This window comes from Cupressus sempervirens, chromosome 3 (assembly GCF_028749045.1).
Source record: "Cupressus sempervirens isolate cs-2001-9-10 chromosome 3, ASM2874904v1, whole genome shotgun sequence".
NCBI lineage: Eukaryota > Viridiplantae > Streptophyta > Pinopsida > Cupressales > Cupressaceae > Cupressus > Cupressus sempervirens.
In genome coordinates, this window is record NC_143120.1 from 975665043 (window position 1) to 975953400 (window position 288358).

Consider the following 288358-nt stretch of genomic DNA (forward strand, 5'->3'; position numbering starts at 1 on the left):
GGGGCACTAGAACATGCTCTTGTTCATCCATGCCAAAAAACTTATAGAGGGAACTATATAATGCATGTTCTCTAGGGTTGAAATACTTCTTCAATAGGGGCTTTGGTGTAGATGGTGTCACCAATTTTAGATGCCCTACCTTAACAAAATGTTCTTGTAGTGGTCCACCTCAAAGATATAATTTTTGTGCATCATATATGGCCTACAAGTCATCGAAGTCAATATTCTTGTGTAGAGAGATGTTGGGGTTCAACATGAATACTTCTCTAATTCCTTCACTGTTACTTTGAACAAATTATCCCGATAATGGTTCTTCATGACCTGCAACATAGGGTCATATCTCTTGGCCAACATTGTTAGTAGATTGCCATCCATAAAAACACCTGGCACAACAAGTTTCCTAATATCAAATTCCCAAACATTGTTGAGTAGTGTATCATGATTCCTCAATGAAAACCATTTTTTAAATAACTCTAGGACACCCATTATTTTTTTGCATCAATCAATCGATTGCCTCTATCATAGAATCCTTTATCAATCTTTAACCTAGGGCCCTTTGGAACCAATTCCTTGCCTTTAGCGATTTCATTTTTTAAAGTAGGCAACTGCTCCAAGAAATCATCATGAACATTCTTATGTTAATATTCTATTTTCCTAGAAAAGTCCCTTTGAGGAGGCATCTTCACAAATTTAGAAGCTTAAATAAAAAAACTTTCTACAACTAATTTTGAATACTTACTCAAAATCTTCTAATCATAACAAAAACTACCCTAATCACATCAATTCACAATCTAAAGACTCAGAAAGTCAAGCTCTATTTACTATATTTCAATTTGTCTTACATTGTACCGAATGAGGAACAACCTACACCTTTTATTTCAAATTCATTTGCATGAGGAAAATCTTAATTCACAATTAGTGCCTACAATAGTCAAATTGTGCATGCAACACAAGAGATTTAAAAACTAGCCATTGATCTAAAATAAATTTGATGGTTGTTATTCAAAATTGGTACTGAGTCATCTTTTCACTTGGCAGGACACCTGGCAATTCCTTGCTTTTTCACTTTCATCAAAACCTATGCATCTTAAAATAGCCATATAGGGACAACCCTTGATCACCTATGAATTGAATGATTAGGAATAATTGTGGCTTCTTAGTATTTCTTTTAGCCTACTAAGGACACATGATAACTTCTTGCTTTGTCACAAGTCTTAAAACTTGAGCATCTTTTCATAGTGACGAGCATTGATCCCTCTTTGATTAGATGATTTGGGAGTCTCTAGTTCCATTCCTCATGTGTGGCCCACAAGGACACATGTCATTGTGTCGCATAATTACTTTGGTTAAATATCGTGCACCTTGAAATGATGACAATATAAAAATTGTTGATTTCACCTCTGACCAACAGCTGGAGATTTTGCCTATTTTACCATCCTTTTGGGACCCACAAGAACACATGGTAATTTTTGCAAGGATTAAAGTTTAGGTACCTTTCCATGGAAAGAACACGACATCCATGGATTCTCATCTTGATCAACAATTAAGAAGTAACCACAAAAATATGCTTGGCCTAAGTTGTAAAACAATCACTGCATGATAGTTGTCTTATGATGACATGACATCCTTAGAGGTTTTCCACGAGTCTACAATATCCAAGTGTCAACATGTTTCTATAGTTAAAATACACATAAGTTTTCTTAATGAAAAAGTGATAAGCATTGATCCTTTTAGCATCTGAGAAATGAGATTAATCATGAGGATTATTGCATTTCTTTGGTCCCATTAGATAGGTGATAGAAGCTCAGATTGTTATGCGAACTAACCAAGATGCAACCACGGGTAGAGTAAAACCAAGAAATTAAAAGAATTAACCCCATTCCTCAAAAAATAAAACCTAGCAAAGGAAACAAACCTATCAAAGAATTTAAAATAATATGATGGTTTTGAAAATATTTACATCTCACTTAGGGTTTATTTTAAACTTCCCGCCCTAGAAAAAAGATATGACAATTGAAATTCAAAATTATTCCAAAATCACTTTGAAAAAATGGGGCTTAAAAAGGGGCTAACAAGGTTTTCAATATTTTGTCATACTTTCAAATCTTGGATTTTGGGTGCAGAAAAGGTTAAGGTCAATATTGAACTCAACCTAGGTCAACCTTGGTCAGAGGCTCCCAGTTTTTTCAGGATCTATAGATCTTAGTTTCACGGTTCCAAATCTGATTATGTCTCAACTTTTGACACAACTTGACAATCTATTTTTAGATTTGAATTAGACTCTCCTATTAACCCTCATGGTGAGTTTGATTCCTTATTTTTTACTTCATAACACTTACTTTTATGTTTTAGATATGATCCTTTCATGTTATTATTTATTATATGTGTTTTCTACATTAGTTGCATTTCAATTGGTCAATCTACTTGCACTAAATAAATACTTAATCAAATCATTCATAATACAATATTAAAGGGAAAAACATCCTATAGAAAGATATTCCTTTCTTAGAGTTTTATGTGACTTTATAACACCCCAAATATCAAATGAAAGATCAAGATAACTTCCACAAGAGAATGGCAAGACAATTGCATTAAGATGCAATAATGAAACTATTGATAATCATAGGAAATGTAATTTAAGGAATAGATAAGAATCACCTAAACAATGTTGAATCACATGTCCATTAAAGGTGGATAATCCTCTATTATGCAATGAAGTATGCATCATTATGAGGATGATAATGTGATATATTTACTAAAAGTGGATTAAGATAACAACTATCACCACCTAGAGTGGAATTATCCAACACTATGTACTTAATTAGGTGAAAAATACTAGGTGTCTCAATAAAAAATACCATGCAATGCATTATCCTATGCAAGCTTTAGTAAAGTCTAATTAGCGAATATTTAACTACACCAATAATCCTCCTTAAATAAAACTTAGGAGAATGCACTCAAACTCACAATGTAAGATGGGTCCCAACTACTAGGCTATTTTAGGTACCTATGTACAATATGAAAAGTAATAAATGAAATATAATCTCTTATAAGAGAGGAGAAAGAGGGAAAGCCTCATAGGAAAATTGCACCCCCCCCCCCCCCCCCCCCCCCCGACAAAAAAAAAAGAAATAAAGAAGAAGATGATGGAAACAAACAAGATGAATGGATGGAGTACTCAATACCACCTAAGAACTATATACATCATGCATTTGTTAGACTAAAAACTATTGACTAGGAAAAGTGGTGAGTATTTAAATCAATCATTGAGTTAGTATGAAGTGTTTCCATTGATTGATAACTAGTTAGCAAGAAACAATGAAGCGTTACAAGTGAAACCACTGATGGAATGGCATACCAATCATGGTAGAAGAGCGAAGGAAGATGTGGAAGTATGATGGTCACATCCTAGTCACCATTAATGTGACATATCAAAGGAAGGTTTGAATACAACAAGACATGCACACAGAGAGAAGTAGTGGAATGGAGCTGAAGCACATAAGGTCATATGTCTAGATGTAGACTTGAATATGGATAGGTTGGCTTACAAGTATAGGAATCTAAGGATAGGTAGTCATAGGTGTCATGTGACTATACTCACTATGCGATTCAAGTTTCAAATTTATAGTTTGAGAAGGATAACTTTTAGGGTTTCCATCTATGAACAAAAAACATGATTTAAAAATCACTTGGAATTCATTTTGAAATTTGTTGGAAAGAAGAGAAAATACTTTTGTGGAGAGAGAAAGACAAAGTTGATATTGTTTTTGCAACTGTGTGAACTTGATATCTGCGAAGGTAGACTAGAACAATTGTGAAGAGAGTGTAATAATAGATAGGTGTGAAGAGCACAAGGAGGAAGAGAAAGTGAATCGAGAAAGTTCACTAAGATTTTATAAAGGAAGGAGATTAAATAATCTTCAAAGATCTTTCACACAGGATCTACCAAGCAAGGTGTGCCAAGTATTTAGAACTAAGCTCTAGTTTGTTTTATGATCATTGCAACTACTGTAATCCTTTAACACGAAAGACCTCTAATAAGTTTTTAAAATCCTCTAACAAGGTATCTCTCAAAAAAAGGTTGAAATCCTCTAATAAAGTAGCCTTGAAAAGATTTTGTAATCCTAATAGGTTACAGGTATTCCTAATAGGATGCATTCTTAGAAGGAGAACGTGTATGCCTTTAACATGTCTCCCTTTTTCTTGCAACGAAAGGATAGTGGGTGTATTACTCCCATCATGGTTTTCACCCTCACACTGAGGAATTTTCACGTAAAAATATTTATGTCATTAATGTGTGCATCTATGTGTGATATTGTATGGTTTCACTAAATAGATTTTATCATTTCCTTAATAGTTAAGGTTGTAGTAACAAAGTGTGTGTTAAAGCTAGTTGCATTAATTGATAGATTTTATAGTAGTGAGTGTACTAATTCACCCCCCCTTCCTCTTAGTACTAGTTGGTACCAAAAATTGGTATGAGAGCCCAGACCCTAACAAAAACAAGTCTGATAGCTTGAGGGTAGATTAGACGACAACATTGAAGTATAAGATGCAACTCGAATAAGCGTATGATACTATTGAAGATCTAAAAGACAAGTTGAGAGAATATTTAGCCAAAAGGAAGGAGTTGATGAAAAATTTGGGAGAAAGCCAAGAGCTAATGGAAAAACTCGAAGAACAAAGTGAATCTAAGGAATCAAAAGAGAAATTTTAGAACTTATGACTAGGAATGAAAAGCTAAAGAAAAATGTCAAAACTCTAAAAAAGGAGCAAGAATATTCAGTAGTATGACTATGTGAAGCTATGGATGAGGAAGGTAATTTGATCCTAGGAAGAGATCAAGCCTATAAGGAACTCATACTAGCTCAAGAAGAAAAACAATGAGTTGAGAATCTAGTGAAAGAAAAAGGTGGGATAACTATCATGAAGTAAAATCACTAGTATGTCATGAAAGAACATGATATCCTACTTGAGCATGATCACGATAAAATAGAACAATTGAATTCCTTGATTGAGAAAGCAAGACAGATGGAGAAGCAAGTTTGTCAACTGATGGATGAACTCAAGATAGTGAAAGAAGAAAATAATAGACTAATAAAGCCAAACAAAAACACCTTGAATGTGGAGGAGCAATCAAACACTCGAAGGGAGATAGGAACATCAACCAGTCTAGGATTTGAAGGAATCAACACGACTGAGAAAGGAGAGTCTTCAAAGGAAAAATAATCAAAGTCCAAAAAGAAAAACATGACAAAAAATAAAGATATGTCATAAAAAAACCTACTTGTTTTTGTTGTGGTAAAATAGGACACAAGGCAAATGTGTGTTGGCATAGGCAAGCTACAACTAGTAGATATGATGCCTATAGAGGCTATTTTTATATTTTATATTGGTATGGACATAGTACACATGAGTGCATGGATCTTGCAAATGAAGTAAGATTAGAAGGCTACTTCTATTACTATGACAAGTATGGAAATAGTGCAAAAGATTATGGATCAAGTACTAGATTGTATCAGTCCTATCTCATAAGAATAGGAGATAGGCTTGCTTCTCTTGTGGGAATGATGGTCATATTGCATCAAAATGGAAGTGGAAGATAGGTTGTTGGAACCATGTAAGACCATGAAACAACACAAGGATAAAATACTACAAATGTCACAAGGCAGGTAATGTAGCCAAGGATTGTTGGTTCAGGCATAAACCCAAGAAACACCACTATAAACACAAGGGAAAAGGAAAGGCCATTGATGTTGAGCAAGTTGGAAAGGAATTTGATAAAGTATGGACCAATAAAAGGTTAGATTAAATTGGAGTAATGGTTGGAGAAGCAAAAATCTCACTGACAAGCGGTGAGTCTTCCTAGTCAAGCTAAGTTAAGAAAGATTAAGAGGGGTTAAGAAAGAAAAGTGAGCCTTGCATCGATCCCCAAACACAAATTAGTAAGTCACATAATGTTACATAATGAAAAATGAGTGTGCTACTACCAAGAGGTGAAGACAAATTGTCACAAAATTTGACCATTGGATTAACTATCAGAAGGTATTTATTGCACTGAGGTAGAGGTAGGTTACCATTAGGACCTCAATGTTACTTTTTGGACCATATCTATAAATAGATACTCTTGTCAGAAAAAGTCACTTTTGCAATCTTGAGATCTAAAGAGCTTTTTTTTGTGAAACCCTAGCCATCAAAAGAACTTTCTTTGTGTGAAATACAGTTGTTAGTTGCTTTGTAACCTTAGAAGCAACAAAGTATGACAGATCAAGTGTAGCTAGCCCATTTCAGGATAAAATCTCACAATGATACAACATGATGGTCTATTTGAAGTAAAATTGGTCAACGAACAAGAACTAGGGCCAAATGTCTATGAGCCAATCTTGCTTAGCACCAATGAGAAGGATATGAATGGAGCCTAATCCTTGCTCCCAAGAAGTGTGTTGCCGATTGAAGATGTTGACTACTACGTTAAGGAAAAGATCACATAAGTAGATACAAAGATATAACCTATGTATGAAAAATTCTATGAAGACAACAAGTCAAAATAAATCTATGAGGAACTAGAGAAGACAACCCTATCTTGTGAAATCATTATCCCTAACTTCTTCAGGGATGAATGGGTAATATTTATACTTTTTTAGGTGCATGATAAATATATGTGGCTAGATAATCCACATAAGATCAAAAAGGAAGTGGTAGAAAGGGTAACATGGATTAGAGGAGTTGGTGAAGAGTTAACCACCCAGACACACAAACCCATAGAAGTGGAATAGATGACTGGATGCCACCATGATTGCAGGTTGTGCTCATTAAAGGATATCACAGACCAAAAGATCCAGTTTGCTATAGAGAGTAATCACACACAAGTTCTACCAATTTAGATAACTAAATAGTGTGCTAAAAGGAGTGATGTATGGACCGCACCAAATAATAACATAGAAAACCCCACTTGACCTAAGTGGGTGGTTCTACAAATAATCAATTAATAATGTGAATAAGATCAATACAGATATCAGTATGCATACACTCAAATTTGGTATAATACTTGTGATAATTTTCTTCTACTTTAGAGAATAATTCCCTGGATATAAGAAATTCAAGTGGAAGTCCAAGAACTACATTAAAACTCAAATAAGGAGCATGCACAACAAGACGAGAAATAATGCCCTAGAGAATCTAGAAAGGTATGTCAAGAAATTTCAAGTAGACATGTAAAGAAGAAAGATGATATATGTCAATATGGTAAATGATTACAGAAGAAACATCTACTTCTTAGCAAGCACATACATGTATATAGCACAAGTGGTTGAACCATGAATACAGTGGTGGACCGAACTGCCCTATGAGGTTGAGGAAGAGTCAACCAAGAAGGTAATCGACCAATTATTGGCAATGCTTGTTGATAAGGATCAAAAAATATTTGGCATGGTTAAAGAGAAGAGGAAAGAGCTGATGGAGTAGTAGGAATAAGCCTTGAAGGATATGAAACATATGATCAAGAAAGGCACAAGAAAGGTGGGCAACAGGATAAAGATGAACCAACCCCTAAGAGTGAAGAAAGTCTTCAAAAATAGACACTAAAGATGGCTCTACACCAAAACCAGAATCTGAAGAAGAAGAAGAACCATCAAGAAAGGAGAAAACCCAAAGTATCAAAACCTCTAATTGTGGATACCTACAAAAGGAAGGAAACAAAGAAGAGCAAAAAGAAACCTCCTGTCCAATTGGAGGAAGATGAGTCTGAAGAGGAAGAGACAGACATTGAAAGTCTCAAGTTCCCAACGAGGGTAAGAATATTTTACTCAAATATATTATTGAGGACATAGAAAATAATGGATATTATCATACTTTGGAGAATAAATTTGTGAAATTTACTAACCATAATAGAAATACCATTGTAAAATCCTTACTTGTAAGTTTGAGAGCATTCAATAGAACACTAGTAGATATTGAGTCGCATGTTCCTACTAAACTCTTTGTGACAATCTAAGAGTTATGGTCAAAGGACATACTTGACTCAAGAAATATGATAGAGGATACAATAGAAAATATTAGACTTGATTTAAGCAAGAAAGTTGTAACATAACTCATGGAATCATGTAGAAGAAATACAAGCCCATGAGAGAATGTAGATTTAATAACTATATGTTTGAAAGATAAGCCTTTGCAAAGCCAAGCAATCTTGGGATAAACTATATGAGGAAGAGAAGGAAAGTTTTGAAAAACAACAAGGGAAAGAAAAAAAGGTAAAGGAAAATCCTAAAGGGACCAAGGCACCAGATCCAAGGAGCTTTAATAATAAAACCACAGTACAACTAGGCATACAAGTTGAGTAGAGAACATAGATCAACCAAGATCTTAACAAAGAACCTAAGGAAAGTGTCAAAGCATAGCAAGCCTCCATAACACAACCAAGAGAATAGGAGTGACATAAGGATGACGCTTAGTCAAATGCAGGTCATCTAAGCACCATTGAGATGATTGTTGGCTATTTTCACCCCATTTAGCCCATCATTGATAACCAATCTTAGAAAAATTCAATGGGCTGGATTCTTCAAGAGTGATTTAACACACTTAAATCACCACAAAATTGTGGTTAACATATATTGTTGACCATGTTCACTATTTTACAGTGTCACTTTCATGGTCTTTGCAAAATAGTGAAGTTTGCTATTTTGCAAAGCTTCCTTCCTTGTCTTGCAAATAGAGACATTATTTCGTTTTGAATGCTCTACGTGTTCCCTTCATGTTGGACTGACAAGTTTGTGCCATGTGGCAGAAGGTTAACTAACACATTTTTCTATTTTGTAGGGGTCATTTTTGGCAGCCTCCAAAATAGTGAAATCCTTCGTTGTTTCTTCCACTATGCATTGATAAATGTGTCAACCATTAGATTTAAAAAGATATTCATCTATGATTGTGTTTTAATCACTAATTTGGGGTTTATTTGTTGCATCTTGTCCATTCATTCAGATATGAAGGATCTTCATCAAGGGTCATCACTTTTTCTTGAAAATATGATCTTTCCCACCTATGTCAACTCTATAGTTTACGTAGGTGGGTTAACCCTATGTGTTATCCCATTTTGTATTTTACTAGCTGCATGATTTGATCTCTAGTGGCCACCATACTCTTCCAAGGTCATTACTTTATTGCTAAGAAACATTTGAAGCCTTGATCCACGACAGTAATCTATCTCCATGCTTGTTTAATGCTTGCAATGATCAAATATCTTGGATTTGATCTTTCCAACAACTAGGTACATTCATTTTGGTCTCTTCTTGTCACTTTACTGAAGAAAGTAGTTTCAAAGAGCATTTTTTTCTTCTTCTGATATTTAGTTATTTCTCTATGCAACTCTCATTTCTAGTGGTTGGAGTTTTAAATTCATGGTTTCATTCGAGTTATGCCTAAACTCTTTAAAAGGTTGTTTGTAAATATTTCTAAAGGTTCTTCTTTTTTGGCATTTTTATAGCATCCTTATGCTCTACAAATGTATTTCTTGCCTTCCATTAATGATATAGCTCTATTTATTACCTTTTCTTTCCATTTTTCTATTTAGTGCATGTTTTTGTTCCTTGTAGTGAATGTTTCCATTCTACAATCCTGATTTATATGTTGTGTTTAATTTGTTGGCAATTGTTGTATAAGTTAAAATCCATTTCCTTTCAGCATTTGATTGGTTTAACCATGAATGTTAGTTATTTGAAGGTAGAATAGAGTGAATATTAGTGCATTTTGAGTATTCCATTGATGTGTGGTGCATTCATGGTGTATGAGCACCTAGGTTAGGTCTAAGAAACAAATAAGGGCCTAGGAGCCTGGATAGGACATAGAACTAGTAGTTAGGAATAATTAGTCATGCATAAGTCATGATTCATGTATGTGAAACAATAAACATTAATGTAGGCATGAGGTGAGCAAATTAGGTGCAATGTTGCATTTGTTCTCAATTAGGATAAAAGTGCAAAATGTTGTTTTAGAGGGCTAAATAGGTAAGGAAGGGTAGGTAGGAATGAAAATAGTTTGGATATGACATAAATGCCTTCCATATATGTTTTGTATTCATAATTTTTAGTCCTACTAGGCCCAAGTTGCAAAAATGCAAAAATTGTCAATTTTGCAAAAATTGCATATTTGACAAATTTGTAAAAAGTGCAACTTTTCTTGTCAAAAGTTGCAAAATTGGTTATAGGTTTTTAAGAGGTTACCAATGAGAAAAGGTTGGTTGAGTTAGCTGTGTAATGGGTATCTAAAGCCCTCTGAAGCATTTTTGTACGGTTCAAAAGTTTGTGACTATATGACAACTTACATGAGATCAACATTTTAATGGTAGATGGAATGAAAATTTGAGTTTTAGTATTGCTATTCAATTTAAATCAGTGTTTTTGGTTACAGTATAGTTTCTAGTTTGTTTTTACTAAGTTTTTGGTTTTTTAAGAAGTTTTTTCAATCCATTTTGGGTGCAAAATAAATGATTTGGTAAACAAGTTGCTTATTTGCTTGTATTGACCAGTCTAGGCAAAAAGATGTCTACCAACATTCCCCATGGTTAAAAACTCATGAAACCTTGATGAATTCTAGTAGATATCATGTATATTATGTGGGAAAAAGTATGGAGTCAGCAATGATGGGCCAAGCCAATTCCTTGGAAGGCCTAGGCAAGACCTTCAAGTACTCGGCTAGAAATTGAGCCAAGGAAAGTGATATACTTGCAAGGGTAGAGCTATTTGGGTTGAGTGGGTGTTATGAATTGGTAAGGAAGTGAGTGGAGCTAATACATGTGAAAGGAAAAGTCTCCAAGATCCCTAAGAAATGAGAAAGGGTGTTTTTACTACTAACTGGTCTAAAAGGTCACTAAACCCTAGCAAACCCTTAAATATAGGATGAGGGCATCAGGTAAGAGTTGAGAACCTAAAACCTTAATAATATCAAGGGTTTTTGAAAAGGTTATCAACATCTAGAGTTTATTTGGAACCTCATTAGGAAATTTTTTCACAAACCCCAATTTAGTCCATTAGGAGGGCTAATTGAGGGCTACTAGGCCTAATGGAGGATTTGAATGAATTTGAGGGGATTGTATAGAAGCCAAATGTTTGGTTTGGGAAAAATGGTTATAAAGAAGTCTACTACATCCTAGAAAGAGCCTCCAACCCTTGCAATGTCAAGTTACTCATTAGGGAGGCCTAGAATGAAGTTTACAGTTCATGATCAAGCCTGAATGGATAATATAGGATAAGGGAAAAGTTGTTCCTATTTGTTTAGGGGTAACTTATGTAATTAGGGATACCTAGGAGTGTTTATCCACTATCTACATCAACCTAGCCTAATCCTATAAAATTCCTATCAAATTGTTATTAGAGTGAGGTTGATTTTGGGAAAATAAGTGCATGTCTAACAGTGAAGGAGAAACTTCCACATGATCCATCATGGTGACTAATGTAGAGTTAGCTAAGAAAGTTCAAGAACAGGATGTGGAGAACTTGGAATTGAAGGCTAAGATAACAACTTTGGAAAAAACACTTGAGAGAGAAACTCTCAAGATTTAAGTAGTGACCAATAAGGTTAACCAACATGAGGAACATATCAAGAAGAAGCATTAGGTGCTTGATGAAGAAGAGGCACCCACACCTAATCTTGTCATAGTAGAGGAACCATTTGTTAGAGCTATAAAAGCATTGAATTAGAAAACATTAGAAGGAGTGCCACTTTTTAGTGGAAAGTTGGATACAGACCGTGTCTTAGAATGGTTGGAGGTCATAGAAAATTACTTTGAAAGTGAGAATGTAATAGAAGCCCAAAAAGTGAAAGTAGCAATGGCAAGGATGAGAGGAGCAACTCACACATGGTGGAAGTTTCTTCAAAATGAAAGAGAGAAAGAGGGTAAGAAGCCCTATGCCAATTGGAAGAGTATAGTAAGAAAAATCCAACAAACCTACCTTCCTAAGGACTTTGAAGTGCAAATGCATACAAAAAGGCAGAATCTCAAGTAAAGAGATAATGATGTGGCAAGCTATACTGAAGAATTCTAAAAGCTATGGCATAGATCTAAGGTGCAAGAAGATTAAAGCATCAAGAGAGCAAGGTATGACAATGGCTTAAGGTGGAATATTCAGTAGGAGATTAAATTGTGGACTCCTAATAAAGTACAAATATGTTATCAGTTAGCACTTAAGGTTGAGGAAAAGTTGAAGAAGAAATAAGACTTTAGTAGTAGAAGAAGAGGTAAAGGCAGAGAACAAGGTAACAAAGAGGGAACTTTGGTACTTTCGAGTTGAGTTGTTTGCCTTTGTTTGCCTCTTGATTTGAGTAGTGTCATTTGAGGACACTTAGGCAAATTATAGTATTCTCTACCTAGGCATGTTTTATTTCAATGGAGGTTCTTTAGATCAACAATTACTTTTTGACAATGTTTTTCAACTTCTTCATGCTTTAGGGGTGCTCTTCATGATTATTCATTTTTTCTTTTTTTTTGGGACATTCTTTAGTTTAGAGGCTTCTTCCATCCTTCACTAGTTTTCAACATTCTTTCTATTTTTTTTTTTTCAAGTAGAGTTTTGCCCATGAGATTTTCTTTTCTCCACTTTATAGAGATTTGGTTGTGATTGGGTACCTCATCAAGCCATGTTGTCGGGACCCAAGTTTGCTTTCAACAATGTAGTTTCCTTTTCTATTCTTGCATTGTTTGTAGCTGCATTGTTGTCCATCTTAAGGGGGCTAGTAGAATAAATCAATAACTTAATTATTAAGTCATCTTGACTTGATCATTAAGTTACCTTTACTTCTCTCCTAAGATTTCACTTTATGCATTAGTGACATTTAATAATTATATTAATTATTAAATGTCTTCCCTTTTTAGAGTTTTTTAATTTTAGATTCTCGATCTCTTATAAAAGGATTGACCATTCTATACTTTAAAAGTTCATTTTGATTTGGTAATATAATATTTCATATTTTCAAAGCCCAAACCCTTGCTTTGTTATTCTATTCTTTGTGATGATAGGTTATCTTTGCATGTAGGAAATCTTGGCTTCATGAATTTGGATTGACAAGTTGTACAAAGGTTACAAAGCCTTACCCAAATTAGAATTTTGTCGAACACTTTAGTACTAGGGTTGAAATCTAGGTGCCAAAGTTTCAACATTAACTCACACATGTCTTCCCAATACCAAACTTGATCATAAAGAATCATGTTTTTGCCTTTGATCATTTCAAATACAACAATGAAGAGCCCTTTGGCTATAAGGTAGATCTGACCCAAGCTAGTGAGCATGGGATCTTATTCATCTAACTTTCAAGTGTGTAGTTATTGTAGACTTAGACAAAAGCCTGTAAATCGTCCGATTAAACTGAAATTGGCAAAAAATGCTAAATTGTGAATCACTTCCTCATCCACCTTCTCATCTCAAGCCACAAAAATATCCTTGGTGGATGTTGGCAATGTCTTCCCCTTGCTATACTCATTTGTTGATGAAACCCTAATTGTTTCTTAATAATTTGTATAGCGACATGTGTTTGAGACCCATGATCTCTATCTTTTTGGCATTATCTTGTACAACACGAGCCCCACCATTTGGGTTGATGCTACAAACATTTTGTAGACCATTGGTCATAGTAGATTGGGGTCTCAAAAATGAAGCCCCCCCCACCCCTTCCATACCCCCTTATCTTGTATCCCAACATTTTTTTGGATCAAGTCTATTAGCGCATGAACCTTGCAGGAGATTTCCCCCTTCTCAAAACATACTCTTGAATGTTGCATATTGACCAACAATTTGGAATCATTTTCCTTTGAGTCCACCTAAGCTTCCTCCCATCTTCAAGGGTGGCTATGGGCAAGAAAAGTGTGGGTGTAAAAGCTTGACCCTACTTTTGGGGAGGGAGAAAGTCCTAACCTCAACTCTAGACAAACCATCAATTCTGCTTGCTTGAAGTTCTACACGTACAAATTTAGTAGAGGTAAAATGATCACTGCCACCATCCTTTGTCTAGTGGATAGTGACAAAGCCACGAAGATGGCGAAATCCTAACCACAAACACTAACGAGAATAAAGAAAAATACAAAGTTCTCAATTTACCTTCCAACATAATTTTAAATTTCTCATAAATTACTCTCTCCAAAATGTAATCCCTAAAACAACTCTACAAAGTTTCTATTAAAATGCTAGAGAAGTATACTTGTCGTCATTATAGCTAACTTTGCAGACTACAAATCTTTAAAGTACATTGAATTTCAATGATTTTTTTGGTTCACTCCATATACGACTTAATTGCTTATAGCTATTCTTTTGACGTTTGTGTTGTTACAATACACATTGAAGAATCTAATATTGTACACAAGCGTAAAAAATTGACAATTTCAACATACCCGATTCTTACATAAAAATGACCCAAATAATCATTGTCCATACTTAGTACAAATGCCCCAATAGTTTTTTGAAAATTACCAATATTTTATACAATGTCCCAAAAATCATTCAAAAATTCTCACTATGCCTATTACTACATATTTCCCCCAAATACCCCCCGAAATCTAATTTTTAAAATTAAAATTATAAAATCCAAAATTATCACCAACGAGGCCCGCTCCAAAAACCTTCCTTTTTGTCTCTCCTATTTTTATAATCTGGAGTGGCAACTTTAGAGACGGGACAACTGGGCTCAAAGTTGTGTGGTTCCGACTGGTCAGCCATGACCATGTTACCTCCCACTGCAGTTCTTCCCAACTGCAAGACCAATAACGTCGCGCCCATCTGCATCAGTGCTCTCAACTCGTTAAATTCTAAACAATCGACTTTTCATTCTGGCTTTTCTCACTGTAAACGCCGACGTCATTTAGCCCCCAGAGCTATCTCTCCATCTCCTTCTCCCTTTCTTAATCAAAACAAGTCCATAAACATATTTCATGAAAATGGATTGGAAGTGCCAGACAATGGCAGTGCAATAGAATCAATTGAGAAAGAGGAAGAGGAGAGTCCGGAGCAGGTTATCAGACCTCCCACCAAAGAGGAGATAAGAAAAAGACGGAATTTTGCCATTATCTCACACCCGGATGCAGGGAAAACAACACTTGTACGCAGCTCTACACCTCAAATTTTAGAGGCATTCTATTTATATATATTTTATAATGAATTGAATTTGCAAATAAGAAGTAACTAATGTTGCGCCCGAAAATTTTCTTTCAAGTTTATCTCTTTGCTCTACATAGAACTCATCAAATATCTAGCTAAGTGCAAGGATGAATCTCAAATGATGCAATATAATATGACTTAAATACAACCCTTTTCTCGGACTTCTGTTCCAAGTTAGAGAGGGGGAAATGTCGTGTGGAAGTATAGTTTTGCATATACGATTTTTTGTAGTTGGTGGCGAAGGAGTTGCCCTGTGCCAATAAAATTCCATTTTGTAGTCGTGCATTTATGTTAAAATTGCCTGGAACTTGACTATTTGGAGATTATTAGGAATCTAGGGAATATTGACATCAGGATAACCCTGCTGGTAAGCTATTTAAGAAAGGTTGAAAGCATGGATAACTATTCGTTGGCCTAAAATGTTTGTGAAGGAGGTTTTAGACCACAGGAAGAAAACTTGGATGAAGTAAAATAACAATTAGATGAAGTGGTGGGACATCAACTTGCAAGAATGTCGTAACACCAAATAAAAAATAAAATTTTACATGATTGAAAATTTAGAACTGCCACGTGGATTAATCAGATTGAGTGGAAAAAGCATACCACAGCAAAGAGTTTAACCCAGGCAAGTACCATGATCAAAAAACATGTTCAGGGGCTGCTCTGAAAGGAAAAATAAGTCTGTTAGTTGCACAATTAAGGATGGGATTGCATCATCTTAGGTGCGAGACTAGTAGGTGGAAGATACCCAAGGAATCCTAGGAAGAAAGAGTTTCCACATTCTGCAACAAGGGAGCAGTATAAACATATGACACTTCATTGTGGAATGCACAACTTATGAATTTATTTATACTCAGTACGAAAAGTGCTGGAAGGTTAACACGACACACTAGTTATTTGAGGAAGAAAAGGCAATCAAATTGCCAACTTGTCAAAATTAACAAATGGCAGAGGATTAATTGAAGAAACAGGTGAAGAAGGGAAAGGGGAAGAAGGCGGGGAAGTAGTCCGATGAGGGGATTGTCGACGCAGAGAAATATAGGTCTGAGGCTGAGAGGGCTATGGAGGGGGTCGAGTTGGCTGACAAGGATGGCTTGCTAGAGGCGATGGGGGTTTGACATTAGGGAAAGAGGAGTATGATTGAGGATTCTACGACGTGATGCCCAAATGATCTAAATTGTAGAGTATGTGTGCATCTTAAACTACAGTGATGGAAAAGATAGAAATTCAGATTGAAAGAAATTGTTTCTCTTTATGAATGTTGGTCTGCATTTATTATTGAGATCAATTATTTTTGGGTGTGCTGAGATTAGACCTCAAAGAGATAAGTATTTTGAATATTTGGGAATAGTTTATGTTTTCAGCATTGGTTCTCTTCATTATAAGTTGACTTTATCATTGATCCCTCTTGGTCGCAGGATGCATCAAGAAGTAATGAGATGATGAGAAATGGGAACATTTGTTTGCAGTCATGAGACTAAATTATATTAAGAGGAAGTATATTCACCTTCAGAGGGAGGTTATGTGACATAGGGAGATGTCTAAATTCTTTGCAAGCTTATTTGGTCAAATTGGAATCAGCTGTCTTATTGTGATGATCAAAGTTGTCCTTGCTGAGAGGGAGTCATTCTTATACATGTTACCATACTTCTCTTGTCCGCGAGTACGTATGGTGGACCACCTTTGCGAGTAGGCATGGTGGAAATGCATTCTTCTCTAGAAGAAGTTGTGATGTGAAGAACCTGTCTGGCTGTATCTGGCTAAATTGAAGAAATGCAAGGTGGTTTTGTTTTTTTGTTTTGTGCTTTTCTAGTTTTTTTTGTATTTTTTGATATACGTGTTTTTGGTGTGTTTTTTGAAACATATATAGATAACTGAAAATGCAATGCCAAGAAACTAATTGCAAGAGATAATCAGCTTTCCATTATTCAATCTCTATTGGTTGCACAAATTAACAACAATTGAAAACTGGAATTGCATTTTTTCAATTGATTAACAATTGAACCTGGCATTATGCATAGTATGCAGTTTAAGTGATGCAAGGAATAATCCACCACTCCATGTGGCTTCCTCAAACACAATGCAGGCCCTCAGAAACTCCTTTCAGCATTGACTGTCATGCCCAAAATATGAGGGCAAAAACACAATTTTTTTTTTTTTAAAGATAAAAATAACTAAGTTCACTAGGGTACAAGAGTTTGATATGCAAGTTAAAATAACAACTCACTCAAAACATAATTTCATCTAATTAGAAACATACGAAGATTAGCCATTAAAACATTATTGAGCAAAATATTAATGAACGAGATATTGTAATTATTCTACTATTGTTCTGGTGGAGTATAAGTCCGATTGTTTCATAACAGAAACATCAAAGAACTAATTACTCTAGTAACATGAAATAATTTTCTACACTACAATCTAACTCAACTTAAAAATTAAATATAATTGAATTTATGAACTATTTGTAAAAAGATAATAACGATAAAAATAATATAGTTAACATTAAATTTAACTTGAACCTAAACTAAATTAAGGTAATTTATAATGGCAACACAACCATTAACTTGCTTTAACAAGGTAACTAGATTTACACAAATTAACTTTCACTAACCATTCCCTAAATTAATTAATTTGAAACATATTAAAGCAAATATAATTAAAACAAGATAATATATGACCCTTTTTTTTTCTAATCACCACTTAATAATACTTAGTACACTAATGCTAATACTAATCTAAATTTAACTAACATAAAAGAAAACTTTAAAAAAACTACACAACAAAACTAACTAAAAACTAATCTAAACTTAATACAACTAACCTAAATCTACCTCTAATTACATTCATCACCTTCTAAATCTAATACTAACCTAAACTAAATACTAACAAACATAAATTTAAACTAATCAAAAACTTCAACTAACTTAACAATGACATAACTCAAAACAACTAACAAAACAAATAAACTAACCTAGAACTAATTCCTTTAACCACTAATTCTAATCCCAACTTCAGCACTTCCTTGGCGTGACAAGAGGGATGGGACAGGCTGTCCCATCGTACCGGCGCATCGCCCATACTGCCACCAGCGGTACCGCCCTCCCACTTGCAGGACAAGACTCCCTAGGCGCCAAGAAAGGTAAGGACCAAAAGTTTATAAAAACTTTGTTAAAGCATGGTATTCAAAGCTACTTTATAACATGCTTCTCCAAATCCAAGCCACGTAGTCAACAAGGGAGGGCTGCGAAATCAAGGTGGGAGAAGGCTTTAAATTAAGATAATCTCCTTACACAATACATTCACAATGTAAGTCAAATCATAGGATTTGCTAAGGCTGTGAATACCTATGGAGGAGTACCAGGATGATGTCACCCAAAAGCATGTTTTTTTGATTTTGTTTTAAAACTTCTCATGCCCTTCCTAAAGAGCTGGCGCCAAGGGGAAACAAGGTAGTTAATGCAAAAAGTTAATTTGGTAGGAATGGATATTTGTTTTATGCTTTCATATTGATTTATTTATTTATTTTGTTTATTTAGTTATTCAAAGTAAGTTTATTTATTTATTTCAAGGATATTTAAAGATTCCTCTAAGATTCTTTGTCACAAGGGGGAGAATTTAATTTATTTCACATACAAAAACTAGAGAGAGTTTTTACTCTTGGGGGAGATTTTTTTTTTTTTAAGTCCTTATTTTTCTAAGTATAGATTTTCAAATTGATTAATTTGCCAAGGGGATTATTTTTTTTTTTTTAAAGTTAGATTAATCATAGAGTGTAATGGTTTGCTATCATAATAAAGCAAGAGCAAATTTTTCTCCCAATGAGCACGAAGCCTAATCAAGTTCCCAACATAACAAAAAATTTTGTCTTAACATTTTTGAAAAGTGAATTTTTGCAAAATTGATCATCATCATTTATCTCATTTTGATATTCATTCCTATAACTGAAAAGAAAATACGAAAATCTCATGAGAAGTGATATTACTCAATCACTATTTTATTGACAACCTGATTCAAAGGCTCCGCCGGAAAAGAACCAGGAAGAAAACCCGGCATCATTGCCATTACAACAAAGGTTTTAAATACAATTTACATAGGATTTCAATCCCGAAATTTCAACAATCAAATTAAATTTTCTTCATGGCCCTTAACAAGGGACCCATTTCATTTTCTGTAATACATCGTTGAGGTCGTGGAGGGAACGAAAACTGACCAGGTGACAAACAAACATAACAAGGAGACAAAATCAGACATTCATATCCATACTAGGTTTTCACAACAGGATTCAACATTGAATCAAAAATAGGGAAAGGTGGATTTTTTCAACAAGAGATGTCAGACACAACACCAAAACAAGTGCCCAATCCGGGCTATAACTCAAGAACTTCCGTTCTTCCATACTTTTATGCCAAAATTCATACGTGGTTTGTGCCGACAAGTAGGGGCCCATAACACTCTACTCTCTCTCCCTCTTCTCGTCCTGAGAAGAGACTCTACACTGTTGGAGTCCAATTGAATACCTTTCCCCAAATTGGCCACTTCTGCCCTATCCAAGGGTGAGTAATGCCAAAATACCCATACAAGAAAACTTCGAAATTCAAGCAAAACATGAAGAAAAAGCAATCAAGAAAACATGATTTCAATCCTTCCCAAGCATACCCAACATACATACAAGCATACCAATGAACAACACAATAACATAAGCATGAACCAAGCATGAAACAACATGAGCAACCGTGAACAACATGAACAAACGAGATGAAAAACTCCTACCTTCACAAAAGGTTATGGTACAATGAACAAGTTGAGAAGAGCTTTTCCTTCCTTGCCTTCAATCTTTAAAACTCCTCTCTAAAACTAGAGATTGGGTAACAACCAAAACTACTAAAAAAAAACCTCTAAATAAGATCCAAATTCAACCACCAAAAAGGGCAATAACTTTCCCCACTTGCCTAAAATCTAGAAGTTTCTAACTCAACCAAACCTAAGGTTAACCTCTAAGTGGAGTTGAGGTTATTCAACCCATGGTAACAACTTTCAATTTTCGCACTAAGGCAAAAATAGACTTTTTGAGTGACCATAAAAGTCAACAAAAGGGGCTAGGGGGTTGGAAAATGCCCCCAACCCATATCCATACCCCTTGGGTATTAAGATTTCATGATTTTAAGGCCTTAGGAATTAATTTGCGACCAAACAAATGCTAGGAATTATTAAGACTATCTAACAACTCCAAAATGCAGATTAAGCACTAATCCAGATTAGGGGTAACTAAGCTCGATTAAAAACAAATTAGCGAAAAGGTCACTAACTTAGTCTGACTTAGGTCCAAAGGTTACACAGTTAATCCTAACTAGCATGCTGAAATGCATAAACAATTCACGAGTGTCAAGCGATACTATAAAAATACTACTACGAAGCATTAACATTTACTAAATTACAAAAAGATACATTCATACATCTCACAATACAATTAAGATACGAACAACAAGGTTTCCACAAATGGTACATAGGGATCAGTTCCGTTCCTCCGTCGGGTTTCTCGGCTAAAATATCCTGCACTCATTGCACACATCAAGAGCCCCATAAAATCACATGCACATATGTACATACGTATCAGAAAATCACAAAAATTACGACATACATCTTTCAAATCAATCAAGGTTTCTCTCGTCCTACTCATATACTTAATCATTACAATTTCATAATCAAAGTGTTAATCCTGCATTTACTTATTTCATCAACAGACATGTTCATAAAGCATTAAATGACGAACTCAAATATCTGAAAGTAAACATCACACAACATGAAATAGTATAATATGTTCAAAGTATCCGATAGTGTCTTGACATCTCGAGTCATGAGTATCAAAATAATAAGGTATCAACTATGCTACGAAAGGTCGGGGCGAGGCCTCACATCCTCCCCCACTAGGCATGAACTTCCTCCTGGAGTTCATCAAAGATAAGGGTACTGAAATCGCATCCGTGTTGCATCCTCCCATGAAATCGTGACCTCATTGTAACAATCCCATTGGACCTTAACTTGATCCAACTCTTGACCTCAAGGAGCTAGGGTCTGTCGGGCAATAATACGGATAGGCTCCAGCGCTAGCTACCTGTCTAACTCCACCTGTAGCCTGATGCTCGGCTTGGTAGTTATCAATCGCTGCAAAAACTCTGTGGGACCTGCCCATGTCTCCAACTGTCAGCTCTGAAAAAGCCCCTGTTTGACCACTGGATGATTGTCCCTGCGGACACTCTCTAGCTATATGACCCATGCCACCACAAGTGTAGCATGGTCCTCGGGTATAAGATCGTGCATCCTGTGATCTAGATTGCTGTGGGCCTCCTGACCTGCTAGACCCACTATATCCACCCCTGGAAGACTGTTGAGTCTTTTTTGACTGTGGCTGTGGGGCATGTACTTTCTGATCTTGTTGTGACTGCCACTGCTTGGGCTTGGAGCCCTGGTAAACCTGTGAGGGTTCCTGCTGCTGCTGCTGAGACTGTTGGCCCTTAAAGGACTCTGGTGTATAGTTCTGATTCCCTTTCCAAGGGGGTTTCTGCTGGGTAGAGTTTGAGCCCGATCCCGTGTCTCCTGTCTACCTTGAGTATCCTTAGCAACTAGTGCTATCTCCACTACCTGCCTGAAGGTGGTAGGGAAGGCCAAACGAACAGGACCCTGAAGTGAGAAATTCAAACCCATGATGAAGCGATGCATTCGCAGTTTCTCGTCCTTCATGTATTCAACATAAGGAAGGAGCTCGAGAAACCTGCTTTCATACTGAGCTACTGTAAGACCCCTCTGATATAGAGAATGAATCTCCTCTATCTGCTTCTGTCTGAAGTGCTCTGACAGGTACCTCTCTCGGAATCTCTCCAAGAACGACTCCCATGTGAGGGTATCCATCCTCACTCCTATAGTCTCCTCCTGATGCCACCAATTGGAGGCATCTCCTCTCAGCTGATAGATTGCTAGACGTGCTTTTAGATTACTCCCATAAGGACATAATCCAAAGCACTGCTGTAGGCTCTGTAACCAGGCCTCTGCTATTGTCCCCTCAGTGGAACCGGTAAATAATGGTGGCCTGAGTCGTATCAACTCCCTGATATCATCTCCTATATGCCTAGGAGGTCTGTCAAGTGGGGGTCCTATCTGGTGTATTGACTCACCCTCGTGCTCACCTTGTCCCTCTAACTGCCTCGGTGGGGGACTCCTAGTCTCTGCCTCCGGGCTCGCCTCCTTCGGGTCCCTCTGCTTCCACTACGGGAATCTACAGTCCTCGCTGAACTACAGGTACTACCCTCTGCTGAACTACACCAATCAATGTCTGAAGGGCATCTAAAATGTCCTGGTTCGGGTTCGGTGGTGGTGGAGGTGGTCCATCCTCCTGTTCCGCTCTACCACCTCTCGCCCTACAACCTCTGCCTCGTCGGTTGCTTCGAGTAACAGGAGGCATCCTACAAAATTTAAAGTTTAGTTTTAAGTTTCAGAAGCATAATGGTTTTAGGTTCCTAGTGTTGGAACTAGGCTCTGATATTGACATAGGCAGCCTTAGTAAATCGCTGCCTCTACCAATTGGGCCACACACCCAGACTTAGCAGCGTGGCCCCCTAATTCCTCAATGCAGCCACTAAAAACAGATCCACAGGCCTTGGATTTTGGTCACAGGGCCGCAGGCTTAATTGCAGACTTCAACACAGATCAAACGCTGCCCAATTTATGTGAACGACAACCAATAGTATCCAGTTCAAACCCCCAACAGGAATCACAAGTCCACACAAATGCAGTCCCAACACAATTCAATTCTCAATTTGTATTCTAGAACTCAGCTAATTGCTTGCGCAAAGTGACTTCTCAATTATAGTAAACACAGAGGAAAAGTAATCTCAATTTGCTTTACCTTAGCAGCAAATTGCAGCACAATTCAAGAAACATCAACTTTCAGACAACCCTCACCAAATATCAAAGCAAATAACAATTAATAAGATGAAGATTCTACAATCACCAGATTCTTTGCTGAACAATCGCTCCGCAGCCACAGTTAATATAGAAAGAGGAAGCATCAATTTCTTAGATCAAACCATTATATTGCAGCAATGTAATTGGTTTCACTAAACCCGAAACCCTCACAAGAAACAATAAGAAGCAAATAGACAATTGGATGCCTTTTTCTCACAAATGGGCTCATATTTATAACATAAATTGGCACTTAGCTTCTTCTTCACATATTTCACTTAATAAGCTTCATCTTCATACTCTCTTTTTATAACAATAAATAACATAAAGTGCTTTTATAATAATGAAGTCTCATTAATTAATTAATAAATATGAACCCATCAATTAAATAACTCCATCTAATGTAAATGACGACCAACTGCCAGCACTACCAAGTGCATTGCCAAATATGGCAACTGCCCAAAATAGACTTACTAAAAATAGAAAGTCCACAACTGAGACCCTAAAATCTCATTGTTAACTCATGAGGGCTGCGATGATGAATTGACCTAGCCAATTGTGAGAACATGCTAAAAATGGGGACCTCACAATCTTCCCTCGAGATTGCTTGTCTTCAAGCAATCCATTAACACATTGAACTTCAACCTCCACTTGGATCCCATATGAAGAAGCATGTGATATGTCTGTCATCACTTAACCAATTGCATATCAATAACTTCATCAGGACCGACAACATAATCTGTAATATAGCACTCAGTACTTGAACAGATGATGTAAAAGCCAAAGTATCACCAAAAGACAACTCTATAGCAAATCTTAACATACTCTCCTTCCTGTATCAACCCAACCATCTCGCCAAAAATCCAACTTAGGCACAGACAAACTCTACATCCCATGTAAGTCTTGAACATGTTGGTCAAATATGAGATTGTAAATACTCATCATCATAAACACTACTGACACTTTAATCATCCCCATCAAAATCCTCAGGCTGCCGTGATGACTGTTGACACAAAAGTTTGCACCCTTGCTTGAGGTATGACCCTCAAGCAACCTTGTGTGAAATGGGAACGACCTCCAAGTGTGGGGCTTGTGCTTTGAGGTCGAATCTCTGGAGAAGGCCGGCTTCCTTACTATCATGATGCACTTACACTACCATTTTCAGAGAAAAGGGAGAAGGAGAACATGAAAGAAATTGTAGGAATGAAAGGGGTGATGCACCGAGATAGAAACGTGGTTACAACTTTGCCTATTACACATCAGTGAAAATCCGGAATACACTAGCCTTGACTCTATTCTATCTCCTAAGAAAACACATGTAGGTTTGGAACTAGTTGAAGTGCTGAAAGGAAAGGAATTTCACTATACAACAACCGCTAACAGACTTAACACAACACATAGATCTGAGAAAATGGAAAAGAAACATTCAAAACAAGGCAATAAACATGCACAAATTAATGAATGGCAAGAATAGGTAAGAACAAGGTTTTTTCATTAAAGGAAGGCAAAAAATGCAAAGCATAATGCTGCTGCAAAATACAAACAGAGAACTCGGAAAAAGTTTTTACAACTTGCCTTTATAGATCAGGCATAACTCAGATTTGACTATTAAGTTTGAACCCCAACCAAAGTGGAGTTGAGTTGCAAAGAGCAATAAATGAATATCAGAGTAAAATCTGATCTTGAAATTAACTTGCTGTAGTGAAGTGATAGGAAGGGAAAAACAAATGCATCCAGCCGTAAGAAATCAAATCCCATGAGATTTGATCATTACAATCAATAAAGAGGCATGGAGATGCAAAGATGTCATGCAAACAAGGCCAAAGAATGTCGTTCAACATTAAAGAACAGTCCTTGTAACATGTCATGGCCGCAACAAATGAATTCGCGTCACTATCAAAAAATGTAGGATGTGATAACACGCAATGTTAACCGGCTATGAAAATTGTAGAGTTGACCTGCGTGGAATAAATTTGATTTGCCTAGAAATAATGCGAGCTATTGATGTAGATCTTCATTATGAAATAAACGGCCCAAATGCTGCAAGAAATCTCCTCAACAAGTGAATAAAACCCAACCGTAGATTGAGATCCCCTTCATAGCAACGGATGACTGAGATGCACTCACAATATCCAAATATGCATCCAGATCTCACGACCATTGCATCTTTGCAAGAGCAAAGGGCAGCAACGCGAAAATATGAGAATCGTCCCATCAAAAGCAACCAACACGAAGAATTTGCCATGTAGAAGAAAATTGTTGGTTGACACATTTCCCAATGCATGGTTGAAGAGGCAGCAACAACTTCGCCATTTCGCGGAAGTAAGAAAAGACACTTTCCAAAATAGCGAATTTCGCTATTTCGGAAAGGCAAGAAGATAATCCTTCCGAAATAGGAAATTCACTATTTCGGAAAGAGCATGAAAGCACTTCTCCGAAACAACGAAATGTTAACCCCTACAGATACACATTTTAACCTACAACTCGGTCAATGAAGAACCCAAACCAACCTGGTTAAAGAAGGAACCAGACTAACGCGAAATGTTAGACGCTAACTTTAGCGTGTTAACCCACAACAAAGAAAACAACACATTGAAAATATCTCTAATCGATTATTCATGATCGGCTGAATGGGTGGCAAAAATGGCCAACAATGACTCAACTTCAATCTCGTTAGAATAAACCCACATAGCATGATTCCCTTCCCTCTTTAGCCTCAATGCGCAAGTGTGACCTCTAGAGAAAGGCCCATGAACCAAAAGAAACAATGTCTCCTCCTAAGATCCTCTCGTAAAGACTCATCAACCTTCCCAACTAATATCCCCTGGTCTGTTTACCATATAGGGTAAAAGGATACTTATTGCATGTAGCATAGCAAGATATAACACAGAACAAATACTTATTCATATACGCAATAGGCACTTCAATGCTTACAATATGATTATGCTCATTACAATGATGATTCAAAGTCCCTTCCAGATGGTGTACATATACTTTCTTGAAGGGGTGACTCAATCGTCACGCCCCCTTTCGGATACAATTCTACCCGTCGGCTACAATATAGAATTTACCGATAACATCATTCCCCCAAAAAGTAAAGTCATCTCTGGACAACAATACGACAAAACTCAAAATAAACAACTAATTACATCAATGTATAGATACTAAGCAGAGGGATGCGTCCCTGGTGTAATGGCCGTTTGCACCCTCAGCTCGTTCAGCTCTGCCCGTAGCTTGTACACTTGCTCCTTTCGAACTTCCAATTCGGCCTCAGCCTCCTTATGAAGCTCCAAAGCTGACTGCATCATCCCAACAATTTCTCCCAGCTCTCTTTCTTTCTCATTTGCTGCTTGCTCCTTCTCTGCTGCTAACTGTTCCTTCTTTGCTATCAATTTCTGTAGTTGACTCTGTCTGGTTAACAACGCTACCCTCTCGGATTCCTAGGCTGCCCTCTCCGCGGCTAGCCTGACAGTTGACTCCTCTCGAGCCCTCTCCGTTGCTACTTGATTTGCCTGGCTCCTTCGAAGGGTGTAATATGCCTCCCTATGTATCTCCACTATCTCCCGAGTCAAAGCCTCTACTTGGCTCTCCATACCAGGATCTCTCGTCGTGGCCCAATCTTGTCGCATCTCTGCAGTCTCCACACTCGGCCATCCTCGTTCCTCAAAACAGACTGTAAAAGAAGCCGGGCATCTTAATTTAATGAAGGATACTACTCGCTCCAGCTCCTTTACTACTGAGTCCAAAGCCTGCATCTTTGCAGAGGCCACTACCTGGCGAGCCCGAGTCGCTAGAGCTGCTACATCAGCGAAGAATGCCTCTCATCCCTATTTCTGGCGCTACTGGATGTTGCTGCATACCCATACCCCTCTCCACTGCTTCCGCCATCCGCTCAACAACGCTATGCGGTAGTCCCTCATCCTGTGGCGGTTCCTCCACCTGTGCCTACAAAGGGTCATCCTCAGGAACTACTTCTCGTGTAGGTGTTTGCATGTATGCCACTCGAGGCATTGGGGTAGGGCGGAACCGTGTATTCAGCTATGTGCTCAACTTTTGGGTTCTGCTCTCCCCATCTAGCTTAGGTGATGCTAATAATGCTATATCCATCGTAACCATTGCATCTGAACCCACTACGTCCAATTGGACACCCAACACCCTCAACCCTTTGCCTCTCAGTATTTCCATTACTCCTTCCTTTGTGTCTATCTCTGTATCAGGTACAAGTACCTCAACCTCAACCTCTGGTAGAGCCTCACGAGTAGGCTCCATTGTTACCTCCGGAACGACTGTCTCCATTGGTGGCGGATGTGCCTCTACTAATGCCTCAAGAATAGCTCGCGTTTCCGCTCGTGCCTCCGTGGCAAGCTGAATCGCAACTGAAGTTGGCATCGTTACTACTGGCTGCCTAAAGTGACCAAACCCCAGAATACCATGAATACCTATGAGAGCCAAATGTGCTGTCCTTGAAAGTGTGGGTTTGTGGGAATCTCAATGGTGTAGCTGTAATTACTTCTACTTCCTCGTCCTCTTCCTCCTCCCCATTGGTCCCACTTTCCTCAGAAGAAGTCTCCTCCTGACCATTGTCAGTATTTCCACCGTCTGGTCTTGGTCGTTTCTGTCCGATTGTGGTCTTGGTGCCCAGTGTATCAAGATGTCTCCACTGCATAATTGGGGGTTCGCTTGGCGCAAGTGGTCCTGGTTTGGCTTCTAGTGCATCATTGGGAATCACTCGCATCATTGCCTCCAAGAATAGCCCGATGGCATAATGCGGCATGTAGAATGTTTTGTGCTATAATGTTATAAATTCATACATCCGTTCTGCCAACAATGCAGCCCAGTTGTACACTCTACCATGCAGAATCCCATTCACCTGTGGAAATGAAATATCTGAGGCGACTCTTCACAATGTCCATCAGACAATGCCAGTGACCTTCCTACACGTTGGATTTCTTCAATCCTCTACCCCTCGATGTGTTCGCGAGAGCTTCTTGCTCTGCCTGCGTTAGATCCCCACATACCAGCTGTATCAACTGTCTTTACTTCCCGACTTAACTTTTCTGGTTTTCTATCTATTTTCTTTCCCCCTGTGCATAACTAGGTATCCTGAATACTTGTGTGAAGTTGGTTGGTTTGAATGATATCACCAAGTTGCAACCAAGGTAAGCAAACGTACTGGTTTGAGAGAACCTATCATACGTTTCTATTATGATGCGTAAAAAACCTTCATAATCTTTGATATAAAATACAAGCATTTGTATTACCCATTCGACCTGTGCTTTCCGAATGTTGGCCTTTACTAGATGGTTATTAGGTGTCTCTTGCCGCCACTTTCGGCATTTTGCTCCATTCAATCCTTCAAATGCAACATTTTGTGCTGTGGGAATATCCGTTGCAGTCAATTGTGTTGGTTGCTTCACTTTCTTTTTGCGTGGTTCTGTACTTGTTCCTCCTGCTACATGGACTCCAGATGGCAACGTCTTCACATTCTTGTTCATGACTACAGTTGTCCTTAAATCCTCGTCCAATTTCTTTTTTTAGGCTCTCTTGTCGGCTGAATGCATAATTGTCACCTTTTTGTTGTTTTTCTCGAATAAAAATAAAAATTCGTTAGGTCAGTTACCTTCCTTTGTACAATTTTATCTCAAAAGTTCCTTTTACTATCTTGGCATCCATACGACCCTCAATCCAATGCTTTGTGTACAGCTTCTGCTTTCCCAAGCTCTATCTGCTGTACGACTGAAATATTTTCTCCTGAGATTATACGGCTGGATGACTTCTCTGTTTGAGTTGTGAATTCGAAGCATTTAGACCAACACAATGTACGGTAACTTCCCTCTGCAATCCTCTTGGCCATACGGTGTACTGTTATCCACCATGAATTACCAGTATACTGTAGTGACCGTATTGTTTGCCCCTCTTTCCTCACTCTTTGTTCACAATATTTCCTCCTCTTTTGTACTTTATATTTGTTTTTGTGTGCTAGTCCAGCGATTCCTACTTCTCTGCTTAGCCGTATGGTGGATCAATTGTCATCCCCGATTGGCCCCACAAGGCCGTATGGTCCATTTGTTTTCCACCTTGAGTTCGTACGTTTGTACGACCCAATTTACTAGCTGGTTATCTGCTTCTCTGTTTGGCCATACGATGGATGACTTGTGATCTCTTGTGGCCATTTGCTTGGCCATATGGCGTCCTTGCTCAACTGGGAGAGAGGGCCGTACGTGTTCTGATCCTCCTTTTACGGTTTCTGCCTTCCTACTTGCCGTACGGTCTCTGCTTATGTTTACTGCACCAGTTGTTGAGTTCCCATGTATCTACTTTCCTATTTATGATTGCTGTACGGTGTTCCTTATGACTCTTTTTTATGATAATTGTACTCCCTTCTACCGTATAGTCATAATGGTCAAGCCTCTCCTTCACATGTGCCTGTACCGTCAAAATTCCTTGTACACTTGTCCGAATGGTGGTTTTGTTCTTTTAGTCATGTTTGTACGGTCACTTTTTGATACTCCAAAGATCGTACAATGGTTGCTTTTGTAGATGGTTCCCTCTTTGAACTTTCACGAGTCGTACGGTAGACTATTCCTTCCACTAATAGCCGTATGGTTCCAAATCTCTCCTCTTTATGCTACTGTAAGGCCGTACGGTACTCATTTTGTTTTAATTTAATATTCTTGTTCTTTATACTCATTACTTTAGCAATTCTAGGCCTGTACTTAGAAAATATGCTCAACTTTATATATTATCTATATTCACTTATCTTACACATATACATTATTTATCTATTATTTTTATATTTTTTCCCATTGTTCAGATGCGGAGACACGTTATTTCTTTCATGGTAGATTTTCAACTTTGACCCGTTTACTGCATCTGCTACCTCCTTACCGTCGAGCGTCCATAATTTGATTGCTCCATTATCGCTGACTTCACAGATTTTGTACGGTCCGACCCACTTTACTTTGAACTTTCTTTGTCTGATCTCATTGCACCCATTATACTTCAAAACTAACTGGCCCGGTTGAAATTTATTCAATTTTAAATGCTTATCATGCCATGCCTTATGCCTGTTCTGAGTAACCTCCGTGGCTCATTGTGCCTGTAGTCATCGTTCGTCCAATTTATTCAAGTTATTTAATCTCTCCCTCAGGCTTTCCATGTTGCCCAGTTTGTTCTCAATCGCAATCCTTAAACTTAGTACCATGAATTCTGTCGGTACCACGGCCTCCTACCCATACATCAACTGAAACAGAGTGTCCCATTGTTACTTTATATGAAGTGCGGTACGCTCATAATGCTGATAGTAGCTTTTCTTCCCAATCTTCTCCTTCAACTACATAGGATTTATAAATAACCCCGACCAGGATCTTATTCGTGGCTTCTGCTTGTTCGTTAGCTCTTGGGTAGTACGGGCTTGACAGTGAATGATAAATCTCGAACTTGGTAGTGAGCAGTCGGATGACATGATTGACAAAGTGTCTTCCTTGGTCGCTTGTCAATTGCATTGGAATCTTGTACCTGGTGATGATTTGCTCATAAATAAATCTTGTTGTGCTCACCGCAAAGTTGTCCGGTAGTGCGTGTGCCTCCACCCACTTGGTCAAGGATTCCGTCACCACCATGATATACCTGCACCTTTTAGTTTTGCTCACTTTAAGGGGTTTGACAAAGTCCAATCCTCATCTTTCAAAAAGCTCCTGTGTGCGAAGGATTCAGAGGCATGAAATCCCTCTTCAGTGATTTTCTAGCTCTCTGACATGTGTCACATGCAACAACCCACTCTTTGGCATCGTTGTGCACGGTTGGCCACCATAACCTTGCCAGAAGTATCTTCCGCGCAGTTGTCTCTAACCCCATGTGTGATGTAGTGCAAGGCAGGAGTATCCCCAAAGGAGATGTCCTAGCTCCCAGCTATACAACCATGCAGTGGAAACACAATAACAAGAAGCAATTACGCAAGATCTGATACCAAATCACAATAATATATTCATAAAATATAACTGATTACATGCAATGTGCCGGGCTGTAAGGCCTTCTTGGTTACGGCCAAATACAAAGCAAGTAATAGTTTTGCAAGATCCCTCAAGATCCAAACCCAAACCCTAGCTAGTCCAAATTCACACTCTGGTAGAAACCTCCAAGGAAGATTTGAACTTGTGCTCGCAAGCCCACCAAGCAATCTCCTTGTTTTTCAAGTTGCAACTACTAGCCCTTTTCAAAATTCGCTCTCCCAAACTCCTCTTTTCCACGATGGAATAATCATAATCCTGCTGTAAACTGCCTCACATTTGGCGCTCTATCCACAGACTCAGGAGAACTCGCTCTCCAACTACTTCCACACCCTCACTTTTCTTATGAGTGAATGAATAATCACTAAAGACTTCCCCACAACCCTCTATTTATACCAAACTAAGCCACAAGTCGGCCAAGACAACAAATTAAATACAAATACATAAATTAAATGCCAAAGTCAGCCTCCTACAACAATTAAATTCCCAAAATCGATGTCTTAGTAAAATTGTGATATCTCCTAGCTCCGGATGAATTAGAACTCGCGCTTCGAATCGTAGTTAGAAATCTAGGCCCTCTTTAATCCCTGAAATTTTCATCCTCTAACTCACTGTAGAAAATTAGTTAGACGGCTTGCAATATGCACCAAATTCCCAAGCAAGGCCGAGCTCCTCCTAGACCATGCCGAGTAACCAAGACCATGCCTAGCAACCAAGACCATGCCGAGCTCCATAGACCATGCCGAGTCCCATAGACCATACCGAGCTCCTAGAGCATGTCGAGCACCAATCCTCCTTCGACCGAGTACTAGTCCAAACACCCTCCAAAGCGACTACTGAGCCTCCTCCCATGAACTCCAAAGTAGTCACCAAGCAAACCCAAGATGCTCCTGCATCAATGTGTCCTCTTGCTGGTTCCTCATGCGCTTTCTTCAACACCTTTGAAATTTCCTCCTCCAGAATGCATCGCTTTAGAATTTGATTGGGTCCCATTCTGTACAGTAACCTGTTGGTCAACTGAAATGTTTGGCTCTTTAGCACCAATTTCCTTCTCTCATTCGGCGGCATCTCGCTAGGAAACTGTCTCGTCGATAGATGCTCTCCAATACGTGCGTACTAGGATGGTAGTACTACAACATGGAATAGCTGCGCGTTAGGATAATCATCATTGACTCCCTCCGGTGGCTCTCCATATTTTATCCTTGACAAGTGATCCGCACTTACATGACTTTTCCTTGGCCGCACCACAATCTTGAATGTGAACTGCAATAATAATAACCATCGACTTATCCTTCCCTGAATAATTGGCTTATTTACAATATATAGCAGTGCCTGATGATCTACATAGAATACAAATGGCATCACCAACAAATAATGTCTGAATTTTTGTACTGCGTACACCATCCCTAGCGCCTCTCGCTCTGTCGTACTGTAATTTTTCTTTGCCTTAGATAATAATCTACTTGCAAAATACACCGAATGGTCCAATCCGTGGTCACCTGTCTGCGCTAGTGTTGCTCCAACCGCATAATTTGATGCATCCACATTAACATGAAATTCCTTATCCCAGTTTGGATAGGCTAGAATTGGTGCTGTGGCCAACCTCGTTTTTAATCCATCGAAAGCTTCATTCTGCTCTGCTTCCCATTTATAAGGTTTGCCCTTGCAAGTGAGTTTGTCCAACAGGTAGGAAATCTTCGCAAAGTTTTTGATAAACCTCTGGTAGTATCCTATGTGTTCGAGAAATTATTTTACTTCTGATACATCCGTGGACGATGGCATATACAAAATTATACGAACTTTGTCTGGATCCGTCTTCAGCCTTGCTTTGTAGATGATATATCCTAATAGCTTTCCCTGTGGTACCATGAACCTGCACTTCTTTAGATTTAGTGCCAGTTTCGCCCGTCTGCATCTCTCCATACATTCTCCAAGTGCTGTTATATGTTTATCCTCTACGCTAAAGATTGATCAATCATCCAGAAATGCTTTAAAATTTTCGACAGACATTTTATCAAATATGTGTAGGATAATTCTCTAGAACGTTGCTGGAGCATTATACAGTCCGAACGACATCCTGTTGTAGGCGTATACCCCATCTTCCACAATGAATGTTGTTTTTAATTTGTCTTCTTTGGCGATGGATATCTAGTTGTATCTCAAGAACCCATCCATGAATGAATAAATCTCATGCCCCGTAACTTCTTCCAGAATGCTATCAGTGAATGGTATTGGAAATGGATCTTTGATTGTCATGACATTTAGGCATCAAAAGTCCACGCATATTCTTATCTGCGTGTTGTCTTTTTTCAGAGATATCAGTCGGTGATACCCACTCACTCGTCTACACTAAAAATCATTCCTGCTTCTAGCATCCGATCAATCTCATCCGTGACCTGTGTGGCATAATTTTTGTTCATTTGGTACGACCGCTTCTGTATTGGTACTGCACCTTCTATCAATGGTATCCGGTGGACACATAATTCTGGTGGCACTCCTTTTAAATCTTTATATGTTCAAGCAAAGACGTCTTGTACTCCATAAATATTATGAACGCTGTTGCCTTCAAAATTGGATTCCAATCATCTTCTACAAGAATATTTTTCGGATTGGCTTCATCTCCTAAGTTCATTGTTTTGATAGTAGGCTCTTCATACTTTATAGGTTTGTCATTACTAAATGTATGCACTGACGTTTCATCTACATGTGCTTCTCCCTCCTTTGCTCTGCTATACTCCTTTGGAAACTTGTTCCCTTCTTTTCCCTCCTCGACACCTAACATGTTACAGCTTAGGAAAAGCTCGTAATCCTCCATTTGCTAGTGGAGTAGGCCATTCATCAAGTCTAGGTCGTCATCATTCGACCCTCCTAATCTCAACACTCCTTCGTCTAGTTCCATTCTCTTCTTTCCTTCATCGTCACCTTCACCTTCACCTTCGGAATCTAACGACGCTGCCTCCTCACCTACCATCTGTGTGTCCAAGTCAATTATAAATCTTCAGCCTTCGCATTCCATGGATAGGGTATTTCGTTTCGAGTCATGTTTCACTTTTGCTTGCACCAACCAACCCCGTCCAAGGATAGCATCATACCCTTTTCTTTTTAGTGGAATGACCACAAAATCTAATAGAAATGGTTGCATTCCAATAGTTACTGGTTGTGCCATCAGGGTTCCCAACAGCTTGATTCCATGTTGATCCACCATGAGTAACTGAAATGTAGGTGGCCCCAACGTAGGTTATCCCAACTTTTTCCATATATCCTCTGGTAACATGTTTACGCCTAACCCGTCGTCCACAATTGTGTCTGTAAGTATAGTTCCCAGGATACCCATCTCGACTACTGTCGGATGCCTTCCCTTCGTAAGTGCTAGTAGCATTGGGTTTGCTGCAGTCGTTCCACTACTGTCCTTTCCTATTTCCTCCATTGCTTTCGGAAGTGGTGTCATATTCATATCACCGTTCGTAACTGAGGCATTGTAAGGTCATTTAATTTTATAGGGATTTCTATTTGCATTACCTGCCTTATCATGTTTTGTTCAGCCAGGTTCCTCTTTGAGGTGTGAACAGTGTCTTTTACTTGTAACTTTCCCATTTCCATCTTTTTTTCCAACTCCGTTCATGCTTGCTACAACATCTTCTTTTCTTCCTCTGCATCAGGGTACTTTGCCTTCTTAGCTTGCTCACGTGTAATGGCTAGTGCTTCCTCATCACATGTTTCGATGCTTAACAAATTCACCCCCTACTTCGGGCATTTCGAATCTTCGTGGTCCCCCGGACCACACCATCTGCATAACAACTGTGGCGTCTCCTTCTTGGTACAATCTCTGGCGAAGTGCCCTCAGAGGTTGCACGCACGACATTGTATCATCGGCCGTCCACTTAAGTCATACTGTATCCGACTCCGGTTATTATTGTTATTATTATTATCACCCCTTCCGCGCCGGTTATTGTTGGGATATCCTCTTGAGGTTGCGTCGTTATTGTATGTGCTCGTTCTTGCTTCGACAGATACTTCCTGCATCAGTAGCACCTACTAATGTCCCTTTGACTTCATATTGAACAAGTATTCCTTTATGGAATGTCCTATAATTTGGCAGATATTGAAAAATTGTTTTTTCGGGTAGAAGCCCTTTGTGTGGCCCTCCTCCTTACAGTCCGTACACCATAATCCCCCCTTCACTGAGTCAGCATTCTTTTTCAGATTTTTAAATTCCTTCATCATCCGTAGCATATCTTTCTGCAACGCTCGAACTTTCTTGCTTGATTCTTTGTTGCTGCTACTACTTTCGGATGATGAATCGTCTGAGTCCAACAATTTGTGCTTCTTCTTCTTGTTTGTTTTTTGTTCACTCTCTAGATCCATCGCCCAATTATACGCATCTGCGTTCGATGTTGGAGGTACAATCTTCATTTTCTTCTTCAGAGCCAACTGTAGCCCTTCAACAAACCATCGTTTCTTTAATTCGTCAGCCGGTGGGCTCTCCATCTTCCCCACCAACTCTTTCAGCCTTCTTGCATATACATGGATTGTTTCATTCTTTCCCTACTTTGTACTATATATTTCTGCTACAATTTCATTATCGTCCCTTAGCAGTGAGAATTCTGTTATGAACTCTTTCCTAACGTTGGCCCATGTAGTTAATTGCTGAGGATTGGCATTCGCAAACCAATCAATTGCTACACCTCGTAGGGTCGCTAGAAATTGCCGGACTCAATCATCCTCGTTCGTTACACCATTTGTTGTCCATATTGTTTCACATGTCTTGCAGTGTCTGATCGGATCTGTCATCCCGTCACCATTAAACTTCGGCAATTTCTCCTTTGGTCTTGCCATTTCTACTTTCTTTTGATTTTGTGGTACCTATTGTGTACCCGTGCTGTTCTGAGCACCCGCGTTGTTCTAAGTACTCGTGCTATTCTACACCACCATGTTGCTTTTGACAACTGCCCTACTTCCAACAACTGCGTTACTTGGTGAGAAAAGATCTTCCTCAAGCAAAGTTCTATTCTTTGCCTATATTCTTTCGTCGGGTGTATCGGGAATGAAGAGTTCACTCCACACTCATGCTCCTTCGGCACTTTGAGCCGTGCGAGTTGCTTCCTTTCCGTTCCGATTCTCTACCCTCGGCGTATACAAGTTAAGGAACTCCTCCCTTGTCTCTTCCACCAAATTCAATCATTATTGAGTCTCTTCTAGCAATTCCTCGACACTCCTTAGTCTGCTAGGTGAATGCACTCCCTTCGTCTGTGCTCCTTCACCCCCTTGGTGTCCGTTGGTAATCTACTGAAGCTTTTGTCTACGCTTCGCTTATTGTGCTAAAATTTAAACTTCTTGTGCTGTATGTATTTCATCCTTATCTTTTATCTTATTCCTATCCTTGTTAAGCAAATTCGGCATTAATCTTCATAACACTTCCTTCGTTCCAAGTTCGACTGGCAATGGCGCTAAATGTTTACCGTACAGGGTAAAAGGATACTTATTGCATGTAGTATAGCAAGATACACCACAAAACATATACTTTATTCATATATGCAACATGCACTTCAATGCTTACAATATGATTATGCTTATTACAATGATGATCCAAAGTCCCTTCCGAACGGTGTAAATATACTTTCTCGAAGGGGTGACTCAACCGTCACGCCCCCTTTCAGATACAATTCTACTCGTTGGCTACAATATAGAATTTATCGACAACATGGTCCTTACTAACTGGTGGGTGCTCCTCATCAATAGGCGGAGGGGCAAAAGACTCAACGAGAACTTGCCTCGAGAAGATGTCTCAAAATCTCTCACTTTCTGCATAGCCTCTCAAAGAGTAGATGGGTCTAGTGTCTTAAACCCACCCATGAAGTGGCTTGACCAATCCCTCCATAAATAACATCACACGCCTCCACTTAGATATGTCATAAACCATCAATGAGAACCCGTGGAACTCCTTGATGTAAGCCTCTAAGCCACCAATCGGTCTCAGCTGAGCCAACTCTCTAAAATACACCTCTGGATCCTTCCTATTGAATCTCTTTATCAAGCGGTCCACAAACTTCTGATAGGAAGAAATCTGATCATGTCATAAAGAGACCAACCCATGGTACCACCGGTCATGGGCAACTTTGTCAAGATGCAACACACCAAAATTGATAGCATCCCCCTTAGTCATCGAACACAATGCCAAATATGTGTCGAGCCTATGAACCCAAGCTCGAGCTATCACTTTACCATTGCCGTCGAAGTGCTCCAATGTCATCTTACTGGCCACCTTATGTAAATCAGTTTGTCAAGGCCTCTATCTCTCAGATGCAGGCCTACCTTTAGAATGATCTTGCTTCTGCGTTAAGAATCTATCAAAGTTAAAGTGTTGCTTGATTGCTTGCGGTAGAGCATCCCACTCCACAAAGTGTGCTAATACATCATGTGCAATGGGTGCGACCTCAGTCTCAATACTGACCAAATTTGCCTCAGGTAGCAGGAATGTGAGCCTCTGTGGCCTATCATATGTGCCAGGATGAACTATCTTGTCAACTTTGCCAACTATCAAGTCCCAGTCCTTTGCTCTAACCCTGTTGCCATCTCTTAAACTATCATCAACTCGGGACCTATGAGAACTGATAGAAGCATATCGAGCACCTCGCTCCCTACTCCAATCTCTAGGGAGTGCGATCCGCTACAACGTGTAAGAAAGCTACTGTAACACCTCGGCAACATGGTGCTGACCATGCACCAGATCCTACAATGTCTCCTGAGCTTCTCTATCCACCTTGGAACTAGTGTTAGCATCTCTGTATCGTGTATCAACTGAACCACTTGAACTACCAACACTGCTGTCGCCCATAGTACGAAACTGAATATTTGGTTCTCTATCCCTAGGAGAAGTAGGACCTCTGTGGGTATAATGTCTACCCGGAATAAACCATTGAGCCATCGTGCTGAATAATAAATCACCGAATAAAAACATTGATAATCGATGAATAATGCACTGATCACAATAATTCTGAGCGCAATTCCTACAGGCTGGTGGGAAACTGCTTTGATACCACTCTAAAGAACCTATCTGGCTCTATCTAGTTAAGCTGAAGAAATGCAAGGTGGTTTTGTTTTTTTGTTTTTTGCTTTTCTAGTGTTTTTGTATTTATATAGATAACCGAAAATGCAATGCCAAGAAACGAATTACAAGAGATAATCAAGTTTCCATTATTCAATCTCTATTATTTGCACAAATTAACAACAATTGAAAATTGGAATTGCACGAATTCAATTGATTAACAATGATAACTCGACATTATGCATAGTATGTAGTCCAAATGATGCAAGGAATAATTCATTGCTCTCTTATGTCTCCACGTGGATTCCTCAAACACAACGTAGGCCCTTGGTAACTCCTTTGAGCATTCACATAAGCAGTCTTAGTAAATCACTGTTTCTTCTAATTGAGCCGCATACCCAGACTTAGTAGCGTGGACCCCTAACTCCTCAACGCAGCCACTAAAAACATATCTACAACCCTTGGAGTTTGCTTGTAGGGTAGTAATCTTAATTGCAGACTTCAACACACATCAAATGCTGCCCAATTTATATGAACGACAACCACTAGTATCCAGTTCGAACCCCGAACATGAATCGTAGTTCCACATGAATGCAGTCCCAACACAAAGTGACTTCTCAATTATAGTATACATAGAGGAGAAGTAATCTCAATTTGCTTTACCTTAGAAGCAAATTGCAGCACAATTCAAAAAACATCAACTTTCAGAAAACCCTCACCAAATATCATAGAAAATAACAATTAGTAAGATGAAGATTCTATAGCCACCAGATTCTTCACTAAACAATCACTCCTCAACCATAGTTAATACAGAATGAGGAAGCACCAAAGATCAAAACCATTATATTGTAGTAATGGAATTGATTTCACCTAACCCCAAATTCTCACAAGAAACAATAAGAAGCAAATAGACAATTGGGTGCCTTCCTCTCACAAATGGGCTCATATTTATAACATAAATTGGCACTTAGCTTCTTCTTCACATTTTTCACTAAAGAATCTTCATCTTCACAATTTCATTTTATAACACTAAATAACATTAAGTGCCTTCATAATAATGAAGCCTCATTAATTAATTAATAAATATGAACCCATTAATTAAATACTCCATCCAATGTAGACGATGACCAACTGCTAGTGCCACCAACTACATTGTCAAATATGACTACTCAAAATAGGCTTACTAAAAATAGAAAGTACATGACCAAGACCCTCAAATCTCACTGTCAACTCACGAGGGTCATGATGATGAATGGACCTAGCCAAATGTGGGAACCTGCTAAAAATGGGGACATTACAAGTGAAAGCCCGCGCTCCACCCTCTGCGAGTAGGTATGGTGGACCACCCTCTGCGAGTAGGTATGGTGGACCACCCTCTACGAGTAGGCATGGTGGAAATGCATTCTTCTCTAGGAGAAGTTTGAGGTGAAAGCCCTTGTTCTACCCTTTGCGAGTAGGCATGGTGAAAGTCATGTGTATGATTCCATGATCTTAATTTTATGTGCTTATGAACTAACTACGGTAAATTAGGTTATGCTGAGATTACATGTTTTATGCAGTGAGAATTTTATCATTGACATCTTTGGTTGCAGTTGTGTGTGCCTATTATATTAAAGATTTAGGTCATGCTGAGATAACATGTTTTATATAGTGAGAATTTTATCATTGACATCTTTGGTTGCAGTTGTTTGTGCCTGCTATATTAAAGATCTCTCTTGCTAAGAGGGAGTGTTGAAGATTGTGACATGTTATGTGTCATGCGAAGAGGCATGCATTTGGAAAAATGCAAAGACCTGTTTAAGAAATTGAAGAGACTTTCAGTTGTAAGATGAAGAGTCTCTCAATTCTCGATATATATTGTATTTAGTGGAAAGCATTGTCCTCAAACATTCTATCAATAAAATAATATTTTTCTAGTGTGGTTGGGTTTTTTCTTTCACATGGAAGGGTTTTCCCAAGATAAGTCGCTATGTCTTTTTGTGCCAGTTTTTTCTACTTTTCATATTGCTGTTTATCTATATTTCTGGGCTAAACATTAACACAACTTGATGTTGGATAACATAGGTTTTACTCCATGTAAGCAGATACATCAAGATAAAATTGAAACCACATTTTTGAGGAAAATCACCATACGGTTTTTGTCGATATATATTGTATTTAGTGGAAAGCATTGTACTCAAACATTCTATCAATAAAATAATATTTTTCTAGTATGGTTGGGTTTTTTCTTTCAAGTGGAAGGGTTTTCCTAGGATAAGTCGCTGTCTCCTTTTGTGCCAGTTTTTTCTACTTCTCATATTGCTGTTTACCTATATTTTTGGGCTAAACATTAACACAACCTGATGTTGGATAGCATAGGTATTACTCCGTGTAAGAAGAGACATCAAGATAAATTGAAACCGCATTTTTGAGGAAAATCACCATACGATTTTTGCTGATGAGTACTATGCCCCAAAACAGACTGCAAGATTCATCGAGAACTTTTGTAGATGAACACTATGACTCAAAATAAACTACAAAAAGGTACAATTTTTAGTAGAAAAATTGGATAAACCAAACATGATTTTTGAGGTGAAAATTTGTTCAAAACCATACGGATTAGAGAATACAAAACTCCATTTTTGTGGAGAAAACAACAAAAAACAAATAATTTTTGGGGATAGAATTAATAAAACCCAACAGATAATTTTTGAGATTTTTTTTATTAAAACCCAACAGATAATTTTAGAGGAAAAAATTATGAATACCCACAAGAGAAACCTTCATGTGGCAAAACACGAGACTTCTTGTGGGAAAACATGTGCAAGAACATGCAACTCACAAAATGAACATGTAAGCAACATGAAACTCACATGCAACCTTCAAAAATTAGACTTTTGTTCAAACTAGGAAATCGCGCAATCAAAACCCTCGACCAGGCTCGTGATTCTCAACAGAAGTCTTTGAAGACAAACCACAATTTTTTAAAAAAATACCTCCAAAAAAATGAAAAACAAATTTCTAGAAATAATTCCAGATTAAAGAGACTTAAATTTTCCTCAAATAATTCACCAAATATAATGAAATCTCATCAACCTACTTTTATACCATGTTATTGTAAATTGATGTTGTATTAAACAAAGAAGATGAAATCTCCTTATAGAGATTTACAAAGACAATGTTTTTAAAAGATAAGATAAATTTATCAATGTCCAATAGGAGACCATAAGGGTTTAAGGGACTGGAGAACTACAACAAGGCAACAACATGTAGTAGGAGCACCAAATGGTGACTACGAAAGGAGAAAAGAAGAAAACATAAGAACAAAACTAGAAAGGACTAAGTACTCCTCATAGACGAGAAGTAGGCCAAAACCAAGGGATAGGGTCATGGGTGAGGCTGTGTCGCAGAACGTCTGGAGGGGCCACGGGAAGAAGGTCAAAGGTGCTAAGTGCGTCCCCTGTGAGGCCTCATAGATTTGGTGTGGTAAGAAGAAGCATGGTGGGGAGGTTGCTTCTTCCCCTGGGCAGGAGACCTAGGCATGAAGAAAGCGGTGATGAGCTAGTCAGAGATCTGCCTCGATGGAAGCAAAGACATCAAGGTATGATCATGAAGCCACAAGGTCTCCTGGAGATATAAGGCAAGTTACCACTGATCAGTGTAGCTGAAGGAGGAGAGGGACTTGCACTCTTTGAATAAGTAGTGGAACCTCCCTTTGATCTCATAATAAGTGGGGCATTGAAAGATAAAATGAGTCTCAGACTTCGCCTCCCCAAGGGAGCAAAGATGACAATTCCTATGGTGAACAATTTGAATATGTAGCCGATGAGAGCTCACCCTAAACAACCCTAGAGAGATATGAAGGGCATGAGTCCAATGATGAGTGAGGTACCAAGGGTGCACAATAATCCCGTCTCGAATTGTCATGTAGTACTTAGCATAGAAAACCATCCTCAAGCAGAGCCCCTCCAGAGGGTTACTCCATTTCGTAATAATATACTGCCTGTAGATATCAAGTCTGATGTGCTCATTCAACTCCTACTGGGAGAGAAGGAGGTGAGATGGGGCATCCAAAGAGAACTGAAAGGGGGCAGGCATCCATCGCAATCCCAATCGAGCCTAGAGGAGGAGAGACCTAGGTAAACCAATAACAGACCCTGTTGGCAGGATCAGACTCAATAACCATCTTGGAAGAGCAGTAAGCAAGGTAAGAATATCTGTGATAACCCTGAGTAGAGTCCGTGAAGCCACAAAGCCGATGGAGAAACCAAACCAAATCACAGATAGTTCCAAGTCTAAAAGGATGAGCACCAAACTCGGCCAAGTTAATATTGTGGGGAGTGGTGCTGAAGGAGGGTCTAGACTCTCTCGATCGAAGCCCAGTCAGACTCAAGGAGAGAGGACCCCCACACACGAGTCATAGAGGATAGTAGGCCTGACCAAGGAGTCCAGGAGAGACAACTTGGTTGTGGTGTCTAAAACACTGTCTCTCAAGCATAGCAAAGGAACCGAGACCCTTATTCATTTGGGGCTGCATGATTGGTCCATATTGAACTGGGGACCAGAGAACTTAACCCCCAAATAAATAGGAGGATGTGATCTCAACCTCCTTGCCCTGAAAATATAAATGGAGATGCGAGGTCTTCAGGCAGTTGAAGACCATCACCCGGGTCTTACCCAGGTTCACAACTAATTCCCATGAGTCAAACATGAACTAAAGACTAACTAGATGACCATTAAAGAATCATTATAATCTTCTAATAACCTCATGGTTGGTTACAGCAAATTGACCAATAGATTGGAAGTCTAGTCATTCCACATAATTGCCAATTTCAATTTATGAAAGATTATTCACAAAATATGTTATTACCCATTTATTAAACACTACATAGCACATACATATTTGTGCATACCTTAATTGAACAATAATGCTACAGCCTGCAATAAACAATGATTTACTGATCTGATTACTTATATATATGTGTTAGGGTCTGATCTGCTTTTATATTTCTTTATTCTTCATACACTTCTTATAATTGCATAATGTATTTCTTTGACTCTACTCTTATTTCCTTCACATCAGCTAGCTGGTGTATATCTGTTTTGTTTATTTATCTTGCACACCCCCTTCACCATAATTCCCAAACGTCATTTTTATGTTCAAATTTCTCTTAAGAAATGTGACTTTCCTTGATAGACACAATGCTTCTCAATAGATATGCCTTCCTCAAGGGAAGTGACTTTTACAAACACATACTCTTTCATTTAAACATAATCCAAACACATTGGCCACACCCTTTTTAAATTCACACAGATCACACCTTTGCAAATATTAATATCTCTAATATAAATCACCACCTTTTATTATTGCCACATATATAATGTAAATCACATCTTTTCATTTTTCGTTAACAAATCACCAACTTTATCAAGTTTTACTTAACTTAGTAATTGCTTTTGTTCTAGCTGTTTAATTACTGCATGTTTGAAAAAATAGAGAACTACCTTAATATATTGCTGATCATTGTTGCATTTTAGTGAATAGATATGCTTTCCCATTTCATGAATACCAGTCGTAGCTTTCTCTTCATTACTCCCAAGTAATAGTCTTTGCTAGACGAGGCTGCTAGCATTTATAATGAATGTTTTTTGTCTTTTCTAAAGAGATTGTTGTTTTGTTTTCTTCATTGGGAATCATTGCCTTAATAATAGTCCTTTGATATATGTTAATTGCTACAGTTGCGGTGCATGAAAAACTTTCTTTGCTCACCTAGATATTATCTATTAAGAAAATTGTGAAGTCTTGAGGCAAAATGTTTTTTTTAAGGCATTGATATCCTTCTTGGCAGGGGCATGATAGTCTTAATATAATAAAACCCTATTTTACCCCAAACTTCTTGAACGGGGACAACAAGGGGGACAGCTATGTAAAAAATAAGGAAAATTTAAATATATTGAGAATTTTAAATATCCATATGATAAATAAAACATGCACACACACATTTAAAAACCTTAATATATAACATTTGTATGACTTTCAAATTAGAAAACTCAATCTTTAATTCAAACTGCCTTTAGAAGTCATCGACAATGTGCATGTGATATTAAAACATAGCATACAAGTTGCAACAAAAAGCCCAAAGGCTACAAGTTCACTTTACACTGGTACCCCTAATGTGTATCTCTCAACATTGTATCAAAATTAGTCCTTGGAGTCATTTCTAGTGTGAGGGCTTCTCTCATGTAACAAAATACCAATCAATCCCTCTAGTCCCTCCTCCTTATCAACTTTGGCAGTGTCTTTGAGATCAACATTCCACCATAAGCTAGCTCTAGCTTATTGATACTTTGGATTTTGCCAATCTTGAAGTTGAAGAGTTTCTTCTCTTGTCTAGAGGTAAGTCTATTTCTCTTGATGGAGTGGATAAAACCATATGCATGTTGGATGAATATTTTGCAATTGATAGTATTTTAATCAATTGCAAAATAGTAGATTCAACCACAAAATGTGAGAAATAGTCTCTCCTATTTACAAAGGAAGGCTCCCTCTGTTTATTGCTACTGAAAACAATTAACACCTAACTAGGATCTAAGCGTATGTACACTAAACTAATCAATGGGGCGCTATATTCACCATGTTCTCTTTCTTTTCTAATACACATTCTTTCTTCATTGTATCCTCCTTTTAGGAAAGATGTTCCTCTCTTACAATATATTTCAAGTACAATCTAGTAGAGTTAGTAAACAAGAAGCTTACAGAAGCTCAAAGACTTTCCATGACTTCTTATGTGAATTTAGAAACAGAGATGGAATACACGTGCAACTCAAAGACTGCAACACATATTACACCTTAAATGCACAAATGTAAAAGGAAAAGCATCACAAAGACTACAAGCTAACTCTTAGCTCAAGCAAATGACACTAGCTTCAAAAGTAATAAGCAACACAAAGACTATAGATCAAGTTTGAAAACATAACATAAACTCTAAACACAATGAGTAGCTCAAGGACCACCAGATTAGGTTTAAATCACCTTTAAGAAACACCACAAGACTCACAATCAACTCTAGATAATATCATCACACAACAACTTGTTCCAACATAAAGTTTGAAAGCAACTTGCCTCTTTTATACATTGCAATTTGACTTACATCTAAAATCAAAGTTTTAGATTGTTTTCCAAACTGGCAAAGTTTTTGTTCCATTCCAAAAGATTCTCTATTTACAATTAGCCCTCTCATATTTATAGAAAAGAGGCTATGAGAAAAAGGTGGGTGAATCCTAACTAACTATTGACTTATTCAACATTATAGTCCTAATCTATTTCACCTTGTAATGTGATCACACACAATCACATTTTACAACTTTGCATGTAATATGTCAAGACTGAATTACATAATGCATGACAAAATCAAACTAAGTGTTTGAAGACACAACTTTAATTACATCATCCTTCGTCAAATAAGTCTTCATGTAGCTCCATGATGGTCCGTTCTTGGAGTCTTCAAGTTCTGAGGCATGAATCAGAGGATTTGAAATGGAGTTGCAATGATGGATTTTGAGATTTTCCATGATGGAACATGAACCAGACACAAATTGTGAGACAGCGGAGAAAAATTCCAACAAGACAAGAAAAAGGGGGAAAAATGATTGAAAATGGATGAGTTGCAATTCAGGTCTTGGGAATCAATTTGCAAATGCACAAAGGGATTACATAAGTTCATTGTTGTCATCAGGTCTAAAAGTCCTGATTTGAAGCATATATAATCAAGGAGAAGTCATTTTGCAGTTGGGACTAAAAGTTTCAATTGCAATACAGATAGAAGTTGGGAATAAAAGTTTCGATTGCAATACAAACTGCAGTCAGGACGAAAAGTTCTGACTGCAATGCAAATTATAGTCAAGACTAAAAGACAAAGTTTTGACTGCAATAGAGATCGCAGTCAGGGCTTAAAGTCCAATTGCAAAACACTTTAGATCCAAATCGCAAGTAACAATGCAAACTTGCTTGAAATGGAGGATATAAATGCCAAAATTGCAAGCAATCTTATAAAACTAACTAAAAAAAACTATTAAAATGAAAATCAAGGACTTAAACCTTTGATGTCAAACAACATGACCATCAAACCACTTGAGAATACGTGGATTGCATCTCAATAAGCTTGCCATAGAGGGCATAGGCTATGATTTTGGACAAAAAATTGTAGGGTTTGTCCTCTGATTTTGCCAAGCTGAAATTAGAGACAACAATAGGCTCTTTCTTGGGAACTTCTTTCTTTAATTCTTTGAAATGATGAAAGGAGTAAAATCCAAATCTGTAAGTGCCTTCATCTATTCCATTGGGCTAGAGAGTCGAGCAACAAAGAAACAAAAATGCAACAAGAATGATGCAACTGATTGAAACAACCTACTAAAAACAACACTTGACTTTGTGTAACTGCACTTATTGGAAAGGAAGGACTAACCTATTCGGACTAAACAACAATGGAAACCTTTTCAAATGAGACCATTCACTGGATCATCAAAGAAGTGTTGTGACCTTTCACACCATCATTCCATTGCAAATGGGGACCCCATTTTTTTCCTCGTAGTCATTAGGTTAGGTAGTTTTTACCATAGATGTAAAAATCGCCTGAGGAGATTAATCGCCTAGGCCTGAAAAAGTTTAATCGGGAAAAATCGGGAAAAAATCGGGGAAAAAATCGGGAACTAAAAAACCACTAAATTTTAATAAAAAAATGCGATTTTTTTACAGAATTCAATGTTTTTTTGCATCTAATGACTTAATTACTAACAATACATAAGAAACAATCATGTTTAGATATATATCAATGCAAAAAGAGTTATTAATTGGTAAATTACTAACAAGTAAGTAGTGACAAGTTGTAAATTACTAACAACTAACAAGTTCACAACACATGAGAAGTATTCTCATAAATAAAGTGTCAAATGTAAAGAGTTCAAATAAGCACATCAACATGACTACAAATAAGTACAAATGTCAAATACAGGACTACATCTTCCTCTTCCCAGTCACTTTACTAGCGAGTGCGGGAGAGGGTAAAGCTCTAGAACTAGAACCCCGCAGGGTTTGTGCCCGTGTCTGTGTCTGTGCCAATGCAGGAGATGGTGTAGCTATAGAACTAGATGTCGGTATCTCCACATTCGCTGCGCGCAAGATGTCAAGGTCCTCTGCAGTAAGCTCAATGTCATCATCCTCATCATCGCCCTCCTCGATGTCATCCAAATCGATGTCATATCCAGTTCTACCCCCTTCCTCCTTCGCAGCCTCCTCCACGGCCTCCCTCTCCAAATTGGAGATGTCCTCCTGTGTAAATAAGGGAGCCTGCTCTTGTGCCGTCCAATCATAATAAGGATCTATCTCATCCAAATCGATTGGCCCAGGCGGATCTTGTTGCGCCTTTTTCATGCGCAATTTAAGATTATATTGCACATAGACCATGTCATTCATCCTCTTTTGGGACAACCTGTTTCTCTTTTTTGTGTGGATGGCCTCAAACAAACTCCAGTTGCGCTCACAATGTGATGCGCTACAAGGCTGTGATAGGATTCTGAGAGCAAATTTTGCAAGATTTGGAGTGCTTGCACCCCAAGTGGTCCACCAAGCCACTGCATCACAAAAATTGTACAAGTTAGAAAATACTAATAGACAACAAAAAATGAAACATAAATATTAATTTAGCATTTGAGATTCAGAAGTTTGCAAATGTATTACCTGGGGTTTGTGTAAGCCTTGCTCTCTTGCAGAGAGAAGTGGAGAACACCTTGCCTCCTGCTGAAGTGAAGATCTCCTGCTCAGCGATGATTTTATCTCTTGTTTCCTCGCTGGTTACCATCTTTTCGACGCACTCACTTAGGCCTCTGATGACCTCTCCATCAGGATCTGCATATGTACCATCAGCTCTAAAACCAAAAACCAAAAACAAATAAGTCTTCCAATTTTAGTACACACCCAACACCCTACGAAAGCAAAATGAACTCAAGTCTTTGTTAACTTAAATTTGAGTAAGAATGAGCTTACAGTATACCTAAAACGTGGGTTGAGGAAATATCCTGCTGCATGAATGGGTTGGTGAAGCTGATTATTCCACCTTCTATCAATGATCTGCCAAATGGGTTCATATTTGATGCTTTCCCCCTTGTAGTAATTTTTGACAGATTCTTTGGCCTTGTCCATGGCCTCATATAGTTCACCCATTGGCGTTTGGTCTCCATCAACCAAACGCAAAACTCTGACTAAAGGCTCAGACACCTGCAATATAAATTTGAAATTAGTTGACAAGTTACAAAATTATTATTTACTTGAGTTACAAACTTAGTATGTTATAAAGTTGTAAAGTGCAAACTAAAACTTAAAGTTTTGTAGTTACCTTTACTATTTCATCAGCCTTATCTTCAAAATATTTATCAAACACAATCCGCACAACATTCTCTCCTTCACTCTTCTTTGAAAATGTGGAAGCAAGCCATTTTTTGGAAACAAACATTTGCTTCAAAGAAGCCAAATTATCGAGAATGCTTTGCAATGTCAAAAAAATCGTTGCAAACCTTGTGACGGCAGGCCTGACAATTTCTTTGCCATCAGTGTGCTCTCTCATCAGGCTAAGGACCCATGGGTGATTGTATATGTATTTTGTCACCCGCCTTGCATCCTCCACAATTGGAGTGACCCACTCAAGTTTGCCCATGTCCTCCAAAAGAAGGTCAAGGACATGTGCTGCACACGGGGTCCAAGAGAGAGTGGGGTGCCTCTGCTGTAGGAGTTTTCCTGCCAATTGTAAAAGCAAATACTAATTAGTTTCCAACTTTTCAAATATATCAAACTATTAAAAATTCTTGTTGTGAAATTCACAATGCACATGCAACATAAAATTACGGTTTACCTGCTGATACATATGCAGCAGCATTGTCTGTGATGATTTGCACCACATTTTCAATGCCAATCTCTAAGACCATATTCTCCAACATCAATGCTAATGTCTGAGCATTTTTTACCTTGTTGGAGGCATCGATTGATTTCAGGAACACCACATTATCATTACAGCAGGCCAAAAAATTAATTATGGTCCTGCTCTTCCCATCCGTCCACCCGTCAGAAAGAATGGTGCAACCAAATTTTGTCCATTCTTGTTTCTGTTCCTCAACAAATGCTTTGGCCCTCTCAACAGCATTTCCAATAAGCCTACAAAAACAAAATTTAGTTATGTCTTAGATTCTTAGTAATTTAAAATTGATTTAGACTTTAGTAATCAACATTCTAATTTCTAGATAAATTAATTAAAATTTAGAACTAAGTAAAAAGTTAAAAATTAAAAGGAAATCGAGTGTAATAAAATTATTCGCTTACCTGCCACCCAACACAAAACGAGAAGGGGACTTGTACCCCTTTCCTGCAACTGTCAACCCTGTGGCCAAAGCCTCCCAATAGGGACTGTCAACAACACTAATAGGAAGGTTGTTGAAAACCCAGAAATCTGCTAGTGCATTGTCCAACTGGTCATGGACCTCCTTATTCCATCTAGTGGCCTCTAATGAAGGTTGTGCACCAGGTGTGTGCCTCGTCACAAAATAGCTCCCTATCCCAGAAGCACCTGCTGATCCTGATGGTGCGGAAGTGCTAGGAGGTGTAGGAGTGGGAGTGGGAGTGGAACTCGTGAAAGAAAAAACACCCTGTTTGCGGACACGCGGCCCACGATAAGAGCCAGCCATGCTCTCAATGGCTGCCTCCTCCTCCTGAACATCAACGAAACTGCCCTGGGTCTCTGCTATGGCTGCCCTGACATGCAATTTATTCCGCTCTCTTTGCAATTTTTTTTGCTCTCCAGCTGCGAGCAAGGCATTTGCAAACCTTTTTATTTCTTCTGTTGTATTCTCACAAGGATTTGTATCATGTTTTGAGATCCCTGCGATGTGATATTTGAACCGTTAAATGCCCCCGGATATTACTTTTTCACATCGAATGCAAATCACTTTGGTTGGTTCATCAGGTGCTTCATAGGCATATTTCCATGCTTGATCTCTCGCATTCTTTGGCCTGGTGCCAATGTAGCCTGAGGGGCATGGAGTCAATGGCCATTTGTCTGCCATTTAAAACTGCTGCGGGCTGCCTACACATACAAATTTTTAAAAAAAACTATAAATAAATTATAACAAGATCAAAATTAACAGTTAAACAAAGAATTCAAGCAACATTCCAATAACAACACCAATAAATTGAAATCCAAATAACATTCAAACAAACTAGCTGCTAGGGTTTCAAATTTTTTTATTTTAGCATAAATTCGATCTAGAATGGAAAAAAATGCAAATGAATGCATTTAATCTTGCTTACATTCATCAAATGCATTCCTAACTAATTAGGAATGTATTTTTATCCATTTACATGCAAGAAAAAAAAATACAATCTCTTGCAAAAACAAAAAACAAAGATTCAAATCACTTACCTAGTAACGAAGAAATCGAATCAAAAGGCCTCCAAATGCACTTGATTCTGCCTATTTCTTGCCAAGAACTCCTTCTCTATCCTCTCCTCTCCAAAACACCCTAAGCAATGTAAAAACATAATGAAAAAAACGTGTTTTTTCGTCACTTTATGTGACTGCCGGGCGCGAGCGATTTTTTGCAAAAAAATTGCGATTTTTAGGCGATTTTTTAGGCGATTAATCTGCGATTTTTTGGAAAAAATCTGCAAAAAAAAATCGCAATTTTTGGGGCGACTAAATCGCCGGCCCCAAAAAATCGCGATTTTATCTCGTATCGCCGATTAATCGGCGATACTCACATCTATGGTTTTTACCATTAAGTTTGCCAGTTCAGAGCTTTAAAAGAGTGACAGGTGACAGAGAAATCAAGTGGCCAAGTTGTGATTTTAAAGTAGGAATGTTAAAATTGAATTTTGTCAGGGTTATGTAATAATGTGTTGAATGTAAAATCCTAAGTGTATTTAAATTTTGGCTAGTTAATTTGTTCAAAGTTCCATATAAAGGCATATTCCATGCATAAGAGCATGAAATGAGACAGTCATGTAGCAGTGGGAAATGCAATAATCAAGAACACTACTAAACAATGATGCAATGCTGCTCAACACAGTAATGGTTACACAAAGTCTAAAAAGTAATCAGGTATCAAGCAAAAGGGGCACAAAGAGCATAAGGACAACATAATGCCTAGTATCAAGTGTGCACAGTTAGGTGCATGTAATAGTGGGAAATGCAGTTATAAGGTGTTAGCAAACAGATTTGTTCTTCAACAATAAATAAATAGATTAACTCCAAATTGTCAGCCGATTGGATGGTCCCGGCGGTGTTTCTGTAGCCGATGGAATGATTGTCATCGGTGTTTTGTATTTTGTAGCCGACGGGTAAATAGTACAGGTAAAGTAAATGAATGCATACAAACAATGGAACAGAATAGTAGAATTATATTCGCACATGCCAGACATACATTATGCTTTATAAGAGTATGATAGTAGAAGATTTACAATGATCCCAGATGGGATATAAATACTATCCGCCGAACCTTCTCGGAGGAGTTTGTTGGCCACGAACATTATGTCCGCTACAAACTATTTACCCGTCGGCTACAAAATACAAAACACTGACGACAATCATTCCGTCGGCTACAGAAACACTGCCAGGACCATCCAGTCGGCTGACACAAATGCCTAGAAAGAAGAACAAAACGTACTAACAGTTGGATGCGTTATCATTAATTGATATCTCCTTTGAATTGAGAGGTACAACTCCGTCTTAAGATTTGCAATGTATAAAGAACTTGATATGTCTTTAACCAGAAGACATTAAGGCATACTGACATCCATCCATAAACATGGAATGAATGCGGTTGCTAAATTTACCAACTTAAATAGAGAGAAAGACGAACAAACAACCACAAGACTACCTATTCACTCCTTCAAGTTATAGAGGAAATAAGAGATGGTAAACATCTTATTCTGCAACACATGAGTATGTGAACCAAATGATTACATACAACACATACTTGATACAATAATTGAAGAGGATATTCAGAAGCGCGAAAAAGATAACCACATGATTAATCTTAATTAGGAAAAATAAATATACAAACCACATGATCTGTGACATAAACTCATCCTAATTTCTAAGTATGACAAAACAACCACATGATTATTTTGTGTCCTTCCATTACGATAAAAAAATGCAGAAAACATAAAATAAATTCTCCCCCCTCTATTACAATCAACATCAATATATTCTACCCCTTGTAGCCACAAGACTCCCGAAAAATCAGAATACCAAGTTCCCCCATCTTTTTCCAATAAGTAATCTTTGTTGGAAGTTTCTGGTTTCTTGTCCATAATTGATTCTTGAAAACTGAATACTTTCTTAAGTTTTAATAGAACTTTTATAAACCCCCTTATAATATTTGGTCATGAAAACCATACATTACTTTAATATCTCCAGCATTATAAATGATATTTAATTAAACATTTGGGCTGACATGCATATGGGCATGTGGCCACACTTCATTTAAAATTTTAAACAACACTTTGTATCATGTCAAAATAAAGTAATCCACATAGGATTATTGCCACCTGGACTCTTATACACCATAGGCAAATAACTTATTGTGTTCTCAATAATTTCATTCCCATTGAAATGGAGTTGTCATTTCCAACATATCTTCTGTCAAAATAAGAGGTTGCTGGTCTATTTGATTGACCTGCACATAGACGGTTATAACTTTTGAATCCGAGCATATTTTGAAAATCGTACCGTTGATTATTTAGAAAATTTGATTTTGGACAACATATCCAAAAATCAGAAAGATTCAATGGTGGAGCTAAAAGTTATGCCCCCCGCATTGAGACCCATTTTTTATTTTTTAGAAAATCTGTTGTTACAGGTTGCTGCTGTTAAAATTGAACAATTTGAACCTGCGAACCTGAACCTGCACATTCTGAACTTGTGAACTTGAACCTGTGAATCTGAACTTTTGAACTATGATGATTCTGAACTACATTCATGGTTCAGGGATCTTGAGTCACATTTGGATTTTGAAGCTGAACTTGGATCTACACTTCCGAACAAGTGAACTTGAACTATGTGGTTCGAGGTTCAAGTTCAATATGATAACTTGCTGACCTGAAAGTTTGAAGAACAATTTTGAATTGTTGGACCAGCTGAGTTTTTGAATTGCTGAACTCTTGAACCTCGAACCTGAATCAGTGAACTTGAACTTTGAACCTTGAACTTTCAGATTTGGGGTTCAATTCCAACATCTCTTCCCAATGCTTCTGTTATAAAATGTGAACATACAAAGTGGTTATTAGCAAAAACTGATATAAATATGGGGAGAATTGGGCAGATCCTTTCTCAGGCTTGATTTAAATTTTTTTAAAACTGGGGTGCCAAAGACAAGGCAACATAAGGAACACTACTGAATAATGATGAAACAATGATACAAAGCTGCTCAATGCAGTAATGGTTACAAGTCTAAATAGCAATGAGGTGCCAAGCAAAAGGGGCACAAAGAGCATAAGGACAGAATAATGCCCAGTATCAAGTGTGCAGGTCAAATTACAGTGCCATGAATTAAAGGCTAAAACACATTGTAACATGCTATTTCAATCAGAGACAATGATATAAGAATGGAAACATCTATATAATGAATAATGCATGTACAACAATGTAAGGAAAGTATGATGCAATGACAATGCTATTTAATGTCGGATCTGAGAAATGTCTAGATCATGGATACAAAGATGTTGCGATCTTTAATGGCGGCAAAATCTTATGAAGATGCATGGACAACAATGTCCTATAGAATCATGACATGCAATACTGCTATATTCTGTTAAAATCAGTCATACACTTCAAATGTTTGGACAGCGATCCAATGAAGCATAACAAAGACAGAAGGTTTTTATACTGTCCAAATTACAGCATAATGTCATGATTGGCAGAGATCTTTCAGCCAAGGCACACAAGACAACAAAGCCTTAAGAAATGGAGTTAAACAACATTGCTTATTCAAGGTGTGCATTATATAAATTATAATGAATAATGCATGTACAACAATCTAAGGAAAGTATGATGCAATGACAATGCTATTCAATGCCAGATCTGAGCAATATCTAGATCATGGACACAAAGATATTGCGATCTTCAATGGCGGAAAAATCTTATTAAGATGCACGGAACAATGTCCTATAGAATCAAGACATGCAACACCAGTATACTCTGTTAAAATCAGTCGTACACTTAAATTGTTTGGACAGTGATCCAATGAAGCATAACAAAGACATAAGGTTTTTGTACCGTCCAAAGTACAGCATAATGTTACGAGTGGCAGAGATCTTTCAGCCAAGGCACAAAAGACAGCAAAGCCTTAAGAAATGGAGTTAAACAACACTGCCTATTCAAGGTGCAAAATGAGGCATGAGACAATAGCTCGGTGAAAAATGTCAGTAGATTGATGACTCCAAATGATCTCAACTTGAAAGCAATTATATCAGTCAAAGGGAAAGACAGCGGAAGACATGATCATGAGTAGGATAGTATTAAGTCAGAGTATGTTTGTAATAGTCATAGGATTTCATGACAGTTGAGGAGGAACAAATGCAGGATAAGACCTCCAGGTTAGAAAATATTGAGTTGTTATCAACAATAAGGGCTGCTACGAATAGCATACAGCACGTAATTTATTTAAGAGACAGCCGCGACGAAAACAGTCATCTTCATTATCTTAAGAGCAGGAACGTTCATGTCATACCAGCAAATGTCATGAATCATCAGGTTTAAAAAAATGGGACAGCAACATCAACTGAACAAACAAGATAAAAGTACAGGTCAGAGGGACAGAGAGTGAGGAAAGACTGAACTGGTCATGATGATAATCAATTCTGTTGCAATAAGAATAGAGATGCAGATATAATAGTGATAATCAATGCCAGGGCAATGATAAGAGGTTAAAAATCGAGAAGATAGTGCTCCTTGAATTTACTTGTAGGTTGTTTTGTTATCCATGTGTATGTTGTTAATATGATTCTAAGACCCCAAAATATGAATGAGAGATTCCATTGTTTTCGACTTCATTAACTATTATAAAGGCACATGTTATGGAGATCATGGAAAAGGGCCACTATTCTAAGGCGGAGGGGAATATTCTTGAAAGGCAGGGATACAAACATATGACGGCAAAATATCAATGCAAAATCAGTAACAAGCAACGTAACGGTAGCATGAGAGAACAGGAACAATGACATATAAATAGTCAAAGATCTTCTATTAAGAGTAGGGAATGATCATTGCCATGCGTTCAAAGAGCCATGACCCAATTTCAAAACAGAGCAGCATGAAATTAAGTCACCATGAACAAATACAAAGGACAGTACAGTGTTGCTGGGAAAGCATAGTGTTTATTCCAAATGTTCTTCTTGGTCATTCTTTAGGTTCATTTATTGATTTTCATCAAAGGCCCTATCAATACTTGGAAAGTATAAATGCATCATAGCATGGACCTATGGTAGATATAAATGACAACCCTAAATAAAGAGTAGATGTATCAAGCTGAGGATGGTGATCGGATAATGACAGTAAATAACAAGAAGGTAATGCATAAAAGATCAAAAGGACAATAATATTGGTGTTTAAGATTAATAACAGTCATATGTCTAGAGTCATTCATCATAACGTTGAGGCTAAGAAAACAGTAATAAAGGTTGTGACTTACAAAAGAATGTATTCATGTAGCCATACCAATGACCTACATGGAGAATACAAAGATATATGAACCATTCTTCAACATTTTGGTCATATTTATGGAGATCAATCCCTGCAGTGAACAAGTACATGATAAACTAGAATATAAATAGGAGAAAGCACAAAAGTAAACTGTTTTTCATTTTTCTGCAATTAGGGAGTGCTGGTTTCATGAATCTTTAAGTAGCATTGAAGTTTCAAGCTGGAGAATGCAAAGGATGCAGCTACAAGATGGCCATTTGGCTATGTTTTCAAGTATTTGTAACAAGTATTTATAGACCCTGTTTATGTGAAAACCCTCAAAGGTACATATGCAAGCAGATTTCACATTAAATGTCAAACAAAGCTTCAAAACCCTAAGGTGGAGTTGTAACTACAGGCCGTGTTTAACATGGAGATAAAACCCTCACAATATGTAGACATAGAAATCCTCACGACAACAAATCCTCAGTCTTTGAACCAATCAATGCAAAAGCAAATGGGGTTTTAGTTTACTTTGTTATATCAAAGCTTCTAAGCATTTCTTGAATGGAGTATACAAAAGCATAAAAACTAGGTTATTTATCATTTTTCCTCTGAGCAAATGGAGCTCGGTGACAAAGAATAGAAAGAAACATACTGTTTTCAGTGAACAAAGCCTGTGATGAATCTGCATAAAAGTCTACAAGAAAGCCCTCAACAATGGCGGTGTGATAGAGCAGAAAGTGCATCAAATATAGAATGAATGTGAACATGAGAGCCACGGTTTTAGTCTAGGGGTTGTAACACACTAAAAGAGGCATCTAAGGAAGGCTTTTATGCCTACAATTTTCATTTTTCTTTTCTTTCAAGTAGTATACAAAGGTGCTGCCAAATATTAAGGGTGATTAATATTTTAGTAAACATAGATTTATTACTTATTAAGTATACTTTAAGGCTGATATCTATAAAGTAATAGATTTATATTACTTATAAATATTAATTATCTTAAAACATATTATTTCTGTTCTTTATGATTGCACTTAAAAATGTAATTAATGTTCATTAGGTGATGCATTATAAATCACTTAATGAATATTAACTAGTAATGCATATTTGTAGAAACATATGCTCTTTTGAGTCAAGGGGTTGTTATTGAGTTTTTATGAGGAAGACCAAGTATTTAGGGGGGTTGGATTCAGTTTGCAGACATGTGGAGAGCATTTAGAAGCCTTTATTTGCATTTTTGGAAGATTTGAGATTATCTAGGAGGTGGTTTTGCATGCCTTCATGACAGACTTGGTCAATTTGAACTTTTTCAACATATTGGAGTTCTTTTGAGGAAGATTTAGTTGCTATATTATAGGCTTTTTGAGGCATCCGACTTCCTACAGTTTTCAGTTTCTTTTTTGGTGGCTTTTGGAGAGAAGTGGATATCATCAATTTGTGGGCTCATTTTGTATGGGGGTTCTTATTATGCATTTGGACTTGGTGACTTTTTGGGGTCCTTTGAGAGTTTTGACATCTTTTTGTTGAAATTTTAATATAATTTTATTGTCCCTGGAGCCCTGTGCTCACCTACCTGGCAAGAGCCAACATCTAGAAGCATTTAACTCAGTAAGTGAGTTCAAATTTTGAAATGAGAGGAAAATTTTTTGTGTGAAGACAAAAAGGATGGGATGTCTTCCAATTCAGTGTGAGACAGAGCAGGCAGAAGAAAGCAGAAGAAAAAGTTGCAGACCAGCAGCAGCAGAGGAATATTAGAGTGTGTAGCAGCACGTTGGATCTCTCTCTCTCTCTCTCTCTCTCTCTCTCTCTCTCTGTCTTTTGTAAGTGAATGATTGTTCCGTTGAAGCAATGATTGCTCCAGGCTTATTATATGCAGCCCTTTATAGCTGCAAGCTTAGTTTCATCCTCAGAAGTAGTAGTAAGTTGTTTAAGTTTTTTGGGTTTGTAGTTTAGGTTCCAGATTTGTAATGCTTTGATTCAGTTTAATAGAAAGAAGAAAGCAAGCAAGTTTGTCCATCTTTTGTATTGCATTGTTGTTGTCTTCTTTCATATCTATTCCGCTGTGTATTTTAATAGTTGTGCAAAACAGAGTTACAAGTCTTTGTTATTGCCTTTGTGCTTTAATGGTGGATAAACCAGACTGTTGGTTGTCATCTAGCTCGGTCCCTATGTAAACTGAGTCCTTTATCCTAGCTCGGTCATTGACTTGTTCCTGTGCTAATCGAGTCTCTTCCACCGAGCAGTGTTGAATGAGTTCACTCGGTCACTATGTTAACTGAGCTATCTCGGTCCTTACTCTGACCGAGTTCTCTAGGCTCACTCGATTCCTTTGTTAACCGACTTAACTTGGTTTGTGTTGATCGAGTTGTTCTTAGTATTGATCGAGTGTCAGTCTCAGTGTTGACCGAGCATACTTGGTTGTTGGCTTTGCCGCGCTTATTGCCCTTGTTGGTTGGTCATCTCCCCGAGTTGGCAAAATTGGAAAGTTTTTGCACTTTTGTAACTCATTTTTAAACTCAAATATTCGGTGACAACCTTGGAAATCAGTAATGGAAGTGTTTTTCTTTTTTCCTTTTCTGTTTCATTGTGTGCATCTAATTGACTGATCAAATTACTAGCGAAGTCTTGTTTGTTTTCCTTATAATTTTCTCTCATGTTAAGCACCTTTTGCAAAAAAGTATTTCTTGTAGGTTATAATCCATGTCAAGTGTGCAAGTTATTTTAGCTGTGAAGATTTCTTCCTCCTAAAAGCATAGCATTAGAGACTCTTTATGAAATACTTATGCAAATATACATAGAATTAGGTGGTGTAAGTCTAACTTATTGCAAATAAGTGTTTGGATTTATGAGTTTCATGGTCCTGTTAAGTTTGGTGCGTCGCCTTAGGATTAGATTCCATTTACATGTTATCCTCCTTTTGAAAAGCTTAGTTTAGACTAGTTAAGGTGAGAACCAAGAGGAAGCCGACCTTCTTCGGAGGTTGATCTCTGCTTCTTTTCAAGGCCCCCACTTTGAGAGATCTTCCAATGTTTCACTAAGTGGTTGAATAGGATCCAACAAAGGGTGCATATTTAGGTGATAACAAGTGGCTTTATCTTAGAAATCGCATTGTGCTTGATTGAAGTTGTTTTATCAAAATTTCTAGAGTTTACTTAGAGCAGATCAAAAGTTATTGAAGATAAGCATTATTAGATTTCTTCATTTCTGCTTGTGCCCTCTTCATTGCCACATGAGAATCATTAGTGTGCAGATTGGAAGTCATAATCTACAAAAAATTCCTAGGATTTGATGATTTAATTGGTGTCATATATTGGATATGGTTTGATGATATTCTTTTTGTTGTATGCTTGCTAGAAACTTTATACTTTGTTCAGGTAATCATGTATGGGAGAGGGTTTCAAGGCATATCTTGCCTGTAAGTTCATGAATTCTAACTTTAATTTTTTTTTGGGTATTCTTGATTTGGATAATAGGGGATATTTTATGAACTGGGTTGTCAATATTTTGTGAAAATATTGAGTGTCTAAGCTGATGCAAAAATCAAGAATTTTCAGTTGTATATTTCCTCTTAGTTACCCTGGTTCACCTAAACTCCCCTCAGACCAGGCCTAAGTTTGAACTGGTACCTGGTTTTGGTATAGTTCGCCCAATGGTCCAGTCAGGCTTTGAAATTTGGGCCTTCAATTTGAACTTGTGTCTCTAATGTTCAAACCCAAGCAAATTTGGCTTGCCCACATCGAACCAAAGTCGAACTTGGTTGAATTGGGCCTTGCAGACAGCCAAAAAGTGTATTTTTTTGTTGCAAATTTTATAACATTTTCACATCCTTGAGCCTAAAAAGTGTAATTGCAAGGCTTTTGTTGGTTTCTAACTCTCATTTGTGGCATGCAAGTAGGTTATTTTGTCTTGAGCAAGAGCAAATAGGTGGTTGAGCAAGAGTTTGGTTGTGCAAGGAGTTGGAAGTTCGGTTTGTGAGCTATCTTGAAGTTCTTGTGCCTTGTTCCTACACCTTTGCAAGCTTACAATAAGCGGAAGAGGTAAGTCTTTGTTCCATTTTCTTTTTGTTTTGTTTAAGCTTTTTATTTTTTTCATTTATCTTTCATTTCCAATAAGATTTAGCCATTGTTTTCCATAAAATCTCAATCTCAATATGCATACAATTTCTTGCCATAGGAAAGGGAACTACAATGGGTTCTACCTCTTCCTTAGTAGACAATACCCAACAAAGAATAGAACCCAATTCTGATTCTCCTTTGTGGAAGTATGTGGATATTGCACATCCTCTTCTACGAGGTGGCGCTTTTAGTTGGAAATGTTGGGGTTGTGATGTAGAAAGGAATAGTTCATATTTTTGTATGGTAGGCCATTTGTGTGGATACCCTGGAAGAAGGGTCAAGAAATGTCTTGGATAAAAAATACACCTTGTGCGGTTCATTCACTCAAATCTTATGCTACAAAAGTTTGGGAAGAGTATTGAGTGGATCAAGGAGGTGTATGCAGAAGTTGAGGACATCCAAATGTTCATCACAAACCAGCACATGACTCGAGGAATATTCAAAATGTTTTCATGTTTGGATTTATTGAAGGTAAGTGAACTTGAACTCAAGTTAGTATTCTAATTTTTTGATTGTGTAATATGTATTCTTTTTTGAAGTATGAATCTAATAGTTGTACTTTTTTTGCTCTATTTTATGTTACAAGTTGCTGACTTTGCATCAAAATCAATTGTCTTGAGGCAACTTATGCAAGTGAAAGAGGCACTTTCCAATATGGTAATCAACAAAAAATGGGCTATATGGAGGCAAAGCAACCGCGAGATGGTGTCCAAAATAAAGCGTAGAATATTGGATGACTTATGATGGGAACTAATGGAATATCTCATTAAGCTTTCCGAGCCCATTACGATAATGCTTAGGTACGCTGACATGAATAGACCTTTCCTTGGAGAGATCTACGATGGCATAGACACAATGCTTGTGAAGATCAAGCAAATTGTAAATGAAAAAGAGCAAGATCCTCAAGGGACCTTCTTCAATTGCAAGCAGTTGTTGTAGAACGATGGAACAAAATGACCACTCCTCTACATTTGCGTGCCTATGCATTGGCGCCCAAATAATAGAGCACTCAATATACTGATCTACCAAGAAGGCTACCACCCTATAGAGATTTAGAAGTGTCTGATGGATACAAGACAACATTTGAAAGACTCTTTCCTGATGATGATATGCAAGATTTGATTACGGATGAATTCATACAATTTGTGGATGTAAAATCTCTAAGTGATGCTCTTTGTCATTGGTTTAAGAAGGATGCTCATAGTTGGTGGTAACTCCATGGCTAAAGATTCCAAATGTCGCAGCCCCTTGCAATCGAAGTTATATCACAAGTTTGTTTAATTAAAAAAATAATTACTATTAATTTACTTTGTCTTCATAAATTGCTAGAAATTATAAGATTCAAGATTAATAATTTAAATTTTATATAAATTGTTTACTTTGTCATGTCTTCATAGGTTGCTAGTTCGTCTGCATTGGAAAGAAATTGGAGCCAATATTCTTTCATCCACTTAGTGAAGCGCAATACGTTACAATAAAAAAGAGCGGAGAACTTGGTATTTGTGCATTACAACTTGCGTCTCCTCTCACACTAGACTAAAGAATACAAAGAAGGGGAGATGAAGAGCTGGGATGTAAATGAAGAGCTGGCAGATTTGGATGCTTCCACTTCTTGACTTTCAATTGAAGATTTTGACGCCAATATTATTATTGCTGCTGCTGATCCTATTGGACTTAGCTTTGTTGCTAAGTCAACTAATGTTGAAGAACAAGGAGGAGAAGAAGAACAAGAAGAAGAAGATGATGATGATGATGCTGAAGAACAAAAGATGAATATTAGTAAATTTTTAATTCATTAGTTTTACTTGAAACAATGATACTTGCACCTGCTGTTTTGAATCGTGATTTAATTTTAATGTTTTGGACCATTGGTATTGAACTTGAAATATATGATGGTATGATCGCCATTCATGATGCTTTGATTACAAGTTTAAAGTTTATGGTGTTTTTGTTGTTTCAATCATATGATTTTATGATACCATGTGACATTCTAATTTTAACTTATGCTTCTAGGCTTCATAAATATGTAAATATATATAATTTTATATAATTTTTACATGTTTTTGTAAGAACAAACCCAAACCCCTTTCCAAAATTTTGCTGTACCGGCGAACTGGTGCTTCGAACTTGAACTTTGAATCGATCTTGAACTTTGAATTGAACTTGAACTGGTAACTTAGTATTTCCTATTTAATGTCCAGTTTTTGAGTTGAAATAATTTTTGCAATAGCTTCTATTTTTCTGCATTATATTGTTCTATCGAACTTTGCAAATAAAAAAACAAAACATAACTCAAATCAAAGATGAGCGAAAAATAGAAAAGTAAATATTCTTTGAGGGGCAGGATATTACAACTTTGTTAGAACTTTTACTATGGGGTCAAATTGCATTTAAAATTTCATCTCACTGAAAGTATGTTTTTTCAAGACTTGTTTGATTTCAAACCCCTTGAGCAAGTTTGGCAACTTGATAAGTGGACTGTTTGGTTCAAAGTTGCAAATTTATATGAAGAATAAAATACCAATTATCGTTAGTTTTCTTTCATCAGATTTTGTTTATCATAAATGCACATATGGTCTCTGAAACAAGGGTATACTCATTAATTCAGATCTGATATCCTTCCATGGATGTATGCTCTATACTCTTGAGGCTATAGAGTAGTTAGGCTATTTGATGACCTTTCTGTGTTGTCTTTTGATTGTTTTTCTTTGTTTTCATCATTTTATTTGAATCATACAGTTGAGACTAGCAGATTTGCAGAAACTGTTCGAGTTATGAGCCATATTAAACAGTCTTGACTCATGAGTCCACCCAAATTGATTGGTATGTCCATATGTTTTTGCAGAGTCAGGTGACTTTTTGTAAGACTCTCCAATGGCAAAAATATGATTTTGGAATAGTTAATTTCGGAAATTTCTATTTTCTTAGCTTTTTCCTTGCATTTGAGTCCAAGCCTGGAAGAGGGACTGCAAATTTTCAGTCTCAACCCTTTGCTTTTAAATGCAAGGTTATTTAGTTACAGTGGCCTTCTTTGCAAGTTTGTAAATAGATATTTTATGGAATGACTAAAATTATAGGAGTTATCTTGGCAATTTATTGTCTGAATGTTGCGCTGAGTGTAATATGCATTTGGAACTCATTTTTATTGTTTTGCAAAAGGATACAAATATCTATGAATGACTTAGTAACATTTCTAACTTCTCAAAGTTTCTAAAATTAGACAGAAAAGTTACTTCTTTATGGTGGAGCTATTCATGAAGCGGGTGCTGTCAAGGCTCGAAGAGCTGCACGGCATGCCAAATCAGATTGGATGGAGCTAGAAAAGCAGAGAGGTAGAATTTTACTAGCTATAAATCCTTTTTGGATTGTTGATTATGAACACATGTTTTTAAATCATGTTAGAATTATATTGGCTTGTGTGATGGATGCATTTTTGTAGCTAAGAGATCAGTTCACATTTAGAGTCAATCTTGGTTGGAGGATTTACACAAAGATAAATACAACCATTTCAAACTCTGACTATACTTGTTTGAATTTGATTATAGGTATCTCAATCACATCAACAGCTATGGTGTTCGAGACAAAAGGGAATAAAATAACTCTCCTTGACACTCCCGGGCACCAGGTTACTTTTTTCTGCTTTTTTTCTTACAATTATACTTTAATTTTGGTACCCGTTTTTCTTTATGTTAATGGTATTTGGAACAGGTTGATTTACAGTATGAAATTTTTGGTTTAGTGTAACTTAATGATGATGCAGATGATGGCAAGATTGATTTCAGCTTGATAATTCTATAAAAATGATGAAATATGTAATGGAAAAGAGTTTTGTTCAATTTTCTTGGCACAAGCCATTTTCTTAGTGAATAAAAAAATGCAAAATAATTGTCAATATGATAATTTTCTGTTTGTAAACTCATATGGAAGGAAACAAAAACTTTTAACTTTCAAACACTTCTTGAGACTACAAGAAGATATTTTTTCATCAGAAATGTTTTTGACTTTACCATCCTATCTTTAACTCAGAAAAAAGGGAAAGTTAAGAAATCTCTGTAATAAAAATAATTTGACTAAATAAGTGGTGTTAGAAGCCAAAGCTTAGACAGTAAATTTCCATTTTTATTTTCTTATCCTTCATTTCTGACTTTGTGATATCTAATCTTTGATTCTAGTTTCAGAACGAACCCATCGTCTTATAAAGTTTTGTCAATCTGTTCTAGATTGATGATCATTTGTAGATTGAGGTCTGAACAAAGCAATTTTTTGGTGTAAAATATTATAATATAATACTTATCATTATTATTAAACAATAAGAATATTAGTATTTTAATAATAGGAATATAAGGGATGATTCAATGAATTTGAAAAATTTATTAAGTTGACAAGACAAATATATGTGTAACCAATTAAAATAACTAATAATAGGGAATTTTTGTCTTGTACTGTCCAATAAGGCATAAAATATTAAATACTGCAAAAAACCTTTTTTTTTCCACCTTATTTGAGTGAGAGTTTGTCAATGTAGTCTAAATTGACCATATGTAGCTTAAGGATTGAACAAAGCAAATTTTTTTGGTTTACCAAATATTTTCAATTTCTTTGAGTGATTCCCTTTTGTGTGGGAGCATCAAGTTGCTTATCAGTGAAAGGTTTCAAATCTTTTGTGAACTACATAATTGACCCCATGGTCATTTGTTTTTTAGCTTGTTTAGTGATATGAAAATGATGATTTCCCTACTATCGAACTTTTGGTGTCTTTGATAAGTGTCATAGAATCTTATTGTCATGCCTTGCGCGCATGCACTGTTGAATACAGGGACCCCCAATCTTTTTCTAGGCCTTTGGGTTAGTTTAAGTTTCTTTTTGTCTTTCATTCCTCGTTTGAAATGTTTTTGGCTAAATTTTGCATTTTGGCTCAGCATGTTGAAATTTGGAAATACCTAAGCAATTGAGACTTGGCCAGTTTTTGTCTTAGTGTCCTTTCTAGGATTTTATGAAATGAAGCACAAAGACTGAGTCAGTAGCAGACCTCCCCAGTTAGTAAATCACAAGGTACCAAACCCATTGGAATCTCATGTCATTTTGAGCTCGAGGAGAGTAAGTGTGCATGAAAATGAAAATTGATGCCTTGATCATAAGTGAATATGAAAATCATGAGAAACGACCAAGAAAAGTGCAAAAGTGGGGGTATAAGGGAAATTTGAAATTTCCAAAAGAAATGATCTTAAGCACTTAGCATTCAAAGTTAAAATTTCAAAAATCCTCAATATCGCACATTTATGTTCAAAATAAAAATTCCAAAATGACCCATTTCATGCGCCAAAGGCATAAAACAATAGAGGGAATTTACAAATGAAAGCAAAAGAAAAGTGAAAATTCTCCAATTTTGTGTGCTAAAAGGAGAAAAGGTGAAATTTTAAAAGTCATGCATGCATGCCCTTGCAACTAAATTGTCTTCCATCAATAGTCTTTGGCATCTACAGATGATCACTCGAATGTTCGCTATCTTGCTTAGCTTGTTTGAGAGGATTTAGTTTCTTGGCTTACTTGAGATTCAAACTTAGCATCACCAACTTTGTGGAGCTTGTTAGACTGGGAAGTTGCACTGGACATCATTCAAGTATGGTGACTCATGGCAAGCCTCAAAAGTATTGTTGTTGTTCATGCTGATGTATGTGGTCCAATCAATACATCTTGTATTACCGATGGCAGATATTTCTTGTTTTTTGTTGATGATTTCAGCTGTAAAACGTGGGTATACTTTCTTAGATAGAAATTAGATGTGTTTATTGTATTTTTGAAGTTTAAGTTCTTAGTAGAAAAATAGTCTAGCTGTTCATAGTCACTCTTAGATCATATAACGGGGAGGAGTTTTGTTCTAATGCTTTCTCCAACTTCTATGATACACACAACATCAAACACTAGTTGACCATACCTTACACTCAGCAAAAGGGTGTTGTTGAATGTTGAAACTACACTATAACTAAAATGGCTAGGTCAATGATGAAACAAAAGAGCGTTCCTAAGAAATTCTGGGTGGAAGTAGTATTAACTGCAGTTTATCTTCTTAATTGGTCTCCCACACAAGTTGTTAAGGGAAGACTCTTGAGGAAGCTTGGACTGGTCGCAAACCTAGGACCAGTCATCTAAAAGTCTTTGGATCTTTAGCATATATTTGCCATGTTCCGCAGTATTTCGGGGATGAGGACGGGGAGATGCGTTTCTTGGATGTATCCTAAAGAGACAAAAATAGGTAGGGGACGACATTATACAAATTTTTAATATATATGTGTGTGTGTTTCAAAGCATATTGAGATATTATGGATAGAGAGAGGGAAAGAGAGAGAAATATGTCAATAATTGTTTATTAACAAGACAATATGCAAATAAATCACCGGTTCACAAGTTACAATGGTAGTATAAAACATAAATGATAATAACAACAGTATAAATCAATATAATAGTATTGTAATAATAGTCACAAATGTGTAAACCATGGTCTATCAAAATGAATACCCAAATCAAAAAGTCTCAAACATGTATAATAGGCCACAAGCACATCCTATGAAACTAAGCCTTGTTCTAGCTTTCAAATTGTCATAGCTCCAAATTTTAATGTAATAATTAAATTAAATTAATTAATTAATTGGTCCCAGAATTTAAATAATATAATAAAAGGACCTTTAATTAGTTACTTTAATTAATTAATGAGGCCCAAGCTAATAATTTTTGTATTTGTGGTTCTGATTGATTTAGCATATCTCAAACCCATTTTTATTTTTAATTGTTTTCGTAGGTGTTGCCGTCAGCTATCTTTGTAAACCCTCGAGAGTTCCTCCAAAGGGTATTTAAGCACAACATGTAGGTACTTGTTGGCATGTGATTTGGATTATTTCTTTGTATTGCGAATTCCTGTTGGAGTTCAGTATTGTTCGCCATTTCAAAGGTGAAAGATGTTCCCTACTTCGCTAATCTGGTTTTGGTGGGATTCAACCCTCACCCTACTCCGTCTTTGTATTACTTGCTCGGATTTGGCAATTCTATGCACCATCTTTGTTTGCAAATACATATATCTATATGTCTGTGATTGGATTTCAATATTTGTACTGGCATTAATTGACATTTCTGGAAAATATATTCACTTTGTTTTGGCATCTCGAAGTATAGCTCAACCCATCACCTCGAGGACCCTTTGTGACTTCCGTACCCATCTGCACAACTCCCAAACTTCACCTTACGGTTGCATTTCAAACCGTACAGACACCTCAATCAATACCATACAACTACCTATGTTGCACACAAACCATTCAGTCATTTGCATATTGTACAATCATCTTGCTCCATATCGTACGACCATCTCCAACCAATTGTACAAACACCTCACATCACCCTCAGGCCGTACGGCCATAATGTGTTTCTGATATGAATCGTACAGACTGCCTGAGGCATACAGAAAGACTACCCAAAGCATTGGGGGAGAACTACCTAAAGCATTGGCTACCCGAAGCATTGAGGAAGACTATCAAAGCATTAAAAAGGGCTACCTGAAGCATTGAGGAAGACTACCTGAAGCATAAAGAAAGACTACCCGAAGTAATGAGGGGGAACCACTTGAAGCACTGGCTACCCGAAGCATTGAGGAGGACCACCAAAGCATTGAGAAGGACTACCCGAAGCACTAAGGAAGACTACTTGAAGCATAAAGAAAGACTACTCGAAGTACTGAGGGAGAACTACCTGAAGCACTAGCTACCCAAAGCATTGAGGAAGACTACTTGAAGCATAAAGACAAAGTACTCGAAGCATTGAGGTAGAACTACTTGAAGCATTGGCTACTTGAAGCATTGAGGATACTACCTAGAGCACACAACCAGACTGAAGCACACAACACGACTACCTAAAGCATACTATGGGATGTTGGAAAGCTGGAAAATAAAGTGACAAAGGAAACAACATGCAAAGGGTTAGAGAAAAAATTCCTTACGGGACTTCATAAGTCAACTCTAGAATGGAACATTACAGTGGTATCAGAGCTGGTGATCTTGCCAGCCTACTGGGATGATTAAGAGATTTTTGTATTTGGATCACACTATGGCGTTGAACAACGATGAAGAGTGGTGGTTGAAGGCACTACAAAAGATTGACAAAGAGCTCAGCGAGGGTGTTGATCTTCCATTATATATATTGGAGGTATGTTTGTGTAAGGTTAACCAATTACCTTCAAGTTTTATGCAGAGAATCCTCTTGCCGATTAAGGATGCCTTAAGTCAACCCAGGCTTTTGAGACATCATGACAAGGAAAAAAGGTTAGCAGTTGCAGCATGTCTTAGTGAGGTCTTGAGAATTTCGGCTCCTAAAGCACTGTATGATGATAACACCATGATAAAGATATTGCATTTGATAGTTGACAGCTTTCAGAGTCTTGATGACTTCAGTAGTGACCCTTTTGGTAGGAGATCTACAATATTGGATAATTGTGCAAATGTCAAAGTAACCTCCTCTTAGATCTCGAATTGCAAAATTTGGTCCATGATATGGTTCACCACTTCTTGGTCACCATCAAGGAAGATCATGATACTAAGATTCCAATTTCTATGGAGAGTCTTATGATTTCATGCATTGAAAAGATGGATGAAATATCCCAACTCGTCACATCTGTGTTATGGGTTGTTCGTAATCTAGAATGTATCCCCTCTATAGAAGCATATAGATTGGTTAGTAATGCTGTCAAGCATTGTGAAGAAAAACTAATATCTCATTTGCACAAGTGGGAGAAGATGGATAACAACGATAAGGGTGATGCATTACATGAGGAGAATGAAGGCATGATTATAGGGCTGCTCTAGGAGGATTTGCTAAATCTTTCTATTACACCAACATGGTGAGAACATAAAAAAATGAAGATGTTGCTTGCATGGATCTTGTGAAGACATGGATGGATCAAGTTGTGCTCGAGATTGTGCCTGTCGTTGAGGCACTATCTTTCATGGAAGTTCTATCAGTTGTTGAGGTTGTGTCCATCATAGAAGCTGTGTTTGTTGGTGAGGCTCAATTTGTCATCCCCGAGGTTGTGTCTGTCACCGAGGTCATGTTTGTTGCCAAGGTTGTGTGTTTGTCGCTGATGTTATGTCCATCATCGTGGTCATCTCTGTCGCCATGGTTGTATGTCCGTTACTGTGGTTGTATTTGTCACCATAGTTGTGTTTGTTGTTGTCACTGTCACCGTGCCCATTGCCGTGTTTGTCACCGTAGTTGTCTATTTTTGTCACCGTCACCGTCGCTGTGTCCATCATTATGTCCGTTGTCACCATAGCCATGTCTGTCATCGTCACTATGTCTGTTGTCATCACCGTTGCCGTGTCAGTTGCTGAGTCTATCATCATGTTTGTCACTGTTGTCGTCATTATGTCTGTCATCTTCATTGCATTTGTCGTTGTCACCGTTGCTGTGTCTATTGCTAGGTTCATCATCATGTCTGTTAACGTTGTTGTGTTTGTCAACATCATTGTGTCGATCACCGACATCGAATCTGTGTTTGTCATCGAGTTTGTATCTGTTGTCGTAGTTGTGTCCGTTGACGTCTTTGTGGCTATCTGTTGATGTCAGTTTTGTACCACTACATAACATATTAGCAATTGAATATCTGATACGGAGTATCAAACACACAATTCCTCTCTTGAAAAGCTAATACTCATGGGGATATGAGAATAACGCCAATGTTCCTTACACTTGTGGATACTAACTCAGTTATCGATGTGATTTGCTGGTAATCACGTAGGCAACTTTATGTTGTTCATTCAAGGATAATTTGGACTTTTGATGTGATGGTGATGATGGGTTTGTAAAATATACGAGTGCTAGATAATGTTGATGGTGATGATTATGGGGGTGTGTCTACCAATGGTGTTTCTCCTCTTCTAACTTTCTAAAAACGAACTCCAACTACCACACTACTTGCTACTCTACTCCTACTCCTATGAATGGAAAGATTAGCAAATGGACGGGGATCAACTCTGATGAGAGTTTACCAGCGGCTCTAACTCCATAGATGCAATGATTCAAGGAAAAAGGACTAGTTTACCATGCAAGGCTCCCTATCCAGCGGCTAAGATGCTAGTGGCCTAGTTGTAGATCCCTATCAAACATCCACTAATATTACCATGCAACTATCCATTTACCCTTACTCTTACTTAGCGACTTCTTGAAATAAAATCTACTTTAACAACTTCAAATGAAATCTAACTAGTGGAAGTAGAAACCATGCAATAACACCCAATGTTCTTAATCGCCATGCAAGTCACAACAATGAAAAAGAGCAATTTTGGTATTATCTTAGCAACAATTTTCTCTGACTCTTTACAAATGAGAGCAAATGGCCTTATATAGAGGCCAAAATTACAACCAACGGTAGAGATTAAGAGGCAAAACCAACGATCTAGATTGAATCATAGAAACCCTTATTAGGGTTGCCACCCCATCGGCCAATGAGAAGACGCCACCTCATCAATGGACCAATGAAAAAAAGGGAAAAGTGGCAACCAATGAGAAGGCACCAAAATGGTAGTCAATTAGAATCAGACACTTATCTTACCCAAGAAGGAGGAGAAATTGCCACTTGGGCTTACATTAAATGATCTTCTAATATAGTTCTACCCTTTTCCTTCATGTTTTTAACCAAAGCAATGAACTTGGCTAGCTTGTCGTTGACTTCCTTCATGGGAGGGCAAAATATATGCTTCATCCTTAGCTTAGCTGAATTCATCGTGTTGCTTGCTGCTTGTAGTGTCTTCTCATATTCTTTCGCATATCCGATAAAGGCTTTGAGAGAGGTGACCCCAAATAGAATTGCTTTTGATTTTGCACTATTCTAAGTTGCAACTCTAAATTCTCGCTTATGATTTTAGCCCAATCAAATTTTCTCTTTCCTTTCTCAATTTCATCAATAAAGAAGTACATCCAGTTTTCGAATTGCATACCTTGAACTAAGCCTATGATCTGGCTGAGAAGCATAATGAGATCGCCATACTCTAGTTTGAAATCTGACACGGTGAGCCTTGATGATTTGGTAACTCCTTGCCATCGTGTAGCCAATTCTGTTTTAGATTAATGAAATAGGCCTCTTGATTATCCTGAAATGACTATCGTGTAGCCAATTCTGCTTTAGATTAATGAAATAGGCCTCTTGATTATCCTGAAATGACTTAGCCGTTTGGTCCATCATTACCACTGTCATGCCTTTATACTGAAGAATATTAAATGCTTCTTCGACTACTTGTCCACCAATATTGGCCAACACTCTCTCCTCTTCACCAAAATTGATGGACTTAGAAATAATATCAAATCGGGATGCACATTCCATTACCAATTTTGGACAAGGCAAGGTAGTAGGGAAAGCCGCCGCATGTACAATTCCACTCTTGTAGATCTTCTTTGCCATAGGGGATTGTCCTTCCTTCAATCTGTCCTTCAACTGTATCATGTTCACTGTACCGATATTGGTATCACTTACTCGCTTCACTTTCGAGAAGAAGGTAGTCTTAGACATCATGTCTTCTTTGTCTCTTTTGGTATTCGTTCTCTTAAGGTTCTTGCTTGCACTAACATCTACCATCTTAAACACTTATTTCTGCCCCTTCGTTCCAAATGATATGGATTACACTTATCAATCTCCAACCTTTTTTTTATCGATGGAATCTAGCTTATTTTTGCCTCGCCAAGTGCTATCACTACACTTATCAATCTCCAACCTTCAACCTAGGGGTGGGACTACCACTTATTTTTGCTTCTTTGTTACCTTAGGATGGACTACACTTATATCTCCCAACTTCAACTTAGGGTGGTTTAGCTTATTTCTGCCTCGCCAAGTGTCCTATCATGAAATCTACACTTATCAATCTCCAAAGTTCAGCCTATAAATGGAATGATGAAGTAGTGGATGATGAATGCAAGAAGAATATAAAGCAAACGAAACCAAACAAGAACAAGGAATAGAATCCGTCTTTAACAATCTTTACCTCTAGAATGAATTGAATTTGTTTTTACCAATAATCAGGCCTTCTTCAAGTTCGGATTAGATTTCGGAAATTTCAACCTACTTGCAAATAATAATGCCCTAGTAGAAAATCAAAATGTTGCCCTCTTGAAATCGCCCATGCATGTGCCAAAAATCAGATCCTTGATCATGTATTTCTTCACAAATAAAATCGCTCAATTGAAATTGAAATCGCAGCTCCTTGCAAGAAAAAAATAGACCTCCACAAATTTTTCCTAGGGCAGAAAAAATCAGACCTCCACAAATTTCGCCTAAGCTAGAAAAATCAGACCTCCACAAATTTTGCCTAAGCTGGAAAAATTAGACTCCACAAATTTTGCCTAGGGCAGAAATCACAGCCCTAATTGGAAGGAGAAAAAAAACGCCAAACAATGCAAAAAATCTGCCTTAAGGAAAAATTGCCAAGTCTGAAATTGCTCTCCTTGAGAAAAATCCCCAATCATAAAAAAGCTGCTCCAAGGAAAAAAAATCGCCAAAGAGAAGAAGGCTGTGATGGAATGAAGAAATGGGAGAGGGAGGAGCCCTCTTATACCATTTTCCCTTTACTCCTCCAAGCTGGCTGACTTGCACCTATAGGAGAGAAAAAATTAAATTAGTAGCTCATTAATGGTCCCAACTTAAATGCCAAGCCAAAATTAATTTTGCCTATAGTGAAATTTGCACGTTTAATTGCTAGTTGTGATAAAAAATTGCAAAATAAAATTAGGAAAGCCTAGGAGATGCCAAAATTATCATTTAAAAGTGCTTTTAGCAATTAAAATATCATTAAAATCAACTCTAGCAAGCCAAAATCGATTTTCAATTTTAATTTACCAATTTCTTTCAATATTTAAAAATCTTCTAGGCAATATTTCGACCAATTTAATGCAAATTTTGCAATTAAGTCCATTTTCAATTTTGCAATGCAATTTCAATTTTTTACCAAAAATAAACCATTTTTCTAGCACTCAAAATCGATTTTCCCATTTAATTTCACTATTACAAAATTCTCTTTCACCAAAAAATTCCGAAACAATTAAATCTAAAAAATTCCATTTTTGAAAATGTTCAAGTCTATACATTTATTTCCAATTTCCAAAAATCCGTCTAAGTACAAAAAATTGCAATTTTATCCTGCCGAGTATTGTTCTAACCATCGAAAAAATGTTGCTCTTTTTGAAATTCGTTTGGCCTAAGGATAAAATCATAGGCTCCGAAAAATCAAGTTAGCATTGGGTGAAAAAAGAAATCCAACTACATCCCTCCTAGCCCGAAGGCGTCCAAGGTGTAAAATGTTCAAATTTGAAACCTCTAGATTGAAAAATGCTAGGGCAACCAAAAAAAAGGGGGTCCCCAAAATTTTGGGGCGATTGTGTGAAAACCTCACAACACTGTCTCCGTCATCATTGTGTGTTTGTCATTGTGGCTGTATTCGTCGCAATAACTACGTTTGTCACCATTGAGACGTTGCTCGCTATCGAGGTTCTATCCATCATTGAGGCTTCAACCAGGGTTCTATGTGCCATTGAGGTTTTATTTGCAGCTAAAATTTTGTTTGCCATCGAGGTACTCTCCGTCGAGGCTTTTCTTGCCAAGGCTCCCTTCGCCGAGGTATTCATGGTCTGGGTTCCTTTCGCTGAGTTACTCTTTGTCGAGGTTTACTTCAGTGAGGTACTCTTTGCCGAGGCTCCCATCATCCAGACACACTTTGTTGAAGTTCTTGTCGTTGAAATACTCACGGCCGAGCCCCCCTTTGGCAACATTCTCACCACTGAAGCTCTCTTCATCAAGGTTTTGTCCGTTAGGAATATGATAGTGGTCATTGTGATTGTGTCAGTGGCTAAGTTTGTGCCAGTATCAGTGTCTTTGTGCATGACTAGACCCAAAGATATTTTTTAACATGATGATGTGAAAGATTTCATCAATTTGTGTCATTGGGATCTTGTTGAAGGCTAAGCAAATATTTATATCAGAGTGGTGCAGTGGATGCTTAACTATAGTGTGGTGCAAGGGAGGTTTGATGACAATTCACTCATTTCGCCTGCATGTTTGGTTTGGGATCTTGGTGCAAACAACAAAACCAATGTTGAAGTGAACCCCCATAATGCTCTCATGTGTGGGATGAGAGCAAGGCTGCTAATTTACAACAAAGCATGGATAATAATTTGGAGTCACATAAATGGAATCATGAACCTAGAGAATGGGGCGAAGGTTGTTTGTAGGAACAACTGCTACCGTTGATTGATGATGGAGTCTATCCTCCAATCATGCTCAAGGCATGTATAATTGTAATCTTTCTATGTGAGGATCTTTTGCGTGAGAGCAACAGGTTCTGCCTAAGTTATAAGTTTCCAGAAGAGATTAATGAACATGATGACATCGATGTATTTTATGATTGGCATCTTTGGGATCTTGGTGACTCAAGACACGACAATATTTATATCAGAGTGGCGCAGTGAAAGTTTGATTGCAATGTGGTGTTGCGGAGGATTGATGTCATTTCACTTGTCTTGCCTGTGTGTTTGATTTGGGACCCTAGAGCTGTTGGCATTTCGTTTGATGACGGATTGCTTGAGGGCAAGCAATCTTTGGGCAGTGAGGATTTGTCATATCCCCAAAATTTAATGTACTAATTAAATTAAATTAATTAATTAATTGGTCCCAAAATTTAAATAATATAATAAAAGGACCTTTAATTAGTTACTTTAATTAATTAATATGGGGCCCAAGTTAATAATATTTGTATTTGTGGTTTTGATTGATTTAGTATATCTCAAAACCATTTTTATTTTTAATTGTTTTCCTAGGTGTTGCCGTCGATTATCTTTGTAAACCCTTGGGAGTTACTTCGAAGGGTATTTAAAGCACGACATGTAGGTAATTGTTGGCATGCGATTTGGATTATTTCTTTGTACTGCGAATTCCTATTGGAGTTCAATATTGTTCACCATTTTGGAGGTGAAAGATCTTCCCTACTTGGCTAATCCAGTTTCGGTGGGGTTCAACCCTCACCCTACTCCATCTCTGTATTACTTGCTTGGATCTGACAATTCCGTGCACCATATTGTTCACCATTTTGGAGGTGAAAGATCTTCCCTACTTGGCTAATCCAGTTTCGGTGGGATTCAACCCTCATCCTACACCATCTCTGTATTACTTGCTTGGATCTGACAATTCCGTGCACCATCTTTGTTTGCAAATACATATATCTATATATCTGTGATTGGATCAATATTTGTACTAGCATTTATGGCAAATATATTCACTTTGTTTTGGCATCTCAAAGTATAGCTCAACCCATCACCTCGACGATCCTCTGTGACTTCCATACCCATCCGCACAACTCCCAGATTTCACTGTACGGTTGCATTTCAAACCATACACACCTCAATCAATATTGTACGGCTGCCTGTGTTGCACACAAACGGTACGACCATTTGCACACCGTACGACCATCTTGCTCCATACTATACGACCATCTCCAACCAATCGTACAGACACCTCTCATCACCCTCAGGCCATACGACCATATGATCTTTTTGATATGAATTGTACAGAATACCTGAGGCATAAAGCAAGACAACCCGAAGCAGTGAGGGAGAACTACTTGAAGCACTGGCTACCCGAAGCATTAAAAAGGGCTACCCAAAGCATTGAGGAAGACTACTTGAAGCATAAAGAAAGACTACCCGAAGCATTGAGGGAGAACTACTTGAAGCACTGGCTACCCAAAGCATTGAGGAAGACTACCGAAGCATTGAAAAGGATTACCCGAAGCACTAAGGAAGACTACCTAAAGCATAGAGAAAGACTACCCGAAGTACTGAGGGAGAACTACCTGAAGCACTGGCTACCCAAAGCATTGAGGAAGAGTACCAAAGCATTGAAAAGAGCTACCCGAAGCATTGAGGAAGACTACTTGAAGCATAAAGACAGAGTACCCAAAGCACTGAGGGAGAACTACTTCAAGCAATGGCTACTTGAAGCACTGAGGGATACTACCTAGAGCACACGACTAGACTACCTGAAGCACACGACAAGACTACTTGAAGCATACTACGGGATGTTGTTGGAAAGATGGAAAAAAAAGTGACAAAGGAAACAACATGCAAAGGGTTAGAGCAAAAATTCCGTACGGGGCTTCATAAGGCAACTATAGAACGAAACATTACACAAATATCCAAAGGCTCAGAATCATTTGAGTCACTATCTCCCTCTGGCAGAAATGGATCATCTAATGAGTGATTAGATTTTGAATTCTTGGAACTTAAATTTTATATATATATATATAATTTTTTTTTTACTTGAATAGTTTTTTGTTTTAATAATTAAATATTTAAAAGCTATCAATTTAAATATATTATTATAATATATTTTTGTTGTCGGTAAAATTGTAAAATAACCGACGAGCCCCTTCAAGAAGGTTCTTGTTATGTAGTTGACAGACCCTTCGGTAATTGTTATGTAGTCGACGGACCCCTTCAAGAAGGTTCTTCGGGAAGTATATGTACCCCATCCGAGATCATTGTAATCATCATTGTAAGCATTATGTAATCTCTTCGGCATATATGCGAATAATAGAAGGAGTACTGCTGTTACATGTTCTTGTTTATTGTCTATATGCATTACTCTATTTACCCCATATGGTAAATATTTGGCGCCGTTGCCCAATGGACTTGGAAGAAGGCAGAGGAATGAAGACTAATGCTGAATCAACTGAACAAAAATAAGAATAAGCTAAAGGAAAAAGATGGAATATGCACCGCACAAGAAATTTTAATTTTGGCACAACAGGCTGAGCGCAAACGGAGGTTTCAGCAGATTGCCGACGGACACCAAAGCATCGAGGAATTGTTGGAAGAGACTCGACAGCGGTTGAATTTGGTGGAAGAAACAAGGGAGGAATTTTTGAACTTGTATACGTCGAGGGAAGAGAATCCAGATGGATTAACTCACACGATTTGTAGTGCCGAGGGAGCACGAGCGTGCAGTGAACTCTTCGTCCGTGATACTCTTCCGGAATGAACAACTTTGCTTGAGGAAAACCCTTTTTCACCAAATAACATGGCTGTTGGAAATAAGACGACTGTCCGAAACAGCGTGTCTGTCTAGAACAGTGCGGGTGTCTAGAACAACGCAGGTGTGCAAAACGTGGGTGTACAGAACAATGTGGGTACACAACAAGTACCTCCAACTCGAATAGTAATGGCTGGACCAAAGGAAAAATTGCCAAAGTTTGATGGTGATGGAACGACTGATCTAATCCGACACTGTAAGACATGCAAAACAATTTGGACGGCAAATGACATAATTGACACAGATGAATGGGTCCGACAATTTTCAGCAACCCTAAGAGGTGTAGCAATTGATTGGTTTGCCGATGCGGATCCCCAAAAATTAACTAATTGGGTGGGAGTTAAAAAGGAGTTTATCACCGAATTTCAATTGCTGCACGACGACAATGAGATAGTAGTAGAGATCTACACCACAAAGCAAGGGAAAAATGAAATTGTCCGCGTATATGCTAGAAAGCTAAAAGAATTAATAAATAAAATGGAAAGTAAGCCAGTAGATGGGTTGCAAAAGAGATGGTTCATTGAAGGACTACACCCGAAGTTAAGGAAGAAAATGAAGATCGTGCCGCCATCATCATACACCGAAGCATACAATCGAGTGATGAACTTAGAAAATTAGCAAAAAACAAAAAAGAAGAAAAGTAGCTCATCCGACTTAGATGACGCGTTTTCGGAAGAAGATAGCAGTGATGACGAAAAGGGTAGCAAGAAGGTTCGAGCTCTCTAGAAGGATATGCTCTAAATGATGAAGGAATTTAAGAATATGCAGAAAGAGACGAAGGGAAACGAGCTATGGTGTATAGAATGTAAGACAAAAGGTCACACGAAGGGATCCTGTCCGAAGAACCAGTTCTGTGAGATCTGCCAAATTCTGGGACATTTCTTAAAAGAATGCCCCTTCAATATGAAAACAACAGGGCCTCAACAGGTGCTCCTGATACAGGAGGCTTCTGTGTCAGGAGCGAGTGGAAACACTAGCAATGACGGTGCCACTTCGGGTGGGTATAGAAATAATAGAAGAGGGCAAAACAACAATAGCAACAATAATACCAACAATAACAATGGGGGCAGCAGCTGAATTTAGTATGTTGCAAATGGCTGATCGATGGATCAATGCCGAGAATGCAATTTGTGGGGCCACTTTGCACAAAACTGTACATCAGCGAATACACCAAAGTTTTTATGTAGATGGTGCGGTCCTGGAGATCATGAAGATGCCAAGTGCCCGAAATTAGGAGTCAATTTGATCACCATCGGTGTTTACCGTACTGGTAAAGAAATCAACACATACAAACAATAGAACAGAATAGCAGAATTATATTTGCATATGTCAGACATACATTATGCTTCATAATATCAGTAATAGTAGATAGAAGATGATTGATGATTTACAATGATCCCAGACGGGATATAAATACTATCTGCCGAACCTTCCCGGAGGAGTCCGTCGGCCACAAACATTATGTCCGCTACAAACTATTTACCTGTCGGCTACAAAATACAAAACACCGACGATAATCATTCCGTCGACTACAGAAACACCGCCGGGACCATCTAGTCGGCTGACACCATCCCCCCCAAAAAAGAAAAGTCGTCTCCGAATGACAATTAAAAAATATCCAAGGCAAATTAACAAACAAAATACATTATCAGAGTGACTACAACAAGAAAAATCTGCTTCTGTCCCATCACTTCCACATTCATCCCATGCTTGTAGCCTCTGCTAACACAACACTGCCTCTTTAATGAAGCTGACCTTGATAGCCACCTGTGCTGCTTTCTCTGTTTTCAATTTCTCGGTACCCTGAGCCAAGTGTCACTGCACTGCTTCCAACTAGATGATTAGCTTCTCCCGAGCTCTCTACGCATCCACCAAGACAGCCTCCCGGCCAACATCTACTCCCAGTGCCTCTGGTACACAGAAAGTCCATGCGTGCAGCAACTTCAACTCTTCTCAACTGGTCAGACTCCCACGACTGATATCCGCAACGACTGGGGGTCCAGGGGGCAATGCCCTTGGCGAGGTCAAGGGGCAGCGCTCCCGCTCTGAACAACTTGAATCTGTTGTTTTTTTTTTAGAAAACCCCGCACACCCATCTTCTACACAGACTAAACAATCTCTCCTCTGCAAATGAGAAACAAAACTCCAACAATCTTTCGTTGAAACCACCCCTCCAGCAATGAGAAGCTCAACAATTCTTCCGGCTATGAAAACAGACAGATAGATCATGCTACGGAAGACCTCCCGCGGAACAGTCCGCAGGAGCTACCTGCGGGACAGTCCGCGGGGACTACCCCCAGGACAGTCCGCGGGAGCCACCCGCGGGACAGTCCGTGGACCTCTGCCGCAGGACAGTCTGCGGACAGCTACCCGCGGGACATGTCAGCGGGAGCCACCCGCGGGACAGTCCGCGGACAGCTGCATCTGCCTACGAGACTTTTACTATTTTTTTTTCCTTTCAATTTTTTTTTTTTTTTTTTGACAAAAATAAAATAAAATAGAAAGACAACACTTCAAGTTTGCCTCCAGGCGTCGCCATTCTGCAACGATAACGGCAAGGGAATCATCTGATCATTCTGTGACGGCGACAACATCTTCCTGGCACGGTAGGATCCGTTGACTGCGTGAGGTACTTCTTGCCCATCCAACGTCCCCAACTTTATCACTCGATTGTCATTGACCTCCTGGATCTGATATGGTCCAACCCATCTTGCCTTAAACTTTTTCGGTTTGACTTCATTCTGACCGTCGTACTTGAGTACCAACTGCCCTGGCAGAAACTTGTTGAGTTTGAGATGTTTGTCATGCCAGGCCTTATGTTTGTTTTGAGTCACCTCCGTTGCCCACTGTGCCTGCAGTTGTCGCACATCTAACTTATTTCCTTGCTGTTGGCACCCTTCAACCAATTTTATGGTGCGATGCATTCTTTTCTTCTTGTGCGGTCCGTTCACTGTGTATCGGACGATGAAATTTTTCTTTTTTTCTGGGTCTGTGTTGTATGTCCTTCCCTTCTTCAGCCGTAACCTCCTTTGCGTCATCTGCTTCTCTGTATTCCTCTGGACACTCATTTTCCTCCTTTTTCTCACCTTCGTCGACCCTTAGCATATTACAACTTGGAAAGAGTTCGTAGTCTTCTATTTGCCAATGGTAAAGGCCATTCACCGAGTCTAGGTCGTCGTCATTCGATCCTCTGTCTAGTCTCAATATTCCTTCTTCGTCCGGTTCCATTCTTCTCTTTCCTTCATCGTCATTTCTTTCGTCGTCACTGTCGCCTTCGCCTTCTGAGTCTAACAATGTTGTCTTCTCACCTACCGTTTGCGTGTGTAGGTCAATCGTGAATCTTTTGCCTCCGCCCTCCATTGATAGGGTATTTTGTTTCCAATCATGTTTTACTTTTGCTTGCACCAACCAATCCCGTCCTAGAATAGCATCATATCCTTTTCTTTTCAATGGAATAACCACAAAATCCAATAAAAATGGTTGCATTCCAATAGTTACCGGTTGCGCCTTCAAGATTCCCAACGGTTTGATTTCGTGTTGGTCTGCCGTGAGCAACTGGAATGCAGGTGGCCACAGCATCGGCTTTCCCAACTTCTTTCAAGTATCCTCCGGTAACACATTCACGCTGGACCCTCCGTCGACAATTGTGTCTGTCAGAACATTTCCCAAAATCCCCATCTCGATGATTGCCGGATGCCGTCCGGAGGTGAGTGCTAGTAGCATTGGGTCTATTGTCATCACTTCCCTATTGTCCCTTCCTGTGTCCTCCGTTGCTTTCGAAAACGGTGTATGATTTAGAATGACCGTCCGTAACTGGGGCATTGTGAAAAGGAGGTCACTTATCTTGACCGATATCTTCGTTTGTAAGATCTGTCGTACAATGTTTTGTTCTGCGAAGTTCCTTGCCAAGGTGCCGGTGATGTCCTTCAATTGAGATGTCCCTGCCGACGATGCCTTTCCAAATTTCGCCTGCACTTCCCCCAATTTTCTCTTTTCCTCCGCTTGCCTCCGTGTAATTGCCAGAACCTTTACATCTGTGCTGACAGTGATCAAGTTTACTCCAGACTTTGGACACTTGGAATCTTTGTGATCATCGGGTCCACACCATCTACATAATAATTTCGGTGTGTTTGCCGCTGTACAATCCTGCGCAAAATGACCCCACAAATTACATGCTCGGCATTGAACAATCGGCCGTCCGTTTGCATCATACTGAGTTCGACTTCGGCTCCCATTATTATTGTTATTTTGCCCTCTGCTATTATTCCTGTATTCTCTGGATGTGGCACCTGCACTATTCGTATTTTCGCTACTGTCCAACGGGGAAGCCTCCTGTGTGAGAAACATCTGCGGAGATCCTCTTGTCTTCATGTTAAAGGGGCACTCTTTTGCCTCTTTTGTCGAATGGCCCATGATCTGACAAATGTCACAAAATTGGTTCTTTGGACAGGATCCTTTAGTATGACCGTTTGTCTTACACTCCGTGCACCACAGTTCATTGCCTTTTGGCTCCTTCTGCATGTTTTTAAACTCCATCATGCGAACCATATCCTTCTGTAGGGCATGAACCTTCTTGCTACTGCCTTCGTCGTTGCTGCTATCATCTTCGGCAGGCTCGTCGTCATCAGAATTAGAGGAGCTAGTTTTCTTCTTCTTTGTCTTTTGCTCACTTTCAAGGTCCAGTGCTCTGTTATACGCATCCACATATGACGATGGTGGCACAATTTTCATTTTCCTCCGTAATTTCGAGTGTAGGCCGTCCACGAACCATCTTTTCTGCAATCCGTCCGCTGGCTTGCTTTCCATTTTGTTTTTTAAGTCTTTTAATCTCCTGGCGTAGACACAGACAGTTTCATGCTTCCCCTGTTTGGTATTGAAAATCTCTGGTACGATTTCATTATCATCCCGCAAGAGTTTAAATTCCGTTAGGAACTCCTTTTTAATGTTATCCCAGGTATTTAGCTTTTGTGGATCCGTATCCGAAAATCAATCAATCGCCACACCCCGTAGGGTTGCCGAAAATTGCTTGACCCATTCGTTGGCATCTGTGATTCCATTTGCCCGCTAGATCGTTTCACACGTCTTACAATGTCGGATGGGGTCGGCTGTACCATCGCCCTCAAACTTCGACAACTTTTCTTTGGGTCCCGCCATCACAACTAAAGTTGGTAGAGAGGCATTACTGGGTGCTACGCTGTTTACTCCAACACCGGAGGTCTGCACTCCCACACCGGCGGTCTGCACTCCCGCACTGGAGGTCTGCACTTCCGAATTGGCGGTCTGCACTCCCGCACTGGCGGTCTGCACTTCCACATCGGAGGTCTGAACTCCCACATCGGAGGTCTCAACAGCTGCGAACCTTGGTGAAGAAGAAGGATCTTCTGAAGTTGTCTCCCGTGGAAGTGTATCCCGGACGAAGAGGTCACTCCACGCTTGTGCTCCCTTAGCACTTTGAGCTGTGCAAGTCGATGCTCTTCCGTTTGAATTCTCTTCCCTCGGCGAACACAATTTCAAGAACGCCTCCTGTGCTTCTTCCACCAACTCCACCCGCCGACGAGTCTCCTCCAACAATTCCTCCGCGCTTCGGTTTCCGTCGGCAATCTTTTGGAATCTCCTTCGGCGCTCTGCCTGCTATGTCAGAATTAAATTAGCTTGAGCTGCGTGAATCTCATCTTTGACCTTCACCATGTTTTTATTTTTATTCAATAGATTCGGCATTTAATTTTCATCTGCCTGCCTGCGTACCAGGTCCATCGGGCAATAGCGCCAAATGTTTACCGTACTGGTAAAGAAATCAACACATACAGACAATGGAATAGAATAGCAGAATTATATTCGCATATGCCAGACATACATTATGCTTCATAATATCAGTAATAGTAGATAGAAGATGATTATGATTTACAATGATCCCAGACGGGATATAAATACTATCCGCCGAAACTTCTCGGAGGAGTCCGTCGGCCACAAACATTATGTCCGCTACAAACTATTTACCCTTCGACTACAAAATACAAAACACCGACGACAATCATTTCGTCGGCTACAGAAACACCGCCGGGACCATCCAGTTGGCTGACAATCGAGACAGACGAAGAGGAGGTTCTGGCAATCACATGGAAACAAGCAAAACTGTACCCTGACCCCACGGAAGAAAAGAAGAGATTGGAAGAAGTGCGGGTGGAAATTGAGAAAGCAACGCAGGCAGAGAAATCACAATTGAAAGACACTACCGGTACCTCAACAAAAAACTGCGTAGAACAAAACATCATACGACAGATATTACAAACTGAAATATCGGTCAAGTTAAATGATCTAATCCTCACAATGCCTCAACTATGGACAACACTCACAAACATAGCCCTGACTACTAAACTACCAGAAGAACATGGAAGGGAAAAGGAAAGCGGAGCAAGTGTAGCGGACCCAATGCTGTTAGCCCTCACATTTGGACAGCATCTGGCGGTTGTAGAAATGGGTATATTAGGAACGGTCCTTTAAGATACAATTGTGGACAAAGGTTCAGGGGTAAATGTCCTACCAGAAAATACTTGGAAGAAGTTGGAATAGCCGACGTTGTGGCCACCTACATTCTAGTTGCTCACGGCAGACCAACACGGGATCAAATCGTTGGGAATCCTAATGGCACAACTAGTGACTATTGGAACACAGCGGTTCCTACTCAACTTAGTTGTCATCCTATTGAAGAGGAGAGGATATGACGCCATTTTGGGCTGGGGATGGCTTGTACAAGCAAGGGTTAAACATGACTAGAAGAAGAATACACTATCAATGGAAAGCAGGGGACGAGGATTCACTATTGATTTACACACACAAATGGTGGGCGAAGAAGCCGTATCATCTGATTTTGAAGAAGATGAAGGAAAGCAGCGATTGGAACCCAATGAGGAAGGAGTCCTATGGTTGGAAGGTGGATTGACGGACGATGATTTGGATTCGATGAACGGCCTTTTCCACTGGCAGATGGAAGATTAGAAGCTCTTTCCGAACTGTAATATGTTAAGGGTCAACGAAGGTGAGAAAGAAGAGGGAAATGAATATCTAAAGGAATACAGAGAAGTGGAAGAAGGAAAGGCGGTTATGACAAAAGCTAAAGGGAAGAACATACAGTACGAATCTAGAAAAAGGAAAGATTCTATCGTACAGTACACAATAAACAGACTGTGTAGAAAGAAAATGTTACGTCAAACCACAGATATAGTAAGAAGGTGCTGGCAGCAAGGAAAACACATCATACGGTTTGCATAGGAAACAAAGAGGAAGGATTTAATAAAAGTTTCAGTAGTACAGAGTGAAGGTTCTAAAATCAAGAATACAGTTATTGACGGCAAGGAGTGGTAGTTGACGGAATTCATGGTACCGAGATTTGAGAACAAACTGGGCAATATGGAAAACCTGAGGGAGAGATCGTGTAACTTAAATAAATTTGATGAGTGATGATTGCAGGCACAATGGGCCACGGAGGTGACATAGAATAGGCGTAAAGTGTGGCATGATAAACACCTGAAATTGAACAAGTTCCAACCAGGATAACTAGTGTTGAAGGATGACAGACGGAACGAAATTAAATCGGGGAAGTTTAAAGTCAAATGGGTCGGGCCATACTAGATCTAAGAAGTAGGTGATAACGGGCCACGGAGGTGAGTGATGATTGCAAGCACAATGGGCCACGGAGGTGACATAGAATAGGCGTAAAGTGTGGCATGATAAACACCTAAAATTGAACAAGTTCCAACCAGGATAGCTAGTGTTGAAGGATGACAGACGGAACGAAATTAAATCGGGGAAGTTTAAAGTCAAATGGGTCGGGCCATATTAGATCTGAGAAGTAGGTGATAACGGAACAATAAAGCTATGGACACTAGACGGACAGAAAATTCAGGAAACGGTGAATGGTTGCAAGTTAAAAATATATTATGCGCGAACTGTTCCATCGTTGATGAATATCAAAGAGCAGTAAAATTCAGCGAATTAAAAAAAAAATAAAAAAATAAAAAAAGAAAAAAAAAGAAAAAAAAATGGAAAAAAAGGTCATTAGAGTCACCGTACGACAGCTGTCTGATGACCACCATACGGTGTTTTATGGTGTCTTCACTGTACGATAAAAATAAGGGGAGGAGTGTTTAATAGAAGATGCCATAAAAAAAATGAAGCAAGAGGATATTGCTCCTACTATACAAATGACATTCCACATTATACAGGCATCAATGACCAGACTGTACGGACGCCAGATCTCTTATACACATAGCACGGCAAACATAAGCAAGAGGCAAGTCAACAGGGATCCCTACCATACGAACTTTTTGTTGCCCCTCCGTACGGTAATTCTTTAGGCAAATGTGTTTAAAACATTGTACAACCCCCCTGTGTAGTAATGGTTCCATACGGCTTCTTTTTGCATTGGAGATATTAGTTTCGCCTTCTTCAAAGCTATTATAAAGATCGTATGGTGTAACAAATTGTGTAAGCTATGAAAGCCGTATGGCAGTAGGGAGTTGGAGTAGGGTTCGTATGGAGGGCAAAACAAAAGAAGCTGTATGCAAGGGAATTCTAATAGGAAGTATAACGCAGTACGATGTAGAAGGGGAAGTTGCTAAGTATTTTTCCGTATTGCTTCCTCATTGTCACTATACAGGCTTGTGCAGGTAGAGGTCGATTTTGGCTGGGGATTTAGCAAACATCTTCTAAATGACCAAAGAGGAGGGAGTAAGTACCCACAAGTATTATCTGTGTGGCCTTTGCAAATAATACCATTACAGATCAGCAGAAGGAAGCAGTCAGAAAAGGAGCAAAAAAAAAAAACGACAAATAAAAAATGTTCAAAATGAATAATGCATGATGCCCAAGGGAAGGGAAAGACATAAACAAATAGTAAAACATAAGCGATTGCCAGAAAGAGTGTGGGATTGGAAGAAAATCGCAAAAATAGTGTGTTCCATGCAGTTATCAGTCGTGGGAAGTGTGACCAATTGATGAGACTTGGAGCTACTGCAGGCATAGTGTGCTAGAGGTGGAAGGATCAACGGAGCAAGCCTTTCGAGAGGGGTGATACACTTTGAGGCATCTGGAGTAGGTGTTGGACGTGAAGCTGTCTTGGTAGATGCATAGAGAGCTCGGGAGGAGCTGATCATCCAATTGAAAGTAGTGCAGCGATACTTAGCTTAGGGTACTCAGGAGTTGGAAGCAGAGAGAGTAGCACGGGTGGCTATCAAGGTTAGCTTGATTAAGAAGACAGTATTGTGTTAGCAGAGGCTACAAATGCAATGTGGTTTGGAGAGCAATTTGGTGCAAGGACGGGACGAACGTGAAAGTGGTGTGACAGAAACAGATCTATTTTCTTGTAGTTAGTCAATTAATGTATTCTGTTTTGTAAATCTGTCTCGGATATTTTGTAATTGTCGTCGAGAGAGGACTTTTTTTTTTGGGGGGGGATGGTGTCATTGGTAAATATTGTGTAGCCGACAGGTTGATGTCGTCGATAATTGTTATATAGGCAATGGGCCCCTTCGGGAAGGTAATTGTTATGTAGCCGACGGGCCCCTTCATAAAGGTTCTTCGGGATGGTATATGTACAACTTTGGATCATTTTTGTAATCTTCATCATCATAAACATTATGTAATCTCTTTGGCATATATGCGAATAATAAAAAGAGTACTGTTGTTACATGTTCTTGTTTATTGTCTATATGCATTAATCTATTTACCCCATACGATAAACATGCCCCTTCGGGAAGGTTCTTGTTATGTGGCCGAGAGGCCTTTCGGTAATTATTATGTAGCCGATAGACCCTTTCGGGAAGGTTCTTCAGGAAGTATATGTACCCCATCTGAGATCATTGTAATCATCATTGTAAGCATTATGTAATCTCTTCGGCATATATGCGAATAATAAAAGGAGTACTGCTGTTACATGTTCTTGTTTATTGTTTGTATGCATTAATCTATTTACCCCATACGGTAAACAATTTTTATTAATTTAAAATTTTAATATATGTTTATGATGATGAGTATTGGAAAACTTAAATTAAATGTTAGATTTATATTTTTAATATTTATGCTTTAATATATAAAATTTTAAACATATTTAATCACGATTTCATTGCTGAATTTTTAATCACAAATTTTATTGTCCGCGGGCACGAATTTAAACCTTGTGTGCCTCCCCATTGCCGATTTGGCAAAAAGAATTATTAAAAGTGTTTTGATTTAATTTTTAATACCAAAAATCATCCTAATATTTTGGGGACAATTTTTTGTTTCGAGGATGGATTGGGGATGTTTCGAGTGCCCCCTAGGCATTATGGGGACAAATTGTCATTCTCATATGAGGAGACATTTCCTATAGTTTCCTACTATTTTTTGAAATCGGGGATGGATAGGGGATGTTTCCTTCTTGCTCCATTGTCCTCAAAACATTTCAGGGAATGAAAATGAGTTCCTTAAGGATAGGAAACGCGTCTTTGTGTAACATAGTATATTTGAATTCCAGATGCCCAACACTTCAAGTTGGATTCCAAGAGTCAAAAACTTATGTTCATGGGGTACAGTGACAATCACAAGGCTTACTAGCTGATTGATGTAGACATTGATTATCTTATCTCTAGCCGTGATGTTGTCTTTGATGACAGACAAAGACCTTTTCAGCTTTCCTCGTCTATGCAGAATCCCGAGGATCAACCTTTAAAGGCTACTGATTTAGGTTTTCGTCTTCCATTTGGTTCACCTTGTGGGAGAGATGATGTAGACTCTTAGTTTGATGATGCACTACTTGAATTTCTTCTAGATGATGTTCTTGCTCTTGAACCTGTTCTAGTTATTCCTCTTGCATTTGATGTTGGTTCTTCTACTCTTAGTCCTAAATGGTAGGCTGAAACCTAGTGATCTTTGTCCTGATGAGCTCATTGGGGTTAGATCTTCCAAAAGCAAGAGCAAGCAACAAAACACGGTCAACTTTTCTCTTATGGTCAACATTCATAGTATTTTTGAGCCTTCAACATATATTGAGGCTAAAGGGATTCTTAAGTGGGAGAAAGCTATAGAAGTTGAACATCATAGTCTTTTGAAGAATAACACTTGGGTTCTTTACGATCTTCCTTCAAAGAAGAAGTGCATTAGCTGCAAATAGGTGTAACACGGGTTCTTTACAATCTTCCTCTAGATATGGAGCACATTAATTGCAAATAGGTGCATAATGTCAAGTACAAAGCTGAGGGAACCTTTAACAAATACAAAGTTCATCTCATTGCTAGGGGGTTCTCATAGAAGGAAGGCATTGATTATGAGGAGACTTTGGCTCCTACAACCAAAATGAGTACCATATAGCTCGTCCTTGCCTTAGCAACTCAGCTTTGTTGCCGTTGGAAAGTCAATGAGATGGATGGTAAGAGTGCCTTCAACGATGAGTTGCAAGAAGTCTACCTGACGCAACCTCTCAGTTTCAAGGTTGTTGGAAAAGTACATCAAGTATGCAGATTGGTTAAGGTACTTAATGGCCTAAAACAGGCTCCTTGGCCTTGATATATCAATATTGACAAGTACCTTATAGATAATGGTTTTTGAAAGAGTCTATTTGATTCTAATTTGTATGTCAAAAACACTAGTGATGATATTGTTCTTGTTGTTGTTTATGTTGATGATCTGATTATCATTAGAAGTTTGGTAGTTTGATTCATTGATGTAAAAATCGCCTAAGGAGATTAATCGCCTAAGGAGATTAATCGCCTAGGCCTGAAAAAGTTTAATCGGGAAAAATCGGCAAAAAATTGAGAACTCAAAAACCACTAACTTTTAATAAAAAAATGCAAATTTTTAATACAGAATTCAATGTTTTTTTGCATCTAATGACTTAATTACTTACAATACATAAGAAACAATCATGTTTAGATATATATCAATGCAAAAAGAGTTATTAATCGGTAAATTACTAACAAGTAAGTAGTGACAAGTTGTAAATTACTAACAACTAACAAGTTCACAACACATGAGAAGTTGTATTCTCATAAATAAAGTGTCAAACGTAAAGAGTTCAAATAAGCACATCAACATGACTACAAATAAGTACAAATGTCAAATACAGGACTACATCTTCCTCTTCCCAGTCGCTTTACTAGCGAGTGCGGGAGAGGGTAAAGCTCTAGAACTAGAACCCCACAAGGTCTGTGCCTGTTTCTGTGTTTGTGTCTGTGTTTGTGCCAATGCAGGAGATGGTGTAGCTATAGAACTAGATGTTGGTAGCTCCACATTCGTTGCGCGCAAGATGTCAAGGTCCTCTGCAGTAAGCTCAATGTCTTCATCCTCATTATCGCCCTCCTCGATGTCATCCAAATCGATGTCATATCCAGTTCCACCCCCTTCCTCCTTTGCAGCCTCTGTTTACCGTACGGTAAATTAAAACAATGCATACAGACAATGAACACGAACATCAGAATTATATTCGCATATGCCAGACATACATTATGCTTCATAAGATGAGTAATAGAAGATGATTTACAATGATCTCAGACGGGATATAAATACTATCCGCTGAACCTTCCCGAAGGAGTCCGTTGGCCACAAATATTATGTCCGCTACAAACTATTTACCTGTCGGCTACAAAATACAAAACACCGACGACAATCATTCCGTTGGCTACAGAAACACCGCTGGGACCATCCAGTCGGCTGACACCATCCCCCCAAAAAGAAAAGTCGTCTCCTGACAACTAACAAAATTAGGAGACAACTTACAGACAACAAAAGAAATACTAGAGAGAAGGGGGCGTCCCAGAAGAGTGCTGCTGGCGACGTAACTCATACACCTGCTCTGTCCTGATGCGGAGATCTGTCTGAATCTGAGAATTAACCTCGATGGCCTCCTTTAGAAGAAGCACTGCATCCATAGCCTGCCTCCTAGCTAATTGCATCTCGTGCTCAGCCGCATCCTTATCTTGGACAACCGCTTCTGTACCTTGCCTAGCCACGTCCCTCTCCTGCACCACTGCTGCTATATCTGCCAATAGTGCCGCCTGCTCTGCGGCCCATACTGCCTGCTGGGCGGCCAAGTTGCCGGCTAGCCTCGCTCTATCCTCTCTCTCAGCTGCCAATGATCTCTCTGCTGCAACCCTGTCCACCTCCGCATGTTGACGAGCATAGTAAACATCCTTGTACAATCCCACAATCTCATGTGCCAACTTCATCAGAGGGGTGTCACTGGGTCCCAACTCGGGCTCAGTAGCCCAGTCTGCCAACATCTCAGCTGTCTCCACCGCCGGCCAACCCCTGTCTACAAAACAAGTCTAAAATCGTCGAGGACAAACCCCACGAATATATGCTCGAATCAAATGCCACTCTCTCCATTGAGTCAGAGCCTGAATTGCCACATCGTGTCCCTTCTTCAACGCAGACTTCATAGTCCTAAGGTAATCTTGACACCTGTCCTCATCCGACCCGTAATCCTCCTTGGCGAAGTCCTCCAATGACCATTCCGCATCACAATGCTCCTCCTCATCAGCGGGAGCCATGCCCACATCTGGTGCCGCCTCCTCTGCTGTCAGCGCAACCACGACATGTGGCATTCCCTCCTCCTGAAGCTGAGGTTCTGGTACTGCTGGTGATGTTCCTGGACACCTAGGAGACTGAATGGACGAACCCCGCTTGGCCTGAGTGAGTCGGAACTGTTGCCTCAAAAACACACTAGCTCTATCCATCACCTCCGGTTGGTCGGACTGTGCGAGCTCCATGTTCTCCTCCGGTACTGGCTGGGTTGACTTGGCCTTTGCTAACAAAGATGACAAAACAGTGACAACTGCATCACAATCAATCACATCCAATCGGACCTAAGGTTCAGGCTCCGGTGGTGGCAACTGTGCTCTCTATGAGACTGCGACGGTAACAACATCTGGTTGTGAAACTTGCTTCGCTGGTACAACTGGAACCACCTCCGCTACAATCGTCGGCAATATCTTGGTGACTGTTCGAGGGACAACATTTGTCGCTGTCTGTAGGACCATCTTTGTTGTTGTCCATGGGACATTGGCCTCCACTGGAGGAGTCATGAGGATCGGGGCATGGCGTTGGCCAAACGGCGGAATGACTGTCGGAAAGGTAGTCAAATGCGCCGAAGTTGACAGCTGAGGAGGGGTAAAGAATGTGGGCCCACTACCCACTGCCTCACCGCCAACTTCCGCCGAAGTGCTCTCCTCTTCTTCCACGGACTCAACCCCGTCACTCACCGGAGTGCCCTCTCGTTCGCTATCTGTCTCTTCGGAAGCATCCAGTCCGCGGAGTACTTTCTTGTGGCCTGCTGTTGATCCTCCTGTATCCAAGTGTCGCCAATAGAATATGGGAGGCTCCCCGTCTGCCAACTTGCCCCTTGGAGGAGCCTCAAAATCATCCAGTGGAATCTGGCTAGCTGTAACCTCCAGAAACAACCCGATGGCATGGTGTGGCATAAAAAATATTTGCTGCTGAAGGGTCATAAATTCCTCCATCCTGTCAGCCAGGACTGAGGCCCAATCATATACCACTCCCTGCATGATACCATTCATAAACACAACTTGCGGCAATGCTATATCTGATGCTCGAGTGGCACCTGTCAACCTGTTCTTGATGACGTCCATGATACACCGCCAGGGACCCTCCCGAATAAAGTCCCCGCGAAGCCCTCTGCACTTTGTCCCCTGAACCGCTGCCTCCCTCTCCATGGGTGTAAGATCCCGACACACTAGATCTATCCAATGCTCCTTCTATTCTCATGAGAGTTTATTGTTCTTGATCTCCACTTTCTTACCATCGGGGCCAGGGATGTCGAAAACCCTAGTGAAATCCCCAGGTTTAAAAGACACCGTCATCTGTTGCTTCTTGTACAGGAACGTACTTGATCTGCTCCGTGGGCTATATGTCTTTGTCATGGTGCGCAATACTGATTCGAACAACCGGATGGAGAAGATGGGAAGCTGGATGGCCCAATGTACCTTTGCCCGCCTCAAAATCTGCTTATCTGGTCTGCCTCCGAGGTCTCCTGCCACCACCTCCGGCATTCGCTTCCACTGAGACTCTTGAACTGGACGGTGAGATAAGTGAGTTCTTCCTTGGTCTTCTGCTTCTTGCTACTGGAACCCGAGGGGCCTGCAACTCGAATCCTTGATGCCAAAACCCTTGAATTCTTTTCCATATTTGCCGCCAGCTGAGTCTTCCACGACTTCCGTTTACCTGCTGATTCCATGCAATAACTGCCTGTTTTTCTTATTATAAGTTTCCTCCGTCCGTTACGAAAAGAAAATCTCACCCCGCGGGGGAGCAAAAGATTATGCCTCACACCTATCCCGTGGAAATAATGGAGGGTGGGAGAAATTGACTCTTCGGAGGCTGGCTACAGCATTACTACCCTGATCTTCCTACTAGACAGCTGAAATCCATCACCCACATTCTGTCCCAGCAATGTGATCTCGACATATACATTCCGCTGAATTCTCTCGTATGCAGATTACTACCCTCCAGAATGAACATGGTTACCCGCAGTGAGTAAGTACCACATGGGCTGTCTATGGCCAGCACAAGGGTAATGTGAAGTTTCGAAGTACAATAACAACACCCATCTCCCTGATCAATCCTGGAAATCGTGGCAGTCGCCCTCCTCTGCAGATTGCTACTACTCCGCCATTGGATTGCAAGGTCCCTTGCAGCCAGCGTACTGAAGCTAAGAATCTCGCTCCCTTCTTCAGACGCTGTTCACTGCTTGCATTGAGCTCCCCCTCATTTAGTCATTGGATGATCTAATGCGACGGAGAGTTGAAGTTCCTCCACTGTTCAGACTCTGCGGAAGCTGAAATTGCGTTTCTAAGCCCCTTCTTTCAGTCGTTGGGTGATCTTGTCAGTGGGTTGCTTGCGGATCCGGCCGAAGGACAGACTTCTGCAATCGCAGAAGACAGGCTTCTTCCCACGACACTTTATTGACTTCTTCCCACAGCAGTTTATCCGCGGGCGAGCATTGTTATTCCGTTCGAGCACTTTATCCACCGCAGGTAATCTCCGCGGGATGCTTTCTAGCGGAGAAGTTAGAGAATTTATAGCCCGTGGACAGGCTGCCTGTGGGGTTTTTCATTTAAGTTTGTCCGCGGGGCCTTTGCCTTTCACACCTGCGGATAGACTGCTGCCCGCGAGGCTTTTCATTTACCCGCGGACAGTCTGTCTGCAAGGCCTTTGCTTTTTTTTTTTTCCTTCTTTTTTCAAATTTTTTTTTTTTTTTTTAATATATATATGAAGCATCTCAACTTGGCATTGAAGTCTCGCCACTTTCGAATGACGAAGACAATAGGGGCATCCTCTGGGCATTTGACAACGACATCTTTCTAACATGGTAGAGCTTTAATTTGGATCCGTTGACTGCCTGAGGGACCTCTTCCCCGTTCAAGGTTAACAATTTGACTACTCCATTATCACCAACCTCTCGGATCTGGTATGGTCCGACCCATCGCACCTTGAACTTTCCTGGTTTTATCTCATTCCGACCGTTGTATTTCAATACTAATTGTCTCGGCTGAAACCTGCTGCATTTTAGATGTTTATCATGCCAGACCTTGCGTCTGTTCTGTGTGACTTCTGTTGCCCACTGCGCCAACAATCGCTTCTCCTCCAGTTCATTCAATTTATTTAACCGCTGCTGTAAACTCTCCACATCATCCAGATTGTTTGCTAGTGCTATCCGTAGGCTTGGAATCATGAATTCTGCTGGTACTACTGCTTCCTGTCCAAACATTAAGTGAAACGGTGTGTGCCCTGTCATCACCTTGTACGCCGTGCGGTAAGCCCACAAGGCGGCGGGTAAGTTTTCCTCCCAGTCAGCACCTTCCACTGCGTAGGATTTGTAGATGATGGATACTAAAATTTTATTGTTAGCCTTCGCTTGTCCGTTTGCTCTTGGATAGTACGAACTTGACAGTGAATGATAAATTTTGAACTGGGTGGTGAGCAAGTGGATGACATGATTGACAAAATGTCCTCCCCTATCACTTGTTAATTGCAACGGGATTCCATACCTGGTAATGATCTGTTCATAAATAAATTTCGCAGTGCTGACGACCGAGTTATCTGGTAACGCACGTGCCTCCACCCACTTGGTCAGGTACTCTGTTGCAACAATGATGTACCGGCACTGTCGAGTCTTGCTCACCCTCAGTGGTCCAATGAAATCTAATCCCCTTCGTTCAAAAAGTTCCTGCGCATGTGAAGGGTTAAGTGGCATGAAATCTCTCTTCAGCGGCTTCCCGACCCGTTGGCAAGTGTCACATCCGACGACCCATTCTCGCGCATCGTTGTACACCGTCGGCCACCAGAGACCTGTGAGCAATATCTTCTGGGCAGTGGTGTCGGGTCCCATGTGTCCGCCAGCGGGAGCCTCATGTGCTTCTTTTAACACCTGCGGTATCTCCTTTTCCAACACACACCGCCGAAGAATATGATCCGGCCCCATTTTATACAATAATCCGTTGATCAATTGAAAGGTACAGCTCTTGATTATCAACTTGCGCCTTTCACTTGGTGGCATCCCCGTGGGAAATTGTCCTGTTGATATGTACTCGCCGATACTCCTGTACCATTTCGGTAGTACCCCAATCTGAAACAGCTGTGCGTCAGGGAAGTCGTCATTCACACCCTCCGTTGGTTCCCCTGTTTTGATCCGTGACAAGTGGTCGGCACTGACATGTTTCTTTCTTGGCTGGACAATGATTTTGAAAGTAAATTCCGGCAACAGGAGTAGCCATTTGCTGATCCTCCCTTGGATGACAAGTTTATTAATCATGTACAACAGGGTCTGGTGATCAACATAGAACACAAACGGTGTAGCGAGCAAATAATGACGGAATTTTTGCACAGCATAGACCATTCCCAACGCTTCTCTTTCAGTCGTGCTGTAGTTCTGCTCGGCCTTTGATAGCAACCGGCTGGCAAAGTATATTGGATGATCCAGTCCGTGATTACCTGTCTGTGCTAGGGTCGCGCCGATCGCATAGTTGGAGGCATCCACATGAACATGAAACTCTTTATTCCAGTCCGAATATGCCAGGATGGGTGCCGTAGCCAGTCGTACCTTTAGCCCTTCAAATGCCTCGTCCTGCTCTTTATCCCATCTAAATGATTCTTCCTTGCAGGTTAACTTATCTAACGGTTGGGACACCTTGGCAAAAATTTTAATAAATCTCCTGTAATAACCTATATGCCCGAGAAAAGATTTTACCTCCGTCACATTAGTAGATAGCTGCATTTCAAGAATGACTCTCACCTTGTCGGGATCCTTCTTTAACACTTCCTTACAGACAATGTGTTCGAGTAGTCTTCCGTGCAGAACCATGAATCTGCACTTCTTGGGATTCAACGCTAGCCGGGCTCTGCGACATCTCTTCATGCATTCACCAAGTGCTGCCAGGTGTCCGTCCTCCGTGCTAAATATTGACCAATCATCCAGGAAGGCTTTGAAGTTTCCCACGGACATCCTGTCGAAGATATGTAGTATAATCCGTTGGAATGTGGCCGGCGTGTTACACAACCCAAATGGCATCCGGTTGTACGCGTAGACCCCATCTTCGATGACAAACGTTGTCTTCAACTTATCCTCGTCCGCTATAGAAATCTTATTGTATCCGAAGAACCCGTCCATAAAGGAGTAAATTTCATGTCTCGCGACCTCCTCTAGAATGCTATCTGTGAATGGAATCGGAAAAGGATCCTTGATCGTCACTGCATTCAGGCATCTGAAATCAACGCATATCCGGATCTGAGTAGTATCCTTCTTCAATGAGATGACTATCGGCAACACCCATTCGCTGGTTTGCACCTTGAAGATAATGCTAGCTTCCAGCATCCAGTTGATTTCCTCCGTAACCCGTGCCGCATAGTTCTTGTTCATCCTGTAGGGTCGCTTTCGTACAGGTACGGCTCCTTCCACCAGCGGAATGTGGTGCGCACACAATTCCGGCGGTACTCCCTTGAGGTCCTTGTATGTCCATGCAAACACATCCTTGTATTCCAAAAATATCTTGAATGCCCATGGCCTTGAGTACTGGATCCCAGTTATCTCCAACTAGTATGTTCTTTGGCTCTGTCTCATCCCCCAAATTCATTGTTTGTAGCGTAGCTTCATTATACTTGATTGTCTCCCCTTCACTGAATGCATGGGCGGGTGTAACATCCAACGATGCCTCCCCCTCCTTTACTTCAGTAAACTCCTTCGGATATTCGTTCTGAATCGACAAAACATTGCAGCTGTGAAATAATTCATAGTCCTCCATTTGCCAGTGGTAGAGATTGTTGATGGAATCCAAGTCGTCATCCGTGATCCCCCGTCCAATCGGAGGATGCCATCCTGATCCGGTTCCATCCGTTGTCTGCCTTCATCCTCCTCTCCCTCAGAATCTGACGACAGGGCCTTTTCCCCTACCATTTGGGTATGCAGATCAATGACGAATCGGCGGCCTTTACTTTCCAGTGATAAGGTGTTCTTCTAGTCGTGTCGGGCTCTTGCTTCGATAAGCCACCCGCGGCCCAGGATGGCGTCATACCCTTTCCTCTTCAACGGAATCACCACGAAATCCATCAGGAACGGTTGAGTGCCAATGGTTACCGGCTGTGCCATGAGAATACCCAGCGGTTTAATGCCATGTTGATCGGCTGTCAGCAGCTGAAATCTCGAAGGCCACAATGTTGGCTCTCCAAGTTTCCTCCAGGTTTCTTTCAGCAATACGTTTACGCCAAACCCTTCGTCAACTATTGTGTTTGTGAGAACATGTCCAAGGATCCCCATCTCGATGACTACAGGGTGCCGTTCGGATGTTAGCGCCAGCAACATTTGATCTTCTCCTCCTATAGCAATTTCCTTTTCCTTCTCTCGACTTGGTTCTCCCGGTGACTTTTCCTTCCCTTGACTTGATTCTCTTGCAATATCTGAAAGAGCAGATCGAAGTTGAGGCATGGTGAGAAGCAAATCATTTACCTTTACTCGCACCTCCGTTTGCAAAATTTTCCATACTATGTTTTGTTCCGCGGAATTCCTCGCTGAAGTGCCGGCGGTGTCTGGAGGTGTTGCTGCTTGGGATACTTTTCCAACCTCCGCTTGTGCTTCCGCAAATTTCCTCTTTTCTTCGGCGGGGTCCGGGTATTCTTTTGCTTGTTGCTGCGTAATTGCCAGAACTTCTTCCTCATCTGCCTCGACAGTGATCAAGTTCACTCCGGATTTTGGACACTTTGAGTCGTCGTGATCGTCGGGTCCGCACCATCGGCACAATAGCTGAGGTGTATTCGCCGTTGGACACTCCCGCGCAAAATGCCCCCACAAGTTACATGCGCGGCACTGAATAATCGGCCGTCCATTTGCATCATACTGGATCCGGCTTCTGCTCGTATTGTTATTGTTATTGTTCTGTCCACGCCGATTATTCCTGTATCCTCTGGATGTAGCACTGGCGATATTCGTGTTTCTGCTACTACTTGACGGGGAAGCCTCCTGTGTGAGAAGCACTTGTGGAGATCCTCTTGTCTTCATGTTAAAGGGGCACTCTTTTGTCGAATGGCCCATGATCTAATAAATGTCACAAAATTGGTTCTTTGGACACGATCCTTTAGTATGACCGTCGGTCTTACACTCCGTGCACCACAGTTCGCTGCCTTTTAGCTCCTTCTGCATGTTTTTAAACTCCTTCATCATGCGAACCATATCCTTCTGTAGGGCACGAACCTTCTTGCTGCTACCTTCGTCGTCGCTGCTATCATCTCCGGTAGGCTCGTCATCATCAGAATCAGAGGAGCTAGTTTTCTTCTTCTTTGTCTTCTGCTCACTTTCAAGGTCCAGTGCTCTGTTATACGCGTCCGCATATGACGATGATGGCACAATTTTCATTTTCCTCCGCAACTTCGAGCGTAGGCCGTCCACGGACCATCTTTTTTGCAATCCGTCCGCCGGCTTGCTTTCCATTTTGTTTATTAAGTCTTTTAATCTCCTGGTGTAGACGTGGACAGTTTCGTGCTTCTCCTGTTTGGTATTGAAAATCTCTACTACGATTTCATTATCATCTCGCAAGAGTTAAAATTCCGCTAGGAACTCCTTTTTAATGTTATCCTAGCTATTTAACTTTTGTGGGTCTGTATCCGAAAACCAATCAATCGCCACACCCCATAGGGTTGCCAAAAATTGCTTGACCCATTCGTTGGCATCTGTGATTCCATTTGCCCGCTAGATCGTCTCACATGTCTTACAATGTCGGATGGGGTCGGCTGTACCATCGCCCTCAAACTTCGGCAGCTTTTCTTTGGGTCCCGCCATCATAATTGAATTTGGTAGAGAGGCGTTACTGGGTCCTACAACACTGGTGCTGTTTACTCCAACATCGGAGGTCTGCACTCCCACACCGGCGGTCTGCACTCCCACATCGGCAGTCTGAACTCCCACACCGGCAGTCTGCACTCCCACACCGGAGGTGTCGACAGCTGCGAACCTTGGTGAAGAAGAAGGATCTTTTGAAGTTGTTTCCTGTGGAAGTCTATCTCGGATGAAGAGGTCACTCCACGCTCGTGCTCCCTCGGCACTGCGAGCCGTGCGAGTTGATGCTCTTCCATCTGAATTTTCTTCTCTCGGCAAACACAAATTCAAGAACTCCTCCCGTGCTTCTTCCACCAATTCCACCCGCTGTTGAGTCTCCTCCAACAATTCTTCGGCGCTCCGGTTTCCGTTGGCAATCTTTTGAAATCTCTGTCGGCGTTCGGCTTGCTGTGCCAGAATTAAATTCTTTTGCGCAGTACGGATTCCATCTTTTCCCTTGACCTTATTCCGATCCTTGTTAAGCTGATTTGACATTAATCTTCATTCCTCCCACCTTCCAGATTCATAAGGCAACGGCGCCAAATGTTTACCGTACGATAAATTAAAACAATGCATACAAACAATGAACACGAACAACAAAATTATATTCGCATATGCCAGATATACATTATGCTTCATAAGATGAGTAATAGAAGATGATTTACAATGATCCGGGACGGGATATAAATACTATCCGCAGAACCTTCTTGAAGGAGTTCGTCGGCCACAAATATTATGTCCGCTACAAACTATTTACCCGTCGGCTACAAAATACAAAACACCGACGACAATCATTCCGTCGGCTACAGAAATATCGTCGGGACCATCCAGTTGGCTGATAGCCTCCTCCGTGGCCTCCCTCTCCAAATTGGAGATGTCCTCCTGTGTAAATAAGGGAGCCTGCTCTTGTGCCGTCCAATCATAATAAGGATCTATCTCATCCAAATCGACTAGCCCAGGAGGATCTTGTTGTGCCCTTTTCATGCACAATTTAAGATTATATTGCACATAAACCATGTCATTCATCCTCTTTTGGGACAACCTGCTTCTCTTTTTTGTGTGGATGGCCTCAAACAAACTCCAGTTGCGCTCACAATGTGATGCGCTGCAAGGCTGTGATAGGACTTTGAGAGCAAATTTTGCAAGATTTGGAGTGCTTGCACCCCAAGTGGTCCACCAAGCCACTGCATCACAAAAATTGTACAAGTTAGAAAATACTAATAGACAACAAAAAGTGAAACATAAATGTTAATTTAGCATTTGAGATTCAGAAGTTTGCAAATGTATTACCTGGGGTTTGTGTAAGCCTTGCTCTCTTGCAGAGAGGAGTGGAGAACACCTTGCCCCCTGCTGAAGTGAAGATCTCCTGCTCAGCGATGATTTTATCTCTTGTTTCCTCACTGGTTACCATCTTTTGGACGCACTCACTTAGGCCTCTGATGACCTCTCCATCAGCATCTGCATATGTACCATCAACCCTAAAACCAAAAACCAAAAACAAATAAGTCTTGCAATTTTAGTACACACCCAACACCCTACGAAAGCAAAATGAACTCAAGTCTTTGTTAACTTAAATTTGAGTAAGAATGAGCTTACGGTATACCTAAAACGTGGGTTGAGGAAATATCCTGCTGCATGAATGGGTTGGTGGAGCTGATTATTCCACCTTCTATCAATGATTTGCCAAATGGGTTCATATTTGATGCTTTCTCCCTTGTAGTAATTTTTGACAGATTCTTTGGCCTTGTCCATGGCCTCATATAGTTCACCCATTGGCGTTTGGTCTCCATCAACCAAACGCAAAACTCTGACTAAAGGCTCAGACACTTGCAATATAAATTTGAAATTAGTTGACAAGTTACAAAATTATTATTTACTTGAGTTACAAACTTAGTATGTTATAAAGTTGTAAAGTGTAAACTAAAACTTAAAGTTTTGTAGTTACCTTTACTATTTCATCGGCCTTATCTGCAAAATATTTATCAAACACAATCCGCACAACATTCTCTCCTTCACTCTTCTTTGAAAATGTGGAATCAAGCCATTTTTTGGAAACAAACATTTGCTTCAAAGAAACCAAATTATCGAGAATGCTTTGCAATGTCAAGAAAATCGTTGCAAACCTTGTGACGGCAGGCCTGACAATTTCTTTTCCATAAGTGTGCTCTCTCATTAGGCTAAGGAACCATGGGTGATTGTATATGTATTTTGTCACCCGCCTTGCATCCTCCACAATTGGAGTGACCCACTCAAGTTTGCCCATGTCCTCCAAAAGAAGGTCAAGGATATGTGCTGCACACGGGGTCCAAGAGAGAGTGGGGTGCCTCTGCTGTAGGAGTTTTCCTGCCAATTGTAAAAGCAAATACTAATTAGTTTCCAACTTTTCAAAAATATCAAACTATTAAAAATTCTTGTGAAATTCACAATGCACATGCAACATAAAATTACGGTGTACCAGCTGATACATATGCAACAACATTGTTTGTGATGATTTGCACCACATTTTCAATGCCAATCTCTAAGACCATGTTCTCCAAAATCAATGCCAATGTCTGAGCATTTTTTACCTTGCTAGAGGCATCGATTGATTTCAGGAACACCACATTATCATTACAGCAGGCCAAAAAATTAATTATGGTCCTGCTCTTCCCATCCGTCCACCCGTCAGAAAGAATGGTGCAACCAAATTTTGTCCATTCTTGTTTCTGTTCCTCAACAAATGCTTTGGCCCTCTCAATAGCAGTTCCAATAAGCCTACAAAAACAAAATTTAGTTATGTCTTAGATTCTTAGTAATTTTAAATTGATTGAGACTTTAGTAATCAACAATCTAATTTCTAGATAAATTAATTAAAATTTAGAACTAAGTAAAAAGTTAAAAATTAAAAGGAAATTGAGTGTAATAAAATTATTCGCTTACCTGCCACCCAACACAAAACGAGAAGGGGACTTGTACCCCTTTCCTGCAACTATCAACCCTATGGCCAAAGCCTCCCAATAGGAACTGTCAACAACACTAATAGGAAGGTTGTTGAAAACCCAGAAATCTGCTAGTGCATTGTCCACCTGGTCATGGACCTCCTTATTCCATCTAGTGGCCTCTAATGAAGGTTGTGCACAAGGTGTGTGCCTCGGCACAAAATAGCTCCCTATCCCAGAAGCACTTGCTGATCCTGATGGTGCGGAAGTGCTAGGAGGTGTAGGAGTGGGAGTGGGAGCGGAACTCGTGAAAGAAAAACCACCCTGTTTGCGGACATGCGGCCCACGATAAGAGCCGGCCATGCTCTCAATGGCTGCCTCCTCCTGAACATCAACAAAACTGCCCTGGTTCTTTGCTATGGCTGCCCTGACATGCAATTTATTCCGCTCTCTTTGCAATTTTTTTTGCTCTCCAGCTGCGAGCAAGGCATTTGCAAACCTTTTTATTTCTTCTGTTGTACTCTCACAAGGATTCGTATCATGTTTTGAGATCCCTGCGATGTGATATTTGAACCGGTAAATGCCCCCGGATATTACTTTTTCACATCGAATGCAAATCACTTTTGTTGGTTCATCGGGTGCTTCATAGGCATATTTCCATGCCTGATCTCTTGCATTCTTTGGCCTGGTGCCAATGTAGCCTGAAGGGCATGGAGTCAATGGCCATTTGTCTGCCATTTAAAATTGCTGCGGGCTGCCTTATGCATACAAATTTAAAAAAAAAATTATAAATAAATTATAACAAGACCAAAGTTAACAGTTAAACAAAGAATTCAAGCAACATTCCAATAACAGTGCCGATAAATTGAAATCCAAATAACATTCAAACAAACTAGTTGCTAGGGTTTCAAATTTTTCAAAAAAGTGCAAATTTCTAACATAAATTCGATCTAGAATGGAAAAAAATGCAAATGAATGCATTTAATCTTGCTTACATTCATCAAATGCATTCCTAACTAATTAGGAATGTATTTTTATCCATTTACACGCAAGAAAAAAGAATACAATCTCTTGCAAAAATAAAAAACAAAGATTCAAATCACTTACCTAGTAACGAAGAAATCGAATCAAAAGGCCTCGAAATGCACTCGATTCCGCCTCTTGCTTGCCAAGAACTCCTCCTCTATCCTCTCCCCTCCAAAACGCCCTAAGCAATTTAAAAACCAAATGAAAAAAATAAGGTTTTTCGTCACTTTATGTGATTGCCAGGTGCGGGCGATTTTTTTCCAAGAAATCGCGATTTTTAGGGCGATTAATCGCCTATTAATCTGCTATTTTTTTGAAAAAATCTGCAAAAGAAAATCACGATTTTTGGGGCGACTAAATTGCCGGCCCCAAAAAATCGCGATTTTTTCTAGTATCGCCGATTAATCGGCGATACTCACATCTATGGTTTGATTGATCAAATGAAACAAAGGTTGTGTTAATCTTTTGACATGACAGACTTGGGACTTCTACACTATTGTTTAGATATTGAAGTTTGGTAGACTGAAGGTAGTATCTTCTTATCTCAATCTAAGTATGACTGCAGTTTGCTAGACAAGTTTTAGATGTAAGTCTACAAACCTGCATCCACACCTATAGAGAAAGGGTTGAAGCTGGCAGCCAAATTAGATTCACCTATGGTGAATGAATCAACACTTATGCAATTGGTGGGTGGTCTCATCTACATTATTGCTACTAGGCTTGATCTCAGTTTTGTAGTGAGCTACATTTCATGCCTCACAACAACACCCAAGGCTGATCATTGGGTAGTAGTGAAGCATGTGCTACATTATGTGAAGGGCACTTATGGTTTTGGTTAGACTTATTGGTTTTATAGACTCAGATTGGGTAGGCTCCATTGATGATAGGAAATCTACATTGGGTATGATTTTTGTTTCTAGATTTGATTGTGTATGTTTTTTTGGCATGAACGTTTTGGATCACACTTTGTGATCCATCATCAGGATGAGACAAAAGGATGTAAGATAAATATGCCAGAAAAAGAATATTTTGATCACAAATTTATCTTACATCCTTCTATCTCATCTTAACGATGGATCACAAAGTGTGATTTGAAATGTTGATGCCGAAAAAAACATACACAATCAAATCCAGAAACAAAAATCATTAGAAATGGATTGTGGAAATTTGATATTGTTAAACATTGGGTATGTTTTCAGTTCGGGATTTGGTGCAGCAAGATGGACTAGCAAGAAGCAGCAGGCAGTGGTTCTTTACTCGATAGGAGCTGAGTATCGAGGAACAATAAAGGCAGCTTGTGAGGCAATTTGGCTTTGGAGGATGCTTTCAGATGTGCAGATCCTACTCCCCTTTACTGTGACAATCAAGGGATGCTCAAACTAGCCAAGAATCCATTCTTCCATGAGAGAACCAAGCTTGCTGACCTTTATTGAAAGTTCATCTGGTAGATGGTTGAAGACGGATCAGCTCAGTTGCTGTATGTTCCGACTGCAGATCATACAACAGATAATCTCACCATTTCTTTGAGCCCAGAAAAGTTCGTAAAATTCAGGGGGCAACTTGGTCAATATTGTAACTTATGTAAATATTAGATAGTTTCTAATTTACGATTGTTTCTTTATAGAACCATCGTCTTTGTAACTCCTATAGATGATCGCTTTGCTCATTCATTTAATTCATTCAATTATTTACCAAAACAGAAAGATCAAAAAATGCCACTATTAGAGCCTCAAGCAAAGAACTCTCTCAGAACCTCAAGCATCTTCCTCTGCTGTTTGATAATATGGCAACTTCACCAAGGGAAGTGGTCCATACCTTCTTACTGGTCATATTTTATCATGCCTGTTAAATGCTGTTGAAAACTGCAATGCTTATGATTGAGAAGGTTTCTTGATTTTTATGGTCAATTTAGTTTGTCTCAACAACATTCTTTTCTGAAATTTTGATATAAACTAAAATCACATAATTTTCTTGAGAAATGTTCACTGATTTTCGTAACTGTGTAAACCTCATGTCTACTATTGAATGCTTTTGTCAAACAAAATTAATCAATATTTTGGCATCTTCTCATTAAAAATTTAAATCAATGTGCTGCAAATGTGTTTTGATATTTTGGCTTTTTTATATGCCTTAAGCCATAATTTGTTTGAACCCACCAATTTACTAACAAGTAACCATTATAACCCATGAAGATAGGGGAGGTCTAGTGATCATTTTTTCTGACTTGGATCACCTATTTTGTTTTAGGCAACTTCCATTTGTAAATCTTTTCTTTATGATATATATACTTGTAGGTTTACCTTCTTCAATTCTTTTTGAAAAGGGTAAAAGTACAAAGCAAAATCTAGAACAACTCTTTTAGTATTTATGCATGAATGAAGTCAATTTCTGCCTGGTTGAAGCTATGTTATGGAAAAACATGTAAAGTTTAGTCAAACTGGCTGCATGGTAATTGAGTCCTCATTGTATAGGTCGTCATATGATTAATCATATTGTTTTCCAACAAGGTATGTTCTTTTCAAGATAATTGCTCTCGTTTCGTATAAATGTTCGTCATAAGATGGAAATAACTAACAGTAACATCATTTGGTAAGATCTGGTAAAAGTGTGTTCCAGTATCTCTAATTACGATTGTTTTTATAAAGTTGCTCTGCTTTTTAACTGCTCAGCTCTACCTTTCTGTTCCAGGATTTTGGGGAGGATACATTTCGGTGAGTGGTTTTGTGTATTTTCTGATTTTTGACACATTTGTTCTTCATTACATTTTCAACGCTTATGGTTCATTTTGACCGACAATTTTCAGGACATTAGTGGCAGCAGATAATGCAGTGATGCTTGTTGATGCAGGAAAGGGTTTGGAGCCACAAACTAAGAAACTTTTTGAGGTGAATAAAGAAAAAGATTTCCGGAAGAGGATTTTATATAAGATGAATAGTTATTGATAACAGCTTAGTCTCTTGATCTTTCTGTCCTTAACTGCACAGGATTTCATATGCTTTGTTATATGTCCATAAAATAGAAAGATCTGCAATGCTAGTGACATGGTCCATATAACCCCAATTGTGTGTTCAAGTTTGGACATTCATTTCTTCCACCTGGGTCTCCCTAGAATCTATATCCGTCCCCCAGAAATGTTATCTTCAAGCATCAAAACAATTTTATTACCTGTGTTATGATCAGAGTATTGTTTCAAATCCTTATCTTATCGGAACTTGCATCATGATAGTTTGGAAGTTTCTTGGCATAGCCTAAATCTTGACATTTGAAAATGGAAATTTTCAGTTTAAATACTTGGTTTTAATATGTAGCTTAAATGAAATTTCCAGTCAATGTACTGAGGTCTTCATATTTATTAAGCCAATTTTCCTGTGATTGTATTATTTGCTTCATTCGTATTGTTCTTGTTATGCATAATGATTTGGCTTTGCTACCTATCCAATATGTGGCAGGTGTGCAGGATGAGGAAGCTTCCTGTGTTTACATTTATGAATAAAATGGACCGTCCAGCACTGGAACCTCTTGAGTTACTTGATCAAATTGAGCAGGAATTTGGGCTTGCTACCTCTCCAGTTAGCTGGCCCATAGGTTCTGGTGATAGGTAATAAAAGAGTGTGAAGAGCTTATTGAATCTTGAAAGATAGGAGCACTGACATGTATTGCACATCTCCATAATTTATAGATGCTTGCAAGTTCTATGCTCTGTTTTTCTTGAATTTCTTGAATGATGTCATGTGCCCTCATCTCAGGTTCACAGGTCTATACCATGTTACTAGCAAGAGTGTACATTTGTTTCAAAGGGATTCTAAACATGGAAGTAAAACAATTTCTGTAAAAGTTTTACCTTTGAATGACTCTTCCCTTACAAGCACAATTCCTTCTGACCTTTATAATCAGCTGATGGTGAGAATGCAATCTTTAATTCTGACACATGCTTGAAAATGTCGTGAATGATGAATTTACTTTATGTCATTAGTTTTTCTGTTTTCGTGGCAGGAGGACATTGATTTGATTGAAGGGCTCTTTCCACCTCTGGATGTGGCAAAGATTCACTCTGGTGATTTATCCCCCGTATACTTTGGCAGTGCTATGAATAATTTTGGGGTAAGAATGATTTTGAAACTAGTATTTAGCTTACTTTTACTGGTGATCCCTTTTTATATGTTCCTTTTCTTTCACATTTAAACATCGGAGTATGGTACAGGTCGAATTGTTTTTGGACAGCTTCCTGCAATATTCCACACACCCTGGTGGACATGAGAGTAATGTGGGGCAAATTCTTCCTGATTATCCACACTTCTCTGGATTTGTCTTTAAAGTAAGCTATTGCTTTCCAACATTTTTAGTTTTTTATTATATTGGAAAATAATTTACAAATATGGGTCAAACAACATCAGTCATCACAAGAGAAACATAGTATAGTTTTAACACCTTGGCATAAACTGCCACCATAAAACCAAAAATTAAAAAACTGGCATTGTACCAAATAACATATCTATTTATATATAAAATGAACCACTCCCAAAGAGCGACATAAAAAAATCCCAATATAAAAACATAACTACTCAGCAGCATACAACTCCTTGAGCTTCTCTTCAGCTTCAATGATCCAGTTAATATTTCGGGCGAGGTCAATGACTCTATACTTTAAGCACTTTCTCACCTACCGCTCTGGAAAAGCAGAAGTAGGGACTTATCGTCATCACCAAGATCAGAAATATCAACCAAAAAGGGAGAACCATTTGCAGTATCTTCACCCACCTTAGCTTTTTCCTTCATTAAGCAATTGAATTTTGATAGTATGCTTGATTTCAGCTTCAGATAAATCAAAGTGCTCACATATGCTGCATCAAAGTAACAAGAATCGGAATCATATCGGAATCGGCACAGCCGAATCGAATTGTGAATTGGGGGTGAATCGCCGGTGAATTGGCAAATTTGAAAAAACCCTTTAAATGTAGAGATTTTAACAATTTAAGACTTATTTCATGCACCCTTTATTGAATATAACTTAAACACACTATAACATCATCAAATAGAAGTTAAAACTTAACATACATAAACATGAAACATAAAATCCATCACATAGGTAACTATGTTATCATTATGTACTAAAATGTAAATTGTAGGCTAGCTGAAGTAAATAAAAATCAAATGATCATAATGATTCAAATCATAGAATGTATGTAAGATGAAATCATGAAGATCTATAAGACATCAAATCATAAATGTATGTATAAATCTAAGATGAAGATCCATGAAAGTTTGAAACGTATGTCTCTCAGTGATTCAGTATCACTATCAATATCTATACAGTGTAAACAAAATATAAAAACAAGGCTCTAGCTCAAGCCTCTTCTTCTCTCTCACTTTTCCTCTCTTCTACTCATGCTTAACAAATAGAAGGCCCTTTAGGGTTATAACAAAGAGAATAAGTCAAAAAGAAAGTTAAAAAAACAAATTATTTTTTTAAAATTTACAACTCCATACTTTTCTGGCTGCAGGCGATTTCTTGCCGATTTTTTCATGCGATTTTTTTGATGAATCGCCGATATCGGCGATTCATCCAAAAAAATTGGGTGTGGTGATTCCTGACTCCAAAAAAATCGCCCATCTTGAATCTTATCGCTGAATCGCCAATTCATGCAATTTTCGAGCGATTCTCGTTACTATGCTCTCGACACTCCTTATTCCTCCAATAGGCCTTGTCACTCCTTTGACCAGTTTCTAGCGCATTTGTGTCCTCTAGCAATCCCTTTATGAGCTCTTTGTGGTACATGGGGTACATACAACCTCCACTAGCATGTAAGAATTCCCCATGGGCATGCACAAGCTTCAACATTTCGTTGGTGGGAATCAAACATACAACCGCCCTATCAACAAGGCTTGCAATTACCATCACACTATGAGGTCATCCAATATTTTAGTATATGTTGATTTATATATAAATCAAATTTCCCAGACTCACCACAAATGACATGAGTCAGCGGGTGGAGTTATGGTCGATGAGTCAAGTGAACTTTTACTCAAACTTGATTGAGTCAAATACCTAAATCACCGAGTCCAAGCCTCCTGACTCGGTCGGTGGCAGCCACTTTGTAACAAGCTAATTTTCCCAACCATAACTAATTAAATATAAATGAAAGATACGTTACTTTCCACAATCACATGGAAGACAAATATAACAACTACTTTACATATTCAGATGAAAGAGATTTACGACTATAAAAGATCAACTAAATCCTAGACAGTTGAAAATATAGTAACTACTTTAACAATATTAACCATCTAAACATATCTTCAACTGAAATTGCAAGTACATAAAAGTAAAATACCCACTAAAAGAAGATAACTTGAATGCAGATCATATCTCTGTCTTGTACAAGTCTTGGCATTTTGTGGAGAGGAGAAACATTGTCAGTGCCTTAACCTTCCCAACCGTGGACCCTTATGTATCCCCACACAATCTCATTTGAGAAATAACCTCCTTACTCGAGTTCAGACACGGGACACCCCTGTCCTACCATTGAGCGTCTTGGTGTTAGAGTGTCAACTCACAGCTGGCTAGGCTGTGAATACCTTCATCAACCTAGCCTTTTAATTGTAAGCTATCCCAACCTCTAGTGATCATAGCAGCAATCATGAGTCACTAATCCTATCCTGGTTAGGTATTTACATGGACACTAAGTGCCGAATCACCCAACGCTCGACTTGACAACAAGAATTGTACCATTTGTTCACCATCAGCTGACTCAGTCTATATTTATTTGATTAAGTTCATCAACTATTTATTTTGGTCCTGATTTCTTTATCTTATCTTATAGGTATAATCCATTGATCATTTGTTATCAGTCCAAACTTTTCATCTTGACCTTGCTGGTCATCCTTGATGAATCCAACTGTGGCTGTCTATATCCTTGAATAATCTCTGTTTATCACAGTCAAAACTTTCTGCCCAGCCAGAGCTTATAATAGACAATTGTAAAAGAGGTTCACAGAAATTTTCATCACAGGTTCTTGACTCTTTGAGTGTGCCTTCTCTTATCTCAAAGCCATATAGATGATGACCCTGTTTAAATGTTGCACAAAATTGAAATCTTTTCAATTTTAATTAAGGTCTGAAAGGAATAATCATAATTGTTGCAACAGATAGCTTAGACCTTGTTTTGCATTTACATAAACAATTCAGATTTATGAAATCAAGACATCCAATTTGGTCCTAGTTTATTTAGCATTTCCCTTCTGATTTTAAGCTAGAATTCCCGAGCCTCATAATAAAAACAAAAAATGAAAGGTGGAATGCAGAAAGAATGCATTACTTGGCTTTGTAATGCAGGGGTATTATTTCCCTCAATTGCTGGTAAGATTTGGAAGTGTTTGGCACAGTTCCTTATCTGTGGAATATCAGTCCTCTAGAAGACCCAGGTATGATGTCAACCTTCAGTGAGAAAATCGCTGGTAGGGAATATAATCCTCAAAATGGACAGTCACATTTATGAAACAATTCAGCAGTATGAATGCCGATTACAATTGTGAGCCCACGACACTTATGAATGCAATTAATGGTATGAAACAGTGGCAAAGCGGATGCAATCACAAATATAGAGTTTGGCTCACTGTTTCATACGCATGCTCGGTTATGAGCAAGATAAAGAAAGGTGGCTATAAAATGAGTTACGTTCAAGAGCCATTAAAAGAGCTGATAGTACACATGGCTAATTCAACAATATCAAATAGGTTGCTGGAAGTTATAAGGACCCGATGAAGAATATATAAAAAATATGGCCACTGGAAATAAAGAGGGCCGATGAATCAAAATAATAATATGAAAACATTGCCAAAAGGTGGAATTATTAATTTGCTTCTCGATGTGTTAATATAAAGACACCATCTTGTATCTACCCATACTTGTATGTGCATGTACACATACACGTAATTTTCTACTATACGTATCTTGTATATACATCATATTTTATGTAAAAGTATACATTCATGTACGACATAGTTGAATATATGCATATGTATATATATATATGTATGTACTATTAGAAAGTAAAGTCCACCAAGATAACTAGGGGGGTGGTGAATCAGTTATGCAATTTAAACAACTCTCTTTATCCTTATTAATTCCAAAACATGTAAACAGTAGATGGAACAACCATAGAAAGATCACCATACACAATAACACTAGAGATGTTTACTAGGGAGACCCTTGATCAGAGGGAAAACCCCAGTGGCGATGGTACCCACAAAATGATGTACTAATATAAATGTTCCTCATAAGAGGATGGACCCTGTTAGGAGTTAATGAAATACATTCAATACATATTAGTCTTTGTTAGGAGACTTTGAATCCTTGTTAGGAGTTGTTAAGGAAGATAGAAGGAATCACTGTCCAAACAACTTCAAGGCAAGACCACTGAACTCACTGTCCAACTGGCCTTAGTACTATCCTTCTTAGAACAATACAAGTATACAACTGTCCAACAACAACTTCTTGCCAAATACAGTCACTTTGTTAGCTCACTATGCCTCACTGCACCAAACACTTCTCTGATCAAAAGATATTCATTATTAGGTTCACTTGATCACACATACAAGTTCACATACCTGCATTACACAAATATCCGCACTGGATGATTACAACCAAGGAAATCATCCTTTCTTATACCAAGTCCTAAAACAAATTATTGAGTCGGCTTTGAGGCTTTCCCAATTTACAATAATAATATAGGACCAACTTAAGATATTACATTTACACGTTACATTACAATATTACAACATTTTCACAATTGCACATAACTGTCGGCTCACAATCTTCATAACTCTTTACTCGACGCTCATGTGGATGTGCGTGATTAACCACAACATCTTCACTATGTCTTTTACCTCTATTCAAGCCCGCATGACTAGATTCCATCACTGTTAGGAGATACAATCCAAACAACGGTAACTGCTACATAGAAACTCTGTCTGAACACTACCTTCACTAAATCCATCATATCTTTGTCTAGTCTTCATATTTCCGTACGTACTCTTAATTGTAGCATCTAGACACATTCTATAAAACATATTTTCTAGAATTGAGTATCTCGTCATTTCCTATTTTCTTCCCTTGTATAACATATGTAGAATGGATTATATTATATTACATATTTCCATCTTTTATCACAAGCCATGTCCTTAATATTAGGAAAGTACTCATACCTATAGTGCGGATACAATAACTCATAGAGTTTTATGTTCTTTCTTTACTACACAAATGTAGAGAAACATGCATTAAACTATAAGTGCATCCAACACACACTGTACCTCATAATCGTTCACATAAAGGAACATTCTTTCCTTTCCAAAACTAAGCGTAGCAAACTCAAGGCTCTAGCGTAGAACCCCTAGCTCCATAATTAATATAGAGTTGGGGTTTCCATGATCTTATCTAGGATTTCTATGGGCCCAGTTACTGCACTTCCTTGGTGCTCGTCCCAAGCTATATGAACCTTTTTGTTGGAAGTCGTCTTGCTGAGGAGGTAAGGGAGGTTGTGTTTGCTGGTTGGATATGCCTTTGTTAGGGCATTGATTGGTGTAATGGTCTCCGCCACAAATGAAATAGCCCTTGGCTGGTCGCTTCTTCCCATTTGCCTTGTTTCCATTGCTACCACTGAAATCTTCTTTTGATTCTTTGCCATTATTCCCTTTGAAATCAGATTTGTTGGATTTGAAGTTTTAAGGGTCTTTTTGTGAGTCCTTGATTCAGATTGGTGGCATTCTAGTTGACCTTTCATTTTTCATCTCGTAAGGAATCAACCTTCCTTACCTTATGTTCCTAATGGATGGCCCTTTCAAGAGCTTCCTCTAGAGTTCGTAGAGCTAGTACATCCGCTGAACATATTTCAAAAGTCAGGTGCACTTTTCCCAGTACCTGTACACTATTAGGTCCCCTTGTTTAAGAATTTGGAAATCTAATAACTTCTGATCATAAAAAGTTTGTGGTAACCATTGATTCTTGAAGATAGTGACAAACCTATCCCAAGTGATGTTGGTAGTCTTAATGTTCAGTTCTATTTTGGTGTTTCCCCACCAAGTAGCTACCTCCCTAGAAAGGTGGTATATTCTCCAAATTGCCTTGGAGGATTCAGAGAAACTTCTGATCTCAAAGTATTGTTCCATTTCGATTAACCAAGCTTCAATGGCTTCACTGAATTCAAATCCTAAAAATCTAGGGGGTTTAATCTTCTTGAAGTCAGTGGACAAGTCACCGATAATTTTATGTTTCTTTTGCTCTTCAAATGGTGTTAAAAGAGGTCTTGTGCACTATGAGAAAATAACTATTGTTTAGTTCTAGGAGGAGGGAAGGAGTGACTATCCTCCTATCCTTGCTGATATTGGGCTGCCAACTCATTCATTCTTTTCTCCATATTTTCCATCCTAGTTTGAGTGTCTTGCAAGACTTGGACCAAGGGGTCCATGGAATTATGAGGGTTGGTCCCATTGGACACCTCAGTCTCGACATTGTTTCTATTGCTTGTCATGGGGTTTGTTTTGTTTTACTAAAATACACAGTTGGTTTCTTGACCAATATTATGCTTACATACACGTCTCTATCACCTAGAAGAGACGAGATACAATTGCTTGCTAAAAAATGAATTAAATACAAAATGTCATTTGTTCTCATTATTTTCACTAAAAAAAATAGAGATCGTTTTCCTGTTGCAATTGCAACCTTACAAAACTCTCCCTCTTCTGAGGGTATTAAGAGAAAATTTAACATAATTCCTTAAGGAAATCGGACACCCTATTCCTAGGTATCCTGTCCATTCCCTTCCTCGGGTTAAATCGTAATTGCACTCCCATGAAAAGGTCTCAACCATTAATTGAAAGAATTGAACTACTCTTTTGATGAACTAGAAAGAATGATCAAGATAGATTAACTAGTTGTACATATCTAATTGCAAAGTTTAAAGTACCCTTTCATGTGAACAGGAATGTAATTGCATAAAGTATAATGCAAAAACTAAGATAAACATGAAACTGAAAGAAATAACTGATTATTAACAAGGTTTAGATTACACCACATCAAGAGGAGTAGAAATTGGTTTGTACTGTGCAAGTCTAAGCATCTGGACCTAGTGTAATCCCCACTCATTCTCTACTGAGAATGGCCATACCCTGCACAAAATAAGGCACATGTACACCATCTCGTCCTGCCACTTGAGCACACAAGTGTTAGATTTGTCAATTACACAACCGGCTAGACTGCAGGTACTTCCCAACAATCTATCCATCCAACTGTGAGTTATCGTAACCTCTAGTGATCATAGCAGCATCATTCGCCACTAATCCTACCTCGGCCAAGGATTCATATGGACAATACGTCCCCAATCTCTCACTGCTCGACTTGACAGAGTAGTTTAATATCTAGTTTCACTATGAGCTGACTAGATTCCAATTATGTTATTTTTCATAGTTCTGATTCATCCATCTGATTTGTAGGTTTATCCATCTGTCCAATTCATATGGACTACACTCATGTCGACCCTTCTTGGCTGTCCTTGATGACCTCTGGTGTGATTTTCCAGCTTGTATTATAAAATATTCAGTTATATAAAGTGAATCGAACATAGCTCTTTAAGGAAATCAGACACCCTATCCCTGGGCATCCTATCTGTTTCCTTCCTTGGGTTTATTCCACCCTTTACAAGATTCATGATAAATCATTTGCGGATCAGTTTTTTAGCATTCTAAGTTTTGATAAGTTGGGTTCTCATATTCACCTTCTTGGCAGGTTTCCACCTGACTGTCCTTCTTGATCCAGAGCAAGGCATGACCTAGAGTATCATCATCTTTAGGCATGGAATAGTAGGAGTAGTCAAATCTTGGCATGTTCTTTATCAGAAAGAGGAACATAGGATGGTGGGGTTTCCATTGAGGAGTAATTCAGATTTTCATCCTGTTTCTTTTTAACATTACATTTTCAGTTTACTTTGAAAAGACAATGATGAGCCCAAAGTTCAATATTGAGCCCAGAGCTTTGATACCATATGTGACAAGCTAATTTTTCCAACCATAAATAATTAAATATAAATGAAAGATCCATTACTTTCCATAATCACATGGAAGACAGTTATAACAACTACTTTACATATTCAGATGAAGGAGATTAACTGAATCCTAGACAATTGTAAAGAGAGTGACTACTTTAACAATATTAACCCTCTAAACATATCTTCAATTGAACTTGCAACTACCTAAAATTAAAATACCTGCTAAAAGGAATAACTTGATTGTAGATCATATCTTTATGTAGTACAAGTCTTTGCATCTCGTGGAGAGAAGCATTGTTAGGGGCTTAACTTCCCAACTGCGGACCCTTAAGTATCCCCACACATTCTCATTTGAGAAAGGCCCTCCCTACCCAGGTTTAGGCATGGGACACCCCTGTCCTGCTACTAAGCATCTTGGTTTGAGAGTGTCAACTCACAACTGCCAAGGCTATGAATGCCTTTCATCATTCTAACCTTCCAATTGTAAGCTATCCTGATCTCTAGTGGTCATAGCAGCAATCACAAGCCACTAATCCTATCCTGGTCAGGAATTTATATGGACACTAAGTGCCCGATCACCCACCACTCAACTTGACAACAAGAATTGTACCATTGTTCACCATTGGTTGACTCAGTCTATATTTATTTCATTAAGTTCATCAATTGTTTATTTATTTTTTGATTTCTTTCTCTTATCTTACAAGCATAACCCACTGATAATTTGTTATCAATCCACACTCCTCATCTCAACCTTGTTGGTCATCCTTGATGAGTCCCAGTGTGGCTGTCTATATTCGTGAATAATCTCTGTTATCACAATCAAAACTTTCTGCCCAGCCTAGGCTTATACGAGATAATTATAAAGAGGTTCGTGGAAATTTTCATAACAGTTTCTTGACTCTTTGAGTGTGTCTTCTCTTGTCTCAAAGGCATATGGATGATGCCTCTATATAAGTGTTGCACAAAATTGGAAATCTTTTCAATTTTATTTAAGGTTTGAATGGAATAATCATAGTAGTTACAACAGATAGCTCGAACTTCTTTTTGCATTTACATAAACAATTCAAACTTATGAAATCAAGACATCCAATTCAAACCTAGTTTGTCTAGTGTTTCCCTTCTTATTTCAAGCTAGAATTTTTGAGCCTTATTATAAAAACAAAAATGAAAGGTGAAGTGTAGAAAGAATGCATGACCTAGCTTTTTAATTTAAGGGTATTATTACCCTCAACTGTTGGTAAGATCTGGAAGTGTTTGGCACAATTCCTTGGCTGTGGAATATCAATCCTCTAGCAGATGCAGGTATGATATCAATCTCCAGTGAGAAAATCATAGGTAGGGAATATAATCCTTAAAATGGACAATCACAGTTATGAAACAATTCAACAATATGAATGTCGATCACAGTTGTGAGTCCACGACACTTATGAATGCAACTACTGGTACAAAACAATGGCAAAGTGGATGCAATCATAGGTGAGAATTAACAACACTATGAATGTAACTTGCTGATGACAATGGAATCATAGATAGCAATTAAGATTTGAAATCACCGATAAGGAGAGCGTTCGCTAGTTAGAATGCAATCACAAATATAGAGTTTGGCCCACTGTTTCATATGCATATTTGGTTATGAGTAAGATGAAGAAAGGTGGCTATAAAATGAGTTACGTTCAAGAGACATTAAAAGAGTTCATAGTACATATGGCTAATTCAACAATATCAAATAGGTCACTGGAAGTTATAAGGGCCCGATGAAGAATATAAAAAAAGTATGGCATCTAGAAATAAAGAGGAGCGATGAATCAAAATAATAATATTAAAACATTGCCAAAAGGTGGAATTATTAATTTTCTTCTCAATGTGTTGATATAAAGACACCATCTTGTATCTACCTATACTTTTATATGAATGTACACATACACGAATATATACATAATATTTTAATATATGCATCTTACTATCTTGTGCATACATATTTTAAGTAAACGTATACATTCATGTATGTCATAGTTGAATATACTCATATGTACATATATATGAATGTACATGTACAAGTACATGTAGATATCATGGTATCGCTATAATAGAACATGTCTAACATTCCATTACTTAAAGGTAACAAACGTTATTAGTTTGATTTATGCATAAGTAATTATTTTTATTATTTAATTATATATGTTGACCTAGTTAGCTCATGGCAAATATTTGGTATATCCTTGCTTGCCTAGTCCAGTTATCCCTTGACCAAGGTGGTTTAGGACCATCCTGTTAACTCAATGGTAGGTGTTGCGCTCATGCCCAATTCTCTCTTTGGCAATGCTTTCCCCCTTCATCACATTCATGCAAAAGAAATTTACCATGGTAATAACATATTTTCCATCATTTAATAAAATAAAAAATTACTATAACAAGTAATCATATTAGCTATCCATTTCCAATTCATATTACATCATAACGTTTAACCACTAATCCAAATTCCCATGAATTTATAAAAAATAACCCACACTTCCATTTCACATGAATCCATAATGATTAACTAATTTAACTAGTCAACTCAACTTCGCATGAAGTTACAACAGCTATAATGATTATTTTATAATTAAGTAAAAATAGGGATGTAACGAACGTTTGCAAAAGAAAAAAGAAAAAAAAATCAAAGGTTTTTAAACTTTTTTTTGACTTACCTCTTGCCTTCAATGCTAAAAGTCGTCTTATTTTATTGTAATGAGAAGAGTGGAAAAGTGAGAGATAGGGAGGAAAATAAGAGGGCTTAGTTTTGCAACTAACAAGGATGAAGGGCTAAAAAGCTTCCACAAATTACATTGCGGCAGCACTGTACTTGCATTGAGAGTTTCAAGGAGTCCATATCAACTGTTGAAGAGACTCCTCAACTCATTTGAAAGAAGTATTTGGTAAATTTTATAGTTTTTGTTGGCTTTTTTCGTATGTTTATGGATTTTTCATTTTGTTGTTAATTTTTTTAACTTTCCAAATTTTTAATATCAATGTTTTCTATTCAAATTTAAATTGTATACCTTAATGAGAGAAGTAGAACAATAACAAATGCTATATTTTTTGTAAAAATAATTAAAGATGTATTTACAATTTTTCTAAAAAAATGTCAGGTTTGCTGATTTTTCTAAATTCTTCAATTGAAATTTGAAAAATTTCAAGAAAAAATCAGCAATTCTTCAAGAAAAAAACATAATGCACAAATGTAGGGATTGCTGATTTTTTCTATTAGTTAGATAACTTTATAAAACACAATGCATATGGTAATTTGTTTGTAAAATTGTCTTATTGCAGCAACCATTACGTTTTGGAATGAGTTTTCCCAATTGCTTCTAATCCTCAACAACCTAAAGCCTAAGAGACATGATCAAAAGGATGAGGTTAGGAAATATATTGAAGAATTTCTTGGTAGAACAAGATTGCAAACAAAATGTATGTTTTGTAAATAAATTAATCACGGTGACATAAATAGATTTAAATAACATATTGCTAGCATCAATATTACAAGCCTTAGACTCTACTTGGTCTCAGCAAGTCAAGATAGGGCTTGGACTCCATCTCGACGTCCGAACTTGGCAAAGATTCGACAAATTAAAAAATACAAGAAATTGAAAGATTCATAAGGATTTTAAGTTCTTTTCATGCATCATTTAGTTAATTAACATAAAATACACAATAATTGGCATAAAGAGAAGCTACTTTGCACACATACACAACTTTGCACAGATCACATAAGTATAAATGCAAATTTCTGAAGGAAATTAGTTAAATTTAAACTAAATAACATAATAAAAATATAATGTCACTGTCAAATGTCTACAATATTAATGGAATTTGAAATCCATACAATCAAAATTTCAAAACTTATATCAATATAAAGGCTCAGAGTAGCCTATGTCCTCTTTTGACTACGCCTAAGATAGGTGATGGAAGACTCTAGAGCCATCCTCTCTCCTTGTGTTTGAGGTTGAACCTCAGTGACATCTCATCCTCCTCATCCTCATAATCCTCATCATTAGGGTTAGATCCATCACTCTCAGCCTTAGGGTCTTGCACTGGGTCTTCTCATGCTCTAGCCTCCTCTATTGTCATCGTTGCTACCTCTGCCTCTCAATCCACCTGATCAACCAACTCCAATTCTTCATCACTGAAGACGAGATCATGAATTTCTGTATTCCACCCTGCTTGTGGATCAACCTTCTCTAATACAATAGGCAATGTGTCGGTGCCCAAGATCTTTTTGTGACAAAGACAAAGGTTGTAGTGAACAAAGTGTCACAAACAATCAACAATTGATATATGAGAGCCAATCGATTTGCTAATTTATTTTCTAAAACTCCAATACTCTTCTCCCAAGCCATTTTCTCCAATACTCTCATTCGGCAAAAACTCACCAAGCCCAAAAAAGCTCTGGGAAAAATTCGGCTAGTTTTTGAAAAAACTTGGGGAAAACTTAGGAACCTAAAAAATAGCTTAAATTTAATTAAAAGTACATTCTTTTTGCAAATTTCAATAAGATGATTCATCCAATGAGTTAATTAATGAGAACACAAAAGAAACAAGTAGAGTTTAGACACATAAATGGAAGATCTCATTCTCATTTGTAATACTGATGGCGGGAAGCAAAATAGTAAATAGTTTCTATAAAACTAGAAGTAAATGCATCATTGCACTTAGTTTCTACAAAGTAAATACATCATAGTAAATAGTTTCTATAAAACTAGAAGTAAATACATCATAGCAAAATAGTTTGAGAGTGAGTTTGAGCAATTTTGTCCTATTGGAAAGAAATGCTTGTCTTGGGTGTGAGCAAGTGGTTGGCTAAGTTTGTCAGGACTTAGGAATATAGAATTGAAATCAAGTGATTTGTGAGAAAATGAGTTAGAATCATTAGAAAATCTTTGTTCCAGCTTCAATTTGATCTCAAATAGCTAGGACAGGTTGTGGGAGATAACACTGTTAAAGGCATGTTGAATCTTGAAATTTGGCTAAGCTTGGAATTTTTTGAAATCCCCCAAAATCTTGATTTTTCATTTTAACCTCTATGAAGCTAAAAACTATCTCAAACATCCTGACAGGTATTTATACAAATATAACTTAAATTATAAGAACTTATACTTAAAAGTTATATTTGTATAAATCCTCTTGCCCCTGAGCTGAAAAAATGATTTTTAGCTAGTTGATGACAGAGTCAGGATCAATAGGATTCAAGTCCATTGAAACTCGCATAGGACTCGCCGAATCCTGTAATGTTCCCTAGCCTACATGGCCATGGTATCGAGCCATGTAATTTAGCAACTCCTAAGGCAATTAATTTTTTGTATAATTCTATATATCTTTGTTCCCTATTAACTTTAACTACAATTTACGTTTGTACTTATGTGATGGATGTATGTAATCAAATTAACTTCTATTTGATGATGTTATAGTGTCTTTAAGCTTTATTCAATAATGGGTTGAAACAAGTTTTAAATCCTTAAAATCTCTAAATTTCAAGGGGTTTTTCATTTTGCGGAGTCATGAGTCGAGTCCTTGCCGAGTCTCAAAACTTTGACATAAATATTTGAAATTTAAACATATTAAATTGCAATATTTTAAGATTTGTTGTAATATATTCAATATTTACATGATATTGTTTATCTTATTATTATTTTTATTCTAAAAAGCATATAGAAGGCGAATCTAATGTCATTGTTTTAAAAAATTTCAGCTTGTTGAACTTAATCAAAATTTTGTCGTTGTTGAACTTGAATTGAATTTGGACCTTGTGACTTAATATGAGAGATCTATCAAATGCAAATCAATATTATAGAGGAAGCTTGTGTTCCAAGGCACATACATTACAGTCTAGAAGTTGCGATTCTTGAGGAATGTCCTTGCCACATTGAACTATCTACAATCCTATATCTGCCCAACTATTTGATGTCTGACTTGTATGATTTGGAAGATGACCAACTTATTGCCCTTGCTGCTGTCTTGGATGTGCAATAAATAGGCAGTTGTTCTTCTATGCCGAAGCTGCTGCTTCAGAGATATTGTGTTTCCGTCCAAGAATGATACTTGCATTAACAATTAGGAATGGAAAACATAGATTTATGATCAGGCAAGGTTGACGTCATGTTTAATTTGAACCCTTGGAGTAGTGTTGACGAGCTCCACACATTCGTTTAATGTAGACAAAAATAAACTCATTGATGCCCTTGTAGGGCCCACAACCACAAATGTATATACAAAGTATTGGTCGGTTAAAATATAATTGCACTATGTTGGCCCAAAATAACTTAATAAAATATTCAATAATTTTGTTTATTAATATTTTATTTATTCAAGTAAAAGAAGCAGATTGATGACCAGGCCAGCCGAGGCCTAGCTAGGGTTATTATAGACATCAAACCATGAAGTAGAAGGAATACTAGCTCACATATTTGACGTATGTATGAAATAGTTCCACTCTAATTTATCGTAACAATTTTAAAAATCAATAGATTCCCTAACTCTCACACAAGAAACAAACTATGCTTAGAGTTCAAAAATTCACTGACAACCAACTTTTTCATGGTGAGAAACCATCTAAAAATGGCCTACTTAGGCTCTATCAAAATAAACCAAATATGACCAAGCTTGGTTACTGGTGCAGGAGCCTAAGCTACAGGAGGTCAAAGGGTTCTATTATGAACAATGTCATCTATATTTGATTTTTAAGGGTCATTTGGATGTATTTCAGTGTATTTTGAATCAATATGTAAGGCTACATGAGCCACTTGTATAAGATTGTTCAGCATGTCTGGTAAAGTCCTAACAGGATCACTTGGGTGAACATTGGTCTATATGGTTAAGTTGTGCCAAATAATCCAAGGAAGGGTAAAAATGATGTAAAGTGTGTTTTTTAGTCTATTGTTAAGTGTCAAGAATGTCTGTGCAAAGGTTTGGGGTCATTTGGGTCAAAAATTTAAAGTTGTCAAGAATGCATAAAAAGTTGCAAAAATCAATGAAAAGGGTATGTTTCGGTTTAGGGGAAGTTGCAACTGTCATAGGAGTATGTTAGGCTATAAAATACTTGCTTTGGTCGAATTCAAGGCTGTGGACAAGTTGGAGGAAGATTGGGAATGGTTTGATCAGTCACACCTTTGACTGTCACCATAGATTCTGCAGAAATGGTGAACAGTCAAGTGTTTTCCTTCATTTGGGATTAAATACTTGATGTAGTGAGGACAAAAGGATGGGATGGAGAATGATCTTCATCAATATGCATTTGTATTGTATTTGAATGGGAGTTAGATGAAATATGTTGTTGTCTTGTGTTCAATGTTCTTAACAGTCTCTGGAACAGTCACATTTTTGCTGTTTATGAGTACTTTTCTACATGAGAATGGATTGAATGATCATTATAACTTATTTAGAAATGATGTGGGGTGAGTTAACTTTGTTTTGAATCTAGTTTGAGCAAATTCCATGATGTATGGGACGAGATCCACTTGATTTTTAGAAAACTGTCATAAACCCTCTTTCCTAGAGTCAGTTGCAAGGATTTTCTTATAACTTTGCTTGTACTCAATAGAGGAATCTTATTCCTGGTTCATTTTAAGGTTTTCAGAGCTTCCATATGCATATGATCTTGTATTGAATGGTTTAGTATTCTTTGAGATATTTGATGCCCTAGCAGCATAGAAGAACAATTTTCTGGGTTTTTATTGAGAGTAAAATCAGTCTCAGTATGAGTAGAATAACTTTGGAGTGTACTGTTGGATTTTCCTAAATTTTGAATATGTTTTTTTGAATCTAATTACCTAAAACCTCATAGGAGCGATTTGCAAAATTCGTCTATTGTTGAAGATATTAATATCTGATTGGGGGTATAGAAAACTGTCATCAAAATGACAGTCACAAAAATGAAAGATTAGAATCTCATTGTTGAGGTTGATGATGGGTACGACATGAAGAATTGATTGAGAGGATTTCTAAAGTGTGATAAAACCTTTCTATGCTATTATGAGTCACTGTAACAAGGAGGGCAATAGGATGTAATGTTGGCAGATTTGTTTGATGGATACATTAGGTCATAAACTGGACAGCACTAATGTTTGATTGTAGATACAACAGAGTATGGTTTTAAGAGGGACCAAGGACAAGGGATAAGTGATCTGTTATTTATGAATGTTGTAGGATTTAAGGATAGGACAAAGTTGACTGATTAATTATGGGTATTATGAAAATGTGAGAATACTAAAGGATGGTAACAAAAGGTTGTTTGTTGCTAACAACATGTGTGTATGCAGACAGATCAGAGTCATGGAATGAATGTTGAAGACCAATGTGTGATCAATGAATGGTTGGTAACTGGAAGATTGTATAAGATATGACATTTTCTCAAGAGATATTGACTGGTTATTGTCTAAGAGTGAATCCTAGGAGAGGGTTAAAGCTGGTAAAGCTGATTGATTATGCAACATGATTTTGGTGATGACAATGCCTCTAAGATGTTGTAAGTAAGATTTTCAATGGGAATATGTAAAGATGACTGATTGGATCAAAAGGATCCTAGAAGGATGTTGATTTTGGTAGATGATCTGCATCAGTTACCCATTTGGATGTGGGATCATTTACCTCCCAAAGGAAGTTAAAGTGAATGTAGAAGTTATCAAAATTGGACAACATTGCATATAGATTTTTAGTAGGCCCCCATAAGATTTTCATCACGAGACCAAGAAAAGTTATCCCAAAAACCAAGAGTATAAGTCCTTTTTAACAGCAGCTTGTTTGTCCCCAAAGTAGCAATAATTAAAGAACAAGTTCTCTTCAGAGTAGTAGGAATATCAAATCTAATCTTGAACGCATTCCATGTAATAACTGCATTTATAATAGGTCCAAAAGATTTAATGCCCTGAAAACACCGTTTGTGAGCAGAACAAACTTTATGTAAAGCAAGGGGTTTACCATCCAATTCAGTAGACCAAAATACAGATATAAAACATCCAAAAATCCTTATTATTGTACTCAACGGCCCAATCCACCACATATTTCCTAGCCCCTCTCTTAAGCCTCCGAATAGATTCAAACATCATAGTGCCTCCAACATGATTACTAAAGCTACCGAATAGCAACAAGTAATATTGTTTCTAATTAGAACCTTCCAAGGCTCACAAACATCATGGGCTTTAAGCACTCTTTTAACAACATGAGAAGCCCCTCGCAAGAACAAATTACTTGTTGAAGGTGTGATAAAGGTATCTTCCAAGGTTAGTCCACAAGAAGTAAAGATTATAAAGTTTGTAATAAATGATTTCACGAATTTGTGTAAGGTGTAAGTGTTAAAGTAGATGATGATGTGCATAAAAGAAAATTGGCTCAAGAAGGAATAAAAAAGAGGTGGAAAAAATTGAACATGAAGAAGGTTATTAAGGAAAATAAAAAACAGTAACAAAGGCACCTAAGGCAACATCTAGATTTGTTCAAAAAGATTATCTAGTGGCTTCATTATCGGAAAAAAAGATGCATGAATTCAAAATCAGGAGATTCACTTGTACATTAGAACATGCAAACTCATGTTTGCTCTCCAAAATTGAGCTGAGGAAATTAACAAAATCAAGTGAAAATGTACATTGGGGAAAGGCTATGGATATGTAATTGGCACTAAGTGGTTATTCAGAACAAGCTAAATGAGGATGACCTAGTTGTGAGAAAAAAGGAAAGATTAGATGAAAGGGATATGCTTGAGTCGAAGGAATTGATTTCAAAGAAACATTTGCCCTTGTTGCTCGTTTAGAGGCTATAAGAATGTTTATAGCCCTTGCTTGTTTTCAAGAATCTCAATGTCTACCAAACGAATGTGAAATCAACCATTTTAAATGGCAACTTGGAGGAAGAGGTGTATGTTGAATGTAATGTCCCCAATTTTAATAAAATACTTTAAATAATTAATGGTCCCATGATTTATATAATATTATAATTGGACTTTAATTATTTAATAATGGGGCCTGAATTTTTATTAATTACCCATAGGTGTTTTCTGTGTGGGCGCTCTTTTGTAAACCATTGGGAGTTTTGTTTGAAGGGGTATTTATGTGTGGCATGTAGGAAGTTGTTAGCATGCAATTTGGATTATTTTCTTTGTATTGCGAATTCCTATTTTGGAGTTCAGTATTGTTCACCATTTCGGAAGTGGAAGATCTTCCCTATTTAGCTATTCCAATCTTGGTGGGATTCAACACTCACCCTATTTTGTTTCTGTAGTACTTCGCTTCGGATCTAGCACATCTAGAGCACCATCTTTGTCTACAATTGTAAATTCGGCGATATATTGCATATATCTATGATTGGTCTTTCTTGTTGGCATTTATCTGTGGTTTTAGTAAATATCATATTTACATGATTTCGCACTAAGTTTCAACATCACATATTTCATTATGCAATCCTTGGCATAGGTGTATCTTCAACTATTAGTTGTGCCACTTGTAAGCTATCTTTGTATGATCAATTTCCCTCCACCTCCATCCGCCATCTGCCGTTCTACCATCTGCTATTCACCATTCACCATTCTACCATCTGCCATTACACCATCCTACCACCTACCATCTGCCATCCCTCGGTACGCCATCCCTTGGTACATCAACCTGCCATCTGCCATCCCTCCATTTGCCATCCTACCATTTGCCATCTACCATCTTCCATTCTCCATCCGCCATTTGCCATCCCCTAGTAGTCATCCTGCTATCTATTTTGCCATCCCTCCGTACACCACCCCTAGGTAAGCCATCCTTCTACCTGCCTCTGCTATCTCTCGGTACACCATCCCTTAGTACGCCTTCCTTGGTATGCCATTTCTCGGTACGCTGTCTGGCCATCTGCCATCCCTCTATACGCCATCCTACCCTTTTCCATTCTACCGTACGCCATCCCTCAGTATGCCGTCATGTCATCTGCCATCCCTTAGTATGCCATCCCTCAATACTACATTTGATTCTCAATTGGAGGTGAGAAAAGTTGTGTTTCAGGAACACTAAGGGGCAAATAGTTCATATGACCATACGATCATATTTCCACCACCATACGAACTAGCCACTCCCACTGTACGAATATACCAATCACCCCTCCATTGTATGAAATTCTCATTCTTATTGTACACTTTAGTTTAGGTTTTACTTCCATACAGACAAGGCAATCTTCACCTATTTCTACTGCCGTACATGATTTCATACCTTCTTTACCAGAAATCTAAGGCAAACGAGCATAATACAAAATAAGAACATTATAGTTGTATTAGAGCTAGTAATCTTACCAGTTGTTTGGGATGATTGAGAAATTTTTGGATTGGGATCACACTATTGCGGCCAATAGTGATGGAGAGTGGTGGACAAAGGCACTACAAAAGATTGGCAAAGGGCTCAGCAAGGGTGTTGATCTTCCATTAGATATATTGGAAGTGTTTTTGTGTAAGGTGGACCAATTAACTTCAAGATTTATATAGAGGATCCTTTCTTCAATTAAGGATGACTTAAGTGAACCCAAGCTTTTGAGACACCATGAAAAGGAAATAAGGTTGGGAGTTGCAACATATCTCTCTGTGAGATCTTAAGAATTTCGGCTCCTAGAACATTGTATGATGATAACACCATGATAAATATATTGCATTTGATCGTTGACAGCTTTTAGAGCTTTGATGACTTTAGTTATGATCCATTTGGTTAGAGATTTACAATATTGGAGAATTGTGCAAATGTCCAAGTAGGTAACCTTCTCTTAGATCTAGAGTTGCAAGACTTGATCCATGTTATGTTTTATCACTTCTTGGTCACATTCAAGGAGTGTCATGATAATAGGGTTTCAGTTGCTATGGAGAAACTTATGATATCGTGCATTGAAGAGATCGATGAAATATCCCAACCTATCATATTGATGTTATGGGTTGTTCATAATCTAGAATATGTCCCTTTTATGATAGCATGTAGATTGGTCAATAATGTATTCAAGCACTATGAAGAAAAATTGACATCTCAATTGCACAAGGTTAAGGAGGTTGGTGATGGCAGTCATAGTGATGAGGAAGATGAAGAGTCTCATGAGGATTTGCAAGAGTCTATTTTGATGCTTACAAGTGGAGACCACCTAAAACTTCAAGATGATGAAAAAGGTGAAGAAGATGCCTGCACTAATTTCATCAAACCAACACTTGTCGATCAACTCGATGAAAATTCGAGTGGTATCAATGATCCTCCAGACGAGAAAGCTCTACCAGTAGTTGTTCAACTTTATGGATAGGTCGTGCATGATTGCAATTTTTCCATATGAAGGGCTTCCTCATACAAAATAATAGGATCTACATGAATTGCGAGGTTCTTGAGGAGATTGATGATTACACGAAGGCTATGGATTTGGACATGGATGTAGTTTGTGACTGGCTTCTTTGGGACCCTGGTGACTATGGACACTACAAAGTTTATATTAGAGTGAAGCAACAAAAGCATTACGAAGAGTTTCTCTTCACCCATACGGAGGCAACGCTGATTGGTATGGTGGAATTGTCGACTGGTACAGGTACAATGACAGTGACGTCTAGTATGGTGGAAGTATTGACTGACATGGTGCCAAATGGTATTGGTATATTTGGTCGTGTCAACTAGTACAATGGCAGTGTCGATTGGTTGTGGTATAGTGGAAGTGTCGACTAGAGCAGGTATGGTAGCAGTGCCAATTGACATGGTGGTAGTACCAACTAGTAAGGTGGAAGTGTTGATTGACATGATGCTTACTGGTATGGGTATGGTGGTAGTGTCAAATGGTAGTATGGTAGCATTGACAAGTATAATGGAAGTATCATTTGGCATGGTAGTATCGACTGGTACAAGATCGATGGCAGTGTCACCCCATGTAGTGTTGATTGGCATGTTGTTGACTAGTACGGGTACGATGGAAGTGTTTGCCAACATCATGGAAACGCTAATTGGCACAATGTAAATGTCATCTGGCATGGTGCCAACATTGGTTGGTAGGGGTATTGTGGCAGTGCTAACTGGGTTGGAGTGCAATGCATGCAGTGAAGGCATTGTATCTGCATTGATACACGACCATCCTCAAGGAAGCAACAAGATTTATTTGAGTTATGGGATTTCACAAGAGGTTGATCTATATAATCTCATGAAGGTTTTGGATCAAGGCATCAATGTGTTTTATGATTGGTTCCCATGGGATCTTAGTGCTTTCAAACATAACAATATTTATATTAGAGTGGCATAGCAGAGGCTTGGTGGCGATATACTTATCTCGATTGAATCCAGTTATGCACATGAGATCCTGAAGAAGCATGGAGATTTCAGAGGATATAGCTATTAATGCCCATGCATGGTTTGGGATCCTGGAGTTTGTGCATTGCTTGAGGACAAGCAATCTTTGGGTAGTGAGAATTTGTAATGTCCCCAATTTTAATAAAATACTTTAAATAATTAATAGTCCCAAAATTCAAATAATATTATAAATGGACCTTTAATTATTTAATAACGGGGCTCAAATTTTTATTAATTATCCATAATTGTTTGTCGTGTCGGCATTCTTTTGTAAACCCTCAAGAGTTTTTTCCGAAGGAGTATTTATGTGTGACATGTAGGAAGTTGTTAGCATGCGATTTGGAATATTTTCTTTGTATTGCGAATTCTTGTTTTGGAGTTTAGTATTAATCGCCATTCCAGAAGTGGAAGATCTCCCCTATTTGATTGTTCCGGTTTTGGTGGGATTCAACCCTCACCCTATTCCGTTTCTGTATTACTTCGCTTTGGATCTGGCACATCTGGAGCACCATATTTGTCTACAATTATAAATTCGGCGATACATTGCATATATCTATGATTGGTCTTTCTTGTTGGCATTTATCTGTGGTTCTAGTAAATATCCTATTTACATGATTTGGCACTAAATTTCAGCATCACATATTTCATTTTGCAATCCTTGGCGTAGGTGTCTCTTCAACTATCAGTTGTACGACTTGCAAGCTATCTTTGTACGACCAATTTCCCTCCACCTCCATCCTCCATCTTTCCATCTACCATTGGCTATCTTGTCATTTGTCATCTGCCATCTACCACCTGCCATCCACCATCCTCCATTCGCCATCCTGCCATCTGCCATCTGCCATCCGCCATTTGTCATCTCCCATTTGCCATCTGCCATCCCTCAGTACGCCATCCTGCCACCTACCATTTTCCATCCCTTGGTACAACATCCCCCAGTAGGTCGTCTTGCCATCTGTCATCTTCCATCCACCATGCTGCCATTTTCCATCCACCATATGCCATTTTCCATCTGCCATCTTACCATTTTTTGTCTGCCATATGTCATCTGCCATATGCCATCTTGCCATCTGCCATGTGCCATCTGTTATCCCTCGATAGCCATCCTACCACCTACCATTTGCTATCCCTCGGTATGCCATCCCTCCATACACCACCCCTCGATACGCCATCCCCTCGAAACACCATCCTGCCACCCACGATCTGCCATCCCTCGGTACACCTTTGGTATGCCATCCCTCGGTACGCCATCCCTTGTTACCTCATCCTGCCAATCTACCATCCCTCAGCATTGCATTTGATTTTCAATTGGAGGTGAGAGAAGTAGTGTTTCAGAAACACTAAGTGGCAAATAGTTCATATCACCATACGATCATATTGCCACCACCATACAAACTAGCCACTCCCACCGTGCATACATACCAATCCCCCCTCCACTATACAAACTTCTCATTCTTACCGTATGCCTTAGTTTGGGTTTCACTTCCGTACGGACAAGGCAATCTTCACGTGTTCCTACCGCAGTATAGGATTTCATACCTTCTTTACCAGCAATCTAAGGCAACGGGCATAGTATGGAATACGAACATTACATTGAACAACCAGAAGGGTCAATCCAATCAAAGAATGAGAACCATGTTCAAAGGTTCAAGAAGACAATTATATGTTGAAACAAGGCTCTAGTGCTTGGTACTCAAGACCAGACCAGTATCTTCAACAATAAGGCTTCAAAAGAGGAATTTTGGATAGCAATATTAATATAACAATGAAGGGGATAATTTGTTGATTGTTGTGCGATATGTTGATGATATCATTTCTGGAGGGAGCAGCGACAAGATGTGCCAAGAGCTTTGCCATGAAAATGTAGGAGTTACAAAAGTCAATGCTTGGTGAGTTGTCCTTCATTGGGTTGCGAATTTACCAATCAGATAATGGGATATTTGTTTCACAAACCAAGTATGTTAAGTAGATGTTGAAGAAAGTGAGGATGGAAGACTCCAATACAATGAGCACTCCCATGGTTAGTGGATGCAAATTGAGTATGGATGATGAGTCTCTGGAGGCAAAAAACTCTATAAAAGTCGATGATTGGAAGTTTATTATGTTGTTTTTATTATCAGATTACTAGAAATGTAAATATGAGACAATTAAAACTAATAAACACATCAAGTGCCCTTGGAAAACCTTCCAACTTTGAAGGTGAAAAACCCATCTATAATCTCCTTTTGGTATTGAAATGAATAATTACAATATGATCAATTATATGACCATTCACAATGGCCTGATTTGTAGATTGCAATATGAATGTAAATGATCTGAACTTGATCAACTTCTGATAAGATAATGCCTTCGGTATATATATTCAGCAATATGAATTTATTTTCTGCAATATACAATAGTCACAGTGATCTCAATATCGTCTGCAATTATATCCTCACTGATGTTGTATGTGCTCTGATCTCAACGTAATTCTATCTTCTGTGATATACTCTACATTACATATATGCAGTCTTCTTTACAATATGCATTTATATGTGCAATCTGCTTATTATCTTCTTTAGGATATATGCAATCTTATGACCTGTATATCTTCTTCAATATATGTCTTCGACAGTGATCTAAAAGTCTTTATCTGCATTCGGTGATAATGAAGACAACCTCATTGTTTGTCCTATTCTTGCACGATTGAATGGATTTCATCGATTCATCCTGTCTTTTAGTATTGTGCCCATTTAAATTATAATGTTTGTTTGTAGATATAGTATGGTATTATTAATTTGTTTAATCAATGGAATAGAACCAATAGTTTATTAATTGGTTCTGTTTAAGTGATATTTATTAATAATAATATATATGTAATAATGTCCTCACGATGCTACTTTTCCAACATATTATACATGACAACTACAAGGTATGATATTATGTAAGCAATTGGTTTGTTGGCATGGTTTTGGGCAGCAACAAGGGAATGTCATGTGCAATCAGTCAAAAGAATGTTGAAATATCTAAGGGGCACTATGGATTTTGTTTTGTCATATTCAACAGGTGAAGATTTCACTATTACAACATAAAAGGATGTGGATTAGGATGATAAAAAGGTTCTAGTTGAGGAGCACTCTCCCTTGGTAGCAGTCTTGGTTGAGTAAGAAACATGCTTCAATTATTTTATTTGGAATAGAAGTGGAATATATCTCAAGAGCATCTTGTTGCACACAGGTTCTCTAGATGAAATAGACATTGAAGGATATAAGGTTGAGTATGAGCATCCCATATCGATATTATAAAAAAATACAATTGCAATCAACATCTTGAAAAATCTGGTTATGCACTCCAAGACAAAAGAAATTCCAATCGAATATCATTTTTTAAGAGAGTGCATGGTTTGTCACCAAGTGAAGTTGGAGTATAGTACTAAAGAGGAAAAATGTAATAGCCTTCGCAATTCTGAATTCAATTTTCTGATCTCTTTACCTGAGAATTTCTTCAAACACTTTGCGCACAAGGAATATATTGCTGATCTAAATTCTGATTCTTTCTAAATGCTCAACTTCAATTGATAACAATAGATACGCTTGCAAAAACTCCAAAATGTCTAATGATGAAGATGCAAATGTTTTTGTATTTTTTTCAGCTGTATAAGCATTGGTTAAAGATGAGAAATTGTGCATCTACAACAGTATGACATTAGGACAAATACTTACCATGCAAACTTTAATGATATCCTAACCCCTTGAAAATGACAGCTTGCTGATAGATAATTAGATTACAATCCTTCCACAACTGATTACAAATTCCCTACAAATGCCCTACAAGTATTCAGATCCAGCCTTAGAAAATTTTGAAGTATAAGTGGATGGGAACTTGGAAATTGCCAAAATTATCTAGATGTCACTTTAGTGGCAGTACTGTAGCAACAACGTTGTAGTGACGACACTGTAGCAGCAGCACCGTAACAACAGCATTGTTCACCTTTAGCTGTAGGAAAGTCTTCCAAACCCTTCCAAAATCATTGCCCAAATATCCCAACTTATTTCTTCAATCTTCTCTGCAAATATGGCCCTAGGCCACAAACTTGGCACAATGAAAAGACTGATTTGTCTTCTCCAATAGCTGCAACCCTTTGGAGGATCTTTCACCACCTTAGTGGTGCAAATCAATGAGAGTGTTTGTTCCCAATGACCAATGTAGTAGACTGCAAAAGCCCTTGGCTCTACAAGTTATGAAACAAAGTAGACAACAACACATTCGATATCCAACAATGAGGCTTTCCTCCCTATCTATTCTTTTTCTCCAAGAGGTCAACCTCCTTCTAGAAGAAATAAAATAATATTTAATTGCACTTTCTAGAAGACTCACCTTTTTTCATAATAACATTTAATTGCACTTTAAAGTAAATTGAGATATAATTATAATATAAAGTGCAAATAATATCATAGGCTATAGGAAGTCCATAGTTGCAAGAAGTTTGTAGTGGTAGGAAGTTCATGGCTGCAGTAAGACTGTGGATATAGTATGAAACTACCCACACGACCCTCTTCTCAACACCTTGACATACGAGGGTCCGATGATAGGCCAAATTCCATTAAATCTCTGCACTAAAGAGAAGGGGACATTACAGTCCGACCTCCCAAAAATTGCTTGTCCCCAAGCAATCTCAACTCTAGATGTTGCGAAATCTCCTCATCTTCCCAAGTAGCATCCTCAACTGGCAATTCCTTCCATTTGATCAATTATCCATTGATAACTCGTTTCCTCAACTGTTTCTCCCTAACATCCAATATAGTCTCGGGTACCAAAATCCACTTACCCTCATCATCTAGAGGCGATAAAGTTGTGGAAGGAACCACATGATGTCCTAACGCTTTCTTGAGGCGTGACACATGAAACATTATGGACCTTACTATCAGTTGGTAACTCTAATTCATAAGCCATCTCAACTACATGCCTAATGATCTTGGAAGATTTGTAGTATTGTGGCTTGAGCTTCTCTACACCATTCTTCTTGAGTGTAGACTAGCTATGAGGCTACAACATCGAGTACACCATATCCCCTATCTCGTATGAATGTTCAACTCTTTTCTAATTTGCATATTGTCACTGTTGGTTTTATGCTTTTTGAATATTCTCTCTAAGAGCCCGCATGATATCTTGATTTTCCTACAACATATTTCCAACAGTAGGCACTCTACTATCACTCATCAATAAATCAAGAAAGCTAGGTGCCTCATAACCATACAAGGCCATAAATGGTGTCATTTGAATAGAAAGATGGTAGGTGGTATTGTAGCAATACTCGTAAAGGTATATCCAGTTAACCCACCCCTTTTTCTACCCTGCACTATAGTTCTTGAGATATCCCTCCACCCATTTGCTAACTATTTCTGTCTGATCATTAGTCTATGGGTGGTAAATAGTAGTTGGAGTGAGTTGAGTACCACATAATCTGAAAATCTCTTGCCAAAAGTGTGTTGTAAACCGTCTCTATTATTGATAATGCTCTATGGTAGCCCATGCAATTGAAATATCTCACGGAAAACAATTCTACGACTTGTGACGCTGAATATACAATAGTGATCAGAAAGAACTGAACATATTTAGTTAAATGATCAACCACCACATAAATGCGATCTCTTCCCTTGGCTTTCGACAATCTTGTAATGAAATCCATAGATATGCATTCCCACTGTATTAGGAATTGGAAGTGGCTGTAATAAGCCAATTGGGTGTGTGTGATCTTGTTTATTTTGCTAGCAAACATGACATTCTTTAACAAAGCGAATAACATATGATTCCAACCCCTTCCAAGTGAACCTCTCTTGTTTCTGTCTATAAGTTTTGAAGTACTTGAGTTGTCCAACTATAGGTGTATCATGCAAAGTCCTCAACACTATAGTTTTCACCTCCGATCCAGGGGTAAAAAATATCCTCTTTATAAATGATAAGATAATTCACAATTGAATATTTGTCATCCTGCACTAACCCCTCAATAATATCAAAAGCCCAAGAGTCCTTGGCATACTCTATTACAGTCAAATGTCTCCGATCCTTTCAAATCTCAGCCATGGAGCTCATATGGGGATGGTGAGATAAAGCATCAACAACTACATTTTGTGTCCCTTTGACAAAGGCAATGTCGAAGTCATAAGATTACAACTTGCTCACCCATTTTTGCTAATGGTCATTAAGATCTCATTGCCCTAGGAAATGTCTCAAACTATTATGGTTTATTTTAGCAACAAACTTACTGCCCACTAATTACTGCATGTAATCAATGCACAACTGCAAGGTACTATCCTTTTTCTTGACATAAAATCATTCTCATGAAGAGTTGTGTCAACCATAGGTGTAGATCTTGTAGACAACCCCAATTTTGAAAGTGAATATTTTAAACGTAGCAATTCATGTTTGAGCTTGTATTGAGCTCTTTTGAGTTCTTTCCAATCCTATTTATTGCTAAACAATGTTGCTATGATGATTCCTTTTCGCTGTCCAGCTAAAAATCAAATCCAAATTGACTTGTGAACAAATGATTTTTCACACTAATTGACTACAATCATTACACAACATGATGATAAGAAACCGCTTTGATACCACTGTAATATCCCTTGCAATTCTGAATTCAATTTTCTGATTCCTTGACCTAAGAATTTCATGAAACACTTTGCATGCAAGGAATTTATTGCCGATTTAAATTCTGATTCTTTCTAAATGCCCAACTTCAATTGATAACAATAGATATGCTTGCAAAACACCAAAATATCTAACAATAAAGATGCAAATGTTTTTGTATTTTTTCAAGTATATATGCATTTGTTAAAGATGAGAAAATGTGCATCTACAACAGTATGACATTAGGATAAACGCCTGCTATGCAAACTTCAATGATGTTCTAACCCTTTGAAAATGACAACTTGCTGATATAAAATTTTGATATAAAATCAGATTACAATGCTTCCACAACTGATTACAAAATCCCTACAAATGCCCTACAAGTATTGAGATCTAGGCTCAAAACATTGCAAAATATAAGTGAATGGAAACCTGGAAACTGCCCAAATTATTTGGATGTCACTGTAGCGGCGGTATTGTAGTAGCAACACAGTAATGATGACATTGTAGCAACGACATTGTTCACCTTCAGCTGTAAGAAAGTCTTCCAAACCCTTCCAAAATCATGGCCAAATACTCTAGCACCACTGCAATATATCTGAAATTAATATCATTCTTATTTCTTCATTTTTTCTCCCCAATTCTGTCCCTAGGCCACAAACTTGGCACAATGAAAAGACTAATTTGTCTTGTCCAATAGCTGCAACCCTTCGGAGGATCTTTCACCACCTTTGTTAGGTGAATCAATGGGAGTGTTCGTTCCCAATGACCAATGCAATAGACTACGTAAGCCCTTGGCTCCACAAGTTATCAAGCAAAGTAGATGGGAACACATTCTATATCCAACAATGAGGCTTTCCTCCCTATCTATTCTTTTTCTCCAAGAGGTCAGCCTCCTAGAAGAAATAAAATAATATTTAATTGCACTTTCTAGAAGATTCACCTTTTTCATAATAATGTTTAATTACACTTTAAAGTATTATTAAGATATAATTATAATATAAATTACAAATAATATCATAGGCTACAAGGAGTCATGGCTTCAGGAAGTCTGTAGCAGCAGGAAGTTCGTGGCTACAAGAAGACTACGGCTACAGTATGAAACTATCCACATGACCCTCTCCTCAACACCTTGGCCTACGAGGGTCCAATGATAGGCCAAACTCCATTAAATTAAGCACTAAAGAGAAGGGAACATTACAAACAAATAGTGGACATTTTCACAAAGGCCCTTCCAAAAGATACTTTAGAGTACCTAAGGGAGAAATTGGGAGTGATATCACTCTCATCTAGTCACTAAGTTCTTCAGAAGAAGCATGTGTTTAGTGGAGCTATTCAATCTCTTATTTTTCAGCCTTGGGAAGTCTTTTCCATTGGTGTCAAAGGAAGAAAGTGGTATAACGGGGAGTATTTCAATTAAAAGTGATAAGTTTTTTTTTCTTTTGCATTTCAAGATTATTTCTTTGCAAGGTCATTATCAATGACAAAGGGGGAGAATGTTGGAAAATTGTTATCATTCACCTCAAAGGTCAAGGAAGGAGTTCATGGTTGAATTTTGGTAGGCCATGATTTAGAGTAAAATTTAAATATATAATTTTTTTGGTCCCCCTTGGTTGGCACCTCTCTTGGGGAAGTAAAAGAAATAAATTAAAAAGAGCAAAATATATTTTTGTGTGTTTGAGGCCAAACCCTCCTCATGTTGGTGCCCCATTTTGGGGCTTTAAAAATTGAAATTAAATGTAGCACTTTGCTTGGGCCAATGCATGATTGTAAAGTTTCTGAAAATTTTGTGCTTTTGATCAGACTTGTAAACTATCCTTTCTTGGTGAAAATGAACTTCTTAGAACTCTGATGTATGTAGTAATTATCAACCTTTGTTCTGATCTGAGAGTAGGTTTATCTCTGCAATAAATCGATTGGATATTGTTGCTTGAGGGAGCAGACTTCATGTATTTTGTGTGCCCTCAAATCTACAACAATAACCCCCCTAAATATCATGACTAAAGGGCATGTCCCTCAAAGGGACATGTCCCATCCTAAGTCGGCACATATAACCTCTCCTAGAAATCCCATCCTAAGTCGGCACATATAACCTCTCCTAGAAATCGGCAATCACAAGAATGGTTAATACTTAATCAGCCACTAACATAATTGTTAAGTTAACATAAAATATTAATCACTCTTTAGAAGTCGCCGCCTATCACAAGAGATTTATTGGAATATATTAAATGCTATTCATATGATATTTAGGTGGAGAAGATCAAGTGCGGTCTGCACATTTAGACCTATAGATTATTTGGTTACAAACTTAACACTCCCTCTTAACTTGATAATCATACAGAGAGATATCATATCTAGCAATATCAATAAAGATGAATAAGCAAGAATTGATACTGTATATCTATCTAAATCTTCTTAACACATGGTATCATAGAACACATGATACAATGTCATATTACTAAACCTATAATATGACAAATCATTGCTACTAGTGATAAGATACAGGATAAATCTAAAGAACAATTTAAGTTCTTCATTTATCCAAGTTGTGACTCATAGGTACTGGTATTCTTATATCACAACATGATCCTGAGTTAAGATCTACCAGAACACAGGATAAACGCCGGGGAATAATAAAATTCTTCTTTTATCCAAATTGTGACTCATTGACATAGCAATGTCTATATCACAATATGATCTTGAACTCATTTACATCCTATAGTAGAACTCTATTGTTTAGCACATTATCTAAGAGATCGTCATCTCTCATAATGTCTTTTATACAAGTGTTCATTATCTCAGAGATTGTCACCTCTTAAATAATGAATACAAATAGTGGAGCCTATAACAGTCAATAGCCTTAACAAATAAAATTATTTTATTAATAATTTAAAGAACACAAATGGATTACAATTCAATCATACCAAGCCTTCTCCTGAAGTGGTCTATCTTCACTCTAGATAGAGGTTTGGTGAGAATATTTGTTGTTTGATTTGTAGTGCAAATATATTCTAATTTTACAGAATTCTTGTCTACCATATCTCTTACATAATGGTAAGGAATTTCAATATGCTTGGACCTATCATGAAAAAATGGATTCACTGAAAGCTTGATGGAACTTTGACTATCCCAATAAATAATCGTAGGATTCATGGCTTGCCCAAATAATCCCACAAGTAACTTCCTTAGCCAAACTGCTTCTTGAGAGGTCATTGCTGCTACAATGTATTCGGCTTCTGTGGAGCTTTGAGCTACTGAAGATTGCTTTCTGCATATCTAAGATATCATTGCTGATCCTAACCTGAAACAACATCCTAAAGTACTTTTCCTGTCTTTAACACTCCCACCCCAATCTAAATCAGTGAATCCATGTAAATCTAAGCCAACCTTCTCATATTTGAGTCCAAAATTAAGAGTGCCTTGTAAGTATCTCATAATGTGTTTAACTGCAACTAGGTGAATCTCCTTTGGCTCACACATAAACTGGCTTAATGTATTAACAGCATAGTAGTATCAGGTCTTGTATTTACTAAGTACATAAGGGATCCAATCATCTGTCTATAGAGAGTAGAATCTATGGAAGGTGATTCTGTTGCTGCTTCTTTAAGTTTATGTAGATTAGTCTCTATTGGAGAAGACATAGACTTGCAATTCCACATTCCAAATCTCTTCAAAATGTCTGATGTATACTTCTCTTGATTAAGTATGGTACTATCAAAATTCTACCGTACTTCCATTCCTAAGAAGTAATGGAGTCCCAAGTCTTCCATCTCGAATTCTCTAGTTAGATCTTTCTTGCATTGATCTATAAGATGATCATCACCTGTTATCAATAAATCATCAACATACAGTATCAGAATTACCATATCATCTTTATCTCTTTTATAATATAAATTTGGATCAGCTTCATTCTTGGAGAATCCTAAGCCAATGAGATACTTATCAATTCTTTCATACCAAGCCTTTGGAGCCTGTTTAAGCCCATAGAGAGGTTTCTTGAGCCTGCAAACAAAAAAGTTAGGATCATGAGTTTCAAATCCTTCAGGTTGCTCTAGATATACTTCTTCTGTAATCTTTACATTTAAGAATGTTTTTTTTACATCCATTTGATGTGCTTTCCATCCCTTCGATGCTACAATTGCTAGGACTACTCTTACGAAGGTATATCTGGCAACAGGAGCAAAGGTTTCTTCATAATCAATCCCTTCTTTCTGAGAAAATCCTCTGGCTACAAATCTAACTTTATACTTCTCAATGCTACCGTCAGCAGCATGCTTTATTTTAAATATCCACTTGGAAGAAACAACAGATTTTCCTTTGGGTCTTGGAACAATTTCCCAAACATCATTTTTCATAATAGATTGGTATTCTTCTATCATAGCTTCAGTCCAGGCTGTATGTTTAATAGCATCTAAAGGATTGGTTGGTTCTGTTTTGGACAAATCATTCATGTTTGCTTTATAACTAGAGAACCTTTTAGGTCTTTTGCTTTCTCTGACTGTTCTAGAAGGTGCAGCAAAGTCTTGTGCTTCCTCTACTATTTTAATGGCCCAAGGTGGTCTTTTCTTTGAATTTTGAGTCTCTTCAAGATTTAGATTTTGAATTTCGTCTTCAATTTCTTCTAAGTTTTCCTGCTGAGACTTAGACTCATTATTTCTTTCAGAACTAAGCAAAGGAGAAGGTTCTTCAGAACTTAGTGCTTTTTTCAATGCTAGACTTTCTTCAAATATTACATCCCTACTAAGTTCAATACTTTTCTGTCCAGATATGAAAATCCTAGATGCCTTAGATGTTTCACTATACCCTACAAAAATACCTTTCTTCCTAGAGGGTTCTAGTTTAGTTCTCTTTTCTTTTGGAACATGGATATATACTAGACACCCAAAAATCCTAAGATGACTTATATTAAGTTTGACCTTAGTAAATACTTTTTTAGGAGTTTTATCTCTAAAATAAGAATGCGAGCCTCTGTTTTGAATATAGACGACAATATAAGAGGCTTTTGCCCAAAGATAATATTCTAGATTTTGATCAAATATCATAGCTCTAGTAGCTTCTATAACTGTTCTATTCTTTCTTTCATCTACTCCGTTTTGTTTTGGATTATAAGGAATGGTGTACTCCCTCTTAATTCCTAATTCTTTACAAAACCTTTTAAACAAATCTGAAGTGTATTGCCCTTTGTTATCAGCTCTAAGAGTTTTTAATTTTTTGTCCTGATAAGTTCTCAGTTAATGTTTTGAATTCTTTAAATCTCTTTAGGATTTCTTTTGATTCTTTACATTTAAAGAAGTAAAGCCATGTTTTCCTAGAGAAGTCATCTATGAACAAAATATAATACCAGAATCCTCCAAGAGAAGGAACAAACATTGGTCCACATAGATCTGAATGGATTAATTCCAAAACATTATTTATTTTCCTAGTGCTATCATGAAATGAACTTTTGGTGTTCTTACCCAGAGCGACCCTTTACATATGCTTGAGTGGTCTTTATTTAGTTTAGGTAATCTAGTAACCATCTTCTCCGTAGTTGATAAGGTTTTGAAATTTAGATGCCCTAATCTTCTATGCCATATTTTATTTATGTCTGCAACTTCATGAATTAAGGCATGAATAGGTTGATTAGATTCTGAATTCAATTCATACAAATATCCTTTTCTCTAACCAATCAACTTCGCTTTCTTGATAGAGGGGTTCTTTGCCCTAGTTAATACTTTGCCGTCCACAAATGCAACACTATGCCCATCATCTTCAAGTGTTGTAATTGAGATTAGATTTCTTTCAATTTCTGGTATGTAGAGTACACCTTTGAGAAGAACAAAATTTCCAAATTTTAGCTTCAAGGTACAATTTCCAATTCCTTCGACAGAATGTGTTGAATTATCACTAATGGTAACTTCGCCATTAACCTTTTCTGATAAAGAGTCTAGTGCTTCTTTGTATCCCGTTATATGTCTAATAAATCCACTATCAATTACCGATGCTTTACTTGAATTTTCATTTGATAGTGATGAATATAATACACAATTCTCAGGATCGTAGTTATTTTCTTCCCTAGTAACATTTGTACGTTTTGCTTGCTGTTTAGAATTCTCAGGACAATTAGATTTGTAATGTCCAAACTTTTTACATTTGAAACATTTTATCTTGGATAGATCTTTCTTGGGTTTCTCATTCTTTTGATTTCCTTTTTCTTCTTGAAATGCTTCTTCTTGCCCTTATAGGAGTTTGTATTAAGAACATGAAGTTCTTCATCTTCTGTTTTTAGTTTCCCTCCTTTCTTTAGTTTTCTGGATTCTTCTTGAAGACAATCGTTCTTAAGTCTTTTGAACTTAGGAAGATTATCTCTAGCACTTATTCCTTGTGCATAAGTCTCCCATGAATCTGATAATCCATCTATAGCCATTAGTGTTAATTTTGTGTCACTAATAATGGTTCCTATACTTGACAGTTCATCTCTAATGCCGGCAACCCTTAGGAAGTAAGAATTCATTGATTCTCCTTTCTTTATCTGAATGTGATTTAGTTGCCTTTTCAGTGCAAGAACCCTAGTTGCATTGTTGACCTCATATGCATTTTGTAATGCATTCATCATATCAAATGCATTTTGATGTTTGTAAGCATGGGTACGATATCATTTTTTACTTCATTAAATATGATTTGAATTGCTTTCCTATGTCCTTTGCTTCAGATAGATTTATGAGGTTCAACTGGTGGTTGTTTAGATGCTTTATCAACAAATTGTTTTACATCATTCTCTTCAAGAATCATAATGATTCTGAATTTCCAGGCATCAAAGTGTTCTTTCCCATCAAACCTGTCCTCGGGTCTGATTGTATATGCCATTGAAGATAGGAGATAGTTGCTAGATATATAAAGTTTGATTACTGAATTTTACAGAGCCTAGGTTCGACTACCAGAGCTCTGATACCATGTAAAGTTTATGAAAATTCTATGCTTTTGATCAGACTTGTAAACTATCCTTTCTTGGTGAAAATGAACTTCTTAGTACTCTGATGTATGTAGTAATTATCAACCTTTGTTCTGATCTGAAAGTAGTTTTATCTCTGCAATAAATCGATTGGATATTGTTGCTTGAGGGAGCAGACTTAATGTATTTTGTGTGTCCTCAAATCTACTACAATAACCCCCCTAAATATCATGACTAAAGGGCATGTCCCTCAAAAGGACATGTCCCTTCCTAAGTCGGCACATATAACCTCTCCCAGAAATCGGTAATCACAAGAATGGTTAATACTTAATCAGCCACTAACATAATTGTTAACATAAATTATTAATCACTCTTTAGAAGTTGCCGCCTATCACAAGAGGTTTATTGGAATATATTAAATGCTATTCATATGATATTTAGGTGGAGAAGATCAAGTGCAGTCTGCACATTCAAACCTGTAGATTATGTGGTTACAAACTTAACAATGATAAGTTGTTTTAAAATAAAAGAGATTAATATTTTGCTAGGGCTGACCTCTGCCTAACAGAGTGCCCACATTTGGTAGGAAAAGGTGCATATAAATCAAAAGTAGCCCCTCTTGCAAAGTGACATGTACTTTCAACCAGGTTGTTCCCTTTTGAGAAAATATAGGAGGATTTTGTGAAGAGATTTTGAAGGCAAGAAATTAATGAATATCATTCCTATTTTTAGAGTAGATCTAAATCAAGTTTATAGAAGATCTAAAAGCAAGATCCTGGCTGTTTCATGAGCAGAAATCTTGAAGATTATATTGCACAAGAAATATTTTCACCTGGTTTTCTCACATAAAGGTTTCCATGTAAAATCTTGTGTCTCTTATGTGTGTGGATTTTTGTTGTTGTTTCATTGTAATTATCAAAGTTCAATTAGTTAAAGACCGACTTATACTAATTCGCTGATATGTTAGTATAAGCAGGTGTGTTTCATCAAGCCTTGTCCATGCCTCTACAAAAAATATTATAAAAGACTACAAAACCTGAAAATATGAAACACAAAGAAACTAAAACTCTGAGCTCTTCAAGGAAACAAGTCTTCTAACCATCACTTGTGGTTGCCAGCATGCCACTTTGGGTCAGGAAAATGTTTAGAGCCACTCCCATAGTACTCTTATCAATTAATCTATGTTTGTCACATTCTCCAAAAACTCAATCTCGGCAGACAGAACAATGCATAAAAATTATGCGCAAAGCTTTCTCTAAAACTTGAAAACATACTTCCAACAAATCCTGATAAAAATCAATGAAGGAGACTGATTTTCCACCATTTCAAAACATTCCAAATTAGTTTAAAGATTCAAATTTTCTCAAGTTTCAACTGACACTAAGACCAAAAATTTCCCACTTCCATCCTTAAAATACCTAAAATAACGGGAAAATTGAAATATAGCATTTGGCTCCAAATGTGAACAACAGTTGATTCATGCAATAAAATTCTATTTCCAATCATTTTTAGAAATTTTTGCATGGTCAGGGTATACAATTTTGTTTTTTCAAAATTTTCAAAAAATATAAAACAAAAATTTGACTTAAATCCTGCAAAAAAGAATCTACTCTAAATTTGAAATGAAAAAAATGCTGGGAGCATTTAATACTCCACCAGTCACCTACATACCAATTGAAAAACAACAACAATAGGTCAAATTTTGACAAAAATAAAAGAACCGAGAACTCTACACCAACATGCATAATCACCTTTCCCTTCCAAATTTCACCCACAATTGCACTCCCAATTCCATTTTGAATTTTTTTATTGGAGGGTGGTTTTACTTTTGGGAGCATTTTATTCCCAAAAGAATAGAATAAATCCCCATTGCTAAGTGTTTTTCCTTTTTCTCTTTGACCTATTCCTTAGTTTCAAATTTTATAATTTCTTTATTTCTGATTTCACAGACTGCCAACTGACAAAATAAACACTTAACATTCACTCATTTTTACACAACGTTTTGAATACAAATACAATTTTCCTCATTAATGCATTCACAGTCGTTAACCCATTACTGTTAAATTGAGTATAAACAGGCATTCCCAACCCTGTGTAAAGTTCTTTGATCCATGGATTTAGAATTCTTTGATGCTTTCCATATTTTCCTTATTATTGCCTTTGTTAACCACTTTTCCCTTCATTCATTATTTCCCTCAGGAGTTTGTCTAGGCATGAATAGGCAGCAGATCTCATTATTGCATGGCATGAATGAGGCTCTTTCTTATTCATCATTGTCTTCACATGAGACTTGATAGGAGTATTGAGAAGGTTCTATTCCAAATTCTTGGGATGAACAAGCCTTTTCCATATCAAACATACATTAAGTTACACAGCTGCATTTCTTCTTCTGAACAGTTGTTCCTCTACCTGACCTCTTTTTATATGTGGATACATGTTAATGTTGCCTGCCCACCCACCCTATGACCACACCATGTCTTCCTTCAAACACTCTTTCATCTAGTTGAGAGCTTCATTGTCTGTGCATCCCATATTTATGTTGACTGCTCAAAATTGAAAATAAGATTTATGTGTACGTTTACATGTGATCATACAAATGTATCTCATGAAACTGTTCTCTTCTCAGCTGCAGGCAAATATGGATCCAAAACATAGAGATAAAGTTGCATTTGTCCGTATCTGTTCAGGTTTGCAGAGCATATAATCTATGTAAATTTTAGGGTATGTGGATAAAATGGGAAATTAGTTAATGCACAATACTCTATCCTCATTTCCTACTGTCTTAAGCAGGCAAGTTCAGCAAGGGCATGAAAGTTCAGCTGGCTCGAACTGGGAAAACAGTCGCCTTGACAAGACCACAGAAATTATTTGGTCAAAGCAGAGAAACAGTGGATGTTGGATATGCTGGTGATGGTAAAAAACAAATTTCATTGTATTCTCGAGTGCTTTATGTGATAGATTTAGTTTTGTAGTTATTTTTTGATAGGTCTGACATAACAATTTGTATAAGTGGTAAATATATGTCATTTCATTTCATCTCAGCTTAATACCACACAAATTGGTTATCAACATGCTGGTTGGAATCTTATTGACATGCTTCCGGAATTGAAAAATATTGTTTGCAACTTTTGTAGTTATTGGTCTCAACAATCCAGACACTTTCTGCATTGGTGATACTGTCTACACTGGTCCCAAAGTGTCTTTTCCAGGAATTCCTTCATTCTCTCCAGTTTTGTTCTGCTATGTACGCAATACAAATCCATCTAAATATAAACAGTTCCAGAAGGGTCTAAAGGAATTGCTTGGGGAAGGTGCTGTTCAGGTACAATCAAGTTTCCATATAAATTATTTTCATCATTGTCATTATCTGTTGATAATGTCTTTCTTTAAGCTTTGTGACAACAGAAAAAATATTATCATCTTTTATTAACATTGTCTGCAATTTTCACATGTGAGATGCAATACCACACACCTGCCATGATGTTATTATCTTAAATAATACAGAGACTACTATCATGAAATCAACATGGAACTTGCTTTCAAAGCTAAACTTTAACCTTACATTTACTCTGATGTTAGTATCCTAAATAAGATGTGCACTACCTTCTTGAAAGACAAATAAATACACAGTAATGTTCTCTCCTATTAATACAAATGCCTTCCTGTTGATACCTGCTAGAAATTATGATCTTAGGATGCTAATCAGTATGAACAAAATATAAAATAAATAAAATGAGAATCATGCAAGCATATGTTTTAAATGTTACACTAGATATACATGGGGGAAACCTTCTGGGTAAAAAACTCCATAAGATATCATTTTATTTAAACACTTAAAAATATAGTCTATTAAAAATAGACTGAACCTGGACATACTTCTTACTTCCACAGGGCCAATAGTATCTTCTGGCATTGTGATTTAACTCATTCTAAAACACTGAATTCACACACTCTCAAATGAGAGTGTTGTAATTATTGTCATTAATGTCAAAACGATTGTTAGCTAGCATATTCTCAAGGGATTTTTTTAGATCTAGTCACTGATGTAGAAGGTGTATGAGGGAGATTGTTGGACACGATTGTTATTAATGATATTATGGAGTTCATGGCTCAGAGATTGCTAATGAACGAAACAGTTGCCTTCCTTGTCATTAATATCAAAATAAAATCTGTCAAAATGCTCTCAAGGAAACTGCTGAAGGAAAATGTAGACATAAATTAATTTCCCTTTTTAAGTGGTTGATGACTAATGTATATGACAGGGTTAATGAGCTAGAGTGACAGCCATTATATTATGATCAAAGACAGTGATGAAGATATTAAACAAAAGAAGCAATCAGCTGAACTGCACTGTCATCTTTGTCCTTGTTTGTAATATGCAAGCCAAATGTAAAATTATGTTTCTTATGCTGGCCAGTCACTAAATTAAATTACATATTAATGCTGAAGATTTAATGTTGACCGATTCTGAATATATATTAATGCTGAAGATATATTAATGTTGGTTGATGTTGTCGGTAAAAACTATATTGTAGCCGACGGGTTGAGTTAGTATCTGAAAGGTTGTATGACGGTTGAGTCACCCCTTCGGGAAGTATATGTACATCGTCTGAATAGATTTATGAATCATAATTGTAATTGGAATTGCATATTTGCTTATATGAATAAAGTGTCTTGTTCTGTGTTACATTCGAATCTCTTAATGTGATAAACATTCGTTTACCTTGTACGTTAAACATTCGGCACCATTGCCAGTCGAACCTAGTACAAAAGAGGTGTTATGAAGATTAATGCTGAATTTGCTCAATAAAGATAGGAATAAAATAAAAGACAAGCATGAGATACGCACAACACGGGAAGCATTAATCCTCACACAATAGGTGGAGCGAAGAAAAAAGTTTCAACAACTCACCGACAAGCACCGAAGTGGTGGAGCATGGACCAAGGGAGTGCATTCACCTAGTAGACCGAGGAGTGCCGAGGCGACAAAGATTGAATTTGGTAGAAGAGACAAGGGAAGAGTTCCTAAACTTGTATACGCCAAGGATAGAGAATCCGAATGGAAGGGAAGGAACCCGCACGACTCAAGGTGCCAAAGGAGCACGAGCGTGGGGTGAATTCTTTGTTCCTAATACACCTGACGAATAGATACAACTTGAGAATCGAACGACTTCACTTGTAGAAGACCACTTCACACCACAGAGTAACGCGGTTGTCTAAAGTAGCGCAATTGTGCAGAACAACATGGATGCACAGAATAGCACAGGTGCGCAATAGAACAACACGGGTATGCAACAAGTACCACAAATATAGAAGAAATTAACAATGGCAAGACCAAAGGAAAAATTGTCGAAATATAATGGCGATGGGACGGACGATCCAGTTAGACATTGTAAAACATGTGAAACAATCTGGACTGCAAACGGTGTAACGGATCAAGATGACTAGGTCCAACAATTTTCGGCTACCCTGCGAGGTGTAGCGATTGATTGGTTTTCAGACACCGATCCGTAGAAGTTAACTACATGGCCGGATGTCAAGAAAGAATTCAAGCAAAGTTCTGACTACTTCGGGATGATAATGAGATAGTAGCAGAAATCTACATTACCAAACAGGACAAGAATGAAACAGTCTACGTATATGCGAGGAGGCTAAAGGACTTGGTAGGAAAAATGGAAAGCCAACTAGCAGACAGGTTAAAGAAAAAGTGGTTTGTTGAAGGGTTGGGACCAACACTATGGAAAAAGATGAAAATTGTACCTCCAACATCATGCGTTGATGCATATAACCACACAATGGACTTAGAAAGTGAACAAAAAAAAGGCAAAAAGAAGAAAGACAGATCGTCAGACTCAAAAGATTCATCCTCCGAAAGTAGCAGCGATGAGGAATCGAGTAAAAAGGTTCGGGCACTACAGAAGGACATGTTACGTATGATGAAAGAGTTCAAAAACATGAAAAAGAATTCAGGCCAAGCGAGAGAAGGGGAACTATGGTGTATGGATTGCAAGGAGGGCCACACAAAGGGCTCCTATCCTAAGAACCAATTTTGCGATATCTACCAAATTGTGGGACATTCCACCAAGGAATGCCCGTTCAATATGAAAACAAAGGGACACCAACAAGTATTACTAACGCAAGAAGTGTCCACCTCGGGAGTGGGAACAAATACAAACAATGACACAGCAACCTCAAGTGGATACCGAAACAACAACCGACGCGGACGGGGCGGCAACAACAATAATGGGGGTCCTAGCTGGATACAGTACGATTCGAGTGGACGACCAATGATATAATGCCATGTGCAACCTCTGGGGCTACTTCACCAGAGACTGTACTACAAAGGGAACACTGCAGTTGTTGTGCAGATGGTGTGGTCTTAGAAACCATGAGGATTCAAAATGCCCTAAACTCGGGGTGAACCTATTAACCATAGAAACATGCAACAAGGAAACACTAGCAATCACTCGTGCGCAAGCGAAAACGTATCTAGATCCCGAAGAGGAAAAGAAAATGATGTAGCAAGTGAGAGTAGAAATAAAAAAAAGAGATGAAGGCTGAAAAATTGCAAACAAAATATATTGCTAGCACCTCAAGGAGGAACCAGGCAGAACAAAGTATCATGCGGCAGGTAATGTAAGCTAAGGTTCCCATGAAGCTGAACGATCTTCTTGCAGTGCCTCAATTACAAGCCGCAATCCTGAACATGACACCACCCCCGAAGGTGATAGAAGAGTCGGGGAAGGACACAAGGTGGAAGTGGAACAACTACAACAGACCCAATGCTACTTGTGCTGAACACAAGAAGACACCTTGCAATAGTTGAGATGGGTATTCTTGGAACTACCCTCACAAACACCATTGTAGATGTAGGGACGGGTGTAAACGTATTGTTGGAAGAAATATGGAAGAAGTTGGAGCAATCTACTCTATGGCTGCCTATATTCCAACTGCTCACCATCGATCAACACAGGATCAAACCCCTCAGGACACTAATGGAACAACTGGTAACAATTGGGACACAACCATTCTTATTGGACTTCTTGGTCATTCCATTGAAAATAATGAATTTCCAACAATGTACAAGGAAGTGAAAGAAGGAGAGGCGCAGATAGATGAAACACCTGCACATACATTTAGTGAAGATAAGCCTATTAAATACGAAGAACCTATGGTGAAGACGGTGAACTTAGGGGACGAGGCTAATCCAAAGAACATATTTGTGGGAGATGACTAGAATCCAGTTCTAAAAGCAGCAACATTTAAAATATTTATGGAATATAAGGATGTTTTTGTGTGGACGTATAAAGACCTGAAAGGGGTACCGTCGGAACTGTGTATCCACCGCATCCCACTGATAGGAGTAGTACCTGTACAGAAGTGACCATACTGGATGAACAAAAACTATGCTGCATGGGTCACAGATGAGATTAACTAGATGCTTGAAGTAAGCATTATTTTTTGGGTACAGACGAGTGAGTGGGTATCCCCAATTGTGATATCTCTGAAAAAGGATACCACTCAAATAAGGATATGTGTAGACTTTGAATGCTTGAATGCGATAACAATTGAGGATCCATTTTCGATACTATTCATTGACAGTATTTTGGAAGAAGTTGTCGGACACGAAATATATTCATTCATGGATGGATTTTCCGATTACAACCAGATCCATCACAAAAGAAGATAAGCTCAAAAGAACCTTCATAGTAGAAGATGGAGTATACGCCTACAATAAAATGTCGTTCGGTGTTTTGTGCAATGCCTCGACAATGTTTCAAAGAATTATCCTACACACCTTCAACAAGATGTTCATTGAAAACTTCAAAGCATTCTTGGACGATTGGTCAGTCTTTAGTACGGAGCACAAGCATCTGATCGCACTCAAGGAATGCATGGAAAGATGTAGACGAGTGCGACTAGCACTGAATCCGAAGAAGTGCAAATTTATGGTACCTCAGGGGAAATTATTGGGACACATCGTATGCAAAGCAGGATTAAAGACGGATCCTGACAAAGTCCGGGTAATTCTAGAAATGCCACCTTCGACAGATGTGACTAAAGTAAAATCATTCCTAGGACACATAGGATACTATCGAAGGTTTATCAAGAACTTTGCCAAAATATCTTACCCACTCAACAAACTAACTTGCAAGGGAGAACCCTACAAATGGGAAACAAAGTAGGATGAAGCCTTTGAGGGATTGAAAACACGATTAGCCACAACACCTATCCTGGCTTACCCAAACTAGGATAAGTTCCACGTACATGTCAACGTGTCAAACTATGCAATCTAAGCAACATTGGCATAGACAGGTGATCACGGGTTGGACCACCTGGTGTACTTTCCAAGTAGACTATTGTCTAAAGCAGAAAATAACTACAGTACGACAGAGCAGGAGGCTCTCAAAATGGTGTACGCCATGCAGAAGTTTAGACACTACCTACTAGCGACTTCATTTGTGTTCTACATAGATCATCAAGCCCTACTATATCTTGTAAACAAACTAATCATTCAAGGACAAATAAGCAGATGGCTACTTTTGTTGTAGGAGTTTATATTTAAAATTGTGGTACAACCTAGGAAAAGCCACGTAAGTGCGGATCATCTATCTAGGATCAAATCAAGAGAACCTCCGAAAGGAGTCAACGACGACTTTCCCAACGCACAACTATTCCAAATTGTCGTACTACCATCCTAGTACGTGAGTATCGGGGAATATCTTTCGACGGGGCGATTCCCCAGGGAAATGTCACCAAGTGAGAGGAGAAAATTGGTGTTGAAAAGTTGAACGTTCCAATTTATAACGGGTTGCTATATAAAATGGAACCCGACCAAATTTTACAACGATGTGTTTTGGAGGAGGAAATATCGAAAGTATTGAAGGAAGCACATGAAGGGCCATCAAGAGGACATATGGGGCCGGACATGACACTGCGGAAGATACTCTTGGCAAGATTATTGTGGCTAATCGTGCTCAACGATGCTAGGTAGTGGGTCGTTGCATGTGATACATGTCAGAGGGTCGGGAAGCCACTAAAGAGGGATTTCATACTTCTGAACCCTTCACACGTATAGGGACTATTTGAACGTTGGGGGCTGGATTTTGTCGGGCCCCTCAAGGTGAGCAAAACCTAGAGATGCAGGTACATTGTTGTAGCAATGGAATACCTTACCAAGTGGGTAGAGGCACGAGCTCTACCAAACAACTCTGCAGTGAGCACAACGAGATTCATCCACGAGCAGATCATCACAAGGTACAAAGTCCCAATACAGTTGACAAGCAACAATGGAGTACATTTTGTCAATCATGTCATTCGGCTACTCACCATGGAATTCAAGATATACCATTCTCTATCGAGCCCATACTATCCTACAGCAAATGGACAAGCGGAAGCCACAAATAAAATCTTGGTTGCAGTAATCTACAAGTCTTGCATTGTTGAAGGTGAATATTGCGAAGAAAAGCTACCATCGGCATTATGGGCATACCATACCTCTCACAAAGTTACCATCGGACACACTCCGTTCCAACTGATGTATGGTTAGGAAGCCGTGGTACCAACAAAGTTCATGGTACCGAGTTTACGAATAGCGATTGAAAATAAACTATGAGACATGGAAAGTCTCAGGGAAAGATTGTATAACTTGAATAAATTTGACAAATGGTGACTACAAGCACAGTGGGCCACCGAAGTTTCACAATACAGACATAAGGTGTGCCATGACAAGCACTTGAAACTAAACAGGTTTCAACCAAGTCAACTAGTATTAAAATACAATAGGCGTAATGAAATCAAACTAGGAAAATTTAAGGTGAAGTGGATCGGACCATACAAAATTCGTGAAGTAGGTGATAACAGAGCAATAGAACTATGGACGCTAGACAGGAAGGAGGTGACCGACGGAGTAAATGGGTCAAAAATAGAAATTTGTCGTGAAAGGAATAAAGTCCCTGGAGAGAATGAGACCCAAACGAACAACTCAGAGTAGGCAGCATAAATATAATAATAAGTAGTAATATATATAAGATAAATAAATATAGTTAATTATAATAAGTATGTATAGAAGAAAACACGAGGGAAGAGTATATAATGACACCATATGGTCAGAGAAAACAACACACAAAAGGGAGGAGGGTACACAACATGAAGATACTGTACGACCAAGTGGTCAAAAAAAAAGTATATATGAGAATCAACTATTAAGGACACCATATGACATCGAAAGGCTAGCAGGGGTACCTTATGGGCAAGTAATGAACACCGAGAGAAAGAAACATGTACAGTACGGTCACATGGAGAATCAGTGTACGGTTAGTACTGTACAGGGAGCAAGCAAGGAAAAACAACACCGTACGATCGGAGAGGATAAAGAGACAAACCCACTGTATGGCTTTGAAAGAGAGCAAGCCAGAAACAACATTGTACGACCATCAAGGAAACCTATTCGGTCTGCAAGCCTAATACATACTATATGGACACAAAGGGAATGAGGCATCACTACCATATGGCCACAGTAAAGCGTTGTGTGGAACACATACCGTATGGTAATGTGTTGTGGAAAGCTGTAAAGAACACCGTACGGACTACCGCACAGCCACAACAGAAAACAATTGTAAAAACACACCTCACGGTATCCATTGGTCATCGTACGACTAGAATCGACTGGAAGAGGGGGAGAGGGACGTGAACAACGTTATAAAGAAGGGCATGAGAACAATGTAAGGAGCGTACAACATTAGGAAGGAGTGTACTCATGTAGAAGATTAACAAACCTAGGTACGGTAGTTGTGAAACCGTTTCAACTGCTCCTGCAAATCGTTTTGTGCAAACAAAATAAAGTACAGTGATGGAGAGTGCAAGGAAGAGGGCTTGGAAGAAAAAAGTAGAAGATTCAGCCAGTAGCACAATAAACAAAAGCGTATAGGCTCTACCATCGAGAGTGCATATTGTAAGTGGTACAGGCAAAAAGAAGGCAAGGGCACAAGTACAGCTAGCTACAACTACGCACCTCACACCTCAAATTGTGACTTTCAAGGGTTTGAATGGGTTAGAGTGTCGGAAGTGGTGGTAGGAGACCCCAAATAACCATTTTGTGAAGGAAAGCATACGAAGGGCATAGGTGGAATGGGCATTGCAGATGCCAGTGTTCTACATTTGCGACTTTGAGGATTTTCTCCGCACCATGCTAGAAACCTATGACTGATTTTCATGAACAAGTTCATTTCCGCATCTAGGACAAGAGCTCGTGATATCTTTTAGAACAACAAATTTCACAAGGGTGTTTGGCATACCAAGTCATGCATAGGGAGGGATAAAAATTAACAAGAAGCCAAAGAAATTAAGTTGAGAAGTGAAGGCGCAGCTAGTAGAACTGATATGTGGTAAACGGCCTCAGGCAGAAAACAAAGCCCTAATGAATACTTCAAAGGGAAGAGTATTGAAGAAATCCGATATACAAGAAGGACATTGGCATTGCCTCATGGACTTGGTAAAAAGTAGACTCACTGGATCGAATAGGGCATCAAATATCTCATTTCTATAGGTGAGCATGATGAATGGTCATGATTGGTAGAGTATATGACTGGGCATCTTTATTGGTTAAGCGCATGAATGAGTTCATGACATTGCAGCACAAAACATTCTATATGCCACACTACGCCATTGGTCTATTTCTCGACGCCACGACACAGATGATACCTATTGATAGACTAGACATCAAACCAAGTTTGATAAAACCAAGGGAGCCTCCGATCATGCAGTAGAAGCACCTTGATACTCTAGGAGGGCAGAAGGACATCGAATAGAAGAGGCTGCGAGAGAAGGTAGAGGGCTCAGAGCATGGGAACACTGATAGTGGGATGCAGGACACATCCTCCTTTGAAGACATTGACGACTCGGAGGAGGTGGAAGACGAGGAGGATGATGAGGACGTTGAGGTCATCACAGCGCCACCATTATTATTTCTGAGACCCCTCGCATCTATATCTCACTCTCGCTTAGTCCCAACAGAAATTCACATTCCGAGATTTGGACAGTTTAGGAAGCCTTTGGCTATGACTCCAGTTACCATAGCAGCCAGACTAGCTGTGGGCTAGCACCCCCGCCATCAGCATGACCAACATTAGCAACCCCAGGGGTTGTTGAGCCTTCAGTTGACTGAGAGGCTTTGCCAGCTACAGTCATAGCTCTATCAGAGACAGGGGTTGAGACACATATAGCCGCAGTTATACTCGATGATGAGGTAGAGACACAGGAGGGAGTAATGGAGGTACCTGCACAGGCAGAAACAACTGAGGGTTCGAGGACACTTGAAGTTCACTTAGATGAATCATTTATGGCTTAGCTAGATGAGGCTAGGCGGGAGAAGAGTCAGCAGCAAAGGAGGAAGAGCTTGGGAAGATTGTCAAGATGATGCAATCAGCCTTGGAGATTCAGATGCAGGCCAAGGCAGATTTGGAGATACGGACCAAGAAAGTGCATGAACTACGAGCACAACTAAACGAGCTTTGGGCATAGCGGATGTCTACCACACCAGTTGGACCAAGGATGCAACCTCCTGCTTCTTCTTAGTCATGTTAGTCATGTTTTAAGTTTTGATGTATCGGTTGTCTCTATTTTGTCCTTCGGAGATAACTTTTCTTTTGGGGGGGATGATGTTGTCGGTAAAAACTATATTGTAGCCGACGGGTTGAGTTAGTATCTAAAAGGTTGCATGACGGTTGAGTCACCCCTTTGGGAAGTATATATACATTGTTCGAATGGATTTATGAATCATAATTGTAATTGGAATTGCATATTTGCTTATATGAATAAAGTGTCTTGTTTTGTGTTACATTTGAATCTCTTAATGCGATAAACATTCGTTTACCTTGTACAGTAAACAGTCAATTCCCATCAAGGTGATTGTAATGTCCCCATTTTCACTAACATTAGAGATTGATGGATTAGCCTATTATTGTGATCCTTGTAGGCTAATTATTGTGGATAGAGGTTTTTCTGAGGCAGAGGCTCGGCTATGGAGGGTCTTGTCTTCTTCAGAATTCAGTATGTTCTAGTTTGGTCTTTGTTTGACTTAGATTGGACTTGATTTGGGCTTAGTTTCATGTGCTTACTATTTATGGTAAGTCAAGTGATGATTGACAAGGGCTTTTTCTATTTTAGGAAAGTACATTTGGTCACATGGGGAATAATAGGTGTGACTCCTCTTTCAGACGACATATTTAAAGGATAAGTATTTTGGGACTAATTATTATTTTAGTGGCCAAATTATTATTAAATCATTAAATGACTTATTATAAAGTTCTAATTTAACTTTATAATTTCACTTAAGTTGAGGGTTGAATCATCATTGAAATGGGCCATCTATTTTAATTAATTTATGGTAACCTATGCCAAGGTATATATTAAAAGGTACATGGAGAAATTATATTTCAAATTTCAAGTATTCAACCAAAAAGTAAAGTTTGCATTTAAGTGAAAAGTGTATGGAAGAAGCTATTAGTCTTGGTGTGTTGAAGAAGATTTTGGCCTTAATTGTTATAAAAGCAAGACTTTAGATTTGATTTGTTCATCCTATTACATTTGTCATTTTGTGAGTTGAAGGTATCCAAGGGTTTGAAAAATCTGATGTTGAAAGAATTGTAAGTTCTTTTCAGTCCTTTGCACTTTGAATTGGTTAAATCATGCCAATGAATTGTGCTTGATCTGCTGCTGAAAATTGAAGGTGCTGATAAGTTTATTTCTGAGAAACACTCAAGGAGAAATTTTAAAATATTGCTGGTGTTGGATGTTAGGGTTTGATAGCAATTGTTGCAACCATCTGAGGCAGCATTAGAGATATTTAATGCAAGTCGGGTGTTTTAGAAACATCATTGTTGAGTCTTGTGAAGGTCATGATCAACTTCCAGGGGCAGCATTAGGAATTATTAGGGCCTGTGTTTTCTTCTAGAGAGTCTATATTGACTCTCCAAGCCAGCATTGCACTCAATTACCAACACTCTTGCAATTGTTCAGGTATGAATAAATACATGAAAACTAGTAAACAAGAAAACTGGTTGAATAGCATTGGTAATCTCAGGAAGCAAACAAATGCCTTGATTGAAAGAATGGAAAAGCTTAGATAAAATCAGAAAAGGATGGATGAAGTGCTTTCGAACTCAACAACCATAGAAAGTTGTGCAAGGTATATGAATTCCATTTTAAAAAACTCGTCCTCAGGGAGAAAACTGTAAGAGAATCAGGAGGATTGTACAGATGTAGCTTCAAGAGTCAACAACCATCAAGAGATGGAGCCTTTTCTCAATGGGGCAGGTACTGGTCCTTCTCATATGCGTGATGTTGGAGGCTCTTCTTGGACATGAGATTATGACTGACTTGCCTGAGGACAGTTGCATCGAGTCCCAACATTTACAAGAGGCAAGAGCTAGCAACCAAGAAAATGCTGATGATATGATAGCCACCAATGATGGCAGCCTTACGTCAGTTGGTAGTAATGAAGATGTTTGTCATACAAGGTCTGATTTTTATGGCAGCAGTCCTATTTTTGAGCCTATTGATGGTGTTGATGGCAAGGCTAGTATGAAGAATGTTGTTGGTATCACCATGAGTTTTGACTCACATGATGAGAGTGTTAGTTTTGAGGATTGCATGAAGAATATGGGCTCTAATAGCTCTGCTTTTTTGACAACAGTCATAATGGCAAGGCTATTGTGGGAGATAGCAACTTTTCTAGGTGTAGGGGAGATGGTTACATGGAGTTCCCTAGAGTTGACATTCAGGATTCGGGTGTAGAAGTTATATGATGTAGATTCATGCCATAATGACTCTGATTTTGATGACAACAGTGAGTTATGCTTGCAACAACATGAGATAGTAGAGGTTTTCCAGGTGGATTATGCTTATACTTGTGATTTGGTACTACTGATGTTATTTATGAAGATAACTCATGCTGCAGTGAGTTTGATTTGTCATATCAGACTTCAGCAAATATTTTAGACATATCATTGGTTGATGATAAGTCCAAGGATCGTGACTCGTAGGGACTTGCTGTTACATGAGGAGTGGAAGCATGCGAGGAGATTGATATAGCAACAACTTCAACTTATTCAGATGAGACATTCGTCGAGGTACCCAGTAGCAGTACCTCGGTTGTTGATGTGTGTGAGGATGATAGCAAACATAATGTCATGTGTCATTAAGTCAGTGATGCAGATATAGTTTCCTATCACAATGTCGAGTTTGGGTTAGAGGACATGCGTAAGAATCAATGGTCATAGGTTCCTTATCATTTGATTGGGCAACTAAAGATTAGGGATAGCATGATTGCCACAGCTTTAGACCACTTTGATGTTTCTCGGTAGATGTTGGCTACCAATGATTGGAGCGCTCTTGTAATAGATGAACACTATGATGGTGGTCTTTCCCTTGAGAAGTTCCATGCTCTCCGAGAGGCTATCAGGATGATGAGACATAATTATTTACAATTGTTAGTAGATCGGGATTTCCTAGACTGTATATGTTATGATGCCCTGAGGGGAAAGGAGGAGGTTGATGAGCTTACCCATGAGCTTGGGTGATTGTGGACTCTTTGCAATGTACTCAGTTGGCCCTTAAGGAGTCACAATTACATTTGGATGAGTTTATCATGAAGTTGAGTAGACTACAATGTTCATTAGCTACAAATTTAGTACAAACTTCTGCAATGACATTCAATGATGACCATACATCCATGTATTGTGATGATGGATGTGGCTACATCTGTCACTGATTTAGGTGCAGTACATTCAGCTGGGATGAGTACTTAGATTGAGAGTTGTAGGGAACCTCTTGTTGTATCATGTTCTCCAGAGGTTAGTCCATTGATAGGTGAGGTAGGGCAGATTTTTAAGTGCCCTTGTGAGGCAGAGGTAAATTTTTGAGTCAGTTGTGTGTGACAATTAATGACACTACTCCCTCTTCTTCACAAAATAGATGCATAGTATCATATGGTTGGGAGGTTGATTCTCATGTTGTGTTGTTTCCCTTCCCAAACAATCCTATTATTCCATCCCATGCAACTGATTTTGTTTGACAGTTTGTTGAGCCTTAGAGATGGAGGAACCAGTTGAGGGTTTCGAGAGAGAAGGTTGACCTTGTCTCATTTTGACTGCACACATAAATATGTTGAGTACCTACTTTGGAGAGCTGAGCTTGAGGAGAAACGGTATGGTGTCAAGGTTGGTACTCATATTTGGGACTTGAGGTTCATCCAAAGGGCTCTCGAGGCAGTTCAGTCAGAATACCTTCACTTGTTTCATACTAGAGAGTATGCGATTGGGTATGCAGAGAGTTTTGGCAAGGCATCTACCTAGTCAGTTGTTTTGGGTCAAAGGTTGGAGCCATCTTTTGATTCTCAAGTTGTCAATGATGAGATATTGATAGAGATTGGAGCATTTTATCGCAAGTTTATAGTTACGAGTACTCATTATTTCTCCTTTGATGCGTAAAAAAAGGACTTGTTGATTCGTCAGTGTTGATTAGCTCCGAGATCATACCATTAGTTGTGGGATGGGTTAGCACCATCTTTTGCAAATGGGATCAGCAGCTGCAAGTTAGATCACTTGCAGTATCAACACATCCTAGGATAGTTCAATAGAGGATGGGGATGGCGGTTGTGTCGTAGGCACCTATGGTTGTCACTATCTCTGTAGTACAGCTGGATGTGAGTGTCAGTTATATTCGGACTGAGGTGTTGACAATGTTGGCGCTTCAGTTGGGTTGAGTTCCGATGAGTCGTCTACTCCATCAATGCCTACGGTTAGTTTCTAGATGATTATGTTATTGATGTTAGTTATTTGGGTGTTGATGGTATAGGAGTCGATTGTGTATACAATAGGTATATTACATAGTTTTACCCCTGAGATCCAAGTGGACTGTGATGTTAGTGTTTTCTTTAGGATTGCTTTGGGATAAGCAATCTTAGGAAGGGCGGACTATAATGTCCCCATTTTCTCCAGCACCAGAGTTTGAGGGATTAGCCTATTATTGTGATCCTCGTAGGCTAATTATTGTGGATAGAGGGTCTTCTGAGGCAAAGGCTTGGTTGTGGAAGGATCTTGTCTTCTTCACAATTCAATATGTTTGGTTTGGTCTTCGTTTGGCTCAGATTGGACTTCATTTGGACCTAGTTCCATGTGCTTACTATTAATGGTAATTCTGGTGATGATTTAGAGGGACCCTTTCATACCCAAAGGACTTGTTGATTCGTTGGTGTGGATTGGCTATGAGATCATACCATCCATTGTGGGATGGGTTAGCACCATCTTTTGCAGATGGGATCAACAGCTGCAAGTTAGATCACTTGCAATATCAACACATCCAAGACAATTCAATAGAGGATGGAGATGGTGGTTGTCACAAGTAATATGGTTGGTATAATCTCTATAGTGTTGTTGGATGTGAGTGTCAGTTATATTGGGACTCAGGTGTTGACGGTGTTGTCACTTTAGTTGGGTTTAGTTCTGATGAGTTGTCTACTCCATCAATGCTTATAGTTAGTTTCCACATGATTTTGTTATTGATGTTAGTTATTTGGATGTTGATGGTATAGGAGTCAGTTGTGTACAACAGAGATATTACACAATTTTACTCTTGGGATCCAGTTGGACTATGATATTTGTTTTTTCTTTGAGATTGCTTTGGGACAAGCAATCTTAGGAAGGATGGATTGTAATTTCACCATTTTTGCTAGCATAAGAGTTTCAGGGATTAGCCTATTATTGTGATCCTTGTAGGCTAATTATTGTGGATAGAAGGTCTTCTAAGGCAGAGGCTCAATTATGGGAGGGTCTTGTCTACTTCACAATTTAGTATGTTCAGTTTGGTCTTCGTTTGGCTCAAGTTGGACTTCATTTGGGTTTAGTTTCATGTGCTTACTATTTATGGTAAGTTTGTTGATGATTGAGAGGGACCCTTTCATACCCAAAGGATTTGTTGATTCGTTGGTGTGGATCGGCTTTGAGATCATACCATTCGTTGTGGGATGGGTTAGCACCATCTTTTACAGATGGGATCAACAGCTGCAAGTTAGATCACTTGCAATATCAACACATCCAAGACAATTCAATAGAGGATGGAGATGGTGGTTGTGTCACAGGTACCTATGGTTGGTACTATCTATTCAGTGTAGCTGGATGTGAGTGTCAGTTATATTGGGACTCAGGTGTTGAAAGTGTTGGCGCCTTAGTTGGGTTGAGTTCCGATGAGTTGTCTACTCCATTAATGCTTGTAGTTTGTTTCTAGATGATTGTTATTGATGTCAGTTATTTGGGTGTTGATGGTATAGGATTCGATTGTGTACAACAGGTATATTACATAGTTTTACCCCTGAGATCCAAGTGGACTGTGATGTTGGTGTTGTCTTTAGGATTGCTTTGGGACAAGAAATCTTAGGAAGGGCAGATTGTAATGTCCCCATTTTCTCTAGCACCAGAGTTTGAGGGATTAGCCTATTATTGTGATCCTCGTAGGCTAATTATTGTGGATAGAGAGTCTTCTGAGGCAAAGGCTTGGTTATGGGAGGATCTTGTCTTCTTCATAATTCAGTATGTTTGGTTTGGTCTTCGTTTGGCTTAGATTGGACTTCATTTGGGCCTAGTTCCATGTGCTTACTATTAATGGTAATTCTGGTGATGATTTAGAGGGACCCTTTCATACCCAAAGGACTTGTTGATTCATTGGTGTGGATTGGCTATGAGATCATACCATCTGTTATGGGATGGGTTAGCACCATCTTTTGCAAATGGGATCAACAACTACAAGTTAGATCACTTGCAATATCAACACATCCAATACAATTCAACAGAAGATGGAGATGGTGGTTGTGTCACAGGTACCTATGGTTGGTACTATCTATGTAGTGTAGCTGGATGTGAGTGTCAGCTATATTGGGACTCAGGTGTTGAGAGTGTTGGCACCTTAGTTGAGTTGAGTTCCAATGAGTTGTGTACTCCATTAACGCTTGTAGTTTGTTTCAAGATGATTTTGTTATTGATGTTAGTTATTTGGGTGTTGATGGTATAGGAGTCAGTTGTGTACATGGATATTATACAATTTTACTTTTGGGATCCAGGTGGACTGTGATATTTGATTTTTCTCTGGGATTGCTTTGGGACAAGCAATCTTACGAAGGAAGGACTGTAATGTTGTGCCCATTTTCGCGAGCATCAGAGTTTGAGGGATTAGCCTATTATTGCAATCGTTGTAGGCTAATTATTGTGGATAGAGGGTCTTCTAAGGCAAAGACTCAATTATGGGAGGGTCTTGTCTACTTCACAATTTAGTATGTCCAGTTTGGCCTTCATTTGGCTCAACTTGGACTTATTTGGACTTAGTTTCATGTGCTTACTATTTATGGTAATTTTGGTGATGATTGAGAGGGACTCTTTCTATTTTAGGGAAGTGCATTTGGTCACACGGGGAAATATTAGGTGTGACTCCTGTTTCAAACAACATATTTAAAGGATAAGTATTTTGAGAGTTACTATTATTTTAGTGGCCAAATTAGTATTGAATCATTAAATGGCTTATTATAAAGTTATAGTTTAACTTAATAATTTCACTTAAATTAAGGGTTGAGTCATAATTGGAAGGGGCCATTCATTTAGTTAATTCCTGGTAGCCTATGCCAAGGTATTAAATAAAAGGTACATGGAGTAATTATATTTCAAAATTAAAATATGTAACCAAAAAGAAAAGTTTGCATTTAAGTGAAAAGTGTATAGAAGAAGCTATTAGCCGTTGGTCTGTTGAAGGAGATTTTGGCCTTAATTGTTAGACAAGCAAGCCTCTAGATTTGATTTATTCATCCTATTGCATTTGTTATTTTGTGAGTTGAAGATATCCAAGGGTTTGAGAAATCTGATGCTGAAAGAATTGTTAATTGTTTTCAATACTTTGCACTTTGAATTGGTTAAATCATGCCAATGGATTGTGCTTGATCCGCTGCTGAAAATTGAAGGTGCTGATAAGGTTATTTCTGAGAAATGATCAAGGAGGAATTCTAAAATATTGCTGGTGTTGGATGTTGGGGTTTGATAGCACTTGCTGCAACCATCTGAGGCAGCATTAGAGATATTTAATGCAAGTCAGGTGTCTTAGAAGCATCAGTGTTGTCTTTTCAAGGCCTCAATCAACTTCCAGTGGCAGCGTTAGTAATTATCAGGGCCTGCGGGTTCTTCTAGAGAGTCAATATTGACTGTACACGCCACTTACCATTCCTAGGTGGCTGGAGGTCATTAGAAGACATCAACGTCATATTCTGTGCATTGCTAGGTTTCATAAAATTCTAAATTAATTGTGTTGCATTCAGCATTGTAAATATTTGCATATTTCTCTATAGTTGAAAATTTTAGTGTACAAGTTGGAGTTGCTTCAATTTCTATGCATTGTTCCATTTCAAATACTTAAAAAACAAAATAGTATATATTTCGAAACACAAAAAAAATTGAAAAACTTTCAAAGCAAAAAAAAAACATTTCTCTGGCATAGAGTCAGAAGGGCTCTTTACAGTGATACCCATGACAAAGTTTGTACAAAATATAAATGCAGCTAAAAAAGGCTGCAATCAAAACAAAGTCAATTAATTCCCCAAAGCTGCAACTATACAAAGACAAAAAAAATGCAGCGACTGGAGCATTAGAAAGGCATTCATAAAGTCTAACTTTGGGGCAGTGATTAAATTAAAGGGTAGCAGTGATAAAGGTTAAAGTGAAGGCAGTGATAGATAGTTGAAGTGTCATAACTGTTTACCGTACTGTGTAAAGAAATCAAAGCATACAGATAATAAAATAGAATAGTAGAACTCCTTATTATATTCACATACGCCGAGATATTACATTATGCTTCTGATGCTATAATATTCGATGATTACAATGATCCCGAAGGGGGATATAAATACTATCCGAGGAACCTTCCCGAAGGCATCCGTCGGCCACATACAACATGTCGGCTACAATAATAGAACTTTCCCAAAACATCCCGATACACACCCTGTCGGCCTGATCCCGATACACCAACGGAATACATCCTGATACACTGACGGGATTCATCCTGATACACTAATAGGATGCACCCTGACACACTAACGGGATGCACCCAATACACTAACGGATACATCCTGATACACTATTTTCTGACGACAATAACCACTTAAATGGATATCTTTTCCAAGAGATATGTCTCATCTTGTAGATATAAAAAGGAATAAGATTTGTAAGAGGAAAAAGGTGTGTAAAAAAGGTGAAAAACAAACTTAAGGAGAAGGAAGTGTGTGTACGGTAGCAACAATATTATAGAAACATGTTCAGATCTGAAGAAGAAAATAATAGATCATTTGTGTGAAGTAGTGAAGTATAATAACAGCTTGATAGATGTAGAAAATTAAGATTTTGCAAAGAAAGTATGAGAAGATTCGTGAAAACTTTGTAGAGGGTTGTGAGCAGATGTGTGGTGAGTTGGTAAACAACTATGTTACTGGGTTCTGCCAAAATGGTATTTATGAGGTATTTATAATCAGCAATTCCTTAAAAAACAATGTACTACTTTATAAACGGTATAAATAATAGAAGTCAATTATGACGTATTTATAATTTGCCACTTTTTCAAGAGTACTAACTTCAAAGTAAAACTTATTATGGTTATATTTTCTTTTGTTATAGAAAACCATCACTTTCATCTTGCTAACATTGACTTGCATCCCCACCATTCTACACAAATGCTCAAGTGAAAGTGTTGTTGGTAAAATTTATAGTGTAGCCGACAGGTAGAGTAGTATCCGAACGGGCGCATGACACTTGAGTCACCCCTTCAGAAAGGTATATGTACACGTCCGAGATGGACTTTGGAATCATCATTGTAATCATGGTAGTCATTGTATTCGGATTGTAATCATTGAGTGCATATATGAATAAAGTATCTGTTCTACGTTGAATTGTGTTATACTACATGTGTTAAGTTTCTTACCTTGTACGGTAAACATTTGGCGTCGTTGCCAGACATACCTGGAACGAAGGAATGATATGAAGATTAATGTCGAATTTGTTTAACAAGGATAGAAACAAAGAGGAAGGGCTTAATCAAAACTGCAATTATACGAAGTGAAGGTTCTAGAATCAAGAATACAGTTGTTGATGGCAAGGAGTGGCAACTAATGAAATTTATGGTACTCAGTTTGAGGATAGCAATTGAGAACAAGTTGGGCAACATGGAAAGCTTAAGGGAGAGATTGTACAATTTGAACAAACTTGATGAACGACGGCTACAGGCACAGTGGGCCATTGAAGTTAGACAAAACCGGCGGAAGGCATTGCATGATAAGCACTTAAAATCAAACAAGTTTCAACTGGGCAAGTTAGTGGTGAAGTATAACGGACAAAACAAAATCAGACATGGAAAGTTCAAAGTTAAATGTGTCAAACTGTACAAGATACGGGAAGTTGGCGATAACGAGGCAATTAAGTTATGGACACTGGACAGAAAAGAAATACCAGATGTAGTGAATGGATTGAAGTTAAAAATATACCATGAAAGAAATGGTCCCCTGTCGACAAACAACTGAGAAAGAAAACCAACTGTAAATAATGTATATATGTATAATAAGAAAATAAAATAAGGAGTTAGGTATAGTTTCTAAGTGTGAAATAAAGAATGAAGTATTAAAAGAGTAGGAAGTAAAATCAGAATATAATTGTGAAATAAAACTATAAAAAGCAATGGAAGTACGGCCTGAGTCTGTATGGACTTAAGAGGCAAACCACAGAGCTATTAAAGACTCTGTATGGCTATAGGAAGGTCAAAAGCAGTAAATTCTGTGGAGCCACGAGGTAGGAGGAACAGGAAACCCACATAAGAACGTAAGTGTACGATAAAAAGGAAGCAGCTAGAAGCGAAGATCGTACGCCCAACATTCAAGGCAGGACCGTACGGTGGCAAATGGAAGCAAATTTGGAGACCGTACGGTGACAGCAGTAGGAATTTGAAGGTCGTACAGTAGCAAGAGGATACACTATACAGCTTGGGGGACGAAACATACAGGGAACTAAATGGCTGTATGGTCAAGACAAAAAAATCGTGTGAAGCTTGTATGGGTATAAAAAGGAGGAAGGAGACCCGTACAATGTACGATAGGAGAGAGAGCTGAAGTTGACCGTACGGTATGTGGTCGTACGGTGTCTAGAAGCTATAACAAATACCGTATCTGAGTTAAAATTGTTTCGAAATAACAAGGAAACTGTACAGCGCATTTTGAAAAGAATTGAAAGAAGGAAAAAACAAGTTCATACAACGTACGGTAGAAGGAATTGGCAATCGCTAGAAATTCTGTACGGCAAAGCCAGGAAGCATAAATCAAGGATAGCAAATTTCGTACAATGACCAGCAGTGGAGAGGAAGTCAAGCCGTACCATCGCACAGGAGCCGTATTCTTCAGAAAGCAGGAGATTTTCAAAAAAAAAAAAATCGACAACAAATTGAAATAGTTCAGACATAAAACAGGTGGTAAAACATTAGCAGTTGCTAGAAAGAGTGGAATCGGAAGAAAATCACAAAAATAGTGTGTTCCATGGAGTTTTGTGTGGGTTTGAGAGTGCTAAATTGGTCTTGGTGGCGGGGGCGCTACCCCTCGACCCCGCTGGTAGACCCCTAGTCGGTGCAATTATTAGTCATGGGAAGTGTGACCAGTTGATGAGACCTGGAGCTACTGCAGGCATAGAGTGTGTACCAGAGGTGGAAAGATCAATGGAGCAAGACTTTCAAGAGGGGTGATACGCTTTGAGGCACTTGGAGTAGGTGTTGGATGTGAAGTTGTCTTGGTGGATGCATAAAAAACTCGGGAGGAGTTGATCATCTAGTTGAAGGCAGTACAGCGACACTTGGCTCAGTATACCTAGGAGTTGGAAACAGAGAAAGCAGCACAGGTGGCTATCAAAGTCAGCTTGATTAAGGAGACAGTATTGTGTTAGCAGAGGCTACAGATGCAACGTGGTTTGGAGACCAATTGGTGCAAGCACGGGATGAATGTGAAAGTGGTGTGACGGGAACAAATCTATAGTTAGTCAGTTAATGTATTCTGTTTTGTTAATTGTCGTCCGGAGACGACTTTTCTTTTGGGGGGGATGATGTTGTCAGTAATATGTATAGTGTAGCCAATGGGTAGAGTAGTATCCGAACAAGCGCGTGACACTTGAGTCACCCCTTGGGAAAGGTATATGTACACGTCCAAGATGGACTTTGAAATCATCATTGTAATCATGGTAGTCATTGTATTCGGATTGTAATCATTGAGTGCATATGTGAGTAAAGTATCTATTCTACGTTGAATCGTGTTATACTACATGTGTTAAGTTTCTTACCTGTACAGTAAACAAAAGTAAGTGCTCTTGCAAGCCAAGAGCAGAAGTTGTATTTTTCTTTGTGAAATAAAATGCATGTTATATATAATGTTAAACTTTCATTTTGTCTTTTTAAGTTGAATGTTTGTCAACTATAATTTTTTCCACTTGTACACGTTAATTTTCCCTGAATTTAAAGAAAATAAATTTTATGTATTAAGACTAAATATAAATAATTTATGTTTGACAAAAAATTAGATTGAATATTTTATATATTTAGAGGTTGCACTTTTTTTCTGGCGTATGATATGTTGTAAACTCAACTTTTGATTTATAGATGATGGAAATCAACAATATGTTCTACAAATTCAGTGTATGTGTTTGTTTTTGAAGAATATTGTTGGAAATTTAGTATTTTCAAAATGTTCAACAAATTTGTTGAGTTATCTCAAGTCTCAAGTTTATAGAATTTTTTGGCCCACAAAGTTATTTCCAAGCTCAAGTTTTTCAACTATGGTTGCAATTTACTATCATTAAATTTCCATTTAGTGTTACAAAGCAATATGTTAGAGAATGGATTGTAGTAATATTCTATTTGGAATCTATTTTTTGATCAAATAATTTTATTTTCTAGGATACTATTCTTTAAAATATTATAATAGACTAATACACAAATTTTTCCAATAATTTCAGCACTTAATCCTCTTCCTATTTGGAATGTAGTTTGGGGTGCAACCCATGGAGATTGTTTTCCCTTATGTAATGTCTCCATTTTAGCTCACCTTGAGTTGCAGTCAAGATTAATTTGTCAGTGACCTTTGTAGGCTAATTAGTTGGTTAGAAGGTCTTATTGATCGTGGCATGGAGTTGTGGGGACCAATTGATAGAACTACAAGTTTGAGACTTATCTATAATAAGTTGTGAGCCTGTTGCTAATTTGGGCATGTCATCTAGGCATTAGGTTCTAACAGGAAGCACTTCGATTGCATATGGAGCATTAATGAGATTATAAATGATTAATCTGCTTTCTAATCATTAATTAAGTTTAATTAATTAATGATTAAAGTTAACCATATTTTAAAGTTTTTTTTGATAGGTAATGGGCCGAAGCCTAGATTATTTATTATTTATTGAGATTAATTATTATTATGTATTAAGCTTAAGTAGATTCGAACCCAAGACCTTTGAGATGAGAGGCTCACAATTTACCGTTGCGTTGTAGGCTCTTGTCCAGCTTATTTTAAAGTTTTTTTTTTTTTTTTGCTAACGATAGAGGTATACCTGCGAGCTGAGGTGAGACTAATCCTCTGCGGGTGGGGCAACAAGCTCACACTACAGTCCCACCAAATAAATCTAGAGAGAGTTTCGAACCCAATACCATGGGGGTAACCCACAGCCTCAGGCCTCTGCCCAGCCTATTTTAAAGTATTACAAATGCATTTAATATTAGTTAATATGGTTGACTTAGCCGCCAAAGCAAAAGTGGAGACTTATAAAGATTTAATGATTATTAATTATGTTTACTTAATTAATAATAAAGTGGAGACATTTTGCAAGTAATGTCTAAATACCTTATATGAGCCTTTTAATAAAAAAATTTGGTGGCATACTTAGGGAATTATTATTAAATATTATAAAATAAAGTATGACATGAATAATATTTGAAATTTGACGATGAAGCTAGGGCTGATGGTGCGAGGACGAAGCCAGGTCATTTTTGGCAAAGAAAGAATTATAAAAGCAAGGGCCTGAAATCACACTCAGCTATCTGCATGTGTTTACTTTGGTGTTTTTTTGTGATCAGTTTGCAAGGGTTCTGAATCTGAGTGCTGGAAGAAATGGTAATTCTTCAGTATTTACACACCTTGAGGTTGTTGTCTTTCACCAATGAGTCTTGCCCGTGGATGGTTCAACACAGAGCCATCATAGAATTATAGTTGTGTTTGATTTTTGCGGTTTCCATCAGTGTTTATTCTCATCACAATAATGCAGGGCTGTGAGAATAGTATGTGGGTACATCTCCAGCAATATCTTAAAGCTGCGTATAGACTTCATATTGCCGCAGCTCATAGGACGGATGGCTCTTTTAAATCATTGACAGGGGTTCATAAATGGAGACCAGTGTGGCATAAGGAGGGATTATATTTTGATGTTTAGAGCAGCCAATCACCATTTGAAGGCGGCCTTAGTTGTTACAGGGCTGCAATTTCATTAGAAGGGCAGTAATTGTATGGTGAAAGCACATTGGCAGTGATTAGAGTCAGTGTATCAGCTCCAACATCCACGTTAAAGACAATCTGCTCAATCAGGCCCTTCTGCATTCTGTCTAATGATCTCCAGCAACCTCCACAAGCAATTCTCAGGTTCCTTAGTTAGTATTAAATAAATGTACGGTATACGCTATAGTTTGCATATATTGGCAATACTTTGGCATTTTACTTATTTGCATCCATAATCAGTGAATAATATCTGAAGTGTATAGTTCTGAAATTGCATTTCAACTCTGATGCTTTGTAATTACTCATTATTGAAAAATTTAATAAAAGCATATATTCGAAAAACACAAAATATTGCAAAAAAACACGAAAGTCTCATAAACTGACAGAATTCAGAGCCAGAATTAAAGTTATAACCCATTGGGGTTATTACACCTTAATTCCAAAATTGGTTTCTTTCCCTGGTATTGGGAACCCAAGGCATTCCCTTTCCTTTTAACAAAAGTGAAACTCATATTTGTTTGTTGGAGGTCTTCTTGTCATCTAACAGAAGTTCAATTGATATCTGTTTCTCCCTTGTCTTGCAACAGAATTTAATTTATATTTCTTTGTACTATTTCTCCAGCATTTAATTGTTAAATCTGTATTTTATTAAACAATAACTAAAAATTTATAATCCTTTGTGTTTTTCTCTGATATTATGATTAATCTGTATTTGTGTTTTTCTCTAGATAATCTTGTATTTGATAAAGTTTTGGCTTATGTCTACTCAGGTGTTATATTCAGTAGATTCAAACAAAATTGATCCTATTTTGGCAGCTATTGGACAGCTTCAATTCGAGGTATTTTGCTTTTAGGAAATTTACTAATGTTTTATTTCTTTACTATACTGCCTCTTCTATTATAATACTTGTTGGAATTTATTATTTAGGTCCTTGAATATCGGATGACCCATGAATATGGAGTTGAAGTACGCCTTGAACCACTTGAGTTTAGCGTGGCCAGATGGGTTGCAGGAGGTTGGCCAGCCTTGGAGAAGGTTGGAAAATTGTACAATTGTGCCATAGTAAAGGACGTGGTAAACATTAACAAGAACCCTTGCAATCTCAAATTTACCTTTTACCATAGGCATGCATATTACAAAGACTTAAATATTGTTTAGGTGTGACAAAAATATCCTTTCTTACATGGTGTTGCAATGGAGCCTTTTTGTATATTACATAGTAAATGGTTATTCTTTTTAATTGTATGTTCTCATTAAAGTAATCCCTTCATGACAAATATTATGTATTTTTGTTAATGAGTCATAAAGTAATAATTGTAGATGTAGATTTCCAATGTCCTTTTTGAAGGTTGCTTTGAGCCTCTCATTAATCTCTTCTTGAATTGATACATAAATGGTGTGGATATTACGCTACATTATTCACCAAACAAATATTGATCATTCTTGTTTGAATTGTTTGCATACGTTGCTTGTGCATGTGTAAAAATGGAAAAATGGCCCCTATTATTGTAGTCTAGATTTCTTAGGAGTAAGGAATAGTGAAAAGGGTCTTATTATTAGTGCAAGCTTTTATTTTCCTAGCATAGATTTTTCCTACACTTTTAAGTTTGTTTAGGTTAATAAAGTGGGTATTAGTGTGAGTAGAGTAAGTTGTCAACACTGTAGTACGTAATAAAGTAATGTTGTAATTAGAACTAGTTAAGCTTTGTTGGGATAGGGTAGTTAGGAAGTGAGGGGATGTGTCCATTGGTTTTCCCAACCAACCGACCATTATATAAGATCTTTGGAATATGGATGATGGACTCATGATTTTGGGAATCAATAAAATAATAACATTTCCTTGCCATTTTGGTATTCTGGTACTAGTAATGAATGTCATGTTGGTACAATTGAATCCATGTTATATTGTTCTGTATATTGTGCATTGATAACCATTCTACATTTTGGCATCGTTGCCTAAGTTCGCACGCGGAGGTCATTGACTAGACAGGATGGAGTGATGAGAAGACCATTCCTACCACAAATATGAGTAACAAATAATGATGAAGAAGAGGAGGAAATAACAAGAGAAGATCAATCGACACAAGATCTAGTGGCAGCCATGGAAGTTTCAGTCGACCAATACGTGCAAAGTGAAGCCCAAGATAGTGATTCCAAAGAGCATGGTATGGGACAAACTTTTGGTACCACTAGCAGCATATGACCTACTTGGACAAATTCCTCGGCTATTGGCAAGAAATTTTGTAAGCGTGGAGGAAGAAAGAGCCAAAACAGAAAGAGAACAGAGAAGACAACAAGTGCTCCAACTGTAAAATCCCAGGTTTTACGAAGTCTATTTAGGAGTAATATTCTCAATTTACTATAATAAGTATTCCCAAATATATATGAACACAAATTCCTTTAATTTCAATTGTGGTTCAAATTGAACATAGATCCTTCTAATTTCAATTGTGATTCAAACTGTTAATACAAAAAACAGTATTAATTCTCATATATTCAATTCACATACAACACACTGAATTATGAAATTACGTGACTAACCTATTTAATGTTCTAGGATTCAGTATTACAAGTTCAGAAAAGCACCTGACATAAATATATGGATTTAGAACCTCTTAAGTCACACTTTAAAATATGCCCCCTGCCACCGCACAAAGCTTCTCAACTTTTCCAGAATAGATTCGCCATCAAATAATGACATTTAATACTGAATGCAATCGCCCTTGTGGTGTCTACAATTGACGTGCTTAGGATACGAGAAACAATAATCAATTGGAATGATATGAATCTCTTATCAGACTTCTGCCTCCAATATTGATTGTTTCGGCTCCCATACAATGATCTATTGGTATATGATTGTCCCCGATCAAATCAAATACAATTTCCTATGCAATTTGAACACTTCAAAGACTCGACCTCCTTGTGCAATCTGGACGGTATCAAAGGCTCAAGCCCATTGATATTTGCTTCATCCGACAATACTTCTTAACTATGTGTCGTTCCCCGACAAGATGATACTGAACTCAACGTGCCTGTAATTTCTGAAACACTACGACACTAGATACTTCCACTATGTCAAAAATTATCTTCTAACGAAAGGAGTCTATTATTTATAATCTATGACTATAAATCTGTTACAACTTCATTCTTCTTGTTCTTCGAATTGCTCGGCAAAACTGATTGTTTTAGCCAACATAATAAGCTTATAATATAATAAGCTTAGTCTATTAAAAAAATTGTTAAAACTTATTTACAAGCTTAATTATATTTACATTGGTTTAAATATATTTGGTGACCTTATATTAAAGGCCATGGGGAACATTACAAGTCTCCCCTTCCCCATTTTGCTTGCCCACAAGCAATTGGAGATTAAGATGTCGCAGCACTTGATCACCTTCCCATGTAGCATCTTCAATTGGTAAATTTTCCCACTGAATCAGGTATTCTTTGATAGTTCGATTCCGCAATTGTCATTCTCTTGTATCCAGAATTTTGTTTGGTATGGTTTCCAGCTTCCCTTCTGAATCCAAAGGCATTAAATCCTCAAAAATTGTGACCTGTTTGCCCAATGTTTTGTTGAGACAAGAGATATGAAAGATATTGTGTATTTTGCTGCCTTTCGGAAGATCCAATTTATATGTCACCACACCTATTTTCCATATAATCAGATAAGGCCCATAGAACCGTGGTTTAAGTTTTTCAGCTCCACTATGCTTTAGTGTAGATTGTCGATAGGGTTGTAACCGAAGGTACACCAATTCTCCGACTTCAAAACTCCTTTCCACCCGTTTCTTATTTGCATACACTTTTTGTTGATTCTAAGCAGCCTACAAATTTTCTTTAAGCGCCTTCAAGATATCTTGACATTCTTGGAGCCAATTAACTGATTTGGGAACATTATTGTGATCAAAGGCAAGGTCAACAAAAGAGACAGCATCATAGCCATATAAAGCCTTAAAGGGGTCATACCGATAGACACATGGTATGTTGTATTACAACAATACTCACCTAAGTATAATCACTTGATCCAAGCCTTTCAATGTGTCATGACCCCAAGAAAATAAGGCAAATATTTGTAAATAAAACAAACATTTCAATACATAATCATTATTAATATCTGTATTGAAATTCCTTATTAATATCTATTTTTATTTATTGAAATCTATATTTATTAATTTCAATAAATAATCATTATTAAATATTTGTAATTGAAATTCATTAATAGCTATATTTATTATATGTATAAAAATAACAAACATTACTAATACTTGAAACAATATAAATTAATAAAGGAATAAATACTAATATTATTACTGACCCTTTATAACATAACCCGACACTTAAATATTTAAGAATGATCAAATCCTTTGCAAACCAAATGACACTAGTAAGAACAATACATATATCGATCCGAGCAAAGGGAGAAGGCATCAAATAGGAAGCAAGGAGAAAACCAGGAGCAGTGGCAACGGTATTAAGCATAAAATAGGAAGAGGTCCTCAACACAAGCGGGCAAGTACATAGCAAGCACAGGTGAGACTCATGGCAATAAGTTGCACCCATGAAATGTCTTTCACTCCAAACTTAAGACACAAGGGAGCCAAGGACAGAAGGTAACTAGGTACACTAGATACCATTAGAAACTCACGAGCAGGAGCAAGTAATGGGTGTGAAATTGAATCCCATGGGAAGTTTAGGCCAAACATCGCTCAAAAACCAGAAGAGCAGGAACCGCAGGTAGACAAGGACAAGAGTCCACAACTGTGCATCGAGATTCATAGCATTATCACGCCCACACAGAATACCATCTACATTGAAAAGGAAGGCAAGGTAACAATCCTTGAAAAATCAGTAATGATTAAAAAGAATTAAGGTGAATCTACTTCTATTAGATCACCAAGCTTAGGAGGGAAATTCACTCTCCTAAGAAGGATGGATGCCTTGATCAAGCATCCATAAGGCTTATTGAGAGAATTACAAAATGAAGACACTTAGTGGAGAGTTGTTCCCATTTGGGAGCCCCAGGAAGCTCTCCCCCAGGGGCTAAGTGCCTGATTGCAAACTCTCGTTAAGAAACATATATTAATTTATGAAATAGAATCTATATTTTAAAACTTAATAAGAACAATGTGTTATATGAGTATTGAGAATTAATACAATTACAGGTTGTCAACCTAGAAATTCGGAAACCAAAAACCAGGGACATTACAGGGGTATCAAAGCATCGATCTTCCCATCTTGAGGGCAACGCATGCAAACCTACAAAAGAACTAGGAAAATGACCATAAATGAAATGACCAATGAATTAATAGCTTTTATGGAACAAACCAATCAAACCCTCATGAGTCAAAACGAGAGACTGGATGAATCCATCCAGCCTCTCGTTTTGACTCATGAGGGTTTGATTGGTTTGTTCCATCCAGTCTCTCGTTTTGACTCATGAGGGTTTGATTGGTTTGTTCCATAAAAGCTCTTAATTCATTGGATTATTCTTGAGGTTATCAATGGAATTTCCCATATTTCGCAAGGGTTCCAGGCAATGACCAATGAATTAAGAGCTTTTATGGAACAAACCAATCAAACCCTCATTAGCCAAAACGAGAGACTAGATCAATCTAGCCAAGCACTTCTAGAACCCTTGTGAAATATGGTAATTTCCATTAATAACCTCAAGAATAATCCCTCCCACGGGAGAGATGGAAGTTCAAACGAACTAGCCATGAACAAGTCATCATCATCTAGAATTCCAAGGCCCCCATTCTTACCCAGAGAAGAAGTACAAATAGAAGAGGAAGGAATAAACCAACCCACCAATAACACCATAGAAAATACAAGAGCCTATGCAAACCTCAAGCCCGAAATTAAGGAACTCATAACATTTGCAGAATTCTGTGAAGAACAAAAACACGAGGTCCCTAAAGGAACCAGAAGGCAACTTAACAAAGAACTTAAACATAAAGTGAACAAAGTAACACTTCCCAATTTTGATGGATCAAAAAAAATAACAGCCCATGCATGGCTCCAAAAGCTAAACACTTATTTTACCCTTAGCCCAATGAAGGAAGAAGACGCACTTCAATTTGCTATACTCCACTTAGAGGGAATAGCGCATGAGTGGTGGCACAATGGGCTTCTCTCATTAGGCCATCAAAACATAATTTCTTACCAAGATTTTTGTCAAAAGATTACCAAACGATTTGATCAAATCGAACGAGAATGTTACTTCAAAGAATTAGCCCATTTAAAACAACAAGGAACCGTATATGAATTTTCCAATGAGTTCCAAAAACTGTCAGTTGTGGTCACTGACTTATCCCAAAGAAGGCTTACATACTTATTTGTTGAAGGTCTAAAGGACTCTATCAAAAATATAGTTAACCCCTTAGAGCCTCAAACAGTGGAAGAAGCCATCCAGAAGGCCAGGAAAGTGGAATCTAATGTATCAAAAGAAAGATTTAGAACCTAACCTTCTAAAAATTCAAACAAACAAGATGGAACAAAGAAGGAAAGTAAAGCATGTTACTATTGCAAAGAACAACGGAACCTAGGACATCGGTGTCAAGGTAAAGAAATGCTGAAAAATAGGGATGAATTATCTAAGAAAGGGTTGTGTTTCAAGTGCAAAGAGCTATGGGCTCACGATCGCCAATGTAAGAGGTGACAACTTCATAGAATGGAAGAAATAAATTAGGATGAGACACCAAACAAAAGAATTAAGGTGGAGGAGAAGCAATTTGGGACGCTAGCCGTAGTCACCCAAGAGAGTGGAAAGAGACCTTTTCAAGTAAAAGGAACATTAAAGGGCCAAAAGGTGATTGCGTTAATAGATTCCAAAGCCTCTCACAACTTCATCAACAAGGATCTAGTAATTAGAAGAAGGTTAAAGACACAAAAATTTAAAGGCTTCAAGGTGATAATGGGCAACGTCACGCTTGATCAATGCATGGAGATCATTCCATAATTGGAAGTTTCCCTAAATAACTACACCACCATAAAAGCAGATTTTATTGTTGTGAAACTACAAAATGACATCATCCTTGGGATTCCTTAGATTGACTCTTTAGGGCGTTTTACTATAGATAACCCCAATCTGGAAGTGTGTTTCACACATGAAGGAAAAGATATAACATTAAAAGGACTACCTGATGAATCACCCAAGGTAGTGTCTTGTAATAGAATAGAACACATCCTTAGGCATGATCAAGGAGAATGGATAGCCAAGTGTATGATTCTTGATAAATCCCCCACTAATGAATCAGTGATACATGCAGATATACGTCCCATTCTGAAGAAACATAAAAAGATTTTTGAAGATATTCCCCCAAGCTTACTACCCAAAAGAGGCTTTGAACATTCCATAGAATTAGAGGAAGGGTCCAAACCAGTTATAACCACCCCTTACAGGCATCCCCATAAATACAAAGAGGAAATTGAAAAGACTTAAAGAATTGTTAGAGATGGGACACATTCAACCTAGCAGCAATCCATTCGCCTCTTCAATAGTACTCGTCAAAAAGAAAGATGGAACCATGAGAATGTGCATTGATTATAGAGCCTTAAACAAAAAAACTATCAAGAACAGATATCCAATCCCCAGGATAGACAAATTGATGGATGAATTACATGGTGCGCAATATTTTTCAAAAATTGATCTAAGGTCTGGATATCACCAAATCAGAATGAAGAAGGAAGATGTCCCAAAAACAGCATTTAGATGTCATTATGGACACTTTGGATTTCTAGTACTCCCTTTGGGCCTTACAAATGCTCCAGCTACATTGTAATCGTGTATGAACCATATTTTTAGGCAGCAATTAAGGAAGTTTCTCCTCATATTTTTTGATGACATACTCATTTATAGTAAAACCTGGGAAGAACATTTGCAACATATTGAAGAAGTTCTAAGTATTCTAGAAACGGAGTCATTATATGCCAAGATCTCAAAATGTGAGTTTGGGCTAAATGAAATCCTTTACTTGGGACATAAGATTAATGTAGAAGGAGTAAGCGTAGATGAAGAAAAGATCAAAGTCATTAGAGAATGGCCAAAATCAAGAACTCTTAACACAACTTTGAGGATTTGTTGGGTTATGCAGTTGCTACAGACGATTTGTAAAAGGCTTCTCTAGGATTGCGGCCCCCCTTACAGACTTAACTAAGAAAGGTGTTTTCTCATGGAATGAGAAGGCTCAACAAGCATTTGAGCAATTAAAAAAAACAATGAGTTCATGTCCTATTCTAGCCATACTTGATTTTACGATGCCTTTTGAACTACAATGTGATGCATCGGGGGAAGGGATTGGAGCAATTCTCATGCAAAGGAAACACCCCATAGCTTTTGAAAGCCGCAAAATCACAGAAGCAGAAAAACACTATTCCATATATGATAGAGAAATGTTAGCCATAATGCATGTTTTGGCTAAATTCCGACAATATCTTGTCTGTGGGAAATTCATTGTTAAAACTGATCATAATAGCTTACGCTTCTTCCTAAGCCAAAAAGATCTTAATTATCGACAACAAAAATGAGTGAGTAGAATTCAAGCATACAATTTTGATATCGAATACATTAAGGGAGTGAATAATGGAGTCACAGATGCTCTATCTCAACGCCCCCACCTCAATATGGTTACCAGTATTTCAGGAAATCGGAAAAAAGATATCGTTGCTGAGTATGCAGCTAATCCAGAAGCTAAGAAAATATTAGAAGGAAAAATCCCAAATGAAGACTTCAAAACCCAAAATGACATGATATTTTATGAAGGAAGAATATTCCTAATTCCGCAATCAAAGGTTAAAAATATTGTTTTACAAGAGTTTCATGATAAGCCCTTGTCCGGCCATCAAGGGTATTTCAAAACATATAAACAAATAAGGGAGAAATTCTCGTGGAAAGGTCTAAAAAAAGATGTCCAGAAATATGTACAAGAATGCATGATCTACCAACAGAATAAGGTAGAAAACACACACGTTGCAGGTTTACTACAACCATTACCCATTCCTAATAAAAAAATGGGAAAGCATTTTGATGGATTTCATAACCGGCTTACCCAAAGTTCAAAGGAAGAATAGTATTTATGTAGTAGTGAATAGACTCACCAAATACGCTCATTTCTTGCCAGTCAATACCGAGTCATTGGCACATCAGATTGCTGAACTATTTTTTAGAGAAGTATTCAGACTCCATGGACTCCCCAAAACATAATCAATGATCGAGACAGAAAATTCATCAGTCAGTTCTGGCAAGAGTTATTCAAACAAGTAGGGACCAGTTTAACCCCCAGCACGAGTTACCACCCATAGACAAATGGACAAACGGAAATCGTAAATAAGTGATTAGGAGGATATTTAAGGAATTATGTAACAGGACAGCAGAAAGCATGGATTAGATGGCTACACTTAGGTGAATTTTGCTATAATACAACCCATCACATGTCCATTGGAATGACCCCCTTCAAAGCTCTATATGGGTATGAGGCACTCACATTTGCGAACTAAATCCTACAAGGGAGCAGGGTACCAAGCCCACAGGACTTCGTTCAACAGAGTACAGATATCTTGAAAACTCTCAAAGAAAATCTACAATAGGCCCAAAATCAACAAAAGATCTATGCTGATAGGAAGCACATTGAAAGAACATTTGAAATCGGAGATTTTGTGTTCCTAAGACTACAACCATACAAGCAAACTTCAATTAAGAAAAATGGAGCCGAGAAGTTAAAACCACGATTTTATGAACCATATCAGATAATCAGGAAACTTGGAAATGTAGCATATGAACTACAACTACCCAAGGGTAGCAGAATCCATAATATATTTCATGTGTCGAGGCTTAAAAAGGTATTGGGAAGATTGATAGAACCTTGTACAAAATTACCACTACTAGACGACGAAGGCCATCTTGTTCTAGAACTTGAGATTATTCTAGACACATAGAGGAGGAAGTTGAGAAATCAAACTATCACCAAGTATTTGATCCAATGGAAAAATTTACCTAAAGAAGACTCCACTTGGGAAAGTGAAGAGAGTATAAATTGCTTGAGGGCAAGCAAAATTAAGCGCAGGGGACTATCATGACCCCAAGAAAATAAGGCAAATATATGTAAATAAAACAAACATTTCAATAAATAATCATTATTAAATATCTGTAATTGAAATTCATTAATATCTATATTTATTATATATATAAAAATAACAAACATTATTAATACTTGAAACAATATAAATTAATAAAGGAATAAATACTAATATTATTACTAACCCTTTATAACATAACCTGACACTTAAATATTTAAGAATGATCAAATCCTTTGCAAACCAAACAACACGACCAGTAAGAACAATACATATATCAATCCGAGCAAAGGGAGAAGGCATCGAATAGGAAGGAAGGAGAAAACTAGGAGCAGCAGCAATGGTATTAAGCATAAAATAGGAAGAGGTCCTCAACGTAGGCAGGAAAGTACGCAGCAAGCACAAGTGAGACTCACGGCAATAAGCTGCACCTATGAAACATCTTTCACTCCAAACTTAAGACACCACAAGGGAGCCAAGGACAACGTAAACAGGTACACCAGGTAGCGTTCGAAACTCACGAACGTGTGAAATTGAATCTCATAGGAAGTTTAGGCCAAACATCGCTCAAAAACCAGAAGAGCAGGAATCGCAGGTAGACAGGGACAAGAGTCCACAACTATGCACCAAGATTCATGGCATTATCACGCCCACACAAAATACCATCTAAATCGAAAAAGAAGGCAAGGTAACAATCCTTGAAAAATTAGTAATGATTAAAAATAAATAAGGTGAATCCACTTTTGTTAGATCACCAAGCTTAGGAGGGAAATTCTCTCTCCTAAGAAGGATGGATGCCTTGCTCAAGCATCCATAAGGCTTATTGAGAGAATTGCAAAATGAAGACACTTGGTGGAGAGTTGTTCCCATTCGAGAGCCCCAGGAAGCTCTCCCCCAGGAGCGAAGCGTCTGATTGCAAACTCTCATTAAGAAAGATATATTAATTTGTGAAATAGAATCTATATTTTAAAACTTAATAAGAATAATGTGTTATATGAGTATTGAGAATTAAATTGTCAGCCTAGAAATTTGGAAACCAAGAACCAGGGACATTACATGATGTCCAGCCACATAGTTGTGAAGATACCCTTCGACCCACTTGCTTACTATCTTCGTTTGACCATTTGTTTGCGGATTGTAAGTAGTGTTGTGGTTGAACTTTGTGCCTGTCAATCGAAACAATTCTTCCCAAAAGAGGCTTAGAAATCTACTATCTCTGTCATTGATAATTTTCCTTGGCAACCCATGCAAACGAAACACGTCTTTGAAAAATAATTCAGCAACTTGAACTGCTGTGAATTCCATTTTTGTTCTGGAACGGATAAAGCTTGAAGTAGTCCGGAAAGATAGGAATGCTCAGCTTTATTTTGCTGGCATGTGTGACATTCCTTCACATAATGTAAGACATCATTTTTGAGCCCTTTGCATGTGAACCATTCACGTATTTGCCGGTAAGTTTTGAAATAACCAGAGGATGTCCTGTCAAAGGGAGATCATGAACTGCTTGCATAATTCTTAATTTTAATTCAAAACTAGGTACAAGAAAGATTCTATCTTTGTAGTAAATAAAATCATTCATGATCTTATATTTGTCATCTTGTACATTTCCATCCATTAAATCACATGCAAATGTGTTCTTAGAGTATTCCACTAACAATAGCGATTTCCAATCAGTATTTACTCTTGATATAGCATTGAATGGAAAATATGGTCATTTTATTATTCCAAATTCAAATTACAAGAATGTGTACAATTCCTTGACCTTATTTAATATTTATTTCAATAGAAAATAAATAATATTGATTATTTACAAATAGTCATTACTAATTCTATGTTATTGAATTAATAGGGAGTTTGTCCAAGTTATTTCAAAGGGGATTTCTGGTTTCCTGGATAATGCATCAGCAACCACCTTATTCTTACCCTTAACATATTCAATTTCAAAATCATAAGCTTGGATTTTACTAACCCACTTCTAATGCCTATCATTCAAATTTTTCTGGTTCAAGAAATATTTTAAACTCTTATGATCAAGCGTCTGATTGCAAACTCTCATTAAGAAAGATATATTAATTTGTGAAATAGAATCTATATTTTAAAACTTAATAAGAATAATGTGTTATATGAGTATTGAGAATTAAATTGTCAGCCTAGAAATTTGGAAACCAAGAACCAGGGACATTACATGATGTCCAGCCACATAGTTGTGAAGATACCCTTCGACCCACTTGCTTACTATCTTCGTTTGACCATTTGTTTGCGGATTGTAAGTAGTGTTGTGGTTGAACTTTGTGCCTGTCAATCGAAACAATTCTTCCCAAAAGAGGCTTAGAAATCTACTATCTCTGTCATTGATAATTTTCCTTGGCAACCCATGCAAACGAAACACGTCTTTGAAAAATAATTCAGCAACTTGAACTGCTGTGAATTCCATTTTTGTTCTGGAACGGATAAAGCTTGAAGTAGTCCGGAAAGATAGGAATGCTCAGCTTTATTTTGCTGGCATGTGTGACATTCCTTCACATAATGTAAGACATCATTTTTGAGCCCTTTGCATGTGAACCATTCACGTATTTGCCGGTAAGTTTTGAAATAACCAGAGGATGTCCTGTCAAAGGGAGATCATGAACTGCTTGCATAATTCTTAATTTTAATTCAAAACTAGGTACAAGAAAGATTCTATCTTTGTAGTAAATAAAATCATTCATGATCTTATATTTGTCATCTTGTACATTTCCATCCATTAAATCACATGCAAATGTGTTCTTAGAGTATTCCACTAACAATAGCGATTTCCAATCAGTATTTACTCTTGATATAGCATTGAATGGAAAATATGGTCATTTTATTATTCCAAATTCAAATTACAAGAATGTGTACAATTCCTTGACCTTATTTAATATTTATTTCAATAGAAAATAAATAATATTGATTATTTACAAATAGTCATTACTAATTCTATGTTATTGAATTAATAGGGAGTTTGTCCAAGTTATTTCAAAGGGGATTTCTGGTTTCCTGGATAATGCATCAGCAACCACCTTATTCTTACCCTTAACATATTCAATTTCAAAATCATAAGCTTGGATTTTACTAACCCACTTCTAATGCCTATCATTCAAATTTTTCTGGTTCAAGAAATATTTTAAACTCTTATGATCAATTCTAACTACAAATCTCCCACCAAGTATTACCTAAATTTAGCCAATGCATGCATAATTGCCAACATTTCCTTATCATATATTGAATACAATCTTTCAGCACTATTGAGTTCCGTACTTTCATAAGCTATAGGATGCTTATTCTGCATTAGAACTGCCCCTAATCCTTCACCAGAAGCATCACATTCTAATACAAAAGATTGATTGAAATCAAGAAGTGCAAGAATTGGACAAGAACTCATTACCTTTTTGAGTTTGTCAAATACCTGTTGTGCTTCTTTAGTCCACCTGAATGACCCTTTTTTGGTAAGATCTGTTAATGGTGCTCCAAGCTGCGAAAATCCCTTTACAAACCTCCTATAATAACTGCATAGACCAAAGAAACCCCTTAGATCTGAAAGATTTCGTGGAGGTGGCCAATTCAAAATGGCTTTAATCTTCTCCTGATGTACCTGCACACTCTTGGCACTGATCATGTGACCCAAATATAAGATTTATGTCATACCAAATTCACATTTCGATGCTTTTGCATAAAGGGAGTGCGATTCCATTATACCCAGAATCTCATCAATATGTCTTAAGTGCTCCTCCCAAGTCTTGCTGTAAATAAGTATATCATCAAAGAAAACTAACAAAAACTTCCTCAGTTGTATATTAAAAATATGATTCGTACAAGATTGAAATGTTGCTAGAGCATTTGTTAGTCCAAACGGCATCACTAAAAATTCATAGTGACCAAATGACAATGGAAAGCGGTTTTATGAATATCCTATTCTCTTAATTTGATCTGATGGTATCTGGATCTTAAATCAATCTTAGAGAAGTATACAACACCATGTAATTCATCGAATAATTTATCTAATAATTCATCAATGCGAGGAATCATATACCTATTCTTTATGGTCTTTTTATTGAGGGCACGGTAATCTATATACATGCGAAGAGTTTCATCTTTCTTTTTGACCAACACAATCGAAGGAGCAAATGGGCTTGAATTGGGCCCGATATGTTCCATATGTAGCAACTCATTAATAGCCTTTTCTATTTCATCTTTGAATGCCTTAGGATGTTGATAAGGTGTAGTGATAATTGGTTTTGCCCCTTCTTCCAATTCAATAGTATGTTCAAAACCTCTATCTGGAGGAACTCATGAAGGCATAACACTGAAAACCACACAATGTGAATCTAACATCTGCAACAAATCATCTTGATAATTTTTAGATTCAAAACCTGTTACCTTAGTAGAGATAAGGCATTGTGCTGACCAAGCTACATCACCATGACGAAAGATGGCCTCCATTCTATTAGCAGACACGATTCAAGGTCCACCATTTGACATTCCCCTGAGAATTACCTTTTGTCCATTAATTTTGAAAGAAAACTTCATACGCTTGAAACTTTGTGAGTAATTATCCAAGGTTATCAACCATTGAATGCCCAACATTACATTAGAGTCAGCCAAACCAACCACATAAAAATTATCTATTATTGTATAATTACCAAGAGTAATACTTAATTGAGGAATCTTATGTGTGCTTACTAAAGTAGTACCACTTGCTACCCTAACACCAAAACCTTCATGTTTCATTGTATGTAAGCCACATTTTTTAACAAGAGCAATATCAATGAAATTATTTGTAGCACCACTGTCTATCATAACAATGACTTGTTGCCCTTGTAAAACCCCTTACTTTGAAAATATTAAAATGCAGAGTTCTTATCATTGTTGCTATTTCACCCTTCCCTAGTGGATCTTCCTGAGCCTGTCCTATAGTTTTAGGATCTTGTTCTTGATTCGAATCTATGTTTTTTTCATCTTCACTATCTGATACTACTTCAATATAGTGAATTTTCCCTCATCCCAAACATCTATGACCTGGTACCCATGCGTCTTTACAATTGAAACACAATTTTTTTCTTCTGAGTTCATCACGCTCTTCCTTTTCTAATTTGCTTATGGGTGGCGTATTGTTTGGAAAAGGTGTTTTATAAAAATCTGGCTTAGAGAGTGGCCCTTTGTTAAATATCTTTTCTTTAGAAGGGAGTTCTAGTTCTCTAGCCCTTTTATGGCTAACTACAAGGTAGGAGGATTTAAGGACTTAACCCACCCTTTAATAGTATTAGATAATCCATCTATAAATATCACCGTTTTCTGTTTCTCAGTGATTTCTGTTACTAATACTACTAATTTTTCAAATTCAAAAATATATTGTTCCACCATACCTATTTGTCTAAGCAGAGTCAAATCTTTGAGATGGAGTTCAGGATCCTTAGAATCAAACTTGTCAATAAGCCTTTTTGTGAAAATAGCATAAGTGTTACGCTGATTACGACCCAATGTAATTTGACCATGATGCCACCATTCATGGGCAATTCCCTCAGAATGTAATGCTGCATATTTTATGGCTTCATCCTCCATCATTGGATTTAATTGTAGGTATGTGTCAAGTTTTTGTACCCAAGCTCTACCAGTGGTTTTGCCTGACCCATCAAAATATGGAATGGACATTTTACCAATCTTCCTTTGTAATTCATTATTATACCCCCCATGCCCCTTATTCTTATGTTTCATCCTGACATCCAAATATTCTCTGAAAGTCATTGATGCTTTGAATTCATCACCTAGTTGTATCCAATCCTAATATACCTCTTCCTGGAGTTCCCTAATGGTAGTTTCTCTTTTAGGCTATGGATTTCTAGGAGTGAAGGTTGGCATGAAGGGTCTTGCTATAGTTGAACTTTCAAGTTGTCCATTTACTAATTGATTTTCTAGTTCACCTATTTCCTTAACATTATTCTGATTTGGATTCCTATTATTGTTCATGAATTGTGCCATTAAATTTTCCATACGGTTTACATTATTTTGCATATCTTGTCTGCTCCTAAGTAATGCAATTATGAGATCCCTAGTGTCATCAACGTCTCCCATAATGTTTTCAAAAATGATTTCCTCGTCGGACTCAACATGATTGTCTTCAATATCAACTTGTAACAAGGAACTGGATGTTTCTAACAATTTTTTTTGTCTGACTCTGGTATTACGAAAGTTATAATTTCCTTTTGACATATGTGTTTGTACCCACAGGCTGGCAGGTCTAAAAGCTCTGATACCAATGTAAAATCCCAAGTTTTACAAAGTCTATTTAGGAGTGGTATTCTGAGTATACTATAATAAGCATTCCCAAATATATTTGCAATTTCTGAACAAAAATTCCTTTAATTTCAATTGTGGTTCAAACTGAACATAGATCTTTCTAATTTTAATTGTGATTCAAACTGTTAATACAAGAAACAGTATTCAATTCACATATAGTACACTAAATTCTGAAATTACGTGACTAACCTGTTCAAGGTTCTAGGATTCAATATTGCAAGTTCAGAAAAGCACCTGACATAAATATATGGATTTGGAACCTCTTAAATCACACTTTAAAATATGCCCCCTATTGCCGCACAAAGCTTCTCAGCTTTTCCAGAATAGATTCGTCGTCAAATAATGACGTTTAATACTGAATGCAATTGCTCTTGTGGTGTCTAGAACTAGCGTGCTTGGGATACGTGAAACAATATTCAATTGGAATGATATGAATCTCTTATCAGACTTCCGCCTCCAATATTGATTGCTTCGGCTCCCATACAATGATTTGTTGGTATATGGCTGTCCCCGCTCAAATCAGATACAATTTCATGTGCAATTCAAACAACTTCAAAGACTCAACCTCCTTGTGCAATCTGGATGGTATCAAAGGCCTGTGCAATCTAAATGGTATCAAAGTCTCAAGCCCATTGATATTTGCTTCATCCGGCGATACTTCTTAACCATGTGTCGTTCCTCAACAAGATGATACTAACGAAAGGAGTCTATTATTTATAATCTATGACTATAAATCTGTTACAACTTCATTCTTCTTGTTCTTCAATATGCTCTCCTTAATCTGTTCTCCTTATAAATTTAGGAAATCGGGTATTCCCATGAATTGCTTAGCAAAATTGATTTTTTTAGCCAACATAATAAGCTTATAATATAATAAGCTTAGTTTATTAAAAAAATTGAGAAAACTTATTTACAAGCATAATTATATTGTTGTTGGTAGAAACTGTGTCAACCGACGGAGTGATTGTCGTCGATGTTTCTGTAGTCGACGGGATGATTGTCGTCAGTGTTTCTGTAGTCGACAGAATGTTTTTGTAGCTGACGGGATGATTGTCGTCGGTGTTTCTGTAGCCGACGGGATGATTGTTGTCGATGTTTTTGTAGCCGACGGGATGATTGTCGTTGGTGTTTCTGTAGCCGACGGGGTGATTGTCGTCGGTGTTTCTGTATTCTATAGCCGATGGGTAAATAGTTTGTAGCGGACATAATGTTTGTGGCTGACGGACTCCTTCGGGAAGGTTCGGCGAATAGTATTTATATCCCGTCTGAGATCATTGTAAATCATCTATCTTCTATCATTTATCTTATCTTATGAAGCATAACATAATGTTCTGGCATATGCGAATAATCTAAAGAGTTATGTTGTTCGTGTTCCATTGTCTGTATGCGTTGATTTATTTTCCCGTGTTCCATTGTCTATATGCGTTGATTTATTTTCCCTGTGCGGTAAACATTTGGCACTACAGAAACACCAACGACAATCACTCCATCGGTTGACACAGTTTCTACCGAAAACATCATCCCCCCCAAAAGAAAAAGTCATCTCCGGACGACAATTACAAAATATCTGAGATAAATTAACAACCAAAATACATTAACAGAGTGACTACAACAAAAAATCTTCTTTTGTCACATCACTTCCACATTCATCCAGTTACATCTGTAGCCTCTGCTAACACAATACTGTCTCCTCAAGCTGACCTTGATAACCACCCGTGGTACTTTCTCTTCTTCCAGCACTAGGTCCACTGAGCTAAGTGTCACTGTACTACCTTCTGGATGACCCACTCCTCCTAAGCTCTCTATGCATCCACCAAGACAGCCTCTCGGCCAACACCTACTCCCAGTGCCTCTGGTACACAGACACTCCATTCCTGCAGTAGCTTCAAGTCTTCTCAACTGATCACACTTCACACGACTGATATCCGCAACGACTGGGGGTCCAGGGGGCAACGCCCTCGGTAGGGTCGAGGGGAGGCGCCCCCGCGGGGTCCTGGGGCAACGCCCTAGGTGCACTCCCTATCACAGTACAGGGAAGGGTCGAGGGGCAATGCCCCTCGCCACCAAGACCAAATTAACACTCCGAAATCCACAAAAAACTGCATGAAACACACCATTTTTGTCATTTTCTGTCGACAACATATATTTACATCGGTTTAAATATATTTGGTGACCTTATATTAAAGGTCCTAGGGAAGATTACACTAGCAATTCATCGAAAGAAGTTCATGAGAACTGGAGGAGCATGACAATCCAAAGAAGATAACTAGACACTAAAACAATTCATGCCCCTGCTTCCAAATGAATAACCCAAGTGAGTGCTAGAAGAAGAAATTGAGGGGGAAGCTGCCCTACGGACTCTACATCTCCGCCAACATGAGAAAAGATGTCACCACTTAAGGGGATTGGCCAACCACTCTCGAAGTGCAAATCAAATCGAAGAAAGGTTGATTGAAAACACAATAGAAGGTATAGCCAAGTTGGCTATTTCGGAAGCACCAAGAAGGAAGGGAGGGTGGAAGAATCCAGAAACCCCCACACGAAGAGAGCATCGGTAGGAACAAAGCTCCAGCTAAAGAGAAGGAGAATCATAAGGGGAAGGAGATATTATTGGACCAAGAACCCAAGAATCTAGCCTGACAGGAGGGAGCCTTCTAGTAGGAGGGAAGAGTGGAAGGAGAATGGCTTTAGACAAACAGAAACTCCCTAGATTTACTGGGGAATATTCAAGGACCCTGCACATCATTGTAAAACGTGTATAGTTAAAAGCGGATGGAGAAAATGATGTGGATGAATGGTTAAAAGCATTCTCTGCCACACTAAGAGGTATAGCTATTGATTGGTATACAGACTTGGAGGCTGCAAAGACCACATGGAAAGACCTTCATGTCACCTTTGAGGAGGAATTTAGACTTTTATGGGATGATGACGAGATAGTTACCGAAATTTATAATACACAACAAGGGAAAAATGAATCTGTCAGAGCATATTGTAGTAGACTCAAGGAATTGATAGGTAAGTTGGACAATAAACCTGTTGATGGGTTAAAAAAGAGGTGGTTCATCAAAGGGTTAACTCTGTCCTTAAGAAGAAAAATGAAGATAGTACCACCATCATCCTTTGCTGACGCTTGCACCTGCACAATGGATATAGAGAGTGAGAACAAAACTTCCAAAGCCAAGAGACATGGAACCAGGAGTAAAAGTTTAGAGAATAGCGGGGATGAATCTAAGACCATCCAAGCCCTGAGGAAAGATTTGACGAGGCTAATGAAGGAAGTAACAAGAAGTGAGGAGGAGAGAAGAGAGGGGAGGGAACTGTGGTATACGAATTGCGAAAAGGAAGGACACACAAAAGGGACTTGCCCACACAAAGCGTTCTGTGACATCTTGTCATGTGTCGAGCCACACAATCAAGGATTGTCCCTACAATCTAAAGGCACGAAATGTGCAAGTATTCTTTACCCAAGGAGAACAATCCACACCACCTTCCACGCCTCCATGAAACACAAATACAGAAGCCTCACCTAGAGGGTGTAGATTAATAGGCAGGTAAGCAATAACAATAGCATAATAACACACCCAAGAGAGAAATCGAGTATAATTCCAAAGGAAGACCAATTATTCAATGTAGGCGATGCAATGAATGGGGGCATTTTCCCCAAGACTGCCAGAATGGTGGAGGATAGAATGGAGGAATGTTGTATAAATGGTGCAAACTAGGTAATCATGAGAATGCCAATTGCCCCAGACAAAAAGGGTGAACATGCTAGACATTGCAGAACCAGGAAGCGAAGTATTGGCCATCACGAGAATGCAAACCAGCCAACTTACATATCTGGATGTAGCTGCGGAGAAAGAAAGATTTGAAGAAGAGAGACAAGACATTTGACGTAACATGGTTGAGGAAGGGAAAGTAATTACAGCCAAACTTCCATCCACCTAACTTGTACCAAACATCATAAAACAAGTATCGAAGACCACCGTTCCCGTGAAAGTTGTGGATCTATTAGAAACGCTACCTCAGTTGCGGGTAGCAATAGCACAAGGAGCAAGTATCAAAGGAGTACTCTCCAAGGAGGAGAAGAAAGAGGAAGCACAAGCGGGAAAAGAGACTAACACCTTGTTCACCATCGGAATAGGGAGGACACCTACAATAGTAGAAATGGAGATAATGGGATGTAAACTATCAAATACTATCGTCAATGAAGGTTCGGGCATGAATGTCCTAGACTTGGAAGACACTAGGGAAACCTACACTTTGGCCACCCAAATTCCAACTGGTGGGAGCAGACTAACTTGGAATCAAGCTGATAGGAACTCTAATGCAACAAAATGTAGTAATTGGTACACAACAGTTCTTGGACTTTGTGGTGATTACCCTGGAGGAGAAAGGGTATGATGCATTGTTGGGTAGGATGGCTGGTCATGGTAAAGGCCACCCATAATTGGAAGAAAAATACCCTTTCCATGGAAGTAGACGGCCAAAAGTACACAATTGATTTAAGGAACCAGTCAGTAAGCTAGGAACTTATATCTGACTCTGAGGCCAAGGGAGAAGACAGGGAAGGAGTGGAACCAGATGAAAGAGTTCTCCAACTTGGGGAGTGCTCAGAAGGTGAGACAAGCTCCCTCAACGGTCTATTTCACTAGCAAATGGGAGACTATGAAGTATTCTAGCCAGAGTGTAATATGTTATAAATCTAAGAATCCAAATCAGAAGAAAGGTACCCAGGAGGTTATAAGGAGTACAGGGAGGATACGACCACCCTCAATAATAAACCAGCCATGATATATTGGGTTCACATGGATTGTAACACCCCACTCGAGAACCCAAGAGAAATAAACCTAACGTGCAACAATGTTTACTGAACTATTTTTTTTTAAAGTTTAAACAACATCAAGATAGCATTAATGTAGAAGCAATATACACATACACCTCAAGTACACATAAGCAATTATAAATCAGTTTCAATTCCTCAAGGGTTCCTTCACGTTGAGTTGCGTTAAGAAGTGTTATTAATTAGTTTAAGTCTCAAGTACAATGTTCATGATCATAAAGAAATAATAGATGCATCATCTCATAAGCAAATGCATAAATACAACTAATACAATGAATAACATTCATTGCACACATCATAGGGTATGTGAAAATAAATATAAGTACATCAACTAAAAGAGCCTAAATACATCAATTTAATAGAAGTCTCCAAGATAGAAATAAGAATGATAAAGGTACATCTGATGCAACGAACATCCAACAACTGGGAATATGAAGGGGACCCAAATGGTAAGAAGACACTACCTCCTGATTGCATGGTCACCTAGTCAGGCTTCATGATTCGTGGATCATGTAGTTCTGACATGTGGTCTTTGACTTGAGGTGGATATCTTTGGTTGGCTTTATCTTGTGATTTTGTTAGTCAATTTATTTTTGGTTTATGTATATGTTTTGTTATGTGGTTTTGGTATTTGGATTGAGTGTTCATTCTAATTGGATTATCTTATCCTCTTGAGTAGTACGTATTACCCTTGAGGTAGTTGTTGGCTATTAGGATTCCTTGCCTAGGAATGTTTTATGATTGATTAGCCATATGTGGAACGTTCATTATCTTCCCTGCACGGTGGGAGGATCACCAATCACCATCAATGAAAGTAAATAACCACATTAAATACATCCAACAATAGGTACACCACAACAAGTACATCACCAATGAAATCACCGCCAAAGGCAAATACAAAATCTACGGAGGAGACCTAGGCAACATACTACGGAGTGTCATCACATGGTCAAACTACTTGAGTTACCCTGGACTGGTCTCTCAATAGACCCCGGACCCTCAAGCATTAAGTTACCCTAGACTAGTTACTCTTAACCCCAAACCCTCAACATGTCACATGCAAATCTAGAAAACCCTCTCAAGAAGACGAGGTAAACCAGTCATACTGTCATCCCATTCCCATCTTTAGTCTTATACAAGCACTCAAGGCATGGGCGAGGCAATATCTCTGACTTATCTTTCTAGTGTGGTTCTCCAAAATATTAATTACTAGATTATCACTTATTACATAAATTACAATAGGTTACCCTGGTACTAACCGCTTTGGGTCCCGGACCTGCACGCCACTCCCAAAGACATGTACCTAGACAACCTCTCCTAAGCACATAAAATACAGTTTTGTCCCATACCACACAACACTAGTAATGATCAAACTCGGTTCCTTAACAAGCAACCCAAAAACAACTTGGTTATCTCAACCTAAGTAAACATAGCTGCACTACATAGCAAAACTCATAAATGCAACTTCCAATTTAAAACACAAGCTCATCATAATATCCAGAATAGATAGACATCATAAAAGAAATCACGAAGATAGCCTTTGGTGTACATCCTAGTTGGCCAATCTAAACAACTCATAGGAAAAATAACCATCATAAAAGATCGACATAAGACTACAAGTAAATACCATAAGAAAACACAGGTAGCAAAATCATTTGTTTGATCTGGCCAAATGAACGTTTTTTTAATTGCCAGGTTTAAATATGGTTTCAAGCTTATATATTGTTCCTATGACCTCAATATATATAAAATACAATCATAGGCATACTCACGAACTAAGTTAAATACTACAAGTCAAAAGAATTATCATGATATAATTGACATTAAATACCAAACTTCATTAAAATAATGATGATGATCAATCATCAAAACCTAGGTATAGGGTGCTTATTTTGGAAATTTAATTCAATTAATTCAATATTTAACAATTCTCCATTTAACATAAAATATAATGCATACACCTCCTAATTACAAAATAATATCATATATATATATATATATATATATATATATAAATTAAAAATATATTTTTTAAACAATTAACCATATCCCAATTTATATAAAATATTAATATATTTTAATTAATTTTTATATAAAAGAAACTAATTAATAAAACATGAATTTTAATTAAATTATTTAATAATTAAAAATATATATAAATCTTTTATATATAAAAAGTCTGAACCGCGAAATAAGGGATGCGGCACTAGTGGCCGCACTGCCAAAGGCAGCATACACTACCTTGGCAGCGGCAAACTGTCCAAGGACAGTTGTGCACTGCCTTGGCAGCATACCTATCCTTTGGACAATGCTGCCTTGGCAGCCGTGGGAGTGGGGGATGGGGTCCCCCCCACCTCCACCCCAATTTTTTTAAAATATTATTTTTAATATAATATCTTTTGATTAAAAAAATTATTTTATCTTTTTCAAAAAGTTTGTAGATACAAGCTTGTAGGTCGAACTTTTCCAGCCAGCAATAATTTTTTTTATTTTTAAAACAAATACGGAGATATTTAAATCAAATCAAAAATTCAATCTAATTAAAATTCTAGTCAAACCCTAGCCTCAAAATTCATTCTCTCTAACATTTTCTTCTGTAAAAACAATTGAAAAATCTAATTCCATCCATATAGATCTGGGAAACTAGCCAGAATGACAAACAAGAGTCGAGCACCCAATCAAACACGAAGCAAACAAATCTTTTCCAATGAAATATCCAATCTCGGGTTTTCAATCCCTACCTCATGCTGATGCTAACAATCTGGCAGCCGGGTGAAATTCATCCTGCAACCAAATCCTTCAAGCCACCAAAATTCCCTTCTTTTCCAAACCCTAGAGTTGCTCTCCAAAACCTGTGTGTGCAATAATGACCCGAAAACCCTCTAATATAGAACTCTAATTACCTTTTAGGTTTTATGTCTCCACAAGCTCTAAAATTGTAATTATTCCTTTCATGCACACTTAATTCACTTTTTAAATTAAAATATTCTTTTATTATTATTTATCTATTTCTCCACTTTTTCATTTAAAGTAATTTTGTAAAAGACATCTATTTATTATTCTATTAAATAAAGATAACTTAAGTGCATTATTTAAATGCTACTAATTTTTAAATCTTTATTAATTAAATAATAATGCTACACAATATTTAAAGTTTAATATTTAATATTTAATTTTTGAATCCTTTTTGATGTAGTTTTTCTAATTTAGGACTTAAATTAAATCTTTTAATTTAACTAAAAATCCATATAATTCCAATAAATGCAAAATTGTGACCGTTCAAGGGCTCTGCAACTTGGTGGCATGCCATCCACCAAGCGTACGAGCCTTGTAGCAATTAATGCAAAAGGTGGTAGACTGCGTTTCATTATGCATTCTAAATCACCAGGATTTACTCGACCATCTCCGGCACCCAAGCAACCTTCTTCCTCATCCCAAGAGAAAACGGTGGCAAACCCTAGTGCTAGGAAATCCTTTGTGCAGGCACTAAAGAACGACCCTGTTATCCCGGATGGAGCCAAGTTCAAGCAAAGGAAAAGAGATGCTGGTAGAGGAAACCAGCGGCAAGACCCAGGTATGAACCCGTTGTCCTCCTCTTGTATCTTCATTCCAAATTCGTAGATGCAATCCACTTTTAAAGAGGAGATATTCAAACTTCGTAATACTGCCATCTTCCTGGCCATCCAAGACCCTAACAAACTACCATCAAGAACCTTCTTGAACGACTGGCTTCATAATAACTAGATTAAGAAACTTGGTTTTCATTTCTCTTTCCTTCGTATGGTTTGGAAAGGGCTTTTCCTGGTTTTCTTTGACAACCCTGATTCTCAAAAGAAAGTTGTTGAAAAACAATTTTGGAGAATAAGACACTCTACCTTTAGAGTTATTCGCCGGTCACTAGAAGCTGTAATGGCCAAAGTGCTTGCTCTCTCCACCCCTAGATGGACCTCTGTAGGGAACTTTCCATCCTTCCTTTGGAACTTGATTCCTCAAGCTCTAGAAGCCTTTGGGAAGGTCATTAGATCTGATAAGTCTTCTTCCTTAATCCCTCATTCGGATGCTAGAATCCTGATTGCCATCGACCCAGGTAAAGAGTTTCCCAATGAAGTGGTCTTTGACATTCAAGAATGCAAATACTCTTGCCCCATTACCTATCTTGGTGGTCTCAATGCATGCTTCCTTTGCAGAAAAGGTCACTTGAGGAAAAACTGCCCTATCTTGAAGAATTGTAACCAAGGCCCTAAAACCTCTCAAAATACTAGAGTGCATAGCAAGTCAAGGACTCAACTTGCTATTACTCCCATCCCCCTCTCTGAGAAGCTCGTTGCTGAGCTTGACTCGCTGTGTGAGGCAGTTAAATCCCTGTCAGTGGTACCCTTTGCCCATACTAGTGATAAGCAACTCAATATTGAGGTTCCACTGCTGGATCCATCTGCATTGGGACTGGCAAATAATGGCCCTAAACATAGAACAATGAATGCACAACAAATTGTGTTAGAAAAGATCAAGAAGAGATCAGGGCACAATTTTAGGAACAGAGATAATGTCCACCCTGTCCTTCTCCCTCCAGATGAAGTGGAAGCAATCCTAACTGGTAACCCTAACGCTTCTCCTAAGGTGAAGGGAACCATAGTTGATAACAATATGGATGTTGACAAAGATCCTCAGCCCCTCAGTGGTTGAAATCAAGGACCTTCTACGAATTCTAATGATATTGGAATCACATATGATAAGGAGGATAAGTTGAATAATTTTGAGGTAGTTGTTATACTGGCCTCAATGGATCAAGTTGTTAATCAGCCACCAAGGAGACTAGCATCAGCCATCCATATAAGAGATATTGAGGAAAACAAGTCAATTGATAAGATAGGCATCGTTGGGGCTGAAGTTCAAAATCTAGAGATTAGTGTTGATAAAGATACTCCGTTCACCTTTAGAGCAAAGAAGAAAACTAGGAAACCAAGGAGTTGGTCAATTGAAGATGGTGAAGATGTGTTGAAAGAAACTTCTTCTAAAAAAGAAGCAAAGCAAGGAGTATCCAAGAAAAGAGGTAGACCCTCTAATTCTATTGCTGCATCAAAACTAGGCAAAATCCAGAAATGTAAGCTCCCCAACTTCTTCAAGAATGTTGAACCCATAGTTGAGTCTGACCTTAAACCAGCTTCAAATGGATGCTAAATTCATATTGTGGAATGTCAGAGGGCTAGAATCTCCTGACAAGAAGTATATTATCAAAAGGCTCCTTAGAGCTCATTCTGATGCAGACTTCCTCTTGCTTCAAGAAATTAAAGCCTATGGTTTCCAATTAGATGTTGCCTTGAAGTGCTTTGGAAGGATGCTAAACCATATTTCACTAACCATCCAAAAGGGAGAGGTGGATCTGCAATCTTAGTCAACCCCAAGTGGTCTTAACATGTTCTTGACTGGGGTACTTCTCCTTGCAACAAGATTGTCTGGATTTCAGTACTGTTCCATGGAAGAGAGATTGGGATATGCTCCATCTATGCCCCGAATGAAATTGCTAACAGATCTAACCTATGGAATTGGTGTTGTCAATTAAAAGAGATCACATGGATCATGGCTGAGGATTTTAACATGGTGGAGAAACAACGGGACAAGATTGGAGGGCAAAAAATTGAATGGAGAAATGAAGAAAAGATATCTTGGAGCAGATTTATTAATAAATTCAAGTTATTTGACCCCCAAGCTAAAAATAAGAATGACCATAAGGGTATTTGGTTCACATAGACCAATTTTCAGAAGGGAGATAAAAGGATATACTCAAGGTTAGACAGATTCTATCTCAGTAAAGATACTTTCTCCTTCAGCAGGGGCACTAATGGTGATTCCATTTAGGTTTACTCCTTTACCCTATCTGACCATCATCCTATCATTGCCTCTATATTTCTGATCAAGAATTCTCGGGCTCTTGACCCAAGGTTATCGAGCTATGCTCTTAATACCTTCCTTCTCAACATTAGTGAACTTTATTCTGTTGCCTACTTCATCAGGTGGTATAATGTTAATATAAACAGACATAGTAATGCTGTTAATAATGGACCACTATGGTTGACAGTTGGAGAAACCTTTTTCGAACAGTGGGCAGGAAGAAAGCTAAGGACTCCAGGAGAGCTGAAAATGCTTTACATGAAGAGCTAGTGTTGGCAGAAGAGAGGCTCCAGAAGGATCCTCATGACCCTATCACCCTTGATAAATTAGTAAAGGCTAGGGATTCCCTTTGGAATTTCCAGAACTATAAGATTCAAGGAGCCAAAGCAAGAGCTAGAAAGAATTGGTTGGAGCATGGTGACAAAGGATCCAAATACTTTTTCTAGATACTGAAAAATAAGGAAGCAATTGACAGAATTGAGATGATCATGGAAGGGAACTCTACCATTTCAGCCCAAGAGGACATCCTCAAGGCTTTTGCTAACTATTATACTCTGCTTTTCACCACTGAAGATGATGGAGTTATGATGCAGGAGGTAAGGTGTAAAATCGGAGATCATATTCCTAAGAAAGTGAAAGAGGATGACAGAGTTAGATTAGGGCAACCTATATCTAAAGAAGAAATTACTAATGCAATCATGCAGATGAGTAATGGTAAAGCCCCTGGCCCAGATGGCATCCAGTTGAATTCTATAAAAGACACATTGAGTGGATCTGGCCAGATCTACTGTGGCTCTATGAACAAGCTCTGCAGGTTGGGTCATTGGGCCCCATAATTAATAGAGGTATTATCAAGCTTATACCCAAAGAAGGAGGCCAATAACATTATTGAATGTTTCTTATAAAATTTTGGCTAAGATATTAGCCCGTAGATTAAAAGATGCTCTTTCAAAGATTGTTTGCTAGACACAAACAAGATTTGTTAAGGGAAGATACATTTTAGAGAACCTAATTACCTATTGGGAGGCTATGGAATGGGCCAATTATTCAGATCAGAATTCTGCTACGTTCCTTATAGATTATGAAAAAGCATATGATAGAGCGGAGTGGAAGTTTATTAAAATGATGTTGAAGTGTCTTGGGTTCCCTGAAATGTTCATAAGCATGGTATTTGTTCTCATGAAAGATGCCATTGCTGCAGTAGAAGTCAATGGGTCAAGTTCTAATGACTTCCAACTCTCCAGGTCTATACGGCAAGGTTGCCCACTTGCCCCCTCCATGTTTGTCCTAGCCGCTGATTGCCTTCATTATATCTTAAGAGATGACTCCCTCTCTCTCAAAGTTAAAGGCATTGAGCTCCCTAGCAATGAAGAAGTCTCCAATGTGCAGTTTGTTGATGATACTGCACTACGCATTGAACTCTTGGAATCAAACATTCAAAACCTTGTTAACAAGCTAGAAATTTTCTCTATGGCTTCTGGCAGTAAGATTTCCATTAGCAAATCTATAATGCTAGGATGGCAAGAAACCCCTCCGATTTGGTAATGCGGATTTGGATTCTCCTGGGTAGGCCCAAACGATATTGCTACATATTTGGGTATACCTTTCTCAGTATCTCCCAACCTTAATAACATGTGGACATGGATCAAAAGCAAAATTGAAAAGAAGTTAGGGAAATGAAATAGGAATCACTTGTCCCTGGCTGGAAGAGTGCAAGTTTGCCAAAAAATCCTAGTTTGCCAGTAATTACTTGTACCATCTACTACTCCTCAGCATTGCTATTCAATATAGCCCACATCAATTATATTCAAAAAGTGCTTAGAGATTTTTTGTGGTTAGATGGAAGAGGTAAGAAGAAGAGGCATGCAATGAAATGGGAGTGGTGTGTCAGAAGCAAAGAAATTGGAGGGTTAGGGCTGAAAGATTTGAGGTGGCAAGGGTGTGCACTTGCAGTTAAATGGTATCTCGAGTTTTAGTGACTTGATCAAAGATGATAGCTTGATTGAATGAGAAGACCTTAGCTCTAAATTTTCTCTTCCACCCTCTCACTTTAGAACCTACTCCATTATTACAGAAGCCTAGTCACAAGCCAAACTTCCCTTTCATTACGGGGCCCCCATTAACAAACTCACTGAGCTGAGATGGCCTGATGGATCGCTGGTGTTAGAAACCAAAGCCAAATTGGTCTATAATCTTTTGTCAAATTCCTTGGCCATCATTAATCATCTTAATGCTAAATGGCACACCAACCTAGATCAACCAACTTGGGCCAAGGTTCTTCACTCTCATTGGCGTAGACCTATTGAACCAAAGATCACTTGTTTTTTGTGGCAAGGCTTGCTCCACAAAATCCCTATCAATATGCCTGATGGTAATCCCCATGCCTGTTCTATCTATCGCCTCCCAGAAGTTGTTGACCACCTTTTCTTTACTTGCCCATTTGCCAAGGGCATTTGGTTGTTCTTTGGAATCAAGTTAGATTATCATATTTCTTTTTTCATGTTATCACTGGTCACGTCCCAAATTTACCTAAGTTCCTTAATGATTTATGGTCCACCTTCTCTTCTTTGGTAGTTTGGCAATTGTAGATTATGAGAAATGAGGATATATTTAAGAGTAGGCAGAGGTTTCTTACTAAGTCTCTGCGGAGACTCATTGTCAAACACATTTGTTTGTAGGTTTCCATTTTTTTTAAGGTCAAAGGTCAGAAGTTCCATCAAGTCATTAAAGAATGCACAGAGATTTTAAGGAGGGAGTATCTATCGTTTGATCTTCATGTGGAACCAAGGAACCAGCTGAAGATAGTTGCACACTGAAAGAGATGTTGAATCAGATTATAAAGAAGAAAAGAGCTTCTAGTACTGCAACACTTGAAGGAGAACAACCTGATACAACAGCCTAGTCTACCCTTGGTGAACTTTCAAAAATGGCAATAGGTTTAATTATTGCCCCCCAGGTGGAGCCGTTGCAGGTCATCACAGAGTATAGGGACATGAGACAAAACCACATCTCCATTGGTGAAGTGTTGGACAAGATGATCCCTAACAACAGAGCAGGGAACACCTTGATATTTGTACAACATGTTGCACAGATCAGAGCTGGAAGGAGGCCTATTATCACTTTATGTCTTGTTCCGAGGTCCCCTGCTATCCCTCCCACAAAACTCCTTAACAACCCCTTCAACATCATCGTAGAGGATGGTCTGCGGTTTCGATGGATTGAGGGCTATGTTGCCTAGACCGCTTGGATTAGTGGATTAGTTTCTATCCTATCTGTTCTAGTTAGCTTTTTTATTGGCCAGGTGTTTATGGTTGGTATGATTTGAACTGGCCCAGATCTTTGATACTATTGTCATGTTGGTTGTGGATTTTCTAATACTCTAATTCTTTGAACTTCTCTGTGTTAAAACTAGAGCCCAGAAATCCATCAAGATAACCAGCAATAAGAAAGAGAGAAAACTAAGACAAAGAACACCAGAATTATCCTAGGAAAACCATTCGAGAATGAAGGGAAAAACCCAACCACACAACACAAATACATCTTTATTGATAATGAAATGTTCAAGTGTACAATATCCTTTGCTTGATGCGAATATATAACAATAGGAGAAACTCTTCACATTATAACCGAAGGTCTCTTGAGATTCTCATAACTCCTATAATTAATTATGACTCTTCAAATATTCATGCCTCAATGCATGTGAATGACACATCATTTACATTTAATATTACAAATTAAACTTAAGTGTCATTTTCAGCTGAAGATGACAATAACGGTAACAACATCCAGATTTCGAGAGAAAGATTTCTATTGCAGCTACAAACTTTAACACTCCCTTTTAGCAAGAGAGAGATCTTTAGTTGAATAGTCACACAAAGCTACAGCCAAAAATGTCAATGATAAATTCTGATCATATGAATTCGAAACATAATTCATGGAGTTATTGAACATGAAAACCTGTAACACTAAGTCATTCATGGAATCACTCAACATGAAAACCTGTAACAATGAGTCATATTCATGGAAGCAATCAACATGAAAACCTGTAACAATGAGTCATATTCATGGAATCAATCAACATGAAAAGATTTGTACAACTCACAGCTAAGCCTTTATTCACGGACTCTCTCAATGTGAACTGTCATGAAATCTCTCAACATGGCATCCAACTCCCATCACGGAATCTCTCAACATGATGACATCATGGACTCTCTTAACATGATGTTCACTATTGCATAGTGAAAGAGTTATCATAGTTGATCTTACAATCGTATTTATTCACACAAGAATAAAATTGACAATAACAAACTAAGACTTGATTCCATTTAAGTCTCAAATTTTATAAATACCACAAGCATCACAAGCATCTATGAGAGTGATGAGGATTCCATAAGTACTCCCTCTTAATTATGAAGCCTCCTTTTGAAGTTAAAATCTCCCTCGCAAGCTCAACATCTTCCTCTGGAGCTATATTCCTTATCTTGTTACATCTTGCAAGTAACCAAGAGAGATTAATAAAATCAATTTATCATAAAGAAATATATATACATTATGACAACAACCAATTAATAGAAGGCTTATCTATCTAAAGGTATGTATCTATCCATGAAATATATCTGTCTGCCTAAAGGTATATCAAATGAACACATCCAATACATAAGGATGAAGCCTACAGGAATTTGATCAACAAATATCAAATTTAAGTACCGCAAAACAAGTACACAGAAGGCACTCTCAATATTCTACATTCTGTAGACACCGAAATGATTAGAATAAGATAACCAGCGTGAATATCATAATTTTCTAGCCAAAGGAATACACTAGACAATCTATATAACTCCAGCAAAGGATGAATATGTTGGGACAATCTGAATATCTCCAGTCAAGAAAAATGATAGACACGGTTCTGGAAAAAACATTTTTTAGCCAAAAACTCATTTAATTATGCTGTGGTTAATCACTCATAATTTAGAAGCACCTATTGCATAAGTCCATGATAAACATGCCTTCTCTCAACTATGCTTGCACATACAACTTGTTGCATATCAAATTGTAATATTTTGTATCTGCATTCAGTCCTGCTAACTGAATAACGCTTCCTCTTTAAATGAAGATATGTATCATCAAATACAAACAATGCAAACAATGTCCTCATGTTCCTCAATCTCTCCTTACTTCATTGGTGCATCCTGCAATGAAGTCAGATTAATAATATAAAATCAATCCATCATTAAGAGATAATTATGTGAACAATGCAAACACTATACCCAATGTTGTAAAAATTCAAGATTCGATGATATAATTATCAAATACTTATCTCTTTCATCTGCAGATTCATCAATGTTTCAAGCAACTGTAAAAAAAATTCAAACAAATATACGAATCACAAGTACTACTATAGTATTGACTGCATATCGAATTTGAGGAAGAGAGCAACAATTTATGTCACAGTGACTTGCCCCTCATTCGAACATGTATTGAGAAGAGGGTTCAACTTGGCCTTTATGCAAAGGCAAAAATTAGTGTAGTTTCCCGTTGAAGAAGTATTCGGAGCCTGTCAAAGATGACAAGAGTAGTAGGGAGGAACTCACAAACCTTGAATTGCTATTTCTCCTTCTTTGGCATCAAAGCTAGTGATTTTTGCTACCATCCTTTATGAATCCAAATAATGCTCTTATTTTTGGCAGAGTTGGACCCCACGAAAAGACAAACTCCACCACCATTTGCAAACAAAACGGAGATCCTTTCTTTTATACTCGTAACCTAAGTCACAAGGTTTGCCGAATTTTCGACTTCAAATTCGAAATTCGGCGAACCCCAAAAAACCAAAATAAATTCGTTAAAATTCATCTAAAATTCATACGGACAAGTGAAAAGCTCATGTAGTCTTGAAAAACACTAGTTTATCGCCCATATTTTAGGATTTTCGACCAAGTTTTCACTATAAATGAAGCCATTTGCAAACTGAGAATGTACCAACAGCTGAGGAGCAACGACAGCTAGGGCTTTTTTCTATGCTTTCATGAGCAGCAATGGCTAGGGCTTTAGATTGTTTTTCTGAGCACCGGTAGCCAAACTTTCATCTGTGTTTTTCTTAGCATCGAAGGCAACTCTTTCGTCCTTGTCTAGTTGTTCACCAAAACTGTGGCTATCTATTTTTGGATTCAGGTCGCAAATTCAAATCTATTCAGCAACTCCCATCGTCTCTACAACTCCTCAATCTTCTTGAACGACTTGTCATTGCAACTCGGCTCTGTCTAAGATTTTAATAGGATATAAACTCATAAGATTTTAATTTTGTGTTTTTAGGTTTAGGTTTATTATAATAAGATTGTCATTTCATATTTTATTTTTAAGTATGAATATAAATTATTCTCATTAAAGTTGTTGTAATTAGATTTATAATGTTATTACGATTAAATTATTTCCATTAGATCTATAGACATTTTAATTATATTAATATTTTGTTATTAATCTATGTTACTTCAATTAAAATTGTTATAATACAAATTTAACAAATTTTAAAATATTATACAAATATTATATATTTTTAAATTTTGTAAATTTTACAATTGCTATATTTTTCATCTATTGAACATTGTATATTTATTATTATATACTGAAATATTATAATTTTTTATAATTTCAAATATTTATATTAAAATATTATACTTATTTTTGTAAATATTATAATGATTATTTATCTCTATTTTGTAATGTCAAACTATTTTGATGATTTATTGGATATATTGTTGGATATGGAGATATGTTTTATTTTGTAGTTTTACATTGAAAAGTTCTTTGCATGAAACTCAAACATATAATTAAATAAATAATATATTCTTATATTTTTTTGAAAATTACATAAGGCGAATTTAATGTCAAATTTTTTTCCGATTTTTTTGATTGTTGAACTTCATCCGAATTTCATAGTTGTCGAACTCAAACTCGAACTCAAACCTTGTGACTTAGCTTGTAACTAACAAGACAGATAAAAAAAATTAGAATAAAACTTCTTTTTCCGTTATGAGAGCAGGTGCTATGATTAGATGAGTTGAACAAATGCCTCCTATCGTGATTAGAACTCCCAGACACTCCTCCGCTTACTGAGCCTATATGCGGTGAAAACTTTAGACTTTCCTACTGCCGTTACAACATAACATCATGTTGACGAGCTGAAGATAGAGACAAATAACAGGACCAATAATATGCATGTAGTAGCTAAATTTAATATTAATGACACCAGTAGATATATACACTGCAGAATAAAATTCAAAATGACAGTCGCAATAACTCCTGATAAAGGAGACACTAAGATATCAACACAATAAAAAAACTGATTGCAGTCAATAAATCAACGGTCACAAGTCTCCGACGGTGTCCTATCCTCATCATACACAAGAACACCGATAGAAAGAAGTAAATCTATTGCTACAAAACTCCTGCCTCGAACTGCAAGATGACCCCGACACTTAAGTGATGACATGGCACACAAAGTTATTCTCCCGTACCCAACAATAAGTTGCAAAAAAATATTTTTTTTAAATGGTTAGATAAAAGAAATTGGAGTTGATGATTATTTTTTTTTTAAATTGCACTAAAAACACTCCCTAAAAGAATTGTGCTCAAAAAGCAAGGATAAACCAAGAATCCTACAAAATAGATAAATACTAAAATTCTTCAGGAAGTTTGAAATCCTCCACGAGGGCCTCTGTGTCTAGATACAATGACCGAATATGCAGCTACTTAGAGTTACTATATCCATAATGAGTCGGATTTGACATTTGCACAACTAGAAACTAAGAGAAGGATTAAGAAGAATAGTTTCATTGCCTCGAATAAAAACAAATGAGATTGATCTACAAATATGAATGTTCATGAATGATTAAAAAAAAATGACAATAATCAATACTCCCTGATCATGCAAGTAGATGCTCTAATCAACATATAACCTTCATGACCATGCCTCCAACTTTTTCAATGTAATACACATATATGGAGCACATCCTCCAATCATTGTTGTTGATCTTGAAAATAAAAATCTTAACAGCTTCTTTTCTGTAAATTTCCTCGTTGAGGACATGCAGAAACTGTTCATTCAAAAGAATACTTTTGTGGGATATTTTCATCCACGAGGCTCGATAGATGGATCAATTGTATGCAAGCTTTCTCTAGCAGTCAGGCCGAGGCATACTAACTGGCTCTAATACCATGTTAAAACTAGAGCCCAGAAATCCATCAAGATAACCAGCAATAAGAAAGAGAGAAAACTAAGACAAAGAATACCAAAATTATCCTGGGAAAACCCTTCGAGAATGAAGGGAAAAACCTAGCCACACAACACAAATAGATCTTTATTGATAATGAAATGTTCAAGTGTACAATATCCTTTGCTTGATGCGAATATATAACAATAGGAGAGACTCTTCACATTATAACCAAAGGTGTTACATCCCAATTTTTGACCTAGCTTGAAATATAGACGTTGAAGTTCACATGAAGTCTGTTGGCAGTTTAATTTGATATAATCTGGTGTAATGGTAAGATAGTTAGTCGTTATGATTTCAAGTGAAGATGACATGTTAGTTGATCGTTAATCGTGAATTCAAGGAATTGAGATGAAAGGTTAACTGTTATGATTATTTATGATTATATAATTTATAATTTAATTACGGAGAAAATTCTTGCAGGAAGCATGCCGAATGGGTGGAAGCATTGTCAGAAAAGAATTAGGCAGGGCATCACCATCATTGGGCAGACAGATAGAGGACCTAGCAACTTGGAACTGAATACATTTGTAGAAACGCATGAATTATTTTAATAAATAGTTTAATTATAATAATTGAGTTGTTTAATAAATATTTTAATTAAAATAATTAAATTATTTATAAAACATATCTTCAAGATTTTAATTGTAAATATTTAAATTTGTGCTTTTAAATATTAAAAATGAATTGGCATCATTATACTTAAATAATTTATTAGAATGATGTTTAGTAATGTTGAAATTATAATTATTGAATTTTTATAATTTCTCTTTTCAACTTCTTATTTTTTTTCTTCCTTTATTCTTTTCCTTTTTTCGATTGGTTTTGGAATTCGTATGGTTCTTGTAACTGTAGGTAGCCGTAGGGTTAGGCTTAACTCTTTATCAAGGTCTGTCGGCATTCATTCCAATATGCCTCTTCCTCGATTTTCTATATCCTTTGGCAATCGAGTTATTAAGGGATACCATTGTAGAGACTTATCTCAGCCCGATAGCATAATTAATTAACCCTGAATCGATTATGCTCTGCCTTTAACCAATTTAGTTTTAACATCTGCAGGTCTCACAGCAAGTTAGGCGACTTCTTCAAGCACAGCACTCTCTGCAAGGTTTGGTGATAGAGTCACGTAATCTTTTTAACACAATCTGTGTATTCGATACTTTTAATTTATTGAAAAGATGAAAGTAAAGGTTAATCTGCAAGTTGTTTGTAATAGCATGTGGAAATGACCACCGAACTATCTTCAAGTCTGCCGTGACCTATGCAAGTAGACTCAATTTCAGCTTTTTAGAGCCATGGTCAGGTTTGTATTTTGACGTGCCTCTCGAATTCCAAGGGGAAAATACTAGGAGTACACCTTCCATAACGCTGAGCCTCATCCTGTTTCGGGCATCCTGCATTTGTATCCATCATCGTCCTTCTTTTCTTGGCAACCCGTGATTCTATGTTTAACCTTATCATATACCAGCACCCATGCTAGTTTCCAGCGTCTTTTCTTTACAATTTTTCTCTTTGAATACTTCCTTGCTCTGCTACAGTGTCAACAGTACCCCACTGCATTTATTCTTGCATTCCAAAAACAAGTGCAGTTCCGTGGAAAAGGAGATGACTTGAATTAAGAGGGAGCTTTTTCGACTGTAGATCAGTGTGTCATGTAAGGAGACGTGTTTATTTCTTTCTTTTCTTATTTACTATGTTTAAACAAAGCCGGCTGTGAGTTATTCTATTTAGGAATTCCATGTTCCAAATTTTGTTTTGAGCATGCCGCCTTCAATATGTTTCAGACCAGTTGAAATCTTCTTTAGAGAATGCCTCTACTTTTTATGTGCCAGAGATAGATATGATCTTCTTGTGCAAGGAAATAATTTTTTTTTTAGTCGAATGTCTCAAAAGATAAATTACATTCAAGAATGACAATCTTTATGAACGGTCTTTGAAGTTCATCATGAAACTTTATTTTCTATCCATTTGGAAATATGATAAATATTTGATAACAGTAATGAAAACATCAAGGAAATCACCCGGCCAAATGCCAAAATGAGGTGATGAAGGTGCAAGCTATACAAATAAAGATAAATGTTCAGACACCAAGAAGTCATCGGCTTGATGGCTGGAATTATGGTGAGGAGGTGTAGATGAATTTGTAAAAGAAAATACAAGAATGAAATTAGTAACCTATACTTTCATACATAAACAAACTAATATATATTAGCTCATGCACATTTTTGTTATAATGATCTCCTACTGCTAAGTCGTATGGTGTGTTATATATCATGATGCCCAGTGGATGGAATGATGTTCACTGTCAATTCCAGGTAGGGAGGGCCTTTCTCATTAGAGATCATGTGGGGATATGTTGTGGTCCGAGGTCGGGTGGTTAAGCCCCTGACAATGTTTCACCCCTCTCAAGATGTTGAATGTGCGTCAAACAGAGATGAGCCATGAAATCAATCGTTTATCGGAAACAGGTATTATCATTTTTGATTATGAGAAGGTAAGAATAAATTGAAGTAATTCATTGTTATCATCATTTTACTTCATATAAATGAATATTGTATATAAGTAATTATCTAATCTTGAGAAATTGTCACAGATAAGCAATCGGAAGGAAAAGAAATCCGAAGCCCTAATTGATTGTGTGATAGCTGGAACCTTAATTGATATGGTGGTATTGGAAGCCTTAACTGAATCCATGGTATCGAAAACTCTAGTTGAATTTGTGGTTGCAGAAGCCCTAAATTGAATCTGTCGTCGCGAAAACCCTTGTTAAAATCCGTTGTCGCGGAAGCCCTAAATTGAATCCGTGGTCGCGGAAGCCCTAAGTGGTAAGCAGTACCAGAAGCCCTAAATAAACCGATGGTAATTGATGCCCTAATTGGTAAGATGATATGTGATGCCCTAATTTAAGTTATATTGGTATTTATTGGTATTCATCAAATGATTTTTGAGATAGCGGTCAATTTGAGAAATTGTTATAGTGTATTGGTGAACTAACTCGGGTGGTTGCAGAAGCACACTTAGATAGTTTTCAGTCTCAGTTTTTCCGAGGTATGTGATTTCAATTTCTGAAGTTATTTCATTTAATGGTATTTCAAGTAATTAGATAAGAAATTTTGTTTAACTGATTTTAACGGTAAATCTTCTTCACATGAACATGAATGATCTATCTGCCTTCCTATGAAATCAAAGTTATAACTGAATTCTATGCTTATGTTAGATATTAATTTAGACCCGGAAAATTTGGTTGTTACAAAAGGTCTCTTGAGATTCTCATAACTCCTATAATTAATTATGACTTCAAATATTCATGCCTCAATGCATGTGAATGACACATGTCATTTACATATAATATCACAAATTAAACTTAAGTGTCCTTTTCAACTGAAGATGACAATAATGGTAATAACATCTAGGTTTTGAGAGATAAAGATCTCTATTGCAGCTACAAACTTTAACACTCCGCTTTGTGGTTTACTCCTTGTTTTGGTTGCTTTATACTTAATAGAAAAGAAATGCATTATCGTCCTATTTTAGCATTTTTCGATTTATTTTTAAAATTAAATAACATTTGATAAATCAATATCAACGATCAATCCAAGAATCATAAACAACTAGTCTATCAAGCAAATCAGCAAGTCAAACCTCAAGAAATGCATAAGGAAAATCAACCAAACCAAAAATCAAACCACATACACACAAAAGATACATGGGTTTTAAAATGGGTAGATAGTCAATTACGAGTCCTCCTTACAAGACAAGTATTTAGACTGTGGCTGGGGTTGGACCTGATCATTATCTTCCCATTCTCACCATTTGAGTATTTGTAATAGGGCACGCTCATCTTGGCAATTTAGGGAAGTCGATGCTCGATACCTGCATCCTGCATCAAAGACGAGTATGTATATGTATATAAATATATCTAAGCTAAACAGGTAATGACAGGGAGTGGTACATCGTGTAGATCCAGAGGAGCAGGTGACTACGACTCCCTCCCTTAACCACATTTAAAACATCAAACAGAAGATAAAACAGACATGCACACCATACACATGCAAGTATGGGGTAATTATCATAATAAATCACAAGTCAAAACATCAATGACTCAGATATAAAAATGCATCATTACGAATATGGAATAATCATCATTAAAAACATCATTTGTCATCATTATGAAAGACATCACATTTATTAACTACGAATCATTTGAAACATCATTAATGCACAAGCAATCATCAACATTAATAATGCATGAAATTAAGTCAACTAAGCAATCATCACTAATATATCTCTAATCCAAGTCGTGAAATAATATCATATAACTGTAAATCCAATCTCTAAAACTAACCAATGCATGAAATCAACCTTAAAGAGCTTAGCAATCGTAACAAAAAAGAAAACTACGGGTGGGCATTACATGGACACTTTTAGAATAGGATCAGGTGGGGGAGAGCCAAGGAAAAAGAAGCCAAGATAGGTAGTGGTACAAGTAGCACCTATTCAGAGCTCAAGTTAGGAAGAGATTGGAGAGGACAATTTAGAGGAGGATGAGACTAGTACAAACACATCTTCAAATTCCCAGGATGAAGAAATTTGTCTAAGCCACCTAAAGGGCATGCCTGGAGATATCACTTTTTTGCCAACAGGGGTACCTGAGTATGCCCAGATTCACCAAGACGAGATTTAGTGTGCTAAAATTAGAAGTATGGAGGAGGCTTGTGCAGGTAAGCAGTAGGAGGAGGGTCGTACCCAATCTGGCTGTACCAAAGGGGAGGACATCCCTACGCAAATCTGTAACACTAGTACAGAGGAAGGTGTCTGTACTATGACTAGTATGCAAGAAGATACATCTATTCATACCATGGAAGGTAGCCATACAAAGAACCATAGTACGGAGGGGAAAGGCAATAGATAACATATTTCTCAATAGGGGGCAACAAGACTTTCAGTACCAGCAGCAACAAACTTGGTTCCTACAGATCAGCAGACTTGTATTAAGATGATAGATCGCAAGTGTCGAAAAAAAGTATGGGCACAAGGTAAGACTATAAACACCACAAGGTATAGAAGTGGCCCACCCTATTGCCTTGGTGATACAACCTACAGGAAAAATGGATGCGCAAAATGAGAAACACAAGGAAGAACTCGGAATTGAGGATGAAGACACGCTAGTTGAGGATACACCGGTTGAGGACACAGTACTAGAGGAGGTAGATAATCTGCTTGAAGAAGTTGGGATGGTACCTCCACCCTCACTAGAGTTACACAAACACCATCCATAGGAGTTTGATACTCTTCCACTTCTTAGTCTATACATGCACTCTACTAGTCTTTATTTTTCATTCATATATTCATGTAGCTTTGTGCTTTTGAACTCTCTTGATGCTATTTTTCCTTTTGGGAGTATTTGCATTTTTCTCTTTGTTTCAAACTTTATAATGTGATTTTGATCTTTGATCATTTGTATTTTCAATTTTATAATTTATAATTCTTACATTATATCTTAGGTTTTCATCTGTTTCACAAATTCTAACATGGTATTAAAGCTTTTGGTCTAGGTTAGACCTTCTAAGTTTCCATCTATGAGAGATTTGAGGGGGGTAATTACTTTTCATGCAACTTTCTTGAAAACCTATTATATTCTTCACTTGCATCTTCAGATGCACTGGAGAATCAGAAAACGAAGCTTTTCAATTTTTTTAACTTCTAAGATTTGTACTAATACATTTTAGAAATATGTGTGATTACAACTTTTCCAGAATCTTGACATAGTTTTCAGCTAATCCATAGTACCTAGAATGTTTGAGAAAGTCAACATTGATTTTTGTTTCATCAAAATTGGACTTTGGGAAGCTAATTTGTGAATGAGAGTTTTGAATTTAGATTTGGCATGCAACTATTTTTTAGGGGCATTTTTAGGGTAAATAGATCATGTCATTGCATCTAAGACACCCAAAAACCCCTATTTCCATATTGAATTTTCCTACTTTCAGTGCCAAGAGATATTGGTGCAAGTTTTTTTTTACCAAGAGGCCATATGAACTCATCATAGTCATATAGTAGTATTAATAAACAAAAAAAATATTGCAAAACAGTGCTGCAGTGAACAGCCAATGCCACTAGCACCCTTTTCACAATGCTTTCCATCACCTCCATAGATGACCGATGCCATCAAAGTGGTAACCCCTAACCCCTCCATCCTAAGTAGGTGATGTTAGCGTTGTGCTCCACTTTTTTAGGCACAATATTGCCTAGATGTATAAAGGTGGTTTCCTACCAAGAAAGAGAAGTTTACATTTGAAATTGAGCAACTGTACCCCTCAAATGTGGTTTTTGGCTATTTGGAAGGTGGTTTGGGAATATTTTGGCAATGGAGAGTATTTCATTGTTGACGTTAGCTCTTTTCTTGCCACTTTCTAACCCCTCTCTGGTATAGTTTGGAATTTGAATCTGATTTTTAGAAGGCCATAACTTCGGCACACAATCTCTTTTTATAGAGCAATTTGTTTTGCTTTTTTGGTTATGTTTCCATACTCTTCATGATGGTGCATATATTCTTTAAATTTCATGTGTGGATTTTCCAAAAATTGTCAAGTCTCACAGATGACATTGCTCTGTTCTTGTTTTAGGAACTTTTCAGGTGCAATTTGTTTTTGAAGTGCATGATTTTTTTATTTCTTTCACAATGGTGCTCTTTGTTTTTCTTTACTCAAAGTTGAAGTGTAATTTTAGTATTTGAGCCAATTATAAGAGTTTGTAAAAGCATTGGAATCAAGACCAGTTTTCATATTTTGCTAGTAGTATTTGTACTTGAACAAATTATAAAGTGCTAAATTATTTTTTCTTAAGGGGATCATTTCAACAATATAGTAATATATGGGTGTAGTTATCTTTGCTTCTTGTCCTAGCATTTTCATTTTTTCATTCTTATTTTTTGTACCATGGATCAAAGTTTAAATCCTTTTCTCACTCGACAACTATTTTTTATTGAAAATCTAAAATGCTTATCCTAGCAAAATATTGTACAGAATAATAATGGGTACAGAAGTAGAACCCATTCTACTTGTAGAAAAGAGTAAGTGGTTTAATAAATGTAATTAAGCTTATGGTACATTGTTTTTGTTTGTATCTCTTGATATTCTCTTTCATATGGAATCTGAATACTCCCAACGAAATTTTGTCCGAATTGGACTCTTTGTTCAGAGCTCGAGATTCCATTAGTTTGTTGCTTCTTAGTGTAGGGTCATCAATCCAATAGTGGCGGTCGACAGGGAAGGAGTCAAGTGGGGCTCTAAAAGTAGTGGCCAAGCAAAGAGAATAGTGTCATCGACAACTCCACCGCCAATCGGTATCAATGTGGCCGCCAAATCCACTGCTTCTACAACCTAGTTGTCACCCGACTCCCCCGAGCTCTAACTCATCTCCTCCCTACCACTATCAATGTCTCCTTAAGACTTAGAACCCGAAACCACTTGGCACTTCTTTCCGTCCCGCGAGTGCACTACCAACATCCAAATGTTTCCAATAAAATATCGAAGGCTCACCAAGTGCCAAGGTACCCTTTGGCTTCACTTCCAATTTGCCAAGCAAGATCTCCACACGAGTAGCATCCAAAAATAACCCAATAGCATAATGCAGCATATAAAAGGTTTTGTGCTGAAGGGTGAGAAACTCGTACATTTGCTCTGCTAGTAGGGATGCCCAATCATACACCAAACCATTCATGAGAAGAATCTTTGGGAGGGAAATATTTGATGCTTGACTTGAAACAATAAACCTTCTCTTCACCACATTCACAAGACAACGCCACTCTCTTGCTGAAATAAATGACTTCTTCATCCCACGGCTCTTGGAGGCACTTACCACAAAATCCATCTCTGCTGGTGTGAGCATCCTTGAGACCAGTTTTATCAAATATTCTCTCTTCTCGAGTCATTTTGTTTGCCTTCAAATCAACTTTCTTTCAATTTCTTCCAGGACTATCAAACGCTCTTGTGAATTCAGCCGCTATAGACGAAACCTTGAGGTTGTACTCTAGATACTCAAAAATTCTAGTGCGTGTGAATCTGTCAAAGGTATCCACCAGCATGCAAATGGCACCTTCGTAATGACGGATGCAAAATACGAGCATTTGTGTGGCCCAATGAACTTCAACCTGCTTGGCATGTTGTTTCACCAAGTTTGTGTCTAGTGTCACTTGCCACTATTTTCTACATTCCAATTAATTCATCCCTTCGAAAATTGCATTTCTTTGTGGTAATATCCTCCTTTTGCTTGTGAGATTGCCCTTGCACTTTTGGTCTCACCTTCTTCATCCTTGAGTCCATATATGTCTGTCTTGCAATTCTTAGTTTTGTTGCTTTGTTCATGTCAGAAGAACTACTTGATGCCAACTGTTGCAACTACTTTTTCCAGTCCTTCTTGGTTGGGTCCACCATAACTATCTTTCCTTTGTCATTTTGTGCAATATGGAGAAAATAAGCTCGGATATGATTGTCAACACTTCTTCCATCGTAACTACTAGTGACCAGTCACAAACTTCTTTTGTGGTCGTATTCTTGTGCGTCATTCTTGGTCTTTGTTCCTTTGTGTGCCTTCTGGTTCGTGCACCCCTCTTCTCCTGTTGGCGGCTTTGTATATGCCTCCATGTATGCTCCCTTTCCCTCCCTCATTGTTCAACTTTGTTGTTCTTCCTTTTCGTCTGCTCCGCTCACTTGCGTTGCTCTTTTACTACCAGTTTGAATGCAAATCCTCTTTTCTAACACCCATGTCCTCCGTTAGTTTTTTCTCACCATGTATGGTAGTTGTAATGCTCATGTGCCATAGGGGTTTCAATCTAATATTACCATGAGTGCCACTAAATATTTTTTTGCATTCATCGTGTGGTGTTCCCACAACTGTGCGGTGCGACCCGTTTCCTTTGGACTACCATACGACCCTACCTACCGTCTTTCTATCACCCATTGTTCTTCCTTTGACACCATGCATGTGCTTTTGTTTGACTTCCTTCTTCATCCTCCATTACTCCCTGACCCAATATCGTAAGATGGCTGGCAGCCAACAAAATCAATTATCAGATGTGGTCTTCAAAATCCATCGTTCGGTGGTACTACTAGTGAATAGCTTTTGCCCGTGGTCGAGGGTCCTCTTCTCATGTCTTTTATGTCGTAGTTTTCTCTTCTTCTAACCACATTTCTACTATAGACCTTCTCTTTTGGTTTGTGCCCGTCACCATGTAGTGACTAGTCTCATGGGATGGGTTGTGCTTCCCGTATGACACCATCGCACAACGGTGGGTCGTACAATGAGACCCTATACGGCTATCAACCATACAATTTGACACTGTACAGTGGGGAGCCTTAATTTTTTAATTTTTCAGAATTTTACAATTTACCTAATGCAGTGCCTTCTTTCATTGGCTTGGGTCACCTTTCCACCCTCTTTTGCCTTTCATGTGTAATAACCCCAATAGGTTATAACTTCTTCAAACACCAAAAATCTTTATACTTCAGTTGTTTGACATTTCGTCAAACACTTTGCAAGCAAGCTCTGATACCACTGTAATAACCCTCCTCAAATCTGCTCTCAAAGATGCTGATTGAAGGCTCAAAGAATTTTGTCAAACAATTCACATGCAAGAGACATATGACTGATATAGTATTTCAGCTTGCTTTAAATGACTTTTTTCCAATTTGCATCAATGAGAATCTAGTGATAGAAGATTACAATGACCTAACATGAGTGTGCTCCTAATTTTGACAATATTCAGTGCATATATTATGATCTAAGCATGAGAAAAGAACACCTACAGCCAACAGGCATTTTTGCAAACAGTTGGTATGCAAACTATCTAGCTGATAAATAATGAGATTGAATTGCTTAAATGACACCAACAACTATTATCTTTTTTATTGCAATCAAATTTCTGATACAATGCTCATGAAATATGGCCAAGACTTTGGCATTTACATGGATTACCAAAATGACAATGCTGGTATAATGCACACTTACAGCTGAAACTTATAATACCCTAAAAAAAACAATACTAACAAGGGAACCTAGTTGTAGATGGCTGTAATAATTTTCTTCAATGCTGCCCCTTCTGCTTTGCTTTTTCGATTTGCTTTTTCGAACTGCTTTTTTTTGGCCTGCTTTTTCGGTTCTGCTTTTTTTGGACTGCTTTTTCGGACTATTTTTTTCGGCCTGGTAATGTCCCCTTTTTAGCATTCATAGCATGATGTTGTTGTTAGCCTATTTCCCCCACGGACCCGTAGGCTAACCAGGACATCAAAGGGGCTTAGAGGCCATTTGGCCTAGATAGTTTCAGTTGCAGGTCTTTCTGAGGGGTTTTGAGGCAACTTTGGGCATACTTACTATTTATAGTAAGTCATCTTGGGCATGGGTGGACATCCAGTGGCAGCGGTATGTCGATGGTAACTGTTTAAAATCGGCAAGAAGACTTGTTTATCATTGATAAGATTTGTTTTGCATTGATAAAGCTATTTTTATAAAGTTAAATTTAAATATTTAACTTTATTAATGCATAGACTATAGTTTGTGGGAAATATTTAAATTAAGAGTCCCTTTTATTTTATAACACATTGGAGACATAAGTTACATAAAGGGAGTTATGTATTATTCCACATTGGCAAGACGGAAGCGTGGAGCAAGTGAGGAAGGGATTAAAAGAAAGAGGATAGCTCTCATTTATTCAGGCTTGGAAAATATCAAAGAAATTGGAAAAAATTTTGGAGATTATGTCTCAATAGTTTGAAGGACGAAATCCCTTCAAGCTGGAAATCTTGACGCCATTGAAAGATATGGTCTTGAGATTCAATAGGGTAGCAGTCTGAAAAAACAGATACGAAAAAGCAATCCGAAAAAGTGGAACCGAAAAAGCAGGCCGAAAAAGCAGTACGAAAAAGCAGAACTGAAAAAGCAAGCCGAAAAAAGCAATCCGAAAAAAGCAGAACCGAAAAAGCAGTACGAAAAAAGCGGAACCGAAAAAGCAGGCCGAAAAAAGCAGTTCGAAAAAGCAAAGCAGAAGGGGCAGCATTGAAGAAAATTATTACAGCCATCTACAACCAGGTTCCCTTGTTAGTATTGTTTTTTTTAGGGTATTATAAGTTTCAGCTGTAAGTGTGCATTATACCAGCATTGTCATTTTGGTAATCCATGTAAATGCCAAAGTCTTGGCCATATTTCATGAGCATTGTATTAGAAATTTGATTGCAATCAAAAAGATAATAGTTGCTGGTGTCATTTAAGCAATTCAATCTCATTATTTATCAGCTAGATAGTTTGCATACCAACTATTTGCAAAAATGCCAGTTGGTTGTAGGTGTTCTTTTCTCATGCTTAGATCATAATATAAGCACTGAATATTGTCAAAATTAGGAGCACACTCATGTTAGGTCATTGTGTAGTTCATTGTAATCTTCTATCACTAGATTCTTATTGATGCAAATTGGAAAAAAGTCATTTAAAGCAAGCTGAAATACTATATCAGTCATATGTCTCTTGCATATGAATTGTTTGACAAAATTCTTTGAGCCTTCAATCAACATCTTTGAGAGCAGATTTGAGGAGGGTTATTACGATGGTATCAGAGCTTGCTTGCAAAGTGTTTGACGAAATGTCAAACAACTGAAGTATAAAGATTTTTGGTGTTTGAAGAAGTTATAACCTATTGGGGTTATTACAGTGGTATCAGAGCTTGCCTGCAAAGTATTTGACGAAATGTCAAACAACTAAAGTATAAAGAATTTTGGTGTTTGAAGGAGTTATAACCTGTTGGGGTTATTACAGTGGTATCAGAGCTTGCTTGCAAAGTGTTTGACGAAATGTCAAACAACTGAAGTATAAAGATTTTTGGTGTTTGAAGAAGTCATAACCTATTGGGATTATTACAGTGGTATCAGAGCTTGCCTGCAAAGTGTTTGACGAAATGTCAAACAACTAAAGTATAAAGAATTTTGGCGTTTGAAGGAGTTATAACCTGTTGGGGTTATTACATCATGGTTGGCCTCCAACTTGGACTCATTTACTACCTCTGAGATCTATTGTCCATCTAGTGTCCACAACTTAATTACCCCATTTCTTTCAATTTTTTCACCTTGTAGGGACCAAGCCACCTCACTTTGAATTTTCCTGGTTTGACTTCATTCCTACCATTATAATTTAGTGCAATTTTCCCTACGGTAAACCGCATCCATCTCAGGTGTTTTTCACACCACACCTTCCTTCTTTGTTTGGCTACATTCGTCGCCCACTATGTCATCATCCAACACTCATCCAACTTATTTAAGTTATATAACCTTTCCTTGAGGCTTTTCATTGCCCCCAACCTATTCTCAGTTGCGATCTTGAGGCTCAAAACTATAAATTTTGCAAGGAAAACTTCTTGGTCGTACATCAATTGAAATGGTGTTTGCCTAGTGATTCATTTGTATGTCATGCAGTAGGCCCATAGTACAAATGGTAGCTTCTCTTCCCAATCTTCCTCCACCCTGCACGATTTGTAGACTACCGACACCTATATTTTGTTTGTGGCTTTTTCCTGGCCATTTGCTCACAAGTAATAAGGACAAGACAAGAAATGAAAGATCTTGAATTTTGTGGTGAGCAACCAAATGACATGATTCACGAAGTGGCCCCCCTGGCCACTTGTTAGCTGTATTGGAATACCATACCTTGCGATAATATGTTAATAAATGAATCTAGCTGTACTCAATGCGGGGTTGTTTACTAGGGTCCGCGCCGCCACCCACTTGGTAAGGTACTCTGGTGTCACCACAATATATCTACATCATCTGGCTTTGCTAGCCTTTAGTGGCCTAATGAAGTTGAGCTACCCTCTCTCAAATAGCTCCTGTGCCTATGAGGATTTAAAGGTATGAAGTCCCACTTCAATGGTTTTTCAACCCTCCAACACATATCATAGCCCACAGCCCACTCCTTGGCATCGTTGTATAGCTTCGGCCACTACAAACTTGCAAGTAGCACCTTCCTTCCTATAATGTCCGACCCCATGTGTCCACCCACTAAGCCTTCATGTGCTTCTCAAAGGATGCCTGGGACTTATTCCATGACACACCTTCATAGTACCTGATTCGATCCTATCTTGTACAACAACCCATTTATCAATTGGAACTTCCTACTCCGCAGTACCAACTTCCTTCTCTCTCCAAGTGACATATCCCTCAGGAACTTTAATTCAAAGGAGTATTCTACATCAAGGACTTTGGAACTTGTTAACATTGATTTGTGTGGGTACACAAGGATGAAATGCTTGCAAAGTGAGTTGTTTTATGTGTTAATTAATGTGTATTCCAAGATGATGTGGGTAGCCTTTCTCAAAGAAAAAGTTGAAGCAATTGACAAGTTTAAGGCATTCAAAGCCTTAGAAGATAATGAAACAGGGTTGAAAAGAAAGTACCTTAGATCTAATAAAGGAAAAGAATTTGCCTCAAATGAGTTCGAAGAATATTGTGAAAAGTGTGGGTTAAGGAGACAATATTCATTCAGCTGCAAGAACTCCACAACAAAATGGAGTAGTTAAGAGAAAGAATAGAATCATCCAAGGTATGGCAAGAGCCATGCTCAATGAATCACTTTGATCATCTTAGTGTTCCACAAAACTTCAGGACGAGGGGACAGGTTTCGGGGATGGGGGGACCGAGGGCCCAAGTTCAAGGACGACAGGGGGACAATGATAGGGGCAGGGGGTGACGTTGATGTACATTGTACTTGAAAAACTAGTTGAAACATATGTATAAGAATTAAATTTCAAATGGAGCTTTGGCAAATTTGTAAAGTATCAAAATTGTAAATACTAAACACTAAAATTTTAAATACTTGAATACTAAATAAAATGTGACAAATGAAAATGTCAAATTGGAGATTTCTACTATATCGAATATGTCATAAAGATGATCACAAATGTCAAAATGTAGTGACAAGGGGTCTCTAATCTTCCCCTAAAGGAAAACTCCTTATCATTGGAACTATTGGACTCCTCATAACCAAGCTCCACCAAACTAACACCAACCAATCTTACATACAAAATTGTAGTATCTTCACCAATCTATTTTGGCTACTTTGGCTCTACATCCCATCATGTTGTTAGACTCTCTTTATACACACATCTTGTAGTTAGTGAGACACAGAGCACTATATACAACCACAAGCTTGTTTACTTTCCTTGAAGTAAGTTTGTTCCTCTTAAGAGATAGGATGAAGCTATAGGTTGACTGGTTCTTCTCAGCAATTGAAGAACTAAAAATCTAAGATAGCAATCGAATGGCTAGAATGGTGCTCTTGCATTTAGGTGCATGGCACTTCCACCACAAAATTAAGTTCTCTTATGCCATATCCATTTTTTCTACCTCTAAATAACCCATAAGAGTCGAAAATTTGGTCCATTTAGTGCAAATTTGGCTTGCATCTAAAGGATCATATATCTTAATGCACCTAAAGAACCATGTCTTCACCTTAGCATCCTATATTGGTGTAACTCTACTAGACTTAGTATCATACCACTTAGGATTCAATTCATAGGCAACCATGTGCAAGGGAGTGTTGAGCTTATCCCATCTCTGCTAAATGATTGGCTAAATGTGCTTGGTGCATAAAGCTATTGTGGGGTCCTCTCATACGACATCCCTCATTTGGTCAAGCATAGAATCAAACATATTTGTCCACCTCTCCAAGGGTACGCGCATCTCCATCTCCATATTTGATGACATGGAAAATTGGAGCAATGATGGAGACTATAAATTTGGCATCACTCCAAAACACATCAGTTCTCACTATATCTTTCACCCCTCTCGCCTGTCCTATCTTGGATTGGGCCTTTGTTGTCATAATCATGAGTCACAATTACTCTTGCAACTCAAGCGCATATTTGGTCTCAATAGGTTTCAAGAACCTTTTCTTAGAGAAGCTTTTGAAGAGTGCATGTGAAATGTGGTGGTTGCAGATAAAAATCTGCACATCACAAACCACTCTCTAGATCCTCTCAATCTTCCCCATGTCCTTAAGTGCATTGTTCAGGGCATGCACAGAACATCGAGTCCACCAAATATGTCTTTAAGATGCCTCAATAAATTTATCTGCATCTTTGCACACATGTTCATGAGTTGGACCACATTTTGTGGCCTGCCTCCTTAAGTACTTGGAACTGAAATTCAACATCTTTGTAATGCCTTGTACAATCAACTCTCTTGAGAAAATATGGGTCCTTTGTACATGTAACCGTGATATTGCTGAGTAGACGATGGCTTATGTCCATCCATCCATCCATGACTATGCTACATCTAGTCTTTATCCAACATTCCTTTATTTTCTCCATCAACACATTGAACTTGGAATAGTTCTTATTTAAGACTGTGGTCCTCAATTTGGTTTCACCAAGTGGCACATATGATGACCTCCCCTTGCTACCATCAACATCATCTCCTTATAATGAGGAGATCGAACTACATGAAATGGGCTGTCATTAGCAAAGAGCTTGCCAATGGCATCATCCATCTCGTTCTTCAGTTGCACATTAAACAAATCAGCTATGGAGTTACTTTGCAACTTTTGTTTCCTTCTACCTTCTTGTAATGTCCCCATTTTTGCACCTTCCTAAGCATCAATTATCTTGAGGTTACTCTGTTATTAGTGATCCCCATCAACTAGTGTCGTGATTAGAGGGCTCTTTGAGGGCGATTTGGGGTTATTCAGTTGACCTTTTGGAAGTCTATTTTAGTACTCTCCATCTCAATGCATCAATTTATTTATGGTCTACCTTCCAGAGGTCTTTTAGGCTCTATTTATACAACTCACTTATATGTTTGTATCCATACTATTTATGGCAAGTCATTGGAATGGTTAGAGGGCACAATGGTTATATTTGAAATTTGGCAAGATCAGTTGTTTGTTTGATATCTGCTATTTAATGTAGTTTAATGATTTTATTTAATTAATTAACATATAATCTATAATTGACTTTAATATAGTTAAATTAAATATTTTTGTGACTGAAGAGGATACAAGGGGTCAAGTGTGAATTTAGTATGTTATTGTCATAAAGTATTTACTTATTATGCCAAATGGCATGCCAACTTTGGGAATATTATAAAGCATCAAAACCATTTAATATTTAATGATTTATTAAAAACAAGCCAACAAGAGTTTTGGAGTCCATATAAAAAGCACACATGGTACATTTTCATTTATTATGGATCATTTGCAAATTGTTGAAGATTTTTGGAGAGAAAGGATTTTGCTGCTGAAAATCTAGATTTTTTAGAATGAAAACTCTCAAGAGGAACAGTACCTGTAGGTGTGAGACATCATCCAAGGATACTCATTTTATAATCTCATCCTAATATTATACTTAAGCTTATTTCAATTCAGATTTCCAAGGTTTGACAGCTTTAAGCGGTTTATTGTAATGTCCCCATTTTAGCAGGCTCTTGTAGCTAGGCTAAGTCAGTTCATCATGGCGACCCTCGTAAGCTGGCAATATCTTTTGAGGGTCTTTGTGGAAGACTTTCTATTTTTATTAAGTCTATTTTGAAGTGGTTTCTAATTTTAGCAGTGCAGTGGAGACAGTGGATTGAGCATATTCAGGGAGTTTATATAATAAGTTATTTATGTGGCATTTAATTATTAAGAGTATCTTCATGAAGCCATGTGCTTGAAAGTTATTTATTTAAAAGAATTAAATGGAAGCTTCTAATTAAAAGGTGGGTTGATGAAGCAACTTTAATGAAAGGTGTATTGGTGAAGCTAAGCTGCATTATAAAAAAGGGTTTGACGTTGTGGTTTTCTCATGAGGACTGATTCCTCTCGCTCTGGAAAGCAATTTGCTGCTGTTGTATAGCAAATTGGATTATCTGCATTTACATTCAATTCAATGCTGAATTATATTGAATTGAATTAATTATTCAATCTGATTTTGGGAGCTCTCCTGTTCTATAATCACTGTTTCTGGGAGGCGATACTGAGCTGAGGTTTGGTGATAATTAGCATTATAATTGGGCGGCTAGCATTATTGATCCCTGGTGTTACAAATCCCTGCTAAAAACACTTAAGTAATTCTGTTCTTGGCGTGCATAGTCCCTGTCTCTGGATGTGTTTTTTCTCTGCTTGTTGGACGCTGCAATGGTGGAGATTGGGTGTCAATTATCCCTGCTAGAGGTCCTGCAATTTTGGGGTTTGATCACCTATTCACCCTGCAGAGATTGGCATCATTGAGAAGGCCAGCATATTGACTTGGACACCATTATTGGCATCACACAGCAGTGACATTAGGAGCTTGCAGTTGCCTAGTAATAAACAGTGTTACTACCTCAGAGCTGCGTTTGAATGCAAGCAATTGTACACTTCATTGGTGTGGGGAAAAGAGAAGTGTTTCCTGCTGCAAATCGTGCATCATCACCAAGATTACCGGGTTCATTATTGTAATATTTTAATACTGTTGCAGCAATAGCTTTGGGAAAATTCATAAATTGCAAAGAATTCAGTTTTGGCATTTCTAGTTGTTTGATATTTTCTTGTAAATTTCAGTATTCTATTTATATTCCAAAAAATCTCAACAAAACATGAACTCTCAAAAAACCAAAAATAAAAGCAAAAACCCAAACAAATTCAAAAGAGCAATGTCATACTTTTCAGCATTGTCAGAGCCAGCAGGGTTCTTTACATATATCAGGCATTCATAGATTGGTTGAAGGTAGATCGGGGAGGTTTATTTGCAGGCTGGAAAAGTTGATCAATCCCCAAGGTTGACAGGCAAATTTGTGAAGTCTAAATGCAAGAAAAAACCCTCATTTTTGCTCATATCTCCTAGTGCATCACCTATATTGGTCTGGATTTTTTGCATATGAATTCCCATAGCTGGCCAATGGAGATTAATATCTAATATGTAGGTTTAAAGTGCTGCTAAATTATTTTGCAATTTCTTGGCAAATATCGGGACACCATTCTTAGTGTGTTATTGTACTTCGGAGTAGTATGCTAAATGAAGAGCTTTTGATGAAGTCTATTTGCCATTGTAATCTAATTGGTCAGATCAGAGCATCACAATCCCTATATAATAGGAAGGTATTTATACCAAACTCATTGTTTGAGATGTTACAATTTCTGAGTTCTTTATTTCTGCTGTTCAGTAAGGTCAGAGCATTATATGTACATCATTCTGATTTTCTGAGTTGTATACAGTAGTCCATAATGTTTAAACTTTATATATTTAGTCATATGGTATGATTGCAAACTGTTTGTCACAATAACTCTTAGACTGCATGAAAGTAAAGATGAACTATATGAAGGGGAAATATGTTATGAAAATAATAAACAAAATGGATGATAATAATCAGAACCATGCATAGTTCAAGTGTACTCCAAGTGTTTGACAAAGTAAGGAATTGGTCTTCAATTGGGGTGGGACACTTCACCTCTCCTGCATGGTCAACGACAATGGAAAAACCTGACATCAGTCCTCTCGTCCCCAAACTATGACCAAAGCTCTGTGGCTGGCTCTGCTGAACATTTGTCCTCCTATTAGTGTAATCTGAATACCTTAAAGCTTGTTTATCTCAACTCTAAATTTGAGGTTCTTCCCTTCATCCAAAAGAGCACATCTTCCCACACATTTTCCTAGAATAAAAAGAAGATGTGCATTAAATCTAGTAATGCTTCCATACCATTCTACACCACAAAAATTTCATTTCCTCTTCCTTGCGCCACCACTTAACCCCAACCTTCCTAGTAATCGAATTTTTGTTGGAAACTGTTGGAGAGAAGTCTTACAATCAAATGGACCTTTAGCATACTCTGCCGACAATGTAAAGTGGCAGTCTATACTAGCTGTTGCAATTGCCATGGAACTAGTTTGGGCTACAAGATTGGCCTCGTGGTTAACCCCCTCAGCCTTCATAGTCAGATTCAATTTCACCATGAACCTCTACCTCACCCTCACTCATGTCATGAGAGCTCCTTGTGACACTGCAATAAACAATATAAATGCTATAAGTGCCTACTTTCAGGCTAGTTTAATGAAAACAAAATGAATCATTTGATGTTGCATGTTGATGACAAAATGAAAAAAAGAAGAATGAGCATTCAAAGGAATTCAAATTTGAATGGAAGGGTCTAGGAATGATTCTGTTAGATTATGTTTGTATCCATTGCAAAAATAGTGTAAGCTCTTTTTTTTGCCTTACACTGTTTTTTGCCGATGCATAATACATACAATGTCTCTTACACCTGTCTTGATCGTTTTACATCTTTGCTGGAGATGCAAGCACCTAATACGTTTTTCATAAAGGCATCTAATTTACACTTTAGCAGCCTTTCTTTTTCATGAAGCCATTCCTGGTTTTCTATGTGTTTTGATGCCACCAAATTTCAAATATCATACAGACCATCATATTCACAATTCAAAATTCTAGGATTTAGCTTCCATCAACAATAATACTCAAGTATCACTGAATCGCAAATTCTTTTAAGTATCTTTCCTCATCAAGAATATCATAAAGCTATTTAGGAGATGGTAAAAGAAACCTAGTGGATGGAGTTATTTCAACATTTCTTTTTTATCCACTGATTTATTGGTAAGCAAGCTATTGAATCAACTCGAATGGGGCTAAACACCATTCAGGACTCTGAAGGAACAAATGGAGTGACAGGGCTGGAGTTGGGATGCGCGGACTATATTTAGTTAATATACTCAAAGTCACGATAGACCTAGTTCAAACCAGCTAATATGCTGATTGTTCTGCCTAGACTTCCTAGTACAAGCACCTCTAGTAGTAGAAGAATGGTAAAGAGTCTCATATACATCGTAATTAAGCTGATTGTGTGATTTAGCCATCCGCACTTCTTTACAAGTTAATTAATAATTTGGAACACAATCTAATCTCTATCCAATAAATGTAGTGATTACATTCCATATGTCAGGAATACACTATTGACAGGTGCTCATGAGTGGTTTATTAAATATTTAGAATATGACATAAATATTGTTTATAAGATGCAACTTTTTTATGTTTTTGCTTGTTTCTTATTGTACACTAGATAAGGAGATTGCTTTATAATAGCAAAAAATGAAGAGTGCATTCTTATATTGTTGCACTAATACAGCTACTAATTTTCAATTGATTCGTAGTTTGACAGACCTGTGCTTTTGTTTCGCAATGAATGGAATGTGACCCAGCTAATGGTACACTCTTTTCCACTATTCTCCTTTTCTCCTTTAGTAATTTATTTGTGTAGTTTGTACTAAATTGAAAGATGAAAAAATGTTTATTTATTTTCTTACCAGTACACATTTTTTTGCCAATAAATATACAACTTAAAATACTTAAAATATGGAAACACACAAAAATTGCATGTAACATGAATATATAGAACTGCATTTCATTCCTATATATATGTTGATCCATAAACAAGGTGGATATTCCACTACTGTTATCAACGCAAAGCTTAAGTACTCCAATCAATGACAGTATTATATACTTCCTGCTCCAGAACTAAAACCTGCAAAAGAATTGATAAAGATGACTAATTGTAAAAGAGGGTAAGCATGACATGAAAATGAATTCCAACACGAGTTCACTTACAGAGTCCCAATTTGGAGGAAATATATAGAAGAGTGGAATAAAATTTCTTCGGGCTGCCCTGAAATTTTTAATTACTGTCCAATAGACTGAAAAGAACCCCTTTAACGAGTTATAAGGGAATTTTTATAGCAAATGTTTTACTACTTGATTATACTAGTGTAGGGAGGTGTTACCATCATTGAGAAAATTTGGATGAACATTCTCAAATACAAAAATTATACCTACAAAACACCTTGGTTCAGTCCCATGAAAAGGCTAGGGATAAATAAAAATAGCCTCCACCCCTGTATCAACATGAAGCTCTCTATGTCCAACCATGTGCCCTAAGTAGACAAATAATGTTGTCCAAGTCATGCTTGGCATGCCCTCTTACTTAGGAGCATATAGACTTTGATGAGATTTACCCATATAGAGATTGGAATGCGTAGGATGAAAGCACTTGCATGTTCATAGAAGATGGAATTGTTGTTTTCAAGAGAGGGGTTGGATTGGATGACATAATTTCATGAACATGAAATTAAGTGTAATGTCCCATTCTTTGACCTAGGTATTCGGGAAAGTTCCATTAGCCCATATTATTCTGTAATGTCCCTAAATTTTTATTTATTTATTCTATTTCTTTTGCTTGATAAATTGCCGGAGCCTTATATTATTTTATTAATTTTTAAAAACTCTTACATTTTACACCCCATTCAAATGCAGGCATTGGGGGAGAAAGAGTGGGGAAAGAAAACCCCCAGTGTAGTTCGGGACTTCTTCAGTCCTACATTGTAGATACTTAATAAATGCCCGCCCTGATTTAGCAGATTAGAAGTAGCCTAGATGGCAACAATACATTTAAAACCAGTAATTACATTAATAACTTCTTTACAAAAAGATGGATTCCATTCATAATTATAATTGTGTTATTTTAAAATCATTAATGATCCAAGACTCCCTTTGTACATCTCTTGAGACACTCGTAAGCTTTGAATATTCTACAAACATTAATCCTTTCAAAACCAACTAAGGTCAAATCGTTAGCATTCTAATGGAAAAATTCATATTCGCTTACTAGAATCATTTATATGAAAATTTAAAATCAGAATATAATCCTATATCCTACACAATGCTCCTCTGATGGCAGCTATGTAATGTCCCCAATATTATTGAATAATTTAATATAATTTTTTTGTTTGTGTGGCCCCGAAACTAAAATTATCATCTATCGAGCCCTTTATTTTATTGTCGATAACATTTGGCCATGTCGGTACTTTTTGTAATCCTTCAAGAAGTTTCCCCGAAGCCATATATAAGGTCTGGTTAGTTGTTGTGTGTATGTGACTTTTGGTATTCCTCTGTATGTGCAAATTCATGTTGGAGTTCTATTGTTTTTCATTTTGGAGGTGGAAGATCCTCCCTACTTGGCACATGTCGTTTTAGTGGGAGTAACTCCTCACCCTATTCTGCTTTTGTTTCAAGATTATTGTAATATGAAGTGCTATCATTATTAAATTAAGTTTCCTCTTCCTTGTGCAAATTTTCACCTTTGTGTAATACGTCACATTCTAGTTAGTCCTTTGGTGTTGATCTTACATCCTAGCATAATATTATTGATATATCAAGTTATATATACACAGTTGGTTATGTATTTGTGCTTGTAGGAGTCACACAGCAAGACTAGTCACTCGCAACAACTGTTTGGAACTATTGTACATAAGGGAGAACTATTTTACGAAGCAAGGAAGATCCTAAGATGACCACGCACAGTCAACCCTTACCAAGTTTCCGTAACACTCAAGAAACATCTCCGTATGGACATATATTATCAAGCTAAGTTTGTCGATATGACTTTAAATAATTCTCGTACAATGAAATCATCTGCACAAGAAACTCAAGACTCTTGCCATCGTCGTATGTTACCTCCCACCCTACGGACCAAGGAGAAGTTGTCGTATGTTGTAGGTTGCCGCCAAACTTACAAATATTACCATACATGATCAACGGGAAGGAGAGAGTTAACTGTATAGTTTGGTGTCTTCAACCATTTAGACAAATCAGATTCATCATACAACAATCAACAACGCCATTTGAGCCATACATTCCAGGCTCCACACAAAGCTCAACAAGATGATTGGGCTTCCATCTAAGAACCAAAACATTACAGTGGTATTAGAGGTGGTGATTTTGCTAGCCTATTAGGTAGTGGATGCAAGTGTACATCAAGAGGTACCATACTATTGACAGAATTGGGGAACTTTAGGATCTTGTAGCGAAATGTGTGCCACTGCTAAGGGAGATAAGCAGAAGGCAAGCACATCTCAACGACACCATGGTCAGAGGGGAAGAAGGACAATGGCTTGTGGAGGAGACGTAGAGGTTTGCAGAAGAGAAGATGAACAAAGAACAAGATGAGCATGATGATAATTTTGTCACTTGGAGAGAAAACCCTCAACATTCACGCTCTCGACCATGGATGTCAACATTTCCCTCAAGGATTGAAGCACCTTGCAAAGAGCAAGAACCCACTTTCTAGGAAATACAAGAGCAACTAAGGGAAGACTGGAGGAATATGAATCTCAAAGGAGACATCCTTCAAGGATTATGTCGATCTGCAAGTGAGATATTTGAGCATTAGCAACCATGGCCACTGCAATGATGACCTCAAATGGAAAATGGCCCAGATAAATATGACATTTTTTGATGGATTTGAATCAATCTTCGTACAAGCATGCGCCCAAAAGGAAGAGACATATTTTCAGCTTCACCCAATGCTAAAGGATGAGATAGTCAAATTTGTGGTGCTTCACTTAGAAGGGATTGCTCATGAATGGTGGCATCATGGAATGGTTACTATCAACCACAATCAAATAACCTACTATGTCAAATGCACAAAGAGGCTGATAAATATCTTCAACGAGAAAGATCTAAAATTTAATTTTAAGGAATCGGTGCAGTTGAAGCAATCTAGATTAGTCAACAACTATATTAACGAATTCTAGAGACTATTCGTGCTGGTAGTAGATTTATGGGAGAGGCGACTGATTGTGTTGTTCATTGATGGGTTGATAGAACCTTTGAATGGTCGGGTGAAAGCATTCGGCACTATCACATTCATTGAAGCAATTAAGAAGGCACATAACATGGTGATATCGTCTAGTTCCTCCAAGAGTTATTCACACCCCAAGCCACCCCTCACTCCGAAGGAGAAAGATAACAAACCACATACAAAAGAGTCATCTTTGGATGAGACCACTAGACAGGAGCTTAGGGGACAAAAACTTTGTTTTATCTATAGAGAGCTATAGAAATGAGGGCATTGATGCTTGGGCAAAAGAAAATTCCATTACATTAAGGTGATGTTTGATGGAGAGGAGCATGAGGGAATTGAGCCTGAAGGAGATGATCAACAATCTTCCAAGGAGGTTAACATAAACTACACAGAGAGGATTACCACGCTGGTACGACAAGGAGGCACCATCCTAGCACTTGTTGGTACTCTGAGGTGCATTATATTCTGGGTACATGTTACACTCTAGGGGCACTGGTCGTAGTCATGTTTGAAAATGGGGCCACACTCAAATTCATCAACACATCACTTGTAAATAGAAGGGGTTTGCATATAAAGGCTCATGAAGGATTCCAAGTCAAGGTGGCAAGAGGAAAACTCTTGTCATGTACCCATCCGGTTCTGTAATTGGGTATTACCATGGGGAACCACAGAGTGGCAAATAACTTCTTTGTAGAAGATTTGGATGACATGGAGGCCATATTGGCATCTTGCAGATGGAGACTCTTGACAAGTACATAGAGTTTCAAGAGTATGGAGTTCTTGTTCAAAGTGGATGGCAAAAAGGTAGCATTGAGGGGGATGTTGAATGACGACCAAAGGAAATTTTGGCATGATGGATGGAGACAATCATCATACATGATGTAGTATGGGAAGCACACTACTTGGTCTCAACAAAACCTACATAGGGGGAGTCTAGATTTACTACCAGGATGAAGAGCTTTAGACAGTGTTGGATAAGCATAGCATGGTCTTTGTTGACATCCCACTTAACATAAATTTGCATTGTAGCTTTGAGCACACCATTGAGTTGGAGGAAGGAGCCAAGCCTATCATCACCACACCTTATCGCCATCCTAAGAAGTTCAAGGATGAGATAGATAAATAATCTAGGAACTCCTCAACAAAGGATGGATTAGGTCAACTCTAGTCCTTTGACATTGTTGGTAGTGATATAAAGGAGGATGGATCCCTTCGGATGTGTGTGGACTACCATGTATTGAACAAAAAGACTAAACTAAGCAAGTACTTCATCCCTAGGATTGACAAGTTGTTGGATGAGTTACATAGCGTAGTCTATTTTATCAAAATAGATCTCCACTCCATCTATCATCAAATCTACATGAGGGAGAAAGTCGTGGGGAGGACAACCTTTGGTTGCCATTATGGACACTATGAGTTCTTGGTCATGTTATTTGAGTTGATCAATGCTCCAACCACGTTCCAATCCTTTATGGATCACATCTTTGAACTTCAATTGTGTAAGTTCCTAGTGTTGTTCTTCGATGATATAATCATCTACACCAAGACTTTAGAGGAACATCTGAGGCATTTGGACGAAGTACTAGAAATCATCGAGTCACAATCATTGTTTTCCAAGAGGTCCAAATGTGAGTTTGGAATGACGGAGATATTGTACATGGGATACATCAATTAGTGCTCGAGCGGTTCGGATACATTAGGAGAAGATTCAAGCCATTCTAGAATGGTGGCCTACCAAGACTCTCTTGAAGTTGTGTGGATTCTTCGAAATGTATAGTTATTACAGAATGTTTGTGAATGGATTTTCATAGTTCAATGCACCATTTACATATCTAACACAGAAGAGAACTTTCTATTGGGATGAATAGGCGCAACTCACCTTCGACAAGTTGAACAAAGTCATGAGTTCTTGTTCAATTTTAGTGCTACCAAACTTCACTCACCTCTTCATCTTGGAGTGTGATGCATCGGGAGAAGCATTCGAGCAATGTTAATGTAGGATCGTCACCCCATTGCATGCGAGAGTTGAAAGCTCTCAGGAGCAAAGCGACTCTACCCCATTTACGACAAGGAGATGTTTGCTATCATGCATGCATTGACGAAGTTTCGACAATACCTTGTTGGAGCAAAATTCGTCATTTGGACAAACCACATCATCTTGAGATATTTCTTTGAGCAAAAGGATTTGAATAAACGACAATAAAAGTGGGTGAGCAAAATCCAAGAATTTGACTTTGATATTGAGCATATGAATGGCAAGAATAATGTGGGAGTCGATGCCCTATCAAGAAGACCTTTCATATGTTCTCTATCTTAGATTTCAGCCAATTGGAAAGCACATATGTTGTCTGAATACTCCAAGAATACATTTGCATGTCAGTTGATGGATTGTCAAGTGCAGGATGATAGATGCAAGGTGGTTGACAACATCATTTAGTACAAGGGAAAAATCTATTTGGTACCTGAGTCCAAGATGAAGGAAAGAATGATAAAAGAAATGCATGACTCGCCCTTGGTCTGACACCCGGGCTACTTGAAAACCTACAAATAAATCTAGGAAAGGTTCTCTTTAAAGGGCCTAAAAAATGACGTTCTGCAGTATGTACAAGAATGCTCCACTTGCCAGCAGAACAAATCCAAGCACACCTTAGCTACGGGACTGCTTCAGCCATTGCTTATCTCTCACCAGAAGTGGGATAGCATCTTGATGGATATCATTATCGGTCTTCCCAAAGTGAAAAGGAGGGATTGCATCTTCTTTGTTATGGATTGTTTTACCAAATATGCCTATTTCTTTGGCATCTCCACCGAGTGCCAGACAACTCAAGTGGTTGAGTGGTTCTTTTGTGAGGTATGCCACTTGCATGTTCTCCCACAAAACATAGTGAGTGACAAAGATAGCCTCTTTCTCAACACCTTTTGGATTGAATTATTTCAGTTGGCAGGTTCGGAGTTGTCGCCAAGCACAAGCTACCACCAGTAGACAAACGAGCAAACAGAGATTGCGAACAATTAGTTTGAGGGTTATCTAAGGAACTATGTTTTCGCACAAAAAAAGGCATGGGTCTGTTGGTTACAACACCACCTACAACATGTCAATAGGTATGACGCCCCTCAGTGTTACATGGTCATGAACCTTTTGTCATTCGTAGATCTGGTGTTGGGTGACAACCATGCACCGAGGGCCAAGGAGTGGCTTTAGGAAAGTCTAGCTATCTTTAGATCTCTCAAGGTTAATTTGTAGAGGGCTTAGAACCAACAAAAGATGTATGTCGATCGACACTAAATTGAGCAAATTTTTGAGCTAGTCAATCTGGTATGCCTCCAACTTTAATCATACAAACAATCTTCCCTGAAAGCATGTGGTAAAGAGAAGTTGAAGCCACATTTTTATGGACCCTATAGAGTGGTTTGAAGGGTGGGCAAAGTTGCCTATGAGTTGAAACTTTTTGAGGGGAGTTGGATTCACAATATTTTTCATTGTGTCATGCATCAAGGTCATTGGGTAGTGTGTCATAGTATTGAAGGAACTGCCACCCATTGATGAAGAGGAGAAAGTAATTTTGGAATTGGTTGGGTCATTGACATCGAAGAGAAGTTGAGGTCGCGCACAATCAAGGAATTCGTAGTGCACTGGAAGGACCTACCAATTAAGGTTCCAATGTAGGAAGGAAGACAAATTCTGGAGCATCCAAGTCTACAATTGCTTGAGGGCAAGCAATTCTTGGGTTGGAAGGATTGTAATGTTCCTAATATTATTAAATAATTTAATTTAATAATTTTGTGTGGATGACCTTGAAATTAAAATTATTATCTCTCAAGCCCTTTTTTTATTTTATTGTCAATAACATTTTGGCTATGTTGATACTTTTTGTAATCCTTTGGGAAGTTACCTTGAAGCCATATATAAGGCCAGGTTAGTTGTTGTAGGTATGCAAATTTTAGTATTTCTTCATATGTGAGAATTCCTATTGGATTTTTGTTGTCTGCCATCTAAGAGGTAAAAGATCCTCCCTACTTGGCACCCACGATTTTGGTGGGAGTAACTCCTCACCCTATTTTGCTTTTGTTTCAAGATTATTATAATATGAAGTGCTATCATTATTAAATACAATTTCCTCTTCCTTGTGCAAATTTTTATTTCTATGTAATATGCCACGTTCTAGTTAATCCTTTGGTGTTGATCTTCTTACTTAATATTATTGATATATCAAGTTATTTCTACATGGTCATTTATGTATTTGTGCTTGTAGGAGTCATACACCAAGACTAGTCACTCATGAAAACTGTTTGGAACCATTGTACAAAAGGGAGAACTATCATACGAAGTAGCAAACATCCTAAGGTGATTGCATGGTCACCCTTACTAACTTTATGTGATATCCAAGAGACATCTCCATGCACACATCTATTATCAGTCTAAGCTTGTCATACAACTTTAGATCATTATTGTACAGTCAAATCATCAGCACAGGTAACTTGGAACTCTTTCCATTGTTGTATGTTGCCTCCCCATTGTATGGACCAAGGAGAAGTTGTAGTCTGCTATATAGTTGTCGCCAAACACATGAATATTATTGTACATGGTCAATTGGAAGTAGAGCGTTAAGCATACAATTTGGTGTCTTTGACCAGTTAGACAAGTTAGATTCATCGTACAACAACTAGCCCAACCACTCGAGTTGTACATTACAAGCTTCATACAAAGCTCGACAAAGTGATTGAGGTCACACCTAGGAACCAGAGTATTACACTTTCTCATCAAACTATGAAGCTAAATGAGATGTTTTTAAAAAGTGTGTCTAGACTAAATTATTTTATCGTCCCCTAAAAAGGGATTAGTAATGAGCATCAATCTCCATACATAATTCATTTGAATGGCATGTGCTCTTGTCCCAAAGAGGATTCCCATGATGATTCTCTATGAGTTGCTAGTTCACTTCCATTAAAATATTTTCTTGCTTCCGTAAGCTCATGTAGGTATTACCTTGATTGAAGAGTTAATAGTCATAACCTCGTCTTTCTTGGTTAACTCTTGTACTTTGTAATCATCATTTTTTTGTTCCTTAAGAAAATGTTACCCATGACAATATTTGAGCCATCCACTATCATGGCTAGTGTTTCATGAAGAAAAAAAAATCATATCTAAATAGACATCTTAAGGTATTACTAGTGTTAATGTATAGTTTAGTCGAATAATAATAATATTAGAAAATATGTTGATGTAATGTATTTCTTTTATTAGTATTATTATTATTGCATACTAAATGAATGTGTCTGTGTGTGTGCGCGTGCGCGTGCATATAATATATATTAAGTTGGAGGCCGATTAAACCTTGCATTAACTAGTTGTTTGTAATTGACCATATCAGTCGATTTGATTGAGTTATATTAAGTTGTTTTTGTTATATTATGATATGATTAAGAGTCACGTTTGATAGGCTGTGACTCCCAAGTCACGTCTATCAAATGTGAATCATAATCATATAAATTTTGCGAACATATTTGAATAATGGGAAATAATGAACCAGATCAACATACTCTTTAGAACCAATTCATCTGCAGTCGACAGGAATTAGAAATAAATAGTTACTGCTTAACATCAGCAATCCTCCTTCATTAACATGGTATCAGAGCATTAATGGAGGAGATATTAAGGGGAAAAAAACGCAATGTGTGCACCATGAAAAGTCATCATGCATATTTATTGACAAGGAAGCTAGCACATCCTTGGCACCAATATATGGCACAAAACTTGTGGTGTATGTCAATCTTAATCGAGTTATGTTGTGGGATTTATACATCATCATTGAGCCCTCTTTTTTTCCCAAATCACGTGCTCTGCATTCGTAGAACATATATGATGGTATTGATTCAAAAGAATGTTTATCGAGATCATCGGGAACAAGCATAACTTCCATCAACATATTTTTGGCTATCTTTCAAGAAACTATAGACACTCATGGTACCTAACTCATCTTGCCGCAATTATATATCCCATGTTGAGATTGTAAGGAAAGATATACGGAGCGCAAAAAACCCAGATTCTTGCAGGTGATTTAGTCGGAGTCCAAAGTTGTTCATACAAAGATTCAATTTATGGCTTGGCTCAATGTTGGAGAGACATGAGCGTTGATGAATGCCAGAAAGGCACTTCACTTTTCTTCCTAAGCTTGTGGGTAAAAGTTACTACTAACAAAGGTTTTAGAAAATATGTAGATGATATGATGAGCATGTCTCCAACAATCTACTTCCTTGCACGGTCTGAGAGGGATTTCGATAGGGAAGCCTACAACTAGTGTCTAGTTAAAGGAAAGAGATATTTCTCATTTCCTTAGAGCTACTAAAAAGGGACAGTAGAGAAAGGAGTGGTAATAAAGGTAGATTTAAGATGACATGAGAAAGGACATTGCTAAATTGCATAGCAGAGGAGATAAGGGACCCCCAACAAGGAAACCACAAGTTTGCTATACTCGTTGATGCAAAATTTCCTTATTTGGATTAATATGCTCAAATTGATAAATATTTAAGATGGATTTTATGATGTCAATTCTTCCCAATGCCATGAATATGAAGTAATGAGATTATGTTAGAAATGACAAAGCACTTTCTTAATAATTGAAGAATATCAACTCTCATTGAAGGCATATGGCAATCGCATAAGAAAGATAGATGATTTCACACATCTAAAGAAGAAATTTAGACAGAGAACAATTTCTATGAGTTTATGAAGAAAAGTGGAACAATGCCATTAATTTCTTTTATTGGATGGCATTAGTCTTTGACTAGATGAGATAAGTAAATTTTAAGTACAATTTATAAGTGTTGTATTCCTAATATAGAAATCTCTCATTTGGATTTCATTACATCCTATAAGAGTTATGTACCTTGATCTTTTCCTCTGAAAGTGTTATTGCAAGAAGAGGGAGATTGAGATGAAAAGGGAGCCTGACATTTCATTAGAGGCAACCTTCAAAGAGAGGGAGTAGATCGAGAATATGGTTCAGTAAACCTTCGACGATCTCAACCGTAATGATTCAAAGGGAGTAGACCATGTTGAGATGGATTCTCCAATGATCAATAATTTGTAGTAGTCAAAGGATTGTGATTCATGAATAGACCTATATTTTTACTGGTCCTACCCCCTATGTACATCCCGAGGAAGTGACAACTTCCAAATGATGTCATTTGTATTTGCAGAAATTATTGTAAGGTGACAATCTTACAACTTCTTGTATTATGAGATCAAACAAATCAAGTATATGATGATTGTCTTGCATCTCAACATTCTGGAAGGCCATTACTCAGAGTATTTGGTGAATATCATTGATATTCTGGGAGGCCAATACTCTTGATATCAGATGTGATATCTAAACCTTTTGAGTACTTGGTGAATATCATTGATATTCTGGGATGCCAATCCTCTTGATATCAGATGTGATATCAAAACCTTTTGAGTACTTGGTGAATATCATTGATGTTTTAGGAGGCCAATACTCTTGATATCAAATGTGATATCAAAACCTTTTGAGTATTTGGTGAATATCATTGATATTCTGGGAGGCCAATACTCTTATATCTAATGTGATATCAAAATATGGTGGAAATCTTCTAATCAAAAATTCTTGTTATGTGTCATTACCAAATATTGTGAATGATGTAATATTTACTTGTGTGTTTATCCTTTTAAACTAAGAGGGAGTGTTAATGTATAGTTTATTCAGATAATAATAATATTAAATATGTTTTGATTAAGTAAAAACAGGTTTTGAAAGGACCCGAAACCCTATACAAAGAGAAAAGAAAGATATAGCAATGAAAGATCTTTAAACAATTGTAGAACACCACCCAACAAACTAGAGGAACTCACCATAGTTCCCATCAAGGGGGCTAAAAACCAACCCAGCTAAGCACAACAAAGGACCAACAAGATCATTTTGGCCTAATCTTATGAGAACGTAAAGACATATCAAACGAAGGTTTGCAGGATTTGATTTTTTTTCCTTTAACTAATGTCCATCCATCCTCCACCTTTTCAACAACCATCTACCAATCCAGAGATAAACTTGAAGAACCCACTAAAGGGCAAACAGCATCAGTATCCACAGAAGGGAAAGGGGTAGCAGCACAGCTAACCCCCAAAACCCTCCCAGGAGAAACATGGGCATCAATACACACAGCAACAGGAGATAAGACAATAGAACTAGCACCAACATCAATTTTCAAGACAAAGGCAGTAGCAATAGAAGGGGTAGCCTTAACATTCTGAACCAAAGCCTCCTTAGAGACAACATTCATAGCATCAAAGATAGCAGCATTAGCAACTACCAAAGAATGATCAATCTGAGGTGAGTAATCCGCCACACCCCCTTCCTTGGAAACTTTTTGAATCGTATAATGATGGTCTAAAACCCCCAACCACCAAGAAGGTGATTTATTCGATCTAACCTTATCAGAGGAACATTGTGTAGCAAGATGGCCAGTCTTATGACATTTCCTACATCTGAAAGGAGTACCCTCATAATCAAGATTTTGGGTCCAAGAACCATTTGGAGAAGCCAAAGTAATCTATTCAGGGAGGCCCTTAGAAACATCAACCTCCACAAGAATATGAGCATGCGTCGTCTTAAAAATATTAGCTCCCGCTTTTATTGCATTTCAAAATGTTGTTCCTGCTCACTGTTACGCAACTTCTATTGAAGTTGTCCTTCCTGTTGTTGTCTCCCTGATACCACGTTTGGGGGTGTTTGCCAGCGACCGCCGTTCTTGGGAAGTCTTCTACCCCTGTTGTGTTTGGTAGTGGGTCTTCTAGGCTCTCTCAAACATTGCCAAGGTCCTCCCAGATGGCCCTCTCAAGGCCTTTGGTAGCTAAGGGGAGGTCAGCGATTTCATATGCAGATGTGGTTCTTTTTGAGGCAAGTATTTGTGGACCTGCCTCTGTTGGAGAGGGGGATCTCGTCCTTCGGTGATGCATGTCTCTGTAAGTAGCCCCATCATGGTTAATCTAGATTCAAATACTATGGATGAGATCTTCAAAACTACGGAAGATTTCTCTTCTATTGTTGCTATTTTTCATTTTAGGGGTTTCTGGCCCTCTCTTCCTGATTTACATGCTTGGATTTCCAAACATTGAGAACCCATCATAATTGATACAGTTCAAATTTACCCTGTGGCAAGGGGCTTTTTCATTGTCAAATTTGAAAATGTTGCAGATAGGAACACCATTTTGTGTAGTTGTTGTTTCTATTGTGAGGAGAGGTTTCCCCTGATGGCCAAACCCTAGTATCGGGGGTTTTATCCTCTTACTAAATCCTTTGATAAAATACCCTTTATGGGTAAAATTGCCAAATCTTCCCTTTCGTCTTTGGCTAATTCAGTCTTGAAGTCTGTGGGGGAGGCCATTGGGGATTTCCAGATGGTTATCAAATATGTTGATGTAATGTATTTCTTTTATTAGTATTATTATTATTTCACACTAAATATATTTATGTGATATATGTGTGTGTGTGTGTGCACGCGTGCACACGCATATAATATTTACTAAGTTGGAGGCCGATTAAACCTTACATTAACTAGTTGTTTGTAATCGACCATATTAGTCGATTTGGCTGAGTTATATTAAGTTGTTTTTGTTATATTATGATATGATTAAGAGTCACATTTGACAGGCTATGACTCCCAAGTCACATCTATCAAACGTGACTCATAATCATATAAATTTTGCGAACATATTTGAATAATAGGAAATAGTGAAACAGAACAACATACTCTTCATAACCAATTCATTTGCAGTCAACAGGAATTAGAAATTAATAGTTACTGCTTAATGTCAGCAATCCTCCTTCATTAACAACTAGTAATAAGTCTATATTAGAGTATCGAATTGTTTTGCCAGAAGAGTAGAGGGTGCAAAAGTTTTCTCATAAATAGTAGTCTATTGTCTCCAATCATGTCTTAAATACTATATTAGTTTGTATTTTATGTTTCTTATAATACATTTTAAAAAATAAAAAAATTGATTCTAGATGAAAATTTTCATATATGATTTCTTTTGCAGAGTGAGAACAAAGAGCTTGGAGTTCTAACGACACATGCGTTACCTTTATATTGATGTATTTTTATCAATTCTTTGAATGTAGCAAACAAAAGGTAAAAGATGAATCTAACTTTTAGAGGGGTTTCATCTTTTCCAATTAAAATGTCATTGTGTCCTTAATTATGTGACAAAGGTTCTACAATTTTTTTTGTGTATAGATTTTGTATTATAAAAAATGTGTAAAATATAATATATGTTCAATTTATAGTTGTAAAATTTTATCATAATTTTTTTATTTGTTGTCTTGTACAATGACTTTGTGATATTATATCATGTATTTTCTGAATTGTACAAGGATATTTGTTTGCAAAGTTGCCTTATTGTGTTGCTTGCCATAATGGTAAAAATGGTTATAGAATAGTAATCATATTTAGAGTAATGTTTGCATGTAGGGGATGTATTCATGTGTCCTAATATATTTTTAAATGACAATTATGATATGGAGGTTTGATTTTGGCATGGACTAAGCAAGGATAGTACAAGCAACTGATATTATATATTCGTCAAAATTATTGTTTTCATTCTTTTTGGTATGTTTTGGAAAATATTGCTTAAAATAATAGAACACAATATTATAATATTCTATTAATTAACAAACTTACAATTACATAGAGGTTCATTCCCTTATAGATATTAGATGATGAAACCATCTAATGGATAAATATGACAAGTTAAAATTTAAAAAGTGATTTAGGAAAAATTGAAAGAAAACACTTGCCACAAAGGTGGCTTTATTACAACTATAAACCTTAACATCTAATAATTTAATTTAGTTCTAAAACATCTTGAAACTTGAATGTGTCATTCTTTAGAAGCTTTTCTTTGAAAAGACCATACATCAAGTAGAACTCCATCAAGTTGTCTTGAACCATGCTAAAGGTATAACTCCCAAGTTAAATTCTCAAGTTTCAAGATTACAACCTACCCAAACTATTGAATGATAGATCTCTTGAACTAGTGGACAACAATGCATGTTGAGCTACTTGACTAAGCTTTGTCAAGTTGTCTCATAACCCTTGTAAGAGTACGATTCTCAAGATCCTAGACTCCCATGCTAACTAGGAAACCATCCATTTTAAGTTTCTTGCATTAGCATCCTAAATCTCTTCAAAGGGAAGGCTATTTAATTAACATAGCAATCTTTCCTAGCTCTTGTAGAAATGTATTGGGAGGATCTTTAAAATGGCAACAAGGTGTGTCATCATTAACTTCAAGAAGTAGCTCAATTCCTATAATCAAAGTATGTGGTTATCCATCCTTTTGAATGTGCTCTACCTCCACTGTGTTGGTAATTAAAGTAACTCTAACAAAAAGATCACTAAAAACAAACATAGATTCTCAACACCCATAAGAAAAATGATTGGATCATTCAAGTGTTTTACCATTGTAATTAGAGCTCCAATCTCATCCATTATAGGTATCATAGATTGAAAATCAACTTACTCAAAAAAAAAAAAAAACCATGTGAGAGTAAACGGCTCATAAAACCCTTTGATGAAACATTTTTTTCATAATAGCTCAAAAATAAACATATCATATTCGTTTTGTAGAAAAAAGTTACATAGAACATCCACTACAATCCACAAGCCTTCAACAATCTACATATCCTTCTAATTTATTCCCACAAGTTAGCCAAGTTAAGAAATCATAAAGAAAACATACTCTAAAATTTAAACACCATGAATCCTCCATATGCAACTCATATACATGCTCATGCAAGTTATTTTGCTTGAAAATTCCTACAAGATTAATGTACCCAACACAAAGAAAAGGGGGAGGGGGCAACTAATGAAGAGTACTTCCCTTCTAAAACCAAACACATGCAACAAAACAAGAAAATAAACAAAAATTGCAAGAACATAACACTTGCTTTCTATTATCTTCAACCAAATGACACTACAATATTTATAAAATGAACATGCTACAACCACATAGACATTTTCATTATAATAATCTACACTTCTTGATATGAACCCTAAAATTTTCCCTCAACCGTAAATAAGTAGATTTTGGAAAGTGAAATTTTCCCATTTTAGTACCCAATGGTTCAATTTCCCACCTTAAAGTGATTTTTCTCTATTCCTTTTGTGTTGAAATTGGAGTCCTAGAGGCACAACTTCAAAAAACCATAACTTATGAATCATTGCTTGTTGATTGACTATTATAACTTGTCCTCAATTTCAACATCACAAAATTGAGGTAAACATACGCAATTTTATCATGAATTCATAGATATAGCCTCTTTGTTTTAACATATTCATAAAGTGTCATTAAGGCAATTCATTATCCCTTACTTGTACTCTATCTAACTTTGTTAGTGCATTTCTTTTGAAGGTTGTCGTCAAGTTTAATCCCTAATGTTTGCAAGAAAAGAGTTTTTCTTCTCTGATTGCAGATGCTTGATTTCTGATAAACTTTCACGTCTTTTTTGTGCTTTCTTTTTGTTGTAAATAGTTTTTAGTCTTGTTTTTTCCTTATGATGATAGTCCTTGCAATCTCACTCATTTCGTGCTGACTTAGGCCTTAAATAGAGTTGTGTAGTTCAAGTTATGAAGGAAACGATGGGGTTCTTAAGGCTAACACCATGCCATGATTTAAAAACACCTCCAAAAGTGGGCTTTTTATTGACAATTGCACGAAATAAAATCATATTTAGTATTTAAAGTGGATTTTGACATTCGTTTAAAAATTTAGCTTATTCTAAGTTGATTTGACTATAGTTTTTAATGTTTTATGAAAATTAGCCTTTTTGAAGTTTATTTTAAAGTTACTTTATTGAGAACTATAGTTGTTTTTACTAAATTTAATTACATGAGACATAAAAAATGCACAATGGTGGGGTTTTTTTAATCACTCAAAGCATATATCAACATGTTAACACCTATTAAACCCTCATTGCTAATAAATATAAGTCTTAATAGTATGTAAGTGGACTTTTTAAATGTAATAACATGTTATTTAATCATTTAAGTGCTTATAAGTGGAGAATTTGAACTCAAAAGCATGTGTATTGTGTTTTTAAATTTTATCAATGTGTTAATCAACTTGAGTTAGTGATAAAATGCATATATGTGGGGAATTTGAATCCAAAACCACATGCAATTGCAAAAGCATTTGTGAATATGTGTATGCATCAGGTGGACTTTTTGGGTTCCAAAATATGTGCTTTTATTTAACATTCATTTTAAACTAAAAAGCATTGGGTGGTGATTTTAGACCCTCACCTCCAAAAAGTGTCCTTAGTGATTTTATAACCAAAAACCACGAGGGTGGCGATTTTTCTTTCAAAAGCACATGCTTCTCCTTGCATAACTATGTATTTACTCATTTATACTTGTATTTTGAGGGGGTGACAATTTTTGGCCCAAAAACACGTTTGTAGCACCTAAAAGTGTGGCATTACTTCCTTTTACAAGGCACTTTGGTTGTTCAAACCAAAGTGGCGATTTTTAGCCCAAAAACACATGTTTTTGGCTTAGGAAAGTTAACCATTTTGGATGTTCTTCATAAAAAACGGGATTGGCTACCTTCAATCACTCATAACTTGAGAAAATTGGGTGTTTTTTCATGTATTAAGGTCATTTTTCTATGAAATTGTCCAAGGATCACACCTAGCTACTCAAAAGTGGAGTTTATCGAGGTTTTTGCTCATTTCACAACCTATCTAGGGCACTTTTTTGCCTAAATGCGTCAATTTTGAGCATTTTGCATCATCAAATCATCAAATATATGGCTCAACATAAGTTCTAAAGCAGTTCCTATCCTTCCTAGCTTGCATACAACTATTTCAAGTTACTTATTATGCTTTGGACACCCTTTCCAATATGCTTTGCTTTTTGCACATTGTTTGGTCAAAAAGGTTGCTAAAATGGTGCAATTTTAATTTCTAGCTTCCTACACTTGGCAAGCTATGCATGTTTACTCAAATCTTGCAAGGATTCAGTCAAGATTCAGAGTCTATTTAGCACTCCATCTTGCAGTCATTCTAAATCCAAGAGATCTCTTTTATTTCATTTTCAAAAATTGTACTAGTGTTTAAAAGACTCCTTCTCTTGCTTCTTGAGGCAAAATATATGATTGTTTGTCATTTTTCATAGGGCTTTGTTGCATATATTTGTTGTCTTGTTTATGCAAGTCTCTTCATTCCAACTGTCAGATTTGCATGTGTATATGATGTGCTCCTTCGATTTTATGTCTACATTCTTTAAGTTGCATGTGCAAGCACTTCATCTTGTTTGTATGTGTAGTTGGATTAAAAAAACCCGTTCTTGAAAACAACTCTCTTGAAGTAAGCTCATTTATCACATGCTTTTGCTTGCAAAAAGCCCCATTTCCATGCTTACATATGCTCCATCCATATCATGCATACTACTGTCACGTGATTTAAAAACTCATTATGATAGTTTATTGCATGCACATACACATATATTTATGATGAAAATATAAAGTCTCATCATAAAAAAAAATCCATCCATTCACTTTTCATGTTTTTTTCCATAAGAACGACCTTGCTGTCCACACGTGTTTTTATGTTTCAAAAACCCATTTTGGGGTATTTCACCATAAAAATGCATGTTTTTGAGCTAAAACTATTGTTTGCATTTGTTGTCCCAATAATTTCCAGCCATACCTTCCATGTAGAAGTCTCATATTTTGAGCTTGAATGCTCAAAAGTTCACCATGGACCCCTCTTGAAGATGTACTTATGTTGTAGAATTTACATATCATAGTTGCTTGTGCATACACACTTGTCATGACAGAGGACATCACTCTAGATAAAGGTATGATCAATATCATAACTCCATGCCTCCTTCTCAAGTTATCTCTTATTGTGAAGGCCTCAAGGATAGTGATATCTTACACTTGGATATTGAAGATTTCTTTAAAAGGGTAGATGTTGCAGCCATAAGCAATATGGTGTATATCAAACAAAGTGTCATTCATCTAGTTTCAACTTTCTCTTTGGCTACTGATGATCCCAAGTTCATATTTTCTTGTGCCAAGAATTTGGATGTTCCATCAAGAACAATAAGATATAAAGATGAGAAGATCATCACCAGTTTGGACCCATAGACTATTGATCAGATCTTCTGAGTTCCACCTACTTCATTGGTGACTAACATCACTAAACAAAAGGCATTCAAAAGATGGACCAGTGATATGGTCTAATGTGATAGGTACATGAATGCCAACTAGTTGATCAACAAGAGGCCAAACCTTGTTAGATGGCCTAAGGGAGTGTCATTTTGACTTTAAGGAAGTAATCAACGATTTCATCACTTTTCTCAATCGCATCGCCGGACTTAAGGAGTGTAATATTTTTGAGTCATGGATGTACAAGTACATCTCTTTCATCGTTCATTCAAAGCAAACAATCTTTTAGGGGGAGATGATAAGTGATATGATATTGGAGCAATTATCTCAACTTTCTTTGATTGGTACCTTCTATATGAACTCGTACATGGTATATATTGTTGTTGCCCTGGGATCCTTCTCAAGTCTTTCCACCAAGGGAGACCACGTAACAATGTCAGTATGCAAGTATTTTGATCAACTTATTGTGAGGTCCACTCACATGCACTATAAGAGGGTACAAGATACCTTCTTTGGGCATTATATGTGCTTATTTGACAAGGCATTGCCAAAGAAGCAGGTATTAGATGAAGTATGGGTAAAGGTGAATGAATATGTTTGTCTCTTCATCTAGTTTCCCAATGTTACCTACATGAAAGTTGGTTATTTTATAGACGAGCCATATACTCTTCCATATTATCTTATCAACAAGATCAATCTCATGGAGCTAGCAAGACAATTAATGATGGTGCAATCATAGCAATCTTCTTTGCATAGGCCAGGCGTTGGTATTCCGTCTAAGAATCATTTGAAGATTGGTGGTTACTCATTGGATATAGTGCCAAAGGTCAAAAACATGGAGTTTGAACTTTAGAGGATCACTTAAAAGAAGATCATGTCACATGCTTATTTGACTAGTGAGGAATGAATGATAAAATCATTAAATCATACATTCATGTTCATCGCCTTGGAGATCTTTGGTTTGATTTGGACACAGAGCTTGATATCCACAAGATGTATTAGTGTCGGTTGATCCTAAAGCAAATTGTGGACTTCATTCTCGTAGTGATCCATGTAGAGGTTTAAGATGATGATCAAGTCTTGGATGCATAGTACATTGATCATCACCTTTATAGGTCGCACACCCCGCCTCCATCTTATTCGTTCAAGGAAAGTGTCTCTATTTGGGACTGTTTTCAGCCTATTCTTCCCAATACAAACATTTGGTTGAAGAGGAGAGGATTGAAGCCCATAAAGGTAAAGTGGGGAAAAGATTTTGATCTTGCTAGACCAATTGGTCTAAGAGTTAAAATGAGGGGTAAACAGAAGGATGACATAGAGTCTTTGATGGAAGTTATTCCAAAGCTCACCATCCAAGGTGACAAATTTAAAGGACGCATGCTTGAGGTGAAGTTCACTAAATCTTAGAAGGTTCACATTATTCTTAGGGATGATGAGCTTTCTCCTCTACCGAGAAAGCATTCTCCAAAGAAAACCAGAAGTATTGGTTGCAATCGTCCTTGATTTTGGACCAATCTCATATGAGTTTGTAGATTCAACCTTGCACATTGTGATTGACACTTTTCCTTTCGGGAAGATACCATTTCATGAAGATCCAACTTTGATCACACTGACTATGTGTATCTCTTCAGTTGCTCCTGCAATCCTAACATTGGAGCAATATCACAGCTTCAAGAGCATGTTTGATGCACATACCATGTTTATCTCAAATGTTGTGGTTCCCTCCACAACATTGATGGATACTTCATCGACACAGTTTGAGCAGTTCATCCTAGAGGTCACACATAGAAGCCTAGCTCTATTGGTGATTATGTCTGAGTCCCCACCTATTGTAGCTACAGTTGCACAGGTTGATCCTATGTCCACTCTAGTTACCACTATTGCCATGGGATCCTCTTCCTTCACTCTTCCTCCTTGGCTCACCATAGTTACTCAAAGAGGAAGGAGGAACTCCCACCTGAAGACCATGATTTCAATGTGGTTGCAAAGGCAAAGGTTCCAAAGACCAAGAAGGCCAAGGTAGTAACAAGGATCATGGTGAGTGCTGATAACACTAAATATCTAGAAGTAGTTGAGCCCCTTGTTGAAAAGCCATCAGATTTGATGCAAACTAGTGATTACAAGTTCATCACCATTGAACTTGGTAAGCAATCTCGATTGACTTGTCAGTAAGATGCACATGGTGCTCTTAGTGTGCTAACACAAAAGATCGATAAGTTGTGGGAAAGGAAGAATGAGCTTAAGATGGACAATGTCAGACTCTAGGACATTATTGAGAAGATAGAGACTTCTTCTTTGACAACTAAGTCTTCAAAACATGCGGTGCAAATTGCAACGAAAGCCAAAGCCGTAGACAACTAGTGTCATCGTTTGGTGACCCAAGCGGTAGATGTGATTAGAGAAAGCTTTTGGATACTCAGACATGGGAGAGACATTTTAGCAACAATGTAGGAACTTCTTAGTTCATTTCATCAAAAACTTAAGTTTCTTGATGTGGACTTAAACGTGTGGAGGACTATGTGTGAAGTTGACTTAGATGTTTTGTTTTATTATGATATTTTCTTGTTAGTAGAGATGTACTAAAACACCTTACATTTGATGGACAATACGACGAAAGTGCCACAAAGCCTAGTGGTTGGAGGTGAAGCAGCAGTGAAATACTTACAAGACCAAGAGCGCGTGATCAACAATGGTTTTCAACACTTGACATGTGCAATCACCACTGAATATGGAGAACTTCTTGATGAGGGAGTTCTCATAACAGAGTTTGAGGAAGTTATTTACTTACAAGTTGGGGCAAAAGACTTCAATTTTGGAGAGATTAATACTATCACAAGCTATAGATTCTCACTTTGTGATCTCCAAAATAAGATAAAGGAGTGTAACAATGTTAATGCAGAAGATGCAAATGTCATCTACAAGTTACCAGGTGTTGCACAAAGCACATGAGAACTGGATATGACAGTGGTACAAGAATCGTTGCTCAAATTTGGCAAGTTCATGGATATAGTGTGATGATATTTGTAAGTGCTTTGAGCACTTCTTTCTTATGCTTCGTAGAGAAAGAAATAGTTTTGACATATTACATGTAGAAGCAATGTACTTTATAAGATACTGGAAACATGCACTTGTACACATGATTCATGTAATCAAGTTGCAACTGCATTATCCATGCAACTTTGAATAAGTGAAAGTTAGTTAGGAGTTTGTTAGTACAATAAGTTAAGGTGGTTGAGGGTTTCCACTTTCCACCTTTCTCACACTTCTATTCTTATATAAAGGAGAGAACCCATTGTAAATATTCATCTTTTGCTTTACACAAGAAAGCTATGTTGAAGTGCCTCTAACTTGAAAACTTTGTGTTTCTCGATACAAAACTTTATGAATTGAATAAAGAAGCAGGTTTTCTCAAACTTTGTATTGTGAGGCTTGAAGATGGTCATTGTTTTCTTAAGTTGTGTTGATCAATTTATCTTTATTTCAGTTCATAATCCATCTTTGTGAAGCATTTGAGCATTCAGTTTTGTTTCTTGAAGACTTTGAGCTTCTGAAAATGAAATTGTTATAGTTTAATAGTGGTTGCAAGTCCTAGGGAGTAAAGACTTGTGCTTTAATTTCTAGTATATTATTTCAACCTAGATAGTTGGCAAAAGACTTTGTGCCTTGTTAGATATTCACTTTATTCTTCAAAATGATTGATCATAAGAGACTTTGGGTTCTTATTATCAATCAAAAAAATTAAGTTATAACTATTGTCTTAAGAGTTGATCTTACATCAACTACTAGGCCATTGGTATTACCATAGCAATATATTCCCTTTGTTAATTTGCAAGTAGTAGCTGTTACCATAGAATCATTCCTGAGAAAAATGGAATTGATTTAGAGAACTGCCCATTTGTCGATTTTAGTCAAGTTTTTGTTGTAGCCATCTACGGTAAGAAGTGATGCAAGAGTATCCTAGGTGTAAGGGCAATCTTGCATCACCAAAAAATATTTCTATTTTTGTCTTTTCAATAAGGATTTTTTAGTGCAGAGTTGTTATTTGTGGAAGCTTGCTATTTTTATTAGGTTGGACATATGAGCTCAAAATGTTCTAATTTCATATGTGGAGATTCATCTTAGATATATCATCCTACCAGTTGAGTTTAATGTCCATATCATATGTATTGGTGAAGTTATTGATAGTTTCGTATTAATTTTTGGTATAAAAATTTGAGCTCAATTTTGAAGGCTTTAGAGGCTCCAAGAAAGGGTCAAGCATTGACTAACAAGAGCTTGTGCAAGTGAGGTGTTGTAGATGAGGAGTTATCATTTATGGCAAGTGGTTATAATAGCCAATCGGGTCTACAGTTTAAAAGTTATGGCCTCCAAAAGTTGGGCTACCTAAAAATATAATTTCTAATTATTTTGAGTTGATTCTATGTAATAAAATTTGAAAAATAATATATTATTAGAATTGGTCGGCCTTAAGGGTTAGGGATAAATGTCTAGAACCTTCTTGGGTGGTGAAAATTTGTCTATATAAGGAAGGCCCATATGGTTGTCTAGGATAGTTTTGGGTGGTGGTTTGCAGCTTTTTCTTGCAGAATATTGTAAGGAGTGTGCCCATGTAGCTTTGCATTTTGTATTTTTGAAACCTGTAATTCCATAATCTAGATATAATAAGCCCATTTTTTGTTCTTGCAAATTTTTTTTGTTTCTCTAGGCTTCAGCATTTGTCCGAGGATCACAGTGGACCTCTAACTTGCTATGGTCACCACCTTCTCCAGCTCTGTGAGACCTCTGATTTGGTGATTCTGAATGGCCTCTCTTGCTTCCTGGGTTCTAAGTTTTTAAGCCTCATAGTGGGGGTGCGAGCGTGGTTGATTATATCCTCATTCTTGCTTCTTTCCTCCCCTCCATCCAAAACTTTACTATCTCCCATCTTCCCCCTTGCAGTTCGCATTTCTTCCCACCCTCTACCACCCATCTCTAATCATCCCACCCAGAACCACCCCCTTATCCATTTCTGTTTCGAGGATAGTGATCAAGACCTCTTCATTTTCCATTTGAGAAGATTCCTCTGCCCTGCTAGCTTCACGGATCACAATCAAGTGTCCACCATGTCTCACTCACTAGCTACCACGATTTGGGAGCCAACTCTCCTCTCTATCCTTCACCGCTCCATTCCCAACACTCCCAGATCCATTTGATGGAATACTTGTCCCATGAACCAGTGGTTTGATGATGCCTATAAAACCTTCCATTGCTCCTTACGCTTAGCTTTTCATACTCATTCCCCTGCTTTCACCAATTTATGACTCTCCTAAAAATGCTTTTTTTTCCATAAGAAGCGATTATTTATTGCTTTATGGGGCAGATCCCTCTATGACACACTTATTCAGTATCCCAAGTTGTTTTGGCACATCGTGTTCCCCCAGTGTAGCCAACCCTAGTCCACCCCCAACATTTGCCTCCTTGCCTCTAAAGTCACCACGTTGTATGATATCCCGAGTTAGCTCCCTCCCCTTCCTAGCCCACTCCCCCATTATCACTTATTCTCCACCTCCATCATTTATGAGGCCATTAGACTTATGAGATGCAGCAGGGCGGTTGATGAGGAGGGTTTTCAAGCTGAGCTCTTCAAGCTCGATACCATGATCCTGGGCCCTTATCTCTCTACACTCTTTAACAGAGTGCTTTTTTTTGTTTTTTCGAACTCTTGGTCAAGACACGTTATTCACCCAATCCATAAGTCTGGGCTAACCTCTGATCCTGAAAACTATAGGATCATCATGATTGGGCATACATTTGCCAAACTTTATGCTACAGCATTGAATACTATTTTATCTAGTGAGCTCGACAGGAGGAATTGCAGGGCAAAGGGTCAAGCAAGATTCAGGGCAGACTACTAGACCATGGATCATATCTTTACACTACAGGCTATTATTGAGGAGACCCAACACCACTCAAAGAAAATCTACTATTGTTTTGTAGATTTTCGTAAGGCTTTTGATTCCATCCCCAGAGCGGCCCTTTTTTAGAGACTATGAGATATTGGTATTTCTGAGATCTTATTGATAGCTGTCAGGAGATTATATGAGACAATGATTGGTAGACTCGGGACCACAGAGGGCCTCTCTGACCCTATCCAAAGCACCATTGGGGTGAAGCAGGGCTGCCCTCTCTCGCTCACCTTGTTCGAGATCTACATTGATGAGCTCGAGGCTTTTCTCAGTGACTCCTCGCTTCCAGATGATTTTTTTCATCTACTCCAAGTACTGATCTCCATCCTTTTTGTTGATGATGTGGTTCTTCTTACTTCTTCTCCTGAGGGTCTTCAGAGGATTTTGGATAGACTTGCATCTTTTTGTGACATGAGACAGTTGGTCGTGAACCTTGAGAAGACTCATGTTATGGTCTTCAATGGTTTGAAGACCTCACATCTCCATTTTCACTTCAGGGTCGGGAAGTTAAGATTACATCATCTTATACATACCTTGGGGTTAAGTTTTCTGGATCTCGTTTCAGCTTGAGATCAACCATTCAACCTTGGATCAGTAAAGGGTTGGGTTCCCTTGCCATGCTCGAGAGATATTGCTTCAGACACCACGTTCAGGACACATCCTCTAAGCTATCCCTCTTGGATTCCTTAGTAAGACCCACAGTGCTCTATGGTGCAGTGGTTTGGGGTCCTTCCCTTTTAGACTCGGATTGGGCCATGATCGAGAGTACCCAGACTCTGCTCCATCTGATTATCAGATGTCACAGATCTACCCCCCACAATATTATTTTGGCTGAGTTTGGAGCTCACCCATTGAGGCTTGCAGCCATTTTTGACCTCATTTGGTTTCTCCACCGTCTTCGTGGTTTTGTACACTAGGTTGAAGGCCAACACAAATACCCTTACTTAGCCTACTACTCCTTAGTTGCTATTGCAGACTCTGATCCAACAACTAGAGCCTGTTGTTGGTATGCTCAAGCTACTATTATGTTGTGTTTAGTTGGGATTGACATCGACCGTCTCCCTCCATACCAGTTCTCATTAGATGCTCCTACTCGTCTACTCCCCTCTCGACAAGAGTTGAACAGGCATGTCAGACTTGACATTTACAGGCAATATATCATACGGACCTAGGTGGATCCTCCAAGGGGACTACTTTTGAGGATGGCTTTCTACGTTGAGCACTTCTTAGATATTCGGGATGGGATTATTGTTCGCCCTAAGTACTTACACAGATACTGGACACATGTCTTGCGTATCTCCCTTGGCTCCTTCAGGGTGGGCTCGCACAGACTCCAGATCTAGGTCGATCACGATATTGCTAGAGAGGATCGAGTGTGCACACTTTGTACCTTAGCTGAGGCAGAATTTGAGACTCATTTTCTTTTCAGATGCCCCATATACTATGATATTAGATGGAGATTTTACTATATGTTTAGAGATTGCAGATCCCTCTCAGATTTTTTCAGGTACATCAATTAGTGTTGCATTGCGCTCTATCTCTGTGAGTCCTTACAACTTTATTATCATACTTTACAGCTTTCATTTCTTGAGAGTCAGGCCCAGACACAGCTTATTACAACCTTTTTCTTGCCCTTAACTCTGGTTTGAGATGTGAAGTGTTCATACAATTTCCCTAATATGGGCCATTCTAGATCTGTGAGACCCCCTAGGGAACCTCTTCGCCAGCAACACTCCTCTCGTAGCACTTGTAGTACTCAGCTTCATCACATGGCCTCTAATAGCCACACTAATCAGTCATTGTTGGACTTTTTCCCTGTGAGGACGAATACCTAATCTTTTTCATGATGTCTCCTGCTTTCTTCTTCTTTTGTTGTACTTTTTCTTTTGTGGACACCATTTGGTGCTCCATTTGTCTACTATTTTCTTGGTGTAAGCTTCCAGTCCCATAGACCCTCGTTGTGGTCTTTTGTTGGACATTAATAATATTATCTTATCTATTTTTATTTTTTTTGTGCTATTAAGGGGAGTACCCTTCATCAACTGGTGTCATAGCAGGAGTTTTTGAGTGTGTAAATAAATTATCGATTTGAGATAGTTTTTACCAGCTCCATGGTTTAGGGTTTCAATGATAAGTGCTAAAATATCGCCACAAAGGGAATGTGGCGAAAGACCCAAAGTTGTGACACCTAAGGTTAGAGCCCTCTAGAGACAAGTGCAAGCATTGCAAAAAGATATTCCCAAAGGGATGAATCTTGCAATAAGAGATGAAAGTGAGGATGAACTTGAAAAAGAAGGAAATGTTGATTAAGAAGGAGAAGGCAAAGTTTTGAATGAGGAGGAAGAAACACTTTTCAAGACCGTTTCTAAGTTTAGGAAAAGACCTAAGATTGAGGTCCCCACATTTTCGAGAAATCTTAACCTAGAATAATTGATCAACTTGATCTATGAATCAGAAGAATATTTTGAGTATGAAGATATCAAGGATCTTGATAGGGTCAAGTTTACAAATCCTAGACTGAAGGGTCATGGGAAAATCTGGTAGCAGGAGACCCAATTGGAGCAAAATAGAAGAGGAAAGGAGAAGATGAGAAGATGGGATCTAAGGGTGGATAATTGAAGCAAAAATTCGTTCTTTTCGATTATGAGCTTGACCTACTAAATAAAATTCAAGGGTTGAAGCAACAAGGAAGATATGTTCGGGTGTATAAATAAGATATCTACCCGATCCTCATCAGAATAGGTCATGCGAAAGTTGACAGGAAAAAATTTGTTCATCACCTTAATGGATTGAAGCCAAGTAGTCAAGAGGAGTTGAGTTTGGTCATAATGACCAGTATCAAAGAGGCATACTAGTTTTCGCTAAGAGTAGTGGAAAACGTGAACAAGAAGCTTGAGAGAAAGAAATCAAGATCAGAAAAAGAAGGACAAGGTCAATAGTAGTAGTCAAAATTAGAGGGGAAATAATTTTAATCATTTTTCTTATCAAAATAATAGAGATCAAAGAGGAAGAGGACAAGGATTAGGAAGAGAAGGCTTTTGTGGAACATGGTTTCATTGTAGAGAAGATCATAGGGCTTATGAATGTCCTCAACACATGGGAAGGACAGATAGGAGAACTGAAGGCTAGGCTAGAGTTGCACATGTGGATGAAGATGCCAAATCATTACATTATAAAGATGTTGAGAGATAAGTCATAGTTAACTGAAGAGTCTTGCTAAGTGGTAACAATGAACTTGAGCAAAGGAGGAGCTTGTTTCACACTATGTGCAAATGTGAGGATAAGTGTTGTGATGTGATTATTGGTAATGGAGGCATTGGAAATTTTGTTTCAGAGGAGATAGTCACAAAGTTAAAGCTTAACATGGCAAAAACAGTCGCGTCCATATCGGATTGCATGGGTATAGGATGACCACAAGGTCATGGTCAATGAGCAGTACCTAGTAAAGTTCAAGAATTGGGAGCTACCATGATGAGGTGCAATGTGACATCATGCCCATGGATGCATGTCATATGTTGTTGGGCAGCTCATGCAGTTTGACAAACATGTTGTACATGATGGTCGTGTGAATACCTATTATTTGACAAAGGATGTAGTGATACATAAGCTAAAGCCTTTGAAAGACAGAAGAAAATGTATGTAGTAATGCCAAAATAAGATTTCTTTATGGAAGAAAGTTCCTAGAGGGTATGAGACATGAGTATATGTGTTTTTCTTTGATTCCAAATGCTGGTAAGGAAGAAGTAGAAGATGTACCTACAAAAGTTATAGATTTGTTGGATAAATTTTTGGATATTGTATCTGATAATGTGTGTGATAGATTATCACTAGTAAGGAAGATTAGTCATCAGATGGGCTTGATTTCAGGAGTCAATTTGTCAAATATGGCAACACATAGAATAACACCAACAAAAGATGAAGGTAAAGTAGACAAGTACATTGTTGTAGAAGGGATTGATTCAAGAGAGTTTGATTCCATGTGTTGACCATCAATTTAGCACCAAAGAATAATAGAGAATGGAGGATGTGTACATATTCTAGGGCTATCAATAAAATCAAAATCAATTACAGATTTTTCTTACCAAGAACAGATGATATTATGGACTATCTGAGCAGAGTTGTGTATTTCACAAAGATAGATATGAAGAGTGGATATCATTAGATTCGGGTTAGAGAATGAGATGAATGGAAGACTACCTTCAAGACAACAATGCTTGTATGAGTGGTTATTCATGCCTTTTGGGCTAACCAATGCACTGAGCACTTTCATGTGGCTCATGAATGAAGTAGTGAAAGAATTTCTAAGTTTTTCATTGTTTATGTGGATGATATTTTGATTTTTAATAAGACATTGGAGGAGCATATAGAAAATATTTGTAAAGTGTTTGAGAAGTAAAGGGAAGATAAATTGTTGATTAATTTGAAGAAGTGCAGTTTTGTGGAGTTAGTGCATCTGAGATTTGTAATTTCAACAGAAGTTCTAAAATTAGACTTAAAGAAAGTGAAGGCTATTCTCAAATGACCTACACCAAGGAGTGCTACTAAGGTGAGATCTTATCATGGTTTGGCTAGCTTGTACACAAAGTTTATCAGGATTTTTAGCAATGTTTTTGGACCCTTGACTGAAACAATGAGAGGGGATAGGAAGGAGTTTAAGTGGACTACAAGAACATATAAGAGTTTTGAATTGCCAAAACAAAATGTTATAGAATAATCTATTTTAGCATTTCCATATTTTAATAAGGTGTTTCAAGTAGACTGTGATGCTAGTAGTATTGCAATAAGAGTTATTTTGAACCAAGAGGGTAGACATGTTGCTTATTTTAGTGAGAAGTTAAATGATGCCAAGAGGAAATATTATGTTTATGGTCATGAATTTTATGTTATAGTTCAAGCATTGAAGAAGTGGAGACACTATCTTTTGCCTAAGGAGTTTGTTTTGTATACTGGTCATCAAGCTTTGTAATATTTGAATAGTCAAGGAAAGTTGATCAAAGACATTTGAAATGGGTAGATTTTTGTAGAGTTACACATTTATTTTGAAACACATGAGGGAGAAGTCTAACAAGGTTGCTGATGCTCTTAGCAGAAGACAAATTTTGCTAACAAAGATGCAAATTGAGGTGGTTCAGTTCAAGGAACCCAAGAGTTTATATTTAGAGGATCCTAATTTTGGTGAAGCCTAGAAAGCTTGTACATAATTGGTTACTCTAGACAGAACCAAGTAGTTGGATTTCATCATCCAAGATGGTATGCTATTTAGGGGAAGTCAATTGTGTATTCGAAGAAGTTCTATGAGGGAAAATCTCATCAAGGAGAAACATAGTGAAGGATTGGTTGGACATTTCGATAGAGATAAAACCTATGGTTAGTGAAAATTATTACTAGCCACAATTGCAACAAGATGTCAAGAAGTTTGTACAGAGTAGCAGAGTATGTCGGACAACAAAAGAAGAAAATAAAAATACAGGGTTTTATCAACCATTACCAAAACCTAAGAAGTCGTGGAAAGATATCAACATGAACTTGGTTCTTGGTTTACCAGGGACTTAGTGAGGGCATGATTCAATTTTTGTGGTGATTGACAGGTTTTCAAAGATGAGGCATTCATTCCCTACAAAAAGACTAGTGATATTGTTCATATGACAAAATTGTTTTTCAAAGAAGTGGCGAGACTACATGATCTGCCAAAGAGCATACTTTCAGACTGAACTACTAAGTTTGTTGGGTACTTTTGGCACACATTGTAGAAGAAGTTAAAGACAATTTTGAAGTTCAACTCATCACATCACCACAAAGTGATGGACAAATAGAGATGGTAAATAGGAGTTTAGTGAACTTGTTGAGATGTTTGGTTGGTGATAAGCCTACAGGATTGGATTTGATTTTACCCCAAGCAAGATTTGCATACAATAATCTTGTCAATAAGAGCAATGGTAAATCACCATTCCATATTGTATAAGGAAGTAGTCCCAAAAATGCTTTAGAATTGAGGAAGGTAGACAAAGGAGATAGATGTAGTGTCAAAGGTGAGGATTTTTCAAAATACTTGAAGAACATCCATGAGGAGATGAAGAAGCACATTATCAAGATGAATACATAATACAAGGCTAAGGCAGATGAGAAAATGAGGCATAAAGAATTTTAGGTTGGGGATGAAGTTATGGTTCATATGAGGAAGGAGTGATTTCCAGTAGGTACATATAAAAAGTTAAAAATGAAGAAGTTTGGATCATGTAATATACTAAAGAAGCATGATTCAGGAAATGTGTAATGTCTCGTTCCCCTATGTTTCCTCTGCACGAGGATTTGACCAATTTGCAACTCAGATTTCAGACCAAGGGAGACAAAAATTGAAATGGTCGTACAATGCAGGAAGGTTCGTACATGTGCCACACCAATTTGGGAGGGGAAAGATAGAAGTCGTACAGTGTATGGGATCTTCGTACGCTGAGCTCTAGATGTCATACATAATGCAGTAGGGTGATGGTTGTACAGTGTGTACCAAGGGAGTGTGGGCCATATAGTAGAGGGGTATGGAGCTAGTCATACGATACAGGGTTGTACGATAGGAAGGAGTGGGTGATGCAGTGGCTAGAGAGGGTCGTACGGTTGCTATGGGTGAAGTAGAATGACTATCATAAGATGGAGACAAGGATATGGTCGTACAGTAGGTCCAAATGGTTGTATGGAATGGTGATGGGCAGATGTACAACGAGTTGTGCTAAGCCACAACGACAAATGGTGTGCGAATTGGAGGAAAAAACCAAGTCATGTAATCAAAAACTTATGGATCTGAATTCATGAAATAAATCCAAACAAGAATAAAGATTTGAACACAAATAACCTTCAATTAATATTTTCTAAGAGATGGTTCTCTGATTTTTCCAGATCCAAGAAAAGTATTACAGGAGACGAAATAGGGTGAGGGTTGAATCCCACTGAAACTAGACAAGTCAAGTAGGGAAGATCTAAGTTCACTTTCGAAATGATGAAAAACAGAGAATCCCAATAGGAATCTACAATACAAAGAAATCATCCAAATTGCCTGCCAACAACTACCTACATGCCGCGCTTAAATACTCGTTGGGTAAAACCATCTAAGGGTGTACAAAGATAGCCGATGATCACACCTACCTATGGAAATAATTAAATTTAAAATGGGTCCGAGATATATTAAATCAATTGGCCCATTAACATGGTTTAATTAAATATATTCATTTTATAATGGGGACATTACAAAATGCCTATGAAGTAGAGTTGCCCACTGAACTGAATATTTCACCAATATTTAACATTTCAGATATGATAGAGTATCATGAAGGAAGTGTTGAAGATGAGATCATAGAAGCATAGTGGAGTATTACGATAACTACTTTAACTACAAAGGAGATTGAGGATATGTTGGATAGTCATGCTGGCAAAAGCATAAGGAACGAGACATATGAAGAATATCTGGTCAAATGGAACAACAACCTGTAGAAGATTCATCATGAGGAGATCACTTGTCTTGGTTTTCCTTTGAACACCTGAGACGTAACGAGATCACTTATCAAATTACCTTGGGTGTCTAAAGAAAGAGCATCCTGAGTGTAAGGACAATCTTGCATCACCCAAAAAAAAATTATTTCTATCTTTTCATTAAGGGTGTTTCAATGTAGAGTTGCTATGTGTGGAAGATTAACTATTTTTTGTAAGTTGGTCATACGAGCTCATAATATTCTAATTTCATAGGTGGAGGTTCATCTTAGATATATCATCCTATCCATTGAGTTTCATTGTCATATCATATGTATTGGTGAAGTTATTGAGGATTTTTGGTATTAATTTTTGGTATAAAAACTTTGAGCTCATTTTTGAAAGATTTAGAGGCTCTGAAAAGCAGTCAAACCTTAGTTGACTAGAGCTTGTGTGAGTCAAGCATTGTAAACCAAGAGTCGTCATTTCCAAAAAGTAGTTATAATAGTCAATTGAGTCCATGATTTAAAATTTATGGCCTTCAAAAGTTGGGCTACGTAAAAATATAATTTGTAATTGTCTTGAGTCAATTCTATGTAATTAAGTGTGAAAAATCATTTATTTGTAGGATTGGTCGGCTCCAAGGGTTAGGTCTAAATGTATGGAACCTTCTCGGGTAGTGGAGAATTGCCTATATAATGAAGGCTCGTAGGATTGTCTAGGATAGTTATGGGTGGTAGTTCACAGCTCTATCTTGCATGGACATCACAGTCGAGCTCAAAGCGCCCCAAAACCCTCATTTCCATATAAAATTAAGTTGCTTATGGGGCTAAAACATTTGCACCCACATTGTACGACCTAGGCACACAAGTCAAGATGACAATTTATTTTTATAAAATATTATTATTGGAGACACCGAATTTTTTGATTTTTTATTTAATCAAATCAAATGTGCATCCTTTTTTTTATTAAAAATGGTTGGAAGCATGTTTTTTTAAGTGGGCACACATTATTTGGTGGAGTGCTTTTAATGGTTCAACATTGATTTTTCGAGGCCTGCTCCTGTACCTCTATCAACAAGTGGGGCCTTCCTTGGTCCAATGGTCTCCCCACCCACCTTGGCCCATGTCTTGACATGTGGCCTTCTTTCATGTGCGGACCCTCTAACTACCCTTGCTCTGCCTTGGACCATGCGCATGTTCGAGGCCTTGTGTGCATTTTTTTGGAGCCCCCTCCAAGCGTTTTTGGAGGAGAAGCACATTTTGCACTAAAGTTTTCACAACACCCACTTGGAGAATGGGCATGGTCATGTGACATCTCGGCCTTTTTTTTTGTCCAAGCACCTAGTTGGTTCCCATGTGCCTTTGTCCACCTTAGCCTACGAGTGTTTTTTTTTCTTGCAACCCTTTTTTGGAAGAGCATTCGCATTTTGGTGAGTCTGGATTGTTTTGGCATTTTTATGGTGGTGTGGGTTTTAAAGAAGGGTCTCTTGCGTTCAATGCTACCTCGTACCCTTGGGTTCATGATCCCATCAGCACTAACTATGCTCCTTTTAGTATGTGGACACTGACATGTCAATGCGGACCCACCTGCCCTACCAAAGTCACATGACATGCACTTTTTTTTGGAGATTGTACATTTTTTAGGAAAAATGGGTCTAATCAACACTAGCTCTTTTCCTACCCCTTCTTAAACAAACTATTTGACTGATCACGTCAACTAATTTGATAGCTTGACCCAACCAATAGCTCCCTCTGCACATGCACCATGTGGCACCTCCATGAACCTGTGGTTTGGCAATTTTTTCCTTGGACTAGTATTTTTTGAAACCCATGGAAATTTTTTCCATCACATGTGGACTTATTTGGTCACCAAAAATGTTTTTTCGGCTCCATCTTTTTCCTAGGTAGAATGCTTTTCTTGGCGATGTTCATTTGTTTCTGGCACATTTTTTCCAGCATGCAAACCTTTATTGGCTTTCCTTTTTACGATGACTGGTGATTTTCCTAACACTTGGTCTTTTTCCTAGCAAGTTTTTCCAGTGACCTGTATTTTTTTCAACGATGGACATTTTTAGGCATTTTTTTGCCTCGACGACCATTTGGCCATCAAATTTGGGCTCATCACTTTTTTATGTCAGCACTACATCAGCATGCATGTTAACCCTCCTAGATCTGTTTGGACCTACTTGTGGTTTTTATCTCATATCTCGAGCATACAAACTCTATTTTATGTAAATGAAGCATCACTAGAAATTTAGAACCCTATTTTATGCAAATGAGGCATCACTAGAAAGTTGGTTTCAAGCTCGTTGTGATGGTACATGTATTTTTCAGTTTTGATATTTTATTATGGCTTTTTTTGTTGTCAAAGTCAAAAGTTCTATTTTGCACTCTGGAAGACATATCTTGAGCATCTGATTTTTTATTTGGAGATTCTTTATATCATTGGAAAGGTTTTTTTATGCTCTTTCCAGTGATGCTAGTTGTTTTTTCAAATTCTAGTCCAAGTACATCCTATCCAATTTTTTGCATTTTTGTTTTCCGGTGGATATCTTGGTTGTTTCGGGTCTAAGGATCAATTTTGTTGCTTTAGATTATTCATCTTGGGTTGTACTATTTGTTGAATTAACCTTATATCTCTTCTGGTCTTTGTAGACATCTATTGTATGCATTTTTTCAAACACATTGTGATAAAGTGCTATATTCGTTTTGTATTTTTGTTTTAGTTGTTTTGTCTAGTTTTGGCTTTTAGCAATGTCATCTGAGGACAGTCATACAGATTACTATATTCTTGGGCTTCACCATATCTTGTGCCTTATTGTACATGCACTACTATGATTAAGTGTCATTGGGGGTTGATGTTTTGCCTTGTTTTCCATCTTCCTTTATCAATGAGTATTACTTCGGCATGACATTAGCCTCATGATGTGTTTGAGATTGATCACCTCAATACACACATATGTATTTTTTTGTGCATCTTGATTGTGGTTCCTTGACATGCAATTATTTTGGCCCACTTTTCCAGTTGCCCATCACCTCACCTTTTTCTACAGGGGGGATCCTTATGTTGGTTCTTATGCTTCCTTAGTTTGATGGAGTGAGCTAAATTTTCAGTATTTGTTCCTATGTACTAGATGGGTGCAGTGGTTGGGTACCTATGCATTTCAATGAGATAGATCATTTGCCATATAGACACTTTTCTTTTTGTTTCTTCTTTGGGTGCAATCTTTCATGTTTGATTGATCAACTCTTCAGACTTTGGTATTTCATGTCATTTGTATCTTCGAGTTCAGTTGTTTCCCTTTATGTGTTTTTTATTTGAATAGTGTCTTCTAAGGGCACCCATGCAGATTATAGTCTTCTCTACCTAGTCAAGTTCTATTTCAGTGGAGGTTCTTCAGATCACAATTACTTTTTGACAAAGCTTTGTAGCTTCTACATGTTTCACTGGTATTCTTCATGATCATTCTTTTGTTCCTATCTTTTGGGACATTCTCTAGTTTGGAGGCTTTTGTAGTCTTTCACTGGTCTTCCAACATTTTTTCCATCTCTTCTTGGAGTAGGGTTTTTCCCATGCGATTTTCTCTATTTCTCCTTTTCACAGAGATTTGGTTGTGTTTGGGTACCTCATTAGGCCTTGTTGTTAGGGCCCAATTTTACTTTTACTAGTAGTTTCTAGGTTTTTAGCTACTTCTTAAGTTTATCTTAAGGGGGGGTGTTAGAGTAATAATTTTTTTTCTTATTAACTCTATTTTACTTAAGCTATACTTTAGAAATATAATAATTAACTCTTTTATTAATTATTATCATGTAACCTATGTTAGTTTCCTATTAGGGTTTTGATCTCCTTTGTAAGGATGGATCACTCTTTGTAATTACCACTTTTTGATTGAATAGAAATTTCTGTTTAGCACATCAAGAATCTCTTCTCTCTTATGAATCTATGAATTTCAGCCTCTGTAGCTTTGCTCCTCTCCTCTTGTGACAGGTGTTTGCATGCAGTGATTCTTAAGAGCTGTCGGGTTGAGCTTTCCTCAACTTCAAAAGTTCTGCTATGCTTTTGTTATCTCATCTTCAATACTTCATGATACACTGTCAATCTAAAATATTGAATAGTGGTGAAATATTGAGTTCACTAGGCAACTTTATTTCATAAGCATTTCCTAAATCACATTGCTTCAAGATTTTGCAATGTCCAAACTTCTTTGTCTTCAACTTATTATATGTTCCCATAGGATATCTCTCCTTTCGCAATGAACCATGAGTTCATCTCCAATCGAAAATTCCATGTTTCTCCTTTTCTAGTGTGCCTTATCCTTGTATTTAATAATCATTTAATTAATATACATTTTCTCACCTCTTCATGAGAATTCTTTAAGTGTTTTGCAAAGTCTTCAACTTCAACATTCTATGTCTATCTTTTGTCCAAGTTCCTTAATTTTGAAGCATGTCTAGGACTACTTTCATATACAATCTGGAATGGTGATTTATCAATGCTCTTATTGGTTGATTTGTCATGCCCAAAAATACGGGGCAAAGACACACGTAAAAAAAATTTAAGGTTAAATTTTACTAAGTTTAATATGTTGTTTTTGCAAGAGAAAGTATAGGTTCACTATAAAACGGAACAAGTTCCCCCATAAATAACAACAATATAAATTAAATTGAATATGCCTAAATAATAAAATAAAACAAATAACAATATCTACTAATCTAAGATATGCTACGACTATCAACTTCTAACTCATAAACTTTTGCTAATCTAAAAATGCTTTAATAAAAAATAATATCGACTTTCCATTTTAAGTAAAATTAATATGATCACTTAATATTAAAGTATATACTAACAAATTTTTCACTTTAAGTCTTACTTAAACATTCAATCAGATAACACAGTGACAAAAACTTGCTTGATTTTAAAATTAATTTTATAATAACTAAATTTTTCTAACACTAGGATAAAAATACACCAATTAATAAATATTTAAAAATATATATAATTTTATCGACTTAACATAACAACTATCAAATTTTAATACTTTATTTAATACTAAATCTAAATTGTCAAATAATAACACAACTTTATTAAACTAAATTAATCTAACTTCCTAACATCTAAAATTCTAACTATATAAAATTTTAAACTAAATTCATAAGTAAACATTACTAACTATGACTTAAATAACCCTAAACATCTACACACTCCCAAATTACAAACAACTAACATTACAACCAACACTTTATTAACACTAACTTAACTTTAAAAAAATAAACTTTAGAAAAATAAACATGCTAACTTAAACTACACCCTAACTACTCCCCTAACCCCACGCCATGACCTCCCCACAACCCTACCGCTAAACATGGTGCTATAAAAGTTTTATAGCCGCCAACCAATGCAAGTGGGGCTTTGTGTCCCATGACTGCCCTTCCTAAGATTGCACATGTAGACCTAGGTAGAAATTTGTGGCCCAAAGCACCCCCCCTCCAAGGCAAGTACGTCTGCAAGATAGAACAAGGAAAAGAAAAAACGTATGACATGGTTTAAATTTCATTACAACCTGCTTCCTTTTCATTCGACCACACTGCCTCTGACCAATCAGATCTGGGGGTCACATGGGGTACTTTTTGGCAGAAATTTTTGTTTAAATTCATTGAAAGCCTTGTCAACGCTTGGGGAGAAAAGGAGTGGGTGCATTAAGAGTATAAAGTTTATTAGGTGGGGAGGGTTAGGATATTTTTAGGATATTTTAAATATAATTTTATTTTTTATCATCTAAGATTCAAAAAATAAAGTATTCAGAGAATATTCTCTGTTACTCTTAAGGAACAATTAATTTATTTGCCCATACAAAAAACAGAGAGTTTTCTACTCTTTAGAGGCAAAAAAAAATTTCTAAGTATTAGAATTGCTAAGTATAGAATTTGCCAAGGGGGATATTTTGAGACCTCTATAATCTTTTTCTTCAAGTAAAGAATTAATACCATCATCCCTACTAGACCAAGGGGAACGTTATCGTGAATCAATTTTACTTTGCTGTTGGATTTAAAACATAGGATTATAACACATTGTGGGTACAATAGTGTAAAATTAATTTCCATGTGAACAAATATGAATGAAGCAAGATTAAATCTTTTTTCATGTAGCTTGGAATTTTCTTGACCAAATTTGAATTTAAATTGCTTGCTTATATACCACTATTTTATCCAAATAACATAAATCTGGTAGATGAAATTTCAAGTGTATAATTGTCACAATAAGGTGAGTCATCATCACATCAAATTTGAAGTAAACATATGCAAAGGAAAATTGAAATACTAAATGACTCCAATGCAAGAATGTTATTCAATCATTATTTTATTGACCACCTGATTCAAAGCTCCATCGGGAAAGAACCAGTAAGAAAATTTGACATTGTTGCCACTACAACAAAAGTTTAAAATTACATTTCTACACAAGATTTTAATCTCGAACATAATTAAATTTCAACAATCAATATAAATTTCCATCATGGCCCTTATCAAGGGATTCATATCATTTTTTGCAATGCATTGCGGAGATGGTGGAGGGAACGAAAACTGACCAGGTGACAAACAAACATAACAAGGAACAAAATCAGACATTCATTTCCATACCGAGTTTTCACAACAGGTTCAACATTGAATCAAAATTAGGGAAAGGTGGATTTTTCCAATAGGAGATGTCAGACACAACACCAAAACAGGTGCCCAATCGGGGCTATAACTCAAGAACTTCCATTCTCCCATTCTTACATGCCAAAACTCATACGTGGTTTGTGCTGATAGGTAGGGGCCCATAACACCCTACCCTCTCTCCCTCTTCTCATCTTGAGAAGAGACTCTACACTGTTGGAGTCCAACTAAATACCTTTCCCGAAATTGGCCACTTCTACCCTATCCAAGGGTGAGTAATGCCAAAACACCCATACAAGAAAACTTCAAAATTCAAGCAAAACATGAAGGAAAAGCATTCAAGAAAACATGTTTTCAATCCTTCCCAAGCATACCCAACATACATACAAGCATACCAATGAACAACACAATAACATAAGCATGAAACAACATGAGCAACATGATCACATGAACAACATGAAAAAAGGAGATGAAAAACTCCTACCTTAAAAAAAGGTTATGGTAAAATGAATAAGTTGAGAAGAGTTTTTCCTTCCTTGCCTTCAATCTTCCAAAACTTCACTCTAAAACTAGAGATTGGGTAACAACCAAAACTTTTCAAAAATGCCTCTAAATAAGATCCAAACTCAACCACCTAAAAAGGGCAATAACTTCCCCCCACTTGCCTAAAGATCTAGAGGCTTCTAACTCAACTAAACCTAAGGCTAACCTCAAGGTGGGGTTAAGGTCAACAAATCCATAGTGAAATCATTCAATTTTCGCACTAAGGCAAAAATGGACTTTTTAAGTGACCTCAAAAGTCAACAAAAGGGGCTAAGGGGGTGAAAAATGTTCCCAACCTATACCCATACCCTTTGGGTACTTAGATTTCATGATTTTAGGGCCTTAGGGATTGATTTGGGACCAAACAAAAGCTAGAAATTTTTAGGACTATCTAACAACTATAAAATGCAAATTAAGCACTAATCTGGATTAAGGGCAATTAATTGATTAAAAATAGATTAGCAAAAAGGTCACTAACTTAGTCTAACTTAGATTTAAGGTTACTTGGTTAATCCTAACTAGCATGCTGGAATGCACATACAATTCATGTGTCAAGCGACACTATAAAAATACTGTTACAAAACATTAACATTTACTAAATTACAGAATGATACATTCATACATCTCACAATACAATTAAGATACGAACAATAAGGTTTCCAAGAATGGAACATAGGGATCAGTTTCGTTTCTCCGTCGGATTTTTCGGCTAAAATATCTTGCACACTCATTGCACACATCAGTAACCCCATAAAATCACATGTGCATATGTATATACGTATTAGGGAAATCACATAAATTAAAACATACATCTTTCAATTAATCAGGGTTTCTCTCGTTCTACTCATATTCTCAATCATTAAAATTTCATAATCAAAGTGTTAATTTTGCATTTACTTACTTCAAAACACATGTTCATAAAGCGTTAAATAACTAAACCAAATATCTGAAAGCATAAAACTTTGAACGTCGAGGTACCATAATCAACGTCATCATCATTGGGTGAAAACACCTCATATCATCGTTAGTGAAATTTTAAAGTTTTCAATAGTCGAGATAATGTAGTAGCTCTCAAATCACTGGGTATTAAAACATAGATATAACTACTCTAAATTTCATTTAGGACATTCACAACACAAAACATTACTTCATATCTGTTCTGATTTCCTACAACAGATTCAACAGATGAATTCATATTTAACAAGTACATACGAAGAGGGATCTTACATGATTATTGTATGTGAATTCTACTTGTGGTAAAACAAGATCTCGCACCTTCGGTTTATGCAACTAAGCATCTCAACAAGTTCCCCAAACTCCTATTCACCACTTATGTCTACCCATCAGCTCGTAGATGGTGCACTTAGATGAACTTCAAAAATGTATTTACCTTTTTCTACAATGTCCTTCAAAAGTACCTGTATTTGTCCCCTTTTCTGGATTATAGAGAACACTACATCAATTATGAAATTCCCTCTTTAAATACATTAACTATACTAAATGGAAATGCAAATATAATAATTATATATGAATTGCTTATAATTCTGAATGTAGCAACAGTGGAGTATGAACACAATAACAATGAAATTTGTATGTATATATGACTGGTAGATCCAAATGCTAGAGTAATGAAGTACGAATGCAATTACAATGAATAGCATGTACGATTGGTAGTTCCAAATGCGCAATAATGAAGTATGAAATGTCTTAGTGACTTGTAATTCCAAATGCAGTATTGCAACTTAAGAATGCAGTTGTTTTACAATGGTTGTTTCTGATATAACAATATATAATGTGCGCAATACCATATGTTGTTGTATCTAATTTTTTGCTTGTGGTATATGCTACAAGTTACAGGATAACAATAATCTAAGGCAAAGATGTCATCTTTGATATTCTGATGTAATTAGGTATGTAGTTGTCTACGTTATAGGAGTCATCTTTTGATGTGTTTACGATATTATATACTCTTCAATGGATGTTATCTCTTATATGCAATTAAGATGCTTGCATCAAATGGTTTCAATCACAAGTTTCTATGCTCTATTATCAAACAGATTCCACAAAGGGAAAATGAAGTTATATAATATCAATTCTCTTCACTTCCTCGATGTGAGTTACAAAATTAATAATATATCTTGCAATTATTGAATAGTTGTTTCTCTTAATTACTGGAGAGATGTATCCTTCCACCATATTCCTCTTCAATGAATGGACAAATCATAATCACACCTCTCTAAATGTAATTGTTGTGAGTTTCTTGTATTATGTGATCATTAATAAACCTCTTCTCCCTTAACAACGTGTATTCTTATAGAATGTTAATCGCTGCTTTTGGTTGCAAAACAAGTTTTTGCTTCTTTTATATTCAATACTCTTATTTGATCACTATTCATATCAAGACATCTTCCTACAGTGTTAATGCCATTGTGAACTATTGATTATGGTTGTTGCTCGATGATGTTTTGGCATGCATTAATGGTTGGTCTAATTGTTGTAAACGCATTAATCAATCGTATTGATAATGTAATTAATGTTTTGTATGGAATGATCGTTCTTCTCAGATGTGCTGACTAGTTGGATAGAAGAAATCGAAATCATCAATAGTTATGGCCCTATCATATCTATCGATGGTGGTCTGCATATTATCATGACCTTCAACTATTTATTTGGTCAATGGATTTGATCATATATGTATCGACGTCTCTACCTTGTTTCTTCAGTTATTGATACAATTGTCTGCTAATTGATATTGTATATGTTATTGACGGTATTGGTGACTAGTCGCTTGCCACTCTCAATTTGTTTCTTGCCATATGTTGTGTTTAACTATATTTATTCTTAAATAGCTATTCCATGTCTTTAAGGGCCCGTTTGGCAACGGGAATACAAGAGGAATAGGCATATGTAAATTTTTAAAATTTTGAATTCTTCATTTGGATGCACCAAATCAGAATTGGAATACGAAATAAAATAGGAATATGTATTCCAATTTTGGCCCAAAAATGAAATTTTACAATTCCAACTAAATAGGTGGAATTGGAATACATATTCCTATTCCAATTTTATTTATTTTAGAAAACATAAATTTTTGAGTCCATGAATTCCCCATCAAATTCTAGCTGAACCAAATAGAGAATAGGAATATGTACCCCCATTTTCTATTCCAGAATAGCTATTCCTATTCCCGCAACCAAACGGGCCCTAAGGGTTTGGTATCTCTGAATCGCATCATTACTACCGATGTGAACTCATGGTCATTATTAGTTGATATCCCCTTTCACATTGTGGTAGATATGGTGGGTCATTAGTGTCTTTGGTATAATTACTATGCTTTTGGTTATTAAAATAAATTCCAATCTTAATTAAAATTTATTTTAATCACATTTTCCTTTTTAGTTTTTAGAATTTGGGATATGACAATCTCCCCCTCTTGGAAAATGCTTGCACACAAACATTCTTTTAATTTCAATGATTCCTATATCCCAAAACCAAAATTGTCATCTTTCCATAACATATTTGTGTTGGTAAGAATGTATATGCATTGGAGAGGTGAATTGTGTAGGTAAGAGTGTATATGTATTAGGGAGGTAGACATCAGAATGTGCCACGATTTGTTAACTATGTGGTTAACTTTTGATACATTTCAATACCCACTTATCTTTTTCAAAACTAAACATTCAACTTTTTATCTCTATCATAAGGGAATAATCAAATCCTTAAGAAAAACCTTGTTAAGTTTTATTAAGGAATGTTTAGTGTCATTCATAGATGGAATACTATCTAAGTTGTAGAAACTCGTTGAGTTTTTTACCCCAACAAGTTTTTTCCTGAAAAACTCATAGGATCCTAGTGTCAAGTTTTTGTTAAAAACTTGTTGGTTACTTGACGCATAATTCCTCGAAAAACCCGCATGATCATTGTGCCAAGTTTTTTATAAAAACTTGTCGATTACTCGATGAGTTTTTTGCAAAAAACTCTCTTGTGGAACAAAAATGGGCGTTAAAGCCAAAAAGTGCTCTCCTTTTTAAGAAATTTGCATTTGTAGCACTACAGACTTGGAGTAGACGAGGAAAAAGGCTTCCAAGGCCCTTTTTAGCTGATTGCAAGCTATTGAATGCAGATTCCAGTGGATATAAGGCAAATTTCAACCAATTTTGCAAGAAAAATCCCATTCCAAGGTAGGTTTGTTGATATTGTTTCCAATAACATTGTATTTTTTTTGTTGCATGTAAATTAATTCAAATTCATTCCTAAGTAGTTATAAATGATTTTGAATCATTTGTAGACAATTCAACACTATTTTTGACAAGTTTTTTTGAATCTAGCAATTGGAGCTTATTTGAGTCCATTAACTACACAAAGAAAAAAAATAAATTGACTCAAAAATGTCTCAACAACCTTGTTTATGTCCAATATAATATTAAGTTGCGCATAAAAATGGCACAAGATGCAGTACTTAGTCCACTTGATTTGGATGATATAGTCTTTATTCTGATTGGGCAACACAGGAGTAGGGTCCATTATTTTCAGAGGATGAAATCATTGATTTGGAGAGAGGTCATGGAGGAGGAGGGGTGGATTGGATTTCACATTGGATGACATTGAGGATTCAATACCAATTCCAGAGGCAGAAGGAGATACATCCAAGATGGAGAGCGAGTCAGCAGGGATACTAAGTGAAGAGGCACAATCACACTCGGTGCAAGGTTCCTCTCCTAGGACTAGACCCTCTCCCTTTAATGTGAGTAAATTTGGGAAGAGGAAGATGTGATTGTGATGATGTCTCTACTTCTACTTTGAGAGAAACTATTTACTATTTTGCTTCCTACCATCAACATTCTGCATAAGAATGTGATTTTGTACCACTTTGCATTTATATATATCTAAACTATGCTTTTTTATTTTGTGTTCTCATTAATTAACTCATTGGATGCATCTTCTCATTGTATTTTGAAAAAAAAAATATGTATATTTTAATTAAATTTAGGCTATTTTTTAGGTTCTCAAGTTTATAAAAAAATTGGCCAAATTTTTTCCAAGTCTTTTTGTGGGGGGCTTGGTGAGCTTTTGCCAAGTGAGAGTATTCCATCTATGGTTTCATTAGTGTCAATTTTTATTATATGGTTCCAATAGGGACTCATTGCTTTATTAACTAACGATGCACCAAAATTCCTTAAACTATTTTCATCTTTACTCGTGTATGACTTCAAGCTAGTCTTTTTGTATACCTCAAAGAGGGGTTTGTCATAAACGTTTTCTACTTCAATTTCAAACATGGAATTAGGGATAGGTTGAAGATGGCTTCTAGACTCAATTTGATCTTTTCCCAACCTTCCTTTTAAAAAAAAAAAATCCAACCATTATCATCTTTTCTTACCTTCAATTTCTCTAGTTCATCAACTTCAAAATGACAAAGAGGAATACATGAAGTAACTTTTGCATTATTTATTTCATTGACAACTATAGATGGGAGAGAGTTGTTATTGATATTCTCATAACCTAAATTGAGATTTCTTAATTCCATCTCTCTTATGCTTTCTCTTGTGTCTGATCCTTCAAACATAGTAAGGTCAACCTTATCACCCTCAAGGATTTATGTACTTTTGTTGTATAGGGAGATTTAATAGCCTCCTTTACATGCCCTTTCAAATATTTGGTAACAAAATTTCCTTGCATTTCTTATTGATCATCTCTTGCTTGGTCCTCTCTTAGGGTCTAATGTTTTTCAGTTTATTTTATCCTAATCGCTTCCATTTCCATAGGTAACGTGTATTGTGAGGATTGGCTTTTTGAGATTATGTATGCAATGGTTGTTTTGTCATCATTCATCTTCTACTCGTTGAAGTTTTGATGCTTCCCATTTTCTTTCTTTAAGATCAAGTGGTGACTTTTTTCCTTTTTAGGCTCATACTTCATTCGTAGATCAATTTAATCCTCTAAATATAAGTGTTGTTGCAGACCTCCTTTTACCCAATCTAGTTGATATTGAAATTGATTAAAGTGGTTTTTTTTTCATTCTTATTATTCCTCCTTTAAAAGGAAAGTAGAAAATGTTGGACTACATGTAAGGGTGTAATGTCTTGAACATTCATCATTTCTTCTTTTTCCCTTTTGATTTCTATGGTCAACTTTGGTTGGTAATCCCACTAACTTAGTCATTTTTTCTTGAATCTCTCTTTGCCTCTTGATGAATTGATCCAAGCAATTATTTTTATTTTTATTTTTAGTTTCTCCCATTTTAGAACCTTTTCATTATACTAGTTTCTCACTTGTGACCATCTTTAATATGGTTCCTCACTGGCTAGCACGTTTATTGGCTTTGATATCAATTGTAATATTCATTTTCTATATTATAGAAAATACTACTATTATAGAAAATACTACATCAATTATGAAATCCCTTCTTCAAATGCTTACTATCCAAAGTAGATTATCTTATGTGCCCATTTCATAATGGGTTTTGAGGCCCCATCAATTTTTTTGACTTTAATAATAAAAATTAAGGGAGTAGCAATGAAATATTTATGTATGACTAGTAGCTTCAAATGCTACAGTAATTAAGTACAAATGCAATTGCAATGAATAGTATGTTGGATGTTGTTGGGATTGTTGTAGATGAGATTGCATTATATGTTTTGTCATTGGTGTCAACATATTTATTTTTCTTTATAATATTGATAGTTTATTCTGTAGAGAAATTGGACTAGTATGATTTTTGTGTTACTAATCATATGGTGCACATTTGCAGATAGATCTATGGATATTCTTATGTGATCATTGTTGTTTCTCAATTGTCAATGGTGAGATTTGTGTAAGTTACAATAAGTTGATCAATTTTCTGGTTATATGCCTTTTGTAGTTATTCTAGTGATGGCACTGTTGTAGTATTTGGACCGGTTAAGCAACATTTCATGTTTCTAACCTGGTGATGTGCTTAGGACTTAGATATGTGTCCTTAGTTGGAGTAGTTCATGATTTTGAGATGTGCGAGCTATTTTTCTTTTACGACAGAGATTTCCTAGTGATGTTCATGATGAACAGTGAAGAGTTGTGCATGGGTTCGAAGATAGAAATATTGTTGATGTTGTGGTATTCAATGATGCTTGTCATTGTTTCTTAATGTGTCATGTTCTTGTTGTTCGATCGCATTGACTTATGTGATCAGAGTTAAAAGATTTCATAAAGTGTGTTGATGTATTCCTAACAACTTGGTTGGCTAGCATGTTGATTTAGATTACAAGTGTAATTCATGGATAGTAGTGTATTGGAGATTATTTATTTATGTCCTGGCTATGTTCTAATTGACATAACTTCGATAGAATTGGTTTTTCCATATTATTGAAGTTATGGTCTTATCTTGGCCAACTCAATTTTATGTTGATGTATTGTATAAAAGGATGAAAACATTTCACATATGAAGCAAAGGATGTTGCAATGAGTCTATGAGATGTGAAGGTGTGAAGGTGTGCAGGCATGTTGTATTTGTGATTAAGAGTATAGGTATGAGTGGAGTCTATTGAGACAAAGAGTTGATGTACTTCATTGGAATTTTATTGGAATATCAAAGATGTTATCAATCAACTCATTATTTAGTAGACTTTTGTCCACAGTGGATTGTGGTCCATTCTAGGGTTGTTGCCCTTGTTGTACTCTCAAAGTTGTTTCCCTCTTTTGTGTCTTTGAGTAGTGACCGTGAATGCATGTACATTCCCATTCTACCTTTAATAGGGTTTATGTGTTTATACATTATCTATTGGGTTTGATCCCCATTGTGGTTTTCCTCTAATATGGTTTCCAAAATAAAATCTAGTGTTCTTTATGGTGGTATTATTTTCTTTACTTTAATGCTTATGTTTTATAATTATCACATTTTGGTGGTGAATGGTTAAATGGATCAAATCTTACTCTGTAACTAATTCACCCTACCCCTCAGTTGTGAGTGTTGCCTTGGTATTCCTAACAATTGGTATCAAAGCCTAGTCCTCTTTTGGAAGCTTGGCTGATTGAGGAGATTTCTAATGGTATCCTTTAAAAAGGACAGTTTGAGATTTGATGGAACCAATTATGCTTTATGGAAAGGTAGAATGATTACTCATTTGATCTGCATGGGAATGGAACATTGAGAAGTTACAAAGAAGAATTGCAAGCCTCCTATTGATCTATCTAATGCTAGCCCTAATGTGAATAAGGAATTTGCAGTTGTTGAAGTATTATATAGTGCCTTATTAGACCAAGAATATAAAAATGTCATGAAACTCCTCATGACATGTGGGAAAAGTTGGAATCATTTCATGAAGGAAACACCTATGTGAAACAAGTGAAGCTACAAAGTTTGAAAAAGAAATGAGAACATTAGCTTTTATGTGCAAAAACTGACAGAGACCGTTTGTGGAATTAGATGCATTGGTGGAACCATGGATGAAGATGAAATAATTTCAAAGAAACCTAAAAACTCTATGGTGAACAAAGATTCGTTGGTTGGTAAGTCAATTGCTTATAAAACAACTAGATTTGGTGACAATTGCCTAAATAGAATCTGCATTTAAAGCTACTAATTCTAAGGATAAGAAAAGTATGAATCTTCTAAGAGTTTTATAAGCTATGCTTCTTTTAAGTCTAGATCAAAATAAGCTAAGGACTTGGAAGAGATAGAGGAAGAAGAAAGGAAGGTGGAAGAGTTAGAAGCCTTGATTGCAAAAAGAGTATCTAAGGGTGCAAGTAACTATGAAGGGATGTTTCCGTTGAAATGAATTTCATGTAACAAGATTGATCATTTTGCCTCTCAATGTCTAGAGAGAACACTGGAGCACAATCCTAGAAGGTATGTTTCAACCTAAATTTCATAAGAAATGTTAGCATGCAATTGAAGGTGTGATTGATGATGAATCTGAGAAGACTGAAAATGAGGTTGTATCCATTATTATTAGAGATGAGAGACCTATTTATCTGAATGAAGAGAAAGCCCTGATTACACATGTTGAAAAGAAGGATGAATGGGAGATTCATAATGTATGTTCACATCACATTATAGGAGATACAAATAAATTTGTGAAGTTGGATAGGTATGATGGTGGTGTTGTCAAATGTGGTGATAACACTCCTTGTTTGATCAAAGGAAGAGGTTTTATTGCTCTTGATAGTAAAAATAACATTGATGATATTTTAAGTGTTTAAGGATTGAAGCATATAGTTCTCGAGTGTTGGACACCTCGTTGACAAAGGTTATAATTTATAATTCAAAGATGAAATGTGCTCTATTGTTGATAAATATGGAAATGAGATTATATCAAGAATAAAAACTAGAGGTAATGTTTTCCATTTGATTATTGTAGAAAATAGATGTTTTTCTTCAAAAATTTCAAATGACTCACTCTAATTTTGATTTTGATTTTTCCTAGACCACAATTTGGTTATCTTCCTCATCATCTGACTCATAACTACCATCTCCACCCATGAATTTTTTCCTTCATAACACTACCATCTCCACCCATTTTGGATGCTACCTCTCCATCCATGAAATCATCCACTCCATGGATAGAAGCAAATATGCTAGTATGGCCCTCAAACTTGACATCTCTAAGGCTTACGATAAAGTTAATTTGAACTTTGTTCACAAAGTTTTGGCTCGATTGGGATTTTTTGATATATCCATCAATATCATTAAGGAATGTTCAAATTGTCAATTAATTTGTTATTTTTAATGGTTTCTTGGGCAAGTTTTTTCTCCTGAACAAAGGCTTGAGGTAAGGAGACCTTCTCTCGCCCTACCTATGCATCCTTATGGCTGAAGTGATGGGCAGGAATATGCAAAACCTAGTCGAACAACAAAGAATAAAAAGAATCAAACATACTTTGACCCTCCCACCTTCAATCTTGCAGAAGTTCATGGATGACACTTTTTTATTTGGCGAATCCTCAATGGTTGAGGCTGGAGAATGAAAAAAAATTCTTAACAAGTATGTTGAAGCCTCATGACAGTGCATTAACTTCCAAAAGAGTAGAGTCTTCTTCTTCAATACTACCACTAAAATAAAAACTAAGGTGATCAAAATTACAAGATGCCAATCTGTCACCCTCTCTTTTACCTACCTAGGGCTCCCATTAAAAGTCAAAGATGTTGAAGTAGATTTTTGGAATAATATCTTGGAATGCACACAAAAGAAATTTATGGGTTGGAAAGATAAACTCCTTAGTAATGCTAGTAAGATTTAACTTCCCAGATCCTCCCTTTAAAGGATCCCTATGTACTTCTTGTCCCTATTCAAAATCACAAGCGCTATGGTAGAAAAACTAGAGAAAATCCAACATGATTTTCCATGGGCGAGCACTAAAGAGCAAAGGAAGTTGTCCCAATCATCTAAGACACAGTTTGTTCCCCCAAAAAATTTGGTGGCCTTGGACTGCAGAATATTACTAACTTAAAATAAGGCTCTCATATGCAAGATGACATGGTAACTCATCATTGGGAAGGAGAATTGGTGTAATATTATATGAGCTAAATATCTTAATTAGGGTTCCTTTAGTGACTTTTTCATGGAAGGAAACCACCCCCAAGGCTCCAAAATATGGAATAACATCTTTAAGTGCAAAGCTCTCCTTCACAAAGGTATGAAATGGCAATTGGCAATAGGGAAAATCTTAGATTTTGGAAGGACAACTGGCTTGATTTTCTATCCATACAGACTTATAGATTCTAGCCTTTTCTCAACCTGCTTGTTCTCATCCTTGGCCAAAATTTGGTCGAGTACATTAGCCTAGGCAGATGGAAAATTTTGGTCACTTTGATGGATGCTAAGCCAAAGGTTCATTCATACCAAGGAACTTAGGGAAAACCTCCAACTAATTGAAATCCCTTTGTTTGGTTAGGAAGATAAGATTATTTGGTCCCCCACCATGTCTGGCCTCTTTATAATCAAATTTTCCTATGATATAACAATCACTATAGTTAGAGATCCTACTCTCTTGTCCAAAATTTGGGACCCACATCTGATCCCCAAAGTCATTTTTTTATGGTGGACTCTTATGCATGGAAAAATCCTCATGTACAACCTTACTAAAAGGGGATTCAACCTTGTCAACAAGTGCATAATGTGCACGAAAGAGGGGGAAAGCATCCACCACCTATTCATCTACTATGAATTCACTTCTTCCATTTGGTTGTAATTTCTCAACAAACTTAATCGCAACTATGATCTCAATGTGGATATCAAGCAGTTTATACACTGGCAATACACCTCTAAGCACCCCTTGCTCAAAATCTTTTGGAAACTTATTCCTCCCCACATTTTTTTGTGCATCTGGAAAGAAAGGTACAATGAGACCTTTAGAGATACTGAAACTCCCCCCCCCCCCCCCAAGACCACTTTCCACATTGGGATGAAATTTCTCAAGGAGAATGTCTCTATGTGTAACTAGAAATGTTTAGACTCCCCACATCTCCTATGGAGCAATGCATTTCCCATGATTGGAACCTTCACCCTAGGTTTGACAAATTCGATAACTCCAAAGTTATGGCCGCCAAAGTAAAGGTTAAGTGGGCATCGCCCCCTCTAGGTTGGTTTAAGCTAAATTGTGATGGTACTACTAAAGCTAATGTGCAAGCTGGGGGAGGTATTCTAAGGAAGCACTATGGCCAACTAAAAGTTTCCTATATTGGGCCCCTCAAGGATCACATAGTTAACCAAGCTAAAGGTATGGCTCTACTATAAGGGTTGAAATTTTCTTCCTCTATGAGCATCACAAGGTTAGAAATTAAAGGTGACTCTAGAATTATTATGGATATTTTCAAAATAAAGACTAAGGAAGGTTGGAAATTTTGCTCTATATTTGATGTCACTACCCTTCTTTAGCACTTTTAGGATCAAAGGATCAACCATGTTTACAAGGAAGGTAATGTTGTGGTTGACTCAATGGCTACCGTCAGTCCACAACTAGAAGGCTTAAGATGTTGGTGTGTTATTGAACAATTGTCAGAGAATACCCAGTGCCTCATAAGGTAGGAGTAACAAGTCATCATCATTTTTTGCAATGAGAGACACCTCTAATTTGTGCAATATGAATCCTAGCCATGTTTTTTTTTAAATCACGAGGTTGTGTTGACTAGTTTGATTCAAGGGCCATTTCGGCTATGTGGATAGTGAAGATGATGACTTGGAATGAGCCCTTAAGGTGTTGTGAAAAGATGATGATAGGGTGTGAGCCTTTATGGTGTCATAATAATTATTATGATTTTAACATCATTCCCAAGAAAAGAGATTATGAGGGATTTGGAAATCTTACCAAAATTGTCTCCAAAATTTATTTCAAAAGTTCCCACGTATACGATCGTTCGATGCATAATCTAAGGTGTTACAGTAATAATGGTCACTATAATTATGGAAAAAGATGAGATTACAATAACCATTACTTTATGAAAAGACATTTTGATCTTTGGCCTTGTCTTAATAAGAATGTTTTTGTCATTTTGCCTATATTATTCCTTTGTCATCTACTCTAGAAATTTCTATCATGGGTGTTGCGAAGCTTAGAATTGAGCGCAAAAAGATTGATGAAATGTTTAAGAAAATCCCTAAGGAGATTTTTGTGTGTGAAGAGGATGGTATCTTTCCCTTTATGGAGAGCATGGCAGGCAGTTATGACGAGACTATGTCTTGTCAATTTATTTCTTCTTGGGATGACCATAGAGTCACTATTAATGAGATTACCTTCAAGATAAATGAGGAGGTGATTGTGAAGGATTACTAAGGGTCATAAGTGGAAAAAACCAGAAAAAACTCTAACATTGAAAGCCTAAACCAGTTCTTTAGAGCCCCTAAGGAATAGCCTGTGAAGAAACAAGGTGACTACAGTAAGGACCTGTTGGGTATCTAGCCTCAAATCTGCCATAACGTTATGAAATATTTCACCCTAGAAGGTAAGTTTTTTGTTTTCTACTTATTTCACCTTCCTTTTCTAAACTATCTTAGGAATAGGAACCTCATTTCCATTTCATTTTTTCTCTTACATTCCATGGAAATTAATGTTGATTCTATTAAAGAAGCTAAAGAAACTAACAAGGAGTATGTCATTCTACATCAAGGTCTTATCTTTAGGCTATATAAATTCCACCTAGCTCTTTGCCCCTTGGGCAAAGTTTCTATTCAAGTTGTTAAAGAGGCTACCCCGTTTGGTTTGACCCAGTATTTTAGTACCCATTAGGCTAGTACTAGCAGAAAAAGGTGCACTAAAAATCCTTCAAAAATGAGTCCATTTCTCTAAGTCCAAGGATGCTAAGAAGAAAAGAGTTAGCAACCCCTCCACCTAAACTCAACCTCTAAGAAAAGGAAAAAAAGAGGTTCTTACTATGGATTTTGAGGATTGTATTGAAACCCCTAAATCTCATAGGTCCAATAAAATTGCAAAAGAAAAATGCAAACAAGCCCTCAAGGCTAATGAGTCCACTATGTCGGATGATTCTATTGTTAATGCTATTGACAATCTTCCTGACAATCTTCCAATCTAAAAAAAGAACTCGCCCCTCCTCCCCCCTCATGAACAAGGACACAACCCTTCCCTTCTCCCCATCTCATGGCCCCAATGATCCCTTGCAATCCTCATCCCTAGCCCCTTGCCCCTCACTACAACATTTGGGATCAAATTGCGATGGCAATTTGTGACGGCGGTGGAATTTTAGGTGGTTTTCATGTTTTCTTTTGCAATTTTCCCTAATGCCATCGCAATACCGACATCAGTGTCGTAATTGCGACGTCCATGTGAGTATAAAAAAAAAAAAAATACAACATAAATCATTCCCCATTTGTTTTGATTGTGGAGAGTTGTGCGCGAAAGAGGGTGGAGAGCTCCAAACAAGGGTGGAGAGTTGTGAATGTTGTCGTGCCCTTGTCATTGGTGCATTTCATTGTTGTGATATCTACATTTCGTTGTTGTGCCCTTTCTCTGTGATTTCTTTGTTGTGTATCTCTACATTTTGTTGTCATGCCCTTGCTCTACGATTTGGTTGTCGTGCCCTTGTGATCTTTGCATTTCATTGTCATGCCCTTGATCTACGATTTGATTGTCATGCCCTTGTGATCTCTGCATTTTTTTGCCATGCCCCTGCTCTGTGATTTCATTTTCGTGCCCTTGTTCTGCAATTTTGTTTCCATGTCGTGCCCTTGTGATGTGATTTTGTTGTCATGTTATGTCCTTACTCTGTGACTTCGTTGTCATTCCTTAGCTCTGTGATTTCTTCAAGGGAGCTATGTAAATGTTCATTTCTTTTCCTTCTAAATAGGTATCTCTTTGTATTTCCTTCTAAACATGTATATTTAGAGATCTTTTAAAAGGTGCTTATTACATCTTAGCACAATAGAAAAATTGATCCAGCTACATATATATTCCAGAATCCAAATAATAATACAATAAAACTCACTCAACCCGTGCTAAGTGACTTACCTCAATATCCTCCACAAAAATAATGTGGACCACAAAAATTGGGCAGAGTTCGCAATATATTTTACAAAAACATATCGTAGTAGATATTTTTAGAAAGAAACTAGCCATAACCCAATTAAATGGGTCTAGTTGCTGATTAGTTGGGTTGATTGCAAATTCCTATAGAATTTTCATTGGATTAGGTACAAAATGAATAATCAGTTGTTCCTAGCTAGCAGGATCAAATATAGTTTTCCAAGGTGATAAAATTGCATATGCAAGGACTTGAAGAATAACTTTAGTGAAGATTTGAGTGTAAGGAGTTGAAGAAGCAAGTTTTGCTTCTGTGTAAATGCCATAATCATGAGGCTCATTCCCTTGTAGAAGCCTCTACCACAATGACATTACCTCTAAACCATGCATAGGATGTTGAAGTGGTTCCCAACCTTGAAACACTCTTATAAGAATTTGATAATTGGGATCATCACAAGGAAATTGTGCCAATACTTGAAACACTCTTATAAGCATTTGATATTTGGACTATAAATTCTCAAAGACACTTGCAAGTGATTCCAATGTCATAGTACTTATTGCAACACTTTCCTAGATTCTATCCAAGGGCTCCCATAATATCCTCTATGTTTTTTAGCTATTATTTCTGCCATGTAGTCTCTTTCTAAAGTCATTCCTTCTTCTTTGCTCTCGTGCCTTAAATTTTGATCATCAAACTTCTGAATATCTACCTCTACCTTATCTAAAATCAACTTCACATTATGTTGTAACTCTGGCATAGGTGTTTGATCATCAATAGCTTTCATTTCAGCATTCAAATTTTCAAGATTGGTCAACACCCTCACTTGCAGACCTCTCATGTCAAGCACTTTTTGTACTATTTCAACACCATGTTCTTGCTTCTGAGCTAACAGTTCTTTAGGTGCATTTTCTTGTAAAACATTAATTTTGTTGAACAATTGTAAACTCTTAGAAAGTGTATTCTAATTTTCATGTATGTATGTATGTATGTATACAAAGAGATCTTGTGGATTGTGGATTATGGATTATAAACAAAAAATAAAAGAAAATACAACATTGATCATTCCCCATTTTTTTTGATTGATTGTGGAGAGTTGTGCGTGAAAAATGGTGGAGAGTTCTGAATGAGGGTGGAGAGCTCTGAATGTTGGTGGAGATCAGTGGATCTAGGATTTTTTTATCGTTCCCTTGTGATCATTGCATTTCATTGTTGTATTGTGCCCCTGTGATCTTTGTGCCCTTGCTCTACAATTTTCTTCAAGGGGAGAAGAGGTACCTATGTAAATGTTATTTTTTTTCCTTCAAACATGTATCTCTTGTTCATATACAATAGCTTTGGTTAGATTCAAGCATAACTAATTATGATGATTGTATGCATATGTGCATGTATGTTTGTATATCAATTCACTATGGAAACTGCTTTACATGTATACATACACACTTGCATAGTACTTTTTCTAAATTAAATTAATCATTCATGTCTTGAATTCACACAAGCAATTATCCTTACATTTAATTGAAATTATTCATACAAAACTAAGCATGCAAAAATCTATACTTACAGATTATATTATCTCTTGGTGATTGAGTAAAGATCTTGTACATAATATCATCCAGGTAATGATTGGATGCATTCATATTAAGTTATAATAGGATCAAGCTAATGATCAATTTATGTTACTTCATACTTGTTTTATTAAACATTTTGTTTAACATAATCAGTAATACTAGAATTATATAGCTACAGCTAGTACTCTTGTTTATTTTATTTAATCATATGCATTTAAGACTTCTTTTTTAATTTAGACTATATATTTATATCACTAAAATGCAAATATAGATCTCTGATAGTTATCTTTTTTTAATTTCAAGATCTTCATATTTGTTATCACTAAAACATAAATACAGAACATTTAGGTGTATTTTGGTTCATGATAGTCCATGCACCACAAATCAAAATCAAAGTTCACATTTCAAAGGAAAAAGGTTCTAAACTTGAAACTAGTGGTTCAAAGTGTTGGTTCATCAATCTAAATGTACAGTTCAACAATTCAAGTTTGACAATACCAAGTAGCCATACCATTTTAGAAGACCAAGTCCAGTGATTTGTATCTAGCAATTTGATGATATAGAAATTCAATATGGAGGAGGATATAGTGGCATCACAAATGAATCATCCCATATCCATAAACAAAATCTAATCTTCTATAAGTCTCTCTCCTCTAAAGACCCAATACATGGAGTCATTATCATCATGAATAGACTCACTCTCCTTAGACAAATTCAATCAAAACTATTCATATCAAACTAGGTATGCAGAAATCTGTACTTACGGATTATATTATCTCTTGGTGATTGAGTAAAGATCAAATACAGTTTTCTAAGGTGATAAATTGCATATGTAGATGTATGTATGTATGTATGTATATATGTATATATGTATATCTACATCTTATTGTTGTGCCTTTTTGATATATGTATGTATATATGTGTATATATACATACATACACACATGTGTGTCTGTGTCTGTGTGTGTGTATAAACAGAGAGATCTTTGTATATATACATGCATACATAGAAACACACATATGTGGAAAAATATAAAGAGATACATGTTTAGAAGGAAAAGAAAAAATATTTACATAGGTACCTCTTCTCCCCTTGAAGAAAGTTGCAAGGCACTACTATATTTGGGACTGAATACACCATAGATTACATCGTCATCGCAAATTGTCATCGCAATTTGACTCCAAATGTTGTAGTGCATGCAAAGGGAACACAGATCATAAGGGCATGACACAAGAACAAAATCGTAGAGAAAGGGCACAAAGATCACAAGGTAATGACAATGAAATGTAGAGATCACAAGGGCACGACAATGAAATATAGCGATCACAAGGGCATAGCAACAAAATTGTAGATCTCCACTGATCTCCACCAAGGAACAACAACGAAATGTAGAGATCATAAGGGCACAGAAAAAAAAAATACAATGATCACAAGGGCACAACAATGAAATATCCACCAACATTCAGAGCTCTCCACCCTCATTTGAAGCTCTTCACTCTCTTTCATGCGTAGCTCTCCCCAATCAAAACAAATGGGCAATGATTTATGTCATGTTTTTTTTTTTTTTTTAATCTAAAACCAACTTCACATTGTGTTATAACTCTAGCATAGGTGCTTGATCTTCGATAGCTTTCATTTCAACATCTTAGCACTCAAGTTTTCAAGTTTCCTCTTCATTATATAGTCCTTTCCACCCTAAAAACCACTTTGTTACTTCATTAAAATCAAGACTTGAAAAAATCCAATGATACAAAACATGCTACCACTTTGAAAAAAAATTGCCTCCAAAATTGCAACCATATGATAAATGGGAATAGCACATGCCCAAGCCCTAACCTAGTTAAATTAGTCTAGTTGTTGATTAGCTGGGTTGATTACAAATTCTTGTAGAACTATCATCAAATTAGGTACAATAAAAATGAACAATCAGTTGTTCCCAACTAGCAAGATCAAATATAGTTTCCAAGGTGATAAAATTACATATGTAGATGCATCACTTGCATGTCAAGCATGAAGTGCATTCCCCAATTTATAACAAATAGTTGGATATAAAGGCTCCATATGTTGGTCCAACAATGGAAGCCAAGGATGTAACCATGCATGTATTGAAGTTAATTTGGACATCACTATATGATACAAAATGTTATGAAGTATTGAAGTCGGTATTAACTTCTCTCATGTCTCTAAAAAATGTAGCATAGGTTTAGGGTCCCTTGGCTCCTAGGAATTTGTTGCATAGGTTTAGAGTAGTGACTCCTTACACTCAACTCTTGACTGAAGTTATTCTCTCTACCACAATGACATTACCTCTAAACCATGCAAAGGATGTTGAAATGGTTTCCAACCTTGAAACACTCTTATAAGCAATGGCAAAGCAAATGCAGATGCAGTACATGAAAAATTGCACAACTTGTAGTCTTTATGTTAAAGTGTGTAGCTTCGATTTGATAATAACTATGATCAGCATATATATACATATGTATATATGTATACCAATATGATGCAGATATAGTTATGTATGTATGTATGTATGTATGTATAATAGCAGTATATGAAATAATGCATAGTTGAAAATGATGATCATATATATATATATATATATATATATATATATATATAGTCAGATCTCATTTAAGGCATGTTCAAAACTTATTATGATTCCTTTGATTTTAGATCACTATCAATCTATATTATATTGGGTTGTAGTTCATAGTGATCGATAATACATGATTAAGACTTGTGTTAATTCCATACAAATTGGGTTTGATAAACCATCACCGAACCAGTGTGATTGTGAATGTTCATGTTTCCATTCGGAGACATGCCCATTTACCATCACAAATTAGTGTTCATACCTGCAGTAAAAGGTGTGCATCAATCAGCCTTGAATATGAAATCTGGTAAGAAACTTTACACTTTATATATATTAAGAAACTTTACACTTTATATATACATAGAGATCTTTTTTAAGGTGCTTATTACATATTAGCAAACAAAAAAATTGACCCAGTTGCATACATATTCTAGAATCCAAATAAATAAAATAAAACTCACTCAATCCTACTAAGTGACTTAGTTCAAGATCATGCACAAAAATATGCAAACCAAGAAAAATGGGCAAAGTTCGCAAGAAAATTATAAAAACGTATCATAGTAGATATTTTTAGAAAGAAACAAGCCATAACCATAATTAGTTGTTCCCAGCTAGTAGGATCAAATGCAATTTTCTAGGGTGATAAAATTGCATATGTAGATGTATGTATGTATGTGTGTGTATATATGTATGTATGTATGTCTATGTATATGTGTGTGTGTGTGTGTTTATGTATGTATGTATGTATGTATGTGTGTATATACATACATACATACACATATATCTATGTGTCTATGTATGTATGTATGTATAGAGAGAGAGAGATCTTGTGGATTGTGGAGATTAGTGGAGATCTAGAATTTCATTGTTGTGCCCATATGATCACTACATTTCGTTGTCATGCCCTTCATCTTCTTGACATGCCCTTATGATCTTTGTATATGTATGTATGTATGTATGTATGTATGTATGTATGTATGTATGTATGTATATGTATATATATGTATATGTGTGTGTGTGTGTGTGTGTGTGTGTATGTGTGTATGTATATAAACAGAGAGATCTTGACACAATAGAAAAATAATAAAACTCACTCAACAAGTAGCATGGCCATAGATGCAATGACAATGCCTATTGGTAAGTAGATTCTTTTTTTTCTCTCTCATTTTTCATGTGTTTATTTCACTTGAACTATATAAGGAGTGAGTTAGGACATATATAAGTTAACCTTACATTAACTGTAAACTACAAAACAAGGTTGCACCAAGGTATTACAGTATTATAATTATAGGAAATTGTTTGATTCGCCTAAGTGGGTGTATGATGGAAAAGAGTTGTATTGGGTGATTAAATCTCACCAGTGGTTATAGGAATACAACTACATTAAAACAATTAGAAACCAGAACTACATATTCATTAGAGTGAGTAGTTCAAGGGTCTTGATCCTATGGATATGGGTATGTAGGCAGCCTAGTAAGCGGAGTATGCCTCCAGTGTGCAGACGCCTTGGACATAGTTAGGTAGCACTTAACTATTTTAAGACATTATATGTTAACTCATGAGGCTCGTTCCCTTGCAGAAGCCTCTCACCAAATCACCCAAGATGGCTAGAATATTTGGCTAAGCACCTCCTATATTGCTCAATTTCTTGAGTTCATCTTTGACATAATTCTAATTATGTATAAGAGGATTATATGTTTCTTCATTGTTGCAAATATCTATGTTCATTCTAAATATGTACTCTTTCTTTTTTTTTAGCACATTCTTTGGCAACAATTTACCTTTGGATTGTTGTTAGAGCATAAACTTTGAAATCAATGTAAGTTAATTTGCATGGTAGTAGAATTTCTTGATTTTATCGACACAGTACTATGTGGAATCCAAAAAAAATTGCATTTCAATTCTCCATTGGGGACATAATTGTATTTCATTCCTTAATTTTGGGTGCAATAATGAGGGTTTTAACTTAGGCCAAGGGAGAGCATCTCAACTAGTTGCTCCAATGATGCACTCAGCCATCTGTCTCCAGATTATGCAAGCACTTGTTGATTTACAGAATCTAGATAGATACTGAGAGTTCTAAAGCCATAAACCTAAAGACCATCATGTGTGCGTCCCACTTTAGGGAAAAATTGGATGTCATGTTCTTGTGCATATATTACAATCACTTCCTTCAAACTCAACTAAGGTGCAATCATGGAATTATTCAAGTGAATCCCATTGCCCATGGAAGTTGAGGCTTGTTGTTGAGCATATGTTGTTGATGCTTGTTGCTACTAAAGTGCTTCAAATTGGCATTGCTCTATCACCCTAAGATAGCTTACATTCTCTCTAGCCCCAGGCTGTTCCATAGTCATAACCTCTTCAGTTTGATTTATCATTTCAAGGACTACATTTAACTGACTTCTTATCCTCTCATTAGCAAGAAGCTCAGGGAAAAATAGTCCTTTCCACCCTAAAAACCACTTTGTTACAAAACCTATTGCCACTTTCAAAAAAATGTTGCCTCCAAAATTGCAACTATTATTTATGTATATCTATGTATATATGTATGTATATGACACCACACTTAGATGCTTAACTTAATGAATGAGCATACTAAGTGAAAGACCTTGTGTGATGAAGGATTATATGATTTTCTACTTGCAAGCTAGGCATGAAGCACATTCCCCAATTTATAATGAATGGTTGGATATAAAGGCTCCATACACTGGCCCAACAATGGTAGCCAAGGATGTAACCATGCATGTATTGGCACACTCTCCCTGTGAGGATCCCAAGTATCTATTGTTGTTGTTAATTTGGTCTATTTGTTGATTAGTTGGTTTGATTACAATTTTTTATAGAATTGTTGTCAGATTAGGTACAATAAAACAAACAATTAGTTGTTCCCAGCTAGCAAGATCAAATATAGTTTTCCAACGTGATAAAACTGCATATGTAGATGTATGTATGTATGTATGTGTATATGTATGTATGTGTAGACACTTAAAATCGTCCCTAAAGACTATATTAATTTATTAATATTGCCCGTGACATCGTAATTAATTATTAATTAATTAATTATATTGCTCATGTTCTTCTACTTATTTAATTTAATTAATTAATTAAATGAGCTCATTATCTTAAGTATTTAAATCTAATTTAAATACTCCTAGCCTTAATGTGTTAAATTAATTTAACACATGACCCTCCATATTCTTCTTTTTAAATAAATTTTATTTATTTAAACCCTCACATCCCATTAATTCCTTTAAACCCATGATTAAATTAGATCTCATTTAATTTAATCTTAAGCTTAACCTAGAGCCTAGCCTATAACCATCATTTTCATCTTTTTAAGCCTACTTCTTCTCTAATCTCACTTAATCATTCCTAATCATCTCCCTAATCGCCCTCGTTAGCCGAAGAGTGTGCTCACACGTGTGAGATGGCATGCCTACACACTCTTGTCTCCCACTCTTCTTCTCAAGTTTGCTCACACATGTGTGAGCAAATTTTGAATTCTTGACCATTTGCATGGCTTGCATGTCACCTTATGTGGCATCTACATGGATGCCACCTCACCAAGCTCTCCCTCAAGCCTATAAACAGAGAGTTTGTCTCAAGCATTTTCATCTCCCATTTTTGCATTGTTATCATGCCATTTTGAGTTTTGAGTTCTCATGCTAAGAGTTTGCATTGTAGTTTGATTTTCATAGAGATTTCTAAGATCATACTAACAATTTGGTAGTTGATTTAGTTTGCTTCATGCATTGTTAATCTAGTTTCTTCATGCATTATCATCTCCATCTTAGTTTAGCTTGCACATTTCATTAGTTTCTTGGTTGCATTTCACATTTCATCATTGAATACCCTCAAGTATGGCTTTTTCCATAGCCATTTCTTGAGGTATTCCTTATCTCATTTAGCCTAGGTTCATATTGCATTTGCATTCACATTTGCATAATCATTCAAGAGATTTGTTTATTGTTGTGTTTGGGAGAGCACAGCAAACATACCCCCATCTTAACACACCAACAAGGCCTCTCATGGGTGCCTTTGTTGAGCTGTAGAGGTGGCTGGAAGGTGGGATTTATTGGTTTCGTAGGGTTGCAAAACCCAAGCAAGTATTAGCTGATATTTATTCCTTGCATTTTGATGAATGTTTGATGCATTTTGAAGGTTTTAAACTAGTGTTTATTTGTTAACCCATGCTTCTTGCAGGTCACATTTTCTAGCACAAATTTTGGCACGCCTGGTGGGACCCACATCCTTGTTTTTATTTCAAAAATTTGCAAATAACTTTGGTTCAGTCGTAAAACATTGCATTGTCATCTCCGAGGGCCGTAGCGTCATTTGAGTCTATCGTCTGTGCAGACTAGCGTCTTCGCAAACTCGCGTCTACGTACAACAGCGTCTCCGCTCATTAGCATCTCCGTCGCTGTCAAAAACTTAAAACTTGCATTTCTATTTTAGCGTCTTTGTCTATCGTTTGCGAAAAATTTTACCGTCTTCGCAATCCTAGTTTGTCATTTGCGTTTTGGCAGTGCGTCTCCAACGATCCATATTGTTGTCTACATTTTGGCAGCACGTCTTTGACGGTCTATATTGTCGTCTGCGTTGTAGCGACGCGTCTCTGAAGTCTGTATTATCATCTTCACATTTCGGTGTCTGTGCGTTATGTCGTCTATGTATTTCGATGTTTGCACATTTTAGTGTCTGCGCCTACATTCTATCGTCTGTGATTTTTCAATGACCTTCTATTCTGTCATCTATGATTTTTTAGCGACCTACTATTATGTTGTCTACATGGTTTGTCGTCTACGTATTCTGTCGTCTGCATTTTTGACTTTTGGTAGTTCCGTGGAATTGAGGTCATTCTAAGCCTATTCATGTATAGAAAAAAAAATTTAAAAAGTTAAAATAAAATTTTCCCATAGTTAGCCTTCATTTTTGAAATTTTGTTGAAGCTAATTAACTTGTTTGTTACAACATTGCAGATGGGAGCATTTTAAACACCTAACCATATTTTCTTGCAAGTTTTTCTTAATGTTTATTACTCTTGGAAATTAAGTTTGAAAGACTTAAACAAACAATAGTGATTTTTATCACTAAGGGAATTTGTAGTGATTTTTATCACTTGGACTCAAAAGTTAATGAACTTGTATGGCTTAATCACTTTCATTTGAATGGATGAATCTTAGCATAGAAAACATTTGGACTTGGTGTTAAAAATTGACATGAATGTTTAGGCTAACACACATTTGGAATTGGTGCTTAAAATTGACATGTATGCTTAGGCTAGCAAACATTTCAAATTGGTGCTTAAAATGAACTCACACAATCTTGAATGCCTTAAGGGAAATTGATTTCATTTCCAACAATTTTGTTTATGCACGCTCGATTTACTTTCTTGTTGACGAATCTAAACTTTTCATTTACGTTGACAACGATTTCAAGTTGGAAAGAACATTGTATGGTTTAATCGTGTGTGTCTTCAACATAGATAGAAAACCTAAAGTTTCATTGGGAAAGAATGCGTGTTTTTTAAACCCCGAGGCCACTTACGTATTCTCTCCCCTCACGCCTTTGGGTGATCTTGGGTGCACAAGAAATAAGTGGTCTTGTTTTTCTTTTTTAGGAGGCCTACTTAGGGATTTCATCACCCCTTGGGACGACCTCAACTCCAGTGTTCTGGTGGAGTATAAAAATTAGGAGGTGAATCGAAAGACACCTCTCTTGGAAGTAAAATATTGTCACTCTTGGCTAAGCCACAAAGAACTTTATACCTTTGGGAAGTGAAGGAGGAGATTCGGGTTACCATCTCCCCCTGGCTGTGTGGCAGTATTTTCTTTCATCTACAAATTTGGACCTCACGTACCTTACGTATATCGAGGATGCCCTTTAGTTGATCCTTGTACATCCTAGTCAAAACCCTATAGGATTGTTGGTGTGTTTGATGTTCTTGAGTGTTTGAAACACACTTTCCTTGTACATATTTCATTGTATATATTTTGCATCTCAATTTTGAAAAACCCAAAAACATCATAAAACATAAAAATTCAAAAAATTGTAAAAGTTCAAAAATCCAAAAAAAAAAATCAAAAAACAATTTCAAAAACAACAAAACAAGTCTTGATTTAGGTTCCTCTTAGTCAAGTTTTCCACATCACTTCCACATCACATCTTCTTTCCATCCAAGCCATCACCCTCACACATCTCTTGTCTTCATCATTCAAACCATTCCTTGATCATCACTCTTTGTCCACATCATTTCTTTGTCTTCCTAATCAATCAATCTACTTCCTAATATTCATCCTAGTCATGCTTCATCATCATCTTGATCCAATTTCCTCCGCCAATCTCATAATGCATTCTTAATTCATTCCTCCACATCATCATTCTTCTAATTCAACCCCTTGTCAAATTCATTCATTTATAATCAATTTCTAATTTAATCCATTTACATATTTCTCCATAATCCATCTTCCTAATTTCATTTGTCTTCTTCTAATTCAAATTTTTATCAAATATTCTACTTTGGTCATAGGAGCATTTTCATAAACATTGGACTTTAATTCAAATCTCACATTCACTTGTTCACAATCTGATAGGGTTTTTATCAAATCAAATCAAACCCTAATTCAATCACATCATATCCAATCAACATCAAATCAAAATCAAATCAAGTCAATATCAAGTGCAATCCAATTCAAATCAAATCAATACAAAGTCCAAATTACTCCTAGTCCCGAGTTCATATTCCATCCATCATCGAATCTTTCATCATTCTTCATCTAACATCTATGGATCCGAGTTGGCTTAATCAAATGGTTGACAATCTTCAAAGACAATATGGAGTTATACCTCCCGTTCAACCTACATATCAAATCTATCCTCAACACTTCATATCCAACTCTCATCCATCTCATGTTCATTATTCTTATACCTTTGACAAGGGAAATCCACCTCATTATCCTGCACCTACATACACTTCTATTCATAGCCCACACACTTCCTCAAACACAAATTCCCTTGCCATGGAAATGGAAAAATTAAAGAATTATCTCTTGGCAAGCCAACAGAAAGAGGCCACCTTCCATGCCATGTGTCCTCT

The 288358-nt window shown here is 37.4% G+C and overlaps 2 protein-coding genes across 2 annotated transcripts; one reads left to right on the top strand and one right to left on the bottom strand.

Annotated features, from left to right (window-relative positions):
• Positions 1-14591: 14591 nt before the first annotated feature.
• On the top strand, positions 14592-237187 carry LOC149570011 (uncharacterized). The gene is made up of 16 exons (XM_089822673.1): positions 14592-15075; positions 63191-63302; positions 63516-63595; positions 105059-105081; positions 105174-105255; positions 105820-105968; positions 106117-106270; positions 106364-106471; positions 106572-106685; positions 143867-143927; positions 144031-144153; positions 144375-144562; positions 168601-168669; positions 168759-168905; positions 223372-223425; positions 236914-237187. Exons 1-16 carry the CDS (start codon positions 14695-14697, stop codon positions 236965-236967), a joined length of 1899 nt encoding a protein of 632 aa, XP_089678799.1. The 5' UTR covers positions 14592-14694; the 3' UTR covers positions 236968-237187.
• On the bottom strand, positions 47033-50065 carry LOC149570012 (uncharacterized). The gene is made up of 6 exons (XM_089822672.1): positions 49495-50065; positions 49031-49329; positions 48518-48915; positions 48176-48399; positions 47863-48050; positions 47033-47756 (listed from the first exon to the last, which is right to left on the bottom strand). The coding sequence occupies exons 1-6, from the start codon at positions 49854-49856 to the stop codon at positions 47140-47142; spliced, it is 2088 nt and encodes a 695-aa protein (XP_089678798.1). The 5' UTR covers positions 49857-50065; the 3' UTR covers positions 47033-47139.
• Positions 237188-288358: the final 51171 nt, after the last annotated feature.

Bases quoted from the DNA above. Each gene is read 5' to 3' on its own strand.
- LOC149570011 (XM_089822673.1), top strand. From the start codon at position 14,695: ATGACCATGTTACCTCCCACTGCAGTTCTTCCCAACTGCAAGACCAAT. The intron at 106,472-106,571 runs GTAAGAATGATT...AGTATGGTACAG, and splicing joins GTGCTATGAATAATTTTGGG to GTCGAATTGTTTTTGGACAG. The intron at 168,670-168,758 runs GTATTTTGCTTT...TTTATTATTTAG, and splicing joins TTGGACAGCTTCAATTCGAG to GTCCTTGAATATCGGATGAC.
- LOC149570012 (XM_089822672.1), bottom strand. From the start codon at position 49,856: ATGGCTGGCTCTTATCGTGGGCCGCGTGTCCGCAAACAGGGTGTTTTT. The intron at 49,330-49,494 runs GTAAGCGAATAA...TTGTTTTTGTAG, and splicing joins CGTTTTGTGTTGGGTGGCAG to GCTTATTGGAAATGCTGTTG. The intron at 48,051-48,175 runs GTATACTGTAAG...TTTTGGTTTTAG, and splicing joins TTCCTCAACCCACGTTTTAG to AGCTGATGGTACATATGCAG.